Here is a 288,358-nt window from a genome sequence, read left to right on the forward strand (position 1 = left end):
TACTTGGGTAAATACCTTGAAATAGGTTTGCTGCATTGTGTGATTTATGCCTAACTTTACAAGATACTGCCAGTTCAATTTCCAAAGTGGCTCTAACAATTCACATTCTCATCAGCAATGTGTGAGAAGTTCTACCTGCTCCACTTCGTATTGTCAGTTTTTTTTTTTTTAATTTGTTAGTCTAATGAGTATGTAATGGTACTACATTGTGATTTTAATCTGCATGACTTACTTGCCATTTTTATGTCTTTGGTAAATTATCCGTTCAAATGTTTTACCCACTTTTAAATTGTTTTTTAGTTTAGTAGCTGAATTTTGAGAGTTTTTAATATATTCTGGCTACAAGTTCATAATCAGACATATCATTTGGAAATACTTTCTCCCAATCTATGCCTCGTATTATGCTCTTACCAAGTGTCATTAAAAAGCAGAAGTTCTTATATTTGATAAAGTCCAATATATCAAATTTTCTTTTATGACTTATGCTTTATCTAATACCTCTTTGCTTATTCCAAAGATATAAAGGTTTTTTCCCCGTTTTTCTTCTAGAAGTTTTATAGTATTTACATTTAGGTCTATGACCCATTTTAAGTTTTGCATAAGGTACAAGGATCTATGTTCTTTTTGTTTTGTTTTGTTTTGTTTGCTTGTTTGTTTCCTTGCAAGTGGACATCCAATTGTTCCAGGGCTTTTTGTTGAAAAGATGACTGTTGAAATTGCCTTTACACCTTTATTGAAACTCAGTTGACCATGTGTGGGTCTGTTTCGGAATCTCTGCGGCATTTCATCAATCTATATGTCTAACTTTTCTCTATATACCAAACTGTTTTGATTATTATAGTAATTGACTATATATAGTATTCCTGTTAGCCTGGAAATTAGGTAGTATAAATCTTCCAACTTTGTTTCTTCTTTCAACATTGTTGCCTTCTTTGCCTTTCTTTGTAACTTTTAGAATCAGCTTGTCAATTTCTAAAAAAAAAAAAAATCCTGTGCGGTTTTGACTGGAATTGCTTTAAATCTGTAGATCAATTTAGGGAAAAATTAACATCTTAATAATGTTGAGTAAACTTATCCATAAACATAGTATATACCTCCATTTATGTAGGTCTTCTTTGATTTCTTTCATCAGTATTGTATAGTTTTCAGCAAAGGTCTTTTAGATAATTGGAAAGATTTATACATAAGTATTTCATGCTTTTTGCTGCTATTGTAAATAAGACTTTAAAATTTTAAATTTCTAATTATCTGTTGTTAGCATGCAGAAATATGATTGACCATATATCCTGCACTCGTGCTAAACTCATATATTAGTTTTGGTTGCTTTTTTGGATACATTTTGAGATTCTGTCTTCAGGCAGTCATCTTACTTGTGAATAGAGACACTTTTATTTCTTCCTTTCCATCCTATATGCCTTTTTTCCCCCTTGCCTTGTTGCACTGGCTTGTACCTGAATAGAAGTGGTGAGGACAGACATTCTTTTCTTGATCCTGGTCTTAGGGGAAAAGCGTTAGGGGGAAAGTCTTTTATCATTAAGTATGATGTTAGCTTAGCTCTTTGTGAGTACTCTTTAGTAGATTGTGGAAACTCACTTTTATGCCCAGTTTACTGAGAGGTTTTCTTCTTTTTAATCAGGATGGATGTCAGATTTTGCCAAAAAATTTCTCAGTAGTTATTGAGGTGATCTATTTTTTCCTTGTTTATTCTGTTGATATGATGAATTACACTGACTGATATTTAAATGTTGAACCAGCCTTGCATTCTTATGATAACTCTATTTGGTCATGATGAATACAAAAAGGATCAATTGAATCTTATTTTTTTTTTTTTAATTTTATTTATTTATTTATTTATTTATTTATTTATTTATGGCTGTGTTGGGTCTTCATTTCTGTGCGAGGGCTTTCTCCAGTTGCGGCAAGCGGGGGCCACTCTTCATCGCGGTGCGCGGGCCTCTCACTATCGCGGCCTCTCTTGTTGCGGAGCACAGGCTCCAGACGCGCAGGCTCAGTAATTGTGGCTCACAGGCCTAGTTGCTCCGCGGCATGTGGGATCTTCCCAGACCAGGGCTCGAATCTGTGTCCCCTGCATTGGCAGGCAGATTCTCAATCACTGCGCCACCAGGGAAGCCCTGAATCCTTTTTATATGCTATTGGATTCTATTTGATAGTACTTTGTGGAAATTTTGCATCTATATTCATAAGAGATATTGCTATATAATTATATTCTCTCCTTCCTTCTTTCCTTCCTCGCTTCCTTCCTTCCTTCCAATGGCACCAGCTCTAGGGCAAGCTTTGCTGCTTTTGGAGAGAAGGAAACCAATTTGTTGGGCACAGAGATTGTGCCAGACATCTAGATGCTGTGTATTCAGGTTATCTTTTTTGCCTTCAAAAAAATTTCATAGGTGGGGAAACAGTGCTTCATAAAATCTGGTAATTTTCTTCTTATATGAACTTGTCCAAATGATAACACTGCACTCTTTTTATAAAAAACGCTCTAGTGTTCTTTTCTGATTTTAAAGATAATGCATGACTATTATAGAAAATTTAAATTAGAAATAAAAATAATACATAAATTTTATCAACTAGAGACTTCTACTGTTGTTTCTATATGCAGCAAAATAGTTTTTGGAGATATTAAAGTGGGAAATGTTTTTATCTCCCTTATGCTTTCCAGAGCCTTTCCCAACCATTCAGGCACTGGCGATAACTTTTCTTAATAGACAAAGATAATATTTTGAGAAAGTAAAGTACATAAAGTAGGGATTTCTGTTTTTGCAGAAGTAAAGGGAAGACAACACTTATTTTTGCTCCACGTCACCTACTGTTGGAGAGACTTGATCCCAGGACATACACACACTCTGCTTGGTAGGAGCTTGTGGTTATATTGCCCAGCTCTGCTTAAGGCAGGATGTATGTGTTCAATTCAGGAGTGGAGCATGAAACTGAGGAGGAAGAAAAGCCCTTTCTATGTAGTAAAACCGATATTTTGATCTTGGATGATTCCTGAGTCATTTCTTAAATGGATCAGATCTTGAGAGGAGAAAGGAGTGTTATGTACTGTCTCCCAATGCAAACTTCAACAGATTGGTACATGGGCTGGGAACCTTGAGAAATAATCCCAAGGGCTGGTGTTTGGAAGCTGACCTCCAGGAGAAATTGAGCCTTGCACAATAGCTAGGGCAATAGGTGTAGGCTTTGATACTTTGGTAAGCCAAATTCTTGTGTGTATCTGACTTAGGTGATTGGCACTGGCTTACGTTTTATCCATGTAGCTAGATTTCCACTAGTACACACATCTACAGCTTACTTTGGACAAAAGAAGGCATAGATTTGTACAATGCAGTTGGTGTTTCATTATACAGACCTTTAAAATATTAATAGTTGACCAATGGTTCCCTGATGTGTATTTTTCCAGGATTGCAGGCTGGGTTTTAAAATTATAAAAGCTAAAACTAAGTTCCACAAAGTAACAGTAGGTGAGACATGGTGTCTAAATTGTATTAGGTGTTAGCCTTTAGCATTAGATCAACGTGCCTTAATTCCCTTACTCTTTATCTTATTTGAAATTGCATTTGGTTCTGGAGCAAAGGAGAGAACAATAGAGTTCTAGCTCTCATCATCATCCCTGTCTTTCTCTGTGAGACTTTCCTTGGGCTCATTACCTGTTTGAATCTACTAACAAATGAAAAATCTCTTTTAAAAATCCCTCTCAAAGAAATGCAAATCAAAACTACACTGAGATTCCACCTCACACCCATTAGGATGGCAACAATAAAATAGATAAATACAGATATAGCAAGTTTAGGCAAGGATGTGGAGAAGTTGGAACACTTGTGTACTGTTGGGAGGAATGTAAAATGGGGCAGGTACTGTGGGAAATGGTATGACAGTTCCCCAGAAAATTAAAAATTGAATTAACTTATGATCCTGCAATTCTACTTCTGGGTATATACACAAGAGAAGTGAAAGCACGGTTTCAAAAAGATTTTTGTACACCCATGTTCATAGAAACATTATTCAGAATAGCCAAAGTGTGGAAGCACCCCAAGTGTCCATTGACAGCTAAATGAATAAATAATATGGCATATACATACAATGGAATATTATTCAGCCTTAAAAAGAAGAAGATTCTGAAACATGCTACAGCATGCATGAATCTTGAGGACATTTGCTAAGTGATATAAGCCAGTCACAAAAAGACAAGTACTGTATGTTTCCATTTATATGAGATATCTAGAGTAGTCAGATTCATAGAGACAGAAAGTAGAATAGTGGTTGCCAGAGGCTGGGGGAAGGGAGGAATGAAGACCTGTTTAATGAGTGTAGCATTTCAGTTTTACAAGATGAAAAGAGCTCTGGAGATTGGTTGCAAAACAATGTGAATGTACTTAACACTACTGAATTGTACATTTAAAAATGGTTAAGATGATAAATTTTATGTTTTACATATTTTAACACAATTTAAAATAAAATAATAAAAAAAAAGGCACTAAAAATATTCTTCTCAAAGAGAAGTTAGACTTGGCTGTATTCCCCTTTCCTTTCATATCAACTTGCCTGTCCTCCAAGATCTCAAACTTTCTCTTAAACAAATCTCTCTTTCTCCAGTTCAAACAGTCTTTCTTCCTTCACCTGAGGCAAAGTTTAATACAAATACTTCACTGGGAGGTACAATCTCAGGCAGAGAGAGTGAGGGAAAAGAGGGTAAAGAGGAAAAGAGGGTAAGGAAATACAAGATGGGAGTTACTGAGCTGTCCACATCTTCACACGCAATCAGTGGCTGTTCAATCATGTGGGTCATCTCTGGAAGGAGGAGGGAGAGGAATTAACCTGCCAGCTCCTTACAACCACCTGTTACTCAAACTTCTCATTACAGACAGACTCCCTTGTACTTAGTCCTTGGGGAAGCCGGGTTCCACACCCTATGGGTTTGCACTGCATCCAAGTCCAGAAGTGGTAGAAGGAAGCAGCACCTTTGTGACCTGGCTGCTGGAGCTACTCTGGTTGCAGCCAGAGCAGGCACAGTGGAGGCCATGTTAGCAGATGAGGAGGTGTTGGAGATGGCAGAGCCATCCCGAGCTATCCATGGGGAAGAGCCGAATATCAGGGAAACAAGTGAGAAAGTGTGAGACCTGAAAGGGCATTTTAACTGTGCCAAACACAGAGACATACTAAAGGAATACTAAGTCAATAGAGATGGTGTCCAGGCTTGATATAAATATTAATCTGATGGAACAACATGTTCAAAATGTGACCATGTAATGCTGGGAGATGTGGACAGACCAGATCCTGTTGAAAATAAGCACAATTGGAAAACTCAGAACTCATGACTTCATCACTTTCTCTATGGAGGAGTCCCTGTGTTAGTAAGGGTAAGTGATACCAGCTGCTGTAACAAAACCCCAAATATCAGTGTTTGGGTTCTAAGCATCTTTGCCGCAAGCATTTTTGCTGTATAACTAACTTGCTGTAAAAGAGAAAATCATGAAAAATAAAAGAGGAAATTAAAAAGAATGTAATGAAACATGAGATATGAATAACAAAGTTAAAAAGACTCTGTTGTGAAATACAAAATATTTGAATACATTTAAAATGTGTGTAGGTTCATGGCAATACTGTGCAAATAAATGACTTTGTTTTGTGGGTTGTACCTAAGCATTTATCTTTCAAGTCTTTGGTTCATAGTGTTTATACATTTGTGTGTGTGTGTGTGTGTGTGTGTGTTGATTCGCCTCCTGGTTTGGCATCACACTTTTTCTTTTTCGCTAAAACTTCTTCCTTCATTAAGACAGGTATCAGTTCCAAATACTAGGATGAATGTTTGTAACTGAGCTTTGTATTGTGTTGTTTGCTCTTAGCATCTTGTCACTTGTTTGTTGACAGACATTCTGGAGTTCTATGGGAAGTATGGGTTCAACTCTGCACCTATGAGGCCCTGGGCCTCTCTCCTCCAATGTAGTGTGTTTCAAAATAAGAAACCAACTCTTGGGCTAAATCATCATCATCTGTAAGTTCAATAAAGCCATCAGTAATATCACTAACTGGAAGAAATACTAACACATTTCAACCAGTTAAAACCAAACTGTCAAACCAAAAACTGTCAACAAGTTATCTTATCTTTCACAGCAAAACTGCCTTAAGGTCAATTAGTTATGCAGTGAAAAGTTTATGACAAAAATGTCTATAGCAAAGGTGCTTACTGTAAAAACACCAGACATGCAGTATTTGTCAGAGGCAGTGGCAATAGCCACTATGCTTACAATGCCTGCTTAAAATAGAGTGTGGAGGCTATATTAGCTCTCAATCCAGCGCTGATGTATCAGGAGCACAGGTTCAAGGTAGAGTTGGCTATTTTTAGAGGTTTAGTATGTTGGATTGAAGAAAACAAACAAACAAACTCAACAATGACTGATGCCTGGGGCTGCGACCACTGAAAATTTCTAAACTTGGAAAAAAAGCAAGAAAGTCAGTCTCTGAAGAAAAGTTGAGAGTATGCACAGGTGAATTCTCCCCACATGCAGTTAGGGTAAATATCCTTATTCTTAATTTAGTGATTTTTATTCTTACCAAGTATAAGTTCCAAGTTTTGTTCAAAGTAGACTCTGGACAAAGAGATTGGTAAGGCTGAAGGGTGTGGATATTATTTTTTTCTCTTTACTCTCCTCTACTCAGATATCCTGGTTATCTGCTTGTGCCCTGGCAACAGCTACATGCCTTAATGTTCTATACCTGAGATTTAGGGCATCATTTTGACTGGTATCTTTGTTCTAGGGGCTGGGAATTTGCTTGTGGTTTTTATATTTTGATGGTGTGGAGCAGGCATTGTGATAACATTTGTGTCTATTAACTTTCTGGTGTTTTAAACTCGTAAGCCACAAGAAAGCCTTGATTAGATTAATTTAATTTGGAAGGCATTTAAGGAACTACCCTATTCTATTAACAGAGTTCAGGCTGAGGATGATACGGGAACTCAGACTCTGTCCAGGGTTCTGAGCCAATAGACCTTCTGGCTGAAATGAGAAAGAAATAGGGAAGATTTTGTCTCTTGGCACAAAACATACAATAAGAAAGGACATTAATCTCTAGATCTCAATTTCTCCATGAGAATTTGATAATAGGTTGAAATTCTTATTGTTCAAATCTGAAACATTTTTATATTGAATTAAAAAAAAAATTATCTTTACTTTGACATTTGATCTCATTGTCTCTCTATATATTGAATGATGCTAAAGGGAATAATTTAGAATGACAAGAGAATGTTTGGTCTACGGTATAGTATGATTTCCTCTTCTTACACATTTGAGTTTTGTTTTTTTTTTAAGTATTTGTTTATTTATTTATTTATGGCTTTGTTGGGTCTTCGTTTCTGTGCGAGGGCTTTCTCTAGTTGTGGCAAGCGGGGACCACTCTTCATCGCGGTGCACGGGCCTCTCACTATCGCGGCCTCTCTTGTTGCGGAGCACAGGCTCCAGATGCGCAGGCTCAGTAACTGTGGCTCATGGGCCTAGCTGCTCCACTGCACGTGGGATCTTCCCACACCAGGGTTCGAACCCGTGTCCCCTGCATTGGCAGGCAGATTCTCAACCACTGCGCCACCAGGGAAGCCCCCATTTGAGTATTTTATAGGCAAAAGCTAAACTTCCCACCTTGGTCCCAGAAGATACACAAAGGAACAACTTGGTAGATTAAGAGTAACTCTCATAAAGGTGGGAGCTATATTACCCCAAGGGTGTGCTGGTCTCTTCCCTCAAAGTGAACAGCTAGTCTGCCTTCAGGTGACCCGTAATGTAAAATGGTTAAAAGACTTTCCCACACTATAAGTGTGATAATAAACAATATCCAATTTGAGCTATATACCACCTTGTGATTTATCTAGGACAAGGTTTGCTATCCTCTACTTCCAAAGGAGAATAATAAAACACAGGGCATAAGAATTTGCCAGAAGTCATGCAGCTACTTTATGGTCTATAAACTATTAGTCATTGATATTCCTAAACAATTATATGAAATGGGAGAGAGACTGGAAACAGAGTCTTTAAGATAAGATTTGAAACAACATAAACACACAAGAACAGATTTAAAGATGTAAAAATTTATTGTGTGTTCAGATATAAAATTCTACTGTATGTTGTATCTACACTCAATTCAACATGCATTCATAAGGTATAATATCTACAACGTATATTTAGGAATCCTACTACACATAAGGCAGTGAACTAAGTATTCAGAAATACACTAAAACACAGTATATTCCTTGTCTCAAGAGTTCACCATCTAGTTAGAACCATAAGAAAAAGACACTATGAGACAAAATCACATATATTCAGTGCTATAAGAAAGGTCCTGTGATTATGGAGTATGACCACTTCTAAGTTGAGGTGACCAGAGCAAGTTTTGTGAAAGAAGTGATGTTCAAGTGTGCCTTGAAAGTCATCGCTCTTTTCCAGAGGTAATCCTTCTGAAACTTTCTTATTCCCATCTACATGGACTTTAGTGGTGATCACCAATTGCCAACACTGTTTGGCCTCCCTTAAGTTACTCCAAAATGTATTTAGCTGCTACTTTTCCTTATTCATGCATGCATTCATTCATTCATTTATTCATTCAACAAACATGGTTTTGAGGACCTACATGGCTTTAGGAGATGGAGACACAATGACCACCACCGCCACCACCATCACTGCCACCAGAACTCATCTTTATGTCAAAGAGCTTACAGTTTAGTGAGGAATACTGACCACCTCCCCATCAGGGGGAGAAAAAATTGATGCTTTGAACACAGAGCATGGCAAATGCTATGAGAAAAGTAAGAACAGTGTACTTTGAGTTCATATAAAAGGGACACCCAAACAGACTTTGGAGGCCAGTAAAGCCTCCCAGAGAAAAGTGATATCTAGGTTTAGACCTGAAAGATGAATGAGGGTCCGTCGGCTAAATGGGGCTGGAGAGGCAAAAATGTTAAGAGGACTCAGGAAATTTTGTCTAAATTATAGCTGAAAGGCACACCTGGTCAACCTTGATGGTGTGGGTCAACTGACTTCAGGGTTTTGAAATCTAAACTTCTCCTCATTGTCAGACACCTCTGCCTGAGCCCAGGTTATGTTGAGATCTCTGCAGTTTCAAAGGAATGTGGGAAAATGGGAAAATTTAGTTGACTAGTAAAGCATTTTATTGTGTAATGGAGAAAGGATTACACTTGTGGGAAAGCTAAAGGTAAATTATTAAATTGTGCAGAGCTGTATGTGCAGAAGTCTTTTATCTCAGAATGAGATAAGTGACAATAAAGACACAGATCTGTATATTTTAATTTTCTTAGGGGATAAAACCACAAGAATTGTAGGAACAGTTTAATTAGGAGTGGATTTTGTCAGTTAGGTAGAGAACCCTGTGTGTTTGTGAATCTTAGTGCCTGATAAATTTCTTTTAATAGGATAAGATAGATAATCTAATTTAAGTATCAGTCCTTGTGGCTCTGAGTTCACTGCATGACTTCCTTTTCCTGGATACATTAGAAGGCTACATCTCTCAGCAGCCTCCATGAAGTTAGATTAAGACTGAGTGACTGATTAAGATTAAGGATTAGATTAGGATTGTGTGACTGAGTTTTAACCAATGGAATGTGAGCAGAAGAGATGTAAACCACTTCTAAACTTGGCCTGTGAAAATATCTCATATATTGTCTCCCTTTCTACAATATACTTTTTGTAGTTAAAAAGCAGAAGCAACTGAATCCTTGAATCATGGCCTAGGAGAACCACTGAGTAGAGATAACCTACGTCAAACTGTATCATGAGCAAGAAGTAAATGTTTGCTGTGTTAAGCCACTGGTATTCCGGGGATTATTTGTTACTGAGGCATAGCCTGGCGAACTCTGACAAATACACTCCTCCACTTAGAGGTATTCCCGTGCCCTTCTTTGGATTTTGTGACGATCATTTATAAAAATAAGGCATGATAAATCATTGGGCATAGAAGGTGAGGGAGCAGAAATCAAGAAAAACTTTTGTGTTTTTTGGTTTGTGTAGGTGAAATGGTGAATTGAAATGAGTAGGTCTGAGAATTAAAAGTATGAAATTAATTTTGGACATGTTATGTTAGAAGAGTATTTAGCTTTATATCATGAATGATCTTATAAATATCACTGAGGGTATTTTGTGTATATACTTGTGGTCTTATAGGTTTAATTTCCTGTAGAATCTATGGATATAACACCTACATTTGTTGATGGGTTGGTTCCTTCACGGTTCAACTGAATTCTGGAGGAATTTTTCTGACTCCTTGGTTCAATGAATTCCCCAGAGAGCTGTGAAGATGCTTATTCTTTCTGTGCTGGAATGGCCTTGAGTTGTCCACACACTCAAAGGAAGTAGATTGTTTAAATCATAATAGCATATTTGCGCTGCTTTCTCCTTGGCTCCCCCTCCCCCCAAATCTACATTTTCCTGAACATTTTTATGCAGCATACTCTTGCTCTTTTTAAAGATAGTTCTCCTTAGGTAGATGTTAAAAGCCAACACAAATCCAAGTTTGTTGCACAAGCAGTTTGGAAGGTCAGAATGATCTCCACAAGATATGTACCAGCAGCTAACTAAATTTTTGATTTCTCCAAATGACTTTTTTTCTTGTGAAATCTGCTTTTCACATCTTCCCATGTTCTTCGCTTAATGGCTGCTTTTATATTTCAAAAAATAACCAGGAAGAAGTATTTCAGAAAAGTTATTGTTTTTGTTTTTCTTTGAAATCTCTTCCATTATTCCTTGGTGTTTTTTTCCTAGAAGAGTATTTTGCATAGAGTGGGGACTAACTAAGTATTTGCTGACTGGTTTAAAGATCTTGGTTTGGGCTGGAAAGAAATTTAGGGATCATCAGGTCCAAGCCTGTCTGTTTATAGATGAGGAAACGAAAGCCTAGAGAATGGGAATGTTTAGGCCAAGGTCACAGGAGCTGATTAGGTACAGACCCTGTGTTATTACTAATGCTGCTGCTCCTTTAATTATGTGCATAACTCAACAGTTTCACAAAGCCATTATTTATCTCTTCAGATCCTTACAATAACTATGTAAGCTGGAAAACACAGACATTATCAATCCTTTTGGTTTTTCACAAACAAGGAAATTGAGGCCCAGAAAAAGCAAGTCAAACTGTTGAATTATCTTATTCATTTATTCCACAAATATTGATTGAGCCCCTTTTGTGGTCCAGGCACTGTTCTTGTTTTGTTATAATTACGAATGAAACAGGCAAAGTCTCTGCCCTCCTTTCATGGAGGAGAAAGAGAGAGAAAGCACTAAAATAAATAATAGCTGAAATGAGCCAGCTTGCCTCCTGACACTAATCCAGTGGTGTTTTTCTCAATGTTTTTGTTAATTAACTAAAACAAATGAAATATCTGATTGATTGATTAATTCTCTTTTAATAAGGAGAAATAACCCCTTCAAAAATTATTCTGTAAAGAATGCAAAGCCTTTTAGATGCAGCAATAAAAAGAGGGCTTCAGAGAGTTATATAATTTTATGTGCTCAAGAGAATATGGGGCAACATCAGTACATGTTCCCTTTCTCTCCAGCTTTTTATGATTGGTCTGTAACAATAATAATAACAACCAAATATTTGTGCAAGAAATGTATTTGATTCAGTGGGTAACGTTTGACAGCCTTAACTCATGAAATATTGAAAAGTTCTTGCAGGAAGCTCCAGCAGAATATGTAATACACAAGAAGGTATTCAGAGAACAGAAAAATAAAATCAAAGGAACCTGCTACCCAGTCTGTTTCATTAAATATGAAAATTAAAATACCTTAACAAAATGCTTTCTCTTCCTCTCTCCTCCCAACAAACAAAAGCTTTGGTAGGCAGCCTGAAATTACTCATCAAGGAAAAAGACCAGGCTCAGATTCTAAATGGCTTCTCTTGAATTAAGCAATTAATGCTAAAAGGAACATGTTGTCTCCTCAGCATTTGTAAGGTAAAACATTCATTGTATTTCCTGGCACGCTATCAAGGCTTTCCTTGGCCTAAGCCAGCAGAGAAATGGTTTGCTGCCTGTGCTCTTGACCTCTGGTAATCAGGAGGATTTGGCTGATTAACTTGACAGCAGCCATTCTCCTTAAGGACTAAGAGTGTGCCTGAGAACTATTCTCCTGGGGTCCTCTCGCCCAGACCCTGACTTGCTGGTCTTGGCAGGTCCATCGAGGCTGGTGTCTCCTCCATTTACAAAATAGGGATGTTACCCTATGATAAGTCAGGTTTCAAAACGCGTTAGAGTGATGCCACAGAATATTGTCCTTCCCTAATTGTATTTGTTCTGATCAGATCTTTCAAGAATATTGCCTTCCTCCTTAAAGATACTTACTGTTCATTCGCTCACTCACTAATTCAGACTTTTATTCAGAACGCATTAATTAACGGATTCCAGAGTGTGGGAGACGGTACGGGGAAGGCTCTGGAGTGGGGACGTGAAATAAGACATGGGGCCGGTCCTCAAGGGGTGCTCAGTCTGGTGGGTGGGGGGGAGGTCAGGCAGGAAAACTCCTTATGACAGTAAAACGCGGTGGCTTAGAAGAGAGGCAGTTGCAACGTGCACTGGGGGCTCAGAGGGGCCTGAGGGCTCTCTTGTACAGGGACTAAAGCAGCGGTTCCCTAATGGGGCTCTGGCAGGAGAAGGCTGGAGACAGGCTGACCAGGAGGGCTTGGTTTACTCTTGTGCCATCCCGGCCACCTCCTCCCCTCAAGTGAAGACTTCCTCTTTTTCTTGCTTTGTATGGACATATTTCTTATGAGTTTTTTAGACCAAAGGACTTTATACAAAAAATACGGACAAACAATATAAGTTGCCTTCGTTAACTCCTGGAAGCACGAGTCAATGTCCTCCACATTTCACACGTGAGGAAAATATTTATCTTAAATAAATATCTGTTATTTTGTAGTCATTGCTAAAAATAGTGATCCTTCGTTCTTCCTCCATGAAACCTACCTACTGAAGTATTTTTGCATTCAAATTGGGAAGGTTAGCAACTGGCTCGGAGCAAGATAAATATTTGCTGAATGGGTGAACCGTTGCAGTGACTAGACCTATCTTTGTATAGAAGACCCACGTTAAAGAAATCGTGACATTTAGTTTGTTATCTTGAAAGTGAAATAAACTTTCTACCAAAGCAACAATAGATCTTGCAATGAGATCCTAAGTGATTCACTCTGACTCGGTTTCATAGGTGATCTTTTAGGTACCTGCCTGCACTAAGTGCTCGCTTATACTTTCTGTTTTCTAATCTTGGATGACAAAGGTAGATTTTATTCACTTAATTAATTTCTATGCAGCTACATGGAGAAGTGTGCTTATACTCAAACCATAAGTGTTATTGTTTTCAGCATTTACTTTATGATAATCATGTTGCATAGTGGGGGGAAACCTGTATTCTAGAGTCAGAGAAAGTGGTCCAAATTCTTGTTCTGTTACAAACTGGCTGTGTAACCTTGGCCAAATTTCGTTCCTTCTCTGGGTTTCAGTTTTCTCCCATATGAAATGGGGATTCTAATCCCAGCTGACTTCCCTTATTGTTTTTGAGGATCAAAAGAAATAATCTAACTGGAAGTGTACCGTGAACTATAAAGTGTTACATAAATGAAGGTGCTTATTATTTGTTGAGCCCTGGGCCTGCCAGACCATATCATATTTTCCAGGATTTTTTGTTTATAGTTGATTAATTCCTCCCTGCTTCTCCTGCTTTTTGAGGTCCACAGACGTAGGGGATTGGCAAAGAAATGAAAAGCTACAGCTTCATGTAAACAACTTCTCTCCCACTTAATGCTTCTTTGGTCTCCCTATTCATGTGTCTTCTTAGTCACAGGCACAAAGGAAGCAGTACCTTCCAGCCCCACGTTAAGATCCTGGCAGCTCCAGGACCTCAGACCTCTGAGCAGACCATCCTCTTCTTTTGCATGATTCTTCATGGAAGATTTTACATTTTTTTTTCAGTGAGAGATTTCATTATCTGCTCAGAAAATGGAGCTTCTGTTTTTTAGTTATTGTTGTTATATTTTGTTTTATTTTTAAAATGTCTTTCACGATCAGCAAAGTGCTTCTGCGGGAACATCGCCCTCGTGGCTTTCCATCTTTATTGTCTCATATCAGATTAACTTTCTTGACAAAGTGCAAGGTGGATTTCTCCCTGCCAGCACAATGAGCACGGCTGATGCCTGGAACAGAGGTCAGCTCTTTCCCTTAGTTTAGAACATCATTATAGATAATAACAATTCTGGAAGCAGGACTTTGCTGGCAGTTTAGGTTTGGGGGACGATACATGAGACAGAAAAGCCCATTTCGAGGTATGAGGTGCTGACATCGGGAAAATTCCTTGTTCCAGATGAAATAAGTCAATTTGACTCAGAAGACACATGGAGGGGAGAGCCATGCTCTTGTTAGGTGGCATGACCTTCTTCTAGTATTAAAAATACATACCATTCTACTTTCAGACAGAGCTTGAAGGTTATGCCGTTCTCTTTTTCTTTTTTTTTTTTGCAATACCTTTTATTCTTTTTTTACATAAAAATTATTTATTAAAGTATAGTTGATCTACAATGTTGTGTTAGTTTCTGCTGTACAGCAAAATGATTCAGTTATGCACAGATGCAAACTATCATATATAGAATGGATAAACAACAAGGTCCTACTGTATAGTACGGGGAACTATATACCTCTTTCTTTAGTTGAGGGAATCTGGTCACGGAACCAGGCAATGAGTTTGGCTCCTAGTTTTACAACTTACTAGCTGGACAAAAATAAGTCCGATCTATGTTTTTTTATAAAGTGGGGATAAAAATATCTGCGTTACCATCCCCTGGTGTGTAGTGAGGATTAAGTGACAATTCCTTCATGTGCGTGATGCCTTCTGATTTTAAAGCATTTTCACGTAAGAAGTGGGGAGCATGAGGTTAAGAGCATGGGTTTGTGGGGCAGCAAAGCATCTGTATCCCATTCCAATGATTTCCTAGCTTTGTGACCTTGCACAATTTGCTTAAACTTACTGAGCATGGATTTCCTCATTGTTCAAATGAGAATTGTGATACCAAAGTTACAGGGGCATTAGAAGGACTAAATGATACATGTGAATTGCCCAGTACCTGGCTTGTGATGTACACTTCCTAAGTGGTTGCTAATTATACCTCATTTGATTTCTACCTAATACTGTGAGGAAAGAAGAGCAGCTCTTTTTCACATGGTCTCCATTGTGGAACAATTGCTAACCTAAGGCCCGGAAAGATGAAACGTAATTTAACTTACTCTACTTAAATCTAGCAGGAATATTCTGTAAAGCAACATATAAACTTAGAGCCTGTGACCACTGCTGGTTAGAATTAAACTGCATCTTCCCTTTGAGGCAGCAAACATCGTTCCTGAAGATGACCTGGGGGAAAAGACAGCGGAGATTTAATGCTGTTGATTCACGGAAAGGCTACTGCTCGCTCAATGGCATGCTTGGAGCCTGGGGCATCCCCTACAGAAGATCCTTGCTTTTAATATTTCTGGTACACCTCCAAGGTGGCGAGAAGGAATGTGGGAGTCTCAACCAAAAGGGAAGATTGTGATACGGGAAGTTGTTTTCAGTAGCCAGGCAGCGCAAGACCGTTACTCAGATGTCTGCTGCATCAGACATCAGGGTCCCGGCGTGCAGGATGTCAGACCTGGAAGGATCTTAGAAATCATCTAGGCAATTTTATATGTGAATAAACAGACACTATTTACCAACATTGAAATTGTACCTGTAACAGTATGTACTGTTACCAATGGGCCAAGTTCGTGGTTAATCTGAACCTGGACTTGGCCTCTCGATCCCCAATTTAGAAAGTCTCACCTTTGCTTGGGGGCACTGTAGGAAATCTTGACATGAACATAACACAGTCTTTGCCCTCAAAGCCAAAAAACGAGATCAAATGTGGACATGTGTGACTAGAATCCCAGGTAAAGGTCTTAGTTCTTTTCAAAGTAATGTGGAAAGTCAGAAAAAAAACAAACCATACCTGTTCTGGAGAATCAGGGGTGAAAACTCACAAAAAGAGGTGGCCCTTGAGCAGAACCTTGATGACCAGATGCTATGGAAGAATAAGAAATGTATGCAATGAAAGACCTAAAGCAAAAAGATGGTCATGTCCTTATAAGTTTAAGAGAGTCTGAGTTCTTCATCTTCCCTCAGCCTCAGTTACTCAGGAAAGAGAGAACAGGCTTACTTCCCCATGTGATTAGGTGATGTATGTGAAAGTGTTGTGCTCAATGCTCCCTCTTTTTCTCATTCCCTCCCCAAAACCAGACCACAGGTCTCAAGAGGTGGTCTGTCATCTGGGCTGTTGGTTGTTCCGATTTTTCCTTGTCGCTTAAAAACGTGCATAAGACTATCATTGGGCTGTTGTGAGCGGTGGATCATAGAAATACCCTAAAAATTTAAAAATAAATTGTGTACAATCACAAGTCAGAGAGAAGAGATTCCTCTAAGTCACACATTCCCTGTGAACTCACTTTGCCAGAGTCGCATCCTGTTATTGACTAACCTTCGTGGGTTATTCCTGGAGCATGGACCGCCATCGTGCACAGGTGGAATCCTTGCGCTAGAGGATGCTCAGGGCCGAGATCATCAGCACTGTATAGAGAGACTGAATGAGGGAAGAAAGGGCTGTCTTAGAGAAAGGGACAGAGTATTGGAAGTTGGGTGGAGGTACCATTGCCAGATTTGGTAAATGAAAATACAGGACACCCAGTTAAATATGAATTCCAGATAAACAAACATACGGTTTTAAAGTGTATCTCAGTTATCACGTGGGACATACTTATACTAAAATCTATTATTTATCTGAAATTCAAATTTAAGTGGGCATCCTGTATTTTATCTGGCAACCCTAGGTGGATGAGGCACCACACACACGAGATAAAACAGGAAGCCTAAAATCCCCAAGCCACTCCAAGAAAGGTGAGGGAGGGAGGAGGGAGGAGCAATGATGGAGCAATGATGCAGCAACCCGTGGCGGAAATCACACACAGGAGGGGAGAACACAGAGGCAGGCTCGCTTCCATCTCTGTCGACCGCCGTAAGGGGGGTAAATGATAATAAAAATACCTTTATAAAGAAAGAGTTTATAATTTAAAAAGTGCCCTTAGTTCCCTTATCTCATTTTGACCTCACATTAACAAATATGAGGACAGGTCTCCTGACTTTAGAGATGGTGAAAGGTGAGGGTCCCAGAGGTTAGGCGACTTACCCAAGGACATGACACGGATGGTGGCAGTGTTAGCACTCAAGTTCAGTTATTTTTTTAAACTTTTACTTTGAGATGATTTCAGGCTTACCAAAAAGTTGCAAAAACAGTACAGAGCATTTATGTTTACCCTTCACCCAACTCCCCCTAACATTAATGACTTGTATAACCATAGAACAATAATCAAAACTAAGACATTAACCTTGGTACAGTATTATTCACTGAAGTACAGACTTTATTCAGATTTCACCAATTTTTCCACTAATATCCTTTTTCTTTCCCAGGATCCAATTCTGATTCCCACACTACTATCATTGCCACATCTCCTTCGTCATCTGCTGCCATCTGGAACCATGCCTCACAGTTTTTCCTTGTCTTTCATGATCTTAACACTTTTGAAGAGTACTGATGAGTTAGTTTGTAGAATAACCTTCAATTCTGGCTTACCATGTTTTTTTGTGATTATACTGAAGGTATTGGGAAGGATAATGCAGAGGGGATGTATTTTTCTCAAGGCATATCAGATTATGTTGATAAGTACTACTGGAAACATTAACCTTGATCACTTGGTAAAAAAAGGCATCTGCTGGGTTTCTCCGCTGTAAATTTACTATTTTTTTTTCCTTTGTGATTACTAAATATTTTGAGAGGACATGCCTTGAGGAGATATAAATACCATGTTTCTATTTAAACTTTCACCAACTAATTTTAGCATCTATTGGTGGATCTTGCTTACTGCACGATTATTGTGGTATTCTGGCCATTTTCTATTTTTCTTGTTCCTTCTACATTTATTAACTGAAATTCTTCTGTAGGAAAGAGTTGTAGCTTCACTCTCATTTAAACTCAGTTATTGTAATTCTGAATTTATTGCTCCTGTCACTAAAGCACAGGTGAAAGAGAAAGTAAAAGAGTTTGGGTTACTGTAAAGGTATGGTTGTTTCAAGTGTGCCTTGGAAAGGGGATGGGAATTATTTTGTTCACTTCACAAGTATTGATCAAACACTTATTTCTATACAAGGCATTGGGTGAAGCACTGTGAAGAAAAGAAAAATGTACACATATCTCAAGGAGGCTGATAAAGGTGAATACTTAAGGCACTCTATTAAAGTGATAATGAAGCTTTTCAGTTGAATACTGAACTGATGAATGACTGCTTTGGTGGTTATGGCAAGGACAGGTGTATCCATAATGCAGTTATCAAGCTCTCACTGCAAGGTCCGCTCTGTGTAGTGTAAAGCAACCCCAGCCAGATGATGATGTATGTGCAGATCTTGGATGCCTTCGTTCATAGAGTTATAAGCACCATAGTCTCTCTTAATTCAGAGAGAAGAACCCAACTAAAAGATAACCATTTGACTGCCTTTGAGACCCACAATTCCTTTTCTGCCTGAGAGAAACTATGAGGCTTCAGAGAATTCAAGAATTGTTCCTCATTAGGAAATTGTAAATTCCTTGGAAAAGTTAAACTTCTGTTCTTGGTGCTTTCTTTCTTAACAGGGCACTGAAACAGACCATATAGGTATAATCCCAGTGACCCAAATATCATCAGAGGATAAAGGACTGGCATGGTCAAACGATTTCTAAACTGTAGCCTATTATTTTAACCAGCAGTCAATAAAGCTAAAGGACAGCTTTAAAGAGAACACTAATTGTCCTTTTATGTGCAGTGTAATGAGATCCATCTAGGGGCAAATGTAGCTTCTCCTTGTGTGGGTCAGTGGTTTACTATCCTATCTCCTGTTGGAGGAATCATTTGCATATTCAGGCAGAATGTGAATTGTTTAGAACGCCTCATGGAGAATGCTGATGTGAGGAGAACCCAGCTCCATTGCACTAATACCATTAAAAAAAAAAAAAAAAATCTTCCCAACTGTTGAGCTTATTCCAGCTACAACAGGCCTTCATTTACATTCTTACTCAAATGCAGGTAAGTTTGAGATTCAGGTAGTAGCCTGTATTTTAAAATGAAGAAACGGAAGTCCAGTGCTATTCTGTTATTTTTGCTAACAATGGTGGATCCCAATCTTGGACCCAAATGCTCTGATTCTAGAGTGTGTATTTTTTACCTTATGCAATGTTGCCTGGGGACAGTGATATTTCTAAAATTCTTTATGACTGTACGTAGAGTAGCCATATGTCCCACTTTGCCCAAAACAGTTCAGATTTATGCTTTTTGTCACCGCATAATTATCAATAGTTTGACTTTCTACTCTAAAAAAATGCCCTGTTTTGGACCAGAGAACATAGGGTCACCCTATTTATAGGACGGCTCAGAGAAATTCCAACTTGGGTTACATGCGGTCTTTAAACTTATGTTAAGGAAATCACTGATAAACTACTTAAATATTAAAAAATGATTGCCATTTAAATATATTATGATGCATTCTGATGGAATAATATGCAGATATATATTATATACATATATTTAATGACCTTGGAAAAAAGCTCACAAAAAGGGCAAAATTATAATAATTTAGTCCTAGTGTAAGCATGTGGTTATAGCTGGGTAATGAGATGGTTGATTTTCTTTTTTAAAAATATGTTTCTGGATTTCCAGGTAGTTTACAACGAGCATGTGAAACATTTGTAGCAAAAAACAATCTTTAAAATCTCTCATTTAGAATTAAGGGGTCTCCTTTGATAGGAGACTATGAAATCACCAAGTTGAAGAAAATAAGACCCTGTAAGTAGAAGTCTAACAACATAATAAAATCCTTTCCACGAGTAGAACAGAGCTTTATATTGCCAAGAACTTTCTGACCATATTTTCTCATTTAAACTTTATAAGAAAGCTCACAGTCAGTAAACGAATTCCCTCCCCATTTTGCAGGTGAAGCTAAAATGCAGATGTATAGTGAATGAGGTGGCTCTGGGACCTCAGAGGTCGTCCTAGTTAAGACTCAACACCACTGACTCTTATGCTAATCCTATATTGGCTTTTTGTTTTTTTTTTAACATCTTTATTGGAGTATAATTGTTTTACAATGGTGTGTTAGTTTCTGCTTTATAACAAAGTGGATCAGTTATACATATACATATGTTCCCATATCTCTTCCCTCTTGCATCTCCCTCCCTCCCACTCTCCCTATCCCACCCCTCTAGGTGATCACAAAGCACAGAGCTGATCTCCCTGTGCTATGCGGCTGCTTCCCACTAGCTATCTATTTTACATTTGGTAGTGTATATATGTCCATGCCACTCTCTCACTTTGTCCCAGCTTACCCTTCCCCCTCCCCATATCCTCAAGTCCATTGTCTAGTAGGTCTGTGTCTTTATTCCCGTCTTGCCACTAGGTTCTTCATGACTTTTTTTTTTTTTCCTTAGATTCCATATATATGTGTTAGCATACTGTATTTGTTTTTCTCTTTCTGACTTACTTCACTCTGTATGACAGACTAACTCCATCCACCTCACTACAAATAACTCAATTTCGTTTCTTTTTATAGCTGAGTAATATTCCATTGGCTTTTTTTTTTTTTAAATAAATTTATTTATTTATTTTTGGCTGTGTTGGGTCTTTGTTTCTGTGCAAGGGCTTTCTCTAGTTGCAGCAAGCGGGGGCCACTCTTCATGGCGGTGCGTGGGCCTCTCACTATCGCGGCCTCTCTTGTTGCGGAGCACAAGCTCCAGACGCGCAGGCTCAGTAGTTGTGGCTCACAGGCCAGTTGCTCCGCGGCATGTGGGATCTTCCCAGACCAGGGCTCGAACCCGTGTCCCCTGCATTAGCAGGCAGATTCTCAACCACTGCGCCACCAGGGAAGCCCCCATTGGCTTTTAAAGCTAAAAGTGTGACACTGAGTTTATAGTTAGAGGCTAATTCCTTTGCTCGTGCTGCTAGTCTCTCACTGTGAGCACAGCTAAAGGAGAACGTAAGGCTGCCACGGTATCACACAGGGGAAATTAAGAGAAGCTTTTCCTTTCTGTAAGCCACCATTTAGCCAGCTGTTAATTTCTATCTTGACCCACTCAAAAGTACACTGACTACAACATGGAGACTTAGGCCCCAAGCCTGAGTCTGTTGTGATTGTGCCTGCCCGGTGATGATTTATGACGACCTGCTTTTTTTCTCTGGTCCTGGGTTTCACCATCCACAGAATGAAAACGGGTAACCGGATCATCTCTGTGGTTCTCTCTGGCTCTGAGAGGGTGTGATTCCAAGCTTCTGAGCTTCTGGGGAAAAGAGGGGATTCCAAAGCTGTATTCCAGAAGCACCCTGTCTAATTGGGGCTCTACTTTTCTTTGCATTTGGAATGAGCCCAAAAAAAAGGTCATTTTTGCATACATCTTGAGGTTGTGCTCCAATGTCCTCATTAAATAACAGGAGCCCAGACTGGCAGGCCCAGGGGAATATCCAGTCAAGGAGAAAAAGGCCAAGTTATTACCAGAACACTATCATCAGAGCTGTAAACACAAGCATTCATTCCTTCCTGGGTTTTAGCTGAAAGCCTGTTCCATTCTGCTCACTCTCTCCTCATACAGGTTCCGTTTGTCAAATGTGTGTGACCAGTCCGATAAGTCACCATAGGCGGGAAGGGAGAAAGAGAAAGAAAGAAAATTACAACCGTAAATAGACTCTGAACATAGAAAGATCAAAATAGACAGCCTCTGGCTTTACTGGATGAGTCACCGCAGCAGCTCAGACCTCAAAAACTAGTGTGGCTTCTCTCCTTAGCAGTCTTCCTGTCTGGAAAGGAAATGCCGCTCTGATTGGAGGTATTGGCCATTTTACAGACTTCAAAGCAACTTAGGCAACTGAACAGACAAGAGGGGGAACAGGTAAAACAGTTCTTCCAAGTGCTTGTCTGGAGAACCAACTACTCAGCTCTGATTTGAAGCTGCATGGAACTGCTTTCATCTTTAGCCAATGGTGTTTTGTTTTTGTTTTTGCTTTTGTTTTTGAGTATGGTGGTCTTCATTTCTGGTGCAGTGTGTGTATCTTTTTTTCTCTCAAATAATGTGTTATTTTCTGGCTAAGACTTGGTTTTCAGTCACTGAGCTGAGTGCAGTGGGGGGATGGACATGAGGACCATCTAATGAGGAAGTGGGACAAGTACACACATCACGATATTATGAAAGAAAATGTGTGCTGAAAACAGGAAAAACATGAGACTATGAAGGTGCAAAGGAAACAGAGGTGGACTTTGATGAATGGCCTACCAGAGTGTGAGATTAGTGTGAAGGAAGCCCTGTGTGTATTCAGGATTCAGTGAAGAGCCCAGATTTAGTTTGGCATGTGGGGTACAAGTAAGGGAGTAGAAGAAATAAGTCTTGAGAGACAGATTGCGACCAGATCCAACAGGCCTTTGAATGCCAACATGAAGTTTTGGGTCTTGCCCTGTATTCTGTGGAGTTGGGGAGGGGAGAAGCATGACACTATGGGAAGATAACAATGCCAACTGTGGGGAGAAAAGATGAAAGAGAAATCAGATCCAGGAGGGTCAGTTAGGAGACACTGCCTAAATAAAGTGTGACCACTGTGGCATAATAAGAAATATACACTACTCAGTTTTTGTCCCTGGTTCTTGGCATAGAGGTCCTCAAACCCTTGTAATTTCTTGAGTGATAGAAGTAGTAAGAGAATCTTTTGATCTTCTGACACAGAGCTCCTAAATCCCTTGGAATTTCCTGGGTGATAGGAATGTCTTTTTTTTTTTTTTTTTTTCCAATGAGATGACTGGTGTTTGGGGGTCTCTAGATAGCTTCAGAATTGGTGCTGGTTGCCAGAAAGAGAACAAGATATGATTAGAGGGTTGGTACTTTCAACCCTATCTCCCAGCCTCTGGAATGGGAAGAGGTGCTGGAGCTTGAATTAAACACCAATGGCCAAGGATTTTATCATTCACGCCAATGTAAGGAAACCTCCATAAAAGCCCGTAAACAATGGGGTTTGGTGAGCTTCCAGGTTGGTAAACACATTGAGGTACTGGCAGGGTAGCACACTCAGGGCAGAAAAGCTCCATGCTCCTTCCCCCATGTGTTGCCCTATGCGTCTCTTCCATTTGGCTATTCCTGACCTGTATCCTTTATAATAAATCTGTGATAGTAAATAGTGTTTTCTTGAGTCCTGTGAGTTACTGTGGCAAATTATCAAACGTGAGGAGAGGCTTGTGGGAACCCCCTGAATTGATAACGCGTTGGTCAGAAGTATACATGGTAAAACTGGCATCTGAAGTGGGGACAGTCTTGCAGAAATGAGCTCTTAACCTGTGGGGTCCACCTTAATCCTGAGTCATTAGCATTAGATAGCTGGACAATTGGTTAGTGTAGGAAACCATCCCACACACATTTGGTGTCAGAGGACAGCTCATTGCTCCCCACCTAGAACATTCCCTCTGGGGTTAGAGAGGAGAAGATCTACAAGAGAGGGTGAAGTTCATATGTCTAAACTTCTAGTCAGTGAAGATATCAATATAAAAATTCTCATCATCATAGAATGTGTTAGTGTATGTTGAAGTCATTGAGCTGAGGGGTCAGGGAGACTCAGCTGTGGCCAACTCAGCTTGACACAAACAAAGGAAGATTGCTCAGTTTGTAGAAATATGGGGTAAATAGTTTTTAGCTGGCCTACTCACACTGAAGGCTTGATTTGCTGGTTGGGGTTCTGAATACTATCGGTTGGCTACTCAACCACATTTTTTCCAGCCTGTGGTTTCTTTCCAGCCATGGTCCCAGTTCTTGGTCTTTGGAAGGCAGTGGTGCTTGGAAGGAAGAACACATACCTATATGCTGGGTTTGCTCTGCTGCCTGTCTGATCTTGGGTAAATCACCTGCCCTCCCTGGGACTTGATTTCCCATCTGCAAAATGAGCCTGTTCTGTGATTCAGTGTCTAGGGCCCCGTGAGGCTCCACTAGTTTAAGATGTATATTTAGAACAGGCGGTCTCCACTGTTAATGTTATCTTTCACAATACAAACCCATCTCATTGAACCCTCCTGACAACCTTAGGAATAAGCAGTGAGGGTAACATTATTTTAACATATTTTAAATGTGTAAATTTACAGATGTGTAAATTGAAGCATAGAGACACATAGAAGGTAGGTAATTTTCCGAAGGATGTAAAGTGGTTTAATGATATAGTCAGGACCTCGGCTACCTGACTTTCAGCCCTGTGCTGTCTCCACTCTCCCAGGCTGCATGGATACCTAGGAAGGGTCAATGAAATACACTGAAAGGAACACACTCAATTTTCATGATGGTTCTTGAATATCCTGTATTTCCATTGTTTCTTCCCAGTGAGGCCAGGCCATAAGAAATGGAACCATTTTACAGGGTCATTACAAAGTTTTACTAGTAAAAGACATTTCTTTTAAAACCACTTCCATTCATTGGGATGTGTGCAGATGTCAAACTCCTCTGCAGTCATTACTTCCATGACCAGCTGCAAGAGGTTATGCACTTGGACGAGATCAGCAAGCAGAGGCTGGACCATCTACATTCCTCAGTGTGGGCCCCTCTGGCCATAAAATCATACTAGTTCTGGGCCAAAAGGGACCTTGGAGCTTCTCCAATCCAATGCCCTGTCCAGCGATTGATCTTTTCCATAATGGTTATAATGGTTGTCCAGCATCTTCTTGAACTACAGCAGCACTTCTGGAACCTAGACCTGTATTGTCAGATCTCTGTTAACATCTTCACGTGGTTGCCCCATTGTCAGCTCACATTCAACAGGACTGAAGCAAAACCTGTGCTATCTTCCTCAAATACTTCTCTTCTCAAATTGCACTGCCACCCATTCAGTCCAACAAGCTAAAACTTGGTCCTTTTAAATCCCTTCCTCTTTTGCATTTGGTAAGTCTTGATTATGCATCCTCTGAAATCTCTCTCACATACATGCCCTTTTGTCCTCACTTCCACTGCCCCTCTTCAGGCCCTGTGCCATATTTCCCTGGACTAGCTACGTAGCCTCCTAACTTATTTCTCAGAGCCTTTGATCAGCAAATAGGCATTTTAAATTTCTAAATGGGAATACAGGATGCATTTTCCATACTTATTGGCCATAGAACATTTTTTTTCCAGAGCATCTCCTGGAAAATACTAGTTTAGCCATTCCAGATGAATTGTAGCCCCCCATCATTGGCACATATGTCCACCCCTCTTTGTCACTGCACTTGTTATTTCCTCTGCTTAGAATGCCCTTCTCTCTGACTCTGGCCATCTGGGGAAGTCCTATGCATATTTCACGGCCCAGTTCAAATGTCTCCTACTCTCTGAAGCCTTCTTTGATCCCACGTCCCAGAATGATGTCTGAGCTCTCAGAGGACTCTGTACTTGTGTCTCTTATGATGTTTAAGTTATATTCTAGTTGTGTTTGTTTGTATCTCCCAACAAATTCTAAGCTCCTTAAGGGCTGGGAACTATATTTTATTCATTTCTTTGTCACAAGTCTGGAATGGTGATTCTGTTCTCTTTCACTTCCTTTGACATTCATTGAGTAACTTATGGTGGATGCTTGATGAACGTCATGTAATACACAAGCTTACAGTTCTAGGACAGTGGTCTCCAGCCTCTTCACCTCCCCCACTACTACCTGGTCTAGATGGCAACCTGTGGGGGTTATGTTGGGACAGGCGAGCATTGAGAAAGTGAGATGGGATGAGTCTATTGGCAATTACAGTACAAGATCTGTATGGGAGGGGACTTCGCGGAAAGGAGAGCCACTCCTGGAGAGAGGATATTGGGGAAGATTCCTGAAGCTTCAGTATCAGGTCTTATATTTACTGAGCACCTTCTCTGTGCAGGGTGTTGTGCCAGAGCTGTGGGAACATATGAACCCTCAAGGAGCATCTTGCAAGTAGTTGGGTTGGTAAAGACTCCTGGTTCCCATGAACAGAAACTCAACTCTGCTAGCCTGGCTACAAAGAGAAATTTATTTTAAGAATGTGAGGGTGTCAGAACCCAGGGGCAAGGAAGTAACTAGGTCTTGAACTGAGCTGGAACCAAGGGATGGAGAGCCATAGGGAACCCAAGAAGCGGCTCTACTTTTGCCCTTGTTCTTTCTGTGTGCCTTTTCTGTGTTTTAATCTTCCTTCTTGCTATAGGCCAATATCAGTGTTTCCAGCTATTTGTGATTCAGAAAGCTGAGTTCGGAATGTGGCTAGCACTGAATATCACACCTAGCTGTGTTACCTTGGACACATCATTTTCTTAATTCTCCTCCCATCAATGAAATGAGAGATTCAACCAGCTCAAATGTCAGCTGGGATGGTCTGTTTTGACAAGTAAGTCATTTTTCAGACTCGGTGGGATTATAAATAAATATAAAACACATTAAGAAATAATGACTCCTTGGGAAAATCCTTATCTGACTCTAGATTTCAGTGACCTTAGCCAGCCAATAAAACCTGTTCTGCTAGAACAAGTGAGCATAAGATTCCCCTCTGACATGTAACTCTTTTGCTTAGGAACATTCCAGGCCTATCTAACACATGCTGCTTTCTCCTGTCTTCATCTTTGTTAAGACAGCAATTACCTCTCAGCCCTGTCTCCCATTTGAATTTCATCCCTGGGCCACTCCAAGGATATTATGCATATTTGAAACATATTTGCCAAAGTGTCTTTCAATATCTTAAAATAGCTAAGTAACTCTCAATTTGAGGACAGTCCATGCATTCTCCATCTGTGCAATAATAACGCTTTCCTGTGTACACCACTACAGGATTTACAAAGTTTTTTTATGTCTATTACCTTATTTGGTCTCTACAATAGACAGTCAGTCACTGAACAATCCTTATTGAGGGCCGACAACATACCAAGCACTGGGTATGTTCAGTTTTGAACAAAATGGACATGACCCCTGCCCTGATGGAGCTTACAATCTAGAGGGACCGAGTTCATATTTTTATTCCTAGAGACAAGGAGACTAAGGTGAAATGATTTGTCCCTGATAGGTGATAGAGCTGGAACTCAGCTGGACTGCCCATTCCCAATCCAGGACCCTAATTTAGCCATCCTTGTGTCTCACCGCCGTTGGAAAATCCCTGAGCATTCTCTAGGTGTTATCTGAAAAAAATTGTTAATGCCAATGCAGATGGATGTGAGAGCAGCAAATAGAAAAGCCCAAAGTAACAAATAGAAGAAAGTAAGAAAATAAAGCAGCTCTTGAAAACCCCAAAGTGGGGGAAGGGGAATAGATCACAAACCAAAACAAGGAACAAGAGCAATAGCCACTGGAAAACAAAAACAAGAATGGTTTGTTCCCTTAGAGCTGGAACCCAGCAGGGTGTCCTTAAGTTGTACAAAGCGGTGTTTGATGCGAGCATCTCATCCTGCTGTGGACAGAACTCTACATTTGTATCTTCCAAGCATCCCTGATTGACAGGCTGAGCTGGACTCCGATGTGAAAAGGCCATAGTTTTACCTCTTGCCTTTTGAAGGATGATCAATAGGGGTCCCAATGGGGTGTTGATGGGGCACGGGGTGAGCAGGGAGAGGGAGGAGGCCTCCATTCATAGGGGCATGCTTCATGCCCATGACACATTCTGTAGACTTTTCTCAGGCCAGTACCCTCCCCCTCCTCACATCTCTGTAGGTATCAAGTGCAGGCCTCGGTTGGTGGATGCATAGAAAGAGAGATATGATATTTCTTTTCCTGAGCTGTAGGAAGAGAGCTTGTAAAGTTAAATGGAAATTTACATTTGCCTCTGCGCTCTTCCATCTTTAAGCTGAAGATATAGCCCCAGGGCCCCCAATCCCACAGCTAGTGGACGAAAGAAAACAGAAGCAAAATAAGAAAGATGCTTTCTCACACAGTCACTAAGGGTTTGAATGAGACAGTTTCTCTGCCTTAAGAGGAGGGAGATATATGTCAACCATAATTCCACTATAATCCAGTAAGGGGCATGTACAAGTTCTGTGAAAACCCAGAAAAGATAGCCATTAACTCCATCTGAGTGGGTTCTTCAGAGCTGAACCCTGGAAGTAGGAGTTTGCTCAGTAGAAAAGTATATAGTTGGGGTTGAGGGGCATGATGGAGGCAGAGGAAACGTGTGAATGTGCATGCTGTGTTGGGGATGTGTTTGATGAGATACTCGTTGTGTTTCTGGTAACAGCACATTTTATATGGTGAGATAAAATAGATGATTGCTTGGGTTTTATGGTAGGCTACCAACTTTAACAACCAACCAATGAACCTCAGTGGATGAAGAGAGTAGACTTCCATTTCTCACTCACTTCAGAGCCTAGAGCAGGTTAGCAGGGAATTATGTTCCAGACAGTCATTCAGGGGCCCAATTTCCTTCTATCTGTGGCTCTGTCCTCCTGTAGATCCTTGAGTCTTTGCCCCTCAGCTGGTGGATGGCAACAGAGAATGAGGCAAGAAGTTTAAAGTTAAGGACAGAAAGTTGTAGACTTTACCCCTGCTCATATTCCTGTGGCCAGAACCTAGCTATGTGGCCACACTTAGCTGCAATGGGGTTCTGGGAACTAGAGGTTAAGGGGAGAACATGTATTGTTGAGTAGAACAGTTTCTACCACAGCTTGGAGTCTGGAGTACAGGAGGGTGGAGAGAGTAAAGGCATTCTGCTTCCTTGATGAGATCTGATGAAAGCCTTCTAGCTTCCCTATGGGAAAAGCACGTGATAAATGAGTCAAGTCAGGCTCTGGGTGAGAGGTGCCCGGTAGCCAGACTCCTCAAAGAAAGAAGATAGATGATCCTAACTGAAAAGTGCTTGTACCTAGACAAAAAAATTCTGCTCCGGCCATGAGACAATGGACAAGAAATCATTTCAGCTCAGCTCTTAAAATGGGAACAAAAAGAAACTCAGCCAAGTAGGCAAATTATAGCCCCAACATTTAGAGCACCATGTGTTTACTGTGTGTTCACACACCAGCTCTCAGCTGATCTTCAAAATATCCCTGGAAAGAGGACCTGGTTGAATATTATGATCCCCATTTCAGAAGTGGAGAAACCTATGCCCAGAGTGGTTAGATGACTTACCCGGGCTTGCACAGCAAGTAAAGATAGATCTGCAACTCAAACCCATATTGTGCTCTTTCTATAATTCCACAGATCCGCCTCTGCATGGGGGAGATACTGACCACACTTTAGGAAGCTGACCCAGATCCAGTCCTGGATATGAAGCCAGGAGCCTGGGGAAATTCTCCTCCATTACCCGCCCTTCTGTCTGCTTAACTTTTGGAATTAGTGAACCAACTCCAAATTCAGAGAGCACGTACATGTTAGCTGTCAAACAGCGCATGAAGCATCTGATAGCCCTAATATCACTGTTTGTATTATCAGACAATTACCAGCCGAGCTCGTATTCATAATTTGACTAACAACTCGCGACAATGATTATTTTTCCTTTCCTGGCAAAACAAATATAGCAGCATTTTCTTTTCAGCATCAGCGCTGATGCTCCTTGGCATTCTATCAGCTGAAGGATTTTTTTTTTCAAAAAAAAAAATGTTAGTCGTACTCCCCCACATCTCACTAACTTTACAGTCCCCCATGGCATCTGTGTGCAGTGAACTGAGCTGTTGAGACTAAATGTAATTTGCAATCAAGCTTCTGTTAACATGGAAATGTACCGGCTGGTCTGCTGCAATATGGGTTCTCATTCTGTCTAGCATATGGTTGCATTAAATCCAGTCTCCAGAATGTCTCTTGTTACCACATTGTCAATCCGTGCAGAGCAGAGAACCCTAAAAAACCACTAAGGAACATATTTTTGGAATTGGCTCTTCTATTGGATCTTGACAAGAGCTGTCCAAAGACATACTTGGTTACTTGAAATGAACTAGCCCTGTCAGATCTATACACACAGAGACACACGGGAAACTTGAAACCTGGTTAGATGCTCTGTACTCACAAGCATAGGCATTACACTGGAGGACAAAGGAAGGGAGAAGGCAGAGGACTCACTCAGCTCCATGAGTTACATTTGAGACTGGTTTATTGATTTTTTTCCTTGATATCTCTATGTTCAAAATGTCGCAGAATATTAGGTTTGCAAGGGACTTTAGCAGTCTTTGGAGCACTAGCTCTGAAGTAGGGTGAACCTGGGCATGAATCCTGATGCCATCCCTGACTTGGTGCCATAGGGCACTTTCTGAAGCTTTGTGTAACTCAGTTTCTTCATCTGGGATATGGAGGGTGATAAGAGTACCTTCACAACTTAGGATGTTGTGAGGATTAAATGCCTAAGCGCACACCTGACTCAATCAATTATGCCCGTTAGTATTCACTACCTCTTCCCTACCATCCCCATTCCCAAATCAGATGCTTCATGTCTCTTACAGATTCACCCTTCATTGTTCTCTTGTTCTGGTCTTGCATCCCTTTGGTGTCCAAGATGTCAGTCCCTTCTAAGGCAGCCCATTCTCTTCTGTATGACTCTGTGAATCGGTTTTTCCTTATATTAATCACAAATCTCACCCCTACCTTGAGCCCTTCTTCTGGGACACACAACAAAAGTCGAATTGGGTGGTAGCCCTTTGGTATTTGGAGAGGCTATCAGGCACCCTGCAAACATTCTCTACTCTCATTCAGCACCTCTTATACCTTCAGCTTCCTATTCTGGTGTAGCTTTTTTTTTTTTTTTAATTTTTAAATTTTATTATATTTATTTTTTTATGCAGCAGGTTCTTATTAGTCATCCATTTTATACACATCAGTGTATACATGTCAATCCCAATCGCCCAATTCATGCCCCCCACCGCCGCGGCTTTCCCCCCTTGGTGTCCATATGTTTGTTCTCTACATCTGTCGCAATTTCTGCCCTGCAAACCGGTTCATCTGTTCTGGTGCAGCTTTGAGCCCCCCTACTAGCCTGGCAGCTCTTCTCGGACTTGCTTGAGGTGTGTCCATGCCACATCGAGCACAGTATTTGGAGGGGGCATGTTATCAGCTGGGTCCTATCTGGTGATGAGTGATGTTTTGCCAGACTACATCAAGCTTTACAGAATAGACGTCTCCTTGGGAAATTTAAAGATAGCAATTTTCAATAAATCACATGATGCTTTAAATTCAGTGGGGGAGGGAAGCTTCATGCCTCCAGGTCTTCGCATCATTTTGTGGAGAAAAACCATTATTTCAAGGAAGTTGATGCCCTCGTTGTGCAACTATTCTGTAAATAGGAAGTTTTATAAATTTTACTGGATGTGCTCCAAGCAGGAATCACAGGCACAGAAGGTATATGAAACACCAGAGTCCTGGGACATAATATTCTTTCAACGTTTGAAGAGTACTTTGGAAGATCAGGACAACATGGGGGAAGAAACTCTACTCATTCATTCATTGATTCATTTAGTCTCTTAAAAATTATTTGTGTGCCAGACACAGTGCTAGGCACTAGGGATGTAGGGTAAACAATCCATTCCGGCCACAAGGAAGCTGGCAGACAGATTAAGCCACAATTTATTATTTATTACTCACTTCAAAGCTTCCATCCGTGTAATGAAGGAAGAAAACAGGCTTCTAGCGGACAATAAGATCGGGCCCTGACTTAGATGCGGTGGGGCATCAAGGAATGCTTCTCTGTGCTGTATTTAAGTGGACACCTGAGAGCTGAGTAGGAACAAGAATGGGAGAGACAGGAAAGTGCATGCGCAAAGTCCCACAGGCGAATGAGCACGGAGGGTTTGAGGAACTGGGAGAAACAGAGTGACCAGAAGGAGTGATCGGGAAGGGCTTCGACCATGTGGCCCCACTAAGGATGGTTCTCCAAGGCCAGAGGGAAAAACAGTGCATTTCAGGCAAAAGGGGCAGCACACACACACACACACACACACACACACACACACAGAGGGGTCTGAAAGGGCACTCCAGGTCTGAGAGAAGCTCCATCCACGCCCCTTGTGTGTGTTGGCGAGAAATTAAGGGCGTGGCCAGAAATAGAGAGGGAGGCGGGGCCATGTCATAACTGGCTTTATAAACTATGCTGAGGGATTGCTTATATCTGGAGACACCATGGAAGCACTGAGGATGCTCTAAATTGTCTTTTAATTTTTAAAAATCATATCTATTTCCTCAACTTGTTCGAAAGCTTGTAGGAGGAGGGCAGGGGTATGCCTTTTATCTCTCTGTATCCTACTCCCCACCTCCAGGCTCAATGAATGTCATTTAAATTAAATTCCATCTCCTCTTTGCCACTTTGTTCCCAGCTCTGATCCATGATCTAGGGTAGCTTTCACTTTGTGATTCTCTGTACCTTGTCGTGACATGATGCTAAAGTCCCTTGTCATGAGGAGTCTGCAGCTTCTGAAGACCCCAGAGGATCTGACTTCAGCCCTGCATGGTGCTTGCGACTTGCTCCTGCCTTCTGATGCAAAGGTTTCACCCAAAGGTGTGAAGAATGAGTCACTCCATGACGCAGGTTATTTTCAGCTGCCAGTTGGCCATTTCTTATTGAGATCACAGAAATCTGAGGCTTGTTAGACTGTTTAGCCCAGCACTGAGGCTCAGTGGAGAAACTCATTAGCTCCATTCAGTTAGGGAAACCAAACACTTCCAAACTTACTTTACTCTCAGCCTGCTTCCCACTACCTCATTAATATATTTAAAAAAATTTTTGCACTTTTAATGTAGTAATGATTTCCTTAATTCTTTCAGCATCAGAACTCTGTAGATTCAAGCTATTTAGCTAGACAACAAGTAGGACAATTAGACAAGTGGTAGTATGAATTGTTTGTGACAATATCTTTTGGTATTACTAAATAGCAGTTTTTTGGACTCAGTTTTCTGTGTACAAGCTAGACAAAGGCAGTCTTCCAGGTTTAGTCTTACACTATTGCAAATATTAAGAACATCTTTATTTTTTTTCAGAGCATTTTACAGTTTTCAAAAAGCTTTTACATTAATCACTGATTCTCATAAAATGCTGAAATCAAGTGGGGCAGGTGGAGTCGTCTCCATTCAACAGATGAGAATAATGGGGCTCAGAGCAGAGAAAAGATGTCTCAGGATGACAGTTATCTGCATCAGTTCTCTCCATTCCTACCACTTCCTCCCCCCACCCCACCACCCCCCCCCCCCGCCACCCTTAGGCTGGTAGAGGGTTGATAATGAAGACACAGATTTCAGGCTCAAGTGGCTTGAGATACAGTTCTATCAGTAACAGAAATAGGGATGACTGATTCTCTGTGAAAGGTTCTAAATTCAGTTTAGGATGTACTGAGTTTCAGTCGACTAGAGGACCCAGAGCTGGATGGGTATGTGTATGGCTTTGTCTCTCAGCTGCTCCAATACCGCATAAGCACTGTCTTCTCAACCTGGTGGGGATCAACGTTTTTCCTAAGTCAGAAACATTTCAAGTTTGCCTGAAAGCTGACAGTTAGACAGCAATCTCTTCATCCATCTTAACTATATTCTTGTGATCCACTGTTCTTCTACTCAGGCTGACCCCAACACAGATTTGGGTGTAGGTGACACTGATTTGATACAGTGCTTTCATATTCTTTATCTCATTACATGCTCACAGCGCTTCTGTGAGATGTGGCTTCTTATTTCTGTCACATCACTTAGGATTGAGGCTCTGTTAAGGTGTGAGGTTTATTCAAGGGCAAACAGCCAACAGTGGACACTAGAGGCTTAAACCCTGGACCTCTGTCTCCAACATTATAGCTTATTCTACTGTTTCCAGTGCAGCTCCCCGGCCCTTCTACTTTTCCCTTCCCTTTCCTCTCTCTGCAGCTTTCCCATCCTCCTTTAGGAATCTTTGGGAACTCTTCCTGCAGTCTTCAAACAAGACCTGGTTTCTAGAAAGTCTCTCATATCAGTCACACATATTTTAGTATGAGTTCGAAACTTTGAGTTCCCTCTCCTAAAGGTATACGTACTTTCATATTTTTATTTTTTGGTCTGCAGCTGCTGTATCTTCTCCCCACTTGCTGTAAAGAATACTTCCTGAGCACTTACTATGCTCCTGGCACTGGGAATACAATGATGAACAATCTGACCTCACCCACATCCTCCTGGATTTAACACACTTGGGGCAAGAAAGCTGTTTCCTGTAAGTGGACTTCTGAGATCCGCATACCTCATAGGCAGCCATTTATTCCTACAATTTTAAAGAGCTTTTAGCCTTTAATTTGGGGGTTAGGGAAATTTAGCCAAACACTCTGCCAGGTGGCAAATAGGCAATGAAAGAAAAAGGGACATGAGATACAGATGTGACATCATGCACCAAAATGAAGAAGCAGGAGGTTCTGCTGTCAAACTGAGCATTCAGTGTAACTGGAGATGCTTCTCAATAGCCCTGGGAACAGGGCTATTTTGACAAGTTCATAAGGGTTTCCCCTTTGAATAAAGGGGTTTACTTGGCATCCTAATACAGGACTAAACACTGAAGCCAGGAAATGATGTATTTTATCTAGGTTCCTGCTGAAATTTTGAAACAGATCATTACACAACTGATCTGTGGGCATTTTGAAGAAAAGGCACTGATCACTAGAAGTTCATGCAAGTGTACCACTAAGGGGTCATGCTAGACACACCACATTTTCTTTTCTTATTGTGCCACGAAATTGGTGAATCAGCAGGATGAGGAAGTTTTAGTAACGGACTTCGCACGGCTTCCTGTGATGTGATTTTGCATAAGATGGTGACATATGAGCAGGATCGTGTCATGTATTCACCGGTTTCACAGTTAGGTAACAAAAATGTCTCTTAAGGGTTGCTAACAGTTCCATGTCGACTAGAAAGGTGAGGACCAAAGGCTTTTTTTCAATATTTTTTATTCATGACTTGAAAGGTTCTCTAGAAGGAGAAATGTCCAAATTTGCAGATGACACCAAACTAAGATGAAAAGCAAATGCCACAGACTGGCACAAAGAGATGGCTTTGTACATACAGTGGAAGGAGGCCTGGCCTTGGAGGAAGGCTGGGTTGACCTTGTCTCTTGTCTCTGACCCTTATCAGCAAGGTAACATTGAACAGGGGTTAATCTCTGTTGGTTCAGTCTCATTACCTATAAAGAAGCCATATAGTTGCTTGCCCTTTCAGTTCAATATGAGTATCTAAAACGAAGCCTAATATGATGCTTGGCATATATTTTTAATAAATTAATGCAATATTAGTAACAATAATGAAGCTTTAGTATCTAAAATGATCTAGAACCTCTAGAACATGAGACTGAAACCAACATGATGAAATAAGTCAAAACTTAGGTATGTGTATGCTGGTGGTGTTGGAGGTATCAGGACTAAATTTACAACACTCAAAGCTTCTAAGAACCCACAAGGACTCAGAGGCAAAAAATATACAAATCAATTTTCACTGCAAAGTAAAGGAGCTGTTGCAGAGGAGGATTACTGGATTGAATGTCAATATTATGACATAGTATGAGTGTGTTTCGTGTTTGGTAATTGCAATCATTGTTGCTTTTGTTGTGGTCATCCATTTACAATGCTTGGGGTCAGTTGATTTATCTCTTGTAAAAATAAAATACAGTGTGTGTGTGTGAAAAAAAAAATCCAGTGAACACTCTCTGGGGATGTAATAACTGATTAATTTATTTTTCTTTGGAGAGAAGGGAGCCTCCCATTCCATTTCCTCATCTCCCCTCCAGAGGTAACCACTATCGTAAATTTGTCTACCATTCACCATTTTCTTGCTTAAGAAGAAATTGGACCAAACATGAATATATCTCCATGAAAAAAAAAAAAGCTTCTAAGAAGAGCTCAGCGTATGTTAGGCACTTAAATAATGTGTGTTAATGATGGCTTAATTAGCTGTGTGTGTTTGAAGAGGAAAAGCACACAGGAGGATTTTATATTGATATTATATTTGTCTGATGTCTTCCTACATTTGAAGGGCTGCTGTGTTGAAGAGAATAGGAACGTATTTATTCTGCATTGTTCTAAAGAGAAAAACCAGGCCCAAACTGGTGGGCGTTAAAAGGAAAGAAACTTCAGATGACATTAGAAAACGTTCTGTGGCAATAGAGCGTTCCAATAATGCATCCTGGTGATTTGACGGACAGTGGACCTTCTATCCTATGAGCTGGTTTTCCCTGGACTGGCTGAAATAAGGCCAATGCTAGTTGCAAGGGGCGGGACGGGGAGCATGGAAGCAGGTTTCATTTGTGCATCACCATTGCTGAATGCCAGTTGTGCACTGGCCACTGAGTCAAGTGCTGAGGGCCAAAGTAAAAGTGTGTGGGTCCCACTTTCAATGAGGTCGCAGCTACTTGGGGAGAAGAAGCCCCTAAGTCTCCTTGGGGGGACTGAGGAAGACTTCTCACAGGATGCCACCTTTAGGCAGAAACTTGGAGGATTGGTAGGCGTTTTCCAAGCAGGCGGGCATTCCATTAAGAGAGCATATAGTCAGTGCCAAGTTTAGATATCTGAGATATCATAATGTATCATCAGGAAGACAGTTATTTCTGGGAGAAGACGCTGACAGGAAGGCAAGGGTTAGAGCATGAAAGATGGCAGTGCCTTGCAAGGCGTGTCAGGTCTCAGGCTCCTTCCCTCTGCACCTGCTGTATCATGTGCATACCCAGGTTAGAGCACGGATCCCACTACACTATAATTGCTTATGGGCGGGCTTCTCCATGCGCTGTGAGCTCCCTGAGGACAGAGACCATGTCTGATACAACCGTGTATCTTCATGGCCTCCCCCGAGCTTGCCCCAGCTTATAGACTCAGTTAGATCTTATTGAATGAAAGACTAAATAAATAAAAGCAAAACGGCTCTCATTTAAGGGATGGGTCCTGACATGATTTATGAAGAACTTTTGGATTCTTTAGATGTTTCTGAAGCCGTGCTGAGTGTAACACCAAGAATTACTCCTAGGGAGCTGTGTCTTCTGCAGGGTATTTCTGTTAATGCTTGTAGTGATTGCTAGCATTTATTTAGTGCACCTTGAACTGGTACTGTGCTAAACACTTTTTTTTTTAAATTAATTAATTAATTTATTTATTTTTGGCTGTGTTGGGTCTTCGTTTCTGTGCGAGGGCTTTCTCTAGTTGCGGCGAGCGGGGGCCACTCTTCATCGCGGTGCGCGGGCCTCTCACTATCATGGCCTCTCTTGTTGCAGAGCACAGGCTCCAGACGCGCAGGCTCAGTAGTTGTGGCTCACGGGCCCAGTTGCTCCGCGGCATGTGGGATCTTCCCAGACCAGGGCTCGAACCCGTGTCTCCTGCATTGGCAGGCGGATTCTCAACCACTGCGCCACCAGGGAAGCCCTGTGCTAAACACTTTACATGTCATTTAACTAGCACAACATCCCTCTGAGGTATGTAGATACTCTCCCCATGCTATAGATGAGGAAGCAAGGATTTGGAGAGGCTAAGCAATTCACCCCTGGTCACACAGTTAGGACGTGGCATAGCCAGCATTGACCCAGGTCTGCTGACTCCAAAGCTTGAGTGTTAAACCACCCTGCTATCCACTGAATGAGGCATGTTGTCCAGGGCGGGGCAGAGTTAGCCAGTGAGTCCCATCTCCAGGGAAACCCCCTTAGAAGTGAGAGCCTTGCTTGCTTAAAAGGAGCTGAACTCTCCAGAATCTTCTTGACTCACATCCCATTATAAATTCTGCTCTAGCAGTGAAGAAAGGAGAAGTCTGTAAGAACCAGGACGAGTTTAGAGGAGCTAGAGCATCTTGGATGATGGCAGAAACAACATAGAGGCTTTCAAAGTAGCAAGAAGGGAAGGCTCCTGCCTTCCTGGACTGTAGTGAGGAGAGAGGCTCACAGAAACAGAAGGACATGAAAAGGTGAGGCCCCTTTTGCCCCTGGGCGTTTTTAGTCTGGGACCTTCTTTGGAGATGTTTCTCATTGCTTTTCATTTGGACTGCGGATGTCTTCCATGTGGGAGCCCTTTGCTTCTGAGAAGCTCCAGAGCAGAGCACAGGGTCCCCAGGTAAAGAGGGGAGGTGCTCTACGCTCAGAGTGCCTCAGGTCTCCTGAGCTGACCATCCCAGTGCTCTCAAGTGCGGAAGGCAGGAACCCTAGGAAGACACTGTCTTCAGAAGTCAGCCTGCAGGTTTGGCTGACTTTGGCTTGCTGCCTGGGTCTGGCAGACGGGGGTGGGCAGGAGGTTAAAGAACCTCAACAGATGGCAGCGATCAGTGGGTGTTGGTGGCCATTTTTCCTAAGTGCTGAGAAGATGGTCACCTTGTGCCTGTGACGATCAAACTCAACTCCAAGTTCCTCCGTCCTTCCTAGAACACAGAGCAGCATAATCCTTTCTCAGCCTCCAGGAGGAATGTTTTCAGAGAGAGGCAGTATCGAGGGAATGCTACGGCCGCCTGAAGTTCTGATTCAGCGATGTGAATTCTCCTGCCCAGTCGCAAGCCCTGATGTCTGCAGAGATTTGCTTGTCGGTCTGCAAGGGCAGAGATGAAAGGCAACTTGCCCTAAACCCGTCCCCTCCCTTCTGATTGGTATCCACACACTGCCATCTGGTGGGAACTGCTGGTCACCGCAATTTGAATGAGAACGTTTACTCAACAAACGCTTAGAAGGTGCCAGGCTGTTCTCCCGTTTGTTACGAAGCAGTAATGAACAAAACATGGTTCCTGCCTTTGAAGACTTCCCAGTCTAATGGAAGCACTTGACATGTTAGCAAGTAATTTTAACTTAAAAAGCACCATTTTAGGAGTGTAAAATTCAAGTTGTTAGGTAGTCTGGTTGGTAAGTAAGGAACGTGGGAAAGAAGCTATAGACAAAAAGCTGGAAGAAGTTTGAGGCCAGACCATGAAGGACCTTGAATGTCTGAGCAAGGCAATGAGTCCACTGAAGATGAGTTAGCAGGAAAAGACAGGATCAGATTTCGGTGGTAAATAATATAGACAACAAGTGTCTGTACGTATGACTTTAAGCATCTGGACCCTCTTGTTATTTGAAATCGTCTATGGAAATCCATTACGTGAACAAGGTGAAGCCATAGATATTCAGATTGAAGCAGAAGTGACAGTCCAGAGCCTGAAGAATTGTCTCTCATCTCCCATCTCCCATCCTTGGTATATATGGATGCTCTGGGGCAATATTAAGGCCCAGCAAAACATGGTTTGATACCCAGCACTGTGGAGGGTCCCTTAGCTAACACGATCATCTCTGCCTGGTTTTGGAGGTAACTACATCCTTCCCTCCTATGACATGGGTCTTCATATACTAGGTTCTAGATCTTTTCCTATCTTTTAAATTAATCCAAAAAATGTGTTACTTATTCTTGATTTTTAAAAATACTCTTTTTTTTTTTTTAGAGCAGTTTTAGCAAAATTAAGAGGAAGGTGCAGACATTTCCCATATACTCCCTGCCTCAACACATGTATAACCTCCCTCATTATCAACATCCCTCACCAGAGGGGTACGTTTGTTACAACTGATGAACCTCCATTGACACATCATAATCAACCAATGTGCACAGTTTGCATTAGTGTTTCACTGCCCTAAAAATACTCTGTGCTCTGCCTATTCATCCCCTTCCCCACTCCCTGGTAACCACCGACCTTTCTACTGTCTCCGAAGTTTTGCCTTTCCAGAAAGTCATATAGCTGAAATCATGAGTGTGTACCCTTTTCAGATTGACTTCTTTCCTATGCCTTTTACTAGAGTTGCTTACAGTTCTGAAAACCCCTTTTTATGGTAACCCCCATTTTATGAGTAAATTAACTTTCTTAAACACTAAACCTATATCACCCGGTCCCTGGCTCCCGTTATAAGAGGGCATCTGTAGGAAGGTGACTAGAGACCAGTCATCTCTGCAGTGTCTATTAAGCATCATTTGTCTACTGCCCAATACACTAACTCACATTCAGTATCTACAGCATATGTTCCATCCTCAGCCCACAGACCATCTATGAAGGAGTTTTGAGAAGGAATCTTTTGGCTCTCACTAATGTCTTGCAACTTGTTGCTTTCATTCTAAGAACTACACTCTGGGAAGGTATTCAAGAGCCTTTTGATGAGTGGCTGAATTATGGAGAGCTGCAGGTCTTTCTGTTCTGTAAAGATGCGTAGCCTCTGGATGGCATTTGCCACAAGGAGAGGGATTTCAGTCTAATTGATCAATAGTGACTGTTCCCTTGACGGCCAAAAGCTGCTTTGTTCCCCTGATGTGGTTATCCTTCTACCCTTTCAGATCTACACTTTCAGATTCAAAACACAAATGCCACCCACCCTACAGCACTTCCTCTCATTCCTTCTCTTGCTCCTTGTCTTTCCTCACGCCTTGCCCACTCTTTCTGCACGATGGGGTCAGTTTGCTCTCACCTTCCCACACTAGCTTCTCTGTTTCAGGCTTGTGTCCGGAACTGCCTCCTTCTTGCCATCTGGCAGCTGACATCTGCCATATCTTTCCAACTCAGGCCCCCACCTTTTCTTGGAAGCTTTCACAAAAAGATGTTAACTTCCACTCAGACTTTTCCCAGGACTTGATTATGTACACAGAATTTTCCACATGGTTGAACAGGTACTTTAGCATAGACTCTTGCCTACATTACTTAAGTTAATTGTTATTTTCCTGAGGGCACATTGGCCAGTGTCCTTTTATGCACCCAGTGCCAAGTTCAGTAAACATTAACCGAGTGAATATCACACTTTGCAGTGAATGGGTCGGGGCCCTTCTATGCTTTATTAGAGAAAGTGGAAATGTAACTTAGCCTATAGCCCTTGATGAAGAGCAGCCAGGTGAGGCCGGAGGGCCTTTGTGCACTGTGTAGATTTTGTATGAATATCCACTGCTCACTTACCTCACTCAGTTGTAACTGTTGGTTTTGATGCTTGTCTCCCTTTGCTAAACTCTGAACTCCTCGAAGGAAGAAGCCTTCAGTGCTTGGATTGGGACCTGGCTCACAGTACATGATCAATAACTACTTTTTCAATGGATTTTCAATATAAGAACCCATAAGGATACAGAGGGCATGTGGGCCCTCAGCAGAGTCTCCTTAAGACCAGATGTCACTTTTTTTTTTCCTGGAATAATTTCAAATGAAAATCCATAAGTAAACACAATGCAGTGCTACTCATGCGTTGGGGTTGTTCAGCTTCCTTTGTAGCTCCCTGAGGGCAGGGAGGAGTGGATGTTCATGGAGAGCGGCAGGGCTGGAGGTTCTGACGTCTGTATTAGAGCCCTGGCTCTCCCAGCTCCTGCATACATGACCCTGGGTAAGTCACTCACTTTAGGGCCTCAGTTTTCCTACCTGTGAAATAAGAACATTGACTCTCCAGGACTTTGCATCTCTGACAGTGCCTTGGATTTCGTTGGTTTTGTCTCACATACCAAAAAAACCCCAACCTTTTGATTGAAACTGCTGAGTAATTTTCAATTAGTAAAAGTCCAGTGTTGGCTCCCATTCACTTCTCAAGATGTCTGGGCAAAGATCAGCGCAGATAATTCAAACAGCAAGCATGCCTCCAAAATGACTTAGCGCTCTTGTCCTTGGGGTTCAGTAAGTCCAAGCATTCAGAAGAGCAGGTGGGTTCTGTGGTTCCTGTACTATTAGGCACCCACCCATGCTGAAGAAACCGATGTGAGCTGAGAGGGAGAGCTGATATCCAGTAGCAGTCTTCTCACTTTGTAACGTAGGTACGCTGGAGATGTTCTGTGGAGTCAAAACTGACCCGAAATATAGCGAAAACCACTGCCTTGCAAAGGGCTTTAGAATAGGGTACTACTTTGTACTTAGTAACTGAGGGTGTTAAGTTCCCTTGGCTGTGACAAAGGGAAAGTCACTCCAGTTAGATCAAGCGATGGAGGATTAATTTTAAGGGTGCGTACATGTGAAAACAGGCCTCTGGGTTTACTGGAAGCCAGGTAAATCTTAACCATCAGGCCTCACCCAGCGCCTGGAACAGGAAGGCGATCTGGATCCAACAGACTGACTTAGACCTGCTCTAAGGACTGTGGGAAGTAAGTAAGGCACACCTGCCTTGATCCTGTGCTTCGTCTTCAGTGCAACTCGGCTGCTGTCAGCGTTTGCTTCTCTCAGAATCTATCCTTTGCTCTTCATGCTACCAAGTTTCATCATTTAGTCCATGTTATAAAATCTGGTGAGACATGATCTGATTACTGTGGTTAATTACCATAACCCCTGGCTGGGTAGATTGTTTTCTTCAAGTCATTCCATAGTTGCTGATTAGCCTATATTTTGGCAACCCTTAGGTCATGGGCACTTCCTGGTCTAAACAGCTTTGGCCAGAAGCAGGTTCTAGCCTATGAACATAACTACTCTAAACCCAGAGGGAGATCCCATCACTCAGTGAAGATGGTACGAGGGCAGTTTCCTTTACAAAGGACTGTGTAATGGTGGGGCAGTTGTGTCTGCTTGACTGGGAACGTTCGTTTGGTGAAGAGAACACCTTAGAAGGACTAGGATTGTTACACTGTTATTTACACAACTATCTTATGAAAGTGGTATCAGGCGTGGCTCGGATCACGCTAGAGGAGAGAAATAGGACAAAGGAACAGGACATATGTAGGGAAACATCTTTTAACTTAAGGAAAATATTTCTTCTGACAGTCAGAGCATAATATAGATGGAGTTGGAGGTTATATCAGATAATGAGTTTACCACTGCCAGACTTTGACAGGTATCATCATTAGCACTGATTGGGCATTTACGTGCCAGGCACTGGCTAAGGTTGTTCCAAGTAAATATTTTAGTTCTCTTCATCTGGTTATCAGTCAAGATCTGTCTTAATTCAGGTTCCTTAGAATCAGAAACTGAGAAGGGATTTGAGTGCACATGGTGAATTGAAGGTATGCTCTGCAGAAAAATGTTGCCAAGGGAATGAGGATAGGGAAGGATAGGGAAGGGAAGAACCAAGCAACAATGTGATCTCAGGTGACATCAAGACTTGTTCTGATTCAGGGCAGGTCTGGAGTATAATTCACACAGGAGAGTGGTTCCAACCTGAAGCAAGAGGTCTGGGCTTCTTGACTCCTGGATCAGTCAGTCATTGAATATAAGGTGTGAGGGATGGGATAACCTCCCAAGTGTCTCTGGGGAGTCAGCTTCCATTAGCCCAGGGCAGTTCTTTGAACATCATGTGTGTAAGCTGCTAGCTGCACTACCTTCAGGGGCTGCAAGATGGGTGCACCAGTTGGCAAGTGGGATCTGGATGGGGCACCAGTAGCACCTATTCCAGATCTCCTCCATGAGTCTACTACAGGGGCTTGGCCGCAGGCCACAGAATCTCTGACTAGCGTAGGCAAAAGAACTGATTGGAAGCTGTAGAGGGCTGACTGATTTGAGAAGGAGGAGGACTAGATGTGGACCATTGGCAGAAGCCAGCGCAGCCTTAGAGGGCCAAGAGGATCACGTCTTAGAAGACCCTCAGTGCGGTGAGGATCTTTCAGCCATAACTGACTAGCTAAGACAGCACCATGTCTAGATGCCACTGGACTGGACCAGAGCCTCTGTGAGTAAATCCCATCATGCCTCCAAAGCCGGTCCTCTGGTTAGAAGCACCTGTTGGCCAAATCTAGATCGTATGTCCATTTACCAAATGCCTGGAAATAAAGAGAGGGAAACTCTTTTGTTTTTCTTGGATGGGAAGAAGGCACTTCATCTTATCCGTAACTCACATCATGGGATATTCTTCAGAAATAGGAAGAAAGGTTGGATGCTGGACAGAAAATGGAAGGCATGTGCAAAACACCTCCTGAGAAACTTGCAAAATGGATATTGTTACTCCCATTTTATAGGTATGAAAACTGAGACTCAGAGGAGTAACTTCATTCGCTGATTTAGAGAAGTTAAGCACCTTCAATCATTTATTCATCAAATATTTGTGGAGTGCCTACTGTGTGTTAGGTACTCTTCTAGGTGCTGGGGTTTCAGCTGTGAGCAAAATCGTCAAGAATCCCTGCCCTCATGTAGTGTACATGTCTGTGTGTGTTGGGGGTGATAGAGGCAGAAAATAATAGATAAGTAAATCCTGCAGTATATCAGATCAAGAAAAATACTAGAAAGAAATATAACTCAGGGAAGGAGAGGAGGGAAGTGGCCTTATTATGATTTTGCCATTTTAAGTTGGGCAGTCAAGGTAGGTCTCGCTAAGACAGTGACATTTCATCAAAGACCTGAAAGAGATAAGGGGGTGGGCATGTGAGGGTCTGGAGAGGAGTGTTCCCAGGCAGAGTGAACAGCAAGTGCAAACCGCTGTGAGGCATGAGTGCACCTGGCAAGCTCAAGGACCTGCATGGGCGCCAGTGTGTTTGGGGCAGAGCGAGCAAGGAAGAGAGTGGCCAGAGGAGGTAACTGGGCTGGATCACAGGGGCTTTGGAGATCAGAAAATGTATGGAGCAGAGAATTGATGTGATCTGACTTACATTTCAAATAAATCACTCTGACTGCTGTTTCTAGAAGAACTCCTGTGTGTAGGGCTGGGGGTGGGGGAGGGCAGTGTTGGTAGAGGGATGGAAAAAGCAGGGAAACTGGTTAGGGTGTTACTGCAATAGACCAGGTGAGTGATAATGGAGGCTAGGATTGCTGAGAAAATAATCAGAGTTGGGCTCTGCGGGAGGCTGAATAATGGTCCCCAAACATGTCCATGTCCTAATCCCTAGAGCCTTATGGCAAACAGGATGTTACAGGTATGTTTAAAGATCTTGAGGTGGGGAGATTATTCTGGGTTATTGGATGAGCCCAGTGTAATCACGAGGGTCTTTCTAAGAGGGATGCAGCTGAGTAAGAAAGAGAAAAAACAATGTGAGGATAGGAGAAGCAGAGAGAGAAGATGTTACACTGCTGGCTTGGATGATGGAGGAAGGGGCCATGAGACAAGGAATAGAGCTGGCTTCCAGAAGCTTCTCTGAAAAGTCAAAGAAAAGGTTTCCCCCTAATGCTTCTAAAAAGAATGCAGCCTTGCAGACTTCTGGCCTCCAAAGATATAAGACAAAAGAAATTGTGTTGTTTTTTTAAGCCACTACATTTGTGGTGATTTGTTATAGCAGCAACAGGGAAGAAATATAAGCTATATTACAGAGTTAGAACCAACAGTGTTTACTGATGGAATGGATGCAAAATGGGAGAAAAAGAAAGTCGGGGATAACTTTAAGAGTCTGTGATGGAGTCATTGGAAGGTTGTCCTTTATTGTGATGGGGAAGACCTGCTCTGTGACAGTGAGACCAGGTCCGTCTGGCCGTGCCCTTTCTACTCTTACTATGCGAAAGAGCCGAGCCAGGATGACATTCATGGGAGATGCACCCAGCGCAGTTGGTCAGATGGGTTTCTCCACTGCCATCACCCTTCCGCTAATTTCCCGGCAGAGTTTCACACTCTCTGTTTCAGCTTCTCTCTATCAGCACTTCCTCACTGTTCTCTGATGCCAGCAGGTAGCACAGAGCTGGATGAGATTAGACACATATATTTTATTTTAAGGCACAGCTGAGAAAACACTCAGGAAATAAAAGTCGTTTTGACGTACACTGTGTTATCTGGAGGCCTGTGGATGGTCTGCTGGTGGGGTTCTCAGGCTGTGGGATAGATTCCTTACACAGAGCATCTCTGAAACAGCCGCTTACAGCACTGCCGTTGTCTGGCTGTCCTCAGCCAGTGACGAGAGTCCTATTAGAGTAGTGAGAGGAGCGACAGGCTCCCTGACTCTGACTCTGGCTCTGCTACTCACCTGCTGTCCCTCTCTCATCTTCAGCTTCAGTTTCCTCATCTGTAAATTGAGAGTGCCGGAGCCAGTGTTTTCCCCGAGCCTCCTTGAACCTGGTTCTCTGGTTCTCACCAATATCAGTGGTGTGTCTGAGAAGCTTGAACGAGCCTTCAGCCAACCATGGTTCTGTCGAGCAGGCACTGACCTGCTTCTCTCATCTTCTCTTCCCTGCCATCCTACTGGGCTTTATTCTGCCCCTGGAGTGATCATTTCTTAGGCTGCATTAGAGGGCTTGTTCCTGTTCCAAGTGGTCCATGATTCACGTGTCCACAGGACTGAGCTGTGAGGCTCTATCTATTCAGTAGAGTCCAAGGCAGATGGCCACACTTCCTTTCCAGACTGGACATCAAATGCCAGGAACTCGGTGAGGGGCACCTTCCTTCTGGCTCGGAGCTCTCTGAGGCAGACACACAGGGCAGATTCCGGCCACCTTCTGTTCTGGTTTGCCTAATGATGCTTTTGGTGAAAGACAAGGAAGAAAAGAAAAAGCAAAGAAGGAAGGGATTCGACTGTTTAGAGAGTGTGGCAGAAATCCTTTACCTTTAGGGAGGACGTTTCCATGAAGATAAAACACAAAACAAAACACCCTCCTGCTGCATCCCAGGAGGACGGGCAGATCTGCTTCGTGAACATGCCCCCCATCTTCTTCCCTGGGCCAGGTTGATGAGTTGGAGCCTGCTGGGTCTACGTGACAGGAGTTCTCATAAATTCCACCATCCTCTCTCCTTCCTGGCTGTGAGGAACCTGATCTGTCTAACAGCACCAAAGACTGAATTACTAGTGCTATGTATTGTGCAATGTGTATTATAGAGACTAATAAAAGCTTGAATAAATAAGCAAATGGATTAAAAGGGATATTGTCTATTTACTGCGGGACTTTATTAATGTTACATCACTCTTCTTGTTCTCAGGGACTACATTTATAAAACAAAGACTCTGCCCAAACCTTTTGTGATGGAAAAGATATTGAATGATGACGTCATAGTCATTCACCATCACCATGGGAGGGTCCCTCAAACCATCTCATGTAAGAAATAGTAACCATCATTATTTCCTGGTTTTCAAACTGTTCTTACTAATTTGTAACACTCAGTCCACCAAACAGCCCTTGTGAACTAGGTTTCATTATTATTCTCTTTCGACAGCTGGGGAAACTGAGGCTCCCAGAAATCAAGTGGACCTAAAGCCTTTTAATACCATCAAATGGGAAGAGCAGACATCACCTTTCTTAAACCATCATTCCCACCAACGTGGAATTACACTGGCCTCCATTTATTTAGTTCAGTTTGCTCCCATCTTGTTGGGTTCTCTCTATTTTCCTTCTTTTCACAGCTCTGTTGTCTTCTTTTCTCATTCCCTCTTCTGAAGAATAAAACCAAATTACTCTCATTTTCACTGCAGATGTTTGCCCACTTCTCTGAAGCTGTCCGCAAAAACACATTTTCTATCTCAAGAGCTTATCAAGGTATTTTTTTTTCTTTTTGCCCTAGACAAAGGCAAATTTCTTCTTAAGAAGAATTATTGTGAAAGCTGTGAAGACAATAAAGTTTATTGTCTCCAAAATTTCCTTCAGAGTAGCTGGCAGTTATAATGATAAAAATGTACTCCACTCACACCACATTTACACCCTGCTGCCCTGGGTCTGTGCCATTCTGTGCTCACAACTTTTTGCTTCAATGTTAAATCAAAGTATACTCTTTAAAAACTATTTAAAATGGTAATTAATCTGAGCAATGCACTTAAAAAAAGATAATAAAGTTTCTTTCCAGCTTTTCAGATAAAGAGATAAGCAAGGGTAGAACCAACTGTGAGAATTACAAAAGTTACCCAAGGAATAGGTCTCCAAAGGTGGCATATTTCATCAGGTAAAGGAAGAGATGGAGGTGGTATTTCAGGTAGAGGAAATAGGATGGACAAAATTAGAGAAGCAGAAACAAGCATGGTGTGTCAAGGTCATAGAAAGGGAGAGACCAGGGGATAGTGAGAGATGATTCTGGAGGAGGAGGCTGGGAAGATGGAAGGACAGAGTTATATCCCCAGTCCTGGTGATTTCTTAGAACTGACGGGAAGCCCGATAGAGATGAGCGATGGGAGGCTTTCATAGACTGTGGAGCACTGCACTAATATAAGACAGCAGCGTTTGTTCATACCGATATTGTTATTTACGTGTTCTTGTCATTGTTATTACAGATGACTTGAAGTCAACCATGAGTCCCACACAGGAATGATTTGATTCAGTGGCTGGTGTTTTTAAATTATCTTCTATGTTGCTCTTGGTCTTAGGAATGCAATGTGGGACGGGCAATGAGAAACAGGACTTCTGTTTTTCTCAGGTTCTGCAGGTTCATACCCGTAACCTTGGGGTAAAGTCTGTTGTGGTAAGTGATGCTTTGTTGGAAAGTTTTTTTTTGTGCAGTTTGAGTTGCAAAGATTCACTGTCATCAGTCTTGTAAGCATTGCAAAAGAGTGTAGGAGGTGACCTTCTCAGACATTGCCACTCTCGGCTTCATGTCATAATAAATTCTAAAATTCAAATTCCAAAGGAACACCTCTCTGGTGGTTGGGTGGGCAGATGGGTGGAGGGGTCGACATTGCTGAGAAGGGAGTGGGTGGAGTTGTCAGCCTGAACTGAGATGGGCTACAGACCTCACTGGGACTTACGGATGTCCGGGATGTCAGTTAGCACCTCTTGACAAATGATCTATGAGTTGAATTTTCTGAAAGAAAAATAAAATTGAGTGGAAGGACCCTAGGCAGTCTGTAAGTTGACTCTGGGGATTTGATTGGGCGATTTCTTCTTCACGGTGGGAAGATAATCCCTCATGGGCATCAAGAGGGTGGGGACCCCATGCAAGGTGCTGGTATATTATTTACGATAATCTTTGGTTGGCTGAATACAATAGACTTTGGTGCTCAATAAACCCCTTCTTTAATTAGAAGTCTTAGGATCAGTCATCTATTTTGTACTGCTATTTTCTTTGTTTACTTTTGGTTTTTCTCAGTGTTTGGTAAATTTTCATCTTGAATATGTCAACCTGTCTCAGTTGTGCTAAGAAAAACAAGGAGAAAGATTATGTTTACCTTGAGTGAAGAAGAAAAGAGGGAAAGTATTTCTCTCTCATCCTCCTTGCCTCCCCAGCCCTGGGAGATGGGGACTTAGCTTGGTGATGGCAACAGGAATCAAAATAAAAGAACTCCAGGGAAAGGTAAAAGCTCAGAGGAAGTGTTGAGATGCTGGCATTGCCCCACCCTCTTCACCTGCCAGAACTGTTTCCATGTATATTCTTCTCTGGGGGATAAAAATGTAGATCACCAAATGGAAAATTCTTGTGTCCTTCATATTCAAAACAATGATTCCTTCTAGGGTTTTTTGTTTTTGTTTTTGTTTTTTAAATCCCTATGACTAGAATCTATGGAGTAGAGGAAATGAGCTTTAACTGAAAGGGCACCTCACAGAGATCCGGGTTGGATCTTTGGCTTTGCACTGTGGCATGACCATGGACACATCACTGAACTTCAGTTTCCTTCCCTGTAATGATATTTGTAATACCTACCTCATGGGATGATCAGGAAATTTTGGGACAATGTGTGTGAAGTACCTATTCACTGAGTACATGGTAGACATGTAGGAGGTATTAGCTTTTATCGTTAATTTTTTATTACATATAACTGCTGACATAATCTAGTAGAAGATCAGCATGGAGGGCAAGATTAGAGGGAATAGGCACGGTCTTTCTCCCCTTTCTTTTGTTATGAGAAACCACATGCTTCAGGAAACAGCACAGGCGTTAGAATCAGACTGCCTGTGTGGCCTTGAGCAACTAATTTGTTCACTCTTTTTTTTTTTTTAACATTTTTATTGGAGTATAATTGCTTTACAATGGTGTGTTAGTTGCTGCTGCATAACAAAGTGAATCAGCTATACATATACCTATATCCCCATATCTCCTCCCTCTTGCGTCTCCCTCCCATCCTCCCTATCCCACCCCTCTAGGTGGTCACAAAGCACCGAGCTGATCTCCCTGTGCTATGCAGCTGCTTCCCACTAGCCATCCATTTTACATTTGGTAGTGTATATATGGTAAGCTGGGACGACGTGAGAGAGTGGTATGGACATATGGATTCACTCTTGCTTCTCCTCGCTTTCTTCAGCCATTGAATGCAGGGATCTTGTGAGAGCCAAATGATACAAATATGCCAACTGCCCAACAGAGTACTTGGCTCCTTAGCTTAATAAATAGGAAGTTCTTCCTTTTGTCCTTCTTATCCACATCTGCCTGCCTCCCCTCACCAACTATTTTTTTTTCAGGTGCCACGACTGTACAAAATATTTCATTCTCTAGGATCAAAAGCCTGGCACTAGGTCTAAATGATTGTGCCTAGGTCTTTATCTGTTTTTTTCACCTTTTATTTGTTCCATTTTATACCATTCCTTTCCATGAAATAAATGTTAATTGAGCACCTATTATATGCCAGGGATGACAGGACTTACTGTGATTAAAGTGACAGTTCTTCTCTCAAAGAGCTCCCAGATTAGTCAGGGAATGGCAGAGCCCAGAAATAATTATATAATGAGACAGAGACTGTATGTGCTGGAAAAGAGGTGAAAGAATGTGGAGGGTAAAAGTCGAGGCAGGCGGCACCTGAGCAGTGGCAGTTTGGTGACAATTGGAGAAGCTCGGTGGAGAAGGTCAGTAGAGAAAGTCTTGGGGTGTGAAGACTTCCTCTAGGTGGAGGTGATGGGGAGGGGGTCCAGGCAGAGGGAACATCCTGAGAAAAGGCTTGGGTGTAGAAGCGCATGACACACATTTGGGGAATGGTGACAGTTTGGTTTGGATGGAAGACATGATATGTAAAGGGACATAATGGGGAATAAAGGTGAGGCGTTGTTGTTGAGTCTTTAATGACAGGATACTAATTTTGTACTCATTTTGATTTGCAATGAGGAAACACTAAGAGCTATTTTGAGAGGACGAGAAAGGTACAGTAAGTTGTATCAGAAGTGATGTTTACATCTGGCTCTAGCAATGGCCAGGTAATGGTATTTATCTGGGTCTTTGATGGCTAGTACGGCAGCATTCCAAGTTCTAACTCAAGCAGACAGTAAGGACACAGAGGTGGGAAAGCCTTGGGAATCATTTGAAAACAGATTAATCCAGGCTGCTGTGAATATAAGATACAAGTAGGGGAACTACCCAGATGAATTTAAAATAAACACAATGGGATTCTGATGGTTCATATCAGTGATGCTGGTTTCTATTTTAAAAGAGATCAGAGTACGTGTAAGTCTATCAAATAAAGAACCTAAATAAGTTAACTTTGATTACTGCTTCTTTGAAGTCAGTTTTCTTGGAAGGTTCGTGTGCTATTAAAGTTTTTTCTTTAAATTGCTGTAAAATTCACGTAACATAAAATTACCATTTAACTATCAAATGCATTTACATGTTGTTGCAACCATCATCTATTTGCTTTCAGAACTTTTCCATCACCCCAAAAGGAAATCCATAACTATTAAGCTGCCACTCCCTACTCTCCCCTTCCCCCAGACTCTGACAAACACAGATGGATGAATGGATAAACAAAATCTGACATAGCCATACAGTGGAATATTATTTAGCCCTAAAAAGAAACGAAGGACTGATACGTGCTACACCATGGCTGACGACCTTTGACAGCATTATGCTATAGAAGCTTTTATATTTTCTATTATTTCGAAGTTAATGAAAATGACAAGCTGTATCAATTTTTATGCTGTGCAGTGATAATTTGCAGTTAAAAATATTTGCGTAGGTCACAGCAATTACATTTTAACGTAGTGATTTTTGAATAGGGCTCTGGCGACTCAGAGATTTTTGATGTATTTCAGAGGTTCACATCACTATTGTTTTTTTTTTTTCCTTGTAAAACGTGTCCATACATTTCTCAAGTTTGAAAAACTCTGAGGGTCTGCCAAGGATCACTTGCCAAGGGGAGCCTCCCGGAGTATCCTGCCCAGCAGCTCAAGCTGAAGTGCTTCACGGAGCCAGGCTAGAAACATAACGGCACGAAGCCAGCTGGGTGTCCGACGATGGGAAACCACGGCATCCTGGAAAGGGCACGCCTCCTCTAAAGAGGGAAGCCTCTACCAACTCTGGATTTTTCATGGAAATTTCTCAATTAGTAGATTTTAGCATCTCATTCAAAAAAAATTGTAAAAACACTCTGGGCAAAACAAACAAATCTGCAGGAGTCAGTTAAAGAACTCTACTAGAACACACATCATGTCGTGAGATAAATCTGCTTTTGAATTCCAACTCTACCTTTTAGGTTCCCATAATTTTTGGCCTATTTCATAACCTTTCTATGCCTCTTCCCTCAGCTGCAAAATGGGTCTAATGATGCTATCTCCCTAATAGACTTGTCATGCATGTAAGTATATTAACGCAGTGCTGGCAGACTACAAGGCCTTAATATTAGATGATATTATCAGCTGAATGTTAATAATGAAATTAATGGCACAGGTTCTAATTGGCTCTGCTTTTTGGAGGTCTTGGAGTAACTTCAGAGGAGGTTGGTGAAATAATCCTGATGGTGATATAGTACCCCTTGTGTTGAATGTGACCCAGGAGAGTGTCTCTGAGACTCGTTACTCTGAACAGCTGTGTGATCGTGGTAACTAAGGGTTACTTAGTCTCTTTGTGAGCAGCTCTCCCACCTGTAAAATGGCAATGATATATAGTACCTTCCTCACAGCGTTTTTGTGGGGATGAAATGATTAATATTCTAAGTCACTTACAGCAGTTCCTGGCACATAGCAAGCACTACATAGGTATTTGTTAAATAATTAGAAATAAATGAATATAGGACACACGTTGATCCAACATAAGGTTCTTATTAATACATCTTCCTCTGAGTGACTTCTTCTCACTGAGGCATTGATTCAACTTGACGGCGCCTTACTTTAGTTGCTATTTTGAATAACATTTTAGAAGGTGCTAGCTCAAGTTATCTGTGTTGTGATTCAAGACAGAGCTGTGATCAACACTGACATTACCCAGGTCATCTGGAGACCCTTGAGAATGTCAGGCTTGTTCAACAAGAAAACGTTTTGCAATTTACCTTCAGTTGATGATTATTTCTGAGCTGGGTGTTCTGGTTATTTTAATGATTGATTAGTTTCAGGCTTAAGCCCTCACTTTTCTAGGAGACAAACAAGTTTCTTTAATCAAATTCTGTGGGTCAATAAGTTACAGTGTAAAAGGAAATACTGGACTGAAGCTAAAATATAATATATGACTTTGGGGAAGTCACTTCTCTGTGTTAGTTTCCCAAAATGTAAAATTAAGAAATTAGGCTTCTGTGTACTACTGAGACCTCTGCCCAACTTCTTAAGAATTAAATCCTATAAGTACCTCTAATATATACCCTTGGGGGAGTAGCGTCGTGCTGGGTGACTTGGGATGGTCACCCCCCAGCTCTACCCTTTTGGGCTCAGCCTACGTCTCATGGTGGCCCCCAAGGCATCTTGGTTGACCCAGGGCCCCCTGAATCTCATTCTGAAAACAACTGGGTAAGATGATGCTTTTAGCTACCAGACTCTGCTTCTAAAAAATATACATTTATTTTCAAATAAGGTGAACTTCTTTTTGCGTGATAATTAACTAAATGATAAATATATACAGACGTGAATAAGTTTACTTGTATTTTACCCAGAGCTGGGGATTTTGCTATGTAAATGGACCCCATGTTAAAATGAAAAATCCTTTTGTAGCACGAACAACTCCTGGATGTCTCTGTTTTCTAGATTCTGTGCTTTCCTCTTCTTCTTAAAGTGGGATGCTGTGGGCTTGGTACACATTTGTGAAAACTTAGGATACTAGATTTTTTGGTTCAGTTTCTAGTTTTTGAGTCACTGGCACTTGTCCTTCTTTTTACCTCTCTTCAAAATTGGGATCATCTGAAAGAAAAAAAGAGCTTCCATTTAAAAAAAAGGTATCTGAAATTTCACAAAGTATGCTGGCATCACAGCATCTCATGAATATTTAATCATCATCATCAAGACAGGAGGTTGGAGAAAAAAATCAGGTTGTGATATTTGGGAACAGCAGGTGTGGGAAGGAGGGTGTTGACACCCTCTGAAAACGGATATGGCATGTTGTGTGGCAGGTTCCCTCTGCAGTCCCACGTCACCTGGGTGCTTTAAGAAAACTCTAGGGAGTGGGAGCTTGTCCTCACTGACCCAACACCCTGAACGTGGCAGAGAGCCTCTCTAGAAGCACGGATGGCCAAACTCCTTCCCTTCACAAGAGCCTTCAGGCTTTCTCTTTTGTGAACCTTCACATCATGTGGGTGGCTCTGGCCCCTGTCCCTTACATCTTTTTTTCTTGTTATCGTTGCTAAGCAAGCACCTCTCTTGTGTATAATAAGGCAGTGAGAGAACAGGAATCCAGCTATGAATTTGGGATGGAGAATGTTGAAACTCAAAGTTCACCTAAGACCTCTAGCATCCTGCAGTCAGGAGCAAGACAGAAATAAAAGGGCTGTGGGTCATCTATGTATAAATTATTTGTCTTCTAACTTTATCACACACTCCACTCTGCCCACCGCCCAGCTGCGTGGGTTTCACCACTGCCTCCTTGCAGGCGGATGGTTTCAGCCTCCAAGCTCCTGCCCCTGGGTTTTTCATAGGCTGTTCCATTTTAGAATTTTCTGGTAGTAGATGGAGAAAGTCTAACACTCTACTTCTCAAGCTTTTGTGTGCAGAACAGCTCTCTGGCAGAACTTCTTAACATGGAGATTCCTGGGCCCACCCCGGGGGTTCTCACCTAGCAAATCAAGAATGGGACCCGAGAATATGCATTTTTAGTGAAAAGTTCTCAAGCCAGTGGTGCAGACTGCCCACACATCAAATATCTTCAGGGTTGTCTTTCCTGGACCCAGCACTAAAGGATGCCCTGAGCTGAAGGTATGGCCTGAGACTGGGGTCCTGCAGCCCACACTGCAGTTCTGGATTTGGTTCAGATGTCACAGAATGTTTCTGACGTGCCAGATCCCTCATGTTGCAGGAGTGTGGCTGGGTCAGGGACGAAGTCAGACAAAAGGGACACTCCCTCCCCTTCCCCATGGGATTGGGGAGGCTATCTGAGGCTGTCACATCTCACAGGAACTCATCAACTGTCAAGACAATCAGGGAACATGGTCCCCAAAACATAACAAAGATGAAAATTAAGAACAAATTTCTTGGTCTAGTGTTGAAGTCCCTCAGTAACATGGCCTTGGCCTTAGAGACCACTGTTCCCTTCATCTTCACATGTCCCAACAGAACAGAATGACTGTGCAAGTGACTGTGCTTGGGCTGGGGGTGTCAGTCTAAACTGAGTCACTTGGGAATGGGGCCTTGTTGCCCAAGGCTTGATCTGGGGGCCCAACCCACCCCAATATGCTTTTGTCACTCAGAGTTGTATTCTCTTTGGCATCAGAAGAATTCTACAGCAGTTTCTTCTCTGGGTCACTTCCTATAGTCAGAGCTCAACTTTGTGAATTGAATTCTTTTGCTGTCTTCATTATTTTGCCACACCAACTTAGGTTCTAGAATGTAATCTTACTCTGCAGATCAGTCTTTTGGTCATGACACTGACATGGAGGTGATAACAGTTGATACTTAGAACCATAGAATGCCAGCCCTCGAAGGGACTTCACTTTTAGTGTGTCTGATCTTCTTCATGTGGTTGACCAGGAAGCCAAAGGCCAGAGAGAGAAACTTTCTCAAAGATGTATTTGCCCAGGAACACCCGGAGAGAGTTAGTGAACTAGGACCCAGAAGTAACTCTCCATACCTACACAGATGTACAATACCTTTTAGGCTAACTAGTGCCCTTCCTATTTTCCTTGAAGTCTCAATGTTTCAAAAGCGTGTCTTATTTGCATTGTAGTTTACATTATGCTTTATTTACATGTTTAAATTTTGTCAAGAGTCCCCTCCTCCTTTGATTTCTTTCCCGCTGAGACATGTGAAATGACTCAGGCTCTCAGAAGAACCTGGGATAGGAGAAGAGACCCAATGGTAATCATTTCATCTTGCTGCAGTTTTAAGATATCAGGATCATCTTTGATTTAATTTGACCAATATAAACTGAGGATCGGAATCTGCTGGTCTCTGCACTGGGTGTGGGACTATGTTATCTGTGTGACCGAAGAATAGTTTTTTTTTCCCCCCCTGTAGATCCCAACTACATAGAAAGGGGAAGGGATCTAAAAGAGAATTAATGACAAGAGCAGCCTGGGAAACTGACTCACAGTGTGAACTTGGGTCAGTCCATTCTCTGATCTGCTGCGGTTTGTTTCACTGATAAAGGAAGTTGGGTTGTGATGGCTTTCTGGGTTCTTCTCTGAGATCCTGCCCAGCTCTGCCAGGTCGGGTGGTGTCTGGATGGTTTCCACATCCACTCCAGGGCAACCCACGTTTCCACCTGAGCCCGAAGAGCAGGGAGGAACCCAGTGCTGAGCAGGAATGGTGAGACACACCCCGGCATGAGTCAGGCCCCCAAGCTTCCCAAGAGGGAGAAGGTTGATAGAGATGAAGCTTATGTCAAGTTCCACGTCCTTGTCCTTTTTCTGGTTTTATATGCATAAGAATGGGAGGTTCATGGCAAGGCTCTGCATTGGGACGATCCCTTCAGGGCCATTCCTGCCTGGCAAAGCTGCACCACTGTTGCCCTCTTCCTAATGATTCTTAGTTTTCTTGCTTTGGGGGGCTGGGGGTGGAAGAGGAGGGGCAGGACTGGCTACATAGTTTGTGACCCAAGTGCAAGATGCAAATGCAGGCCCCTTGTTCAAAAATTATAAAGGCTCTCAAAATGGTGACAGCAGAGCAGAACCAAACATGGGGCCCTTCCGTAAGCCGGGTTGTGTACAATGTTCAGACTGCAGGCCCGTGAAGCTGCCCTGCAGGAGGGTGACTCAGGGAGTGGGGTGGGAATCTGGGGTGGAGAGGGAGGGGCTTGACTCGGCCAGTAGACCCCAGACCATAGCATCGAACCAAAGCCAGAAGTGACGAGAAGTCTTCCCCAGCTGCACTGAATGTGGAAAATGGCACAAGGGTGACTGCAGCTTGGTGGCCCGAGAGTTTCAAGCAATTGCCCTTCGATTCTGTGGCAGTCAAGAGCAGACTTTATTTTGCAAAGGAGAAGCAGGCCAAGATAGGAAAGGTGATTCGTGGAAGGTCACACTGCTGGTTAGTGACAAATGAGGACTAAATCTCAGACCTTCTAGTTTCCATGCCCTTTCTCAGCCTGAAGCTGAGTAACAACAAAATTGTGCTCTCTCATTGTGGGTTAAATTGGAACTTGAGAGTAAGAGCGAGATGCAGGAAGGGAAATGAGATAAATGATAATTGAATGGAGAAAACAAAACAGTTTAGAAAGCCAAAGCAGTTTGTCTGAATCCTATCTGATGCACAACACACAGCAAAGCAGACAAATGTCTGTGCAGCAAAACAAAACTGGAAGATGATATTTTCAAATAAAATACGCATATTTCCAACCAGCCTTGAGCTCATCTGATAAGGGACAGATTGTCCAGAGTAAATAGAGAGAGGAAAAAAGATGCTTTGGGCTGAATTTAGTTCCATGTCAAAATCATGGGGGAACTTATTGCTTCTTCCTCCTGCTTGTCATCTCTCAGGCGTCAAGACCTCATGGAGCCAGGAAGGGGAACAGAGTAGATCACATATTCGTGCATTTATTCATTCTTCCATCTATCAGACATCTCTTGAGCACCTCTGTTTCCTTAGTGGATGGTACCTCTAGCTCCTGTACCATGCTAGATCCTGAAAAGAATGTTTAAGATATCGCCCCTACCTTTACAGAAAGTAGACAGCTATGTATCAGGGGAGAAAACTATCCACAATAAGGAGTAATACCAGCAATGCCTGCTGTGTGCTGTTGGAACTCAGGAGAAGGAGAAAGTCATACCACTTACATTTCTCAGTTGATAATCGGCCTGCTGGTTCCTGTTTGCTTCAACAACTGCTGCCTGGATCAATTTATCATCACTGTGCTCCTTTTTCCTAAAAGACTCCTGGGGAGGGCGCATAGCTGGGGAGCAGGGATGTGGGATTCTTATAGACAGAACCTATTTATCCTCAGTGATGCATGGCTATGTACCAATCCTTCTCTGCACTGCGGGGGGAAAGCTAGGGTGGAAAAGGTGGCTCTGGTTCAGATGTGGTGAGGATCTGTGCCTACTCATGCTTTCTCCTGCCCATCTGCTGCCCCCGGGACGTAAGTAAGAGAATATCCCTGCGGAGGCCAGGATGAGAGCTAGCTGAGCGCGCGTCAGGGTGTTACTCCATCCCCATCTGAAAAATGGCAGGAGAGGAGGAGGTCTAATAAACCAGTGTTTCCTAACCCAAATAAGGAACAACTTACATTCTCTCCCAGGGAACACAGGATTGAAATAGCGGAGGAAGGGGAATCAATTGTAAAGGCTGTTGCAAAAGAGAGAGAAGGAGCAACCCTCCAAGAGAAATGATCTCTAAGTGCCTATCTAGTAAAAGCTTTCTGTGATTCTGTGCTCCTCAGCTGTTGATTGTGTTCTTGTCCACCAGGAGATCTGTACATAGCTTGTGATACAACTGGAAACAGTAGACATGAGGCAAATCCCATGCGTCATCATATGTCCCATCATAATAGCACTGCCCATTCATGCCTAAATATTAGCATTTACAAAGCTGGCATTACCTCCAGAATCTCACCCAGAGAGGTGGGTGGGGTCTGTATTATAATTCTTGTTGCACAGAAGAGGAAACTGAGGCTTGGCGAAGACTAAGCTACTTGCTGTCGATCCCCTTGAGTGGTGGATGAGGGACCAGAGCCCATGTTTTCTGTGTGACGTTCTTTCTTCTGCCTCTTGTCCTTCCTGGATGTATATTGTTTCCTGCTCCAGTTACCACAGGCTGCAATGTGACAGGAGTGCAGCAGGAGTGGGGAGGAGGGTTCAGCAGCCCCTGGAAACCTAGTGATAATTAGATAGCTGCCACATGGACACATGGTGTCTTTTCACAGAGCATCTCGCCCTTTAAACTAACTCAATGCAGCGATAACTTCAACAGCAATGCATTGGTTGGTCCCCCTCTTAAATGACCAGGCTGGGATCCAGCATCTCTCTGCTCCTCCCCGCCTTTTGCCCCCATCCTGAGCCATCATAAAGACACTTGGAGCTCAGCGGGAACAGTATTTGTCTCGCAATTACTTCTAATTGCCCTGTAGTTTTGTGGTGTGTAAGTGGTGTGACCTACATACCAGTTATGTGAACCTCTTTTCATCCTGGAGTCTATATTAAGGAGGACAAAAATCAGTGAGATCAGGGAACAGTGGCTCAGTCCATCTCACAGTTAACATTTATATCCAACTCCATTGTCGGCACTTGTTGAAATGCCAGCTCTTCTTAACAGCCCAGAGTGAAGGCTGCCTCTTCCTCTGTGAAGCCTCCCTGGATTGCTCTTTCCTGTGACTTACCACAGTGCTTGTTCTGATCCTATCTGAGGTGTTCATCATTTTCTACATATTTCATCTTCCTGACTCCTTATGCCAGGGGCTGTGTCTAGTTCATTCTCCGATCCTTGTCTGCTCTGAGAACTGAGAATGGCCAAGGTCCTTGCTCAGTTAACTACTTGCTGAATGAAAGCATAAACTGATTACATCATAGATATTGTGGACACTTGTAAAAAGACACGTGGACCTGTGATTCTCTTCACAGTTCATATTTTACTTTATAATGACTCTCTAAGTAGGAAACTCTTACTTGGGTTTCAAAATCTAAGATTCAATTACATCTTCTAGCCATTGTTGCCATGTCAAGTCTTATCCTACATTCATTTTCATAGGCTGCCTTTCAAATTCCATCCACATCCCTGAAGGAGGAATGATATCCTCAATTTACAGAAATATCAGCTCAGAATGGTAAAAATATGACTTGCCATAAGTTGCAAAGCTATTAAATGGCAGATTAGGATTCATTGACTAGATTACTAATTGATCACCATTCATTCAATATGCATTTATTTGCTGCTTGCCACATACTGGGCATTGTGGGGAATCTATGGGAGAATAAGATGTGGTCCTTGCCTTCAAGGAGCTCATAGTCTAGTGAGAGGGACATCCACTTAAATGGAAAAGAGTGTCATGTGGCAAATACTCTAATAGGAATACTGACCGGAGAGTTTGTGTTTGTTCTTATAGATATACTGCTCTACATGCCTCTACTCTCCTGATCTGAAAGTAATGATGCTGCTCAAAGTCACAAATAGCCAAAAAACCCAACTCATCATTTATACTAATAAAAGGAGTATAGTCTTCAGGCTTAGGCTTTCTTACTGCGAATGGGAAGCATACAGATGCCAGGGAGGAATGGACAGCAGGCTGCTTCTGCCCTCGCCATCATAAGAGGTCAATCAAAGATTGAGTGGGCAGAAAAATCCTGGACTTCTTGAAGGAGTGGACAAGAGAGAGAGGTGTGTCATTGTAGAACAAGAAAGGCTCCACCCACAAACCCAGTTCCCCATCTCTGACAGGTGGAGTTCCTCCCTGTAAATATCTCCAGTCCTTTCATTTGACCCTTTGTTGGAGGTTGAGCACATCACTCTCAGCCCTCTGGGTGAGGCAAGATTCAGACCGAGTGGGGTGACAGCACGAAAACACCCTCTTATTTGGCTTCTTCTGAGCCAACCACATCTCCACCGGCCACTGTCTGTGGTCTGGCCCCCTTTGCCCAAGAAGACAGGAAGATCCTTGAGGACTGGCCAGAGTCTACTCAGGTGAGGCCAGGTGGCTTGTCACTGGTTCTACAAAGAGATGGGGCTCCTCTCTACGAGATGATTCCTCTTGTCCCCAACTTGTGTCTTGAGTCCCCTCCACTACTGCCTTGTAGTTTCATCTAGACTTATATTCTCCATGACCCGATGAAAAGTGCTCTATTCCTTACTGCTCAGGGTTGATGAGATTTGCAGAGCAGCATTTTTCAGCCTATAAAATCCCTTGACATACTTATCTCTCTATTGATTTTGATCTTAACTGCCCTGTAAGAACCATGGGATAGGTATAATTTTCTCTATTCAGTGGCTTAGGAACTGAGGCTCAGTGAATAGAAGTGATTTGTTCAAGTTTGATCTGCAGACTAAGGCCAAGATTAGATTTGATGCCTCCTTTTCTCTCCCTGTCTGCTGCACCCCCTGCACCCTGCCCCACCCCCCCAAGCAGGTCACACCTTTTCTCTAAAAGCCAAGAGAAGCGAAAGGGCTTCCTGAACTGTCAAATGGCAAACAAAAGGTGTTCTTTTCTTTCAGGCAGATTGGGAGGGATATTTTGAATTCATCTGAGAGAGATTTTCTAGTGATATCTAGGCTTCATCAAATGGACTATTTTTAGAGAACGGATGAGAGTGTGTACGTAAAGCGGCCTTGTTAACTGAGCACTGTTATGCAAATTGGAGAAGATCACTACGTGGAGCCTGACACATGCTTTGGCTTTCATTTGGGGCTGAATGACAATTTCTTAATGTCAACAGCAGTGTTATGAGGCACTGATCACAATGGCCCTGGGGAAATATTTTAGCTTTTCTGTCTTACTGTGGTATGTGGAAAAACAAATCTCAATAGGAGGGGGAAAACATCCCCAAATCCTTTCACATTGACTCCTACAATTTCCTCTCTTATGACAGCTATCATTATATCTCATTGTTCTACAGTTTTAAGAAAATCTCATCTTCAGTGATTATGTAGTTTATTTTTTAAGATGCTAATTTTAGCTATCATTTTTTTTCTTCATGCGCTAAAGGTTGTATCTTTCTTAGTTGTGGAAGGAAATGTTTCCTTTGTGTGTGTGTGTGTCTGTGTGTGTGTCTGTTTGAGTTTGTTATGACAGTACTAATATTCATCCCCGTGGGCCCACCACAATGCAGTGGGTTGCAATGTTATGTAATTTTTAGCAGGCTTCTATCTATTCTTAAGTGTCTTTCTGGCTGTAAGGGTCTTGAAGAAATCACTTAACCAATTACCTTATTCAAAATAGAGAAACTGAGGCTCAGAAAGATGACACGGTGTGCACAAGGCCAGGCAGCCAGTAGTCTCTGGGGCTGTAACTCTTTCACTGCCCACTACAGGTAGTGAATGGTGCTGGGCACCACTAAGTAGAAGCGTTAGCTCTGTCATTTTGGGGACTATACTTGGATGCCCTGTAAGACTCCTTTCAGTTGCAAGTTTTAGGTACTTTGACCTCTTCTTAGCATCCAGATGATTGCTGTGGAAGCTTGGACAAGCGGGTAGTGGCGGAGGTGGTGAGAAGTGTTTTGACCTGTGTTTGATTGATTTAATGGGGAGGAATGAGATGGGAAGGAGACAAGGATGACTCCAAGATTTTTTTGAGCAACTGGTAGGAAGGAGTGGCCTTCATTTGGGTCGGAGAAGACGATGAGAGAACCAGGGTGGAAGGAAAATCAGGAGCTTACTTTTGGAAGATGACGGAAATGTACTTTATTTGTACAGATTGTAACTTGATTGATCCACACGGAGTATTTTATTTGATCTCTCCTACCCCTGTAAGTAGTCCTGTAAGGGTTATTTCTTCCTTTTTTTTTTTTTTTTTTCAGGGAAGGAAAATAAGGCTCAGGGGGTTGAAGTCATCTGCTCTAAATCACAGAGCAAATTAATACCAGATGGGATTCACACCTGGGTTCAAAAAGTCGAATTCCCCTTTCCCTTCACTGCCACTGCCTCATACTAAACAGATGATTTTGGAGGTCACTTATAGCTTTAGAACTCTCTATGAAGCTCTAGAGAACTTTCACTTTGTTATTATTTAAGGACCTCTCCTAAATCCCAGGAATTCACACTTCTCAGGTATGTCTCCTGAACTGCATGTGCTGTTATACCAGACGCAGGATGTTTGGGACCCTAGTAGGGAACTAGAACTCAGCATCTGCCTCAATGGAAACTTGCAATATTAGGAAAGAGCCTTTCAAATATGGTCAACACAGGGCTTCAGGTTGAACCATCTGCCTGCTGGGGGGGTGGTGAGAATGCACTTTCTTGGGTGGGTAATCTTGGACTGATTCTCACATCAATCTCCTCCTCTAGTAGTGAATTTCTATCTGCTTACTGATATTCATGATACATTCTTAATGCTGTCTGCTTTCTGTCCACTTGAGGTTGATACACTGGTAAAGTTCTTTCTGTTTACATGGAGCTCCAACCACACATTTCATGGTCAGGATATTGCTAGTCCCTAAACAGGGATACAGTGAAACACCTATTATTTGATCCAGCCCTGGACGATGCAGGTTGTTAACCAAAATTTCAGAAACGGACACCTGCTTGAAATAAAGAGACATTTACTTTGGGTTTGTTAGGACTGCTGGACAGCAAAATAGAGGAAGCTTATAAAGGTAAAAGCTGCAAGGCTATTGAGTTACACAAGTTGTTTGTCAAGAAGTAGAATCGCAGCTGGCAAGAAGTGAGAATGCTTATTAAGCAAGGATCTGTTGGGATCTGAAATGGTTGATAGTTACAAAGCAGGACCTTGACACCATAAAGTTGCAGCTGTTGGCTGTTGTTCAGAATATGCTGGTGGTGTCCTTGGGTAAAGAAAATGCAAGTTCTCAGTGGTGCAGGGACGTGTCTGAGACCAGATCCTCAATGGCCACTCCATTCCATTTTTGTATACCTGAACTATGATTATTCCATAATAATTTCAAATTGTCATCAATGTCTAGAATAAAAATCTTTGCGTACCATTTGTCCCCTCTCCCCCTCAGCCCCCCACCCTCCTGCCTGCTGGCAGGTGTTCTCTCCCATCACTGATGGCACCAAAAGGAAACATAAAATATAGCTGTTATCTTTCAGCAGCAGGTCATACTGGGTCCTTGGCGCCTGTTTTGCTTTGTGCAAGAGCGCTTTGATCCAAATGTATCTAGACAGCTTAGTGTGATTCTTTGATGCCCCTAGAATGCTCCTACTGCACTTTGTACAGATTACTAACTAGGCTTTATCCAGTCATCTTGTAATTATCTATTTGCATATCTAATTCTTTTACCGACAGTGTGCTCCTTAAAAAGAGAAAGAAATTATATTTGCAGGCTTTCTTCTACTTTCCACCTCTCTCTCTCTTCCCTAGCACAGTGATGGGCACAGAGAAAGTCCCCCCAAAATGTGTTTGAAATATTAAATTAAATGAAACAATTCGTACCATGTAAAGCTTCACGATGGAGGTTAAACTAAGTCATATAAGAAAAAAGTAGAGTATCCAAGTTAAGATATCCTTATAAACAGAATTAATGAATGAGGCAAATCAAATCTCTAATTTGGAAGTTAGCTGGTGTGGTTCATTTTGCTCTATAGTTAGTTAGGGATACATAAACCTGTATAATGGATGTGTCCGTTTTGAAATTTTCACATCATCATTACTCATGCCTATAACCCTCAGGAGTGCCAGTACAGTCATTAACAGCTGTTGATGTCATACACATTCGTTTGATTGTTAATGTATTTAATAAATGAAGAATTCTTGTGGATCAATAAGACAAAGGAGATGAAACTAATAAAAATGTTCAAACATACACTCCCCTAACCTTTCAATCTCACAACTAAAAAACAAAAACAGCATTGCAAATTTAAACAAATATTGGACTATTTAAAACTATTTTTTGCCAAATATATATTTTTAAATTACAAAACCCTCGCCTGACCTGCAGAAAAATGGGCTTCATATTCTTTTAAAAAATTTTTGTAATTTTTAAAATATTGAGGTAAAATTGACATCTAACATTATATTAGTTTCCGGTGCACAATATACTGATTTAATATTTGTATATATTGGCAATTGATCACCACAATAAGTCCAGTTACCATTCATTACCACACATAGTTACAAATTTTTTTCTTGTGATGGGAACTTTTAAGATCTACTCTCTTAATAACTTTCAAATATGCAATAGAGTATTATTAACTATAGTCACCATACTGTACATTACATCCCCAAGACTTATTCATTTTATAACTGGAAGTTTACATCTTATGATCCCTTTTACCCATTTAGCCCACCCTCACCCTCTACCCCCAGCAGTCACCAATCTGTTGTCTGTATCTATGAGCTTTTTTTTTTTTTTTTTAAATGATTCCACATATAAATAGGCTTCATAGTCTGCTAAGACTTAAGCTGCTACAACACTGCTGGGAGGGGCAATTTGGCCATATATACCAAGAACCTTAAATCTACAAACTCTTTGACCCAGCATTTCCATTTCTAAGAATTTATACAGAGGAAAAAATGAAGGATTATGAAAAACTGTACCTACAAGGATCTTCAGTGCATGGTCATTATAAAAGCAAAGGGGAAAAAAAAGCAACATGAGCAAGTAACAATAAGGGATGAGTTAAAGAAATACGGATGATTATATAATGGAACGCTACACAGTCATTAATGTGCTGTTGTAGAAAATTATTCATGAACTGAGTAGTGTAGCACAGTGGTGGAAAATAGGGGCTTGAAATCTGAGAGATATTTGATCAACTTAAAGCTCTTATCACTGACTGTGCAACCTTGAGCACATTCCTCAACCTTTCAGAGTTTCAGTAGACTAATCTGGAAAATGAGGATCATTGTAATACCTGGAGCACAGGGCTATGGTGAGTGTGAAATGAGCCAATGCAATTAAAGCCCAGTGTTCGGTACATAGTAAGTGCTTAATAAACATTGCTACCATTGTCAGTGTCAGCATCCTCGTCAATATGTTAAGTGTAAAGGGCAGCTTTTGAAACGATGTTTCCAGCATAACTCCGTTTTTGAAGTAGAAAAAATAACATTATCTATCATAAATGTAGAAGAAGTCTTAAAGGATATACATCAAAATGATTTACTTTCATTTTCTCTGCATGGTCGATTTAAGGAGAGATTTCTTTTCCTTCTTTTGCTTTTATGTATGGCCAATAATGTAATAAGAAAAGTTAAATGGGTCCAATGAATCATTAACATCCATCCCTATAAATAAATGAACATTTATCAATGCAGTAGTTCTTTGCCTGTGTTATCACCGTTTCCTCATTGTCAAGTCACCAAAATCTCTCCATACTATTGTCATGAAGGCTATATATCCAATGGTTGGTAATGCTTGGTTGATTACCTCCAGGTCTCCCTTGCTCCTCTATCCTTGTCCTTCTGCCATACCCCATGTGGTGTACACCATAAACATCTGTTAAGCATCTGTTCTGTTCAGAACACTCAGTGTTGACAGTGGGGTGGGATATAAAGCAGCACAGAGGGTGGTTTCTGACCTAGAGGAGTTTAGAGTGCCCTAGAGGGGAAGGACATTTACCTTAATGGTGCATGTTTCATCTTCATCTTGTTGAGATGCTTCATCTTGTTGAGAAGGTCCATCTGTCGCAAATGAGTTTTGGTAGCTAGGGAAAGCTTCTTTAAGGAGGTAGGGCTGAACGATTATTAGATGGACTTTAAAAACAACTATGTTTCCAAAGCCCACAGGTATAGTCATCTTTGACTAGCATGGAGTCCTTCCAAGCTCCTTGTGTCACATTACCTTTGATGAGATTTCTTGTATGACTGCTTCTTTACCCACCACTTTTTGGGGTCTTTGATTTTTATTCTATTTCAATTAATTTCTTTTGTAGCCATAGCCCTATGACTCTGACTTATATTCACTTGGTATACTTCCTTGAATATATTTTCCCTCAATCATAAGTATTATGTGTGTTCAGTGCCAAAAAAAAAAAATTGGAAAATTTAGAAAGATGTAAGAAAAAAAGTAAAAATCATCCATAAGCTAGTCATGCAGAAATAATCATTTATAACATTTTGGTGCATGTGCTTCCAATGCATGTGTGGGTGATTTCTAATATTATTTTATAAGCTGCATTTCTGCTTCATAATAATATATCTTTTCATGCCAATTAATATTTGTCTACAGAATTATTCTATGAGATCTTTTACAACCTCCCTCTCCTAAAGATAAACTCCTTTTAACACTTTAATATGTTAATTTCTAGTATCTTTATTTGCCTATTTGTATATACTTGTGGTTTTGAAGATAAAACCATAGGGTATGTGTAGCTTAGGACCCTACTTTTCACTTAGCATTATTCTGTGAATTCTTTCCTGTCATTTAATTGTCTTAAAAAATACGATCTCTGAGGGTTGCATAATATTCCACTATGAGTGTGTACATATAGTGTGATACAATAAGTACCTCTAATTTTGGATTGATGCTTAAATCCTGATCTCCTCTTCTAAGTTCTGAACTCCATGCCGGAAGATCTAGTTTTGATTCTTCTTTGTAGTCTTGTAGTCAATTGACAAAGATAAAATCCTTTGTTCTAAATGAGATGAACTCTAAGTGGAAGCCTTTATCATGTGCAGGGATCCAGGAAGCTGTGACTGGGTTATTTCAGAGACTGGTGAAGAGGCTGTACTCACAATGTTGTAATTGGTTGGGTGGGAGCGAGAATTTTACTCTGGGTGGACCAGGTCTAGCTGGATGATGCCCCAGCCTAGGAAGGTCAGTCCTCTCTGAAGTGCCGCTCTCATAGGTTGGAAGAATCAGCTAACGAAACCAAATGAGAAGTTCCTACCATACAGTGTTCCTTGCCTGTTAAATTCAAAAACAAAAACAAGCTAGTAACTTGGTCTCTTGTTCTTATTGATTTCTTTTCCAGGATGCTCTTAAAGATGCAATTTTCTTTAAACATACAGCCAAGGACTAGAAAGTTTTGATTTGTAGTGGGATAAAGGTGATACAATTAAATACATTCCAGCCTTATTATTTTTGGTATTTGACCTGCTTTGCAGATGACCTCTTAGCTCTCCACCTTGATTTAGAATGGAGATTCCCCATCAGGTCTGTGTGGAGTCCTAGACTACCAGAGCTAGAAGGAAATGTGGGAGCCAAGTGGTTCAATACCCTCTTAGTACAGGTGAAAAAATGATGCCCAGAGAGAGGAAATGACCTACATCTGAACCCAGATTTCCTGACTCCTATCACTTTAAGGCATGTTCCACCATCACTAGTTATCGTAGCGTCTTCTCCCAGTTGTTCAAGTTGATCTCACATAGATTCAGTTGATTATTAGACTCCTTCTATCCATCCTTTTCCTCAAACCTTTAAAACTATGTTTTGAAACCCCACTATATTTTAAGTACTTTGCTAGGACTTTAGATCCGTTAGCTCCATTCTTACACTGTCCTACAAGGTAAATATTGGATCCATTTCATGTCTGAGGAAACTGAAGCTCAAGATTTTTAAATCGCTACCCAACCTCAGGCAGCTGGTAAGTTGTGGAGTCTGGATTGAAGCCCAGGTTTGTCTGACTCCAAAGCTTTATCTACTATGCCAGCCCACTTTCTGATACAGGAATTGATTACATGAAATGAATCAATTTATGCCTTTACTGTTCCTTATCCATTATCTTGTGGAAGGTTGGCTTAACTAATTCTCCAAACATTATTGTGTCTTTGAGTTGTAGGTGAGTGATCTTGACACATCGCCAACAAAGTTGTGTTTAAATAAAAAGTAAAGACATCTTTCAGGTTCCAGTGGAGGAAGCTAAACTGTGTGGCTTAGCCCCTCCTACTGATTGGCTGAGCTCCCAATGGAGCTCAGCTGAGGGTTTGTTTGGATTGGTTCAAGATGGCAGAGTAGAAGGATGTGCGTTCACTTCCTCTTGCGAGAGCACCGGAATCACAACTAACTGCTGAACAATCATCGACAGGAAGACACTAGAACTCACCAAAAAAGATACCCCACGTCCAAAGACAATGGAGAAGCTGCAATGACATGGTAGGAGGGGTGCGATCACAATAAAATCAAATCTCATAACAGCTGGGTGGGTGACTCACAAACTGGAGAACAATTGTACCACAGAAGTCCACCCACTGGAGTGAAGGTTCTGAGCCCCACGTCAGACTTCCCAACCTGGGGGTCCGGCAACGGGAGGAGGAATTCCTAGAGAATCAGACTTTGAAGGCTAGCGGGATTTGATTGCAGGACTTTGCCAGGACTGGGGGAAACAGAGACCCCACTCTTGGAGGGCACACACTACGTAGTGTGTGCATCAGGACCCAGGGGAAGGAGCAGTGACCCCATAGTAGACTGCACCAGACCTACCTGCTAGTGTTGGAGGGTCTCTTGCAGAGGCAGGGCGAGGCTGTGACTCACCGCGGGGACGAGGACAGTGGCAGCAGAAGTTCTGGGAAGTAATCCTTGGCGTGAGCCCTCCCAGACTCTGCCATTAGCCCCACCAAAGAGCCGGGTAGGCTCCAGTGCTGGGTCGTCTCAGGTCAGTGGAGCTCAGCTAAGCTTCAGTTAGGACTGAAGCTTAACAATGGAAAACAAACAATAATTAAAGTTTTGCAAAAGTTGAAGAAAATAGAAGCATGAAAGGGAAAGAAAGAAAAAAACCTTGCTCAATTTAAGTAATGTCATCTCTACTAAGAGAGAGAATGTATTCAAGGAGAAGCACTGATGTCAGAAGAGTCATGGAAGAGTTAGCAGGCTTGAAAGAAATTTAGGGCTATGATTTGGGATATGGATTCCTTTGGACAGGCATTTTTTCTTGACCTCTTTTCAAAGAAAGATGGGTTATACCATGACTTCTAATTCTTTTGATGTAACACAGGAGGAAAAAGGAAAATTATTTTCCTCTAGTTTGTTTCAGACCAATGTTTTTGAAGCTGGCCTAGGTCAAGGTTAGGGTGGTATGGAATGGCTCCCCTCCACAGGCCCCCAACTATCCCTCCCCCAGGTTACTCTTTAAAACAGGGTCACTGCCACCCCTTTCCTCTCCAACTCCACATCACTTGCTATGACCTTTTGCTGGGAAAACTAGAACTTCTGCCAAATTATTCTGTCCAGTCCCTCTGTAACTAAGGGCTTTGTTCTCAGAGGATCTGTTCACTGGAGGTGCTTTGGACTTATCTCTCTAAGACAATATTTCTCCCACCTTTTCCCATTACATAATTTACATAAAGAGTTTGTAACTTCTCGGCCCACATAGCAGTTTCATAAATTCTTGTGATAAAACTTGCCCAAGAGACACTATCTTTCACCATCTCTCAAAACTCCTTTGATTTTATTTCCTGAATGCAGCTTTTGCATATTAGTGGGCAGATAAAAGTCATTGCCCAAAAATACAGTTATGTTTATAGGAAAGTCTTTATTTGGGTATGAATTTTAGTCTTCTTTTGACTTTAATTTTTGGAAAATTTCTGAGGGCTAAATTTTGGTGTATTTACTGTATGAAACTATTTTTTCCCCTTGTACTGGAGAATAGGTAATTTGTGATGAAAATGTGAATGCTTAAAAAACCTTTACGTTTTCAAATGTCCTGACTAGTGTCAACACTTTTTTCTTATTTTATCTTCTTTATAATATTTTCATTGTAGAAAATTAGAAAATATAATTAAGTAAAAAAAATCTATAATCTAAATTACCCAGAGAAAACCTATGTTAACATTTTTGTGGATATTCTTGTAATACATATATATTAGTTATACATAATGATATTTTATTTTGATAAAAACTAAGATCATTCTATGTCCTAGTTTATAACTTTCAAAAATACACTGTGGATTTTTTTTCTATTGTATTTGTACAATGTTAATTATAACAGCTACATAATATTTTATCTAAGCTACATTTAGGTGGTTTAGCTATTAAAATAAATTATTAAATAGTATCGCTATTTTCAAAAGGGCATTGGTATAAGGAATGCACTTAGATTTGCCACTGGAAGATGATGAGTTAAAAAGATAGCTAGATATATCACTTATTATTATTTTTTTTTAATTATTTATTTATTTATTTATGGCTGTGTTGGGTCTTCGTTTCCGTGCAAGGGCTTTCTCTAGTTGCGGCAAGCGGGGGCCACTCTTCATCGCGGTGTGCTGGCCTCTCACTGTCGCAGCCTCTCTTGTTGTGGAGCACAGGCTCCAGATGCGCAGGCTCAGTTAGTTGTGGCTCACGGGCCTAGTCGCTCCGCGGCATGTGGGATCTTCCCAGACCAGGGCTCGAACCCGTGTCGCCTACATTGGCAGGCAGATTCTCAACCACTGCGCCACCAGGGAAGCCCCCTATCACTTATTTTAAATGATCTCTCTATTTCATATGTTAAAATATACCAGCACAGTAATGATGTACTGATTAATCCCACTTCCTTTGTCATGAGACCTAAATGTATAGATAGGTAACGTTATTAGAAAACCAAAGTGACCAGCTTAGAGATGCCTACTGGATATGATGTTGAACTATCTAAGGTCCCTCCTAAATTCAAGATTCTACATTCAGTCACTCCCAACAGGAGAGCTGGTTTTAGCTCTCTCTGTAGCATTTTCTAATAAGTTTATCCACTGGCTGGGCTTTGGTGGGAGAATTACAGAGTTTCACAGTCAAACATTGATGGTATTTGGAACCTGGCATTACCTATTTTTGGGGGGGTTGCAAGAGAAGAAGTAATGAATAACATTAACTAGGAATAGTACTGGATATTGTAGATTGGTCCCAACTCATTAAGAAAGGAAGATGGAACTTCCTTTACAGATAACAGGGAATGTATTTTGGAGATGTGTCAAACATTTCCTTGATCTCTTTAAATACCATGCAGTGTCACAGTTGAAGTTCTTAGATGCAGAGATACTGCCAAACAGTTATACTGTGAACTAATCTACTTTGGTGACACTTATCTCAAAAGAGAAGATTTAAGGAGTGGTAACACTTATCCATTCAGTTGAATTTCTCCATCACAGATAGGACATACATAAGCGACAGATGTTTTTTCACTGCTTTTGTATTCTGAAAGGATACTCTAGAGCAGGAATTGACACAGGAAGTATGTGTACAAGTAACTTGGGCAGCATCAAATTCTGGCCCTGTGGACTTTGGTTTCCATTTGGTCCCCAGGGCTGGGTGGGAAGATGGCCTCCTGGGAAGGTTTGGCACACCCCTTGTCTAAATACATTGCCTCTCCTCACCATCACCCCTACATCTTGCCAGTAGTTTCAACTTTGTCAATATAGAATTGACCTTCCCTAAAACCTTTGGGCAGTGCCACTTTCCCTTTGGCATCTTTCAGAGACTGCCAATAGCACTGCTCAAATATTATTTTATTGCCTTCTCTTTCTATGATAATATACTAATGGCTCTTCAAAAGATGCAAGATCAAGGCACTCCATCATTTACAAAGTACTTTCACAACTTTTAAATTTGATCTTTACAAAAAAAATCTCAGGAAGTAAGCAGGGCAGGTGTCCCCATGCACATTTTCACAGATAAAGAAGTTGAGAGGTATTACTAGGACATATGCATACACTTAGTGTATGAAGATGACATTACTGACCACACTTAATAATGGTTGTTTTCCCTGGTCCATATGCTACCCCTATCTTGGTCACTCTGAGTAAAGTCATACATTTACAGAAAGGCTGATCAAAACCAAACAACATCTCTCCCGAGTTAGCCAGCCTTGAGATACACATTCACAGAACCAAGGAAATCTGAATATCAAAGTAGCATTTTAATTTTCTCAGTGCATTTACTATTTATTCTGGCTAATGTTGCTCGTTGCTTTAATAGTAGTTGTAGCAGGTCACACATAAATATACATTTATCCTTACTTTCTAAAATTATGCACTTATATGTGTATATAATTCTATTTTCTTAGACACATATTTTTGTTTTGTTTCTTGCTGAAATACAGAAACGAGAAAAGGCCTTTTTTGATGGATGTTACTGTTCTTCACCTGTGTCTCTTATCTAACTACCTTCAGCAAGCTAATATATATATACTGTATATATACTCTCTCTATATACTATATTTGCATACTCTCTCTATATACTATATATATATATTTAGTTTTTATTCTTTAGCATTCTGAACTGTGCACTTTTCTTAAATCATCTTGTAATGAATCTGAATGTCACTCTTGAAACTGAACGGCTTTCGTTTCTCTATACTTGTATCCTGGCCTTCATTATTTTCATGAGAGCTACCCCTTTGCTCTAGTTCTCTTGCCCTTTCTCTCTCTCTGGTGGAACTCTCTAGACCTATTTAGATCTTCTTGCACCTTGTAGAACAGAGTGAATTTCAGGTGTTTACATTCTCACCTAGTAGGAGTGAAAACGGGTCAAAGTTGCCTTAGAATATTACTCTAACACTTTCTTATATTACTTATTTTGTCCAATTAGGTGTCTTGTTTAGCATTCAGCATTTTAGGAACTCAGTGTATACTTCATTATTAAACCACACATTGTCCTTCAGTGATGGTGACCCACAAGATGAGAAGGTAGCAGTATTGTTTTTGTGACCCTAGAAGCTCTGCTTTCTGGTCTTTTCCCACCCCTTTCAAATGCCTGCTCCCCAACAAATATTGCCCTTTGGTTTTCAGATAAGCTCTCCTCTATTCCCTCCATCCAGCTCTTAGGAGAGGCTCTCATATTTGTCATTTACCCCACAGGGTAGTTTCAGGCAGAAGTGAGTTTTTCCTTGTTCTGTGTCTCTTGTGGTATATCTTCTGTGACATCCTCTGTGACTGAGTTCACTGTGCCAAACACAGGGTCCAGCATCCTGTGAACAACCAAGAGGACAAATGAGGGCATGGTTCCTTCCCTCACGGAGCTCACGATCTGCTCATGGAGACCAATTACAGGCAATGACTAAAGAACTTGTTGATAAAAGATCATGGTGCCTGTGGAGAGCACAGGTCAAATTGCATTTCTAAATTGGCATTTATGCTAAACTTGAGGGAACTGGTGAGCTTGGAGCTTGGTCTAGAAGAAAGGGTTTCAAATCATCACTTGTCAGGTCTCGTTCCGTCACATCTGAGGAGAGAGACTCTCTAAGATGAATCTCCTTTGCATTTTCCGCCATGGGCGCTCCATGGAGTATGGATGTTTATTATTGACCCATTTGTTCAGCTGATACATAATGAATGCTTTCTATGTGCTCCACTCGGTGCTAAGGATACTGTAGTGAAAAAAAAAAAAAAACAAAAAACCCTGTCCCTATCATCAGGGATCTTACGTACTAGTGAGGAGGCTGTGAAAGTTAAGGCAAGCTGACAGGTACTGTATGATAAGTTCTGTTATAATGATAAATACGGTCTACAAGGAGAAACAGTGGAGAGGCATGTAAGTCATGAGGTGAGATTGGCCAAGGAAGCCTATAGCGGCTTTCTAAGCTGAGACAAAAAAGGGAAATGGGAGTTAATCAGGTAAAGGAAATGATCAGGAGATTGGTGAATTTATGAGTCTACAGGTAGAGTAGTACAGCTGAAGCATAGGATATAAGTGCGTGGTGGGGTGAGGAAGATGGGGGAAGAAGAGGGAGAAGAAAAGGAAAGGAAAAGACTTGGTGAGACATGAACCTCTACAGGTTAGTAGGAGTTCAGATCATGAAGGTCTTGCCTACCATGCTCAGGAGTCAGATTTTATTTAGAAGGCAGTGGGGATTCATCGAAGTGTAAGTGGCTAGTGACACGATACAGTTTGTATTTTAGGAAGATGAGTCTTCCCTCTGTGTGCTGCATACATTTGAGAGAGTAATATTAGACAGAAATCAGTTAGAAGACCTTTATGATGATCCTCAAGAGATGAACTAAGGCTGTGGCAAGGAGTGGAGCAAAGTAGAGAATTCAGTAGCTACTAAGGAATTAAAAACTCTAGAACTAAGCGGCTGATTGGTCACTACTGGGCAAGAAGAGGGAATCAGGCAGCTCTCTGGCCTGGGCAACTGTATAGCTGTGATCTCCTTCACTGAGCTTGGAACAAAAAGGGGGAGCATGTTTATGGGGGAGGTAAGAAGATGATAAGTTCATCTTTGGACAGGAAGAATTACCTGTGGGCCAGCAAAGAGGACAGATCTAGTAGACAGTTGTGTAGATGGATTTGGGGCTTGGGAGAGAGATCTGACTGTAGATGTAGATATGGGAGTCATAGATCTACAAATTGTGTTTAAACAATGAGAACAAAGGAGATGGCTTAATGAGAGCATCCAGAGTGATTTCTGGCAAACATCAGCATGAGAGGCATGGGGGTATAGTTTCCATGAAGGAAACTATAAGCCATGAGCAAGGAAGTAGGAAAAAAAAAACTGGGAATCTGCCATGCCAAGGAACAGAAGGAAACAAGAATTTCAAGAAGCATGAATCAGAAATCAACAGTGCAAAAGAGATCAAGGGAGGTAAAGAGTGGAAAGTATTGGCTTAAGTCATGAGAGCTTTGTTGAGAATATTTCAAAGATATGCTAAAATCTGTGGATTAAGGGGTGGATGAGATAAAATGAGAGACAGCAAGAATGGACCATGTTTTTGAGAAACTTGGTCATGAAAAACAAGAGGTCCATTCATCCTTCTTGGACTTTCTAAGGTCAAATGAAATAAATGTGCTCTTTTCCTCCTGGTCAGCTTTTAGGTATCCGAAGGGAGTGATCAGAGTCCTCCACATTTCCTCTCTTCTCAGCTCAGTTTCTCCAGTTCCCTCTGCTGTTCTTCCTGTGACGCAGTCAGTGGTCACTCACCATCCATGTGATAACTTCTTTAGAAAAGAGGAAGGTCATCTCACAGGCCGTGGGTCCAAATGACCAGTCTGGTAATGGAAAAAGAAGAGGGAGGATTTGAAGAGCATCTGTTGATAACAGGAAGTGTCTCTTCATTAATTCACTTAACAGTTTACCGTGTGTTGAATGTATACCAGGCACTCTGACAGAGGAAAGCGATGGTTTGTGTAGGTTTCAGAGCAGTGTCTTCAGGACAGGTCCTCAGAGCCTTCATGGCTTCATGGGGACAGGAGAGGGCTGACCTCAGGCTCCTGGAGAAAGGAGTCACCAAGCAAGTTACTCTTGCTTCACAGGCTAGCTAAGGCTTCCTAGGAATTGAAGGCAATGAAAACAGGAAAGAGGGCCCTGAAACCCTGGTACTTCCTCTAACTTGCTTTGTGACCTGAGGTAGTCACTTCCCTGATCCCATGGGAGCATCTGGTTTCTTATTTGTAAGCTGAGGGTGTTGAGTTAGATGTCAACTATCTGGCAGTGATTCCATCATGTGAAACCAACTGAATATTCACTTTGAGAAAAATAATCCTGTCAGGGTGCCAGTAATGTGGTGTCTCCTGACCTTTGTGATGGGTCCATGCGTGTGTTTATTTTTATGATACTTCATTGATCTGCACGCTTATGATGTTTGGAATGCATGTTCTACTTCAATAAAAATGTTTATAATGAAAACGTCATTAATATAATAAAGGCTGTAGTTTTTATTTGGGGGAGAAAAAGACTGTTGTCAGCATTTGGATGAATGTCTTTCCCTGAATTTCATGAAATCTGTACGTGAGAAGTCACAGTTGGCCTAGCAGGAAACCCAGGCTCTGGGACGACTTCCTGAAACAGAGCTCCCAGACAGGAACACCTTGCTGAGGAATGTGGGCTAGTGCCCCTCTCCCTGGCACCAGGATTAATGCTGGGTAGGTAGCAATCCCTGGTAGCATAATCCACACACTTCCCTGGGACGTCCCAATAACTGGGAAAGAGGCTGGCTCTAATTTCTAGGCATTGTCACCATCTAGTTTCTGATCAGCAGATTCAAAATCAGGGATCTTATTACTTTAGAGAGAGAAAAAATGGAGCTGCTGCAAGCTGAATTGTTGGCCTTGGTTGATTCTTTTCATTTCTTTGCTCCTTTCTTTTTCACTTGTACAGGAAAAAAATATTTGAGTGCTTACAAGACCCCCAAAGTACATTGTTGGGACCAATATCTTTAACCTGGTCAGTTCCTCGCATGCTTCTTTTTTCTTTCTTTGGAGCATGTAGTGAGACTGTTGATTTAGCCTTAATTATTCTCTTCCACAGGAGGAGAATGCCACCACTTTCCTGTCCCCTCTCTGTCCTAGGCCAGCTGCAAAGTAGATGCTTCTGCTACTGCCTGAGATAAGTCATTACCCTTGATGTCTGGCTTATAGGTTGGATGCCTTCTACTTTTCAGACACATCTCCCTGACTCACAAATCCTTGTACAGGTTTATATTAATAACTACCTCCAGAATTCATCTTGGTGGGGGAATTCCATTTATTCTGGGATGTTGAGGGGAGAACCTGAGACATCAGGTTATGTGGATAAAATAGATAAGTGTTTCAAATAATGAAAACACACACAAAGCAGAAATTGTTATCCTGGACAGAGAAGAAACAAATGAATGGGGCAAATTTGGACCATACACAATGTGACTCACCTCTCCACAACTGCTCTAAATCTTTAAGGAAGTTGTTAACCTCATGAAGTTCTTGAAGCAAGTGGAATCTTACAGTGCTGAGCCCAGACACTGCATCTGGGTTGACTGTGGGGGACCTATACCAGCAGGGATGGAGGTGTGACAGCAGAGAGAAGGGAATACACAGGACGTGTGAGGAGGATTCCAGAGTTTCATCCTGTCAGAGAGTCAAAGTTTTAACCAACTGTTACCAGCTCTTCAAGGGGTAGGGGCTGGATGTGGGCAGCTGACATCTGAGTTACACGCACCATACTACCCACCGTCCTTTGAACACACCCTTCTCCTCACACCTCACACCTTTGCACCTTTGCCAGGAATGTCCTCACCCATCCTCTAATATGCAGTCGGCTCTGAGGCACCTTTCTCCACAGCTCTAACTTTCCACCCTCTCCAGCCTCTCTCTTCACTCACTCCTGTTACTCCCATCTTCTGTTTCCATTGTATTTGTGCACATTCCCATATTCCGGCTCTATCATATCGGTCTGCAGTTATCCACCTTTGCTTCCATCACCTCCACTAGACTATGAGCTTCTATAGACGAAAGACTGTGGCATGTGTTTCGATGTGTGTCTGAGTGTAAGTGTATGTGTACAGAGCTATTTCCATTCATGCCCCACAAAGGGCTTCATTACTCAGTGCACAAACATTTACTGAGCGCTCATGGATGACGCATGAGGTAATGTGCAAACAACAACAGATCAGACATAAGACTTGCCCTCAGATCTCAGACCTAACAGAGAAACAAGCAAGACATCCATTCATGCATTTGAGAACTTGTTCTAAGTGCCTGTTCTGGATCATCCCATTCCAAGTGCTGTCTCTAGAGATGAGTGTAACACAGTCCCTGCTCCAGAGTTGCTCACAGCCCAGGAGTAAAGCCAGGAGAGCAAAGTAAATGGTGACTACAGAATAGTGTGACAAACACTACAGGAGTCAGGAACTCCAGCATCATTGTAACCTGGACTCGGTGAGTGGTGGAAATGTTCATGGAAACGGGCAAAGTTAATTTCAAGGGATCTGTAAACTCACCGAGTTCTCTAGCCAATATCCTTATCTTAATCAATTCTTTTCTGTATATTTTTGAGGAAACCCCTCTAAAAATTAATGTTTTGTGTGAGAAGCTCAGCAAACCTCTAAATTTTTCCCTTCGTATATGCAAGAATAGCTATTGAGGATCTAGCATGTCTCTGGCCATGGTGCTGGTGGGTTGTCCAATGTTCCACTGTGGGTGTCCCTAGCATCTCTGGTCGTTGGGGATATCCACTTGCATTAGAGGTAAGTCAGAGGCAAAACACCCCAGAATTTCCACAGTGGGTGCCTGAATTCACAACTGCCATCACAATCCTCCTCCTTTGACCTCACAGCATTTGCATCACAAGGAACTAACCTGCTCAGCTGGAGAGGGGATGGGGAAACCATATTGAATGGCCTCTGTAGGCTTAGATCTGGAATCTTCTGGGCACTGGAGAAAAATTAAATCTTGTGGAGTGATTGAGCTGGAAGGAATAATTTAGTCCAACAACTTCAGACTTCAATACATTTCCCCCCGCAAATGAAAGCTTCAGAGGAAGTCCAGAAACAGATAAGTGGATCTGTTTTGATTGAGATGAGTGAGTCATTTTCAGGAGTACACATCTGCCAACCATAAAGTCTGGCCCCTCGTTTTGTAGATGAAGAACTGCTTTGCAAAAGGGAGGAAGCAATTGCCCAGGGTTACCCAGTGAGGGAGGGAGGGAGTGGGGACCCACACTTCTTTATCCCAGGCCTGTATTCTCCCCTCATCCTCCCACCCCCGTCCACTGAGTGAAAGCTCAGGTAGCAGAGCAGAGGACCCCGCCTGGCAGAGGAGAAGCTGGGAGGGAAGAGACCCTCCATAAATTCCACTTTCCCTCAGGACGCAGAGCAACCCTGCTGGCATGTTATCACTAAAGTACAAATGTGAAATTGTGAAGAATTGTTTGCCAATTTTCTTATCTCAACTGGCACAGAGTTTCGAGGTGTTAGAGTACTGTTGTGTATCCACTGCACATCACCCAGCTGTTCTCACAGAGAGACCCAGGAAAGGCTGCACACATAAATTCACATAAATTACCTTTCCGAAATGTCAGAACTAAAAGCAGATTTTTATTTGGGGGCTGTGCCTCGAGAATGTTAACCCCTTCGTGTGGGTAAAGGCGTCACCATCAGAAAAACACAGTTGACATCTTTGAATGCAACCCAAGCCACAGGAACTGAGGCTCACACTTCCTCCCCAGCCCAGCACTACCTCACCTGCAAGAGGGGAGCATTTCTTGGCAACAAATCACAGACTTTTCTAAGCTCCTGTTTGGCCCACAGATATTCCTCTGGATACTATATTTTAATCCTATGGTGGCCGTAAGTTCATTCTTTATTGCCTTTAACTTTTAAAAAATTAACTAAACTGAGAGTTCAGGGGATGCATGACCCATCCGGGCCTCAGTTTCCTCATTTATAAAATGTGGAGGTTAGAATAGATGGGTGTTTTCTAACGAGGCATTCTATCTTTCCAAGGATCCAGGGAGGTGGTAATGGGGAGACTCAAGTAGCTATTAATATTGCAAAAACTTTGTGGAAATCACAGATATCTGCATTCGAGTTGCAAGGGTTAAAAAATAAATCCCAGAGAGACTGGATGGAGCTCTTAGGATACAGACATGGAAAGTAAAGAAAGCAAGGTTGAGACTGGTCGTGCAGGCTCTCCAGAGTGGCAGAGAGAGCAGGGAGCCAGGAAGGACTTCTTAAAACCAGATGGACAAAGAGGAAAAATCGTGCTGTGGAAATGGAGAGTACCTTGCTCTAAGAAGGGGTTCACCATGAAACAGCCCCGAGTTTTACCAGTATCTCTATGTAATGTCAATCCTGCTTTCTTGATCAGAAATATGATGCTTTTTGTTATGTCCAAACTGTTCTATATTAAACCCTTGAGAGAGGGGAAAAAAATCCCCAGACTCCACCTTTCTTTGCCTCTGGCTGGGGTTGTGGCCACTCAAGCTGATTAGTGGAAGTTCTCAGGGTAGTTATTCATCTACTTCTCCGGGAAACACATATTCCTTGGACATTGACTATGCTGGATCTCCCTTTGATTTTAAGAAAGCAAAAATAGTTATCTCAAGATTGTACAGTTTGTCTACAAGGACAGAAATCTTTCAGTGCATAGGAGAACAGAGTTTTCCAGGGTAAGTGTTACTGAACCACGTCCATATTGACAGAAGCACAGCAAGTCAAAATGCTGATGCGCCGAGGATTGCAGCAAAGAGAAGCCTTATTCATAAGGCAGCCAAGCCAGTCTCACATCTGCCTCCCTGAAGGCAAGGGGCTCTGAGCATTTATGCGATAAAGAACAAAGAAGCGGGGTGGTCTGAGGTGTGGAGAGCACAGGGAGTGTGGGGAAAAATGATTGGAAAAAGGTGCAGTAATAGACATCCTGCTCAGATGTAACTAGCCTACAGGCCTTTCATGTTCACAAATGGAGGCTCTTAGCATGATCTGAGAGTGGAGTCTTGGCTCTCTGGCATCAAAATGGCACCAAGCAGATGGACACTTACACACGCCCAGTTGGAGGGTCAGTGGTCCTCTCCAGTCCTAAATAACTCAGCTCGAACTAACCACAACTGACTCCAAGTTCCTGGAAAACACCTCCGGCAAACATCTTCTTACTTAGGTTACATGCTGCTCAGAGGACATGCAAATCTTAAACAACCTGATTAGTGAAGGCAGGGGAAATGGATTTGACTAATGATTACCCACAGTTTTATAAGGAGATTGGAAAGTGCTAGAATGTGTGGATGTTTCTAGCTCTGATGGTCTAGTATGGAGCCCCAGAATGGAATATTAAGCAGGGAATGTGAGTAGGATACAGATTCAAGTCAGGTCCACATTATGACTTCTATGGGCCTAAACCTCTTTTGCCTTTGTGAATGTCTCTACCAAAATAATATCACTATTAAACTTTATGTTTCTATAACTGTACATAGTTCAGTTTCTTATTAATTAATTAATCTATTTTGGTTTTTAGGCAAAATGTAATAGATTTTGGGTGGCCTACAAATTTCATTTTTTCTCTGATATGAGAAAAAATAAAACATTTTTTTGACCATAAAATTTCATTTTTCTCTTCTGATTTTAAAATACATTAAAACATTTCCCGAGCCCCTAAAAGTTTTGTGGACCCAGACACTGTGCCTCCTGTGCCTAAGGATAAGTCAGCCTGATGCCAGGTGAAGGAGGAAACTTTACCTGCAGTGCTGGGTGGGGGAAAAGCTGGGGAGAAGCCCTGCTTCACGGGAGCTGTATCTTCCATCCCAAAGCAAAGCAAGGCTGACAGACTGCAGACATTTGGCAAAAGTATCTTCAGTTTAACAATGTGTAAGCCTGATAACTGCTTGTCTGCTTTTCTTCTAAATGCTACAACTTGAAGCAGTGAACTAGAGTCCCAGAGTCTGATTCTATGTTTTCTTGTTTGTTTGTTTTTAAATTTACTTATTTTTATTATTTATTTATTTTTGGTTGTGTTGGGTCTTCGTTTCTGTGCGAGGGCTTTCTCTAGTTGCGGCAAGCGGGGGCCGCTCTTCATCGCGGTGCGCGGGTCTCTCACTATCGTGACCTCTCTTGTTGCGGAGCACAAGCTCCAGACGCGCAGGCTCAGTAGTTGTGGCTCACGGGCCCAGCTGCTCCGCGGCATGTGGGATCTTCCCAGACCAGGGCTCGAACCCGTGTCTCTTGCATTAGCAGGCAGATTCTCAACCACTGTGCCACCAGGGAAGCCCCTGATTCTGTGTTTTGATTCTATTTAGCTGTGTGACCCTGGACAAGTCTTTTACATCAATGTTCCAAAATTTGCAGAATGAAGGAGTTGGCCTAGAAATAATTCTCTAGCTATCATTTATGCCCTGTATGCTTCTGAAATATTCTTAGAAAAAGTCCCAGAGAGATAGATGAAAGCAGGTACAAAGGGAGGCAGGTATACTTAGACGAGGATCCAGAAATAAGTTATTTACTGCAATACAATATTAAATTTAGCTCTGAATTTGCTGGAAGCTGAGAAATATAGAATTCTTATTATCCGACCAAAGAAAGGGTAGCACTTCTTTATGTATTTATTTGGCATTGTTGGAGGAGGTCATCCAAAGGACATGGTTGCTAGCTGACCAGCAAGTGGACTGAGCAATGGGCAGCTCCTCAGCCCCTGCCCTGTCCTTGCAATGTACGTGTACATTTCACCCACCATTCCCACCGCGGCAGCTCTTTTTGAGGACACAGCCTTGAGAGAGCAGTGTGGTATTGAGACCATCTGGACTGAATACATGACCGGACCCAGTTAAGGCCTCTCTATAAGCTTTTAAGATTCTGGTGGGCAGGTGTGGAGATCTACTCACCTTGAAGCCACCCAAGACAAGCCTGGTATGTAAGTTCCCTTGCTTATGAACCCTGCCACCTACCGATCTGGAGTGGTCTGCTGCCTTCTTCAGTCTCTTTTGGCCTTTCTGTACAGGGGTCAGTTTCAGATTTCACCCGGGAAGCTCCTGAGTTTGTGAACCAACACATTTATTCATATATTTTATTTTTTATTACTAAAGCAGAACTAACATGATATAAAGTTAAAAAAACCCAAATATTCATTTATGATCAATCTATCAATAAATCCAAGTATTTCCCCTCTAATTTTTACCAATGTAAAGATTATTCAGTCATCCCAGAGAAAAATCTCTGTTTTTTGCTTTTCTTGACCCAAGAAGATACATCCTTTACTCCAGCTGCTGCAACACATATTTTAAATGTCTGCTCAATATCAATTGGGTAGCTTAGCAATTCCTTGGCCATTGGGTGTTTAGCTGGTTCCCAGTTTTTCATTATTGCCTAGAATATGCAATTAGTGCAGTATTGTAGGCTTTTCTTTTTTTAGGATAACTTTCATTACATGAATTCCCTCAAATGAGAAAATGAGGTCAAAAAGTATGGACATAGTTCTTTTCTAAGCCTTGACCCTTTGCTTCCTTTAGAAATTATACTGCCTTTACTTTCTTGAGCACCACATGCTAAGATAAATTTACCGGGCAATCTTAGGGAACGATGATCCTTTTCAAATCTAAATGGCTCTAGATGGGTCTGCGGCAAGGCGTAATTTATCCAGGTACAAGCTTTTAGTATTTCAATGTATATAGTCTGGTTAAGCAGAGATAGGAGGATGTGTTTTATTGAATTGGGAATAAACATTGTCTGGGCAGGTGGCGCTGAGGACCGTTGGGGGCTGCTTCGACGCATGGAGCTCCTCTCATATCCGGGAGGTTGTTGAAGAAGTTACGTTCATTGTCCTTGCAAGGATGTCCCCATGACTGCAACAGAGCTGGAATCATTCTGCATTGAGGTAGCTGGGCTCAGTTTTTCTACTCTTCACGGCTGTCAGAATTTAACTGGAGCTGAGAGTTTCCTTCTTCCTGGACCTCAAAATCTCAGTCTCCAAGTGCTTCACTTCCCTTCTCCAAGTGTTTCCAGAGAAGACAGCCTGAGGGAGAGGAAGTGGTGCTAATTAAATCCTCCCTCTGTTTTCCAAGCACTGGAGTCTTTCACAGATGTCCGTTGTTAGGCTCCAGTTCACAGAATTCTGCAAATACAGAAGCAGGATTTCCTTCCCCAAAGGCACAAACCTTCCTTCACAGGTTACAGGGAACTCTAGAAACACACGTCCTTCCAACAGCCACTGTAATAGAGGCGGCACACCTACAAAAATATAGCATGCAGTTGCCAGGGAGGCCGCAGTGCCTCAATGCTCTCTCTCTCACACACACACAGTAAATTTCTCCTGCTTTTCCATGCGTGCCCTTGTATTTCTCACAGGCTAATAACTTTAAAAAATTATCAGAAAACTCAGCGAAGCCCTTTCTGTTGTAAGACAGTGTGCATCATGGTGGGCTTGTTGGACTCAAATCGTGGTTGGGAGTCCTGAGTGGGAGGCTGTGTGCTGTCACTACTATCCAAGTGTACCCTGGGGCAGGGGGGTCCCACCGACTCTGGGATCCCCAGAGAGAAGGAGATGAAACCATCCTTCTAGGGTTGCTGGGAGAATCAGAGGAAATAACCTGTAATATGATCTACAGAGGGTTTTTCACTCGTGAGTCCCTCACCAGCTGTGTTTTCCCTCCACTGAAGCCCCTCGGGGTGACTGTGTATGTTTACATTTTCCTGAGACAATGCTGGTTTACTCCTATCATCCTGGCATGATTGTTAATAACACTTTTTTCATGCTCAAAAGTGTCCAGCGTTAGGCAATAAAGTATATGCTCATACTATTTTTCTCTCTCTTGAATACTTGAATTATTCCCAGTTTCAATAATGTAAACTTGCCATGGGTAGGGGCCATTTCTCACTTTCTGGTGTTTCACAAGAACAAACGAATGGAATTTGTCTGATTAAGAACGCTGAGGCAACCTTGACGCTAAGATGGCATTTCCAGTCCCACTGTCATGCTGTGTGTGAGACCCTCCTACCTTGTAGCATTGGTGGTGCGCGTGCTGTAGCCATAGTTATGTGGCCTCCGCTTGAGAATGGCCACTTGACTGAGGGCACTTTTTGCTAAGCTAGCATGTACCTTCTATTTTGTTTTGCTTTGTGTTACTTCTTTACATTTACAAAATATACATAAATCTGTTGTGTTTCTACTTATTTTAAGTCAGATATAATAATTGTAAGCATCCAGAGACTTATGAAAACAGAAAATAAAAATCACCTGTAACCCTATCACCCAGAGATAATCATTTTTTTTAATTGAGGTAGAGTTGGTGTACAATATTATATGTTTCAGGTGTACAACATAGTGATTCATAATTTTTAAAGATTATAATCCATTTATAGTTATTATAAAATATTGATCACATTCCCTGTGCTGAACAATATACCCTCATAACTTATTTATTTTATACATAGTAGCTGGTACCTCTTAATCCCCTACCCCTATCTTGCCCCTCCCTTTTTCCCTCTCCTCACTGGTAACCACTAGTTTTTCAGAGATAATCATTATTAATACTTTATTTTATTTCCTTTTAGATTGTTTCTAACCTCTGTCCTACCACACATGTATGTACATATGCAAGTCCAGGTATTATTCCTTCCTTCCCTCCCTCCCTTTCTCCCTTCCTTCCTTCCTTCCTTCTTTCTTTCTGAATTATTGTAACAAATTTGAATTACATTATTCATAATATTTTATAACATTTTTTCCATTAACAATTTTTTTTTTGGATGTCATTCCATGGTAAAAATATATCCTCACATTTGTAATGACTACATTGTATTCATTGTGCAGTATAACATGTCTTATTTAGCCAATTCTCTGCTGATGGATACTTAGTTTCACTATATTTTTTTGGTATTAGATGCAGTGTTGTGTGAGTGTGTAATGTTGCTATTATACATGATGTTTTGCTATTAGACATAAAATTATGTACTTTTCTACTATTACACACAGTGTTGTAATGCACAACCTTCTATATTTACGTCTTTGCATTTGTCTAAATTATTTCCTTAGGATACACTTTTATTTATTTATTTATTATTAAAATTTTTTACTGAAGTATAGTTGATGTACAATATTATATAAGTTACAGGTGTACAATGTAATGATTCACAATTTTTAAAGGTTATATTCCATTTACAGTTATAAATTATTGGCTATATTCCTCGTGTATCCTTGAAGATACATTTTTAGAATTGCCATCTTGCGGTTAAAAATATGCTCAGTTCTAAGTGCTTTCGTGCCCTATTACTACCCAAAAAGTACACAAGAAGGTGCGATATCATTGCTTTTAACTCTTAAATAAGCTTGCAGGCTAGTAGGTTTTCAAGCAAAAATGCTATGAAGACCTAAAGAGAAATTGTCTGATAATGATTTTTTTTTTAGATTTATTTATTTTTTATTGATTGATTGATTGATTGCTATGTTGGGCCTTCGTTTCTGTGCTAGGGCTTTCTCTAGTTGCGGCAAGCGGGGGCCGCTCTTCATCACAGTGCACGGGTCTCTCACTATCACGGCCTCTCTTGTTGCGGAGCACAGGCTCCGGACGCGCAGGCTCAGTAATTGTGGCTCACGGGCCCAGTTGCTCCGCGGCATGTGGGATCTTCCCAGACCAGGGCACAAACCCGTGTCCCCCGCATTAGCAGGCAGACTCTCAACCACTGCGCCACCAGGGAAGCCCTGATAATGATTTCATACTGCTGTTCCCTTGTTCAGCTTCCTGTCCCTGGGAATAAAGATGGGGAAAATGGAAACACTTGCAGCTTCCTTTTCTCTGTCCAGAGGGTCTCTGCTTCTTTCCCCTGGTAAATGTCCACAGAGGATTGTAGAGTCTGTGTTACTGAACTGCATCCATCAGTGCCTCTGCTTAGTGAACGTGTGGTGGGTTTGTCAGTTTCAGGAGCATCATTTGCTCACCATACACTGTTTTGCCATAGCTAGGACACAGGCGACTTTTTTTTTTTTTTTCTGAGAAGATTGTTTCTTCCTTTGTTTTAAGCTGAAGAAATGTCAACCATTGGGAGTTTTGAAGGATTCCAGCCTGTGTCTCTGAAGCAAGAGGGAGATGACCAAACCTCTGAGACTGATCAGCTGTCCACGGAGGAGGGTGGCCCAGGCACTGTCTCAGGGCCAAGGCAGACGTCAAGGTCTCCAAGCGTGACTGAATCAGCACTCTACCCCAGTCCCTATCACCAGCCTTATATCTCACGGAAGTACTTCGTTACATGGGTAAAATAATAAAATCATGAATTTAAATACTACATAAGACTTCTCCTTAAAAATATCCTAATATCCTTCCATATACCACGTTTTACCAACTGTTTTCATGTTCGTTATCTTGTGTAATAGTCACAATAGCTGTGAAGTAGTCATCCTTATCTCCATTTTATAGGTGAAGGATCTGCATTTCGGAGAAGTTAAGGGTCTATTTTTGACCACCAGATAGTATCAAGGAGAAGCAGGTCCTCCAGCCTCCATGGGTCTTTGGCTCCTCAGTCCTGTATTCATGCTAGACCTGACCTCAATAAATTAATGCTCTATGGAGAGAGAACCAGACTGGCTAGAATATAAAGCTGGGAGCCCAGAGGGAGTATTTGTTGTAAGTCTGGAAAAGACATGGGTGATGGAGTGGAAAGGGTTGCTGAGCATGGGCTAAACCTCAAGGGTCTACATGGGCATGCTGGTATAACAATGCGGGGACAAACACTTTATTCCAAACCTGTAGCTGCAGTTGGAGCTGAGCTTCTTCCCTGTGCATCAAAGCAGTGAGCTTGTAGGCTACCATCAACTGGGGGCAACATTGCAGATTGTGCACTGTGGCAACAGAGAGATTCTTCAAGTGTACATGGAACATCTCTTTGTTGAAAAAAAATTTTTTTCACCTCAACTCCTAAATAAGTGGTGGCCAAGAGTTTGAGACTATTTATAATGCTTTAACTAACAAACCCTGATTTGTTAGCCTTTAAAATATATCTTTGGTTAAGATAAAGTTGTAGCTAAAGAGACTCAGTATGTGTGTGTGTGTGTGTGTGTGTGTGTGTGTGTGTGTGTTTGAAGATATATACCTATATTACCTATATTCAGTGACTCTTAACCTATATTCAGTGACTCAAATGTGCAGAGTGCTTGGCATGTTCTATACTATGTGTGTGTTTGTGTGTTTTTGCATAGGTAAAGCAAATGGTTTATTTTCCAAAGTATGAGAACTTTATTGAATATGCAAAGTTAAACTGTGAGATATAGCTGGGAAAGAAATCAAAGCATCCCTTAAAGTGTCCTTTCCTTTGATAGTGATGATGAGAGAAGAACAGGATTTGATGAGAGAAGAACAGTGATGAATGATATAGAATAAGGACTTTATCATTGGAAGCTGGTTCAATTAAGAGAGCTGCCTGAGAAGTCTATGCAAAGCTGTTGTCTTTGCATCTGATGATGGGTCTGAAGTTGCTATAGATCAACCAATTGGCTGTTGTGAAGTAGGAATAGGAAATAGGGAAAAACCTGAACCTGAATGGACAAACTGGAATTCCTTTTGACCGAGCGGCTCCCACCATGGAAAAATGGAACCTGTGTTTGTCTCCCACCAAGTTTGAACTTGAAGATGTGAGTCACTTTCAGGAGAAGCCAGTGTTCTTCTCCACCGAGCGAGCTGCACACTTACCCAGTTCAGGGAAGGAGGATCTGAGGGAGGAGGTCTGACTGTAACAAAAGGAGCTGTAGGTCCAGGGGCTTCCCCACCCCCTCCCATGCCATCAAGTAAACAGGAGGTTGGCAGCTGTGAACATGAGCTGCACTTGGGCCTGATTGTCCTGCCCTGATCTTCAATAAGGGATCATGACTGATGTTTCACTTCTGCCTTTCAAATCTGACACAAACGTCTCTTGTGGCCAGCACTAATTTAGAAGCAGACAGGAAAGGAAATTCTAGAAAATGTAGTTCTAGCTTAGCTAAATTGACACAGTCTAAAGCTACAACAGAGCTTTTGTTTGTTTATTTATGTATTTACATGATGCTTTTATTTGTGTGGCTCTATGTAGCTTATAAAATACAGTCCCCTGGAGAAACACTGTGAGGTAGGCAGGAAAGGGCTTATCACTCTTGTTTTAGTGGTAAACGTATTGAAGTTTCAGAGGAGTGAAGTGACCTAAGTCACGTAATATTAGTGTAAGAGCTGTAGCTAGACTCTGTATCTTCTGTCTCTAAGTCCGGTGTTCTTTCTACCATAATGTACAATTGAACGTATGGCCCCCTAGTAAAGGTTTTCAGTGATTGACTACGATTCATGTGAAGAACATCGTCTCCAACAGGTGTATAGAAAATAACTTTAAGTTCTCAAGAGCTTGGGAAAGGAAAACCTTCTTCTAATCTTATCAGTGAGTCTGAAGTAGACCTGAGGACTCTTTAGGAGGTATCTGTAAGGGCTACATTCCCAAGCAGTCAGCATTAACTTTCCTTCAGACCAAGAGACAAAATATGAAGAGGTTTTTTCTTTTTTAGCATGTGAGTATGATGAATGTGCTTTAATGCATATGAGGATAAAGAAAATACGACTGTTGGTTCGACTGAAACAATGATAAATATTATTTTGAATAAGTAATGATCCAGTTTTACTACCTTGTAAACCACAAATCTGCTGATGTGGTGGTAGCTGTGGAAATGGGAGGAGACATATGTATGTATGTATGTATGTATATGTGTGTGTGTATATACATATACATATATATAAATTTTCTCATCTTCAAAGTATGGATAAAATATCAGTTTTTTTTTTTTTAATCTATTATTTATTTTTGCTGTGTTGGGTCTTTGTTTCTGTGCGAGGGCTTTCTCCATTTGCGGCAAGCGGGGGCCACTCTTCATCGCGGTGCGCGGGCCTCTCACTATCACGGCCTTTCTTGTTGCGGAGCACAGGCTCCAGACGCGCAGGCTCAGTAGTTGTGGCTCATGGGCCTAGTTGCTCTGCGGCATGTGGGATCTTCCCAGACCAGGGCTTGAACCCATGTCCCCTGCATTGGCAGGCAGATTCTCAACCACTGTGCCACCAGGGAAGCCGAAAATATCAGTTTTATATGGGAGTTTAAATAAGCTAATTTTTAAAGAGTTCTTAGTACAGTGTAAGACGCATCTATTAACATTTCATAAACAACATCTCTTGCTATTTTAAATGCTTTCTTTCTCTTTTTTGCTGACTTGGCGTTCACATTTCTGTTATTGGTAATAAGGAATGATATTAAGATTCCCATGACCTCACCATGACCCCTAAGGTGAGATATAAATGTAGACGTATAAGGTCTGTAGCAGGAAAGAGGTTCAAATGAAGGAAGCTAACTGATTTTCTCAAGGGATAATTAAATCAGACCAGGGCTCTGAATGACTCAGATCTATGAAACATACATCATAATGTTTTGCTTCTTAGAGCTGAAATGAGATCTAAGGATGATCTGGTCCAGGGCTTCTCAGTACTTATCATGCAAAGGGATCACCTGGAGAACTTGTTAAAATACTGGTCTGATTCAGTGGGTCTGGGATGAGGCCTTAGATTCTGCGTTTATATAAACTCTCTGGCAATGCTCATGCTTTCTGTCCACAGACCACACTTTGAACACCAAGTTGCTAGTCAATTCTCTCATTTTTAGAGGCAACTGAAGTCCAGAGAGGGGCAGTGGCTCACCCAAGGTCCTAACAGTTAGTGAGCACTGACTTGCCCAAGAGGTTAGTAAGTAGCAAAGCTAAGGTTAGAACAAATGTTCCCCAATTCCCATTCATAGTTCTGTGATCCCACGCAGTGATTTAAAATAAATCAGTTTATTACAGTGTAAGAATTTTAAGGATATATCTTGCAAATTCAGAAAAGCAGTAAGTGACTGAGTGGAGAAATTCCTTGGCCATGCATTTTATTTTATTACAGTGTTTTAAAATAATTTCACAGGAGGTGGTTTATTGAAAAAAATTGGAAAATGTGGACAAGCAAGATAAAAGTCACCATAATTCCATAGTTCAAAGTTAACCAAAATATATGAATGTGCTTTTATACATTTTGGTCAATAACCTTACTTTTTTCTTACATGTACATTTTATTGTGCAAAAAAATAGAATTACACGCCAAATATTTATTATGTCAATAACTGTAGTTTCATAACATCATTTTTAACACTATAATATCCCGCTATGGAGATGTAGTACAATTTATTTAAGTTTTGCTGGATATTTAAGTTGTTTCTTGTTCATATCTGGAAAGGAAAGTTATTCCTTGGCTTGCTGAGGCAGAATGGCACTCAGTTACTCAGCTGCCAGGAGTGGACACCCAATGCTATAATAATAAGCAGGATCAGTATATGAGTTTCAAGCTGGATATGCAAAGATGTGACTGATATGAAAGTATAGATCAATTTAGGACAAACAAGGCATTTTAAGCATCATAATATTGTGCATTAGATCACGTCTCTGAATACCTGGTCGTAAAACAAGCCAATCTGGTCCTTTAAACCTCTTGTGTTCTTTTATAGGTCACTCTGGGTTGTTGCTTTCTTCCCTCAGGCTTCCAGCCAATTATTTATTTACTGCAAATTTGCCCTTCTGATACAGCTTAGCAACATTCTTTCACAGAGCCAGGAGGGGCCTCAGATAATATCCAACCCCACCCCTGAGACACACAAAGAAGATGTGACTTGTCCAAAGGCAACCAGCAACTTAGGGGTCATAGCAGGCCAGGAACCCAAGACTTCTGGAACTTTCTACCACCCATCCACTGCCTCTGGCCTTGGACAATGAATGAGGAGTCACAGTAATGAAGGTCTGAACCACTTGCTATCAGTCTGCTTGGATAACCTTTTCCTCCTATTTTTGTTCATCTGCTATTATTGCTTAGACATATCTAAAAATGGCCTACTGTCTTCTCTCAACAAAAGTACCCCTCAAGACTGATAACTTGCGGTATATTATGATAATTACTTTAGTTGTGGAGAGTGATATTCAAAAGCAACTTCTTATGAAAGGAACAATACTTGATCCGCATGGGGAAAGATATATTTAAACTCCCTGTAGGATTCTATATTTGCAGATACCTTATCAGGAAGTTGAAAGCGATTAGAGATGGGGAATTATCTCTAAATTTATACTTGAGAATGTAAATTACATACAAACTAATGGGACTAAAACTCTTTGATCTTTTAATATTTAATTAATGGTTCCCCATGGCCTTTTTATAGCCTGTGTTCTATTGTGAGCAACAAGATTTTAATAAGCAAGTTTGGGACTTCCCATTGTGTGGCAAGATGCTGTTACCTTCATGACACTAATTTGACTTTCATACTCTCTCCTTTTCCCTCTTCTCTTACTACACGCTTCCCCATGTCTTGCTCTTGTACTGGGAACAACTAAATATATTGTATTGTTGTATTGTAATTGTCTGTGTGAGCTTCTTTCTGATTTAGAAATTATATATCTCACTGGGCAAAATGTTTCTTGACTCCCCTCCTTACACTGAAATCCTTTGAAGATGGTAGTAAAGTTGGTGTTTCTATCTGAGGGCAGACACTTAACAATCATGAAATAAGAAGCATTTCCTTCATTTTCAGGGAGAGACAAATTTGCCTGGGCTTTACAAATCACATCCAATTCACAGCTGGTTTTCTTACCTTATGAATATACCACAAAGCAAACTCTTTCTTGGTATGACGACACCCTCAAGCGAGAGCTGATTGTGTCTAAGTCCCTAGGAGCATTCCTTTCTATCTTGTCCCCTCCTCTCACTGTCTAGCTAAGGGGTCCAGTACATGGGAAAATATTAGCAGCAGACATGAATATTGTTTGTGTGACTACTGGCCCTGGGCTATTCTAGCTCAAGGGAACACAAGGAGACAAATACATATGTCTTTGAACTTTCCTCAGTACGTTTGTTTTGATTGAAAATATTTAGTGCTAGACTATTAGAGAAAATATTGACCATTAAGCTATGTAGTGACTTATAAGTAAGGGTCCTCCTAATGATTTTTTCTTAAAATTTAGAATTAGAAATGTATGTGTACTCTCTTGCCAGGCTTTCTCTGGTCGAGTGATGAGTACATATCATTCCATTATACTTTCTTATTAGTCTTAGACTGCAAGGAGTCTCAGAGTTAATTGTTCCATTGCAGTAACCATTTGATCCCCCAATCCCAGTACAATGATTTCCTTTCTATTTAATGTTAACAAGAAGAATGATAATAAAGTCTTCTATTCTTCAGTGTTACCAAATGTTTTCACCATTTCCTAACAGCTCTGTTACAGTTAATGATATCTTATCCATCTAACAAATGCTTACACTGATGCATGGAATGACAAGGTGACTTAACATGGGTCTCAGAGCCAGCAGAAAGGCTGAGATTTAAAACCTTGTCCTGGACACAAGTCAAAGTGTTCACACACTTTATTTCATTTTTGACACTAAAAGGCTGAAGTTAATTTATCATAGTAACCAATAATAACAAATGGAGGAGAGTAAAATGCTCTATCAGGATACGATGCATAACTGTTCCATAGAGGCATAACTGATATTTCTACTGAAGGTAAGAATTCAGGCAGTGAGGACATGGACAGAACTCCAGAGACTTCCAAACTGTTCTATAAGGAATACACTTTATTTTTAATGTTTAACTTTTGAAAATGTGTACAGCCAAACAACACCCATCCACTGGCTCCATCCACCAAGTTCCTTCCCTACCCTTAGGGAACCGCTGTTAACATTTTCTATGTATCCTTCTAGAGTGACTTTAGGCCTGTACAAACACAAATACTTATTCTTATCCATTCTCCTCCTTTTCACACAAAAAGGTGGCATATTTACCCTTTCTTCTGAACATTTTTTTCCTTTCACTTAATAACGTATTTTGAAATCAAAGATTAGTACATGTTTCTTCATTTTTTACATATTTATCATATTTCATTGCATGGATATGTCCCATAATACACCTAACAAGTCTACTATTGATAGATATTTGCATGGTTTCCAAGTTTTTGCTATCCACAAACTAGGCTGCAAAGGACACTTTATACATATGTCATTTTGTACATATGCAAGAGTATCTATAGTATAACTTCACAGAAATGGAATGTGTGGATCGAAGATTAGATCATTTTGATAGTTTTTGCCAATTGCCTTCCATAGGGAAGACAAGTAAGGTTTTGAAAAATTCTACATTCTTTTATTCATCTTTACATGTTTTTGGCAAAGTGTCTGGCATAAAAGCATCCAACAAAATGCTTATTTTAGGATTATTTCATTATTCTCCAATTCCACTTATAATTTTTTTCTTCTGAAAAGTATTAGTTTCACTACCAAGTTATATTAGCTTGAGGCAGAAATTATGTGAATACAGGAAAAGAGACAGGAAAAATAGCCATGATGAGTCATCAAAGAAGGCATCATTTTTTAGAGAACTTTGACCAGTGGGCCTAGTAGAGTCAGGCTGTATCATGGGGAGCCGAAGATGACGGGTGGTGGGAGAATTGTCACAGAATCAGGAAATTTCCCTGCAGGGTAGTCCAGTCCTACCAGCTGGATTACTGGAAACCAGTGATGTTGACACAATCTCCTGTGTCAGTGGGAGCTCAAGGCATATTTGACTAGTGTCCCAGAACTTACTGATTTTATGACACACAGGTTTCAGCAAGCACGGGGTACCATACTAGCTTTCTGACAATCCTTTAACCAGCAGCGGAGGATGACAAAAGAGTTGGAAATCATTCAGTCCCCTGGCTGACTGTCCAATCCAACAGGAAACTTGTTAAAACTGAAAATTAGAATCTCTCAGTGTAAAAGGCTATGATCATATTTTCTTGAAGATTTCCAGGAGGTTTTGATCATCAGCTTGGCTCAGAAATCTTTGGTTCAGTCTACTCAGTTGTCTTATAGATAAAGAAGTGGAAGCCAAGGAAAGTTAAATAATTATCTGTAGGTCACAGAATTTATTCATGACATATCTGGACTATGAACCCAGGTCACTCAATTCTCTGTAGTTGTCCTATCCATTTCCTGGATGACTTGTGCTGTGTGGAATGAGTGGAAGGGGGGGGGACAGCTAAGGACGTAAAGTTCTGTACCATTTACTACCATTTCATCTGAAGCAGCTCCATTCTTTTCCTGTATTTTACATGTGGACTCATATAAGATTTTTCTTAACTGATGGACTCTGTGGCCAACGTCTTTTAAAGCCTTTTATCATAGTCTGAGAAAACAAGCAAACCAAAATCCTACAATCGCCTCACCTCTGGGAGAAGATATTTGAATGGGTCCTAGCCAGGCTAGTATCCCCATTTCTTTTCGGGAGAGAAAGGTCTCAAGCTAAGGAGGATTAGGAATGTTAATGTTTATGGAAGATTAAGTGTCTAGCATAAAGCCCTATTATACAGAGAATATATGAGAACTTGTAACATACTTGTCCCAGGGTTGGGCATGAGACCAGCACTGTGTTGTAGGCCTGGAAGTGAAATGTCTGGGTTTCCTGTCTTGTCTCTGTCACTTCTTAGCTGAGTGAACTTGACAAGTTATATACTTCCCTACACAGACCCCTGTTTTCACACTTATAAAATGGAATGGCTTATAATAGATAAGCCCTTGGCTGTAGTGGTTTTCAACTTTGGCTATACATTGGAGTTATCTGGGATGCTTTTAAAACTCCTGATGTACTGTTATGTGAATCCCGTCCACTGAGTATCTGATATAATTGGCCTGGTGCACAGCCCTGGCATTAGGATTTTCAAAAGCTCCGCCGGTGATTCTGATGGGTAACCAAGGCTGAGAGTAACTGCCTAGAGAACAAGGGTTCTTATAGTAGAGTCCCACACCAACAGCATCACCCAGGAACTTGTTAGAAATGCAAATTCTCAGGCCCACCCCAGAACTACTGAATCAGAAACTCTGCGGACAGTGCCCAGAAATCTGTTTTAAGACACATTTCAGGTGATTCTGATATGTGCTGAAGTTTAAGAATCACTGAGCTAGAGGGTCTATGAATTTATTATTAAGACAGGGCTAATCCGTTTTTAAGCTAGAGGCAGGCTCATAGTAGGAATTCCTTTTTGGATAAAGGTAAAAAAAAAGAGAGGTAAGGAGACAAAAAATTCATTTCCCAGAGCCAGATAAAATTATAGTCAGAATATTGGAAGAAGCTTTCCTCCTTTGTGTTTTATGGCCATGTACTCTTTGAAGAGAGAAAGGTTAGATTTTAGAAATGTATGTATTGCTAAATGCACTGAACTTCCTGATACACATTTGTTTATTAGAAAAACTGGTGCTCTGAAAATGACTATCTTCATTTCTATGAGAAAATGTGAGTAAGATTATAAAAATCTCACAGGACTTGGATCACTTTTGTCCCACCCAAGGAGAGCAACTTAGTAATTACCAGAGTTTAAGACTAAGCTCTCCAGCAGGCAGTGCCTACAACAAACAGGCAACTCCAAGAATTATCTTTCCTGGTCAACTTTTTGGAGGAATTGCTGGGATATAGTAATTAATCATAAGCATGAAGAGGACTCAGTCTTCTCTAAACTAGGTATTCTCTTTTTCCTACTCAGCCAGGGCCCATTGAGACCGCCACAGAAGACTTGAAAGGCCACATTGCCAAGACTTCTGGAGAGAAAATTCAAGGCTTCTGGCTCTTGACAGAGTGAGTAATTATGACTAAGTGAAGGGCAGTGGAAATCTAGCCTTTTCCTTGACGACACCATAATAGAATAGGAGATGGCCCAGTGGAAGAATTTCTCCTGGTTACAGTGAGATAATTGATTGACATATCCAGCTGGAGAGTAAAGTTTCATGGTGCCCCATGGCTGATGGTATGACCAGGTTTGACTTCTATCACTGTTTTCCAGGCTAGTTGCTTCACTCAACCATCACTGTGACTACCTTAGGTCAGGCCCTCATCAGGGCTCTCAGGGACCATTGTATTAGCCTCCTAACTGATCTCTCTGGTTCCAATCTCTGTTTCTTGTAAGTACTCTACCTCCAACCACATCAGGCTACTAACCATCCCACTCGGGGTACAGTGGAAAGGAAGGTTGGGAAAGAGGATGAATGAGATCAACATATACAGTGTGAATTTTATCATTAGGTAAATTGGGTACAATAACATGAGCAACAAAACTAGGGAAATCATGCAGGATAAAGACAGGCCACCTTGGAGGTAGGGAGGGATAGATTGGGAGTTTGGAATTGACATGTACACACTGCTATATTTAAAATTGATAACCAACAAGGACCTACTGTATAGCACAGGGAACTCTGCTCAATATTCTGTAATAACCTAAATGGGAACAGAATTTGAAAAAGAATAGATACATGTACATGTATAACTGAATCCCTTTGCTCTGCACCTGAAACTAACACAACATTGTTAATCAACTATACTCCAATATAAAATAAAAATTAAAAAAAACAAAACAAGCAAATAAAAAGCCCTCAAAAGAAAGGCCACCTGTCCAGAGTTAAGATAAAAAACAAATCTAACACTTAAGTGCTTGTCACTTTAATGACTGCTCCATTCACCCTCAAGACTTATCTTAGCTACAGGGGTTTTCATTGCCAAAGACACAATGAAGATGGTTAACTTTCTGTCCTACTCTGAAACTCTAGTGTCTGTGTGACCTTTTTTTCACCCACCAGGTGAATATTAGGAATGCCATAGTCCTTATAATCATAAGTAAAATATGCACATAATAAGGGTAAGAGGCATCTCTTTTCTTCTGCAGAATCCATGATATTAAATGGAGAATGCAATTAGAACTCCATTTGAGATACTTAATTGGTTCAGTAAGTTTTCTTGGTAATACAATCACCAAAGGTTCCAGCCGAAAAGCTCAGTCATTTCTACACCTGAGTGAAGAATCATTTTATCTTTCACTTCTGGGAGGGACATCTTCTTTGAATAAATTTTAGGAGGACAACACTGGAATGTTTAACCTTCCAGTCGAGCAGAACAAATCCCTCAATCAAAGGAATGCAGAACCAAATAACATGTGAATCCATCTTTCTGACCACCATATCATATTTTTGTTTCAAATGGGTTGCAAAAATTGAATTAAAATGAATTTTTGAAAACCAAGCTGATAAGTTCTGAGCATTTGTGTCTTCATCTATGAATTGTAGATAATGATATATACCTGACAAGTTGTTATGAAGACTAAACAAGGTAACATTGTAAAATTCTTAGCAAAGTCCCTAGCACATAGTGGATTTTCAATGGACATCAGTGTCCTTCCTCTGTTCTCAAGTACTAACTATTGGTAAAAGGCAATAGTTTTTGACGTTGTTATTGGTAGCCTCTACCTTTATTTCTATCTTGTCCATGTCTATCTCTATCATCTCTGGGTTACCTTTAATGAAAAGTCTTTTAATTTATTCACTTTCACCAACTTACGTTTTATTCTCTACTCTCCACCTCCCATCTGCAGAGTAAAATATGATTTGTGCAAATGAAAAGGCTGCCTTGATTAAGCGAGATGTCTATGTAAATTCTGAAGGTCACATCAGAAGTAAACACTTACCTATTTTGTTTCTACAATGTATCTCACTTTTTTTCTACAATATATCTCATTTCATTTCTACACTGTATCTCATTTATAAGAAAGAACGCACAAACGTGGTCTTTCAAATCCAGTGGTGGCTATTTTTGAATTCTCAAATAATAGAATCAGTAATTTCTTTAATGGTGCATATTTTGTTTGATTTTATTTGTATAGAAGTTTGACTTGTTTTTTGTTTGTCTGAATGTTTCTGCTCAGTGATTACAATGGCCTGTAGATATCAATTTTCGAAAGATAAATCTGATTGTGTGATCTGCATTGAGGTTTAGCACTATAATTGTGTGCTTGATTTAACATCAACTAGGATGAGTACTAACACCAGCAGTTTTCAGGTAAGTATGAACAGCTTTGCCCCAAAGACACAAGTCTTGTACCTACCTCTGAACCTAATAGGAAGTTCAGAAAGTTGGTAAGAACTCTCTGGCAACTAGTTTTCTATTTCTCTTTTGTCTTGTGGTACCCATTTATATTAAGGACAATAATGAGGCATGTATCCTGTGCATGTAGAATTTCAAGCAATCATATTTGCTTATTTGCTATCAGACTTTCTTCCTTTGCACATTGGAACCCATTTCTCCTTTTTAAATGGTAGTGATTTTGTGTTCTTTTTTGGTCATTCTTCTCTCTCCAAATTCTTTCACTTCTCCCACAACCCTCCATCAAAATCTGCTTTCAAGAAAAGATCTGAAAAAAAAAAAAAAAAAAGAAAAGATCTGATTCCAGTCGTTTTTACCAGAGTAAGACATTGCCAGTTTCTTTTCTTTGCCTGTTACTCTTTGTAGCTGGTTCAGACTGCCTTCATGTAATGGAAGGAGGTGCCAGTTGTAAAGAAAATGTTCAGGCATCTGGACTAAATGAATGGGCTCCCGTTCACTGTGACTGTTCAAGCAGAAGATAGGAAGCTGTTTGTCAAAGGAGGGGCATGCATAGGTTTTGAATGACCTTTCAGACTTAAGTCCTCTGTCTATTTGTAGTGCAGCAACAAACAGCAACAGCAAAACCAATCAAACAAAAAACAAAACCTCCAAAATAACGACAGCAAGACTGAACAAAACAAATGTGTAAACACACAGGCCCAGAAAGGTGAGAGCCTGGGCTGCTCTTGTCCCCTTTCCTCCTTTTTCTAATGGAATAAGACCCATCCATTCCTGCGAGTTACAGGGGCTGTAACATAGACCAATTTCCCCAGCTCACCAACCACACAAGACTCTTTTCAAGCATAACACTTTTTTTGTATGTGACAGAAAAGATTGGGCTTCATGTACATCAACTTTCAGCTCCTTCTGGGTAGATGAGAAATCCCTGGCTACTCATCAGTGGTTTAAAGAATATCTGCTTTCAAACCAGTATTCCAGTTTCAGAATGATGAATAGTAAAAACCCTTTTAATGTAGTATATAGCACATGCAAAAGTATCTTCATGTCCATGAACTTGCTTTACCTTCCCTATGTCCTTGTTAGTTTTATGATTCCCATTTTATAGATGAGCGGTGGAGACCAGGGAAAATGAAGTGGCCAGATGAAGATCCCATAAGTGATAGAGCAAGAAAGATGGACCACCACACCCCTGCATTAGCTGGGTTATGATTCTTTCCCCAAGGATATACGGTGTAGATGTGGGGTGACTAATAAGCCCAGCTCCATCTTTAGTCATGGTTGGTCAGACTCCTAGAAGTAGTTTGATATAGGAGGGCAAGGTGGGAGCTGTTGAGAGGAAACTTGAAAAGGGCTTATGGGTCTTGTGTATCATGTTTAAGAACTTCGATTCTATCCCTTAGGTGATAGGGAGGCTCTGATGGGTGAGAACATGTGACTGTATTTATATTTTATGAAGATCACTAAAAGTCCACAATCCCTTATCCAAAACCCTTGAATCAGCTGAGAATTTTTCATATTTTGGAAATGTAAAACAATGCATATGTTGTTTATTTTATGCCCCAAGTGGAGGTCTGGGACAACCGCCCATAATCAAACATATTAATATCTTTGCAGGGAAACATGTGATATTAAAAATAGAATAAATGGTCATGCTGGTTCAGATCCGGTTTTACTGCAAAGTGAGTTTGCACCACGGCTGCAATTTTCAGAGCTTTGTTGAATTTGAAATTGTGGATCAGGGTTTGTGGCCCATACATGTTTGAAATGTGGAGGATCAATGAATGGGTGGGAGGCTAGGTGACATATTAGATACTTATGCAATATCCATGAGGGTCTGATCCAGTGGCATGCTGGAGCTGGTTCACACGTGCTCATAAGAGGTGAATGGTAGGATTTCAGGAATTTTGAGAGTCAGTTGTTAATTCTTAAATTTAAATTATATACTTTTACAAGTTATTATTATATGTAAAATTAAATTAAATTAGTTTCACCCCCAAATAAATTTTTTTGAATTTTATTTTATTTATTATTATTATTTTTAACATCTTTATTGGAGTATAAGTGCTTTACAATGGTGTGTTAGTTTCTGCTGTATAACAAAGTGAATCAGCTATATGTATACATATATCCCCATATCCCCTCTCTCTTGTGTCTCCCTCCCACCCTCCCTATCCCACCCCTCTAGGTGGACACAAACCACTGAGCTGATCTCCCTGTGCCATGCGGCTGCTTCCCACTAGCTATCTATTTTACATTTGGTAGTGTATATATATCCATGCCACTCTCTCACTTCGTCCCAGCTTACCCTTCCTCCTCCCTGTGTCCTCAAGTCCATTCTCTACATCTGTATCTTTATTCCTGTCCTGCCCCTAGGTTCTTCAGAAACTTTTTTTTCCTTTTTTTTTCTTTAAGATTCCATATATATGTGTTAGCATATGGTATTTGTTTTTCTCTTTATGACTTACTTCACTCTGTATGACAGACTCTGGGTCCACCCACCTCATTACAAAATAACTCAATTTCATTTCTTTTTATGGCTGAGTAATATTCCATTGTATATATGTGCCACATCTTCTTTATCTATTTATCTGTCGATGGACACTTAGGTTACTTCCATGTCCTGGATATTGTAAATAGAGCTGCAATGAACATTGTGGTACATGACTCTTTTTGAATTATGGTTTTCTCAGGGTATATGCCCAGTAGTGGGATTGCTGGGTCGTATGGTAGTTCTATTTTTAGTTTCTTAAGGAACCTCCATACTATTCTCGATAGTGGCTGTATCAATTTACATTCCCACCAACAGTGCAAGAGGGTTCCCTTTTCTCCACACCCTCTCCAGCATTTATTGTTTGTAGATTTTTTGATGATGGCCATTCTGACTGGTGTGAGGTGATACCTCACTGTAGTTTGTTTTTTTTTTTAAATTATTTTTTATTTATTTATTTATGGCTGTATTGGGTCTTCGTTTCTGTGCGAGGGCTCTCTCTAGTTGCGGCGAGCGGGGGCCACTCTTCATCGCGGTGCGCGGGCCTCTCGCTATCGCGGCCTCTCTTGTTGCGGAGCACGGGCTCCAGACGCGCAGGCTCAGTAGTTGTGGCTCACGGGCCTAGCCGCTCCGCGGCATGTAGGATCCTCCCAGACCAGGGCTCGAACCCATGTCCCCTGCACTGGCAGGCAGATTCTCAACCACTGCGCCACCAGGGAAGCCACTCACTGTAGTTTTGATTTGCATTTCTCTAATAATTAGTGATGTTGAGCATCCTTTCATGTGTTTGTTGGCAATCTGTATATCTTCTTTGGAGAAACATCTATTTAGGTCTTCTACCCATTTTTGAATTGGTTTTTTTGTATTTTTGATATTGAGCTGCATGAGTTGCTTGTAAATTTTGGAGATTAATCCTTTGTCAGTTGCTTCATTTGCAAAAATTTTCTCCCATTCTGAGGGTTGTTTTTTTGTCTTGTTTGTGGTTTCCTTTGCTGTGCAAAAGCTTTTAAGTTTCATTAGGTCCCATTTATTTTTGTTTTTATTTCCGTGGGTCAAAAAGGATCTTGCTGTGATTTATGTCATAGAGTGTTCTGCCTATGTTTTCCTCTAAGAGTTTTATAGTGTCTGGCCTTACATTTAGGTCTTTAATCCATTTTGAGTTTATTTTTGTGTATGATGTTAGGGAGTGTTCTAATTTCATTCTTTTACATGTAGCTGTCCAGTTTTCCCAGCACCACTTATTGAAGAGGCTGTCTTTTCTCCATTGTATAGTCTTGCCTCCTTTATCAAAGATAATGTGACCGTATGTGTGTGGGTTTATCTCTGGGCTTTCTATCCTGTTCCACCAATCTATATTTCTGTTTTTGTGCCAGTACCATACTGTCTTGATTACTGTAACTTTGTAGTATAGTCTGAAGTCCAGGAGCCTGATTCCTCCAGCTTCGTTTTTCTTCCTCAAGATTGCTCTGGGGTCTTTTTTGTTTTCATACAAATTGTGAAATTTTTTCTTCTAGTTCTGTGAAAAATGCCATTGGTAGTTTGATAGGGATTGCATTGAATCTGTAGATTGCTTTGGGTAGTATAGTCATTTTCACAATGTTGATTTTTCCAATCCACAAGCATGGTATATCTCTCCATCTGTTTGTATCATCTTTAATTTCTTTCATCAGTGTCTTATAGTTTTCTGCATACAGGTCTTTTGTCTCCTTAGGTAGGTTTATTCCTAGGTATTTTATTCTTTTTGTTGCAATGGTAAATGGAAGTGTTTCCTTACTTTCTCTATCAGATTTTTCATCATCAGTGTATAGGAATGCAAGAGATTTCTGTGTATTCATTTTGTATCCTGCTACTTTACCAAATTCATTGATCAGCTCTACTAGTTTTCTGGTAGCATGTTTAGGATTCTCCATGTATAGTATCATGTCATCTGCAAACAGTGACAGTTTTACTTCCTCTTTTCTAATTTGGATTCCTTTTATTTCTTCTTCTTCTCTGATTGCTGTGGCTAAAACTTCCAAAACTATGTTGAATAATAGTGGCGAGACTGGGCAACTTTGTCTTGTTCCTGATCTTAGTGGAAATGCTTTCAGTTTTTCACCATTGAAAATGATGTTGGCTGTGGGTTTTGTCATATATAACCTTTATTATGTTGAGGTAAGTTCCCTCTATGCCTACTTTCTGGAGGGTTTTTATCATAAATGGGTGTTGAATTTTGTTGAAAGCTTTTTCTGCATCTATTGAGATGATCATATGGTTTTTCTCCTTCAGTTTGTTAATATGGTTTATCACATTGATTGATTTGTGTATATTGAAGAATCCTTGCATTCCAGGAATAAACCCCACTTGATCATGGTGTATGAACCTTTTAATGTGCTGTTGGATTCTGTTTGCTAGTATTTGTTTAGGATTTTTGCATTTATGTTCATCAGTGATATTGGCTTGTAGCTTTCTTCTTTTGTGACATCTTTTTCTGGTTTTGGTATCAGGGTAATTGTGGCCTCGTAGAATGAGTTTGGGATTGTTCCTCCCTCTGCTATATTTTGGAAGAGTTTGAGAAGGATAGGTGTTAGCTCTTCTCTGAATGTTTGATAGAATTTGCCTGTGAAGCCATCTGGTCCTTGGGTTTTGTTTGTTGGAAGATTTTTTTTAAAATTATTTATTTATTTATTTGTTTTGTTTTTGTTTATGGCTGTGTTGGGTCTTCGTTTCTGTGCGAGGGCTTTCTCTAGTTGTGGCAAGTGGGGGTCACTCTTCATCACGGTGCGCAGGCCTCTCATTATCGCGGCCTCTCTTGTTGCAGAGCACAGGCTCCAGACTCACAGACTCAGTAATTGTGACTCACGGGCCTAGTTGCTCCGCGGCATGCGGGGTCTTCCCAGACCAGGGCTCGAACCTGTGTCCCCTGCATTCACAGGCAGATTCTCAACCACTGCGCCACCAGGGAAGCCCTGTTGGAAGATTTTTAATCACAATTTCAATTTCAGTGTTTGTGACTTGCCTGTTTATATTTTCTATTTCTTCCTGGTTCAGTCTCGGAAGGTTGTGCTTTTCTAAGAATTTGTCCATTTCTTTCAGGTTGTCCATTTTATTGGCATATAGTTGCTTGTAGTAATCTCTCATGATACTTTGTGTTTCTGCAGTGTCAGTTAATACTTCTTCTTTTTCATTTCTAATTTTATTGATTTGAGTCTTCTCCCTTTATTTCTTGATTCATCTAGCTAATGGTTTATCAATTTTGTTTATCTTCTCAAAGAACTAGCTTTTAGATTTATTTATCTTTGCTATTGTTTCCTTCAATTCTTTTTCATTTATTTCTGATCTGATCTTTATGATTTCTGTCCTTCTGCTAACTTTGGGTTTTTTTTGTTCTTCCTTCTCTAATCGCTTTAGGTGTAAGGTTAGGTTGTTTATTTGAGATTTTTCTTGTTTCTTGAGGTAGGATTGTATTGCTATAAACTTCCCTCTTAGAACTGCTTTTGCTGCATCCCATAGGTTTTGGGTCATCGTGTTTTCATTGTCATTTGTTTCTAGGTATTTTTTGATTTCCTCTTTGATTTCTTCAGTGATTTCTTGGTTATTTAGTAGTGCATTGTTTAGCCTCCATGTATTTCTATTTTTTACAGATTTTTTTCCTGTAATTGATATCTAGTCTCATAGCGTTGTGTTCAGAAAAGATACTTGATAGGATTTCAATTTTCTTAAATTTACCAAGGCTTGATGTGTGACCCAAGATATGATCTATCCTGGAGAATGTTCCATGAGCACTTGAGAAGAAAATGTATTCTGTTGTTTTTGGATGGAATGTCCTATAAATGTCAATTAAGTCCATCTTGTTTAATGTATCATTTAAAGCTTGTATTTCCTTATTTATTTTCATTTTGGATGATCTGTCCATGGTGAAAGTGAGGTGTTAAAGTCCCCTGCTATTATTGTGTTACTATCGATTCCTCCTTTTATGGCTGTTAGCATTTGCCTTATGTATTGAGGTGCTCCTATGTTGGGTGCATAAATATTTACAATTGTTATATCTTCTTCTTGGATTGAACCCTTGATTATTATGTATTGTCCTTCTTTGTCTCTTGTAATAGTCTTCATTTTAAAGTCCATTTTGTCTGATATGAGAATTGCTACTCCAGCTTTCTTTTGATTTCCATTTGCGTGGAATATCTTTTTCCATCCCCTCACTTTCAGTCTGTGTGTGTCCCTAGGTATGAAGTGGGTCTCTTGTAGACAGCATATATATATGGGTCTTATTTTTGTATCCATTCAGCCAGTCTATGTCTTTTGGTTGGAGCATTTAATCCATTTTCATTTAAGGTAGTTGTCGATATGTATGTTCCTATTTCCATTTTCTTAATTGTTTTGGGTTTGTTATTATAGGTCTTTTCCTTGTCTTGTGTTTCCTGCTTAGAGAAGTCCCTTTAGCATTTGTTGTAAAGCTGGTTTGGTGGTGGTGAATTCTCTTAGCTTTTTCTTGTCTGTAAAGGTTTTAATTTCTCTGTCGAATCTGAATGAGATCCTTGCTGGGTAGAGTAATCTTGGCTGTAGATTTTTCCCTTTCATCACTTTAAATATGTCCTGCTACTCCCTTCCTGCTTGCAGAGTTTCTGCTGAAAATCAGCTGTTAACCTTATGGGGATTCCCTTTTATGTTATTTGTTGCTTTTCCCTTGCTACTTTTAATATTTTTTCTTTGTATTTAATTTTTGATAGTTTGATTAATATGTGTCTTGGCATGTTTCTCCTTGGATTTATCCTGGATGGGACTCTCTGTGCTTCCTTGACTTGATTGACTCTTTCCTTTTCCATATTAGGGAAGTTTTCAACTATAATCTCTTCAAATATATTCTCAGTCCCCTTTTTTTTTCTCTTCTTCTTCTGGGACCCCTATAATTTGAATGTTGGTGCATTTAATGTTGTCCCAGAGGTCTCTGAGACTGTCCTCAATTTTTTTCATTCTTTTTTCTTTATTCTGCTCTGCGGTAGTTATTTTCACTATTTTTGTCTTCCAGGTCATTTATCCGTTCTTCTGCCTCAGTTATTCTACTATTGATTCCTTCTAGAGAATTTTTAATTTCATTTATTGTGTTGTTCATCATTGTTTGTTTGCTCTTCAGTTCTTCTAGGTCCTTGTTAAACATTTCTTGAATTTTCTCCATTCTATTTCCAAGATTTTGGATCATCTTTACTATCATTACTCTGAATTCTTTTTCAGGTAGACTGCCTATTTCTTCTTCATTTGTTTGGTCTGGTGGGTTTTTACCTTTCACCCCAAATAAATTTAAAACAAAGGTAATATACTCAAAATGCCTCATCCTCTGATGATTTTACTTCACTTTGCTGTTATGTATGCTCTGGGGGTTATTTTTGCCTATTCTATTTGTGTGGTGGAAACAATACACGACAGTGTGTTCCTGCCCATCTCTACCAACTGGATGTTCAGTGATATCAGGTTGGTAGCTTGAAATTGGCCCCAGTGACAGTGATTATCCCGTGGAAATAAGCAAACTAGAGATCAGAGTTTGATTTATTGTTTTGTTTATTGTCTAAACTTAAGAAAGTAATAGAAGATATATTAACAATGCAGATTAAGTTTAAAAGTGAGTCATGTCTGTGGCTATAATATTGTCATAGCACAGAAAAGTTGAGGAAATATTCTTCCAGAATTCAAAAATTATTATCCAATTCAGCAAAAAGTCACCTTTTTCATTGGTGAATGGATGAAGTCTGGACAGGTGGCTGAGGAAAGATGAATGCCAAGGAGAGGTTGCAAGGTTGCAGAGGGTCTGTGTTCTGGCTGGGGCAGAGGCCATTGGCTGTTCTCACATCAACCTGCTGACTCCCAGCCTAAGCTGGAAATTCCAAAAGGCCTCTTTTTCCTCTGTATCCCTTTAGTGCTCTGTACTGCAAAATCATAACATGGGGCACACTTGAAAGCAGAAGTGCTTAAGGGAATCTGATGTTTATCATAGAGCATATACTGAAGTGTGCATTAGGAACTGAGAAGCAATAAGCTGACAACTGACATAGCTGGGCTTTGTGGATCTTTGTGTTTAATCATCTAGGAGGAAGGAGTTCCGGGTAATGCTTGGGCTTTGGCCTGACAAACTGATGGGCTGTCTGTGCCACAATTCTAAGTTAAGAAGGACATGGTAACTCTACCTTACTGAGAAACCACCATATGCCAAACATTGGAGGAGAAACTGTGCACACAGTCTCACTTAATCCTCCCAACAGTCTTGTCATTCACTTTGTACAGAACTTGTTGTATAAAGTTGTGGGGAAAAAAATGTGTCTGAGGCATCCATAGAGCCTCCTCATAGTGGTATTGAATAGATGGTTCTACATATGTGTACAGATGCCATCTCCATTAGTTTTCAAAAGGGACAGTAATCCTGACATATTTATATAGGCCTGCCTTCTATAGGTGCTAAGGGCATGAAATAACATTAAGTCAGTCAAAGCATTTTCCAAGGTATATCACCCAAACTAGTGCAGATTAACTTCTTTGAGATGTTCTAAATTTAGACAGATATATCATTCAGCAGATTAGAAAAATGAGTTTGAAGGCACTTGGGTAGCGAATACAAGGAGGATGGACAGAGAGACCAAAAGGAGAACTAGAGAGATGCTATCAGCTCCAGCGAGATCCCAGTTAGCTGAAACCATTAAGAATACCCTAAGGTATTCTTAAAGTGTACCATATATACTAATATGTATAAAATAGATAACTAATAAGAACCTGCTATATAAAAAATAAATAAGTAAAATAAAATTTAAAAATTCAAAAGAAAAAAAAAAAAGAATACCATAAGGAGACTTCAAGTGAGACTCAGGCTTCCAGCCCAGCCCAACCCATTTAGGAATTTTATAACTTTACAGCTGTAAAGACAGGATGATGTTTATCTCCTCCTTGTACTGTCTTTCTTGGCCCTCTGGGAAAGGGCTTTTACAATAAATAGTGCATACGCTTTTAGAAGTGATCCATTAAGCCAGTACCAAGGAGAACATCTTGACACTCTATTGAGTCTCAGAAAAGTGCAATACGATGGCAATGACGTGGCTCTTCAGTCAAATGTACTCAAGATGTCTTTGTCTGTGGTGTTTCAGGAGGCGGGAGGAGATGGGATCTTCCCTCCACACACATTAGTGTGAAGTGGTGGTGTGGGTTTTTGTTCTCATCCCTCTTATTCCTGAATGAGAGGACTTGCCTCTAGTGGCTGGGATCAAGTAACTCTTGCTCTTCATCTTCATGGCAAATACTTTCAGCATGTTTCATTGACTATTTCTCTCAAAACCCACCTAGGTTTTTATCCTCAGACTTTGGTGAAATCCGACTAACTATCTGTGTCGGACATAAAGACAGTAGAATGAAAGTGAAGTCAAGGAAGCAGCCTGGTGTCATAGAAAGAGTCCTGAATTTGGAATGAGAAGACTTGGGTTTGATTCCTGGCTCTGCTACTTATTATCAGTGTAGCTAGGTGAACTTGAGTGGGCTTTCCATTTTGTTTTTTTAAATTAGTGAATTTGTTTTAATACAGTCTTTAATCCATTAGAAATCCAATGCTCTTGAAAGAAGCACAGCTAGTGTTAATTTTTGGTATATATCATTCCAGCTTTTCTCCATGCAATCTTCTGTCAAAGATTTTATAACATTAATAGGTAACATTTATTGAGCACTTAAACTGTACCTTGCGATAAGTGCTTTCCATGCATTTACCATTATATTTGTATAATTTATATAATTTTGATGATCTCTAAATGGCATTTTTCTTAGGTTTTTTTCCTTGTATTTTTCTTGGTTATCTTGTAATTTCTGTAAAGTAGTAGACAATTACTTTTAAACTGTCAGTGGCTACACAAATGTAAAGGTTTATATTATCCTTTTAAAATTGAAGCACCAAGTAAGGGAGAGTTACCAGTGGGCCAGAGTAACATTTCACAATTGGAAAGAGAAATGAAAATATATAAGGCAATCTCCACTTATTTTCTGATAAAAAATCGTAAGTAATATTCCTGTAGCACTTTATAGTTTAAACATTACTCTTCTTCATTTAATTCAATCTTCATAACAATTGTCTGAGGCAGGAAACATGAACTCCAATTTTCAGATGAGGAAATCAAAGCTCAGAAGAGTAACACATACAAAATAGATAAACAAAAAAGACCTACTCTATAGCACAGGGAACTATACTCAATATCTTGTAATAACCTATAATGGAAGAGAATGTAAAAAAAGAATATATATATATATATATATATATATATATATATATAAATATATATATATATATGTATATATTGTATAACTAAATCACTTTACTGTATACCTGAAACTAACACATTATAAATCAACTATATTTCAATAAAAATTTTTGAAAAAGAAGACTGACACAGCTCTAAAGTAGCAGAGACAGGGCTCCAATGCATTATGCTGCCCTGACTTTTGCTAAAATGGTCTTTTGCTACTGTGCCCAGATTCCATGTTTGCCCCTTATCAGATTGTAACCCAAAGGTTAAACTCAGAATTCTGTTTCTTGGGCTTGGTGGGGTAAGTGGAATTGTGCAGGGCATCTCTGCTTAATTTAGAATGATTTCCCAGAAGAAAGAACTATCCTAGATGTTTAAATAAAAAGAAAGGCATCCGGGAAGTGAAGCAATGTTGAGGCACAGGAGACCGAATGATTTCCCAGGCACAGGGTGCCACTGGAGTTCACTGATCCCCAAAGCAATGCCTGTGTTTGCTTTCACACTTGCACTCACATTTGATCTTCAAACAGACCCAGGGAAGAAGGCAAGGAGGAACTATTGGCTTTATTTTCTGGTTGAAGAAACCCAGAGATTAAATGACCTATCTAAGGGCAACCACTTATTAAGGGTCACAGGACGGCTTGACTTCTCAGGACCTCTCTCTCAGCCCAGTTGTCTTCTCACTGTACTGCTCTTGCTGCCTTTTGTGATTTTTTTCATCTCCCGACACAGCCATCACCACGGTTTAAATTGGTTAAATGATCTTTGTGCCTGTGTCTGGTTTCTTCATTGATTGTCTATTGTTTGCAGGGAAAAGGACAGTGATTCCTTGGGCAGGTTCAGAGACCTTTTCCTCTTTTCCTCTCCAGATCTTTCTGGCCTTGTGTTGTCCGTTTGACTTTATTTAGTCTTTTCCCAGAATCAAGTAAAAAGTCAGATACTTGTAGGGAATGGTGGCTGCCGTTGATGGGCTAAGGTCAATCATACTTTATCTTGTCACAGTGTAATTAGGAATGCTGAACTACTTTTGTAATGAAAAACACTGCTACTAATAATTTAAAAAATAAAGACACACCCAAACCAAAACCCCAAGTGAACTGAGGAATCAGGGACTGCTAAACATTTTAGTCATGAATAATAAATGTAATATGCAAATTAACAACCTGAAATGTATCTCCTACCCAACCCCACTCATTTTTGCATACTTTCATTTATTCTAGACTTTGCTACTCAAAGTGTGGTCTTGGAATCTGCAGCAGCAGCATCACCTAGGAGCTTGTTAGCAATGCCGACCCTCAGCACCCACCCCAGTCATACTAAACCTGAGTCTGCATTTTCATAGGATCTCCAGTTGATTCCTATCATTAAAGTTTGAGAAGCACCGGTCTAGATCACTCTCATGCTCATGCTCTGAGGATATCAGTGGATTCTCACTGCCTATATACCCTTCTGTTGCATCTCTAAGACCCTACATGTCATGGACCGAATTTCCCTTTCCAACCTTACTTACCATTATGCCCTTTAACAAATTCTACCAGTCAAATTGAATTGCCTGCTGTTCCCCTGAAATTCCTGACACAATACCTTGGCTTCATGATTGTACTCATCCAATTTGCTCTATTTGGTATGTTTTCTCTCCTTCCTGTTCATCCAGAACTTTCCTGTCCTTCAGGGACACTATGCCTATAAAGCCTTTCCATATTAACTCAACCAGAATAATCTCTCCCGTCTCTGTGCTCACCTTATACAACATAATATAGTTCATTGTGTACATTGTGAGGAAAGCATTCCTTAAGTCAGGGCCTGATTCGGAGTCACCTTTGTCCAAGCCCATCTCTGCCCACCTGCCAGTACTTAGTATAGTGTCTGGCATTTGGTAGGGGCTCAGAACTGATCATGGACTTGACTTGCATCTAATTCTGATAGAGCCATCTATTGCTTGAAGCCCTTCACTGACATTAGCAGGGTCCATCCATCGAGTCCTGCCTCTATTACCCTGGGCCTCCAAGCAGCTCAAAGCTCAACGAGACTTCCCCCATCCTTGGGTGAAAGCACTCAGGCTGAAAATGCCTCAAATCTATCAAGATGTTAATGACCTGTGGCAGGACTCTGGCAGCAACAAAGGCACCTCTGTTGCCAGAATCCATTTATTCTGGGTGGGTGTTTTCGACAACCACTTAATTAAACACATTGCTTTTCTCTATAAATTCCTCCATGGCAACAGCCTCATCCAGATAGCTAATGGTCCCTAAGTAACCTGAATTACAGGATAGTGAGGACATTTAGATACTGCAGTCACAAACGTACTTGGAAGTGTTTGTTTTCCCAAGACTGCTATGAGTTAAGGAGGGGTCAGGAAGAACCAAGTGGTGAAAAAAGGTCTAATGAAGCTAAATGCCCAGCTCCATCACTTATTAGCTATGTGACCTTGGTATGTAAGTCTCTTACATCCTCTGGGCCTCAGTTTTATCATTTATAAAATGGCTATGTAAAGAGGGATATTAATTTAAGAATTAAATTATTTAAAATATATACAATGCTTATACCAATTTTTGCCACGTAGTATGTGCCACCTAAGTGTTTGCTTTTATAATGATAATAACTATTATTATTATTAATAATATTCACCCATTTATACAATCATTTATGTGTTTACTGAGCTCCTTACATAAGCCAGACTCTGCCCTAAATGATGAAAATACAGAAACAAGTAAGACAAAATTTCTGTCTTCAAGGAACTCTCAGTCTTGTGGGGAAGGAGGACATGTAAAGGAAGTCACAGCACAATATGATACTTGCTGATACACAGTCCTACAAATTATTCTGTGAGAGCTCAGAACTCAATGTGTCTGCATTGTAGACATAGGTCAAGGGGACATCCAGGATTAAGGGAGGAAGAGAAATTTCCAAAAAAGATATTATGGGAAAGAACATCTCAGGAAGAGGGAAGAATCTGTGCAGAGTAACTGAGACAGGCTCAGGGAACCACAGACAGTTCTCTGTGGCTGGATTAGTGAGCAAGAGTCAGAGAACTAGAAAGAAGTTGGAAAGGCAGAAAGGAGCCAGAAAGGAAAGAATTTTGAACGCCAGGCTAAGGAGCATGGATCAAATTTTTTTCTTGAGTCACAAATTGGAGATCCATAAGCCATTTCCACCCTGCTAAGTATTTTTCAAAATTTGAATTTGAATGTTTTTAGTTAAGGTATGTGCTTCCAGTTTGACAACACCTTGTCACTTCCCATTGTCTTACACTGGCCCCACTTCATTCCCTGATGCAGTGGTGTGTGCTCGGCTCTCCCACTCATGACAGCCAGCTGTGTGCATCTCTTCCAATTCCAGGTCCAGTCACCTCACCTTGGGATCTTGAAATCAGTCATGACAGGAGAATTTATACCAAGGAAATAAAATCAGGGCATCATCATTATCATTATTGTTACTTTAGAATGTGTTTACCATTTACAGCACACCACTGCCTTTATGTTTCCTTCATGACCACTATATAGGCATTTCTGTCTTGAGTTAAATAGGGTGTTGACATTATTAGAAAGGCAATAGATTCTGGAAATAATTGCCCAATAATTTAAACTTAGTCTTGATTATTTAGGGGACTGCCAATGTGTGGTTTATTAAAGAAAACAAATAAGACCTCAACCTTAATATTGAGGCTATCAACACATTTAGGTCACTACAGCTGTTATACAGACAACTATTATAGTCTCTTATGAATAAACGTGCTGCCTGATACACAAAGAGGAAATTGTCTCCACTCTATTGGGTCCCTAGGTTATCCCAAAATGCCTTGTTATAGGGAAAGTAGGTTGGGTTTGTGAAGAGTAATCAATGTGAAGAGAAAAGAGCCTTGCTTCCACTAGTATGTTCAATAGAAAGAACTACCAAGTTTAAGAATTGCTGTGGCTTCTGAAATGCTGTGCTATGTGAATTAGTAAAAATGTAATCTTCTGAGCAAGGAAAATTACCAGAGAAATTGAGAGGAAACTGTATAATGATGAAAGGGTCAATCCTTTCATCCAAGAAGACAGAGAAATCTTAAATGTGTATGCACCAAATAATAGAGCTGCAAAATTTTTGAAATGAAACTGATAGAACTGAAAGGAGAAATAGACAAATCCATGATTACAGTTGGAGACTTCAAGACCATTCTTTCAATAATTGTTATTAAAAAATGGGCAAAAATTCAGCAAGGATTTAGAAGAACTTAACAACACTACGACCCAATCAGCATTTATAGAACACTCCACCAAGTAGCAGCAGAATACATGTTCTTTTCAAACACCCACAGAACATATACCAAGACCCACCATATCTTGCACTACAAAGCAAACCTCACCAAATTTAAAAGAATTGAAATCATACAGGGTATGTTCTCTGATTACAGTGGAATCAAACAAGAAATCAATAATAGAAAGATAACAGAAAAATACTAAATGTTTGGAAACAGAACAACATACTTCTAAATATGGGTAGATAATCCTGAGGTCAAAGAGAGAGTTTCAAAGAAATTTAAAAGTTCATTGAATGGAATACAAATAAAGATAAAACATATCCATAGCTGTGTGGGATACAGCTGAAGCAGTCCCGAGAAAGAAATTTATAGCATTAAAGGAAAAGTGCTCAAATCAGTTGAAGAAACATCCTAAGTCAATAGTATAAGCTTCAGCTTCAAGAAATTAGAAAAAGAAGAACAAACCCAAAGCTGAGAAGGAAAGAAGTAATAAAGATAAAAGTAGAAGTTAATAAAAAACAAAAACAATAGGAAAAATTAAAGAAGCAAAAAGCTGGTTCTCTGAAAATTTCAATAAAGTTGACAAACTGCTAGCAAGGATGACCCCCCCCCCAAAAAAAAAAAGTCATAAATTACGAATATTAGGAATAAAACAGGGGGTATCACACAGACCTGACAAACACCAGAGAGATAGTGAGGAATTATAGCCAACAACTCTACACACATAAATTTGACAACTTAGCTGAAATGAACCCTTTCCTCAATACACACACCCAAGATGAAATAGATAATTTAAGTAGCCTTATAACAATTAGGAAATTAAATTTGTAATTAAAACCTTCCCCAAAAGAAATATCTAGGCCTGGATGGTTCCACTGGAGGATTCTATTAAGCATTTAGAGAAGAATGAACACCAATTTACATAATCTTTTCCAGAAAATAGAAGAGAAAGGAATACTTCCCAGCTCATTCTATGAAGCCAGTATTAACTTGATACTAAATCCAGACAAAGACAGTACAAAAATAAAACTACAGACCAATACCTCTGATGAATATAGATTTAAAAATTCTTAACAAAACATTGGCAAGTAGAATTCAACAATATAAAAAAATAATTATATACCATGACCAAGTGGGGTTTATTCCAGGGATGCAAGGCTAGTTCAATATTAGAAAATTAATCAATGTAATCCACCATATTAAGAGGCTAAAGAAGAAAAATCATATGATCAGATCAATAGATGCAGAAAAAGCATTTGACAAAATTCAACGTACACATTCATGACAAAAACCCTCAGGAAATAACAGAGAGGAACCTTTTCAGTTTGATAAAGAACATCTACATAAAACCTATAATTAACATCATGCTGTTGGGAAAAGACAATGTTTTCCCCCTAAAATTGGGAACAAGGCAGGTGTCCACTCTCACTACCAATATTCAACATACTCCTGGAGGTTCTAGCCAGTGTAACAAGGCAAGAAAAGTAAATAAAATGCATACAGGTCAAACAGGAAGGAATAAAAACTGTTCCTAATTGTAGATGGCGTGATAGTCTATGTAGAAAATTCCAAGGAATCTACCAAAAAGTTTCCAGAACTATTAGATGAGTTTAGCAAGTTTCCAGGGTACATGATAAACATACAAAAAATATTTTAGTAATAATTAAAAAAAAAATCAAAAAATCAATTATATTTCTATACACTAGCATTGAGGAGGTAAAAACAAAATATAATAACATTTATAATCACTCAAAAAAAGAAAAATATTTAAGTGTAAATCTAACAAAATATGTATAGGACTTACACACTGAAAGCTACAAACTGCTGATGAAAGAAACAAAGATCTAAATCCCATGTTCATAGATTGGAAGAATCAATATAGTAAAGATGTCAATTTTCCACAAATTTGACATACAGGTTAAACATAATTCCTTTCAATCTCAGCAAGATTTTTGTAGGTATGGACAAAACTATTCTAAAAAATTTTTTTCAGTTTGCCTGTTTTATTTTATTTTTTTAATATTTATTTATTTATTTATTTATTTATTTATGGTTGCATTGGGTCTTCATTGCTGCACGTGGGCTTTCTCTAGTTGTGGTGCACAGGCTTCTCACTGCGGTGGCTTCTCTTGTTGTGGAGCATGGGCTCTAGGTGCGAGGGCTTCAGTAGTTGTGGCATGCAGTCTCAGTAGTTGTGGTTCGCGGGCTCTAGAGTGCAGGCTCAGTAGTTGTGGCACAAGGGCTTAGTTGCTCCGTGGCATGTGGGATCTTCCCGGACCAGGGCTCGAACCCGTGTCCCCTGCATTGGCAGGTGGACTCTTAACCACTGTACCACCAGGGAACTCACTATTCTAAAATTTTTATGGAAAGACAAAGGAATTAGAATAGTTAAAACAATTCTAAAAAAGAATAAAGTGTTTCTCACTGGCAAATCCTATTTTCTACTATATAACTTCAGCCCCTGGCCAGAGCTGATAGGACAAATGGGGGCTAATCGGTTAGCTGATGTGAGACTCAAAAAGACAACTCAGAGGAATGATTTGGGCTAACAGAATCCCTTATCTTGAGAGTCTGAACTGGGAGATTTAGGACAACAGAAGCCAGTTAGCTACGAGAGCAGATTCTTCAAATTCATGTATAGTCAGGACTAAGGAAACAATGAGGTCATAGGCAAGGTGGAATTAAAGAGCAGCAAACACTGGCAGTAAGCACAAGGAGCACATCAGTCGAGAGGAAACAGATGAGATGCATAGAGGGATACACAGACATCATGAGAGAGACAGCCCCTAGAGAGTAAATTTCATTCCTTGTGACTTTCTAGGTTTCCTAAATCCCAACTGTGCTATGGTTCCTGTTTGTAGATTTCTGTGGGATTCCTCAGAGTATTTTTATAACACATCTCCTCTTCTTGGACTTGCCTGATGTGGGCTGTGTCTCCTGTACCCAAGGAGATGTAACTAACACAGTACAGTAAGCAAATATCTCTCCCACTTAAAAGAATAAAACAAGGGAGGTGGCAAGATGTGAGCATTTGTTGTATCCCATCCCTCTGTTCTTCCCTCTTGTTGCCTCCTCAAAATTAGTCCTTGTTCTCCTGCCGCTTCTTTGGCTTCTGATCAAGTGAATCCCCTAAAGTGAATTTGGGGGAGGCAGGGAGGAGAGAGCCCCTCGGGGATGGGCCTCTTGTTAGTGCCTGGTGTGCCCAGTAGCTATGCAACAGCTATTCAGTTGTTTTGTGAGAAAGAGAGAAGGATGGGGTGTGCCCAGAGTCTTCTCTTTTGTGTAGCTTTTAAAATATCCTCTTACTGATGGTACTGTGGTAGAGAGAGGCCAAATGCCTGCTGCACAGGGAAGGTAAGTGGGAGAAGCAGCTAGATGGAATGTATATGGCCTGGGCTGGGGGTGTCAGAAGCACTGGATTCTCACCATGGCTCTGTCAGTGGTACTAGATGCACGTCACTTTATTAAGACTTGGTTCCTCCACCTGTGAAGTGGGGATAATAGCCATTTAATGTGAAAACATTCTTAAATTGCAAAGAAATTGTGGTTATTTCAGATTTGGCTTCTGCTTAAATCTCCTTCCACTCTCCTCCTTGTTCCTTTTGCTTTGGTCATGCTGGCTTCCTTGCTGTTTCATAAAACGTGATGGATCCCATCTTGCGGACTTTGTTTTCCAGGGGGAAAATTGACCATTGTTTTTTTCTGCACTCAACTGGAGCAATATGAAATGTCATGTTAGGACTTCTCTTGCTCAGGCAAAAAGTGTTCTGTGGATACAAAAGTGGATGTTTCCAGGTTCATCCTTGTCCATATTTTATGGGGACACTTTGCCCTATAGTGAGTGGTACATGTTAAAGACGTGTTGGAGAAATGAATAAATATTCCTGAGGCCTTTTTAGTGTACCTCCGAGAATCATCCGTACTTTGCAACTTGTGCTTTTCCAACACTGAGATCTTCACCATACAGCAGGAAATGAAAAGCTGATAAGAGAGTCTTCTTTAAGGACATCAAATAGATACCTAGGGTTCCTTTTCCTCAGCCCTGTGGGCAATGGGCTGGGAATCCAGACACCTGACTCTGTGGACTTGTGTTCTCATTATCCAGTCTCATCATACCCATTAACTCTTCCTTAGGTGATTTCACCTCACTTCTTAGAGAACTGTGTATTCCTTAAGAGTTGAATGCTTTTCTCAGTATTCCCAGTAGCTAAGCACAGGGCCAGGTACATGGCTGGCTGCATGGGGTAGTGGGAAAAAAATGAACCACAGGAAGTCAAGTCAGGGGACGGGAACAGGGAAGGTTTGTGGACATCGGGTTTTTATTAGAATACTGTGTTTACTTGGAGGGTCCCCTATACACATCGGAGAGGCCCAGGGAGAGATTAACCAAATGACTGAAAGAATTGCATGTGGGTTATTTAGCTAAAGGTTTTATAAGACTTCACTTAACTCAGGGGGAGGCAAATTGCTTTGCTTCAATGCCATGCATTTTTCATCTGTTTGTGTTTGAATTGCAAACCCAAACTGGATTCTCTTCAGGGCCTGGAACCCAGTGGGTGCTCAGGGAATATGTGTGGAATGAATGATTCAGTGTTTTCCTCCTGAGTTGCTGATTCCTGGCTAACCAAGAAGCTGCTTCCTCTTTCAAGAGCTGGTTATTCTAAGAGGCTACAGGGGCACAGGAAAGAAGATTGATTTGTAAATCAGGTATAAGCACTGTATTCAATATCAGGGACGATGTCTTAGTGGTGTGTGTGTGTGTGTGTGTATGCGTGTGCATGTGCATGCATGTGTGTGTATATTTGGGGGAATCATATTAGAAGAAAATATTTGGGGGAGAAAAATCATTTCCAAACCGTAAACTGACTTGACACGGCCTTAAAAGAGCAACTGAGAGTATTGTTAGGAGTAGGGCTGGGGCGACTGGCAAAGCATCTGGGATGGTTTGAGTAATGGGGTGGGGGTCCTGGAAACTTGCTCAGATGGGTCCCACCTGTCATTGCTGGTTCGCTGTTGCCCTCTGCTGGCCAAACTGTTGTAGTACCAGGAAACTGCAAATCTCCTGGAGCAACTAGGTTCCATTTCCACCAGGAGGTCTAGAACCCTTCCCCATCAAAGAGGGGAAATGCAGCTAGTGCTGAGGAACAGCAGTGGTAGGAGAATGTAGCAAATTCTCTGCCAGGAGAGACAGGCTCTCATCACTGTGGGGATGAATCTTATTCTAATTTTTTATTCCATGCTCTGTTCATTTACTAATACCTTGCTCTCTCTTTGGCTCTGTGCTGGGCACAGAGAGGGGACCCTGATATGGCTCAGTCACTGTCTCTACGCCATAGGGTCTTCCATCATGTGTGTGGGGAATGAAAGGACAAGTACAGAAAATTGTGACTAAGGCCACAACTGAAACCTTGATAAAGGCTGTGTGTATTTAAAGGAAAGAGAGATGGTATCTACTTGGGGGCGAGGGAGGTGAGGGGAAGGTGCCATTAAACAGATAGCATTTAAGCTGGGAACCTGAAGGATAGGTGATTTTTTTATTTAAAAATATCTCTTTTAATATTACCCAGCCATAAAAAAGAATGAATTCACGCCATTTGCAGCAACATGGGTGGACCTAGAGATTATCATACTAAGCAAGCAAAGACAAATATCATATGATATAACTTATATGTGAAATCTAAAAAAAATAAAAGATACAAATGAACTTATTTACAAAACAGAAATAGACTCACAGACATAGAAAACAAACTTATGGTTACCAAAGGGGATAGTGGGAAGGGGATAAATTAGGAGTTTGGGGTTAAAATACACACACTACCATATATAAAATGAATAGCCCACAGGGACCTGCTGTATGGTGCAGGGAACTATACTCAATATCTTTTGGTAACCTATGAAGGAGGAGAATGTAAAAAAAGAATATATATATTTATATATGCATGTATGGCTGAATCACTTTGCTGTATACCTGAAACTAGCACAACATTGTAAATCAACTGTATTTCAATAAAAATTTTAAAAGATATATCTCTTTTATCATAAAAGTAGAAAGTTTATCATAAAAAAATAAACTTTGGCTAATAAAAGCATGAGAACAAATGAAAGTCACTTGAAATCCCACCACTCAGATACAATCAGTGTTAACATTTTGATCTATATATTTTGCTGTTGGTACAAAATTGGAAGTACACTGAAGGTACCATTTTGTATCCTGCTCTTTCTCACTCTTTTGGTATGAACATTTTCCCAATGTTACTGTTTTTTTTTTGAAAATGTACTATTTTACGGGGGAATATTTCAATGGGTACAACTGTGGATAGGATTCTTCAAACAGCATGAGGCAAAGCATACAGGTTGCACTGCACAAGAATTGTTAATTCTTCACCAATTCATTTCAGAAATATTTTTTGGACACCTACTACCGTGGCGACACAATGCTAAGAACTGACTCTCTCTTTGTGATGTTTACAGTATAGGAGAGAAGACTGACATGAATTAGGTAATCACAGAAATAACTATAAAATTGCATCTGGGAGAAGTGCTGTGAAGGAGAGATGTGAAGTTCTATGAAAGTATATATTAGGAAGAAGAGAAGTAGTCATGGAGGTCTGGGAAAGCTTTCCAGAGTAAGGAGTAATTGAGCTCAGCACTATAGGAGTTAATTAAGTAAAGAAGATCAGGAAGAACATGACCGGCAGAGGGAATAGCACATGCAAAGTCCCTTCAGCAGGAGTGGGCGTAGTGAGTCCAAGAAACTGAAAGAAGATCAAAGAGAAGGGAGTGCAGAGGCCTGAAATGTCGTTGAAGAAATAGGTAAGGCCTGACCCTACAGAGCCTCTTAGAACGGGTGAAAATTGTCATTTCTTGTAAGAGCTATGGGGAACTGTTGAAGTGTTTGAAGCCAAGGTTGGGAGGTAAAGGACAGACAGATTTGGTTTTATTTATTTATTTACTTTTGGCTGTGTTGGGTCTTCGTTGCTGCATGCGGGCTTTCTCTAGTTGCAGAGAGCGGGGGCTACTCTTCGTTGCGGTGCGTGGGCTTCTCACTGCGGTGGCTTCTCTTGTTGTGGAGCACGGGCTCTAGGTGTGCGGGCTCCAGTAGTTGCAGCACGTGGGCTCAGTAGTTGTGGCTCACGGGCTCTAGAACGCAGGCTCAGTAGTTGTGGTGCACGGGCTTAGTTGCTCTGCGGCATGTGGGATCTTCCTGGACCAGGGCTCAAACCCGTGTCCCCCGCATTGGCAGGTGGATTCCTAACCACTGCACCACCAGGGAAGCCCCAGATTTGTTTTTAAAAAGGTCTACCTCATTGCAGTATGGTATGAGGCTGGGAGGGAACTAAAGTATATGTAGATAAACCAGGTCCAGGTGGTTAGTGGCCCAAGCCCAATGAGAAGGAGACTGCAAGAGTCCAGGCAGGAGATGTGGGAAGACTGGATTAGGATAGTGAAAGTCGAGATGGAGAGAAGTGGATGGTTTTGAGAGATGTCTGGGGAGTAGAATGTTTAGGACTTGGCATGTGAGGTGAAGAAATAGGATGCGTCCCGAAAGACTCCTAAGTCTCTAGTATACATAACCAGATGGAAGAAGGGTTTTCCCCCAAGATAGGAACACTGGAAGAGGTCAAAATTTGGAGGGGACAGTCATAGATGTTTGCTTTGTTTCCCAGAGAGAACAATTTCAGGAGTGGTATAGATCATCACATCAGCTCCTTCCAGAGATAGCTCTTACCACACTTGCACACCACACTGAAGGGTCCTCTATTTGGGGGTGAGTGGTCCCATGGAGGAAGCCAACACTATGCCTGGATTTACTGTCTCCATACTTATTTCAGGGCCTTGAACTACTGCTTGCTAGGTGTAAAGCATTGGGCACGTCATTTTAAGGGTCTCTGGACCTTAGCTTCTTATCTTTAAAATGAGGGTAATAGCTTTTAGTCCAAAAGATTGTTGGGAGGATTAAACAAAAGCATTGATATTCAAGAGCTCTGTGAATGTCCGTGGACTGCACAAACACAATATGTTATTGTTATTCCTACTCCTATATTTGTTCTGAACATTACCGCCAAACTTATATTAATATTAGGAATATAAAATTCAATGTTTTCTCCAAGAGTTCTCTGGGAAGTAAGGTGTGATTGAAGTCTAAATAAATAAATATACCACCCAGAAGCCAGAGATGGTGGCCCCAAACTATGTATAAGCCTGTGTGTTTACTTGGATTCAGACTTCTCCGACACGTAAATTATGCAGAGTCTGTGTCGCAGCAGAGCACTCCGTTCCTAAAAAGAATTCTCTCTCTTTTTTTTTTTTTTCCTGAATCCATCCTTTACCTTTTAAAATAAAACTCATTATGGAGTGCTGACATTTTCAGTAAAACCATTAAACTAAAATCTGAGGATTTTTTAGACTAAAAACAAGTCTGGTTTATTAGGCAGCAGCTTATAACTTGCTGCTAAGTAGATACAATCTATTTAGAGAAATTTATGTAGATATCTGATAAAACATTTCAGAATCCTCGTCTCTTTCTGACTAAGACAGAGAATGTTAAACAGATTATCAAGAATTCTTTCCTTCTCTTGGTGGGGTAGAAGTTGGGTATTGCAGCATTGTTAGAGTGGATGGAGACCAGAGGACCACGATTTAAACCAGATCTCTTGACCCTACATCACTAACACTACTACCATATTCTAACTGAGCGACTTTCAATGTGACTTTCTTCAAAGGGTGGTGCGGAGATGTAGAGCTAATACTTGTACATGCATAATGGCCAGCATATAATAAGGCATGATCTCATCTTTCTTTCCTTCCTTCTATTTCTCCCTATTTCTTCCTCCTTCATCTCCCTTTTTCTCTCCTTCATGTCTCCTCCTGTTCCTCTTCCTATTGATTAAACTTTTAATTTTGTCCCGCCTGTCTTTAGACTACATTGAGGAATGGCATATATTGGGGTTACCCAAAGTCACTTAGTCACTTAGGTCCCTGACAATGATAATAACAGCTCATTTACAAACCACCGATTGAGAGTCATATCCCTTAATCCTCTCCCCAAACTTAGGAGATGAGTACTGTCTCCATTTCACAGATAAGGAACATAAGCTACAGACAGGCTCAATAGCCAATCTTACAGAGTTATTTAGCTGGAAGTTTTCACCCCCATACTCTCCCAACCCAAAGGCCTCCAAAATGATTATGATTGGCACTCCTTTACCACTCAACAGATATTTATTTGGAGCAGGCTATTTGACAGGAACAGAGTAAATAGCCCCGCAGGCACAGTCACAGCCCTCATGGAACACACACGCACACAGACACAGACACACACACACACACATAAGGATGATCCTTAGACAACACTCACGGGCATTGCCCTACCCTCTGTACTTTGGTGTCCATTCTGATTTGTCAGTGTTCACGTAGTACCAGTTACTAAACTTTTAACATATCGTTCCTTCTTACAAACTATGAGAGGTGCTGAAAATGGAAAAGGATCAGAAAGCTTTGAGAAAATGTAATAGGGGGACAAGTTTATATAGGAGTTTAAGAAATCTTCTTTGAATGAGGCATTTGAACCATGACTTGAGCAATGAGTTTTCTCAGCCTGCTATGAGATGGTGCTGGGCAGAGGCCAGACCATACAGGGACCTGTAGTCCATGTTATGTAACTTGGATTTGATTCTGAAATCAAAAAGATGTCATTTAATAGAGTGAACAGGGGAGGAACATCATTCCTTTTGTATTTGAAGAATAGCACTCTGGTTACTATGTGAGAATGGATGGGAGCAGGGTGCCCAGTCCCAATCTTTACATTAGATGGATTCTGTGTAATGGGGATTCAGATATGAATGAGTCACAAATCATCCTTTTCTGTCTCTTTGGGAAGACAAAACATGTCCTGAAACAGTTATCATACAAGTCATGCAGTGCTATATACAAAGGCTGTGGCAGACAGACAACAAAAGCGTTGAGAGTGAGAAGAATTTCAGACCATGCTCACTTTCTTTTAACCAGAAGCCATTGCTTCTGTTTCTCTCTGTTCTCTCTGTTGGAGAGATTCTTAACTCTCAGAATTTTCCATGCATACCCTGAAAGGCTCTCAAATCTGAAGCAAATCAATTCAGTAAACACTTATCCAGTGTCTGCTTTGTCTTTGGTTTGTAAGAATCTCACTTCACTTGTTTCACTGTATTTCTACCATAAGAAAATGATAGAATGAGCTTGAAATAGTGACGGTTTGGGTGGAGGTCACTGGACCTATATTCAAGTCTCCATTTTATCTTCAGTCAGCAATGCGACCTTTGGAGATTAGCATAAACTAATGCCTAGTGAGTCATCCAGATTGAGTTAGACCAAAGATTATTTTTGGTGTGCTTTGAGGAAGATGTGCTCCATGAAGGTTTTCTAGAGAACTGGGAAGACATGGAGGAGCATGAATCAGTTGACTGCCAACATGATACAGTCTTGCTATTCCCCTAATGGATCCTGTCAAGGCTAATCATCTCTGAGCTCTGTGGCCATAAAACCTCTCCCTGTGGACTTCCCTGGTGGTGCAGTGGTTAAGAATCCACCTGCCAATGCAGGGAACACAGGTTCGAGCCCTGGTCCGGGAAGATCCCACATGCCGTGGAGCAACTAAGCCCGTGCGCCACAACTACTGAGCCTGTGTTCTAGAGCCCACGAGACACAACTACTGAGCCCGTGTGCCGCAACTACTGAAGCCCGCGTGTCTAGAGCCGTGCTCCGCAACAAAGAGTAGCCCCGCTCGCCGCAACTAGAGAAAGCCCGCGCGCAGCAACCAAGACCAAACACAGCCAAAAAAACCAAAAAACAAAAAAAATCCCCAACAAACAAAACAAAACTTTCCCTGTGATCCTCCGCCTCCCTCCTCCCTTAGTCATGGGGCTGGAATGAGAGAGAAGGGATGGCATTCTTCAGCTTCTCTTTCTTCCGAGGTGATCAAACCTCATTATTTTCTGTGTCAGTAGATATGTTTCAGACAATTCCATTATTTTCAACTTGGAAAGATTATGCAAACGACTTTTCTTCTCTGTGGTGTTTTTTTACAGGATAGACCGCTGGAACAATGAGAAGGAGAGGATTTTGCTGGTCACAGACAGGACTCTCTTGATCTGCAAATACGACTTCATCATGCTCAGCTGTGTGCAGTTGCAATGGATTCCCCTGAGTGCTGTCTATCGCATCTGCCTGGGCAAGTTTTCCTTCCCTACAATGTCACTGGACAAGTGAGTATGATGTCTTAGACTCGGGAAAGTGGTGCAGTGGGTGTGGGGCAGGCAGGGGAAGCAATCACCAAGTTCAGTTCAGTGCTGTAAGCTGGGAGAATCCAAGGGAGAACAGTGACGCTGTAGCCGAATTCATCAAACAATCCTTGAGTTTCCACTCTACGTCAGACACCAAGGATACAATTTTAAGTACATTTTTACTTTAATATGAGTACCTGACAAGTCAGTGGTTGAATGTAAAGTGGAAAGAGCTGTGGGGACATGGAGGAAACGGTTTTAACCTAATTCCTGTGGCAGAGATCAGAGAAGCTTTCCTGTAGAAGCGCTTGAGCCAATATTTGACATGGGGTAGGAGTCAGCCGAAGAAGAACAAAAGCTTAAGAATATTGCAAGCAGAAGGAAGAGAGAGCAACCAAAGGAATGAAGGTGGGAAAAAGTTCTGTAGAGTAAACACCATACAGTACCACTCCCATCTGTGGGGTAAGTCTGAATACCCCCCTGTCTCCTCAGGGTGCTGTCACCTGCAAGACACCCAGCACTTTTAATTAAGGCAGTCTGGTTCTAGACACCTTGGTGCCTTTATTCGTGACATTTTAACCCATGGCTTCTAGCCCCAAGCAACTGACCATTTCTACCCTTCCTTGCTGTACAATGTTCCTGCAACTTTTTCTACAAAGGTAATGCCTTCCACGTAGGGTCAACCAGCTCTGAAACATTCCAGGGAGAGGTGCAGCCAAATACACCAGTGTGGCTTTATAACAGCAACCGCTGGAGGGCCTTGTTCTTGGGGTCCTGCTGCCATCCTCACCCCCAGCAGCTGTCAATTGCCTTTGGGAATTGAAATTATTCTACAAAGCTTAATGAACAGAACCCAAGATGGCTAATAAGACTTCTTGAAAGAAGTCTCTTTGGGATCTTTCCTGGAAGCTTAGTGGAGGAGGGGACATCACCTCTCTCGGAGAGGTTGACAGTTACCAAGAGACCTGATGAGGTCTATAGAGGAGGGTTGCTGAACTGAGCAAATTCTTGTTATGGTCTCAGGAGGAACTGACTTTCTTCAACATTTTAAATCTAAGCCGGAGGACAGCTGCCTTCCTCTGAACCTCTGAATGTGAACTCTGCCCATGAAACTGTGAGCTCTTTGAGGGCAGGTACCTTTTGTTGTTGTCATTCTTTAAGCACCTGGCTGAAAAATCTTTCTAAAATACTGAAAAAAGTATAGGCCGATCAAGTGATTGGGTTTCCTTACATAAAGCATATCATATTAGAAAACTATTTCTTATTTGCTCTTTTCATGGATGCTAGAAATGATTGATTTAGTTTACTGACTTTTTGAACTGGTGGATTTTTCAATAATATAGGCACGTGGTAAACATCTATTTAAATATCGCAAAAAATTATTTACTGTCAGGATATCTCTCCTAACCCAGACTTTCAGTTTTCCAGAATTATTTTCATAGGTGATAGTTAGCAGTTTCATGTGTTTTATTCTTTTTTTTTTTGAGAAATAATCTGCAAATATATAAGAATAAAAATGTCTTTGTATGTATATGTGTGGATTTACGCATATTTGTAATATTGATATACACATACATCTATCACAAATTATTGTACCCAGCGGGTACACATACCATACAATGTCCTGCCTCAAGCTATTTTACCCAAAAATATACCTTGGAGACTTTATTATGTAATCATGGAAAGATTAACTTCAGTCTTTTTAATAGTGCAGAATATTCCACTTCAAGTCTAATCTGTTTATCCAGCCCCTCATTCATGGATATTTATTTTTATCTTTTCTACTACAAACAAAGCTGCTATAAATATCCTTGTCTACAGGACTTTGCGCATATGTGCAAATGTATCTGTAATGTAAATTTCTGCAAGTGGAATTATTAGGTCAAAAGTCATGTGAATTTCAACTGACAGCTACTGCCAAATTGCCTTCTAAACAGGTGATGCCAGTTCATGCTCCCTCAATGTGTGGGTATCCTTTTTCACACACTCTCACCAATATCGTGTGTTATGAAACCCTTCTTCTTTGCCAGGGAAATAAAGAAAAATGTCTTATTTTTGTTCTAATTTCCATCACTAGAATTTGAAGGAAGTTGAGGGTGTTTTTCTTAGGTTAGAAAGTAATTTTATTTCTTTTTCTGTGAACTGCCCATTTTTGATCATAGCCCATATTTTTTTCTATTGAGATATTGATTTTTCTCTCACTGATTTGTAAGAGCTCCTTATATATCAAAGAACTTGGTCCTGTTTCTACCATATATATTGCAAATATTTTTTTTTCCCATTTGTCATATCTCTTTTAACTTTATAATGCTATGTTTTACTGTCTTTGAGTTTTAGGTTGTCAAATGTATCAATCTTTCAAGACTTCTGAGTTTATTTCTTTTTGAGAAAGGTTTTCTCCACACTGAAATTATAAAATATATTTCCACGTTTTCTTCTAAAGTTTTTACAATTTATTTTAAAAAATAGTTAAATTTATGTTTCATCTGGAATTTACTTTAAGTTAGAAAAAAGATAAGCAATCAGCTTTATTTTTTTAACCAGATGGCAGGCTAGATTTCTCAACATCATTTATTCAATGCTCCCCTTTATCAATATATATTTTACCATGTGTATTTGTGTTTATTTCTGGATTATCCATTCATCTGTTTACTAGAGTACAAAATGGTTTTAATTATTATAACATTTTATTACATTTTAATATCTGGTAGAGTTACTCCCCTCTTATTAATTTTTTAAAAGAATTTATTTATTTATGCATATTTATTTTTCCATCAGCTTGCCTAATTAAAAAAAATCCTATTGTTAATAGGATTTTCAAATGTTAAATCAACCTTTCGGTCTTAAAATAAATACACATGGTGTATTATCTTTTCTATACATTGTTGATTTCAGCTTACTAATGTTTTATTAAAGAGTTTTGTGTCTATGTTCATGAGAATATTAGTCTATTATTTTCATTCTTTGGTAATGTCTTTGCCAGGTATTTGTGTTATGCCGACCTCATAAAACAAGTTGGATAGTGTTCCCTTCTCTTTTATTTTCTAAAAGATTTTGTGTATAATTGGTGTTATCTCTTCCTTGAATGTTTGATAGAACTTACAAAGGAAATTTTCTGGGCTTGAGATTTCTTTGTGGGATAGTTTTAGATAATAAAGTTAATTTGTTTTATAAATATTGAGTTACTCGTATTTTTTTCTTCTGTGTTAATTTTGGTAAATTATATTTTTCAAGGAATTTGTTGTTTAAGTTGTTTTATTTGAAAGCATATAGTTGTTAATATTCCATTATTATCCATTTAATGTCTTCTTTCTTGATTTTCGTGATCTGCATTCTCTCTCTTTCTTTATTTTTTCTGTTGATGAACCTATTGATTTTTTTTTTTTTTTGGTTTTAACAAGAACATGCTTTTCACTTTGCCAATTTTCATGACTGTCTAATTCTATCTAGTTGATTTCTACTATTTTCTTTCTTCTACTTACTTTTTGGTTTACTTCTCTTTTTCTTTTTTTAACATCTTAATGTGGAACCTGAGGGCATTGATTTTAGGACTTTCTTTGTTTCTAACGTGAGCATTTAAATCTATAAATTTCCTTCTACACACTGCTTTCACTACATCTCACAGATTTTGGTATATTGTGTTTATACTATCATCCAGTTAGAAAGATTTTCTAATTTTCCTTGTGATTTCTTCTTCGACCCATGGATACTTTAGAAAGTGTACTGGAAAATTTCCAAATATTTTGAGTTTTCCTAGATATTTTAACATTACTGAGTTTTAATTTAGAGAATATACTGTCTTTGACTTTAATCCTTGTAAATGTATTGAGACTTTTTTATTGACTCAACTATATAGTACATCTTTCTGAATGTATCATGTGCATTTGAAAAGAATTTTGTGTTTAGTTTTCTATAGATATCAATTAGTTCATTGAGTTTGATAATGTTGTTTAGATTATTTATGGGTTTACTGATTTTTGTCTAATTTTTTTTTAACGGGTTACTGAGAGGGGAATGTTAAAATCTGCTATTATTGTGGGATTTTCTCTTGTCTCTTTAGTTTTATTATTTTTTGCTTCATGTATTTTGAGAGTCTATGTTAGATGCACACACATTCTTGATTAGTATGATGTTTTGATGAATTGAGCCTTTTTTCATTATGAAGTGTTACTTTTTATCTCTGGCAATACTCTGTCTAGAAGGCTATTTTGTATCTCATATTATTATAGCCACTCTATCATTTTTATACTTATTTTTGCATAGTATATATTTTTTCATCCATTTACTATCTCTCTTTGTATTCAAAGTGCATTTCTTGTAGAGATTAATAATTGGGTCATACTTTTAATCTGTTCTGATCATCTCTGCCTTTTAATTAGAGTGTTTAGTTCCCTTTGTAATTTAGTAATTTTGATATGATTGAAGTTAAGGATACCTATTACTTGTTTTCTCTTTCCCCCTTCTATTTTTTATTTCTTTGTACTTTTTTCAACCTTCTTTGTAAGTATATAAATATTCTTCATAATTATATGTATAATTACATATATATAATTCTCCATAATTATATATTGGGTTGGCCAGAAAGTTCGTTTGGGTTTTTCCATAAGATCTTACAGAAAAACCTGAACGAACTTTTTGGCCAACCCAATACAATATATATAAGCTTTTTAGCTATAACATTTTACATAATTTTGTAGTTGCTTTAGGCAGATTTTTCCAACTTCAGCACTATTTACACTTTGATCAGGGTCATTCTTTGGCGTGGGAATCTGTTCTGAGCACTGTTGGATGTTTAACAGCAACACTGGCCTCTACCCACTGGGTGCTAATAGCACCGTGCCTCTGTGTTATGACAATCAAAAATATCCCCAGACATTGCGAAACGTGCCCTGGGGGTAAAATCACTCTGAATTGAGAACCACTGTTCTAGAAATTATAATATAAATACTTTTCACCATGCACTTATAGTTAATAATATAACACTACACTTAATATTATAGCACTACACTTAAAACATAGAAACCTTGTAAATACATTGTTCTAAGAATGTAAATGTTGGAAATGGCATGATAAAGTCAGTGTAGTCACAGGAGGAAGCAAGAATGAGACTTTGAAGGAAGAAGTTTATTATACTTACAAGTCCCAGAAAGGGAGTCACCATATGCCATGTAGGGCCATAAGGGAAGACACAGTGTCTATCAAGAGGCAGAGGGGCAGGAGCTGGGGGACAACTTAGGCCATGATCTTTATTAGAGTTTCCACAGGAAAGGCAAGGCAGGGCAGGGTAAACAGTTTATGATTGGCCAGTATGAATAATTTTGATAGACTTTAAACTGCAGGTGGTTCCTGGTTGCCTGGTACCTGGTCCTTGGCTAAGGCAAAAGAATATTGCCTTATGGGAAGTATGGGCCAGATAGAGGAGGTATGCCTCTGGATTGTTTAATTGGCATATCAAAGTCCATGCATTGGGACTTTTGCTATCTTTAAGAGTTGGCTACCCCTAAGAGAGGCAGTCTCTTCCCTGCCAGAACATTATAATACACAGAAAATTAAAATGTATGTATACAATATACATATAGCTCCATTTACATCCCCTCCTCACTGCCTTTTACATTGCACTTGTCATGCATATTACTTTCATGTGCATTTTAAACCCCACAAGATAACATTATAAATTTTGCTTTAAGAAATCCTATGTATTTCAAAGAAATTAGAAAATAAAATTATCTTTTATATGCACATGTTTTCATTTCTGATGCTCTTCGTTTGTTCCAGAAGATTCAAGTTTCTCTTTGAGGTCATATTCCTTACACATGAAAAATTACTTTTTAGCATTCCTTGTAGTGTAATCTACTATGATAAAATTTCTTATTTTTTATTTTGGGAGAGGTCTTTAGCCTTTATTCTTAAAGAATATTTTCTCTAGTTAGAGAATTCTGACTTGACATTTTTTTCTTTCAGCATTCGCAAGATGTTGTTCCACTGTTTTCTGGCCTCCATAATTTCTGAAGAGAAGTCCACAGTCTTTTGAACTGCTATTCCTCTGTGTATTCTCTAGCTGCTTTCAAATGTTACCTTTATCTTAGTTTTCAGAAGTTTGACTAAAATGTGCCTACTCCCTTGAGTTCTGCTATTAATTTCTAGTTTTAATATTACACTGTGTTTAGAAAATGTCTTCTATACTATTTCTACTCCTTGGGATTTACTGAATATTTTTACATTTCAATTGTTAATTTATATCAACATTTCATAAATACTTGAATGTGCAGTCTCTGCTTTCTTTGTATAGAATTCGATAAATGGTACTTAGATCCATTATCATTATGTTCTTTGTGTCTTGTTTGTCTTTGCCTATTATTCACTAATTAAGTTTTTTCGCTACTTGATCCGTCATAGACTGAGAGAGGAGAATTAAATTTTCCTTAACTACTATGCTTTTTTTTTTTTTTTTTACTTTGTGACTTAACATTATGAATGTTCGTATTGTCTTGTTTGATGTAGGAACATTTATAGATGTTGAATCCTTATTTTAGATTATAATCTTTTTCATTTTAAAGTTTATCTCCTTTAATGTCTTCCTTGCTTTTGGGCTTGTCTGCTGAATATTGCAAACCTTATGTCCTTTTTATTTGAATTTTCTTCGTATATTTCTGCCTCTTTTTTTACTGTAAACTTTTGGGGTTTCTTTATTTTTTGATGTGTTCTTGTATGCAGCATATTACTTTGTGATCCAACCTGAGGGTCTTTTCTTTTAATTGGTAAGATTAACCTATTTATACATATTAATATGACAGTTACAGTCTTAGTTCTGCCATCTTGATTTTTGTATTATTGCATTTTTCTAAATATATTACCATATTTTCTATATTTCCTTTGTTTTCCATTGAGCGTATTTTTCTTTAAGCAAGAAAGTTTAGAGTCTTTTTCTACTAGTGACTATAAGTGTAATTTATAGTAATCTTAATTCTATCTTTTTTGAATATTATCTATTTACTTCCTAAGATAAACTCATTTACATTAACAACTCACTTTTTCGTCTTTATCATTCATTTTTTAAAGTTGCTTATAATTATTGTTATTAGTTATATCATGGTTATTTATTTAAAGAATATGCTTCCACTTGATACACCATCTTCAGCAGTGTATATTAAAGCTCCATTGTGAAACATAAGAAATCTACATATTCATACTATTCCCACATTCTCTCATCCTTCACCTCCCTTCTTTCATTAGTTTTACCAGACAAATTTCATTTTTTATGGCTTGTTTTATTTGATTTCCCATGAGGCACCTAGTTATTACCATAGAGAGTTGGTGTAATTCTGGGCCTCCTAATTAACTTGTGTGGCTTTATTCAGATTTTCATCCTGGGGTTAGAGTAAGAAAGCCTGTCCCAGCAGCTAGCATGCTGTTAAAAATTAAAATGCTTACTCTGGGCCCCCCAGGTGTAGGAACATAGTGTGATGAAGGGGTGGTTTTTAAAGTTCTGCTCAGTTTTTTTTTTTAGCAAACCTCCATAGTAGAGTTCTGGACTGGGGATAGAGTCTTGGATTTCAGTCCTAATTTTACAACTGTTAACTTTGTTTCCTCATCTTTCAAAAGGTCATTCATACTGTCATTCTGTTTCATTAATAGTCTTATTGTACAGCTCTAATGAGATAATTTGAAAGAACTTTGTAATATGCCTTATAGATATCAGGTGTTAACAAGTTCTGATTCTCTCCCAGATAAAAGCTTTTGTTAACATGGAACTAAGTAGATTAATTTGATTTTTATCTTTATTTCCAAGTCAGTTAGCCCTTCTTGGTTGGGCATTAAGTCACCATTATAAGTCAGAGTTCAGGCAGCAGCAGGCAGGGAAAGGAGGAAGAGACAAGGGAAAATCACCTGCTAAATAATCATAAACTGAACCCAGAGGATAGCCTGAATAGAGTGAGCAAATTCCCTTGTTATAAGAAAATGCAGTGACTTAACATTAGCACCTGCTGGCTGCAGAAGGTAATGCTGACACTGTTTACCAAGAGCTCTTACCTCCCTTGTGCCATTTGACCTTCAACAGCAAGAATAAATAGCATGGACTAACTACATTTTAGAGATGAGAGAAGTGAGACCGAGAGGTGTCCAGGGATTCATGCACCATCAGCTATTTAGTATTAGAGTTGGGCTTCAAAATCAATTCTTCTAACATCCTGTCCAGTGTTCTTTTCTTTTAATAAATAATATTTTATTTCCTTTTCTTCTCCCTCCCCTCCCCTCTCTTCCCCTCCCCTCCTTGTCCCTTCCTTTCCCTTCCCTCCCCTCTTTCTCTCTCTATGATCTTGCTTCTGTTTTTTCATCCTCTGTCCTCTCCTTTCCTCCTCTCTGTCCCTCTGGGTGAAGATAATCTCTCCTGTTAATGTAGCTTCTGCTTCTCTTAAGAAGCCGTGAAGAGGACTATTGGAACTTAGCAGAACATGTGCCAGTGTATCCCACGTATTGGCACTTACAAAACAGAGTTGTTCTGTTTTATTCACTGTTTTGCCTTTGGCTTAATATGAAGTGAGAGTGTGATGGGAAGAGACAACTACAGGCTATGGATCATTTATCTGTGAGATGAAGGAAGATTCTCTTTGGATTGGAACATTCACCAGACACAAAACCAGGAAATGGTAAAAGGTCTGGTTTATCTTACAGAGTAACTAGCTTAACTAGTTGCTAGTACACAGCCTTTGTTATTGTTCCTTATCTGAGATGAGAACCCTATATCTTATTTCTATCATAATTGGATTCATGCCCAGATTTTAATTAAAATTTAATTTTCATAATCCTGTTGTGTCTATAACCTCCCAGAAAAGTGGAGGAGGGAGAGGAAGACTCTGTTTCTTTGAGATTAACCATTAGGTTAAAGCTATAACCAATTTTAACCACAGCAATTTTCTTACTGCTTGAATTTGGACAATTCATTTTAATTCCTGGGCTCTCAATTTCCGATCTATAAAATGTCAATAATAAAAATCCCTGTCAGGCCTAACTCATAGGTCATTATAGATTTAAATAATTGATATAACAGTGTTTTGTAAGTTGTAAGGTGTTAAAATAATTGGTACTTAAAGAGTTCTAAAAATCCGTATTTACTTGCTAACTCTCCCATTTTTAAAAATATGCCCACAAGAGATAATGATGAGGAAACTGAGTGGTCAAGTGACTTGTATGTAATCAAACAGATACATGATGGTGGGTTCTGGAACATGAGATCCTCTGATTTCAAATCCTCCCTTTGTCATGCACCTAGTTCCTACTGGTCCTCAAATGCATTGTAATTTTTGAGGATAAATAGGCCCCATTTCATGACCTCTGTTCCTATCTGAAGCCTGTAATCAGGAGGTAGAGTATAGATAGTTTAGAGCTTAGAGAGCATCTTCTGAAGTCAGGCTGCCTGGGAGCCAATCCTAGATCTGCTTCTGGGTGACCTAGAGCAAGTCACACAACAATCTGTGCCTCGGTCTCTTCACTTGGAAACTGGAGAGGGTAATAGTATCTATCTCATTCCATGTTGAGGATTAAATGAGATAATACATATAAAATATTTAGAAAAATATCTGGTATGTAATAAACACTTGAAGGATGTAAGCTTCTATAATAGGTTTGGGAGAAAGACACTGATTGAGGATTCAGGGATCTGGGTCCTGATCTACTTTCTTAATCAGGAAAGTCTCCTCCCCTGGCTGAATTTCAGTTTCCTCACTTATAAAATCTCTGAATTTTTTTTTGAAGTATAATGTCTGGGATGCCCTCCTCTTTCATGCCTTCCTCCTGCTGATACTAAGTCAACAGGGGGCAACTCCTAGCATTTACAATGTTGTGTTAGTTTCAGGTGTACAGCAAAGTGATTCAGTCATTCATATATATATATATATATATATATACATACATGTACACACATACATATATATTCTTTTTCAGATTCTTTTCCCTTATAGGTTATTACAAAATACTGAATATAGTTCCCTGTACTATACAGTAGGTCCTTGTTGCTTACCATTTTATACATAGTAGTGTGTATATGTTAATCCCAAATTCCTAATTTATCCCTAAATCTCTAAAAAATTTTTCCTTTTTTAATTTTTTTTTTTGGTCTTGAAATCCTATGCTTTTGTGGTACTCTATTTATGTAGCAATTTTCCCAAGTCATTCATCTTAGCGGGCTGAATGATTTTACCTAATCAATTACTCCTGTGAAAAATGTCTAAGGTTTTCTGCTGGAAAATATTGTTGCTGTCACACTGATATGCCAACAAAAGCTGAGTGGGAAGGTCAGGCCTAGAAATGCCTTCCTGCAAGAGTAGGCATTACACATTTATCTCTCCATGCCATTTAAAATTTGCATTCTGCAAAATATAAGGGATAGCAATGCTGCAGGAGGGAAGCTCGGAAATTGCTTGAGGTGGTCACCCCTCATCCTGTCTGTAGAGACGCTGGTGAAAGCAGGGGATAGGAGCTGCCCCTGTTGACTTAGTATCAGCAGGAGGAAGGCATGAGAGAGGAGGGCATCCCAGACATTAACCCATCACCTCAACCTTGCTCCCTGAGATCCAAAGGCCAACGAGCTGCTCCGCGTCCCCAGAGTTCTAATTTGGCATATGTTTGTCAGATGAGAGCTTCAAAGGGCCTCTCCTCTGCTCTGGGTGAAACCAGCTCATGGCCCAGGCTGATTCTGCTGGCTTTGCGTCTGTCAGTGACGCCTAATCACTGTTATAAAGTGTGGTTCTGCGGAACGCCTTGTAAAATATTTTCCTATTGCTCCAGCCACATCTCCTGTCTAGACAATCTAATTATGAGCGTGGAGCAAACAGCTGAAGTGTTTGCCGCCCCCAAGGGTTGCCTAACTCCAGGAGTGGCGGTGGAAGGAGAGGGGATAGGGTGTGGATAGCATTGGTTACTTCTTGTTGACCAGAAAATTGAGTGCTCCAAAGGAATCCAACTAACTTTTAATTAAAAAGAAATGATCTGGTGGAAGCTGGCATTTTGTTGTTTTTCCAAACTCACTGGAGGATTAAAGGTAGCGATTCATTTCCCTCCAATCACATCTTTTTCTTGGCTTCAAAGGTGGTTTGTGGTCTCTTTGCTTAAAAAAAAAAAAAAAAGGCCACTGACTTAGTCATCTGCCCTCCCAGCAGCATTCTGAAAATAAAAAGCGGCTCCCTAAATGTACGTTCTTTCAAAGTAGTAACTCGATTACATTCACTGAGTCCTTCCTGAGCTCTGGCCACGTGGCAGGCATGATGATGACAAGGTAATGAGACCTGGATTCTGTCCCCAGGATATTTACGGTCTCATGGGAAGACAGACACATATGAGCTAATGCTTTAACCAGGCTTTGATTACTGCTCCAGTGGAAAGCCAACAGTGCCATGGGCACAGGAGAGGGAGAGAGAATTTCTCCTGGGAGATATGGGAAGGTCTTAGGGAGGAGGTGGAATCTGAGCAGGTCTTTGTAGGATGAGCGGAATTTGGGCAGAGAGATAGTGAGGAGTAGTTCAGGCATAAGCAGACAAATGCCCAACTAGTGTGATCATGCCAGTTCTGTGGGGCTGGGTCTCAGCTGTTGAGAAGGCATGGTGGAAGCTTTTGAATGGTTTTGGATAATTATATGAGGTGTTTATTTTTATTTTTTAAAATTTTTATTGGAGTATAGTTGATTTACAATGTTGTGTTAGTTTCAGGTGTACAGCAAAATGAATCAGTTATACATATACATATATCCACTTTTTTTTTTTTTTTTAAGATTCTTTTCCCGTATAGGCCATTATGGAGTATTGAGTGGAGTTCCCTCTGCTATACAGCATGTTCTTATTAGTCATCTATTTTATGTATAGTAGTGTGTATATTGTCAGTCCCAATCTGCCAATTTATCCCTCTCCCCCCATCCCCTGGTAACCATAAGTTTGTTTTCTACATCTGTGACTCTACTTCTGTTTTGTAAATAAGTTCATTTGTACCCTTTTTTTAGATTCCACATATAAGTGATATCATATGATATTTGTAATATGAAGTGTTTAGGTTTTAGTCATCTTAGGATCTGAGACGTTGAAGGTTTTAAGGGAGGAGCTAAAACAATTGACATTTTTCTTTGGGAAGATAAGGGGGGGCAACAATATAAGAGTTGGTTTGGAGGAAACAGATACTGGAGAAAGGGGCAGGTTAAGGGAGAGATTCTCAGATTCTCTGAGGGTAGAGTTGGGAAATTGTAATAATCTGAACTGGGTCAGTGGATGAGAAAAGGAGACCATGGATGTGAGAAGACTTGGCTGCAGTAGAAGCTCTGGCATGTCATACCGAATCGGGTATTCTTTGTATGGGAGGGGGAGTGGGGGAAGGAGCTGTGAGCCTACAAGTGGAAGACGCTCATCATGCTTATTATTTGGGGGCCTGCTTGGCTAGGGGAAAAGTCGATGGTTGGAATAAACTATTCATGCCACTGACATTTACCGAGCATTTGCCATTACCAGGTGCTGGGCTGGGCACTGTGATGCCATTGTGCTAAAGAGAGAGTTTCTGCCCTCACGGAGTTCACAGTCAAGGGGACAGTCAAATTATCATACCAATAAGTATAAAATTACAACACTGAAAGTGCTTTGAAGAAGAGCTACATGCGGTATGTGAATTATAGATTGCTAAGTAACTACTTACTTCAAAACTTGGTAGCATAAAATAAAAATCATTCATTATTTCTCTGTTTCTGGGTCAGGACTGTGGGCGTGACTTAGCTGAGTCCGGTGGTTCAGGTCACTGGGGCCGTGACATCTCAAGCTCACTCGTGTGGTTGTCAGCAGGCTCAAGTCCTTGATGGCCAGAGAGATCGGTTCCTGCTGTGTGAGACTTTCTCTAAGACTACTGACAACATGGCTGCTGGCCTCCCTCACAGGGAACAAGGGAGGGAGTGAGAGGGAAAGGAGAGATTAAGCAAGACAGAAGCCACAGTCTTTAGGTAACCTAATCCTGGAAGGGACAGCTTATCACCTGCGCCATGTTCTATTCACTGGAGGCAAGTCGCTAAATCCAGCTTACACTCAAGGGGTGGATGCCACACGAGGCCATGCATGTCAGGAGGTAGACACTGGAGGCTGTGGGACAGGTAGCCTACTGCATGAGGGTGATCAGAGCATTTATTACAGGATTTAGACCTAAATCGGAGGATGAAGATGAAAGAAGATTTCTCTGAAGAAGGGCTTCTGGAACTCGGACTGAAAGAATGAGTAGGTGTTGACAAGGTGAAGGGAGTTATGGAGAGTGGTCCAGGGAGAGAGAAGAGTTTGTATAAAGGAGGGAGAGAACCTGGCACATCCGAGGAACTAAAAACAGGCCAACATGAGGGCCCAAGGGACACGGATGTGGAGATGAGTTTTATATTTAGATGTTGATGAGCTATGGCTTTGGGAAGAATTAGAGTAATTCAGCTTGTAGCTATCACTTGCATTGGCATTCCCTAGAGGGAAGGGGTTCACAGGTAAAAGTAGTTTGAAAGCCCTTGCTCTAAACTGTAGGACCGTTTCTGCAACTGCTGGAAAATGGGTCTGATTCAGTGTATAAAATGAATCAAATTGCCCACTTATCTCTTAGGATAATTACTTATTGTGTAATGCGATAATGTTCATAAATCACCCTGGGCTTCTTGGGGAAAGGTATATAAACACAAGGCTTTATCAGTGATGCTGGAAACAGATTTGGGGGATTAAAATCAGATGTGCACCTTGATGCTATGGCATTTTACTCCCTACTAAGAGACCTGGGAAGTTCATGTGAGTTCTTGAGGAGGGTTTCACGTTAAGAAATCGAGGCAGCAAGGTGTTGGGAGGTGGTTGGAATGGGTGTAGGCGTGGAGAGGCAGGGTGGGGGCTGAGGAGGTCTGTCTTTTTAGCTATTCGCTCTGTTATTGAAGGGCACTAGCTTTCGTCAATCCAAGTCAAATGAATGTGACTACTTAGAAATGCACCATGGAGATTCTCCTGGGCTGGGAATAAGAAAATCTGAATTTTTATCCCTATTGTGTCTTCAGTGTTCTGTGTGTCCTTGAAAGAAAGTTGTTTTCCCTCTCAGAGCCTTGCTCTACCCCCATGTAACATGAAAGGGATGAAATTAGACAATCTTTAAGGTCTCTGCCATCTTGTGGACCAATGATTTTATAACCTTCTTTCCACCATGGCTCTTGTGAAATGAGAACAATAAGAACTCCTTGTCAGCAGTCAAGGAATATTGTGACCAATGACAGTTTTTGTTTTGGGAAAGTGTTTAACATTGGTGGCAGAACTTGAACTTTTGTGCATTCATTCTACAGACCCCAGGGAAAGATGGAACCAGTGGAGAGAATATAGGCCAGAGTTGGTGTTTGATACATTTTTTTTTTTTTCCAGCTTCAACTGACACATTCTTCTTCTTTCTCCTCTTTTTCACCCCTCTGCTCTTCTCTTAGTCCAAACTCCCTGGACCCAGCCATATAGTTCATATTTTGGGGTTAAGAATATCCACCATATAGAGCTGTGAGGATTAAATGAGAACACTTGAGAAGTGCCAAGCTGATGAGTGTTATAGGTGCTCCAAACACATTAGTTTCCTTTTGCTTTCCAATATGCTCTGCTTTTTTTTTTTTTTTTTTTTTTTAATTAGGAAGGTGGCACTCGACAAGTATCCTTTAAAGTATTGCAAAATGCTAATAGAGAGCCACTCCCTGAAAAGTTACTGAGTCACTGATGGGGCAGTTAGGACTACAGGTCTGTGCTGTAAGTTTCACAGGAAAGAAATGTTAATTATTCACTCAACTCAAGGCCTGTTACTCTGCAACAAAATAATGGAGAGCTGGAGCCTGTTTTCTGATGGAAGTAGGAACTTGATGAGTTGGTTTGAGAAAGCCTAAGCCCTGTTAATGGGAGATGGGGTCTATTTCTGGGAGCAGGGAAAGTACATGTTAAAATGCTCCTCGGAACAAGATGGTAGCTCCCAGTTTAGACCAAGCAGGAGGCATGTATAAGAAGGGACGACTCTACAGGTATGCATGGAGAAGTGGCCTTAAATCCAATACATGACCACCTGAAACAACTAGGATTATATTTTTTTTTACCATTTGGTGATGCGGCAGCAGGCAGAGGAAGCTGGTTCCAGCATAAAACCTGACTTATAATGAAGAACATTAAGTAATTAATAATCTTTGATTTTTTAGTTAAAAAGTTGTTTCAGCTACTTCATATAGTTACAGTCTTTGTGTGTTGCCCTTGCATTTCTTTCTCCTTCACAGTAAATTGGATATTGCTGCACCTAGATTCTGGAAACAAGCTTTAATTGTAATAGTTTTAATGTGATGATTTGACAAATGGAAGACAGTGCCTAGTAGTCTCTGTAGGGAAAGAAAGATGAATTATATATTGGTCTTGCCCTCAAATAGTCTGAGCTGTAATTGGGAACAGGAAGAGTAAATATGTAGAAAACTAATTTTCACAGAACAACACATAACATGACAAACCCTAAGTGAAAGCCAGAAGCAATGTATTATAGGAACAATGATGAGGCAATTATTTCTTTTTAAGGTTGGGAATTTTTGCTAAAGAGACAGACTGATGAATTTTGGTAGAGAACAGTAAGGTGCCTCATAGACTAGGGGAAGAGTATTATCAAAAGATGTGATGATACAAAAGTATAAAACATTGCTTCAGAAACCATGACTAGCCTCCTGGGTGGCTGGAGTTTAGGGAGAGTGGTGGGAGAGAGGAGGGGGAGAGGAAAGCCTGTTCACGGAGAATGGCAAATGGCAGCATAAGGAGGTTGTATATATTTTGATTGGCTAGTGCAAGTCATAAAGGTTTCATTGCAGAGAGGTCTTCTACCTCTCTTGTGTCCCTACAGCCTATAGTACATTAGTATGTGGCAGGCACAACACTGTGTACTCAGTGACTGGTGAGTACCTGACCACACCAGGCAGTGGCGTGTGGGATGGATTGGAGCACTGAGAAAAATATGATTGGATCTTTGAGTCAGTCCTGGTGAGAGGTGTTGGATGCTTGACCTAAGCGTAGAAAGGAGAAGTCATAAATGAGAATCTGAGTATCATTCTTTTGCGGGCAACACTGATGAATGGCCTCAGACTCCAATGGAGCAAAGTCATTGAGATTTGCTTGGATGACGATGAAATCTGGAAACAGAATTGCCTTGGGGTTTATGGACCTACCATCTTCAGAAAGTATCAAGTTACATGACATACTGCGATGAACTGGGCAACAGGCAAGGATTTTGTCACACATGCTCTTGACTTTGCCTTTGGAAATCTGTGCCAAGAATGCCCTGGACTTGATCTTGGGTGCGGTGCTGTCCACTCACTCATAATGCCCTGGGAGGCGTGTTGACAAGGATGGGTGGATGGTGGGGTTTTGCTGAGCTATTTCGTGGCAAACCTCTGAGAGGAGGCGTTCCCCAAATGCCACAATACTGTTATTTTTGAGTAATGGACTGAACCCAGGTGCCTGATTGGACAGGGCCATTCTTCTAGATAAATATTTGGTTGCCAGGAGGTTATATTTAAATGAGAAATACCTCCTTAGGAAGTTATTGCCTAGCAATTCCTGCAGAGGGCAGGATCCCACCCCTGCTAGGAAATGTTTGAGAACCACCCTAAAATGTTTTCTGTACTCACTATACACTTAGTGTGAGGGCATCCACTTTGAGGCTCCCTGAACTCTGTTGCTCTGAATTACAAGAAAACCCAGCAGTGTTAGAGACACTGCATTTCTCTGGGGGAAATGCTTCTGGTCTTCAGTGTCATAATGGCAGGACTCTGAAGAACAAATGGAATCCAAGTTAGGGATCTGGCTTTAAAGAGAGGAATCAGTTCTCTGAAAAAGAGCCTGGTTCCTTCTGGAATCCAATCACAGAGTCTGGGAAGCTAGGGAATTTGGATCTTTCAGACGTAAGTCGCTCTTGCCTTTGCTCTTGCCCTTTGTAATCAATGTGTGAATGTTGGTTTTTCAGGCCCCACCAATTTAGCTTTTCTGGTCTCTCTATGGAGAGAATCCTTTTAGTTTATGTATTTTCTTTCCATTTTCACTGAATGAGACTACTAGGACTCAGCAATTAAATCTTATAACATTTTTGGGAATCATCTGTCCTTAGAAATTCCCCAGTTAACATCCTCATTTTATTCTTTTAAGGACTCAAAACAAAACACAAAGCAAAAAACAAGGCATAAGCAAAAACACAAGTAAAAAGATGTTCACTCCAGTGTTCTGGATCAAAGTTCATTTTTTGGGTCCTCCTATCAAGATCCATCTTAAACACATATTCTCCATGACAACCTGTGGCATCAAGGTCACAAGCTGTGACTTTCCCCATGATTTTCTGAATCATCACTTAATCACTAGTGATGTATTATTTATTATTATTATTTTATTTTTAAAATATATTATTTTTGTTTTTAACACTTTGGATGCCTTTCATTAGGGGATCCACTGACATAGATCATGTCAGAAAGAAGAAACCTTACCCATGTGTACCAGCTAAAATACAAGCGAGAAGAGGCTAGTTTAACAGATGGGGCTGAGCCCCCGGGCTATGTAGGGTCTGTTTTGGTGAGAATCCATCTGGAGGAATGACATGGGGACTGGGGGACACTTGGCAGAGTCAAAGTTCAAGATTTGTTTCTTCTGATTTATTGCAGAAAAAACTGCTATTTATGATGTGTTTAAATTCTTTCAATGTGCTATTATTATAATTCAGTAAATGAGAATGAGTGATAAGAAATATAGGTTTTTGGAGTTGGAAAGGAATTTAGAGTACCTGGGTCAATCTTCCTCATTTTATAGATGTAAACTGTGGTCTTAGGGGACTGTGGTCCAGACCCCCAATGGCAAAGCCGAGAGTAGAGCTTAAAGATGGAGAAACAACCAAGGAGGTTGTTCATTGACTTAAGTCTGTAAATTCCAGCATTTTAGGTTTTCTTCTCCTTATGTCATCAGAAAACAGGGAATCTGCTTTTTAGAAACATCTAGAGAATGACGCATTGACCATGTAGATAGAAGATGTAGAATAAGAGTTTCGACTTTCCATAAATGAGCTCCCTGACATTACACTTGAATATCTTCTCTCTTCTCTGGACTGTTTTTTAAACATCTGTACAGCGATGAGAGCAGTCTGTGATCTTCCAGGTGTCTTTCGAAACCAAAATTCTATAATATGAAACTGTTATTGCTCTTAAAAATAATAATGAATGATATACTAAGGTGAAAAAAAAGGTCCAGGTGGTTTTATAGAAATTATACTATATGGAAGTAGTTTTAAATTTGACCTGATCCCAGCATTTAATCCCTTGTACCTTTGTCAATTGTCATTGCTGGGAAGAATCTTTCAAAAAAGGTTTCCCCTCATTGCTTCTTAGAATTTTCAAATAACCATCTCTTTAAATCCTAATTTTCTTAAAATCTATGCAGTTTCCCTGGGCAGTTGCTGGGTGGCAGCAGAAGTGCTGAAGTGGTGGCCTATGTAAAAAGCAGAATGGCAAAATCATTCTGAGGCTCATTGAGCACCTAGTGTATGCCCTAGTCCGCATAGCAAGTGAGTGATACAGCTGGAAGAGCTAGTAGGGCTGGGATTGGCAGGTAAAGGAAGAAGCTTTCCTTTCCCATTGTTTGTCACTGGTCCTTTGAAAAGGGTGGTAAATAATTATGGTAGCCACTACAATTTACTGAACAGCTGCCATGGACCAGGCACTGCCTTAGGCTCTTTAGATATGTCATTGTAAATTCATATATCACCATTAGCAAGGTGTTATTATCCCCATTTTACAGGTGAGAAAACTGAAGAAAAGAAAAATTATCTGAACCATGCTGAAGGTCACAAAGCCAGCCAGCACTTTACCTGGGATGAAACACAGATCCCTATGACACCAAAACCTAGACTTTTCCTACCATGGGAGTGCTGAAAAAAATAAAGCCAACAACAGAAATCTCATCTCTGTTTTTGAGGTGAGTGAATCAATGGGTCAGGCAAAATTTTGGCTAGAGAGAGAATAGTAATGTCTGTTCCCAGCATATTAGTGTCCTGGAATCTGCAAGACACTTTGTGCACTCATTATTTGATTTGATTCTCCTCTCTCTCACACACACATGCATGTGCGATCTCATAATAAATGCAGGAGGGTTGGTTAATTTTGAATTTTATAAGTGAATAAACTGAGACTCACTTGAAGGTGAAGTCATCTCGGCAAAGTCCTCAATAAATAGTGCAGTGCTGGGTCTCCTGATCCCTAGGCTGGGGCTTTTTCACTAAACCACAGTGCCTTGAAGAGATGGGTTATTTTCTCTACATGGGCTGTCCTCTAAGATCAATTGGACCAGAGGTAGAGGGACCGTTCACCTTTGCCTTAATGCATAGAACTGAGATGGTGTCCATCCATTTGATGGCCCTCGTCTTTCAACACAAGCTGACTCCAGCCTGCATTTATGATGATGCCTGTGTAAGCTGCAGCTGGTTACAGAGCTCTGCACAGAGTAGATGTCTCACTTAAGTTTGCCCGTCATGCACATAAAGAAACTGAATGTGTTGCTTCTTTACTGAAGGCCCTCAGTTTGTGCCAACATTCAGACAAACTTAGCTAAATGAGTCCTAGCAGAAAATAACAAAGAAAGTAATCTAGATATCTTGGCTATTGTGCAGGCTTATGTTTTACATTATTTATTTTTGGATAGAATATATATATAAGAACTTCTTTCAAATCTTGAATATCGGAGGTTGCATCAGAGAACTTCTGGAACTAGAATGGGCCTTAGAGATGATCTAAGTCCAAAAGAGGGAAAGTTATTTATTTAAATCAAACTCATTTATAGAGTCATGGGTGACTGAGGTGTCCTGATCCCTTGGGACAGGAGCTTGGGCTTGAGAACCAAATAAATATGGATTTGAATCCTGACTCTGGTATTTACTGGCAGTGTGACAAGAGGGTAAACAGTTGATGTCTCTCAGCCCCAGTCTCATCTTTAAAAATAGAGATAATTATAACTACGGGTAGTTGGTTAGTCTAAATAAGCTAGTATACTCAAAAGCCTAGTGCTTGCATACTTTGTCTTTCTTATCTAGCCTGATGCCCCAGTGTCTCTTATTTGGTTTGGATCCTAATGATATCATGTGTTTTAGAGTTTACAGCACAGAGGAACTACATGATACAGGAGTACAACTGAGTCCTTGATAGGAAAAATACAGTGCAATCAATCCCTTTATAATTTATTTACGTCATAGATTAACCATGTTATAGCATGCTTTTCCCATATGTAGTTTTAGCATCTCTTATCACACTGGGATCTGCTTTGACTTGTATTTCTGAACCTGTATAATTAAGTGTTATATTATAGTGGACTTCACAGCATTGGGTAATGAAAAGAATTCTGGCCTTGTAATCAGTGGAATTTTGTGCCAACTCTACCAGGCACTAGCTGTGTGATTTTAAATGCCTCCTCTTGAGGACTATACATGAGCATTTTAGTTCAGGTGATCTATAAGGTTCTGATAAGTTTTCATATTTGGTTGGTCTATATTTCTTCTACTGGTATATATTGAGACCCCTGTTTATTATGTCTGTATCGTGCTCTAGTGGGATGTGAGCAAGTGTCATTCTTCTAACTCAAATCAACCTAATAGTGCAAGTTTGAGTGGCTTCCCAACCATAGACTTCTCCTGCTAAATTGGGTGGGTTTTTGGTTATTTTTGTTCTTGGTTTTTGTTTTGATATTAACTGCAGATCCCCAACACTAAATAAGATCAGCAAGTTCACTAGTCAGCTCAGGCAAGGATAGACCTTTACAAAGTACCCCAGGTTACAGGAAGATGGCACTAGAGACTCTTGTCTCAGAAAAATGATGAGGCCTAGGATCTGGAATGGAATGGAATCGTAGAGTCATTAAGTTGGAGACCACCCAAAGCAGACATCTTCTCTCCAGTAAACCTGACAAGTGGTTATCCAGCCTCTGTTTTAAGGCTTCTGGTAAAAGAGAATTCACTATTTCTCCCCTTGTCTGTCCCACTCTGGGAGGCTCTGGTTAGAATGGTCTTTCTTCTATTGAGTTGAAATAAGCTCCTCTTGAAGCTGTCACCTGTTCATCCTAGTATTGTCCTCTGTAGCTACACAGAATCAAAAGTCAGTTCATTAACTCAAAAACTACTTAGTTCCTATTATATGTCAAACACTGTGCTGAGCTCTGGAAAGGCAAAATATGACATCTTTTTTTCAGGGGCTTATAGTGTAGCTGAAGAGCTAGACAAGTACAATGTCAGTTGCAGTATGATGTAGCAATTGCTGCTTTAAAACATGGAGATACAGAGGAGTGCATCTTACTCAGAGAAGGAGGGCAGGAAAGATACCCCAAAGAGTTTGAAAACCAAACGTTTTTATGTCCTCCTTCATCTCTATCCTCTGCAGGTTAACTGTACTTCTAGGATGTGACAGGCAGTGTAATTTTGGAAGTTACAGAAAGACTCAGGAGACTTGAGTTCTAATCCCAGTTTCACTACCATTGTCCCTGTGAGACATGGAACACATCAGCCCATGTCCTGTAGTAGAGGACGCAGGTAGCACCATTTCATGTTACTAGTCCTGGACGTTTTAAAATAAACAGTCGATGCACTCATCTGATGAATCTCCCAGTATTTCCCTCCTCTTTATTTCTGCTCCTCACTGGTCAGCCTAGAGCAGAAAATTAGCACTTAATTCTCCCTGTATCTGGGCCTTATCAAGTCTCACTGAGCCCCCCTCTTCCACACTATGTGCCTGCATGGGGGTGACCCTTAGCTTGTGCCTGAACTGTGCCCAGCATTAAATTAAAAATCATTAAATTTAAAAGCACACTTAGAGAAACCCACAGAAATTTTAAACATGTCCAGGCAAATTGGAAGTTGCCCCTGGGATCTTTCCCTTGACCAGCACAAAAAAGATGACTAAGGCAATGTCTGCCCACTCTTATGTGGAAATAATGTTGCGTTTGTCTGAAGGACAATGAAAAAATGAATGTTGGAGATGGCCTGATGACAAGTTATTTTGTACCCCAAATGCCTTGATATCTCAAACCCTTTATTTTTAAAATTCTTTCATTCCAATTTTTTTCACTGATCCTTGGAGGGATTTTCAGAGAAAGAGCTAGTGGACCAGACTCAAGGGTCTGAGAAGTCTTTTAGAGCTGAGATAGGCATTCCTCCCACATGCTTCAGCCAAGCTCTGATAAGCTCTTGGAACTAAAATAAAATGAAAATATTGGGTGAACGGAACATCTCACAATCACTGGAGGGAAATCTCATAATGATGGGATATGGAATCCAGTCTCCAAGTCCCATTACATAAAATATTATTTTCTTTGGAGTAGGAAAAAATAATTGCTGTTTTTTTGGCCAGTCTGGGTAAATTTCAAGGTCAATGCCAATCTTTCTTGGGAGTTTTTATTATATTATGCAGAACTTAAATCAGAACATGGACTCAAAGAGAGAGTGGAGTCACTGAATTTTGGATTTTGAATGACTCTCACATGTGTAGTAGGGAGAATAGTAATTAAGGCATGGGACTTAGGTAGTAGCACTGAGAATTCTCTAAGACAATTCTCTAAGACAATTCTCTAAGACAAGAATTCTCTAATGCAATTTCAGTAAACTTCCACCACTGATTCAAATTTTTGCAAAAGAATCCCCAGGATTTTCTACCTCCTCTTTTTTGATTTTTTTTCTAAAGGAAATAAGGCTTGTCCCTCAACTTGGCAATAGGTATTTCTCATTGATTTAAAAACATTTGGAGGGAGTTGACTAATTTTGATCATATTTGAGAACATATGAATAGCTATCAGTTCCTACCTTACATTTAATTTTCATCTATGCTTCTTCTAAAACAAATACAAGACACTAAGTCTTCCCAAGAGCCTATCTTGGGAATTTAGTGAATTTTGATATATGTATAAAAGTGAAGTTTATTATTTACTGTAATAATTGTAAGCCACAAAACCATTCATTTATCAAAACTTTACTGAGGTTAAGGCACTGCACATATTTATGCCTTTTGATTGCTCTAGGAAGAAGAAAATGGAAAATGCATCACCTACAGGGAGGCCTGAGGCCTTTTCCTTTTTGACTGATCTCCCCCAGATCAAGCTTCTACTCGATAACTTGGCTCAGACACCAAGTAGCATGGGTAAAAGTAATATTTCAAGCCAGGTTCAAACAATCTGTTCAACTAGAATAAGCATGCATTGGGTATGAAGATGTGCATATCACTATATCAGGTGTTGTAGTGATACAGAGCTAAGTAACATAGTCCCTGCTATGAAAGATGCATTTTGCAATAGCTAATTTGAGTATATGGACAGCTATACTTTAATGTGCAGTAAGCTTTGCCATTGGAATGAAGTTGGCGCCAAAGAGAGAATTCATACAGCTGAGGCTGTATCTGGGGAACATAAAAGAAATACATTATGACATGACTTTGAAGGAGGGAGCTAGAATATTGGTAGTGAGCTGGAATGTAAAGAGAGGGTTAGGGGAAGAGGGTGGTCCAGGTGGAAGGTACAGCAAGAATAAAGCCATATGGTCAGGAAAGAGCAGGGAAACAAAGAGTGAGTGGATGCAGTTTTGCTGGAGTATAATGAAGGCATAGGGAATGATGAGCCTAGAGATGGGGTCAGATAAAGGAGGGAGGATTTGAATGCCAGTATAAAGTGTTTGTACTTTCTTGGTGGAAATGGAGCTACTGCTGAATTTTAAATGAGGAAGTGCATCCATTTAACAAAAAATTTTTGAAGTGCCCTGTATAGGTCAGGCAGTATGTAAACTACTGACAATTCAAAGAAAGAAAATAGACAATCTCAAACCTCAAAGTCTGCAGGGAGGAGAGGCAAATACAATTATTTTAATACAGGTATGAGTAACAAGAGGGATATGTTGTTCACATAACTAGGGGATTATGGGAAGTTTCTTAAAGGCAATAAACCTTAAGGATTGGATGGGAGTCATCTAGGTGGAGAAAATGAGAAATTCTGCTCCAATAAGACCCTTGGAACAATTTATATGATTGTTAACACAAGGAACACTGGGAAGAGAGATTTGAGTGGGAGGGATGGGGAAAGAAGGATGGGGGAGAGAGGGATGCCAGTTGGGAGGCTGCCGCAACAGAATAGGTAAGAGAGGATGAGCCTGGACCATTGAGATGGCTGTGAGGATGAGGAGATGGTGACTCCTATGGAAGAAGCAGCAGCAGTAGATCATGATTTGATGCTGGAAGTGGGGATGGGGGTAGGAATGGCAGAAGTGGAAGAGAAAAGGAGTTAAAAACAATGATTGCAGTCTGAGAGGTGAGGAAGATGATGCTATTATTGTTAGAGAAAGTAGCAGTCATGAGCAGCTGGTTTCAGGGGAAATGTGTGGAGTTCAGTGTTGAGTGACTACTGAAAAGCAGAAAAAGCAAATTCTGTCAAACTGGGCCATGAGCAAAATTCTTGGGTTATGATGTCATAGTTTCTCTTTCTTCCTTCCTGGAAAATTTCAGGACATAGGACAAGTGGCCAAATATTGCCTCAAGTACATTTTAAAGTGCTGTTGTCTAGGGCAAAAAGATTGTGTGTATTAACTGTAAAGTGTAAAAACCAGATATTATTAACAATTCCTTGGCTTGGCTTATGGATGTTCTAAATAATACCTTGGGATTATTTATGATGACAGGTTTGGCGTTCTTCTTGGAACATATACCTGCCCCCTTAAGCAAACTGCTTCCTGGGGAGGAAACCAACAGAGGCAGGGTTTTCTCCAAACACCTAATTTTCGTTTCTTTCTCCCCTTTTCTTTTAACGTAGTGGGGAAAATTAGTGATCACTGGACCGCATATATATATTTAATGACCCCGCATGCTTTAGGGGTGAATCATGGTGGCCTCCTCTCCTTGCCTCCTTATTACTTCGTTTGCAACACCATCTCTGTCTCCACTGTAATTGCAGGGCTGGGGGAGATGCTGCTCGAGGAGGAATTAGCTACACTGTGGTGGTTTGGCAACAGAAAGGTAGAGAGGAAATAACATGGGACAGGAGGTCTGTGTGAAACATGTAGGCTTGTGGCTTTCTGCCCCCAAGGCAGCTTCCCCTACAGTTCCCAGCCCTCCGAGGGCTTTCAAGACATTGAGTGTAAGATGGGAGTGTAAGATGCTGCTTTTGTCCCCAGTATCGTTATCTTGCTCTGAAGGGGCAGCTTAAACACAGATATATGCAAACACAACACCTCCTACTCTACAATCTTAGGGGAATTTCAAAACCCCTATACATGTTGCAGAAAAAGAGTTAATTCAAAGTCAGGAGAGGAATTGATTTGGGTTGTCTGATAGTCTGGTGGAAGAAGGAATGCAGATAGTAGGATGAAGTTAAGAATAGGATACAGCACAGTTCTGTTCTATTAGAAACAAGCTTTTTTTTAAACTTTTTATTTTATATTGGAGTATAGCCGATTAACAATACTGTGATAGTTTCAGGTACACAGCAAAGGGACTCAGCCATACATTACATGTATCCATTCTCCCCCAGACTCCCCTCCTATCCAGGCTGCCACGTAACATTGAACAGAGTTTCCTGTGCTATACGGTAGGTCCTTGTTGGTTATGCATTTTAAATATCACAGTGTGTACATGTTGATCCCAAACTCCCTAACTGTCCCTTCCCCCCATCCTTCCCCCCTATTAACCATAAGTTCGTTCTCTAAGTCTGTGAGTCTGTTTCTGTTTTGTAAATAAGTTAATTTGGGTCATTTCTTTTTAGATTCCACATATAAGGGATATTATATGATATTTCTCTTTCTTTGTCTGACTTACTTCACTCAGTATGACAATCTCTAGGTCCATCCATGTTGCTGCAAGTGGCATTATTTCATTCTTTTTAATGGCTGAGTAATATTCCATTGTATATATGTACCACATCTTCTTTTTTTAACTTGTAACTCAAGCCTCCCCAAATCAAAATGGGCCACTTACTAGGGCTCTGTACATGTTTGTGCTCTGCACTTGGCACATGTTTGCCCAGTGGGGGGAATATAGAAGACTACATGAAAGTTCATGGCTTGAAGTGCTGAAAGCCAATTAATCATTCAGGGAGACCAATTGTTGGAAAACTATGTATAGGCAACCTCAAAACAAATGCACTGAGGACCATGGGTAGCATCAATCCATGAATTAGAGTGTAGTTTCCAGCTTTCCTAGTCCAATTTCACACTCTATGTGGGAATCGCCATTAGCTGGCAAAGGGAAATAGGTGTCTGCTTTGACATGCTCAGAAATTGGGAACTCACAACCTCTTCAGGCAGCGTGTTCCATTTTTTAATGAGCTATAATTCGGAGAAACTTCTCCTATTTTGCCAAATCTGCCCCATCAGTGCTTCTTTTGCCTCTGTAGCCAAATGGAAGCCTAGTTCTTCATATCCATAAACGTGTTTCTGATTTGTGAACATGTGATTTCTCAGGCTTTGTGTCTCCAGGCTGATTGACCCTCTTCACAGAGGACGTTCCCTTCTGTCAAAGTCCTCCATCACTACGCCCTTCCTCGCACCCCTGCTTGCCGATTTAGGCTTGGTGCCTTTTCTTTGCATGATGTTCCGTCTTTGTGGGGTTAAAATGGTGCTGTGACACGAAGGCTCAGGAGCAGCGAAGGGCCTGGGAAATCTATTGTCTGGATCATCAGACCGAGTGTTCCCAAGGCAAGCATTTGGGTAGTGGTCACCACTCCCCTGAGTGGGGAGAGCAGCAGGGGTCCAGAGGCCAAAAGGAGTCTTGGGTCTTCTGGCCCAGCGTGGGGTGTCAGAAGCTGATGCTGGGAAGTGGATTGATTTACAGCCTGAGCAAATGGTTCATCCAGGTCCATAATGTCCCATCTCGGTAACGTGGTAAATGATGCTGTGAGGAATGCCTGTTTCCCTCTATCTCAGTTACAGTACATGTGCTCATTCCATCAATTTGGTTATGGCATCATGGAAGGAGAAAAGTGCCAGGCACTGCTCAGTGTTCTTAGGAAGTGTGTACATAGCATAACGTAATAGCATTCCACAGGTCAAACCTTTCAGGATATATATGAGGTCAGGTATGTTCTAGGCTGGAAGTCAGCAAACTTTCTCTTACTAAAGGAATAGATAACAAATATATAAGACTTTATGGGTCATACAGCGTCTATCAATCACACTACTCAGCTTTGCTGTTACAGAATGAAAGCAACTGTAGACAACATATAAATGAATGGATGTGGCCATGTTCCAATAAAGCTTTTTAAAGTAATTACAGGCAGTGGGTCAGACTTAGCCACAGGCCCTAGTTTGTCAATCCCTACCCCAGAGGGTGGACAGTTAGTGTTGTGGAGGGTAGTCCTTGGCGGCTTATAGCAAGGCCTTGTTCTGTCCTGTTCAACATTCCTGTGCGTGATTCAGTTGAAGGCAGAGGGCACACCTGGTAAATCTGCCGATTTCAGGAAATCGAGAATGTTCTCTAATATATTATGCAACATGATTAGGGTGCAGAAAGAGGAAGGTATAGTCTAGTGGCTAAGAGCACTGCCTTTGGAGTTAGGTGGACCAACATTTAAATCGTAGCTTTGCTACTTTCTATTTGGAGGAATTCTTACTAACTTGTGTAAGTTATTCAACCTCTCTGAGTTTTATTTTCCTCATCTGTGAAGTAGCCATATTTTTACCTGTCTAAAGGGCTGTTGTAAGGATTAAATTAGTTGATGTATATAAGGTATTTAATGCGATATCTGGCACATAGTAAGTCCTCAATGAAAGGTAGCATGAGTAACCTCACTGAATCAATTACAGGAACAAAGGAAGCTGTCCAGTCTGGAGGAGAAAGGACATAAGCTGATTCATCACACTGAAGCAGAATCCCCCAACTGCTACTTCACATTGTGTCTAGAGACATTATCGACCTGTATATCGTGACTATGAATGGAACAGTGCAGAAAGGTGATTCCCTCTTTAGTGAAGTGTTTACGGAAAGTTACAGAGGGGGAACTTATGAATAAAAGGGTAAACTGGGTCCAGTCCTTCAAATAGGCAGAGCAATTAGAAGAAGAGGTCTCTAAACAAGGAGTTAGAATATTCTGAATATTCTATTAAACCACAGGGTTTTATCTGGAAAATCTCTGAGCTGGATCTGCAGCAACTTCCTGTGATCTCTGTGGTTGGATGGGATTCCTACTGCAGAGGACAGAAGGGAGTAGTGATATTAATAACCTTCTCTTTTGCTATTTAGGGATTTTGCTGTTAATATAAATCCTATATCAGCAGCATCAGCTGTTTACAGCACTATCAGCTTGCTAGACTTGAAGATATTCCAGGTGGTGAACTGGGTTCTACTTAGCCTTGGGTCCCTCTAGCCTAGCAGAGTATAGGAGAAAATGTTTTTTTTTTTTTTTTTTTTACAAGTATGAGAATCATACTTGAAATGATAAATTAGTTAGGAAAAAGGATATTATAGCCTATGGGATATAGTAAATTCTAAAAGGAAACATGGTCTAGTCAGCAAAGTTTTTCATATGTTCATTACAGAAGAGACACTATCTAAAAATTACTTAGTTCTCATATTTATAAAACAGAGAAAGAACATTAAAGTAAAATGAAAAGAAATGAGAAAATAGAAATTAAAAAAAAATAACAGTAGAAGTTAGCACAATAAATATACAAATCATCTAAAACCTGATTCATTTTAAGGCAAAACAAGGAAGATAAAGCTGTCGCTAATATGAAAACAGAATTAAGTACTAAAATCACTAATTTTAGACAGAAATAGATAAAATTAGGAACGAGAAAAGAGTATAACCACTTCTGGAGAAAAGGTTAAAATAATCATAAGAGAATGCTACAAACAATTCCATGGGAAAATATTTGACATCTGAAAGGAAACAGATGATTTCTTGGTAAAATGTAAAATACAAAAACTAATTCATGAAGAAGAAAACTCCATAAAACCTATTTCCATGGAAAATATTAGAAAAATGAGTCCAGTTCTATCAAAAGTGCATCAGAATTCATTATCATTTCTTTCTTATTTGTAAGCACTTAAGATACTTCTAATGCCTTTCAAACTTTTAGAAAAAAAAAAGAGTATGAGTGTCTTGAGTGAGCTGAGACTCAAACACAGTTCATTTAATAGATGTATTAATAATAAGAACTGAAGAACTTGTGGCTCTTTTTTATGTCCTTCTTACCCACTTCCTCCATTTTTCCACTCTCCTAAGTTGTAGAATAGAGACAAGGGCATAACTCCTTTCCGCATGCAGCTCCTTAGGGCTAAGGGAAAGCTATACAAATGGAGACTTGGAGAAGCCCTGGATCTTCCATTAAAGTGGATCTGGCAGTCATGATCGAGAGAACACAGGGCTTGCAAACAGCCTGGTTTAAAGTACCAAGCCTATCATTGCTATTTCCATTACCTTAGGCCAGTTAACCCCTCTGAGTCTTAGCTTCTCTGTAATATGGGAATGATGCAATTGCATTATAGGGTTGTAATAAGGATGAATGGATACAACACATGTAGCAGCCACTGTTGATTGCCTACCCAGCAACCACTTACCCCCTTCTTCCATTCTAGCCAGAACTAGTTTTATTTGTGTATTGAGTTTCTTCTGAGAAGTATGTGATTCAGAGAAGGGGCTCTCCAGGACCTGAGATGAGCTCCCTCTCTTGTCAGTGAAGGCTTTAGGGGTAAGTGTATGACCCAATTCAGACACAACAGCTAACATGTAACAGGACTTTCTATGAACCAGATGCTATTATAAGGTCTTTACATACATTTACATATATCCTATGAGGTAAATACTGTTAATTAACCTCATTTTACGAATGAGGAAACTAATGAACAGAGAGGTTAAGTAATGGGTCCAGTGCAACACAGTTAATAAGTGGTAGATCTGGGTTCAAACCTAGGAGTCTGTCCCCAAATTCTCTACTCCTAAACACTAAACAGTACTGCTTCTTACATAAGTAAAAGTCTGGGAGGACCATATATAACTTTATAAATATAAAGTCAAAATATATAATAATTGGTATTTTTTCATCATCCTTAATTTCTAAATACAGACTTAATGTTCATTGTAAGCCTGGGTTTCACAAGGATTGAGCGCTAGTTGAGCAGGCTAATTTTTGTCCCCCATGACTTTAGCTTTCTGATTTGACTCTTTTTCCTGCTCAGGTATCTACTAGTGTCATGTATTTTCTTCTTACCCCCCGGGTCCAAACCAGCACCCAGGAAAGATTTTGAAAGTCACCTACAAGAAGATTAGAAATGGTTGCAAGCAGGCTGAAAGAGTTCCCTAACCCAGGGCAATGCCAGTAGGCATCATAGAGCTTTCCAAAATAAATGAAGCATGAACAGTGGAATTTTAGGCATCAGCCAGTGGATGAATGGTGTTATTTTGGGCAGTGGGTCATCCAGGCGCTCCTGAAGTCACATCTTGTAGGCGTTTGTGTATTCTTTCAGGATGCCAGGCCAATTCTGTTTGCTGCTTCTGCACACCTTTATCTGCCTGGACATGCAGTTCAAAAGTCAGAAAGAGTCGGGGAGAGGGCGTTAAACATGTGGTTTCGAGCCTCATTTTGTTTTTGCCTCTTTTCTCCTTTGATTTCTTTCCTCTCTCTTATTCTTTCTCTTTAGCCCTCTCTTGTCAGTTCACTCTCCCCACCTCCCTCTCAGTCATCTCCTCTCTCCCTCCCTCCCTCCCTCCCTCCTTCCTTCCCTCCCTCCCTCTGTCTCTCTCTGTTTCAGTCTCTGCTTTCCTCTCTCCCTTTCCCCTCTTCTTCTCTGCCTTTCTCTTGTAACTGTTCTAAAGAAATCATATTTTCTGGATTTTCTACAAAATTGCCTTGGGGCACTTCAAGGAATATCTTTCCCATCTCCTTGTTTTGATTACTTCGAATAGGTATACACAGCTGGCCTCTTTTCTTTTTGAGTGAAACCACAATCCACTCAGCAAATCACTGCTTTTCATTTTGCTGGCTGGAGGGAAAAAGGATCAGATAGGTGAGATGAGGATGTGGAGGGGGGATGGGAAGATAATGACAGATTTGATGATAATTAATATTTTCTGTGTCTAAATAGTGAAAGTCTCGTCCAAGTCCTCCAGCCAAGCTCAAGTTAAACTCTTGGTGTGTGGGTTTAAGAGCTCTGCAACCTGGCATGCTGGGGCTGGTTCAGAGGGAGTGATGCTGTATATGTGGAATTTTGTGGTTGTCTTTCATTATTATTACTGAGTAAACCATGCATATCTAAAAAGGAAACTTTAAGTAGACCCACTCGCAAGGTGAATTAGTATATTGGGTCTGAGTTACCTTGCCCATAATTTAAATTACCAGAGGTTTATGTATTAATTATTAAAGGCTTTGGCATTCCTCAACCATTCATTTTCATTTTTATATCAAACCTCAGTTATCTGTGCCTCATGTTTGTGCCTATTTTTTAAAGTAATGGGACATCTTAGATCTTATGGACTGCTAATCATTTTCAGATCCATTAAATACATATTCGGCTTCCTTCAGAATTTAAGACTGGGAATGTCTCTTATGTGACTCTTAGGTTTTATTCTGGTTTTTCTTTCAAAAAGACATTTATTTTATATCAATAATGAAAATTAATAAACAAAATATGATTTTCTTATAATATGACTTGGCAATTTTAATGCTATGAAATTAGAGTGCTTTATTTTTTACAAATATATTTTACTAGAGAGTAACTGGATACAGTTAGAGTTTACTGACTATGAAATTGATGTTTTCAACAATATCCTTAAAAATAATATTGGATGGAGTCATGAAAGCCAAGAGGGAAGGTATTTTCATGATGGAGAATGGTTACCAGTGACTAGTCAGTCACTGCTTCCATAAACACCTGTTAAAACTGAGCATGGCAAGGAATTGTCACCGCCCCCAGCCCAAATGTTTCATTTAAAAACAGGAAAAGTAAGGCATGGGGAGATTAAGTGACTTCTCTAGATCACAGAGCTAGAAACTAGCAGAGCCAGGATCTAAACCTGACTTTTAAATAAATATGTTAAATAAATCAAACATCTGGATAGAGGGATTGACACTTTAAACTTGGCCATTTTTATGTTTTGCAATAGGCAAGATGACTGGAGACTTTCTCCCTTCTCCTATGTCCAGAATTGTATTAAAATCAGGGCAGAGCAAGGACATTTAACAGAAAAAGGATACACAGATATTATTAATACAACAGCAGGTATTCAACATGGTCCCATTCATGTTCCCAAGGTCTGGATCAATGTTGTCCCATTAACTTCAGGAAGAAAATGTTCTCCTTGTCCTCTGTCCTCATTTTTTCTTTCCCTTTCAAATTCCCCGCTTTTCCTTGAGAATGGACTTTATCATTCTTCTGTAATACTGGTTGTCACGTTGTTGGGAGAAGAAGGGGGTTACAAGTGGTTTGGAAAATGTTGGTGGACTTTGATTTGTGAATCTTTCTCTCCAATACCTGCCAGGACCCAGCAGACCTGCGGAAGGTGGGTCTGCAGTGCTGCAGGGCTCCGCTTAGTGAGCCACTGCAGCTTTTCTCTGTCAGAGAGGGAAGGGTCCTTCCAGGACATCAGGCCTGATGCGTCCCACGGAATCACACACGTAAGAGAGGTGTTCAGTGCTCCAAGTAAATGAAGACATATCAGCCTGCATAAAGTCAAGGATTTCTTCCTGATGCACATCCAGAATGTTATTAGACTAACGTTCATTGAGAATGTCTAGAAGAGAGAAGTGTTTCCCGAGGTTCTTTGATCATAGAACTCTTCCTTCATAGACTTTCTGCATGTAAATATCAGAGGCACTGTGCATAATTTAACTTATTTCATTCTCACAACAATCCTTTAAGGTGGGTATTAACTCTGTTTTGAGAGTCAAAGAGGCTAATTCACTTGTCCAAGGTCTTGCAGTTCTAGTGGTCCAGGTAGGATTTGAACTCAGGTCTTTCTGATTCTACAGTCCATGATCTACCCTTTATTCAATTCTGCCTGTACTTTCTCCATAGAGACTTCTCTGACTTTCCACACATGATGATTGATCTTTTCTAAGTGCTCTAGTCCATTTATACCAGTTTGTATTAGATATTTTGAGGGCTGTTGTCCAGTCCATATCAGTGTGGTTTGCATGGGGGCCCTGCTCTCAAAGGTGAGATTCCAGAAGTCATAGTCTGATCCCTCACTTGACTTATCTGCTACAACTTGCACCCTACCTCCCTCTGCTGAAAATATGCTGGCTTCCTTGGTGTTTCTTAAAAAATTCCAAGCAAATGCTCTGATTTCATGTCTTTGCATTTGCTGTTCTCTGCCGAGAACGCCATTCCCCAGATATCACGTGGATCGATCCCTTATTTTCTTTAGATCTCTGTTTAAGTGTCACCTTTCCAGAACCCAGATCACCCTATAGAAAAAACTAATTTTCCCTGTTGTATTGATCTTTTGCTTTGCACTGCTTTATTTTTCTTTATACCACATATTTCCACAACATATTATATATTTGTTTGTTTCTTGCCTGTCTTCATGAGCCAGAAGGTGAGCTCCACAAGAGCTAAGACTTGTTTTTGTTCACTGCTGTATCCCCAGTGTCTAAAACAGCTCCAGCTTAGAGTAGGAGCTCAATAAATAATAGCTGACAGCAACTAAGTGAATAAATGTTTATTCTGTGTTACCCTACAACCACGTCATGGGAGCAGATACCTGTCCCAAGCAGGAGCAATCATATTCTCCCACCCAGGTATTTGGAGTTGGGACTGAGAGACACTAGGTGGGGATTAGGAATTGGGATTGTGAGTAGGATGAGAAAATACATGTAACCTTAGATTTGGAGGCCAGCCATGTGCATGGAGGCAGAGGAAACATCTGGTCTTTTTCCAAAGAGAGAATAATGATGAAGCTGCACGGAGAAGTTTAGGCATAACAGATTATGTGGCCTGGGATAGAGGGAGATGGAATAGCTGTCTGGGTTCCTGGGCAGCTTTCTGCTTTCTGTTCTCTACTTCTTAGGAAGACAGGCTGCATTTCTCTACCAGGTTTGGGGAGAGATCTCTGTATCCTTATAATAAATTCTTTCTTTTCACTCAGGTGAGCTTGAGTGGTTTAGTTGTAGGGATTGTTTTCTAACTATTAAGTGTAACAGTGGCTTAAACACTTAAAAGTTCAGGGCTGGCATCCATGATGGCTCACTGAGGCCATCAAGAATTCAGCCTCCTTTCATCTTCGCATTCTGTCGTCCTTCACCTGAAGACCATGGTGTTCATGCTTGTCACCTCATGGGCAAGATGGCACTGCATCTCCTGGCCTCACTTCTGCACGTCAGACAAGAGAAAAGGGGAAGGAGGAAGAGGCAAAGAATGTTCTCCTGGTGAGGCTTTGCGTTTTCATTTTGGACAGAAAGTCTTCCTTGGGGAATTCTACCTGTATCTCATTGTCCAGAAGAGTGTCCCATTCCTAAGCAGAGAAAGCAAGTATTTTAGCTTTTAGATTTTTTAGATTTAGATGGCAAAGGAAAAGCAGGTTGTAAATGACTTTTGGTTAGCTGGTCAACAGAATTTGATGCAAATAAAGGCCCAAAGAACCTGCTATGTATCACAGAGTTGAGCCTTAATTGCTCTCAATTGTTTTCTCTATCCAATTTGAAAGCAAGACATTGGGAGAAGGAACACATCTAATGCTTGTTCTGTGACCTTCAGAGCATGCAGTATAGTGCTGGACATATAACATGTATCCATATGAAATGTGATCATGGATTTTAATTTGTCTGAGACTCTTATTTTCCACAAGGGAAGGCTCAGCTACAACCATATTAATTGCCATCTTCTCTGACTCCAACAGCGTTCCTTGTCTAACTTCATGTCTTAACTCTTCTACAGCTCGACTGTAATCACTTGCTGGTTGCACTGGGCCTTAACTTTCTTTTATACACTTCTAACAAGGCTATCTTCATGGTCAGTGCTCAATGAATTTGTAAAAAGTGAATATACATGTCATTGAGTACCAGATCTTAGAACTCGCTGTGCCAGAGGGTGAATTATTTACTCATTTTAAAATTTTTTTGGTACTGTTTAATTTTCTGTGTATTTTTCTAGAATTCAAATAAAAGTTATGTTTTATTTGATTTTAGTAATAAATAAATAAATAATTTTCCTATAGATACCATCAAATGCTTAAGATTCTCTAAAAAGAACATGACTATAAACTTTGCTGAAAGTGATTAAAACGCTTGTTTTAAGTGCTCATCTGCTAGTACTGTGGTGATAGACTTCGGCTATGAGCACCAGTGAGAGGGAAAGTGGAAGCCAACAGATAAGATGAGAAAAGAAACAAGAAATACTTTAGATCCCCCGCACTCCAGGCAGCTCAAAGGGCATTGTGATTGTGATTTTTCCAGGAAAGCGTTTCTAATATCTGAGCAATTTGCTCTGGGTACTGATGATTTCAGAGGGGAAGTGTTCAGAGCTTCTGGTGTTGCTTTACTGTTCTAAGTGCTATGGGCATCACAATATCTGTCAGTACCAATATCAGTCTGGTTGAAGATGCTGAGTTAATGTCACCCAGAAAAATCACCAGGGTTTTGTAATGAGTGTTTAATATATCAGCATTTTCAATGCAAAGTCAAATCTTGAAAGCATAACTCAAATGTGTTCATCTTTGTAAAATTTTCCCCAACTTAAGGTCTAATTTTTAAAGAAAAAAAATTAGTTGGGAGTATGGAGAAAGATTTAGAGAACTGAGTTCACAATGATGAAATAGGACTACATCACCTAACTCTATACTCATGGAAATTAGCACTTTGATGTTTAACAAACAGTTTATATTAAAAACAGTGACAGAGTAGAGAGAGAGAAAAAGAGAGAATGATGTGCAAAATGTGTGTGTGTACATGTCCAAAGTTCAGCTAAATAATAAAACTAGTTTCCAATTTTTTGTCTTTGGACAAATAATGTTGCTACTACACTTTTATCTTAAAAAGTGCGTAATATGTTGTATGTAACAAGCAGATGCTGCTATCTGTGAAAAACTGAGATAGCAAAGTTTATATACTCTGTTTAGTTCTTTCTGGAATCTGTAATGAGATGGCAGTAAGAAGTAAGAACACAATTCCAAAGGTCAACATACATTGCAGGAGGAAAGGAAAGATAAGTATAGTATAAAAAACTACTGTGAAAAGTTACATACTATTTACCATATAATTTTGGGTTTATGCTTATTTTTAGGAAGGGCAAACCCGGTCAACCCCATGACCATAAATCCCTAGTAATTGACATCCAGAGCCAGCTGTGTAAAGGACCTTGGGGGTTCTGTATTTCATCTCCTCTTTTTTTCTGCCAACCTTGGACTCTTCTCCATTGTCTCCGTTTGCCTTTCTTTTCTCTTTCCACCTCAGCCAGGTCAGGGGCCGTTTTAGGCCCAACCCTGAGCAGTGGAAATCATTTTGAGCCAACCTGCACTTTCAAAATTCCTAAATAGACTTCATTATCATGCAGGAGCAAATTCACCTTTACAAGGGCAGCTTGCTGCAGGGAAGGAAGGAATTACTCAGATGTCACTGCATCTATCCTCAAGCCACTGATTCGTGTGCCTAATATTCTGAGTTTGGAAAATAAGCAGCTTAAGATGGCTTGGGAAAAGACTCCAGCTTATTATGAGGTGGTCGAATTTCTGGGTGCCTGTGTCCGTGAGTGAGCCTTTTTTCTTGTTTTCAATTCCAAGCATTTATGGCAAATTTTATCCTGTGTCTGTCACCAAGGTGCAGGGTAAGCCTAAGACTGAAAACCTAGGCTGACAATAGCTGCTTGGACCTTCAGCAAATGTGGAGGCCCAGTGATGGGAGGCACTCCACACCTGCATTTCTTCCCCTTGGCTGTCTCCACCTGTGTGCCTCACGGGCATCTCAAGCTCAACACATCATCTCCGCCGCCCCCATCTCATGCTCCCCCAGCAAACCTGTTTCTCTTCTGCAGGCCTTTATTTATGAGGATGGCCTCATTATCTTCCCAGTTATCCAGCCTTGAAAAATCACTCATCTTTGACTTTTTCTTCTTATTTCCTCCAATCTAATCAGGTTGTCACATACTGTCAAGTTTATCTTTGCTGCATTTCTTAAACCTAACCCTTTCCAGTTCCAGTGTCGGGTCCTCTTTTGGGTCTTTATCTTTCATTTTCATTTTGATGATTATGGCTGTTTCCTGACTGTGCTTCAATGCGGCGGTTAAGAGCCTGGACTCTCCTGACTTTCTGGGCTGGCTTAAGTTCATGTTCAGCCACTTACCTACTATATACTTTTCAGAATATCTTTTATATTCTCTTTCTTTTGGTTTCTTCATCCGTAAAATGGAGATGATGCTATTTTGTATTTCATAGGATTGTGAGGATTAATTGAGACTATTTAAACATCTAATACAGCACTGAATAAATATTAAGTACTGTAAGATGATTAGATTTTCCGGCCTCCACTGTGCACTAGTCCTTAAATTCATGCAATTTAGCGCTACCAGATTATCTTCTTCAAATATCACTCTGATCAATTTATCTCTCTGCTCAAAATGCCACCAGTATTGTTCCATTTTCTCCTTATGCTTCATAAACTGGATTACAGAAAATCTCAGGTAACAGAGAGTTGTGCTAGGGGTTATGAGAAGCCACAGGATAAACATGCCTTATCCTCCTGAAGTCTAAATTTTGATCAATGTTAAATGGTTTAAATGTTAGAATATTAATTCTTGTTAAAATCAATCCATGCCAATTAAATGCAGTAGGAAACATAATTACATGATTTTAATGACAAAACAAAGCAAGAGATTGCAGATAAATTTTGTGTTTGTAGTGAGTGGCTTTGACCCTACAGCACTGATGATATTCCGCTGCAAAGTGTGAGAAGTAGTAACATAAAACTTCATAGCTTGACTCAAAAGATCTTTGCAATATGGTCCCAACCTACTTTTCTAGTCTGTCCATTCCTAAATTCCCTTTATATAATTCAAAACCTCATCAAATCAGACATATCAATGTTTCCCATACATGTCCCATCTTTCCTCTGCCAATAAATGGACTCACCTGGTTCCTTCCTCTTGAACTGTTCTAAACCACTCGACCACCGCCACCAACACTCGCACACATTGCATGTACTTTCCTTTGGTCTAAATTCATCCATGTCTTACAGCTAGAGTCTTGATGATGAATTGATAAAGAGAGGTATGAAAGGTGACTTGAAAGTTTTTTTCATTGAGCATCCTAATGTAGAAAGCTATGTCTTAAGCCATGTTAGAGATAAATAAACAAATAGATATATTATTTGTCATCAGTGGAATCAGAAGTTCAGGGGGGAGCATTGATTAAAGAGAGGTTGGATCTCTTTGGAAGGAATAAGGTTTTGTGAAGAAAAGCTCTCTGAATGATTCCAGGGCAGAGAGGAATGGCTATGTTTGACTGCAGACTGCTTTAGGTAGAGAAGAAGTTGGGGAAGTGGTCATTTTGGAAAACCTTTGCAGATGTCTTTGGAGTTATATGGGCTGGAACTAAGTCAGGTAAATCCCCTCTTAAAATAGTGGGTGCAGGTGCCGACCTTGGGGTATTTGGGGAGTTAACTGGATGAGGAAATTTTTGATGATTGTGTGACTGAACACTGAGGCAGTCACAATTTAGTTGAAAAAATCCTAGATAGACCCAGCTATAGACCAAGATCTGACTTCTACAAATTTTGTGACTTTAGGTAAATTGACTTTCTGAGTCATAGTTTCATCATCCAAAAAATAGAAATAATAGTAGGGTTATAAGAGTCAAATTAGGTGATCTGTTTATATATAAAAACACTGTAAATTTTAGTGGAGTTTCTTTATCTGTGAAATGGAGATAATAATATATCTCCACAAAGGTTATTCTGAGGATTAAATGAGAAAGCCATGCAAATCATTTACAAAGTGTTTGAAAAGATGATGCCAAGGGGAATAGGTATTAGTCATCATTATCATGAGCATTATTATTACTATTTATATTCTACACCTATGAAAAGGTATGATTTTATTATGGTAGCATTTTGATTATGGTTTTGCCACTAATTTATTGTTTAGGGTTTTAAAGGAGTAGTATCACGACTCCCTTGGCAAAATCTTCATCTCAGAAGTCGAGTCCTTAATTATTAGAGATTTTGACAATTATCTTTCATTTGCATAGTGCTTTGTTTACTTCAAAGGGCTTTCATAAATATTTATCTCATTAGCTCCTGAAAACAATCCTGATCATTAAGCAGGGTGAGAGTGACAAACACCAACTGGGAGATGGACAAATTGTAGCCGGGAGCATTGTTTTATGGCCATGGTCACAAAACAAGCTTATGGAGGATACAGTGGATCCATCTGCTGCTGTTGCAGAGACCTCGCAGAGCTCCGGTTTATGCCTCTACTCATCCATGGCTGCCCTTTGGGGGAGCTTCTGGAAGACAGGTACTAAAAGAACACCGATGTCTTTTAATTTTCCACATACCAAGTGGTGTTCAAGGACATCGGAGGCCTTGCTGACTACTTCTCAAATTCACTTTTTAAAAACTCTAAAGACATCTTTTTTGTTTTTGCTTGATGATTCTGAATATAGCAAAAAGATGTAATGTGTTTGAAAGCTTTCTGCAGCATCAGTGTAGGAGCTCCAAAAAGCGAGTTAAAACTTTTGCAATTGCAGGATTTACAACAGAATATTAAGAGCGATTATCTCTGGGTGGTGGGATTAGATGTAATTTTCCTTATTTTTTGCTTTTTTGCTTCTCTGTACTTGCTACTTGTTTTTTACTCCTCATTAAATTTTATGTAAAAATAACAGTTATATTAGGTTGGCAACACTACCACACTTTGGAGCTGGTGTACGTCTCCTCTGCTTGGTAACTGGGTGACTTTGGAAAACTTCCTTCACCTCCCTGAATGACAATTTCCTTATCTATGAAATATGATAATAATAATGCACAGCTCACAGAGTTGTGAGGGATTAAAAGAAATAACATAAAGATCATGGCATATGATAGGTGATCAATTAATATGTATCTATCACCACCCTAACCTCTTCTTTCCTACTCTTCAAACTTATAGTAGTTTTAGGCTGGAAAAGAATTCTATGTGGAATAAAATATACACATTTGCAAAACTAAGTGAATGCTTTAAGGTGACTAATTACCCAAATCTCAGTTCTTTCCCACATGTCCTTTGGTGTCAGGCTCTTACAAGATAGTCTAATTAAATGCTACGTGGCAATGAGCAGAGAAGCCTGCCAGGTTATCATAGATGGGAGGTTGTGAAGCACTGTTTGCAAAGACATCCTTAGCTGTGAGGAGATGGATGGCAGTAGCCTGTGCAGTGTGGAGTATTTCGCTGTCTCCTGGGACAGGCCAGAATTCAGGCATCCCGGGGTCCCACGTCTGCTTGTTCTGGCCCTTGTTCAGATCACTCTGCCTAAGAGGGACCTGCGGCCTTGGTTTCAGAGCTTGGGCTCGGTGTAGGCAGCTCTCTAATTGGTTTATGTCATTCTTTAGGAATTTCTTTTCTTTAAAGTTGGCAACTTGAAGCCAGACTGTGAGAAGAGATTCCGTGCCACGCATATCTGTTTTGTTTTTCCCCAGGTTATAAATGAGGTGTTGTGGCAGCTTCTCTGGCAGTGTCCCTAGATTGGCTCCCAATTTCCACAGAGTTGGAGGCCTGGGTTGTGTGGATGGGAGGCCCCCATCTTCTATCCTCACCTTCGCAGACTGGGAAGAGCGCTGGTGGCAAAGTGCCTGCAGGAACCAGCCACTTTCCTTTTTCCCTTCTGCACGTAAAACCGAGGGCCTCCAGATCTGGGGCCTGGATAATTGAAGAGCTCTTTCATTCCCGGAGAGGGTTTGGCTGAGGGAAGTTGGGGAAAGATGTGGCAGGAAAGGAAGCAAAGAAATGCCAAGGGTGGGTTTGCTACAACACAGACTCTTCAAACTCAGCAGGACGGGGAATAAACCCATATTCCTCCCAGACCTGCTCTGACTCTTCTGGTTAAGGGCACAACTGTCTTCTCACTCACTGAGAATGCAAACCTCAGGGCCATCAAAAAGCTGAGAGAAGGGTGCACTAAACAATTTTTCAAGGATATTTCCAACTTGAGGTCAAGAACCTATTACCTTTGACTCTGAAGTCTACCTCTTTTGTGTGTGTGTGTGTGTGTGTGTGATAATTGTTCTTTATTAATATTTTAAAATTTTTATTTCTCTTAATGTTCTTTTATTCAAATTCTATTTGACTAATATTAATATTGCTAAAATACTTTGTACAATAATTTACAAGGCATGTCTTTTTCTATCACTTTATACTCAGTCTTTACGTGTGGTTTTGTTTTAGGAGTATTTTTTATAAGCAGAGCATAGTGGATTTTACTTTCTTTTTTTAAAAAAATTGATAATCTCCATAATAGAACAGTTTTACCTATTTAACTATTTTTTTTTAACATCTTTATTGGAGTATAATTGCTTTACAATGGTGTGTTAGTTTCTGCTTTATAAGAAAGTGAATCAGCTATACATATACATACATCCCCATATCTCTTCCCTCTTGGGTCTCCCTCCCTCCCACCCTCCCTATCCCACCCCTCTAGGTGATCACAGAGCACCGAGCTGATCTCCTTGTGCTATGTGGCTGCTTCCCACTAGCTATCTATTTTACATTTGGTAGTGTATATATGTCCATGCCACTCTCTCACTTCATCCCAGCTTATCCTTCTCCCACCCCACGTCCTCAAGTCCATTCTCTAGTAGGCCTGCATCTTTATTCCTGTCTTGCCCATAGACCTTTTTTTTTTTTTTTTTTTAGATTCCATATATATGTGTTAGCATACGGTATTTGTTTTTCTCTTTCTGACTTACTTCACTCTGTATGACAGACTCTAGGTCCATCCACCTCACTACAGATAACTCAATTTCGTTTCTTTTTATGGCTGAGTAATATTACATTGTATATATGTGCCACATCTTCTTTATCCATTCCTCTGTCGATGGACACTTAGGTTGCTTCCATGTCCTGGCTATTGTAAATGGAGCTGCAATGAATATTGTGGTACATGACTCTTTTTGAATTATGGTTTTCTTAGGGTATGTGCCCAGTAGTGGGAGTGCTGGGTTGTATGGTAGTTCTGTTTTTAGTTTTTTAAGGAACCTCCATACTGTTCTCCATAGCGGCTGTATCAGTTTACATTCCCACCAACAGTGCAAGAGGGTTCCCTTTTCTCCACACCCTCTCCAGCATTTATTGTTTATAAATTTTTTGATGATGACCATTCTGACCGGTGTGAGATGATATCTCATTGTAGTTTTGATTTGCATTTCTCTAATGATTAATGATGTTGAGCATTCTTTCATGTGTTGATTGGCAACCTGTATATGTTCTTTGGAGAAATGTCTATTTAGATCTTCTGACCATTTTTGGATTGTGTTGTCTGTTTTTTGATATTGAGCTGCATGAGTTGCTTGTAAATTTTGGAGATTAATCCTTTGTCAGTTGCTTCATTTGCAAATATTTTCTCCCATTCTGAGGGTTGTCTTTTTGTCTTTTTATGGTTTCCTTTGCTGTGCAAAAGCTTTGAAGTTTCATTAGGTCCCATTTGTTTATTTTTGTTTTTATTTCCATTTCTTTAGGAGGTGGGTCAAAAAGGATCTTGCTCTGATGTATATCATAGAGTGTTCTGCCTATGTTTTCCTCTAAGAGTTTGATAGTGTCTGGCCTTACATTTAGGTCTTTAATCCATTTTGAGTTTATTTTTGTGTATGGTGTTAGGGAGTGTTCTAATTTCATTCTTTTACATGTAGCTGTCCAGTTATCTCAGCACCGCTTATTGAAGAGGCTGTCTTTTCTCCATTGTATATTCTTGCCTCCTTTATCAAACGTAAGGTGACCATATGTGTGTGGGTTTATCTCTGGGCTTTCTATCCTGTTCCACTGATCTATATTTTTGTTTTTGTGCCAGTACCATACTGTCTTATTACTGTAGTTTTGTAGTTCTTTTTTTTTTTAATTTTAATATTTTTGTTACTGCCTTGATCCAGGTCTTGCGATTCCTTCTCGCAGAGGCTCCTAACTGATCTCATTTACTGTTTACTCTCCCAAATCCAACCTGCCTCTCAAGTTTTGACCACTTAATCTTTAAATCAAAGCTGTGGTCAAGTTCATATCTCTACTCTTATGAAAAGCTTTCCTCAGCCCCCAGTTGTTTATAGGATCATATCTTACAGGATAGGGATAAACTCATTAGCCTAGTTTTCAATATGTTTTATTACCTGACTCCAGTCTATTTGTCCAACCTCTGGGTTGACTTCTTCTCCCATGTATACTAGGCTTAAGTCACACTGGAACACTCAACATTTTCTGTGCAATGTTTGACAATTTCTTCTGGGAATATGATGCAATATTCTAAGTACAAGGGGTAGCTGGATATATGAAATATGTGAATGTCTCCCTGTCAGTTTAAACTTCCCACCAGCTGGTTCTGCCCACGGGGGACTGACTGGTGATTTTAACTGAAATTTAAGTTTCTAGAGAAGGATAAGTGTGAAGAAGATTTGGGATCCAGTATTCAGACTGTGTTGCTTCTGCAACAGTGATATTTAAGATCCTACAGATGGGCAAAACAAAACAAACAAAAAAGAAAAAGAAAAAAGCAAGCACTTTCTTGGAACTAATTCTAAATAATGTAATAATCAGATTGATGGCATAATATCACCATATGAGATAGTAAAATTTGTGCTTGGGACGCATTTTACTTCTTGAGTGGGAGAGACTGAGCAAAGTTAGAACTATAATGATAAACTAACATTACTGAAAGACTCTGCATCTTACACTATTTTTGGGAGGAGTTTAGCCGGGTAAAACCTACTGCCAGCCTGCCTCTACCCCCTTTGGAGAGATGAAGAGTAGGCTGTGTATCTTGGGGGGAAATACATAGGCCTTAAGGTCAAATAGACCAAAGACAATAATTCACTACTTTCAACTAGGCTTTTTGAATAGTTTGCATTTCAATTTCCTCATAAATCTAGAAATTGATATCTGCTTTGAAAGATTGCCATAAGATGTACAGGCAATGAATGTAAACTGTCTGATTAATAAATAGCAGCCATGTTTCTTATCATACCAGGCCATGACTTACCAGAGAGAGCTCGCTATGTACACACTACATGCTTCCATGCAGAACATGAATGCTCCCCTTTTCTGTGTCATCCCCAATCACTCACCACACACACACACACACACACACACACACACACACACACACACAATGGGGGCAGTGGAGAGAGAGAATTTCTCCCTTATTTTAGAGCAGGGAGAAACTGGTTCATGACTTAAGTGCAATATTAATATTGACAGTTCTCAATATTCACCTTGCCTAGGGTGAGAAGTAGAAAAACTCCAACACTTTCCCACATTCATGCCTTCATATCATGTCTTTCTATTTGGAATAACCTTTCTCATCTATGGGTATCCACTTCTTCTTATACCTTCATGTTCCAATTGCTACTTCTTTCAGTATTCACTGATCGTTAAGTCAGTGGTGGAATCTCCCTTTTTGCTTTTCATGGTTTTCTCCTCCTTTCTTTCTTAGACCACATAGGTCTTTCCCAGTAGACTGTGAACAACCTATTGCAGAGGACTTCCCTGGCTTATCTCCAGTGAATGCTGCTTGGGCAGTGTTTGGACCAGTGAATGCTGCTAGGGCAGTATTTGGTCCCACTGAGCTCACATTTGCTGAATGAATATTATTGTTGCTAAGATAGAGTTCAATCCTTTACATCTTTAAAACTCCATTGTCTCTATGGCTTTAAACGGAAACTCATCTTTGTTTAGTATTCAGTACTTAGTTAACAGAAACTCTATTGGGCATCACTCTGATTACAAAAAGGGCCTTGGTCTCTTTGTCCTTTAAATTATTATGAAGAAGCTACTTTGATATTCTGAGACTCATTTCTTCTCTGCTGTCTGTAGAAATATGTGGGGATATGGTAGAAGAAGGCTGTAGTTGGACCGGAAACATCTTTAGGGGATTCATGTATGTACAGATTTTAATTTCAATGATTAGAAGTTCCCAAGGGTGCATGCTACTGTATTAGGAATGATGCAGGATTAATTAAAGACAATGCTCAAACTGTCTTTGTGGCTCTTACAGCATTTTGGATAATGCTCATAATACAAATGGAATTAATTTTGCCAGACACTGAAATGTTTTGCCACTTCCTGATTATGTTGTGGGAAGATGATTTATTTGGTTTCATTTTTAAACTATCTCTTTTGTTTTTAACACTTAAGCCATTTCTTAAGCTTTGGCCAGGTTAGGAGATAGGAGACCTATCTATCAATCTATCTATCTACCTATCTATCTATCAATGTCACCTGTTTGGGGTTCTATCTCCCCTAATTCAATAATTAGTTCTAAAATGGAGGTACATTGTATGATAAGTTGGTAATTCAATGCCTGTCTTACCATGATATAGCATGTTGAATTCCTTTTGCTTTTGCCTTGAGCTTTTAGCCTACATAAGTCATCAGAAGGGCTTGTTTGTTCTGCCGTATAGTTTCTGATCAAAAACTTCTTTATGAAAGATCAGGTGCCAAAGGTGGAATTTAACTATGAATTATATTTTCCATGTCTACTTTCTCCAAAAGTCAATTCGAAAAATCAACTTTTCACAAGATATTTTAGCAGCAGCATATGTGAAAAAGACTCAGGAATTAGAAACTGTACTTGATGGTAAACTCCAGGTAAGTCAGCTGTGTGGTAAGTCACCGGCACAGCTCATGTTGTTGTTGGCTAAATTAACAGATATACAGCTTCTAGAAAAAAGGAGCGGGCTGTCATAGTGTATTCCACAGTGCCTGAATCACTGTTGTAGTATTGTTTTCCTTTCTTGGCCACATACTTTAATAAGGGCATTGAGAAACTGGAACATATTCAGAAGAGGGTAAGTTGGATGATCAGGGATTTTTGACCTTCTCAAGTGAGGAATGGTTGAAGGAACTAGGTGTTTGTTGTCATTGTTGTTGCTTTAAAACACACACACACACACACACACACACAGAGGGAGATTCTATGATAGAAAGGTGTATCACTGTCAACATTTGAATAATCTTCAAGCAAACCTAATACAAGTCAATTTTCTTGATGAAAAATGAATTTTCTTGAGGGTTTCTGTTTGATAATTCCATTATATGGTAGGAAAACTGTCTCAATTTTAACATTTGGATTTTGCCTTGAACTATAATAGATTACCAACAGAACCCTCTTCTCTTACATACCTGCCTTGCAATTATGTACAAACCATTGTGCCTTCCACCAGCCAACCAAGACCCCTGCCCTAGGTCCTCACTGTAGATAACCCTCCTTTGATCCTTACCTAGCTGTGGCCATCCCTACAGGGTGAGGAGCATTTAGCACCAAAGGGCTATGCCCACCCATAACCCATGTCCCTCCCTCCCAGCTACTTGTTACTAGGACCAGTGGTATTAGGATCACCTGGGAGCTTATTAGAAGTATAGTCCAGAACCTCGGGATCCACTCCAACAACTGCATCAGAATCTGTGTTTTACCGAGGTCCCCAGATGATTCAAATATGTATTAAAGTTTGTCAAGCATTGTTTTAAACCATGCTCTGGGTACCTGAGATGCTAGAATTCTTGGCCCAAATGGCCTCACACCTGCTTTCAGGGCTCTTCAGTGGGTTTGTCCTCCCAAGAGCATACCATGCTGCCGATGGACATGTACTTAGGCCTGAGCTGTGACCAAGAGATGGCCATTTGGGAAGCACACCTATGGGTGGAAGTTGGAGAGATGGGCTGATTGTTCTCACTCATGTATGCAAAGCTGCCACACTGATGGAGAGAACACAAGGATTGAAATAAGAGGAAGGATCTCAGTTCTCTATCTGTATTGTTGCTCTGGGCCTGGGTGGAAATATAAAGCTCTGTGGTAGAGGTAAATCTTAAGTAAAAACAAAATCATAAAACCCCAAGCTCATATGTATGCAAAACAATACTATTTCAACATGAAGATAAATCAAAAACATCAAGTAAACCCTACTTCACTTACCTCAAAGCAAATATACACTGTGGAATGTAGGTAAATCAGTTCTATTTCAGGAAATATCTGGAATTTCTTAACTTTGTACATAGCTTAGTATTTTACACCATGTTCCTTCTTTGTCACACACTCTCCCCCATCAAATTATGATTGGCAGATTTTGCAAAAATGCAAAAGAAACTAGCAGGAGGGCAAGAGAATTCAGACTCTTCTTTTGATTTAATTTACAGAGCTCTGCTAAAGGAGTGCTTTAAACCTGTTTTGAGAGTTACCAGACACTCTACATATAACCCTACAATAGTTCTGCAAGGTAGGCATTCTTATCTTCATTTTGCAAACCAGGTAACAGACTATGAGGATTAAAGTGACTTCCCCAGACCATGTAGTAAATGAAGACACTGAAATTTGAACCCAGGTCTGTATCCTCTAAACTTCATGACATCTTTTATTACATCAAAGTACCTCATTAAATACCATGGGGTTTTTTTGTTGTCTGAGTTTCACTTGTGACAGGTAGAGTATTCCCTTTGGGCAGGGATGGAAAGGGCCACTGAACACCCACTTCTTGCTGAACAGTTTAAACGGCTCACGTTGGCCGTGTTAATTGTGACTACATTTTTGTGTGGAAGTTAGAGATGGACGTTTTTGCTTTGTCCACAAAATGTACTGTATTAAATACCATAAATAAACTTCCCCAAGAAGTGTTTTCATAAACTTAAAGGGAAAAATAAATAAGTATATGACATTCAATCTCTTGAAATTTATTCTGTTTCAGTTCCCCCAAAGTGGAAAAAGCAAAACGTTTGCAGCCATCGGAGCATGGTCCAAGGGGCAGTGTTTGGAGAGGATCTGGGTTTCTGCTCTGTCAGTCAGTCTTCTGCGCCCATTGCCTTTCTGGGCAGCCCCGGTTGTTTCCCAAAGGGCCATGGAGAGGTGGGCCAGGAGTTTGCAATAACTGGTCTCTCTAATTGCCCTTTTATGTATTCCAGACAATCTACTCTCAACCTCTCTTGAGAGGAAATGAAACAGATAAGATTCAAAAAATGTTTTTCTCAGAAGAAGCTGGGTGTTTTTTGTTTTTAACTTAGCTACTCTGTGCTTGTTGAAACTTGGTTATTTGGGGGTGCTCAAAAGTAACTTCCTTTTAAGAAAGGAACAAAAACTTACACAAACCTGAAGCCAATGCAATTTGCCAAATATCCCAATTGATAATAGAGGGAGTTGCCTCAGAATTGTTTCCTTTATTGTGTGGCATTTTTTCTTGGTAGCTCTGTAAGAGTTAACCTCTCCTCTGTATACATGGCAACCTCTTGGCACAGAAGGACCCCAATATGGAACTGGCATGCCAGCCTCAGCAGCACAGTGCTTTCAGAGCAGGATCACAGATAGACTACCTGCATACAAAAGTACAACCCCTTCTGTCCTGGACATTTCTCTAAAAATCTCATTTTATGTATACCTCAGAATGGATGGATTCCCCAATCTCCCTTAAACAAACAGAAAACAATTCAAGAGCTCATTTTTAAAACTCTGAAATTCAGAAACGTAGACTAATGAAAGGAAAAAGCAGCAGCCAGATCAATCTGGTCTAAGGGATGAATATTTCTGTTGTGTTGTGATTTGTATTTTTAACAGTAAAGACCATGGGTCTATTCATTTCAAAACTGGTTGGCCATGAATTATAAGGTGGATATCGTGAAGGCAATGGCCATGGTTTGGACATAGACTCTATTCTTGAACAGTTCCAGTTCATCTGATGATATAAGACAAATATTCAGAATCCTTTCATGTTGATGAAATTATCACACATGCTGTAAGATAGGCTCAGCAAGTTGAATTGTTTGGTTGGAGGCTTGAGGAGTTCTGGCTTTGAATATTGGAAATGAATGCTAGGACTCTACTGTTTGAGGGCTTGAATGTCAGGCTGGGAAAGTGTTTCAAATTTGATAGGCATCTGGAAGTGCCTTTAAGTTTCTGAGCTGGTTGGATCAGCACTGTGGAGAAAGGCAGAGGGTGGGTTAATTTAGATGAAGAGAGAGTACAAATGAAAATGTGAGCTCCAAAATGACTGTCTTTCTCATTTTGTCCAGTTTACCCTTCCCCCTCCCTGTGTCCACCTAGAGGGGTGGGATAGGGAGGGTGGGAGGGAGACGCAAGAGGGAGGAGATATGGGGGTATATGTGTATGTATAGCTGATTCACTTTGTTATACAGCGGAAACTAACACATCATTGTAAAGCAATTATACTCCAATAGAGATGTTAAAACAATCAAACAAACAAACAAAATGACTGTCTTTACATTGGTTCACTGGGGGAATGAACGACTGGTTGGGATAAATGTCTCTTTTTTTTATTGATTGATTGATTGAAATATAGTTGTTATATATAGTATAACATTTTTATATTGTAAAAATGTTGTGCTACTTTCTGCTGTACAGCAAAGTGATTCAGTTGTACCTATATATACAAATCTATTCTTTTTCAGACTCTTTTCCATTATAGGTTATTACAAGATATTGAGTATAGTTCCCTATGCTATACAGTAGGTACTTATTGTTTATCTATTTTATATATAGTAGTGTGTATCTGTTAATCCTAAACTCCTAGTTTATCCCCCACCTTTCCCCTTTGGTAACCATAAGATTGTTTTCTATGTCTGTGAGTCTATTTCTGTTTTGTAAATGAGTTCATTTGTATCATTTTTTTAGATTCCACATATAAGTGATACCGTATGATATTTGTCTTTGTCTGACTTACTTCACTGAGTATGATAATCTCTAGGTCCATCCGTATTGCTGCAAATGGCATTATTTCGTTCTTTTTCATGGCTGAATAATATTCCTGTGTGTGTGTGTGTGTGTGTGTGTGTGTGTGTGTGTGTGTGTGTGTGTGTGTGTATCTCACATCTTCTTTATCCATTCATCTGTTGATGGACACTTAGGCTGCTTCCATGTCTTGGCTGTCATAAATAGCACTGCTATGAACATTGGGGTGCATGTATCTTTTTGAATTATAATTTTCTCCAGATATATACCCAGGAGTGGGATTGCTGGATCACATGGTAACTCTATTTTTAGTTTTTTAAGTACCTCCACACTGTTCTCCATAGTGGCTGCACCAATCTACGTTCCCAACAACAGTGTAGGAGGGTTCCTTTTTCTCCACACCTTCTCCAGCATGTATTATTTGTAGATTTTTTCATGATGGCCATTCTGACTGGTGTGAGGTGATACCTCATGGTAGTTTTGATTTGCATTTCTCTAATAATTAGTGATGTTGAACATCTTTTCATGTGCCTGTTGGCCATCTGTATGCCTTTTTTGGAGAAATGTCTATTTAGGTCTTCTGCTCATTTTTGTTTGGGCTCTTGTTATTGTTGTTGTTGTTTTGATATTTTTTGTAGTTTTGAGTGTGGCTGTCAGGGACATATTTTCTCATTTAATTAAAACACTCCCCACTGATTCTCCAGTGGCTTCTCATTAGCTCTTTCTTCTTCTTCTTTTTAAAAAATATTTATTTATTTATTTATTTGGCTGCACTGGGTCTTTAGTTGCGGCGGCACGTAGGATCTTCATTGTGGCATACGGGATCCAGTTCCCTGACCAGAGATCGAACCAGGGCTCCCTGCATTGGGAGCATGGAGTCTTAACAACTGGACCACCAGAGAAGTCCCATCTTAGCTTCTATGTTAGGGTTAGGCTGCTCCAGACCTTTCACTGTCCTGATCAACCACCTAACCTCAACCTTACCAGTTATGTATCCTTATTCTGGCCTGTCTCCCACTACCCTGCTGACTCGTATGTAGTCAAACTGGAAATAGATAAGAGCATCATAAAAATACAAATCATGACACATACACTGAATTTCTCTGTTTCTCTCCCCAATCCCAACCCAAATGAGTCTTTGCTCTCATGATTTCCTCTGTCTTCAGTGCACTTAATGCTATTCTTTTTCAATCACCTTCTTGACTTATCAAAGTCCTCATATCCATCAAACCCCAGCTAATAGACCATCTACTTTACAAAACCATTAGACTGCTCTGAGTTTCTTGAAGACTTGTTATATATTCTTCAAGCTCTTTGCATGGTACTTGGTACAGGGTTGAAGATCATTAAACATGTGTTAAATAAATGAAAGCTTCTTTGATTCAACTCTAAGGGATTGTTCCAACCTCTAAGTCTTATTTACAATTTTATCCAAAGCAATTTCTCTGGGCTTTATAGAGGAATGTTAATGGGGATTTGCTGATAATGTTGACACTCAAAGCAATTGTTAAATATTGTGGGAGTTACACTCTAAAAGGTTTGAAGGAAGGATCAGAATATGAGGCTCCTTGTACAGAATATCATAACGCCAGTCTACCAGAGTATGTCTCTAAGGATGACAAAATTTCATGTCATCTTCATCAGTGGCAAGCAGGTTATCATTTTTAATCCTGGGATCAAAATTTGTTTCATTCTGACAAGCATGGAGCTCCAAATGACCTTCTAAAACATGAGCATTTAGGTGCCCAAGACTAAAAGAACCATACAGTTTCTTCTCCTTTATCTAAAACTTATTTACCTTCAACCTTATGGGATTAGCTTTCCATTTAAGTGGCATCTGTGAAACCAAAGCTTTTGCGATAAGATGGACACATTTCCCTTTAGGAAAGGGCCTGAGAAGGAGGTTGGTTTGTTTGTTTGTTTGTTTAATTATTTGCCCATGACTCCAATAGTAACACATTCCTAGTTAACCTGTCAATAGGAGTATAGAAATAGCAAATTAGAAAGAAGAGCTCTGGAGTCAGGAGTGTTGATAGCAGCAGGAAATGACAGCCTGATGGTGAGAGAAGAGAGAGCTGATATAAGAACTAATAAAGTTAGCAGTCAAGAATGTTTTAGAACTTGAGTAATAGCCTTACTCTTCATATACAACAATTGGCTTTCTTAAAGGAAAACATGAGAGGATAGGAAAGAAGTATGGAGGTTTAAGTATTAATCTAGGTACTCTTCTAAATTTCTGTCTCTGTTTTGGCAAAGTTAACGGGTGAAGGACATAGGACATACATGAATAATAAATCCCTTCCATGTCTTAAAGTCTGGGGTTCGTGATGATTTTTATTAAGCCATAAAAGAATTAGTTATTTTTAATATAAACTGTTTAAGAAAGTAAGAATGTAAGTTTTAAAATGATATCCATCCAAATAATCCATTCGTACAACTTCTGGAAAATAAAAAAATTCTGTATGTCATTTAAATGAAACCCAAAAGTAGATAATCCTTGGCTTTTTCTGGTCAGAAATGCTAGATATGTGCATAGTTGAGTGTCTTCTAGAGGGTAACTAATCTAGAGCCTTTAGTATTTTATAAGAAGGGTGTCTTAGTCTTTTGGGGCTGCTGTAACAAAACATCAAAGACTGAGTAGCTTATAAACAACCAAAATTTCTCTCTCACAATTCTGGAATCTGGGAAGTCCAAGATCAAGGTGCCAGCAGATTCAGCGTCTAGTGAAGGACTGCTTTCTGCTTCAAGTATGGTGCCTTCTCTCTGTGTCCTCAAATAGCGGAAGGGGTGAGGGACCTCTCTGGGATCTCTTTTATAAGGGCACTAATCCTATTCATGAGAACTCTGCCCTCATGACCTAATCACCTCCCAAAGACTTCACTCCCTAATTCCATCATCTTGGGCATTAGGATTTCAACATATAAGTTTTGGGAAGACACAAACACTGCGAAAACATAGCAAAGGGAAATGAAGATCCAGAGATAGTGTGCCCAGCTCTAAGCCACACAGAAAGTTAGCATTGGTGCTAGGATTAGACCCAGGTTTTAGTGACTGCCAGTTCAGGAAATATACTGCCATAACATGTAACATTCTAAGAATGGACTCATATGGCATTCAAACTCGTAAGCATCCTAACTTGGTCTGTGAATTTATTTATTCATCCATCATCATTAAAGAAGGACTTATTAAGTGATTACTATGTACCTGGCACTATAAGTGTCCATGTTTACTTTATTCTAAGTATTTGCTGTGAGCATACACACACACACACACACACACACACACACACACACACACACAACAACAACAGCACTGTGAGCCATGAAATCTTAGCTCATCAAAGGTCATACCTTTGGTTTGGACCTCAGTCTTCTTCACCTCAACCCTGAATGTGACCACCTCAAGGACAAGCACATCTAAAGTTTCCCAAGCAGATCAACTTCTCTTTTAAGGACTTTCAGCCCTGGAGCTTCCATATATTTTTTCTGTTAACCTTTTTGTAATTATTCACCCTCACTTTCTCTGAGTTCTGCTTTTGTTTTCACCCTAGGTCTTTCATTCTACCGTTTAAGATGATTTCTTCTTCTTCTAGGAGGAGAAAGGTCAGGTCTCAGCAGCCACCTGAGAATTTCTCTTAGCCACTAAGTTATCCTTTGGCTTTTTGTCTAATCATATACATTATTAATACACATTATTTTGGTCTTTCTGCACAGATATTAATTTATTGGGACAGAAAAGGATCTTAGAGATGATCTAGTTCAACTACCTGGTTTCACAGAGGACCCTTGGAGCCCAGAGAGAAGAAAATGGTTCAAGTAACTCAGCAAATTGGTGGCAGATCAATCCGTTGAATGCAGGCTTCCTAACTGCCACACAAAGTTCCACCTCTGGCACCACACTGCCCCTGAATTCTCTCTTTATAGACACTGCTGATCTGTTTTTAACTTTATCACTCACCTCTTCCTCAAGGAATATAACTCACAGAGTTTCTTGGTTACCCATGCCAGTAAATGGTTAATCTCACTGCGTCCAAGGCCCTGGAAACTTCTGGGAGGGAGCCAGGTGAGCAAAGAGAGCAGATAAAGGCAGCACCTGCCTTGGGTTTGGAACAGCCTGGGGACACGGAGAGAATGTAAACACATTCTGCAAATCTTAGTGTCTGACTCTGTGCCAGCGTCTTTTGGGTTCTTGTCATGGAAAATGTTTCCTCTGAGGTCATTCATTGAACAGAGGAGCACTGAATACCCTCCGGGGTGCCAACCCAGTCCCCCCTTTTGTCCAGGTTAAATAAGCAAGGGACTAACGTTTCGTGGGCCTAGAAGGCCCACCTTTCAACAATACAGGATGGGAGGTAGGGAAAAGGAGCCATTTAGAAAATACACTGTGCTGTTCTGAACTGCTCTCTCCCCCTGGCTGCCCGCCCCCCTCCTTCCTCCAGTGCGGCCTCCCTCTGTTTGCTCACCCATACTTACAAGCACACGCCCTGCGTTTAGAGCAAGCTGTTAATGTCTGTGCTTCCTCATAAATCTCGGGGTGCTGCCTGGAGCTATGTTTTTAATTCTATGGTGGAGCTTTGAGATTCGAGAATGAGTAGAAAGGAAGGGCAGCGGATGGACGTAGTAATGGAAGCCGCCATTGCTCCTTCCGGGGAGCTGGACTTCTCATTTGCTTCTTTGAACAGGTAGTTTATACCTCAGCACAACATCTGTGAAGACCAGGATGGAAGGAGAGGGGGGCGTCGTGGGAAAAGATGTTGGCTATCTCACACTGTGCAAAAGGATGCATGGCTTCTCTCCGAAGAAAGAAAAATGTGTGGAATGAGCAAATGAACCCAGACTGGTGACCGGCTGGCATATTTTTCTAGTTCAGCTAAAAATGACTTCAAGGAGAGGAGTCTGACAGAAATAATTTTTGTCTCACAAAGCTTGTAATTGAAGAAAGTTTTCCCTCCATTGAACTTGAGCTCCTCTTTGTGTTGTTCAACCATATTTATTTTCCATGATTGGTCCTTCGGCACTTGTTTGATAGCTTCTTCTGTATAAGCCTCATCGCTTCAACATGTCTTTGCTTTTCTGCTGTAGGAAGCAAATCTTCTACTGGGCTGCTGTGATGGTTTAAAGTAGTAATTGCTTGGGCCTTCCACCCTGCCAGCAACTGTATTTGAGTAGAATTTTGCGTATGAGTCACTGAGTAAAGCGTGTAATTAACATGACTAAAGGAAGAGCTCTGGTCTTTGAAAATTCTGGTCCTCAGTTTATATATCTATAAAATGAAAGAATTAGAAACACACCTCTAAGGGGCCTTCCAACTCAGACAGTCTAGGATCCTAAAAATCTCCAGCTATTATTATAAACCCTCTTCCTCTACCAAGTTCTTATGAATCCTAATGGATCCTTTCTTTTACTTCTATACCTTTCTGTGAGGTTTTGAAATTTATCAGAAGTGAAGGGTACATTAACCTTCTTGCTTCCACTACTGTGGGAATGGAGGCCAGATCCAGTTGGTGTCTTTGAGGATAGAAAGTGGGAACAAAATAAGTTGCAATAGGTGAACTCCTCTACTTCCGTAATGGGACTGTCAGGTTTCTATGTGTACCTGTTTAGGCCTGGGAAGCAGATAATAGTAAAATAGGCCCAGAGATCATTAGAGCATGGGCATCTGGAGTTCAGGGATTGGGCCTTATCCATTTCTCTACTCGAGATAACACACTGCACAGAGAATGTGCTAATTAAATGGTGGAATTGAAGATAGACAACTTAGGAATGTTTCAGAGAACCAGCTCTAAGGTGATTTAAAAGATCATTTTTAACCTATTATAAAAGTTTTACAGAACTAGGCTTATTCAGTCTGAAGAACAGAGAATTGAAAGGGTGTTTTAAGGTGAATGAGAGTCTCTCTGATGGATTTAAGTTTAAGTAGGAAATTATATACATCAATACATTGATGGGAAACAGAAGTTGAACACATAAGAAATACCCTGGGACTCAGAATCAGATGAAAGAAGAGGGATTAATAGGTAAAGCAGAACATAGAAGATTCCAGCACCTCCTCTGTGCTAAAGATTTGCTCCTCTGGTTTTGTCTATGTCCAGAGATCATGGTGTTTATCCTCTCTCTTTTTATTCTCTTCCACTAGTGGTTCTTGACTTGATGATCTGATTAAACCTGGTCATATTTTTTATCTTATGTCCTGTTAACTTCATCTATTTCTATCAAAAACATTTAAAAATTGCTTATAAGTGTTGAATAAAATGAAAAAAAATATAAAGGCTCTAACAGTACCCAGTAAGCATTATGGTACATAATAGGGACTTACTATTTGCTTAGTCAGACAGAGCCTTCCAGCATACAAAACATTTTTTCATTCATTATCCTCTTATCCCTCATGAAATTGTTGTTACCTGAAGATGAGAAAGGTGATGTGAAATGCCCAAAGACACAGAGCTAGCAAAAGCCAGGGTTTACACTCAGAGTATGATATTGGGAAGAGAGCTACCAAGTCTTTCTTTGCTAAATAATTTGATTTTGGCATTCTTTACCTGGGACTGTAATCCCACATTGATTAATTTGACCAAAGCAGCTCAGCGAGAAAGACCCAATCTTCTCACCCTGACAACATAACATTTTTGGAATTTCCCCCTACCCTTCTAGTGCTAACTTATTTTCCTATAATCTCATAATTGCTATTGTTGAGAGTATTTAAAAATTTACAGTTCCTTTTGAGACAGAGATTTTCTTTCTGACCTTTAGCTAGGATCCCTGGGCAGGTTTTTTGCCCACAGATTATGGTGGGCTCCTTAGGGCAATTCTTTTAACTCTGTGTCTATTGGAAATAAAGCCGGCTACGTTGTGTAATGGCAGGAGCTTAACTTTGAATGTATTTTGTGACTATAGCCCAGGATGGTGAAAAGACCCCTAACTGAAGTCTTGAGAGACCAGGGCTCTCACCAGCTCAGCCCTGTCTGCAGTGATGCTTTGGGAAAGTTTTAGTCCTTCCTGAGTCTCAATTTTCTCATCTCCAGAAAGAAGGCACTGGGCTATAGCTTCCAGAAGCCCTTCTAGCTCTGACATTCTACAGTTTATAAACCTTAAACTACTCTTCCACCACATGGTGGCTGATTTGTGCTTTTCCATGTTTGTAAAATAGCGTGGTAGGTGCTAAAGTTTCCCAGGAGTGATGGGATAATACTGGGTGTAGGCTTTGCAGCAGAAGATCTGTTCTACTTAAGGAGGCTATTTTGATACCCCTAAATTACAGAAGCCATAATCCAGAGGCTTCTTATGGGTCCTGTATGTCCTTGACAGGGTGAATGCTAGTAGCATCATGACCATAGCTGTCTACACCATTTACACAGAGTTACCGAGGTCATAGAATATCACCACATTGAGACACCCTAAAGGACATATGGAGAAACTGAGATTCAGAAAGAGAAATGAGCTTGCCTATAGTCGCATAGTCATACAGCATTAAGTGTCAAAACCAAGACTAACACAGCACTCCCTGACCTCCTGTTCACTGCATTTTTTACTCTACTCTTGTCACCTCGGATGACCACTCTCATGGTAAGCACGAGTAACTGTTTAATAAAGCATTCCCAGTCATAAAGGCAACTATATTCTCTGCAGTTGCCCTAAGGAGACATTTGACAGAATATGATAGATTTTTATAGCACTCTAGTACTAAAAGTTTTGCGGAGAAATACCACCTTAGTTTTACCTTTGGAGAGACTGCGTGGTTGTAGATTTCTCTTCCCAGCTATCACCTTTGGAGCTCAGGAGAGAAGGTTGGCTGAGCTTGTATGTTTAGAAGTATACTACATCTCTGAGAAAGGGCATTGCCACACTCAAATTGATTGGTTATTTAGAAATAGGGTCCCTCTTGAATTTCATGCTTAAACTTCATTTGGGGTTTCCCTAAAGTGAAAGATATAAACTGTATTTACTAGGAAAGCTATCTTGGAAGATTATCATTGCCTTTGAATAAAAGCAAAATTGCACCCAGCACATAAATTGACATATGAAGCAGTAAATAATTGTATTGTGCAAGTTGTTTTAAGGGACTCAAGCCAGAATGCTCCATTAACTAGCATGCATAGAATATTCATTGAGCTTAGGGCTTATTACCAGGCCAGCGGAAAAAAAAAAAAAAAAGAATGAAGGAAAGTACAGGGGGGGAAGATAAATGTCAGTATAGCAGCTGAGAAAATGAAGGGTTAGAAAGGGAACTTTAGAGGTATTTATGATGTTTTTATTTTCCTCTCTCTTCCTTTTCTTTCTTTTTTCCCCCTTCCTTGGCAAAGGATTAAGTACAAAAAAGGTGGGTATCAGCCTTCAAATATAATCACCAAGAATCTGAGAACTGAGCAGCAGAATGAGCCAAGCTCTTTTCTTACTTCGCTTTTGAAAGAAGAAGCTGAGCAATCAGCCCGTTGAGGTGTTATATGCATACGTGTGAGATTGTGTTTATAGACATTTCTACACGGATAAACATTCAGAAACCACAATGACATTCCCAGAGGAATCCTGTCCTTAATAAAGGAAATGACAGCTTTGTGAAGGCATCACAATTGAGCTCTGGTTTTCCCTTGAGGTCTGGTTTTTCCTTCTAGATCCCAGGATTTAATTTCTAGAAGAAATGAGAGCTCTGTGATGTTCCATGGGGCTGCTTAGAATTACAGGCAACTTAGTTTTAAAGCTTGTCGAACGCAAAGCACCTGAGCTAGGCTTAATCTCCAGGGACCTCTTTTGCACTCAGAGATGTCTAAAACCATAAACCATAAATTCTGATGGGTACATGCAAAAGCAGAGGCCACAGAAATTACAAATTTGTTATCCAATGTGGCCACATTCCCCTGCCACAACTTTCCTCCCATCACCACTCCCAAGCTGACTTTCTCTTGCTCTGTACTTGGGTTTACCAGATGACCAGGCTTGCGCTATAACAGATGGTTACTGCCTCCTACAACATGTGCGTCAGGACTGTGACCAGGCATACTCTTCCTATGAGCTCTGACGTGTTTGTTGCTGCAATTTTGGTAGATGGAATGTGTGCAGAGAATAGAGAACCATGAGACATAGAAGCTGAGGTCACAGGGCATTTTGAATTGGTCATCAACCCTCTTAAAGATCAGGCATACCCTCTTGGGAAGGTCCCAGTTCTTCCCAGTTCTTGGGAAGTCGCCGTTCTTTTCTCAGTCATTTCTTGCTTGGGTTTACTGCTTAGTGGATACTGTAAGTTGTAGTCATCTTCCTTCTCCTCGAAACTGTCTCCCATGTTGACGATGTCTTCCATGTTTCAGCTCCTGTCCCAGCACCTTGACTCTTCCTTCTTCCTTTCTCTTTTAACTTTGACCATCAGAATATTGGCATGAGTTCCGTATCCATATTTCCAGCCATGGCCTCTGTCCAGAGCACCAGAGTCACATTTCCAACCAGGCATTTACCCACAGAATTCTCAACAACATCTTGAACTCATCATGTTTGAAACCAAATCCACTCTTTTCTTCTCACCTCCTAAATTCCCTGGAGCAATTTAACTAGTTGGTCAGCCAATTATCTCAGCATCAATACAAAGGTTGACTGGGGCATTACATTCCCTTCCCACACTTTTCTATTTGTTTTAATCTAATGAAAATGGCTAATCTAAAGAAAAACTCCTTTCTTGCAGGAGACAAGGAGAAGGCCTTAGGATCTGCTGGGGAAGTCCAGAGCAGCAGTCACTATTATCCTGTTGGAACCTGTGGTCCACTGAGGTGCCTTATACTACCTTCACTGAACACCTTATGAAATACACCAGTGAGAAGTTTCTCGAAATCTGCAAGGTAGGAGACAGCTTGGGCATCACTCTCAAATTAGCTTTGTTGGTGAAGCTATGTGCTTTTAAAACATGCACTGTTAAGAAAAAAAAAATAAGATACAACCTGGGGTTTATATAGATAAAAACTATAATAGGTTTATAGGACTTTTTCAGTAAACAGTAAAGCTGTTTTATATTTGAAAAAAAAAAAATCAATATTTATAGTAACCATACCACTGCTGTTTCCTCTTTGCTAATCTCTGAGCAAAAACTGTAGTGTAATATTGTTTTAAAATTGCAGTAGTATTGTTTGTCTGTGTTTATTGCTTACAGGGTACATAAAATTTTTGGTGTATAATTAAATTTGAATTATTTTATTCAGAGAAGGAATGTGGAATAGCGTGAAATATGAAGTCAGATATGGCTCGGTGGTTATGTTTAAGTCACTCTTTTTCTCTGGGCCTTGGTAGTCTCATCTCTAAAATGGACACAATGAACAACTGCCCTTCCTCTCAACCTCACTGGACCACTGTAAGGTTAAATGTGATAAAGCATATATAAATGTTCCGTAAATCATAAAGCAATTAAGAGTTATTTTTAATGCCTTTAAATTTCATCTCCCCAAGTAAATTTAAAATTCATCAGTGGCAGGGAGGTCCCCTTCTACTATGGTTTCATCTTCCCTAGGAGACTTAGCAGTCCTTGGACACTCTGAGTAGTCAGGAAGTAAAACAGCTGGAGCTGTAAACGCAGTGAAAGAGCAACCTGTATACTTCCGACAAAACCAGATGTACACATAGGAGTGTGCTTACGGCCTAGAAATTCTTGCCTTCTCTGTTCTCGCTAAGTTTATCTTTATATGCTGTCATTCACTTCAGAATAGCATAACTTTATTTGCTATAAATTCAAAACATGACAATCTACATCTAAAGTCCTTCTGTGGTTGGATGGCATACATTACATTTCTTGCCTTATTTTAAACACATTTATTCATACAAGTGAATATGTATATGTATAAACAAATATTTTTAATTGGTAAGTTCCCTATTTTATAAAAAAGGATCTGAGGCAAAATGTGTGTGGTTAGAGGCTAGATGGGACCTCCATCCCCCCTAACATGTAGGTGAAGTTGGCTTGAATCCCCTTCTGCTCTCAGCAAAGCTCAATTGTCCTCTCAAGATTTATGCAGATGTCCTCAGGGGCTTCTGGTCTCCAGGTTTGCCTCTGACACCAAGCTCTTGCAGGCACTAAATTAGTTCTTTGTATGGATCGTTTTGCTAGTCTCCCTGTTATACTCCTATTTCACAATACCTCAACCCATGCATCAACATCAGCCCCTAGCCTGACTCTTAACCACCCAAAATCAACAATAACAAAAAACCAAAATGAAAACCAGAAAGAACAACATAACACTGACACAAAGGCATTTATGTGAGAGTAGACTCACTGAGGACTTCTGGGAGATAGAGTGGGAGTTTACATCACAATAATGCCCCAAAATTCAAATGGAATATCTGTTCTCCTTATTTTTAAAAGACTTTATTAATAATAATGCTCAGATGCATCGCTTCATAATCTCCTCTCCTTTCCTCTCTATCTTGCTCTTGTTCTTCCCCAAACTCCTGTTCTTTTTCTCTTTCTTATTAAAAGTGCAGAGTCATTTATCTGTTTCTTTTTTTTTTTAACACTTGTTAATCCAACTGAAAAAACTTAATAATGTATGTTTCCAAAGCCGTTTCCTGCCTTTAAAGGAAAACTGGTTCTAATAATTAATTTAACATATATTTTGAAGTAGTAGTGATTCTTTTTTATTTTAAGTCAAAAATAAATACCAACTGCCTGGGTTATTACGTCTATCACTTCCTGGGCAAAGTCTTCTCTTATTTCTCATATCTGGTGTGTTTAAGCACTTATTCTCTCAGTGTCCTTTGCTGGAAGAAATTCAGGGTAAAGGATTAAAAAAGAAATTCTATGAACTACAGAGAAATGCCACTACAGTACTCTAATACTTGATAGTGCTTTATTGTTTTTCTGCCATAGAGAAATAAAATTAAATAATTTAAAAGGAAGCTAAAAAATAAAATATCAAAAGGGGGATGGAAAAAAAGGGGGAATGGAATAACCGTTCCCCAAATGCCCATGAACACAATTAGCAGACTGGAGCATTAAGTTTTGCCCAAGACTTCCTATCAGCCAAGGCTAAAGAGGAAACGATGTTCATATAGCTCTCCTTGGATGGAAGAAGGAACAACAGGTGTGTGTGTGTGTATGTGTGCACATGCATGCATAGGTATGAGCACCATGAGTGGTTGGTTAGTTAGTTGGTTGGTTTCCAGTCAATCAAACTATTTTTTGAATCTGTTAAGTGTATTTTCTTTAAGGCTTTCCTCATTAAATTATTCTTCTAAAGTCTTTATTTCGTTCCTGAAAACAATCTGGAACTTTCATTTGCCAAGCCATTTCTCAGTTAAAGGCCACCCCGAGTCCCAGCTCCCTAAGAAAACAAGTGATCTCAGTCTGGGATATGAGATGATGACTGCTCTGATCCAGTTCTTTGTGTCTTGATTCCTCTTTTGTTGTTGGTTTTTGTGTCACAAAGTTATTTGTGTTTAGGACATTTTCCAAAATTGGCTTTGATTAATATTCAGTTTTATTAATGTAAAAGTATAAATAAGAAGAACAGTAATTCTGGGGATATAGAATCCCTTTTGTATGAATATTTTGACATAATAAGATTTTTAAAAGGTGATATAAACTAGTTTTTTCATTTCCCCTATGAATGAAATAGGAAAAAGTGGAAGAACATGGGGGAAATGCATAACTAAATAAAATACTTGAAGCAATTTAATTCAATTTAGCAAACCTATGATGGCAGAGGAGAGGGAATCATGTACAGCTGAGATATCCACAGTCAAAAATTTCAAATTATTTACAATCTAATTGAATAACTTATTTTTAAAAGTGCTTTTATAAAATTCATTTTTTTTTTGTTTTTACTCAGAATCTTTTCTTCTATAGAACCTGGACTCTCTCTATTTAACAAATGTTTTCTGGTACTTAAAGTGTGCAGCTATTCTGATTGTTGTTAAGAATACAAACATAAATGAGACAAGATTCTTGCCTTTGTGGAAGGCATTGCTTAATAGAGGAGGCAGATAAAAATGCAAAGATTTTTAAATAAGTGCTAAAGAACTGAAACAGAGTTTGGATCAGATGAAGAGAATTGGAGATAGTTGAAGGTACATGGAGTATCTTAGACACAGATAGTTTAGCTGGAGTTTAATCTTGTATATTTCCCACCATAATTGTATTGGCTCAGATGATAGGTATAAGGACCTAAACTAAGTTAGGAGTGCTAGGAATGGAGAGAAGATGAAGAGATATTGAGATACTCGGGGTATCAATGGAAGACGGTAACTGGCATGATATGGTTGGTGAAGGAGAGGAAGAAATCAAAGATGGCATGGTCTGGTTTGGGTAGGTGATGAGTCCATTAATTTGAATGGGGAAAACTGAAAAAAGAGTAGGTTTAAAGGTTCAGTTGAAGACATGCTGAGTTTGAAAGGTCCATGGAATGTGGGGTTGAGTTGGTGACCAGGCAGTTAGAAATTTAGGTCTTTCTGAAGCTCAGGAGAGAAAGTTGAGCTGTATATATAGGTTTCAGACCATACAACACTGGGTCGAAGCTGAGTGATGGGGTTGATTGGTCAGAAAAGTACCTGAGGAAGAAGAATTAATGGAAAAAATTGCATTCAAATTCAAATTTATACTATCTCTAAGTCCTTCAGCACTGATATAAAAAAATCGCCATCAAATTTATGAAATCCTAGGTCAAAATACATTACTTCTTTTACCCATCTCACTAACTCTATATCACTTCTACTTCCGGTAAGTGTGATGGTCAAATGGCTTCTTTCCAGACATTCTTGCTTATATCCAAGCCTTACCAACTTTTTTCAACTTGTGCTTGCACATACTTTGCATTACTCATATAAAACAGTTGTGAAAATAGGAAATAATATTTTTGGTATTGATTTTATATTACAAGACATAAAAATAATCTCATCAGTTATGAAATTACACTTTATATTTATTGATTACAGTTTGTATGTATTCATGTAATTCAAGTAACAAAAACCCTTTGAGGGCAGGATGCTATCTCCACTTTAAAGTGAAGGTACTTAGAGTGACTAAGTGAATTGACTGAGGTATTATAATAATAACTGTATTTCCACACCCAAACAATTTGCAAATGCTCAGGGAAATAGTTAAAAACCAGAAAGAACTCTGTGTGTGTGTGTGTGTGTGTGTGTGTGTGTGTGTGTTCATAATCATTGCTATGATGTAATATGATATGACACTTTACAACCAAGGTTAATTATTCTCAATTGTTTCATCCATTTTATATTTGCAACTTTTAGCATTATCTTCCCTCTTTTAACCATTTGTAACAGAATCAGTTTTGTTTGCCCAATGGGCAGCAAGCCAAACGCTTAGATGCCGAGGTTTTCAGCCGAGAAAGGGTTTATTCACGAGGCAGCCAAGCAAGGAGATGGATGAACAGATCTCAAGTCAGCCTCCCCAAAGACAAGGGCCTTGGGATATTTATGGGATAAAGAAACAGGGTGGTCTGAGGCATGAGGAAACGTGATTGGAGGCAAAAAAAAACTGAGGTAATCTGTGTTCTGTGCAGGCGTATAGGAATTACATTCTTCTTCTTAGGGTGCTTATTCAGAAAATGATGGCGTTGGTATAATCTGAGGGTGGAGTTTTTGGCCTTCTGGCATCAAAAGGTCATCCTCTGGACACTTACACAGTTGAACGGTCGACCAATTTGAACTGGACAAGACTAGCTCCATGTTCCTGAAAAACAACTTAAGCCACCATTTCTATGGCCACCTATAAATTAGAGGTGTTATCTATAGGGGGCAGTTAAAGGAATCTTGTGATATAGTCTCTAACCTACATGAAGCTTGGAGGGCATGCAATTTGCAGGAACAATTAAAGAGAGCTTAGTCAATGAAGGCAGGTTACAGAATAGTATTTATTAAGCAAGTTATAGTTCAAGGGATCTAATTGATGACTGCCCTTGGTTTCACGTTGTCTTGCTGGATTCTTGGACTATGTGGAGTCTTGCTGAGAGGAACTAGTGATTGAGCCCAGAGCTGTAGAATAATAGTGAATGGATTATGGATGCTCTACAGCTTAATCAAAGCGATTTACAGACCAACTCTTTTTACTTTTGTCTGGCATCTTTCTCCTTATTTTCAAGGGAATTATGAAAGTGAACCAATGTTTTAGCAATCAAATGTAACTTTATATTCTTAACCCCTTGGTTTCCTGCCACATTAATTCAACAAATATTTATTTAATTATTTATATATTTTTTATTTTAATTTTGTTTGGCCACGCGGCTTTTGGAATCTTAGTTCCCTGACCAAGGAGTGAACCCGGGCCCTGGCAGTGAAAGTGCTGAGTCCTAACCACTGGACTACCAGGGAATTCCCTAACAAATATTTACTGAATACCTACCTGGCATTGAATACTACATGCTGAGCAGTGCTGCAGATAATTGTTGGGACAGCAAGAAGAATAAAACAGATTTTGCCCCCAGACATTTATAGTGTAGAGGAAGAAGGCAAAAAAGGTAATGAACAAATTATAATTAAATGTGCAAATACTGTTGATAGAGAGATTCAAAGTTTTTATCAGAACCCAGCAGAGAGAACAGATAAGTCCAAAAGTTAACAAATGTGATAACATCTGATGTGAAACTCAAGGTAAGAGTGATTTAAGCATCAAAGCAGGAGGGGAAAGACATTTTAAATAAAAGAAACATGATTAGAAGCTGCAAATTACAGAGGTGTATAAAATGTTCTTGGACAAAGAGTCGTGCACTTAAGCTAGAGTTTAAAGTGTGTGTGTGTGCACGCGTGTGCACGTGTGCATGGGGAGGGCTGGGAAAATGGAATAGGATGAGGATGGAAATTAGGATTTGTAGAAACAACCCTTTTGTAGGAAAAAAAGCTTTTGCCACATCTTCCTTTTTCCATCTATATGCCTGAATTTACCCACAGTCACGGTGTCTCTATAAAGATAATTCCAAGTAACACGTGCGAGGATGATATAAACATCTGTTTATCTTCTGTTCAGCTGTGTGGTTTCCCAAGGAGTTTCCATTGCTGGGTATTGGATGGACTTTTTACTGCAACATGCTTCAGTTGCTGCATAGTGTGGCTGGAACCTGTAGCCTGAAGGCTTGGAAAACCTGCTCAGCTAAAGAATGTGGGCCTGCAGGCATGAAACCTGGTCTCTTTACCCAGTGTAAACAGGAAGCAAGTGATGGTTGTAATAAGGAAAACTGAGACTCTGGGCAGTGAACTGCTGGCAGACAGCATCTGAAGCAAACCAGGGGCCCAGTCACTCAGCTGGTAAATAATCGCTGTAAAGTCAAGAAGAACATTACACACTCACACACACACACACACACGCACATATACACACACAGAGCTATACTTTACCTTAACCAGCACACAGGCCCTATGTAACTGGAGTTGTTAAAACTTGACCCTCTGTTTTTGAGACTGGAATAAAAGAGAAAGCCAGGGGTGGGTGTATAAAAGCTTTTAGAGAAAAGTATGTGGCTGGTGGCATTCATATCAAATGACACCGCGTTCCTGTCACACAGATTGAGTTCAGGTGCTTGAAATGCTCAAGAGCCAGCTTGGGGACTTGGCCTTTTGTCTGCCTCCTTCAATGCACAGCTTGTCCCTCTGTCTTCACGGCCCCTCCTCTTTTTAAAGGGCTCACAGAAATGACTAGAAATGAAGTGCATCTGACTCGAATGAAATGCCAAGTTCACTGAGTATGAAATAGTGTCAACTTTTTCTTTCCAGCACTTTGATTCTGAGGCCACAGAGAATTCCCATGAAATAAAGCTTATGATGAGGACTGGGGAGGCATCCAGTAACCCAAACTGATATATATTGATCTGTGAAAAGGCATCCTGACAATCCAGAGAGTGTTGACCATGGAAATGTTGAGGTGAATTGATGAATTGCACTTTGGACTTCTGGAAATCATAGTTCAGTGATGACAGTGATGATGTAGTTAATGATTTATTGACAATATTCATTATTGGCAATAGGCTTCCTTTAATGCTTTTGCAATATGACTCCAAATTCCAGCCTCATCTTATTCACCTTCCCCAACCCTTCCTGAAAGACATTAGCATGTGGGCACACACACATAGAGCTTATTACAAACCCTTTGTTTATTAAAGTTAGTTTAATCTATGCAACCAACCTATGAGTTTGATGGTATTAATAACCTTATTTTATAGAAAGGAAACTATAAAATTCAGAGAGGTTAGGTAACCTGCCCAAGGTCACACAGCTCCTGAGGGCCATATTTGCAATGTAAGAGCCGATCTGTTTGATCTTAATACTTACGTTACATCATGCTATATACTTCCTTTAGTTCAGTGGTTCTCAACAGGAGACGATTTGACCCCTGGGGCACATTGGCAATATCTGGGCAACACTATTGGTTGCCATACCCGGGGTTGTGGTGCCACTGGTATCTGGTGGGTAAAGCTAGGGATGCTGCTTAACTTCCTAAAATACAGAGGACATACTCCCCTGCAGCAGAGAATTATTTGGTCCAAAACAGCAATAGTTCCAAGGTAGAGAAATCTTGGGTTAGTTGTATAGATGGACAGCCATACTTCTGACTTTAATTCTTAGAAAACTGGATGAAATATTTGAGATGCCTACATGAAATGCAACAGAATAAAAAATAATTTTTGCCTTGAGTATTTGGTGGGGCATTGTGGAAGAGATAGGATTTGAGCTTGGTTTTGAAAAATGAGTAAGAGTGTGCGCACTATAGATCTTTGTGGATTGAACAGACTGTCAGAGCTAGAGGTTCTTAGGCAAGCTTAGTACAGTGGGTTTTTTGTTTTTGTTTTTTTAATTTTTATTTATTTATTTATTTATTTATTTATTTATTTATTTATTTATGGCTGTGTTGGGTCTTCGTTTCTGTGCGAGGGCTTTCTCTAGTTGCGGCAAGCAGGGGCCACTCTCCATTGCGGTGCGCGGGCCTCTCACTATCGCGGCCTCTCTTGTTGGGGAGCACAGGCTCCAGACGCACAGGCTCAGTAGTTGTGGCTCGCGGGCCCAGTTGCTCCGCGGCATGTGGGATCCTCCCAGACCAGGGCTCGAACCCGTGTCCCCTGCATCGGCAGGCAGACTCTCAACCACTGGGCCACCAGGGAAGCCCAATACAGTGGGTTTTTAAAAAAATTTTTTTAAAGGAAAAGACTTTTAAAAATAAGATCTTACTTAGAACCCCAATACATAAAACCTATAAAAATAGAGCAGCTCTGATTGATGTGATTATAGGGACTGAAGCTTACCTTTTACCTTTTCGTCTATATCTTCTCCCCAGATCCTCAGGTATCTGTTGTTTTAACACTATTAATAATGGCACTTTCTTTCTTTTCAAAAGAATCCTGGTTTGGATGATAAATTATATGGTCACCCAACCTATGAAGAAATCTAGTGTTCTAAGGAACAAGTTATGAAAATTATTGAGTCTGATTTTTTCTCTATCCCTTTTGAAAATGAGGAACATAAATTCTTTCCTAAATATTAGGATTTCATTCAAATGCTTCTAGCAACTTCCATAACAATAATATAGACATCAAAACCTGGAAATTAAACATTGGTACAATACTATTAACTAAACTACAGACCTTATTTAAATTTCATCAGTTTTTTGTTTTGTTTTTCCTAATGTCCTCTGTCTGCTCCAGGATCCAATCCAGGATTCCATATTACATTTAATTATCCTGTCTCTTTATTCTGTTTCACAGTCTTTCCTTTATTTTCATGACCTTGGTGCTTTTGAAGAATACTGGTTGGTTATTTTGTAGAACGTTCTCACTGTGGGTTTGCCTGATGCTTTCTCATGATTAGATTGAAGTCTGCTTTTTTGGGGGCACAGATACTGCAGAAATGATGTTGTGTCCTTTCACTACCTCATATTGCAGGCTCACGATGCCTGTATGTCTTATTACCAATGATGTTAACCTTGATCACTTGTCTAAGATGGGGTATGCTATATTGCTCCTTTGTAAAGTTAGTATTTTTCCCTTTATAATTGATAAATATTTTGGAAGAGGTACTTTGATGCTCAACCCATGTTTTTTGAAGTCATGGTTTCTGAGTAGAATTTAATATAGCCTTTGGCATCTAGAGAATTTTATTATTTTAAAATAGTGCATATCACAAGTTTTTACAAAAGTGCTTTCTGGAGTCTATCATGCGTATTAAAGAAATGGCATTCAAAGTCTGAAACTGAAGGGAATAGGACTAAGGAAGCTAAAATCATTCTTGCTTGTAAGTGATAATATTTATGTCTATAAATAGTATGCTTTAAAAATATTTTTGAGCAATGTACTTGGATCTGATGAGGTTGGTATTTACCATCATTATCATTATTATTATTTTCCCATTTTCAGATGTGTAAACTAAGGCTCAGGGAGATTAAATGATTTTTCCAAAGTCTAATCATCAGTAACAGATAGGGCAAGGGAACATACATTTTTCCCCACTATATGCAGTGATGGAATGGACATGGTTAGATTGCAGTGAGGTCCATATCACTGGATATGTCCATGTAGAGGGGTGTGGCTTCTTGGAGAGGATCAGTCTAGGCAAATTAAACAATAGATGAGTGGCTGGAATCTATAAACCTAAGATCGCTTCTGACCTTGATTATTCCATGTTATTAGTTTATTCTTCCGATTTTGCTTTTCTCTCTTGGAAACTTAAGAAAGAACACTTCTTTCTGACTTTCTTTTTTTTTTTTTAAGATACTGGTGATGTATTTTCTTTTCTTGTTTTTTATAAATTTTATTTATTTATTTATTTATTTTTGGCTGCGTTGGGTCTTTTGTTGCTGTGCGTGGGCTTTCTCTAGTTGCAGCGAGGAGGGGCCACCCTACCTTGCAGTGCGCGGGCTTCTCATTGTGGTGGCTTATCTTGTTGTGGAGCACAGGCTTTAGGCACGCAGGCTTCAGTAGTTGTGGCATGCAGGCTCAGTAGTTGTGACTCGCAGGCTCTAGAGTGCAGGCTCAGTAGTTGTGGCGCATGGGCTTAGTTGCTCCGCGGCATGTGGGATCATCCCGGACCAGGGCTCGAACCCATGTCCCCTGCATTGGCAGGTGGATTCTTAACCACTGCACCACTAGGGAAGTCCCCTTTCTGGCTTTCTTATCCAATCAACTAAAGAACTGGTGGAGTTTGTTGTAAGGGACGATGTCCTACCTTCCAGAATCCCCGGACTACATGACTATAGTTTGTTTCATTCAATGATACTAGTATTTAGATCCATTCTAAGGTCTTAAAGAGGATGCTAGGACTGGGAACTAGTAATAAGAGGTAACTTTTGTCTGTCTTTGTCACTATAGACTCATGGCAAACAAGCAAAATCCTACTTGTCTGTTGGATTCTTTAGTCAGTGATCTTTAGAAGTGAGTCTGTTTTTTAAATTAAGGTTTGACATTATCTAATTCAGTAAATATTACTTGAACTAAAGTAGAGGAACAAGTACCTTAGTTTATTTTGAAAACCCACAGATATTGAGGCACTCTAGCAAACTCTGTGTTGTTTATCATAAAGTCACTATTTTTTTAACTTCTGATATCATCCCCAAACCATAAATTTAAATGCATCTTTTCAAAAGAGCAAACTGAGGCTCGAAAAGCAGAAGAGAATTTACAATGTCACAGAGCAAGTAAATTAGCAGTATTATTTGCATGGCTTTTCTTTCTTTCTTTTTTTTTTTTCTTATAGGTTAGGTCAAATAGTAGTGATGGATATATTCTAAATTTTAGATTCTTTTTCTTACCAACAGGGAAACTAAGCCTACAATGGAGAAGTGGTTGCCCAAGGGCAATTTGGTATAAAATTAAGAATCCAGGATAAAACCTATATTGAAAATGGGATTATGGGGAAAGACTACAGGCTTCTCTTTCTTCATTGAATCGTCATTCTGTATTAGTCCCTCAAAGTCAAGATTGGCCTCCTCATGGAGAAAAGGAAAAACAATGGTCACTTTATTGAACATGCTTAATAATTTAGATTGATATTGGAATATACTCTAAAAGTTTTAATTTAGACTTGTAAGCCAGTTGCCTAGGAAACATATTTGGATCTCACTGTGAGTAGACCCTTATTCCTAATGTTCCTTTTTACTATGGTGCAGAAAGTGGAGTAATTCTGGACAAATCATTTACCTTCCATGAGTCTTGATTTCCAACACGGGAATATCATACCTTCTTTTACTTACCTGATAGGCTTATACTGGAAAGAGATAATGGATATACAAGAGCTTATTGGAAATACAAAGATATGAGCTTTCCTAATTCATTTCCTTCTTTATATCTCTGTTTGCAGTGCTCCCTGAATTACCCTCCTCTTAACCCAATTCAACTTGATTTGACCAAAAGAAGGAATTTTTTTTCACTCATTTAACTTAAAGTTCAGGATAGGCTGGTCCAGTAACTCAAATGGCTTTGTGAAGAATTTCTCTCTCTCCATGTCTTAGTTGTTTCACTTTTGTTGGTTTCAGTCTCAGTCAGGTTCTCACTGTGTGGCCAAAATGACCATGAATACCTCCGGGCTTGGATGCCATCAGTTTCACAACCACATTTGTCATGTGCCCGTACCTGAATCAATCTCCTCGACCAGAGGAATGGATTCCTCTGATTGGTTAGGACTGAGTCACGTGCTAAAGTCAGCTCCACTTAAGCTGTTTGGACTAAATGGAAGAATGTGGTTCTCCAAAGGAAAATTGAGGTACTCTTATTGGAAGAAGAGTCTCAAATGGAGGAAAGGATGCTGGCTTGGAAAGAACAGCAGCTGTCAGATAGGCCCTCTCTAACCTCGTTTCACCCATTGAAACCCTATTAACCCTTAAAGGATTGTCTCAAGAGTTTCCTTTTGAAGTCATTCCTAATCCTCTAACCACGTATGATTTCTCCCTCTTTTGTGTTTCTTTAGCATCATGTGCCTCTTTTTGCTGTTTATTTTTGTGGACTTTGTACGATCATCACAAGTTCATTTTTTATGTTATTATAGTGTCACTTCTGTGAGGGCAGAGACTATATCTCCCTTGTCTTTGAGTCTTCAGCAGTACCCAACTGGGGTCTGATCCATAATAGACTATCAGCAAATATTTATTAAACTGACTTCTTAATGTTGTACAAGTTATGAATAATGAAAAATAAACAAGATGTGGCAGCTAATTTTATTATGTACATAATTTATTAACTGATTAATTTATTAAAAGACTAACAGAAGCAATGTTAACAATTCTGAGATACGATTTCTGTTTAAGAAGTAAGAATAACTGCAGCTCCAGGAGAGTGGTTAACTTTTGTGAGCACTGACTGAGGAGGGGGTGTCTCTGGACCTACTCTGCATTCACTAACTCTGTGCCTTCTTTTCCTCTTCAGTCATCCGGGTTTATGTCTAAGCTTGTTCCAGCTATCCAGAATGCCCACAGGAATTCCACTGGATCTGGAAGAGAAAAGGGATTGATGGTGTTAACTGAACCCGTTTAGATTGAGACCTACACGGGTCTGATGTCATTCATTGGAAACTGCAACAAACTTGGCTATTCCCTTGCCCGGGGGAGTGTTGGTTTTTGACACTCTTTTTGGAGGATAAGTACATCATTCATAGCTACATCATTACTGAAGATTCTGTTTCAGCCCACCATGTTTTTGGACTGAAACAATTAGTTACTGTTAAATAGTATTACATGATTTTGAAGATTCAGTATCTTAGGGGACCTAAAAGCTTGATTAGACTGATAAATGCACACTTCAGACCTTATATAAGGATAATCAAATTTCTTAAAACCAGAAAATAAATTCTCCTGAGCCTATCAAATAATGTTGGCAAATGAATGACAAATGAACACCTGATCATAAACTTGGGGAGGACCCTCTGGGTTCTTGTTTCTCTGTCCTCTAAATGTAGACATGTTCTGGGTCTTTATTTTCAGCCCTCTGATCCCGATCTTCTCTCTCACTGGGGTCTCAATCTATATAATTTTAGCTACCTTTTTTTATGAGGATGACTTCCAAATCCATATTCTCATCCCTGGTGTTTAAGACTCAGTTTTGCATTTCTGTCTGCTGATCATCTATATCAGTGTTCCAATGGCCACTTTTACTCAGCATCTTCAAAATCTTGGATTTCTGTATGGGATTTTAATGGTCTCAGTCATCATCCCTGAAATCCATCAGTTTTGATGTCTTTAAACTTCTTGCCAGATACATTCCATATAGTATCTGTCTTTGTCTGGGCTGCTATAACAAAAATACTACATACTGGGTGGCTTATAAACAACATAAATTTATTTCTTACAGTTCTGGAGGCTGCAATTCTGAGATTAGGGTGCCAGCCTGGTCAGGTGAGGGCCCTCTTCTGGGGCTCAGATTTCTTGTTATATCCTTACAGGTAAAGGGGCAAGAGTGTTCTATTGTGCTTCTTTTATAAGGGCATTAATCTCATTCATGAGGACTCTGCCCTCATAAGCTAAGGCCCCCTGTTTAATACCATCACAATGGGCTTTAGGATTTAAACATATAAATTTTGGGGGGGACATAAACGTTCAGACCATAGAAGTACCACATCTGTATGTGACTTAGATTGTGACCAATGCCCACATGTCAAACTTAAAGTTCATTCTTCTTTCAAAACTGTTCATATACTCCTTCTCCTTTCCATTCTCACAGGTATGTTATTAGATCATGTTTTAAATTCTGTTTACCTGGATATTTGTTATAGACTTTTTTTTTTTTTAACTGTGTGTCCCAACCCCAGAGGATTTTTTTTTTTTAATTTAATTAATTTATTTATTTATTTATTTATTTATGGCTGTGTTGGGTCTTCGTTTCCGTGCAAGGGCTTTCTCTAGTTGCGGCAAGTGGGGGCCACTCTTCATCGCGGTGCGCGGGCCTTTCACTATCGCGGCCTCTCTTGCGGGGCACAGGCTCCACACGCGCAGGCTCAGCAATTGTGGCTCATGGGCCTAGTTGCTCCGCAGCATGTGGGATCTTCCCAGACCAGGGCTCGAACCCGTGTCACCTGCATTGGCAGACAGAGTCTCAACCACTGCGCCACCAGGGAAGCCCTGTTATAGACTTTTAATTGGTATCCCTGCTCCAAGGCTGACCCTCTTCTAATCCATTTTATACTTGGTTGCCAGACACCTAAAGCACAATTTGATCATATCATTCCCTGTTCAGGAACTTTCAATGGCTCATTTCCTTTTGCAGGTTTTTTTTTTGTTTGCTCATATGTTTTGTTTTTTTAACAGCAGAACTTTCCTTCTAATAAAATCTGTTTCAGATGCCCAATATGTAAAACAGATAGAAGTAGGACCACTATGATTGAAATAGAGATGGGAATGCCACTGATCTCCTCTTTTTTGGGTCTCAGAAGTGCCCTCTGTGGAATGTCTATGGATCCCACAGGAGTTTAAGAAGAATGTTTCCAAAAATACTGTTCTAGCTCATTCTGTTTCTATTTTCTTTTCTCTCATATTTCCTCTTTGTCTCTCCTTGACTTAGGTCTAATTGTGAACAACTCAGGAGGTCATCTCATCTGTTTTCATCTCTAAAATTTTTTTCAATTTTATTGTATTTTTAATTTATTTTGAAAAGAACCTTTTAATGTTGAGCACTATAAACATTATTATAATCAGCTCTTTGCCTGTCCAAAGAACCAAAGTTGAGACACCTTGGCTGGTATTCAAGTTAAAAATTCCAGCTGTTTTTTGGGGGGTGGGAAGGGGGAAGTGGGTGCTTATGTGAAGTCTAAAGTCTTTTCTTCAAAATGCTCACTTCCTCAATTTCAAAGATTCCCTCTGATATTTCACAAACATCAATTTGATGGAGGCATTCAAAATCCAAACCTTGAATAACCCTCATTTTATTTTGTCTTTATCTTTGTTTACTTCCATTAGTATTTCTCTCCCTCTCTTTCCACTTCCCAGCACCCACTTTTTTTTCCCTCATGATGGCAAATATTGGTATAGTCCCCAAGGCAGGGAACTTCTCTTCAGACTGTAAAAGGAAATGTTGAAATCCTTAGCTGTCCTGTCGACAGTAGTGGAATGAAAAGTCGTTGGATTGTTTTGGCAGTGGTTCTGAAGCAGGCACAATTGGCAAATTATTATAACACCGCTGCCCGAAAATCCCCATTTGCCTCAAGATAGTGGCATTTGTTGACAGAAGCCTCTGAAATGTCCAGCACATTCTCTTGAGTTAGCATTTAAGGATCAGTCTGACAAGTGACTTCTTTCTGCATATTTATTCCCCTTGTAACCTAGGCTGGACTGTTCCCAAATGACCTTCGAAAGGACACAATGCAGCATCATCAATGGAGCAAATCAGAAAAGATGAGAGGAGGGAAATATCTCTTAGTCCTGAGGTCAGTCTGTACCAATAGGGTACCAAGGCTGTTTAGTGTGGAGAAGAATGATCACAGAGATGACATGAGAATTGTCTTCACATTTCACACAGATTGTCCTGTGGGATATTCCAGAAACTGATAAATGGGGTCTAGAAAGCAGGATTATGACCAGAGGATGAGAGGATTCAGGGATTTGGATGGCAGTTTAAGACAAGAAAGAACTTCTTATAGTTAAAAATGTCCAAAGATGGGAAGCTTTGCTCCTTGAAAGAGTCTCCCATCACTTGATGTGTACTAGTAGGGACTAGATAAAGTGGATATTGTGAAAGGGATTGTTAAAGGGATGATTGATAAAATCATTTAAAACCAGAGACCTTATGATTCTCCAAATAATTGTTGTCGACGAGTAGGTAATACATCCTTTTTTTTGGAGAGTTGAATCAATCATGTGAGACCCTGGAAAATTACCTGAGCTTTCCTAAGGTTTAATCTCCTCATCTGTTAAATGGAGACCATGCTATCTCTTTTGTCTACTTCATAAAGACCTTGTGAGGATTCAATGAAATGAGGTTAAATTATTTTATTAAATAAAAATCATTGAGTATCTGCCTGTAGTGCAATGTCACTTTGGCAGCAGAAACTGGGACACCATCCAAAGAAACTAAATTCAGTTCTTCTGGGAACTGTTTTTTGGTCACCATGGACCTGCCGACCATCTCTTTCCCATTTGACACATGGTATTCTCACTTGAGTTCCTTGTCCATAAGCTTGGCAAGTAACCACAACCCACAAACCAGGAGACCTATATGTATACCTGGGCTTTTCCTTCAGGCTATCATCTGAACTATACCAATAATGTTTCTCAAAGGGGCATCCTAGGTCTGATTGGGAATAAGATTTGATACAAGAGGAATTAAGTACAAAGCATATCATCATAAAAATGTCATGGTTGGCCATTTTCTCTATCTATCTGATCTTTGTCCATTCAAGAAATCCCACTAGAAAATCTCCAATAAATCTCTGTTCAGAAACTATTTGAACAATTCTATTGACAGATTGCTCATAGTCTTCTGATACATCTTGGGCAGCTCTGATGGTTAGAAAGTTCTCCTGTTGATTTAGATTCTGGAACATCCATCCGCCATCTCTTTTATTTAAAAATAAGATTCCCATGCTGGAGTAGGTTCAGCTTGTGTTTCAGTACCTGGATGTGGGGCATTGGGGTTACAGAACCAAGGTTGATGGATTCTCTAACACTTACAAGAAGGGGAGCTGCCATGAATCACCACGCCTGGCCTCCCAGTGGGCAGTCGGGCCTTCTTGGAGGCTGACATTTGGCCAGCCTCTAAAGCAGAAAAGAGAAGCCAATTTATGAGGATCTTTTGCCTTGCGCCCCCTTCTCATTGTCCCTTTGCTGAAGCATTACTAAGGAAGCCTATTCATAGAGCCCTGGGGCTAAGGAAGCAAAGAAACCATCTTATCTAATGCTTTCATTTCACAGAACACAGAGCAAAGGCCTAGAAACTGGAAAGAAATTGCTCAAAAAGCAGATGGCGAATTTTTGGCAATATGGGGATTAAACTCTAAAGCTTCCAATCTCCAATTCCAGCTCCACTACTCTTTCCATATACCTCCATTCCCAGGAAAAGGCACGTCATCTAAATCAGCGTATCATAGTTCCTGTGTTCATTCTGACGTGAGAAAACAATAGGTCACCGTTGTTTAGGGGGAATTTCCAGAAATTACCTGTATTTTCTTAAAGGCTAAGGTCACTCATGGAGCTCTCTGATGTCCTATCTGATTTAAAAGCCCAAACAAAGCTGCGGAAGCCAGCAGATATTTTGTAAGGCAGCTTTACCTCTGCCTGGCATTTTGTGGGGCAAAAGAGGGGAGGGCAAAAGTATTAAATTCAGGCTTAAAAGCTCCTCAGAAATTCTTTACACACAGGAGACCAAGTTGGAGAAAAGAAGATGACTCCTGCCAAGGGGAAGAAAGAGAGAGATGAATGCCTGTGGTTTTCAAAGGTTAACAACAACAACAAAGCCCAAGTATTTGCACAGGGATGAATGTTCATTGGCTTTTGGCCAACAACTGTATGAGGGCTTGTGCCCACATCCTGTAGCTGTGGTTTAGGGACGCTGCTCATGAGTGACTTCTTATGCTTAGTGGCAGGAAACTTTAGTCACTGATGTGTAAACTCACCTTTGGTCTGCACCTCCCACAATGTGCTCTGAAGGCAGTTCGGGGACCAGGCCTCCTGATTTTCTTACAGATACCAGTTCCTCAGAGACTAAGGAAGAACTCAGTCTAAAGCCTTGGGAGGGACTGAGACTTGATCAGTACTTACCTTACTCCACTCAGTTGTAGCAACCCCTTAGGATAATTCTATAGCCACTGGGAGGAATTATGATATCCTCTGCGAAATCCTCCCTTTAACCTCAAAACCCCAGACAAAAAAAGGCGAGCTGTTTCATTTCAGGGCTGCAATATGAAATATGAGAGGCGAAGTCAGGAGGTTGCTTCTGAGCCTAGATCTTGTATCTGATGAGCTATTTTACACTCAGTTTTTAAAAGTTCATAGTAAACTCAAAGTCTCCTTTTCAGTGAAGCTAAATGGAATTTGCAAGAAATTGCTCAAAAAGCAGATGGTGACTTTTGGGCAATACTGGGATGAAACTCTAAAGCTTCCATTTTCCTACTCCTAGATGCTGCTCTTTCAATATATCCCCATTCCCAGGGAAAGGCATATCATCTAAATCAGTATTTCACAGTTGTCATCTAAATTGGTGTACCATAAGTTACTTTGAGGTGAGAAAACAATAGGTCCAGTTTAATTAACTCTCATGGTTTTAGGTAGATATGAGAGATTGTGATGTTACATTATGGGTAGAGAGTATGTTGAGATCAATTTCTCTGAATTACCACCTCGTCTCTCACATCCTGTCCACAATGCCTATCTCATGCATCTCAGGAACTACTTTTCCTTCCTTTTATATTCCCTGCTCACTCTTTATGGAATTATTGAAACAGATTGGAAGGGACCCTAAAGGTCATCTAGTTTAACCTCCTACCTATTGCAGGAATGCCCTCAACCAAAACACACAGCAGATGCAGGCTCAGCTTATGCAAAAGCATTGCCAGGGCAGAGAATCCCTTGCTTTCTACAGCAGCTAATTCTACTGCCAAGCAACTGCAGTGAGTTAAAGGTTTTTCTAAATATTACATCCAAACCTTCCTTCCTGGAAATTTACCTATTTGGTCCTTGATCTTCCTTTGAAGTTACCCCAGGTAAATCAATTTCCTCTTTCATATGGCCACACTTCAAATAAAGGCAGTTAACTTGTGCTCTCCCAACAAAGTAGTTCTATTTTTGTTTTTTGACACAAACCCCCAGTTACCACAACCGTTCTTCATGTGCTGGATTATCCATAGCCCCTATTGTACTCCTCCTTGTTCGTGGACTATTCTGTTTGGTTAACATTTCTTTTAAAATATTGTATTCAACACTGGCATGGCAATTCAAATATAGGCTGACCAGTGCAGGTTAGAATGTGGTTGTTCTTCACTTGCCAATGTACTGTTATTAATGAAATCCAGGTTTTGTTTATTATACTATTTGTTCACATGAAGCTTATGGTCAACTTCATACTATATATAATACATAACATTATTTTTCTGGTTTAATAATCTCATTTAAGGAACCAGTGAGACCACTTTAGTATGGATTAATTGTAATGAACCTGGATTAGCTCCTAGTAATCACTGCTTTTCTCTTTTGACTTTTAAATTTATTCGTTAAATTTTTTCTAAAGTATGTATTTAATATTTTATCCTGAATCAGTGTCAGACTTATTTTTCTACAGTATCTGGCAACCAACATTATTTTTAAGTGGGATTTTTTTCTGTCTTCAGTCTAGAGGACAAAGTGGGAATTGTTACCATGATGGGCAGCTGAGCCAAGAGATCTTTGGTGTTGGTTAGCTGATCATTTTGTCCTCAGAGCAAAAATAGATGGGCAGTCCACTCAAGTTTTATTTGGTCTGTGTAAGCAAGCGTAAACAGAAGGCTGACTTAAATCAGCATCTACCACCCCACTGTTACTGAAAGTGGGGTCCAGCAGCTTGCCACTCTAAAGCCAATAAAAAGACAAGGTTGGTGGAAAGGAAATTTGCTTTATTTCAGGGGCTAGCAATGGGGTCGGAGGGGAGTGTGGACTCATGTCCAAAGGCCAACTCCCCCACACTGACAACCAGTGGGCAAGACCTTTAAAGGGGAGATTCAGGGGTGTATAGGCAGAGGGAGGGGGCTACATGCAGCAACAGCACAGTTAGCTCTGACAGTCATCTTGAAATTGATCATGTGAGGGTCTGACCAGCATCATCTTGATTGTTCGAAGTACAGTTAGTCTTCAGTTCCAGAGCCAGTTTGTTCCCATTTCCTTGAGGCCAGTTCTCGGAATTGTGGCAGCTTATGTCATGGCTACAGTCTGGTCATTATGTAGTTAACTTCTTCCAGCTGGTAGGGGTTTCAGTATCTACAAAACAGCTCAAAGGATATGGCTCAGAGTATTATCTATAGCCCTTGAGGAGAAACTAAAGGTCCTTGACTTTGCTTAATGACTGAACTATTATTATATTGTCCTGTTTGACTGTTTTCCTTTGCTTCTGCATTTTCTCACTTCTCTGATTGAAGTTATTCTTTGGCTAAAGTTTTTCTACAGACAAAAGGCAGGCAGAAGACATGGGGGAGAAGGCCATAGGATCCTGCTCCATTTCACCACAATACTATTATCTTCATTGAATGCAGATTGCCCAATTCAGTGGCGATAATTCCCACTGTCATTTTTGGCCTATGGAGACTAGCCACAATGAAGCTGTTTAAGAATGTTGGGTTTCCCCTCACGAATGTATTTCTCTTGGCCTTGGTGAAGGAAGTGTCTCTGAATCTTCTGAGGGGATATAGTTAGAGTGAAACTGAGACGCTCTTACATAATAAATACACTTGAGCATCACAATCTCCCTAAGCCTTTGGATACCTTCTTCTAGCATTTCAACTTCATTCAGAATACACTTCCTCTGGGTCCATCTTTCAGTCAATTAACCAAGCAAACTATTGGAGCCATTGTTTCTCCCACCAAGCCTTTTTATTGTTTCCAAAAAAGCAATTTTGTCCACAGAAAATCCCAGTGCCCCACATTTGTTACAAAATCATTCCCTAGGTCTGAGACCAGGAGAAAACAGTGAGATCTGGAATTCCTCCCACCAGCAGCATTTTCTGAAATGTAGACAGTTTATCAATTATAATTTATTCAGAAAAAATACAGTGTTTTAAGAACTTAATTCCGAAAGAAGACTGAAAAAGCCCAAAGGCTGTACAGAAAACAGCCTCTGCAAGCAGCACCAGGTCAGCTGAGGCTGAGAACAGCCAGCAGGGTCAGGCTCTGAGGGAAAGTCCACCGGTCCTACCAGCAGAGGGCGGTAGGCACAAGAGCCCCTCCCCTCCCACCATGAATTGATGGTGGTGGCCATTCTTCTTCCCAGGCTGCCCACCCACCCCACTGGGGGGGTTTCCTGGTCTCAACCAGGACAGTCACTCCCCAAGAAGCCACAACCCTTCAACACTGTGCTACCTCCTCCCAAGCAACCCCGCCCCTCCTTCTTCCGCTTCAGTCATCGCTCCAGGAGTCCTGCCCCGCCTCTCGGGGGGAGGGGGGCGGGGCGCGGGGGAGGCTCTTCCACAGGAACCAGCTGGACCACTGGGGCATATCTGACTCTACCTTTTGGAGTGTTTTGGGGGTCTTCCTTTTTGGGTGACTTTGTGGCCAGCCATTGCAGTATCTTCTGGCTGATGCTCCTTTTTGACCAGTAAGTCCACAGGAAGCAGACACTCAGGAGTGCTGTTTCGGGAGTCGTTCACCAAGGGAGAGACTGGATGGAAGGTGATGTTCTCTGTGGGGTGACTAAACCTCAGAGCTTCTTGAGCTAAGACCTCACCAAAGTGCAGCCACTTAGAGACTGCCTCCTCTCCATCTAATATGGCAGGCCGCCTGGGGTGGATGGCGTTCAAGCCTTTGCAGGAATCCGCTGTGGTGATGGTGTAAAAATACGAGAACACCCTCCAACCCCACGCCCCAGCAGTCAAAGATCCCGGCCATTGTCAGCAGCCTCCAGCTGTCCCAGACTTTCTCCCAGTCCTCAGGTCCCTATGCAGCACCCACGCTCTCTGACCTTTGTTTTGATTTGGGGGAAGTAGATGAAGTAGGGTTGCCTCTGGCTTCTTGCCTGACACGGCTGCCGCTCACAGAATCCATCTGCTAAAACAACACAGCGTCTTCCTTTTCCCAGAGGCACCTTGAAGGACCGTTTCTCCGTTATGGTGTCACTACAACAGCTGGGAGTGTTGAACTGCAGCTTGGGAGGATCAGCTCCTTTGAACCAAGACGGCACCAAGCCCCATCGCATGGCAGCAACGATACGCGCAGGTGAGTCTGCGCCCTTCTCCAAGTGCAGCCGGGACAGGAGCCCTGGGCTGCTGGACTGCGGGCTCTTGTACAAGGGGCAGTACCGGTCCGGGTCCCTGGCGGTCCCTGTAGGCGCAGGCCCTGGCGAGGGCCTCGCTGGGCAGGTGGCAGTCCATCCGCCTGCACACCCTCCGCGCCGCCTTCACACTGCGGGTCCCTCCGCATCAGGCCCCGCGCCCGCGTGGCTCTCTGCGCGCCCGCGCTCCCCACGCCAGGCCCCCCTGTTGGAGTCATTTTTAGTGACTCAAACACATCGAATTCAAAATCTTATCCTGGTGCCCTCTAATCAATAACATTTTGTTTGTCCCAACATTATATTGCTGCCACCTAGATCTAATACGCTTCGAATCAGTTCCCATACATGTTTTCTGTTAGTATGAATTGGCAAAACCTCAAAATTATTTAGGGGCACTTTGCACCTTCTCATGAATAGTATTTCTTTTACTTATTTGTTAGAAGCTGAATTTGGTTATAAGTCTAGAAACAATGCAGAATGAGAATAGATTATTGTACATTTAATCACGTGCTGACTCTGACTACAATTGTTGATCCAGATGTGTTTTATTTTTTTTTCACTTGAGTGAAACAATAAATTCCCTGGCACCTGGTATTGCCAGTTATTGATCTGGCAAGTTTTTTTTTTTTCTTTTTACTTGATATTAAAAATCATCAGTGGCAGTTTACTGCCAGGTGTTAGGACCAGCAATGTACATCAACCTACTAAACCTATGTCATATTCTAGTCAATAGGAAACTTGATCACCTGTGTGTTCTGTAAAACATGGCATTGGTCTGTTTTCCTGATGCTATCATGTGATGACCTAACCAGGTAAACAGGAAGTAGACACTATTCCAAAACTTGTGTGACACAAATCTCTCCAAATTCGGAGGCTTATATCACCAAAAGTCACATTGGTGATTTTTCCAGGGTGTCAGTGGTCTGAGACATGTTAAGATATGCCTCCTAAGGGAAATGGCAAATTTCTGCTTTCTTATCACTGAAAAATGCCACCATGCTTAATGGGGTTCCTCAGATTATAGAGGCAACATTTATCTCCTTTAGGTCTGCTATTTGAACCTATTGATCAAGTAATCCCAAAGGCTGCTAGTTTTGAGTAGGGGACAGAAAAGGAAAAGGCTCTGCAACTGGTCCAGTCTGCTGTGAAAGCTACTTTGTCACTTGGGCTATATCCCCAGTAGATCCAATGGTGCTTAAAATCTCTGTGGCAGATAGAAATGCTGCAGGGAAGCTTTGGCCAGCACCTCCAGATGAGTCACTGGATAGACCTTAGGATATTAAGCAAAGATATCCCATTCTTTTAGATAACAGTTTTCTTTTTGGATTGCTACTGGGCCCTCGTAGAGACTGAACGCTTGACCACACACCATCAAGTTGCAATGCAGCCTAAGCTGCCCATAAAGAACTGGATGTGGTCTGACCCACCAAGTCTTAAGTTCAGGCATGCACAACAGCACTCTCTTATCAGTTGGAGGTGACATATACCTGATAAGGCTCAAGTAGGTCCAGAGGGCCAAGCAAGCTGCATGAGTAAGTGAACAATGGTACCTATTCCTGCTACATTTTCTTCTCTCTCAACCTACACCTATGGCTTCATGGAGAGTTCCCTACAATCAATAGACTGAGGCAAGAGAAATGAGCCTGGTTCATAGATGGCTCTGCATGATTTGCTGCATCACCTGGAAGTGGGCAGCTGTGGCATCTTCTCCATGGTGGTCCTGGAAGGCGATGCTGAAGAAAATGCTTCCTAGTGGGCAGAGTAAATGGAATTCCATTTCCATGTTCTGCTTCAAGACTACTTTCTAGTTTATAACTGAGGAAACATATCTGGAGTAGGGGTGTGATCCAGTTACTCTCACACATTGTCTCACAGAGCCACCACTGCTTCCTAGTGGTAGAGACATGATGCCATCTTCCATTTTGCCTGTATCAGGTTGGGTACCTTTCCACGTAATAGAAACCATTTCACAATTTTAAACACAAAGTGTTTTAATACATGGAATTAAGTATTTACAACATTGTTACAAAGGCTGGAGGCACAGGCTGAGACTCAGGAAGTGATTCCCAGAACAACACTGCAAAACTGGCGCACCCGAGAATTAGTTATCTCTGCCATACACGAGAAGCTAGGCAATCAGGAGGCTGCTATCACAATAGCAGGTACCAGGAACACAGCCCCTTAGCTACAATTCAATAACCAGGAGTTTTTTCCTGGAACTGTTGGCTTCAGAGCCTCTTTACATCTGCTAGATCTGTACCAGCAAAATGAATACGACAACTTCTGCCCCCTTCCTCCTTACTTACTCTGAAGTAGGACATGGGAAGAGCATTCCGTTTATTCCTCTTAATAGTGATTGCAAGAATTTATTGAGTATCTATAGGTACCAAGCAGGGTGCTAATGTCTTTGTATTCATTACATCAATGAATCCTGGAATAAATCTCTCAATATAATATTAATGTCAAACCTCCATCTTGAAATGAGGAAAGTAAAAGTACAAAGAGGCTAAGAAACTTGGCCAAGATTCTGTACTCATTGGTAGAAGACCTGGATTAACCTAGAACTTAATAATATCCAGAATCTAGCTACAAAGGAATCTGAGAATTGTAATGTTTAGCTTTCTAACTTCTGCAGTAAAAAAAAAAAAAAAAAGCCTACTAAAACAAGGTTGGAAGAGATGTTGAGCTGGCCATTTTACTGAATCTTCAACCTGACATATTTAAGATAACTGTTGAACTATTTTTCAGCCTGATTATAAACTCCTTGAAGTTATCCACATTTCTCCTCCACCACACACATTTACCTAGGTAATTGGTAAATGTGTTTTATGATGCTGATCTCATAGACATTTCGGTTTCAATCCATGTCAGTAGCACTTGTTTAAGCTTCCAGGAAAACACTGCCTTTTTGTAGTCTGGTTTTATAGAACAGCATACCCACTTAGGCCTTCTCCCTGACTTTAGAAAGAAATAGTATTTTGATTATACCAAAAGTCTTTTTATTCCCAGACTTTGTTGTGGTTAAATCAAAAACACATAGCAACACTCAGAATGTGTCATCATTACAGAAAGTGAGGAATGGCATTTTCCTGGGGTTAAAAAAAAAAAAATCATAAAGAAGACTAGCTGAGTGATGGCCAGAGCACCAGCCAGGAGCTTGACAGCTTTAGAATGTAGCTAGTTTACCAGAAGTGTAGGCCACACCTAGAATAAGCAGAACGTGATGACCTGGTAGGTATTCTGGCCAGAAGGAGTGTATCAGGAAGAAGAGATGAGCTGAGCCTGTCCCAGGCTGCCATCAGCTTCAGGGAAAGTGAGCTGCAAGCAGTAGACACCAGCCAACTGATTCTAGTGACTTTTCAGATGATGATTCCAACAGGAGAGGTGGAGAATGTAGGAAGTAAAAATAACTTCCACAGGAAATACAACATGTTCAGATTTGGATAAGTTGAGTATGAAGGGCTGTGGGACATAAGTGAAAATATTCCTGTCTCATCAACAGGTACATGTGAAGGTACGTTGCTCAGGAGACAAGATCTTTGGCTTGAGATAAAGGCCAGGGAGCCATCCAAGAATGAGTGGTAGCTGAAACCTTTAGTGTGGATGAAATTGCTTAGAGTGAGGGTATAGAACTTTCTGCAGTAATGGAAAATTCCAGAATTCTGTGCTGTCCAACACAGTAGCCATTTGTCGTGAAATATGGCAGATGAAACTTAGGAACTGAAATTTTGTTTTATTTTAATGAATTTAACTTCATGTGGCCACAAGTGTCTAGTGGCTATCCTATTGAATAGCACAGGTATAGGAATAAAGAAAAAGATGCTGAAAATGAAATAATAATAGCAATATTGAATATCTGAGCTTATATTGATGCCACCAAAGATAAAAAAGAACACATGCCTTTTTGAGGTTTTTTTTCCCTCTCATATTTTATCAAATGGTAAAGAAAATCCAATGATACCAAAGAGTTTTGTTGGAAACCAACAGCTTCCCAACTCACCTCTTCCCACTTCCAGCTTAGTGGTAACTTATTTTAAGAGCCTTTCTTTCTGGTTCTGCTGGTAGTGACCTTCATAACTTTGAAAAATATGTTTCTATTTCTCTATATTGATTCATCAATATCAGATATTATCTGTTGACTGTCTTCTATGAAAGGACCAGACTTAGTTCACATACACTATCCTTCACACTTCTCTTTCCTCTCTACCTGTTTATTTTCACTTTTCTATTGATAAAATTTGTTACTTAAATAATACATTTTCACTTCTATTTCTCTGTCAATTTTAGTTTCTATTTCATCTCCCCTCTGTGAAAATAAAGATGTTGATGAGGTAACTCTAGATTTCTCCAGCAACTCTTATTTTTTGCCTTTTGTCAAATATGCATTTACTTCTACCTTATCCGGGTTATAAACATTTACATTCTGTTCTGGAATCATATGAAGTGTGTCACACTTGTCTGCACTTAGTAATTCTGAGGAAAAAAGTGATGGGGCTTGTGAAAGGAGGAACGTGAGACAAATTATCTGTGCTTTGCTTTAGTTCTCCGTTTTACTTTGATGGTGCAAAAAATAATAACTCATTGTCTATATGCCTCCAAATTTACCATATAGTATCTTATGATTTTCTTACAGGCTTATAGGTTATTAATATCCTTGTTTTGCAGGTAAAGAAATCAAAATAGAAATAAATAGAGTGACTTGACCAAGGTCATGCAATTAGGAAGTAGGGAAGTTGACACACAAGTTAGGTTTTCTGATGACATATCACCTTGCAAATCTTTCTCAGTAAAGTTCCCTGACCACTCAAGTTTGCAAAAAAGTAATGAGTTGGGTTTCTTGCTTTAGGTTTAAAATCCATGGTTCGTTTTGGAGCACAGAGATCTGAAGCTTGTGTACGGTGGCCACATTTTCTTTCAAGGAACTGCAGAAATACCTCCAAGCATCTGGGTACGTCATGAACCCAAGTTGGCAAATGCTTACCTATCGGTAAAGAATCATCCAACATTAAACTAACATTTACCGGGCACTCATGTGCCAGTGTCTGGGTTAGGATATTTCATACTCATTATTTTATTTGCCCCTCACAGCAACTCTTTGAGTAGAGAACATATCAGAGATGGAATTGAGTAATTTGAATGTCAATAACTCACCTCTATCATTGAGTCTTCTCCTTCTTTAAAATGGGGTAGAATAACCTGTCCCCCAGACATATTTTGCAAGTGTGCATATTTGGAAGATGAATTGAATGTGGTAAAAGGAAATGAGATTAAGTGGTTTGGTTACTTGGGAGATAGGTGTAGACAAACATAACACTGATGAGTAATAGTGAAGTCTTATGAGGCCTTTGCTTCCGTTACCAGCAGTGAAACTGACCCCAATGAATTGGCATTGGGAACTGCTCTCGTGCACAACGCAAATGACTCCAAACACTCTTCTAAACTGCTAAATTCCAGTGAGGATCGTGCTAGCATGATTGTGCAGTAGTAATGGGTTCCTGATCCACAAAGCCCACCCAGGATATTTCCTATCATTTTCAGTAATACTGTGATTAATGCAAACTCATTAAAGAGGTATCTCAGGCAGGAGACAGATCCAGATTTTATGCAGTTTATATGACAAGGGGGCTCTTTTTGAGAAAAAAAGACTGTAATACTATAAATACAAAATTAGGCACAAAAATAAATGTTTTTGAATGGCAAAATACATCCCAATCAAATATCCCAATCAATATTAAAAAATATAGGGCTTCCCTGGTGGCGCAGTGGTTGAGAATCTGCCTGCTAATGCTGGGGACACAGGTTCGAGCCCTGGTCTGGGAAGATCCCACATGCCGCGGAGCAACTAGGCCCGTGAGCCACAATTACTGAGCCTGCGCGTCTGGAGCCTGTGCTCCGCAACAAGAGAGGCCGCGATAGTGAGAGGCCCATGCACCGCGATGAAGAGTGGCCCCCGCTTGCCACAACTGAAGAAAGCCCTCGCACAGAAACGAAGACCCAACACAGCCAAAAATAAAAATAAAATAAATAAATTAAAAAGAAAAAAAAAAACATCAGCTTCAAATCCAAAACATTCCTTTCTTAAAAAAAAAGAGAAAATATTAAAAAATATAGATATTACAAACCTGAAATTTACTACAAAATTAAAAATTCAGAAACTAATATAATACCTTTGTTAATTAGCACACTTATATAATACTTCGTTCATACTCATTGTGACTGCATATTATTTGACGACATCTTCCTACGACAAGGGGAGCAGATGGCCTTGGGTCCTAAACCAGAAGTCAACAGTGTGGGCTGCAACAGCAGAGTAAAATGATAATGCTGAGATTTTGGTACCTATTTCACTTATACAGATTGTTTTTTAAGAAAGTTAAAAAAAAAAAAAAAAAAAGGAATTCCCTGGAGGTCTAGTGGCTAGGACTGCAGGCAACTAAGATCCTGCATGCCAAGCGGCCCGACCAAAAAAAAAAAAAAAAAAAAAAGTAAAAAAACGATCTGTGTCTCCTTCTGCATTTGATCCTCAAAGGCTGTTCCACCTGAGGAGGTCTGGGGTCCAGGAGTGAGGTTCCCTCAGACCATCCACCTTGGTCTCTCCAAGGATAACCAAGGAAGACGGTCTTGAGTAATCCACACCGTGGAGTATTATTTAGCCATAAAAAGGAATGAAACACTGATGCAAATTACACCATGAATGAACCTTGAAAACATGATGCTGAGTGGGAGGAGCCAGTCATAAAAGACCACATGTTGTATGATTCCACGTGCATGAAGGTTCAGAAGAGGTAAATCCACAGAGACAGAAAGTAGATCAGTGGTTGCCCAGGGCTGGGGGGTGGGGAGGGTGGGAGTGACAGCTAAAGGGTACAAGGTTTCTTTCTGGGATGAAGAAAATATTCTAAAATCATTGATGGCTATGGATGCACAACTCTGTGAATATACTAAAAGCAATAAATTGTGCCTTTTAAACAGGAAAAAAAAATATTTTCCATAAGGAGAATAGTTAATTCATTTTTTCTTCAGTTTATTGAAGTGTATTTTCATAAAATTATTATTAATGGCTTTGAAAAGTTTCATTCAGCTTTACAATTCATTGTTGATAATGGAAAATATTCATCAAGTTTCTTCCACATATGAGATATGAGATTTGGAAGAATTTTCACGGACTACCTCCTGACTCTACATATTTTAACGGTTGTTCTTCTCCAATACCCTCATGTTTCCTGTGCCAGATGCTTGAGGGATCATTTGTATCTTCATAGGAGCTGAAATTTGGTCTTGCCCTTTCTTTGAATCTTGTTGCTAGTTGGTTACGGAAGTGGAGGCCAGTCTTAAATCAAGATAAGGGATAACTTAACTCTTCGTGAAAGTGAGTGGGAACCATATAATTTTATCCTACCTGCTTAACCACAGCTAAATGCTAACTTACCTCAACGTCCCTTTAACCATATCTCACAAATGCCCATGGTCATTCTGACACCCAACTTGAGGGGACAAGTGATAAAGGGAGAGACAAAATGGAAAGGAACAGCACTTTAAACGAATTTCAGTTAAATAAAATTGACTTTTGAAAATTAAAGAAAAAAAGGAAAGAAAAATGGCCATGGGAGTACATTGCTAGGGCCCCTCTCACAGCCTCAGAATGGACCCATTAAGGGATGTATTTTGAAATTTAATCTTTATTAGCTTCACAAAAAATCCACTCTGACCCTAGGATTGTGGAAGGGGTAACAGATCTGGAGTGCAAAATCTTGATTCTAGTCCTGGCTTTCCCACTGATTCACAATATGGACCTTGGACATGTTATTCACCCCCTGGCCCCTCAGTTATTCCTTTAAAAAATAAGAGTTTGACTAGGTAACACCCAGAGTTCTCTTCTCCCTCTGACATTGAATTGTGTCAAATAGAACTGGCTGCAGTAGCAAAATCCACACAAATGGGGACCTTCCTGCTTTCACAGTCTCAGGGCACATGGCATCTAGGCCTAAATTCAGGAGGCAGGAGCAACCCTGGCTATTTTCACTCCGTTTTAGAAGCAGCTGCCTTGGTTTTCAAGAATGCAGTCATCTCTTCTCAAGGAAAAAGGTGTAGTCTTTCCAGGGACTCTAGTCCCCTGTACATCCCAGTGATCTTGTGAGTTACTACAAGATTGATGAGGGGCTTCTTTCCATGGTGACCACTTCTGCTCTTCCCAGCAGCTGGAGGGCTTAACCCAGCCCTGACACAGCTTCCTCAGTTGGGTTGGGCATCCACTTAACCAAAGCATTCAGGGCAAGACTTGACAGCTCGGCACTTTGGGCCCTGGAAGGGATTCCAGAAGGGAGAAGGGTGGGAGCATGGTGAAACGACTCAACTGTGCTCTCATTTTTTCCATGGGTTAAGGTCTCAAGAGGTGTGTCTTAGCTAGAAAGGAACGTTAATGGCTAAGGAGGCTTAAGGGGCTCTCAAATGCTGAATGAAACATTTCTTGGTGGGTGGGGCTGTCCAGCGAGACTTCCCCATCCCATTTGCTTCTGACCTTCATAGAACAATCTTCTCTCTACCCTGGTCCATTGGGCTAAGCTGACTACGTCTCAATCTCAATAAATACACCTCTTTCACTACCAATCAATTCTCTGACAGTTTCCAGGTCTGCCGTCCTCTAGCTGCTTTTCCGAAGGTCTGGCAATGTAAGACCAAGAGCCATTTGCTTGAATGGAGAACCATGCCTAAAATTTAACAGACAGTCACAGCTGTGTTGAGAGGATTCAAGCTCGAGTACATTCTAAAATAGAACTCGGCCACAGAGGGCATGGAGACACGCCATGCTCAACACTGCCAGAGAATGTGGCCCTGAAGCTTGGGTTTTCACGCCTCAAACTCATTAACCCCCAGCCTGCATTTCACACATCATGTCCCTCCAGAATCTCTGGCTTCCTTTCTTCAAACAGAACACTCTTTTCTTCCTCAGTGGCTTTGACTGGTCCTTGACTTTGTTATTGATACTACTACTCAGCCAGAATGTTCTGGATGCCAAGGCTACAGTAGGAAACAGAATGTCCCTGTGGGGGAAGACTTGCTCTAATTATTAGAATTATTGGATTATAGGCATGTAGAGTTGGAGGGGATCCTAGAAATCATGTAATTCTACCACCATCATCCTACAGTTTGGGCAAAAAGAGGACCAAAGTTTACGCAGTGAGTTTGGGTCATTACCGAGAAAGTGGAAACTGACTCCTTGCCCTGTATTTATTTCTATTAGACCATTTAATAATCATTATTCTTAACTCTAAGTAATTTTGCAAAGATACTTTAGATAAGTTTTATAGACTTAGGTACCTACTACAAACATTGAGCCAATTGCCTTAATCGTTTGCTTTAGTTTGGGAGTAAAACTGAGCCTAGAAGTGCCAAAGAAATTATCCCCTGACATACACAAACATCCTAGATATTGTTTTTCTTATCCAGATCTCCATGTACAAACATCATAGTTCATAACTAAACACACTGATGTATACATATATTCATTCAAGAGGCTGTCAAACTACGGGCTGTGTGCAGGTGCTGTCTCTTGTCCTGTGAACTACTGAGAGAGGAAATAAGATAATGCTGAGGTGGAGTCCGTAACACAACAAGAGAGCCAGGCATGGCCCTCTCCCACCCTTGCACACTGTGACTTTAGAATAAGGCAGATTGGGATACCTATTTTTAAAAGGTTTAAGATGGCTAAGGGAAAGAAGAAGAGAGAAGGATTAATTTAAACTAAGTCCAAGGAAGGCTTTTGGGGACGGTAGTATATGACCAGGTCTTAAAGGATGGGTAAGAATTTTACATGCACACAATGGCAGGGGGGTGATCATCAAAGAGGGGGAAGTAGGGTGGACACAGCATGGAGATGGGGAGGGCGTTGAGGGTGTTGGTGCCAACTTGTGGCCTGCTGATGCTATATCCCATGGCTGAGTCAGAAGGAGGAGTAAGCACAAAACTCTACTCAGAAAGAGGGAATTCTCAAAGAGTTATATCTAATTTTCTAGGTGTGAATTCCCACATCCAGAAAAAAACACCAAGTAGGTAGGACTTTCAGATTTTGAGACTCCCTCATTTTAGCTATTTCTCTATAAAGAAGTCCCAAGATCTTCCTCCTTGCCTCGGTTCAAATCTTAGCTTTATACTTGCTAACACTAAGATCTTAGGCAACTGATCCAGTCCTCTCGGATCCTTTGTTTTCTTATCCATATACCTCCTCTAGGGTGCTTGTGAGAATTTAAATAACATAAAGCCTCAAAACTGCTCAGAAGAGTACTTGACACCTATGAATATTTAAGTTCTTCCCTGTGAGTTCAGCCTCCCAAGGCTTGAATACAGATATGGCAACCAGACTCACTGGATCATTTTTTGAGGCTTGGGTTGAACCGTTGACAAACCACAGAGTCAGGATAGTTATGCGTAGGGTGATCAACTGTCCCACTTTGTCCGGGACTGACGGGTTTCCTGGGATATGGGACTTTGATTGCTAAAATGGGGACAGTCCCAGGAAATCAGGATGGTTTGTCACCCTACTCTTGTGGTTAAGAGTGGGGCCTCTGGAGCCAGTCCATCTAGGTTCCAATCTTAGTTTTGCCATTACCATATGCATAAACATGAACAAGGTACCCAACCCTCCATACTTCAGTTTCTTCATCTGTAAAATAAAGACTAAAATAATAGTACTAACCTCGTAAAGTTGTTATGAAGATTAAATAAGTTAGTATACATAATTTAGCTCTTTTTAGTAGTAGAAGATACCAAACTTTCTTTGTCTTGACCCACCTAACTCTAAGTTCCTTAGATAATCCTTAAAAAAATAACTTGTTGTAAGGAATCAAATTAATTGCTACTTGTGTACTTACACACTCTCTGTCTTCACAATGGATTTGAGGTGGAGTGAATCTCTTCTCTCGGTGACCCTGGCACCGTGGGCTTGCCCTGTCCTCGTATCGTGGCACTGTGTTGCTTGGTCTTTTGCATCATTGGGTATTTGGGTTAGAACGTGGCTTATGACTCAGAACCTTTCTACTCCCCCTGAAGGGAGCAGGGCTCAGAATTGGGAGTCAGGACATTGGGCTCATGGGTTCGACCTTGGCCACAGCCTTCCCTCTCTGGATCTCAGCTTCCTAATCCTCTAAATAAGGGGGTTGAATGGCATGACTCCCAAAGTCCTTTGGTTTTGAGTGAAAACATTACAGGGATACATTTTCTTCTTTTCCCTTTCTTTCTCTAGCTCAGGAAACAGAGAAGGGAGAAGCAGACAACAGCAGTCTCCTTGCATGTCCCAAGATGTCTCCCCATCCTAAAGAGGGGAATTCTGAAGCCTTACACAAAGGCTAGTGTAAGCTCTGCCCCTCTAATTATGGCCCATTAAGGCCCCAGATCCCTCCTGTCTGCAGAATGTTCTATTTAACATTCTCCCTGGCGGTGCCGTCGCCAAGGACGCAAGCCATTGCACTCACTTCTGTTGATGTTTATGTTGAGAAAGTAGATAATCCTCACTGCAGTGACAAGTTGATTGAAGCAAGTAAAAACCGAATAGGGTTTAGAATTCTAATTGCTGACAGATTCATAATGGTGTGTGAGCCTGGTGTCTGCCTGGCTGCCCTGCTGTTCAGAACAAAGTGTGAAGTTAAAGAGTATATTGTTTCTGGTATGAGATTTCTCAACCCCAGAATTGTTTCTTTTCTGAAGGGAGGTATGGGAGGGAAATGTGGCTTTCTGAAAATGATGAAGAAAAACATCCAGAGGACTTAAGGGGAAAGAGACAATAAGGTGGGGTTTTCTAGTGAAAAGATAAGTGCAGATGGGTGTAGGGGGAAAACATCTGAGTTCTAGTTGGATGGTGACATTGTGTCACTTGGGGCAAGTCACTTAACCTCTCTGACCTGTTAAATGGGTCTATTAGATTGAAACTGTTTACAATTTTGTTGTCTTACAGTAGTTTTCTATTAAATATTTCTAGGAAGAATAACACACAATCAAACAAAATCAGAATAGTTTTGATTTAATATCCCTAATCCCCTGGCACTAGCTGGGAATATACATTGCCCATTGTTATCTATATGAGTATGTTAAATTATACAAAGTAGATTGCAAGGATTCACAAATTTCTAATATTGGCTGTCCTTGGGTTGATAAGGATGTCAGTAAGACTAGGGGTTGGGAAAAATGTATTTCAACTGTATCTGCATAGCTTTATTTCTTATATAAAATATTTGAAAGAAATATAGCAAAATATGAAAAATTATTAATTATAGATAGTGAGAAATACAGGTGTTATAATAGTTAAGTACTTCTATTTCTCTAAATTAAAAAAAAGTTGACTAAATATTGTTGCTTCTTCAAATTCGAGTATTTTGTGATTTGGTAAGGTATCCTTTTTGAACCTCAGCTTTCATTTATAAGATAAGAAAGTAAGTCTAGGTGATCTCCAAGATCCTTTGAATCATTAAATTCTATCTCTGGTAAGAAAATAAAAACAAAATGGCTAATTGACAGGGAAGGAAGAACTAATTTTAAGCAAGTATGCTGGAAGATTGTGTTGGGACCCTATTAAAAGTAAAGGTGATGATTTTGTATTCCTTCCAACTTCCAGTAATTCTATGTAGATATATAGTTCCCAAATGCTAATTTAAACATCTAATGATTGAGAATCACCCACAGTATTTCTCTGCCTTTGCAGAAATTACCACTATGATGAAGAGGAAAGTGGTAATTATTTCAGAGGAAGAATGGGCTCTTGCAATGAAGTGTGGTTTGGGAATTAGAAGATTCAGGATTTTAGTCCTGTCTATGGTACTCTCCATCTAGGTGACTGAGCAATTCACTTTAACCTCTCAGGATCCTGGTTTCCTCATTTGTAAAGTGAATGAATTGGACTAGGTAATTGTAAAGGTCTCTTCTGTGAGGAAAAAGAAAGAAGCAAACACTTTACTTGATAATAAAACCACTCTGGGAGAAAGATGGAAGACAGCAACAGATCAGGAATGTCATAGGTAGAGTTTGTAGTGATTATAGCTATTAGACTAGCTGTGATCAGTCTTTAGGTCATCTGGAAGCCAAGTATTCCACAGTTTTATTTCAAGGTGGAGTCACTCTTTCAGTCCCTTCTCTCTGGACTCTTTTTTGCCATCTTCTCTATCGCATGTGCACTCTATGCTGCTTTGCTCTTGTGCTATGCTGGGCTCCTTACTTATCTTTGTATCCTGAACATTATTTTTCTTGATGCTCTGATTATTCTCCATGAAAACACACACACACATATGTATATACACACACATTTGAGATTTTTCAACCTCAGAAATATATATATACATATATATATATATATTTGTAGCTCATGGTCTTTGATTTCTTAACCACTTTCATTTTCAGGAGTATCCCTCCAGTGTGCACTCTGGGTAACTTCCTAAAATTTTGGTGCTGAAAATCCTTTGTAATGGATAATTTCATGTTTATAATAAGTAATTCTTTTACTCACTCATCAGTTATTACTAGATGGAGTTAAAAATGGTTTTACTCCTCTTGAAACAAAATATAGAATACTTTTCTTTCAGAAATAAACTTTAGTTCTGTACTCTAATTGCTATATTATTTTGTCTCTTCATATCCTTATCTCATATCAATCTGACTTTTTTAGAATCATCTCCTGGATTTATACAAGTCTTTCTCCAGTAAGATGGTGAAAAGCTTCAGGCACATTATGAGCTAATAAATTGACAGTTTCTAGATTAAAGCAAATGCAGAGACAATGATTAAAGAGCTTCTACACTAGTAAAGTGAATAATAAGCACTCAGAGGTTGTCTGTGGATAAAGGATCCCTGTGGGCATATTTCAAAGTCCATTCAGTGGCCAGGGGTTGGAGAGCTCTTCTAGAAGAAGAAATACCATAAATCACTTGCTCTTCAGATTTTTTTCTAAGGAGACAGAGACTGAAGCCATGACTCAGGCTTGCCAAGATTTTAGACCTGTGGTTCCACAAAGTCTAAGAATTCTGAAGCTGAGACCACTGAGTTATCTTTCCAGTATCAAAAGCCAACTGAGCATGGATAATCCCCTGGCATTCTGAAGACACTAAAATAGGATGGTCCTCTACCTTTCTCTAACCGTTTTTTTTGCCAATCACGACTTCCATTCTATATTATGGATGGTGGTGCAAATTCAGGAAAAAGTATCTGTTGGCCATGCCAAATCCAGCAAACACAATTTAACCATTATGAATATTCAATCCTTTTGTTAACTTTTAACACCTGCTTTTTCAGAGCTGTTGATTTTTCTTTAATGATAAGTCTCACCCTGACCCGCTTAAAGTGTAATTGACAGAGAGAAAACAGAGCCTGGATTATTGTCACTGTCAATGGACCACAAAGAAGACAAAACCTGATGACAGTGACATGTGGGGGGGAAGTTCCAGTGATATTGTATTTTCCGATCCACTGACAATCAACACGTATTTATGGAAATCACTCTGTCACTGGATTTCCATCACAAACCTTGGGAAAGAAGACTGAGAGAGTGAGGGGAGAGGAAGAAAGTTTTGGAATTATCCCCGAGAGAGATCATAAATCTTCTACAGGGCTTGATTTCTTGTAACTATTTCTCGCCTTAAGAACAGTAAGAGTCAAATGACTACCCTGAACTACTGCTTTTCTGCTGACATCTAAGAGAAATACAATATCTTGATATTAGACTAGAGAAAGAGGATTGAAAGTTATGTAGCTCATTCTTCTTATTTAAAGACAAGGAAACCAGAGAGTGAAAGCCCACGATCTCACTGAGAATCAGAGTTGGAAGTTGTATTTGATTTTTTCACTCACAGGCCCATGTTTAGTCTGAGCTTTGGAGGTAGACTGCATTTGATTTCAATTCCAGCTCCTCACCTTAATAATTGTACACTCTTGGGCATGCTACTCAATCTCTGTGCCTCAGTTTCCTCATTTGTCAGTTACAGATAGTAGTAATATCTATTTCATAGGATTGTCGTGAGGAGTAAATCATATTATTCAGGTAAAGTGCTTGACACAATCCAGGCACATATTAACACAATATGTATTAGCTATTCTTCTTCTTATTATTATTGTTACACCATACAACTGAGGGCATAGTGAGTCAGATATATAATCCCTGGACAGCGAGGTATGGTTAAGAAGATAATGGCAAATCTGATCCCATCACCCACTGTCATTAAAACACTTTTGAGACTCTGCATTGCCTTCTGAAATGCCTGCCTTCCTTATCCTCAGGATAAGGCTCACAAGACCCTTCCTGGTTGGCATCAGCTGACATTCCCAGCCCCATCCTTGGTCATCTTCCCTCCTTATCCACATGTCTGCTGTTCCCCTCCCCAAGGTTTGATCAGTCCCACCCTAGTTTTCTCAACAATCCATGACCTCTCTCATCTGTAGGGCTTCACATTTGTCCCCTCCACCTGACAGATGCCCCCTCTAAGCTCTTTTCCTGGTTAATTCCATGTACTCTTCGAATTGATTTGCTCTAGCCAGGCAACCCCTGAACAATCTGGACTTATTTTTTTCATATCCTTCATGACACACATTTGATTTTCCTATTTCCTTGTCTATCTATCTGGCTTCACTATATATAGACCCATAAGGTCAGGGATTATATTTTTTCCACTGTTTTATCCCAGCTTTTAGAGTAATGTCTGCTTTGTGGTTGCTGCCCAATAAGTATTTGTTGAATTGAGCAAATGATACACAGGGTTCCTTTCTCCCTACATAAAGAAGCTTGCAGCCTGAACATAATGCAAGCTTTTGTTCTATTCCCAGTTGCTGGTAAATGGGAGCTTACAGGTCGGAATCAAAATCACCGAGGTAGCAGTTTCCCAAGAGGGACCCATCCGAACCTTTGACTACACATGAGCAGGGTTTAGGAAAGAACATTGCTGTGCCCTGAGAGAGGCCTGGAATATAAACAATTCAGCCATGAGAAAGAGAGGAGAATGGTGATTAGGTCTCTGTGCTAAGCAAGGGACTTGAAGATGTATGATTTGCATTGTCTCTCTGGGTAATCCTTCCTTACATTTTCTCATGATTGCCTGCAATAAGATTTCTTAATCGTTTGGGGGGTTTAGAGTGTGATCCCTTGAATGTATAATTATCTCCATTATTCAAAACAAAGAAGATGCGTGCCAGTTGAAAACAAATAAAAATAAAAATGTAGCCTCCAGCAGAAAACCAAGCTCAACTCTCTCCCTCACTCCCAGATTATCTTTTTTGTTTATTCCCAGTGCCCTCCCTCACATGAAGCATTCCACATCCCTGTTTCTGAGGGTTCTTAAATGGAAGCAGCAAAGTAAGAGTAAGTACAAGCAGTGGATGGGTACTGGGACCGAAAGACATGCAGCATTCAGTTCAGACCAGGTTAGATGGCCAGATCTCACAGTACAGCATGTGCTGGACCAAAATGAATTTTCCGTACACCTTCATAATTAGTTTCAGTGTTGTTTTGTCTTGTTTTTTCTTCTCTTCTCCTTAGGAAACACATTATTCACGTATGCTCCTGAACTCTGGAAACTGTGGCTCTGGTTCCTACAGCCTGTTCAGTCACAGGCTTGCTGTCTGTAATCCTGGGGACAGCCCCCCTCACCTCCACCCCAGGCCACTTGGTATAATGAGAAAGGATCCCACATGGAGTTTAGATGAGTGGGTTCTAGAGATATCTCTGTCGAATACCAGGTGGGTGACCTTGAGATCTTTCTTCTCCTTGGGTTTTAATTTTCTCATCTTTAAAAGAAAGCATTGGTTTACAAAGGCTAGACAATTTTTTTTTTCTGTAAAGGGCCAGATAGTGGATATTTCAGGACTTGGGGGCCACATGATCTTTTTTGCACACACTCTGCTCTGCTGCCATAGCACAAAAGCAAGCCACGGCCAATAAGGGTGAGTGTGGCTGGGCTCCAGTGACACTTCATCTATGGACACTGAAATATGAATTTCATATAATTTTTACATGTCATGAAGTATTATTCTTCTTTCGATTTTTTTTCACCACCATTTAAAAATGTAAAAACCATTCTTAACTCATGGGCCATATAAAAGCAGGCTGCAGGTCATAGTTTACCAATCACTGACCTATATCTTAGTTCTCCAAGGAGGGTCTGTAAAAGTTCAAGGGAGACGTGTGCCATGAATACACAGCAGCACACTTTGTTCCATTGATTTGATTTGCCTTTTTGTCACAATACTTAATTTACCTTGAATTTTAAATGCAATTAAATGTGGGCGTGTGATTTATTTTGTTTATCAAAGGGAGCTTGAAAAGACTGAGGAAGTCTTTTAATTTTGATTTTGATTATCTCCAAGGCCTTCACATTCATACTCTAAGAACTCCTAGAATGGGTTGCAGCTGATCTTCAGCTTCTAGGGTGATTCTGGACCACTGTGGACCAAACAACATTTGTTAAATTTCATTTATTCATGGCCATGACAGGGAGCTGAGGCATGAATAATACAAAAGAGTGGATACAAAATCATTTATACTCCATTCGGCTTTAAAATACATCATGGATATTTTCTCCCTCTGGAGATTTACCTTCTTAATCCCTTTTGCTGATATGAAAATGAGTTTGCATTACCTGAGCTCACAGTGGATTATGGTAGAATTGGGATGCAAAGGAAAGATGTGCTAGAAATGCAATAAAAATGACACCCACGGTTAAATCTTCCTTCTCAAAGCCTCTTGACTCTCCTAGTCACTGAGCTTTTTCTTTTTCGCCAGTTTCTTCATTGCTGCCTCTCATCGGAGCCGTAATATTGTCTTTCCCGTTCTGACCATTCACCTTAGCCTGACTCTGGTCCTGGGACTCCCCTGATGTTTCCTGTGTGGCAACAAACTCCCTCACTCACCTGGTTTTGAGACTAGGACATAGAGAACACTGCATAATTTGAATAGTTGATTGACCCATAAGGAACTGATTAAGAATGATGTATCAACTTCAATTAAAAAATGTTTTAAAGGTACTCTGATGGTGGAGATCTGCCTTGGCTTGCACGTGAGTAGAGGTGGAATAGCCCTCCATTCTGGTGATCATTTTCTCATAGTGTCCTCCTTTTTCACCCAGGAAGATGTCACCACTTTCCAGGTTAGCAGACCAACATATGGATGCCTTCTGAACCTTCTCAGCCACCCCCTTCCTCCCCATGCTGGGCCTGCCTGTATCCCCTCCTAGGCCATCCCTAGGATGGCCTCCTGTCCATTTGCTGACATGATTCTGCACTCTAATAACTACCTGAGATTCTAAGGGCCAAAAGGAATTCTTGTAACTTACATGCATTTTAACTGGACAGGAGATAAATCAGGTAGGGATACCTTCTGTGATTTCACTTGGATAGGAGATTAATAAAGTCGGAGGAATAAGGTACCCTGCAGGGTCATCTGAGCCTGTCTCTTAAGACCCTGCAGCAGGAGCACCCAGGTGATTGAAAGGTTGGGGATATGGGAATTCTGGATTATAAGTGCTTTTGAACCCTTCCTTCCTCCTGGCAAGGAATCCCAAACATTCTGTTTTCTGGAAAGCTGAATAAGATTTTTAAATATTAATTGATATTTTTACCTCCTTCCAATTTCTTGGATCCTGGGACTATTCTCTTTAGCCTCATGCTGTCAAGGTGAATTGTTACTACAGAAGTACAGAAACAAGATAGGAGGAAAGGCTTGATTTTTTAGTTTCAAAATAGGCTTTTCAAAGCCCATGACAGACATGAAAACTTTCAGAGAAAATGCAGTAGAACTTTTAAGAGTCTGGCTCTTTTAGAAATTCAAAGCAAAGTCAAATAACAAACTAACAATTTTTGCCACCAGACAGAACTGGGATTTCAATTATATAAGATTATATAATCTTTATATCTATGTATAAAGATAATATACAAATGTATTGTATTACAGTTTTCTTTGTGTATCTGTGTTTTCTGTATTGGAAATACCATATGTGCTATACTTTTTAATAGCACGGGTAAAGGAAAGACAATATAATGAGTGTACGAGCTTCATGAAAGAATAAAATGAAAGGGAAATTTGAAAGCAGAATGGAAAATATAAGATGAAGGAAAGGGCTGTGGGGATCACGTAAACCGATGACGGAGGTAGTCAATGGTCCTGCTCTCTGTGTTTCATCAGAACTCACGTGGGTGGCAGGTCCTAGATCTAGGGACCAGACCTTTGAGTGACAGGAATCTTTAGGGAGAATGACTCAAACCACTTCCTATGAGGGAGTCACTTGCAGAAGATTTAATGGAATTATCTTTATCATTTTCATGCATCTGAAGAGCTGGCATGGAGGAGGCATTATACTTGTGCTCTAAGGGTTAGAGTAGGACTAAAGTTATGGAAGCTCCAGGAAAACTGATTTCACAAGGTGAAATAGCCAGTGTTGTTCAAAGATGGGATGAACTGCTCCTAGGAGTTAGTGAGTTCTTTGTAGAGGGAGTTTTCAAACAGAAATTCCAGAGCCATTTGGCAGAGAACTGTACAGAAAGGATCAAACAACAAGTTCCAGTCCAAACCTGAGATTCTATTAGCTAATGATGGCACTGTGAAAACATCGACAGAGACAAATGTGATCTCAAAGGCTCAGCAGGATATGGGGAAGACCAAAAATGAGGACCTAACTCATGAAATCATTTTCTGCTTGTATGCATTTGGCAAAGTATAATGACTGGCCACATCTTCTAGCATAGACTTTCATTAGCCGATTGGATAGGAAGATTTTAGGTTTATTCTAAATACGGAGACTTGAATATTGCCTAAATACATACTGGATAATTTGGCAGCTAAGAGTAGTTTGAGAAGAGAGTTGTTATTCTCATTTTTTAAATAAACATACACAAGAAGAGAAAAAAAAGTGTTTCTAAAGGCAGTTTTAAAGGATCAGAAGCTGGGATTGAAGAAGAGGACACAAAGCTCCATTTTACTGTGGGGTGTCATTTTTCAAATGGCTCCAAATCACATTCCCGAGCCTGTCTGGAAAGGCCAAAATATTAGTGTTCTTAGGTGCAAGGCAGTTAAGTGATTACTGTCTCATGCCAACACACCTTGGTTTCAGCTGAGATCGACACAGCGAAATTACAGTCTCTGTGTCCTTAAGTTGGCCTCAGACTTTTCTGACAAACAAAAAGACTATAGTCATGCCCCTAAGGCATGTGTAGAACTCAGGGTAGAACTTAGAATCAGGATCTTGTCTCCTCCTTTGAGTTTGCAGTTCAGACTTTAGACATTGGACAGTCATCTTTTTGTCCAGAAATTTCACATCACATCCATTCATTCAGCAAATGCTTTTTTAGTACTTCTTATGTGTCAGTTGTTATGTTAGTCACTGTGGGGCTAGAAGATAAAGTAGGCAATGTCCTGGCCTTCAGGAGCTCACAATGGGAGTGGAAATCCAGGAAACCAACAATAAGAATGATCTGCTTTGCTTTACAATAGAGTCCTGGGAGCAGTCAGTGGTGGACTTCAGAGGGTTGATGCAGGCCAACTTTTAGAGGTAATTAGGTTTTAGGCAAGAAGGCAAAGATGGAAGATTGTGGTTGGCAGAAAGAGTAACATGTATTAATGTCTAGGGGCATGGAAGGATAGGAAGCCTTAGTGTCTCAGGCTGGCTGGAGGAAAAGGTGGATGGATGTAGGGGATTGCGGGTTAGAGGTGAGGGAAGCCAGGTAAGATGGAACCAGATGCTAAAGGACTTTGTGAGCTGACCCGAAGAGTGGGAATTACATCCTGAAAGTGATGGGAGACATTCCTATTTTACAGGGCTGCTGAAGAACCAATGAGATAAGACATGTGAAAATGTTTTGTAGGAACATGTGTATCTAGAAATCTGTTTACATCTTCTGTCATTTCAATTTTGTGGGGAAAATCCTTGGACCATAAGAGAATATAATCAAAAGATCATAAGAAGAGATAAGTGCAAAGCTTTCCGTGGTGGGAAAGGGCTCAGTGAGACTCAAAGCCAAGGTAAGCACACGATAGTGAGGCAAGAAGGCACCCTAATGCCTTCCAGTAGCCCAGGGATGGTATGGATGTCTCAGGGAAGCAAGAGCTTGTATACATACAGAACGTGACTCCTTTAAATTTACACTGGATGTAAAAGACTACAGACCAAGTGAATTTACTTGCTTGGCAGCCCTGGAAGAGTCTAAGAGTGCCCTGGTGATTGAGATTTCAACTTTTAGAGGAGCATAAAGTGAAAATAAAATATTCTAAAAGAAGATGTTGTGACAGAGAAAAAACACTAGAATCCAGGGTCAGATACAATCTGAACCACATTTGAATCCTGGGGACCACACCCTCCCTCTTTTTGTCTTATTCTTTTAAATTTTAATGGAATTTATTGAGATATACTTAGCATTTTGACCAATATATTCATCCATGTTACCACCACCCCAGTCAGATATAGAATATTTCCATCCACCTAAAACGTTTCCTCTTGCCACTTCGTAGACAATCCACTCTCCCTTCCAGCCTTGGGTTCCTGTCACTATGAATAGTTTTGTTTTTTCTAGGATTTCAAACAAATGGAATCTTATGTATTATTTTTGTATGACTTCTTTCATTTAGTATATTCTTTTGAGATTTATCATGATGCTGTGTACATCAGTGACTTTTTTTCCCTTTTTATTGTGCAGTAGTTGTCCATCACAGGGTTATGCCAAAATTGTTGATCCATTAACTGTTGATGGATTGATGGATTGTTTCCAATTTTCAGCTTATTCTTTTTTCAGTAGACTCTGTTGGCCAGGATGTCAGAGACAGGGCCCCCAGGCACAAAGTCTAACTTGCTACAATAGTTTGAAAGGAGAATTTGACAGCACCTATTAGTTTTAAAAGTTCCATCCTTTTTTTATTTAGCAAGTCTACCCTTTAGGATCTATTGTACAGAAATACCAATATTCACACAAGTCTGCAAGGCCATGGGTATGAAGAGTATTTTTAAAATTCTCTACATGTATTCCTCTAGAATCTCCAGCCATTCCACAGTGGGTTTTGTTGTTGTTGTTTTGTTGTTGCATCCTTACCCTTTACTCCTCCCTATCGTTAAACTTTTTTAGCTGACCTGAAGGTAATTTAGGAAGGAATGCATCTTTTTTAATGCACCCAATTCCTCATCCAAAATAACTAGATATCTGTATATTCTATGTATTGATATACCTATCCTTTTTTAACATCGGAAAGTTTTTATTACCCCATAGCTGCTAACTTTGGTTTTACTTTTTCATCCTTAATTCTGAATTTGTTCAGAATGTAAGAAAGTACCCGAGGAGTTTGTTAAAGTGGCTTGTTTAAAATGGTATTGTTCTTGCAATTCTCTCTGGCATCCTGGGACACCTCATTATCTGGCTAGGTTTTAGCCAAATGCCTTTTCAAAGAGTTTTTTTTTTTTTTTTTTTTTGAGTCATCTAATGAGTTTGCCCTACTCAGTGGTCACTGTAATAATTTTTATTTTACAACTGATGGCATTTAGTCACAAACCAAGTAAATATCCTTCAGAGAGAAAGACCAGGCAATGACAGAGCACTGGGTCCAAGGAATTCCCTACCTATGTCTTGGTATCTCTCCAGCTGTCCACCCTAGTGCACATCACCACGCCCAGAATATCTACTAGCATCTATAAAACAGTAAAATTTAAGATAGTGTATAGCTCAATGACGTGAGCCAAAGTCAAACCCTGGTGATAGGAAAGTCTAGATCTGAAATTTGATCTTCCGCATATTATACATGAATTCAATCATTCATTCATTTATTTGTTTATAGAAGTCCTCTTTTTTGTGCAAAACATTAGTCTAAATTCTGGGCCAAGAATAGGAATGGATCATTCTTGGTTTTTAAGTATACCTATCTAATAAGAGAACTAAAATAGGCAAGTAGCAACAAAGACAGTAACACTGAATCCTAACTATGTGCCAGGCACTGTGCCAAGAATTTTACATCACTTTTATATTTAAATCTCACAGCAGGTAATGTTATTATTCCCATTTTATAGAAGAAGAACCTGATGTCCAGAGAAGTCAGCCAACCAGATCAAAGTAGCACAATGATAAGCGACAGAGCTAGCATTAGAACAAGGCAGTTGGATCCCTGGGCCTGTGTTTTTAACTTCCTCACTATGCTGCTCTGGAAAAGAATTTTTCCACTTCATAGGTGCCATAAAGAACAGTTTGAAAGCAGGAGTCCTTCTGGAAGGACGGGAGGGTGTAGTCGACAGCCCATTATGGCCTCCCTAATCGCTCACTGCTTTCCATATGTATCACTCATACTTTCACACTTTTTTGCTTTTGCTGCTGCTTTGACTTCAGCATGAAATGAGCTCTCCCGCATATTCTCTGAGATTCAGGTCAAGTGGTACTGATTTCATGACGGCCTTCTTGACATCCACAGCCAGAGTTAATTGTGTTTTCTCTGCATTCCACAGCCATAACTTGGCACTTTGCCTGATACTAGAGTTGATTTTCTTTTTACCTATTTATTCCCTCTGTACCTTTCTTGAGTGAAAAATGTGAGTATTGTTCATCTTTTATGCCTAAAACTGGACATGGTAGGTATACCAGAAGTAGGTACACTTTGACCTGCCAGAATGCTAAGGGTTAAATGTAACCAAGAAAGAGTTGGATATGAAGTAGTTACATTTTTCTTAAACAATTATCATTTAGTCATCTGTCTTGAGGTCCAGTGCTTCTCCATCCTGGCTTGTCCAGAAGAAGATTTATCTTGAATCCAGCTTTCTTCCTTCTCTCCATCACAGGAAAGAAGAATCAAGTTGAAGCAGTTTGTGCAAAAGCAGTTGAAGTGATGAGACTCGATCATAAATATTAGAAACCAATGGGTCCCTACTGTAACTTCCAAAAAGCTCGGGAACCTCCTCATGGTCTGGTGTATAAAGATTCCTTTCTCAACAACAATCTGCTCCCATTTCTTTAAATAATAAAGCCACCGAGATTTTTCTGAGTTCTATGCTCTCTGCCAGGGAGATTCAGAGATCCCTGGAGCCTGAACTAGCAAAGCTCATGCAACCTCTCCATTTCATGGGCCTGAATATAAACTCTTGTCATCTGTCCTCTGAATGTTCACGCACTGTCTCAGAGAGGTTAACTGATTCATCCAAGATCACAGAGATACTTATTATGACTTTTAAAAATGAATTTCCCGAATCACATGGAGCTAAGATGAAGTTACCAGGCATTGACTATCATTTTGGAATTTGAATCATGATCAGTTTCTCCTTTCTGTCATATAAGAGATCTAAGATCTAAGAGAATATATCTGAACTTCTGAAAACACAGATGCTATAGAAGGAAGGTTGATTTTTATAAACTAAGGGGTTAAGACTATTAAAAAAAAGGCATAGTTTCTAGTTTCCCTGTCACCTAAAATCCTGTTGGATCAGGCTGTGTCCTTTCCCAGCCAGAGTATTAAATTAACTGCAAGTTGCTCAGAAAGCTGTATCTATTTCAAGGTCTCAGCCCTGGCTGTGCCTTTTTTTTTTTTTTTTTTTTTCATCTGAACTGTTGGGTGGCAGAGGGGTCCCAGAGGGTGGGGAGATAGAAGGTAGAAGAGAAAGGGGGTTATTTCAGGCCTTGCTTCTCTAAGCCTTCAACGTCTGAGCCCCAGGACAGACCTTCCTGTTGTGAAATACTGGACCAGTTGTTGCGGTCTGAAGATAAACAACATTCCAGTAGTTCCCCTAGAGGCTACCCGAGGCCTTGTGCTTTTTAACATTTCCCTGGCCCTACGATGATCCAGGAGCTGAGGATTACTGCATTACCCGCTTCAGCACACACAGCAATTTTGTGGTCTCTGTGCTCTTAAACTGGGTTATGGTAATGGGCTCAGGGTGAGATCTGGATGACTCCACTGGCTTGTTAAACCCCTGAAACACTAGCATCTTTTGCGTACCTTTGGATGCCCAAGCTGTGCTGATTGGAGGTTTGTAAGAACAAGGGTTCTTTGCCCTGATGTGCGAGGTTTCTGTCTTCATTAAAGTTTGAGGCTGAGTTAGGACTCACTGGGGTTACGTAAGGGCAAGTTTGGAAACCAGATGCAAGCCGTTAACTAAATCAACCTGGGTTCATCATGAAAGGGTTGGGCCCCACTTTGCTGTACCCAATAGAACAAATGTTTCAAATGAATTTCTCATAAGTTCTTGGTTCTTATATAGGTAGGCGTGGCTTTAAAGGGCATAAAACCACAACAAATCAAAGGATAGCTTAGACTTGCCTTTCACTTTATGACTGAGGATTTGAGTGATGATTCATGGACTGTGAATGTCGACCCTGGTCCCTGGCTTAGCTCTACCTGCAAACATCATCAGGGCCAACAAACTCGGGAAACACATGCTCTCTGCTCTGGTCACTTTCTACAGTTTATCAATTTCACTCATAACCATTGTTATAACTGTTCCCCACAACTACCTATAAGACATATAAAGGGAGTATTACTAACCTCATTTTAATGATAAGAAACTGAGGCTCAGAGAAATGAAGACTTTTCCCAAAATGTTACAGCTGCTACCATTGTATAAGTAAAACAATTTAAATTGTGTTGCCTTTTGTGCGTGTATATGTATGTATAATTGCTAATTCAGTAGATTTAAGATGGCTGTGACAGGCAGACATCTAAAGTGTCCCACAGTGATTTCTGACTCTTTTACTCCTTACAAAAAGAAAAAAAAAATTTCTTTGATGTAGCAACAACTTTACTATTAGGTTCTGGGTGTTGCAGTATGGGATAGCTTGAACAAATATTCAGATTAAAATATCGAATGTGATATTTCCAATAAAAAACAAAAGCATCATAAAACAATAGAAAAATGAATGAAAAGAAACATGACTATTTTAATCATTAACAAATAAATACAATATTATACCTTGCATCTTCTTAATAAGACTTGGCACCTGGCATGCCCAAGTTTTGAAACAATGACATAACAGTAACAAATTACAAGTAACTAAGAAAATAAATAATGAAAAGATTTATATGATCATCAGGCTAAATGGTCATATATTCCTAGGATATAAAAACAGCTAAAGAGAACAACATCTGTAATATGATAGCAGATTCACATTGTATGGAGTAGCACTTGAGGAGGACGTTAAAAAAGAGAAATAAATATAATCACAGTAAAAATGCCTCACAGGTACAATGCCATATAGTTTTCCAAATTGTTTAATATAAATGATTTCTTTTAATCTTTATACAAATTCTGTGATGTAGTGAAGGAGGCAAGGTGGAGATTATTATTTCCAGTTTACAGACATGGAGACGGAGGACCAGAGATGTTAAAAGTCTTGCCTAAGGTCAAAGAAGAGAAAAGGTTAATAATCAACTCTTGCTCTTAGAACTTTTCATTAGTGCTTATGCATTTATAGCCTATCATTTTGTAATAGTATGCACGTCAAAATCTCTGTGTGTTTACAAATGTATAATACAGAGTTTTGATGGCCAGTAAATAGGGACATATGGGGAAAAAGGTAAGACTCTGCGTATTTTAAAGCAGCAATGGAGTAATTGCAAAATAATTTTACATGCCATTAAAAATCATTGAAAACTTTCCAATTAAACCAGCATTTGAATAATTCAAGAACTGTGTCACATAAACCCTTCTTTTCTTTTTTTTTATATACATATATGTTTTGTTTGTTTTGTTTTTAGGGGCAAGAAATTCAGCATCTGTAAAATTTGCTTATAAAAAAGAGACTTTTCTCTTTGTATAAAAATCGTTGTCAGTTAAAGATTAAACTGAATATGATTATTTATATTCTGTTTTTGAAATGTACTTTAATGTGTGATGTGGACTCATTAGACCACGAGGCACATTTTGCCAAAAAGTGTGATGAGAACGCATTCAGCAGAGACAGCCAGAAGGAGGGATTGGCACTTGGAGGTGGGGAACCAACAGGAATGGCAGCCATGACCCTGTAACATAGGGGAAAGCAGAGTATTCCTAACTCCCACTCGAAGCTGACTGCCCAGGGCCAGTGGAATCAGCAGATGTCAGAGCTTAAAGATCCTCTGGTCCACTTACAGACAGAAAAATAAGAGGACAAAGAAGGAGAGAGGCTTGCTGGTTATCAGGAAGAACAGCCATCTTCCATGATTTCCACTCTCATTTCCCCCCTCGTATTTAGAGGAATAACCTGGGATTTGGTGGTGAGAAGAACAAGCACTAAGTGCATATTACATCACTGCCATGACCCCTGGGCTCTTCCCCAACCTTTCCTGTCTTCCCCAGGGGCAAGGGGGATTGACCTTTAGCCCACTAGGCAATGCCTTGGACTGAAGCTTGGTCATACATCTCCACGATCCCCTTCTTGGTTAGCTAGGGTCTGTCATTATGATGTGAGGGAAAATGCAATGTGCTACGACTCAAGTTCTGTTTCTGCACTTTCCACCTGTAAAATCTGAGACCAGTTCCTTAACTTTACAGGGCTTCCGTGTTTTCATCCCTTCCATGGAATTTAATAGTTCCCACCATGACACCTTCCCACATTTTCATGAGGATTTAATAAGATGGAGGGTATTAACATTCGTTAACCCTGAAGGACAACATAGGTGTTAATTAACACCATCTATTCCCAAGTGTAGAATAGTGGTTAGAAGCTCAGGATCTACAATAAAACGAAGTTTGTTCAAATGTTGCTGTTGCCTCTGAGAAGATGTTTAAATTCAGACATGTTGTGTCTCTTCGCTAGATCTCAGTTTCCTCATTCTGAAAAGGCAATGACAGTTCCCACCTCCCCTCAGTGGATGACCCTGAGGGTTAAATTAGGTAATGCCACGGGGGCTGACACACAGTAAGTAATCGGCACATGTTTCTATTACTACGACACCGCATCTACAAACTGTGGTTGCTGTGATTCCCAAACTCTGCAAGAGGAAGTCTTTCTGGAAATCCACACTAGAACTCCTTACATTGAAGCAATTGCCCGGGTGCTCTTTTGAGCTAGTCCTTAACTATCCTTGGGAATTTCATTGTTCCCAAGTTTTAAAAGGCAGCTATTTTTATAGTGGGCAGTAGGAGTGAAAAAAATCAAAAGGATTTTTTTCTTTCCCATGTTTTTTTACTTCTGTATTACCTCTAAATTTTTCTGGGAGGATAGTGAAACTTGGTGGTGGTGGCAGTATATGAGGAAAGGGAACAAAAAACAGGTTAAGGAGTTACCAGACTGGGAATCTAGTCCTAGGTCTGCTCTTAAGTCATAGTGTGAGCTACCACCTCAGGTGTCTTTTCTAAGAATTCCAGTTTCCCAGTGGTGAAATGGGGAGGGTAAGATTAGAGTTCTTCAATGTGGTAAATAGTCATGGTAAAGCATCTAACACAGTTTCTGGTACAGGATTAGTACTAAATACATAGTCATTTTCTCCCACTTTCCTTTTTAAGGAATTTCTAGTTCTGATATTCTATAATTCTAGAAATATGTCTTTTGGCAAAGTGAGACCCCTCGATCTTAGATATGTTGAGGTATTTAACATAAGGCAGAACCTAGTGGGATAAGTCCCAGGAAATCAGGAGATGGTTTCCTGGTCTGAGAAACTCTTCCCTAGCCTACCTCTAAGACTGTTTCTTTAATGACAATTTTGTGATGTCCTTATGGTTGACACTATTGGGTACAAAGCAGTACGTACTTTGAGTCATTCTCTCCAAAGTGGCGATCGGTCTCTTGGTGCCAATCCATACACAGTGAACCACCAAAGTCCTTTAGAAACCAATGTTTATTAAAGGAGGATGGACTGTACTGAGCCAAGCCCTGCAGACCACACAGAGAACTGAACTCAGAAGCCTCACCTAATTAATTGCTCTCATTGGCTCTAGTAACCAGCCAGCTTCACTACAAAGATATTATCTAAGAGAGCTGAAAAAGGATCTTAAGTATGCTCTCTAATCAAGCTCCTCATTTTATAGGAGGGGGAAAGAGGGATGAGAGAGTACAAGTGACTGTTCAGGGATCAGAGATCAGTAGAAGAGGTAACACTGAAAGCTAGATCTCTTGACCCCCAGCTACAACATCACCAATGCCCAAAAATAATGTCAAGGGATAGAGAATACTTTTTTCTTTATGTTAAACTTCCTTCCTTCCACCAAAATTTCCAAATTTCCTCTAGACACTCAAGTTCAGTAACTTAATGGACAATGTTTTGTATTCTTTAAACGAAAGACACTGCAGAGGCTATTTAAAATGACCTGGAGACTAAGCCTGCTGCCCTTGCATGGGGACAATTTCTGGTCAGATATCACTTATTAAATGGAATCTCAATGCACGGATTTTAGGGTTTTGCCCTGTGGATTTAGTTGGTCTGTTGGCCCAGCTGTTGGAGGTTCAGGCTGTGTGGTCTCTTGCCTCTGTTGCCCCTCTGGGGAGACTTGTGCTTGCTAATGTCAGGGCATGGGTCCTTGCAGAACCCAGAGAGACAACATGTGAGGTCACAGGGAGGCCTGTTGCCTGGGGTGATGGGTTTACGGAGAATCCTGAGGAAGCTGAGCAGTATCAGGCAAATAGAGCAGAGGTTGTCCATCTTGAGCATCGGAATCATCCAGAAGGTTGGTTAAGACACAGATTTGGGACCCTACCCCCCAATTTTCTGATTCAGTACATCTGAATGGGTCCCCAAAATTGCATTTCTATCCATTTCTTTAGTGACGCCGACACTACTGGTCTGGAGACCACACTGAGATCCACGGGCCTACAGCAGAATGAGTTAATGCACACAGCTGATATCCAGCCACACACAGCTGATGTCCAGTAATTTGAATGGCATATAAAGAATTCTAGAAGTTCTCTCTGTAATGGGCTCGCTGGGTAAGGACTTCAGCTTTTTCCTTTGGGTCAACTTGGGTCTTTAATGATCTGGCTAGCATTTAGGAAGGCATTTGATATTCTGGTTTTAATGTAAACACTTCCCACCTGTCCCAAGTATGTGTATCCCTTTCCAAAAGCTCCAACATTTCTGACATTGGCGGAACCCTAATCTCCCGTCTCCTCCCTTCTCGCGCTCTCCCTCTCTCCTGGCCAGCATCTGTTCTTTTCCCAGCTGTGGCTGCTTCATTCTGTCTGCCTCTTTCTCCTCTTGTCCCCAACTTCTCACTGGCCCCTCCTCCACGCTCGGATCAAAATACTCTGTTTTTATTTATTTACTCGACAGCTGTCAGTGTTGTGTCTGGATCACTGCAGTGCAACTTGCAGGGAAATGCGATCCTGAAGAGTCCTTAAAACTTCAGCTACTTGTAGTCACTAATGTACCCACACTCAATAACACAGATACCTTCCTTGGTCCCTGGATTGCTCTGAAAATGGCTGGCTTAGGCCTGTGTGTCAGGGTGACCCCAGGAGGAATGAAGCTAATAGTCCTTGGAATTTACACTCGACCATTTAAAGGTATTGAACAATTCTGAGTATTTAAAACTTTAGCACTAGAAAAGGAGATGGAATTGTTCAGTGGAAAGAGCTCTAAATTAGGAGTCTGGAAACTACAATCCTAATTCCAGCTCTCCTACTAATAAGCTGAGTGACCTTGAACAATGAGCCCTCCCTCTTTCTTTCTCTCTTTTTTTTCTCTCTCTCTCTCTCTCTTTCTCATCCTTAAATTGAAAATAGTACACTTGATAATTTCCTGCCCTCAGTGAGTCTAAGTAATAACAATGTGAAGACTCCCTTGAATGTTGGATTTCTCTATGGTGATTCCACATACTGTGCATAGCGATCCCAGGTCGGGTTCTAGGGGGTTTCCAATCTTTCACTGGGGTAACTGCAAAACGAGAAAGTTGTGGGTTTTGAGGCAAAGAGACTAGGACAATGAGAGCAATACAAGTTAATAAATCAACCAGTGAGGATTTATTCAGCAAGTAATATGTCTAAAGGAGATTTGAGAGAGGCAACCTGACAGGCATTTATTTCACTAGTGGTTGAAAAGGCACTGAACTGGACCAGATATAGGAAAGGTAATAGAGATGAAAGAAAAATCAATGTGATGCAGAATGAAAGTGACCAGATTCTATGAGTCTGTGCTGTCTTCTGTCTTTCATATCCATGCTCTGAGCTAAACCAACCTGAAGGGCGAAAAGCACAGAGTCATGCCGATAGCAGTGGGGAAATGACCTAATGGATGAAATGAATAATAAATACTGCCTGGTAACATTTTTAATTCAGTTGCACTGATTTCTCGCATTCATAGGTAACCTTTCTGGGAAGTGGTTACTGTCATATAGTTTAAAGAAAAAAAATCCTTCTTAATGCCCAAAGTGCAACACTGTGTGAACTTTATTTTCTCTTCTTTAGTGCCTTAATTTTTTGGGTTTTTTTTGTTACTAAGTGATGACGACCAAAAAACATGAAAAATTGCATTAAATAATAATTCATCTGTTAGAGCCAATTACAATTATAGCACACAATCACACCCTCTTTTCCGTTTGGCTGATACAATCCCCCTATAAGGTGGCCAAGTAATCACTGTTATTCTCCTTCAAATTTGGGATCTGGGATCAGAAAGGATCATGGACTTTGTTCACATGGATAGTGAGTGTGGTAATGTCACCAAAACACACAACTTAATTTTCATTAATTAATTTAAGAACATTTAATATGTCTTAGAAATAGGACTTACCTGGGCTTATGAAGGTAGGCATGTTTCCTGTCCTCAAAGGTGATTCAGGGGGGAAGGTCAAGTGTGTGAAAGAGTGGGTGCAACCATGAGTTCCAGGTGATGTGATGACAGTACTATGTCAAGGAGGGGCATAAAGCTGGAAGCTTCAGGAAAGGAAGTCACATGGTTTACTCTCAATCTTTAAGTTATAAAAGGTTCCTGTCTGACAAACATTTAAACTTCGTTTTATTATAACTCTATTCCTTAACATCAAACAATTCAATATGTAGAGTGCATACGAATAAGAATTTATGTAGAATAAATGCCTTCTAGAAATATTGACTGTGATGCCCGTTTCTGTAAAACAAATACAATGGATCACTTCACTTAAATTATAAATCAAACATATTTTCATGATGATAAACATCTCAGAATATGATTTTGAAGATATTTTGCTGAGAAAAGAGTAAGGAAGTGGCCAGTTCCAGGCATTCTGTGCAATGTTAAGCTATTGGTCCATGGCAAGCCGGTCACCTTTCCTTCATAGGACCTGTGCTACATTGCAGAAACTTTTTAAGTTAAGAATTTCCCCGACATTTTAGTCTTTCTCCTGCCTTCACTTCTTACCCTTCATTTTATATTTTCCATGTTGGTAAATTCTCAGCCTAAAAACTCCTCTGTGAATAGAGGCCATTGCAATAGGGGGGTTACTTATTTTTTATATTATTTTTCAAGTCTTTGACTCCTTTCAGAACTAAACCTGTATATTTATTATTATAGAGCACTAGGGCATAACCTCACAAAGACTATATAGAGTATAGTTGTTTGTAAAATAAATCAATATGCCTGGTTAACATTTCCTCATTAATTTTTTCCAATGTAAGACATGCTCTGAACTTTACATGATGAAAGAATCTTTCACTGAACATATGCGCTAAATTCTTTTAATAAATACTTATTGAGCAAGAACAGCTATGCTGGGTGAACGAGTGGAACTCTCAGAGGAGCTCTAGGAATGATTTAATTAAATACCTTTATTTTAGAAAAGTTCAGTAAATACCATAACTCACCCAACAATTCAGAGGCAGAGATGGCACTAAAATATCGCACTGTTGATTTCTGTCCTAAGAGGCTACTTTCTGTAACTGAGTTAAGGTCAATGGTATTTTCAAGCAGGTAATTTTCCGAGGCCCAACCATTTCACCACAACCTTAATTTAATCATAAGTTCTTGAGAGACTTCTAGTGCACCAGATGTTGTACCAAATTTTGCTAAAGCTATTTGGGACCAGTGATACTTGCAAACTTCAATCGGATATTTGCAGAGTTCCTAAGCAATTAATTGACAGTAGTATTCTATAGTGCAAAGATCCCTGGTCTGTTAATCAGTGAAGAATCCTACCAATAATTTTTTGGGGGCCCTTAAGCAAGTCCCTTGATTTCTTTAGGTCCTCATTTTTCTTTAGTAAAATTATGAGACTGGTTTAAAGATCTCATTTTTTTCTTACATTCTGACTCTATAACCCAAATTTGGCTATTGTATAGATACTCAGGGTGATAATGACTAGATGGCCCCCATTATTTTAAAGGGTATTTCATGTCTTGCAAATTTTAATTGGTGTCTCATTGTTCATTAAGTACTTTAAGTATTTTATATAGAATTTTAGTTTTGTTTAATTTTTAACAGGTGTATTATATATATATATATGCATCAGTGTATGGGGATTTTGGATTTTGTTTATCCAAAGGTAACTATCCTGTGAAAGAAAATGGCTATAGAAACATAGTCTCTTTCATGGGAAGCCAGTCCACTTAAAACTAACTGTAAATAGACCATTAACACCACTATACTTTTATTTATGAAACTGACAGAAGTTTAGCCTTGGGTAAAATCAGCTCAGCACACAGTGAGAGGAATGTGGTGGCCTGCACCTCATTGGAGAACAGACTAAAAATTCTTCTTAAGCGGCCCTCAGTTGGAATGGATTGCTTCATGAATTCTTTCCATATCTAATTCTCATGATTCTGCAATAACTCTACTTCCTGAACGTAAAAATAGGCTGTCAGCACAGCAGTGAAATGGTGACTCCCTTCCACCCTAGGAAGGAAGGGTCTCTGTTAGGTGAGTAACCACTAAGGTGGACAGGTCCAATTCTCAACCAAATTCACATTTTTTTCAACTCAAGTGAAATACCACTATCTGTTTTTTTATTTTTAAACCACCTAAATTTTGAGGACCTGATATGACTGAGAATACTGAGCTATAGTGGACACATTCTTGGAAGTGAAAGGTACTCTAAAAATACAGATATCATTGACCTGGCATCAATAGGCTCTCACTACATCCCTTCATTCCCCTCCCCCCACCCCTGCTGTCTATCTTCAGTAAAAGTGCATCCAAATATAAAGTATATGGGTCGTGTCCCATTCCATGGGATCTTGAAATGTCTGGACTTAAAACGGGATAAAGCTAAAGCTGTGTTTGAAGTGTCCTAAACTAGGGCACCAAGAGCAGCTGCTCTTATTTCCAGCTGGATCCCTCAGCCTGACAGGGAAGAAGAGCAACAGCTACCTTGACAAATTCTCATTTCCAGGCATTTGGAGATTCAGCTGTGAAGATTGCTCAAGGCAAAAAGCTGACAAGTCCAAAGCAAAACAAAACAAAACAGAAAACAAGAATCAGAATAAAAACAACAAAAATTATTCCATCATTTTTAAAGGAAATAGTCCATTTAAAATGTGAATCAAACACATACACTATTCAGATTGACAAATTTTTATAGCGTTCTGTAACTCTGATGCTTCTGATGTTTGTAGTTGTTCATATTCATGATGAGGAGACAGGCATTCAAAACTTTTCAGGTAGATTTTGAAGACTACATTCAGAAAATGAGATGTACCTGTGTAGAGGCTTGATCTATAGAACCAGGATTAAAGTAATGTGGAATGACTTACAGTTACAGAAAAATTCATCATTTGCTTTATTATTACTACTTGCCATTTATTGAGCTTCTACCTTGTATCAAGCATTGTATTAAAATCTTTGTTTATGCTCTTTCATTTTTACCACAAGCCTATGAAATAAGGAATGGTAAGTGTCATTTTATAAATGTGGGAAGCGAAGCTCAGAGGAATTAAATTGACCAAGTTTACACAACTAGATAGGGGTAGATCAAGGATCCAAACTCAGTCAAACCCTACTACAAGCCTGTCTTTAAAAATACTATGTTGAGTGGCAGGAAAAAAAAATTGAAATTATAACCGATATTTTTCTTCCTTAACCCTGGTACTCCCTTTAATGCCATGATGTTTTCCAGTCAAACTAGGTAAATCTAAATGCATTAATTGAGGAAAGAGGTGGCAGAGCAGGGTGTGTAAAAAAGACTGTTATTTTGGCTTTTGAGCTTTAAAAGTATAGCTCTTGAGGAGGGGCAGAGACCAGCTGATTTTATACTCACCCCATATCCTCTTCCTCCTATAGCGCACAGCTCATTGTTACTTTCCAGCCTCCCTTGCAGTTAGGTGTTGCCATGGAATATGAATGGATGTGATGTGCACCATATCCAGGCTGGGAGCATTAAAAAAAACAAACACTTCTACATGGGATAATCCATGTTCCTCTTCTTTCCTTGTTGGCTGGTTGACTGGAATGAGAGGACATGCTTGGCAAACTCAAAAGTGTTGTGTTAGACACGATGGAGCCCTGTATCATTGCATGGAGGAGAGCCACTGTTTGGAGGATCAGCAACACCTGTTTAAACTTGAAGAAATATACTTCTATTGTGTCAAGCCACTCCAATTTGGGGTTTAGGTATCATGCACTAATACAGGGAAAAAAGCTTGAAAAATAGATTGAAGAAGGATATCTGATGAATATGTACATGTAAGGGGAAGGGGTGGTACAGGGGCTGGAGTTTCCCCATCTGGAGTCCAGATAAAGATTTCTTGAAAATATATAGGACAAAGACCTGTTTTTTTTTTTTTCAAGAAAAAGAACAGGTTTGTTGTTTGTTTGCTTTTTGGGAAGGGATGTGTGTGAAGATTGATGGAGCCATACCTATTAGATAAAAATAGATTTATAAGACGTATCAATCAATAGCAATAAACCCTTCTTGTCTGGATCTCAAATTGTTTAAAAAGAAAAATATTTATTAGACACTTTAAGTGTGAAATATATGAATACTAAGTAGATATTTGATGATACTAGGGAATTATTTTCTGCGTGCTAATAGGATTATATCTTTCTTTTTAAAAGAATTCTTACCATTTAGCGATTGCCTAAATGTTTACAAATGAAATAATATGATGTCTGGGATTTTCTTCAAAATAACCTTGGTGGGGAATGCGTGGGAGTATAGGTAAGACAGGATTGGTTTGGGGTAGATGATTGCTAAATCTGGGTAATGGATACATGGGGTTCATGATATTTTCTCTATTTTTGTATATACTTGCAACCTTTTATTATTAAAAAGTCTAAAAAAAGAAAATATTTCCTAGTTTGGGGAGAGAACTGGGTTACAAAGCAATGAACATGTAGATATTATGAGATCCTGAAAAAGTTATTCTGCCACTTTTTTTTTAATCCCAGATTAAAACCTTGAGAAGGATACTCAAATCCTCATATAGATTTGTAGAATTAGAGAGCTGAGAGGCCTGTGCCTTACTTCCCAGGAAAGCCTGGGAAAGAAGCAAAATACAGTGTGGAACTGAGTGTATGGTGTGTGTGCAAATAGACCCTTGGCCTCACAGTTTCCTATGGCCGAATGTGGCCCAGAAGCAGCAGAATGTGACCAAGGAAACACAGGAAGAGAACCAGACCTCTTGGCCATGAGAATGAGGGATGACTGAGCAGTGACCTGTGTGGACCTAGGGACATGAATCAAATTCATGGTGGATATCTCAGTGAATGGTTAGATGGCAGTAGAGGACCAGATGTCTCCTGGTGCCTCAGCATAAAATAAATCCTTTGGAACTGAACTGAAAACCTGGGACAAAGAGAGGATCCCTTAAGTGACCAAGATTAAGTTTCTACCTCCTGGTAAAACGGGAATACAGCATATACAGGACGTTCAGTTACACACAAATAAAGAAAATGAAAATTTTTCTCACTTGCATGTTTGAACTACAATTCATATACACTACAATTACAGTGCCTTTCAGAAACCCAGTGATTAATTCCACCACATTTTAGTACCCCGGATGAAGCTCTAAACACATCCTTGTTTCTCTATTTTTCTTCTTCATTACCTTTATCTCAGCCCTTTATGTCAGTTAAATATTTAAATTCTAAATTCCTATAGGAAAAGCTCTTCCAGGGAGGTAAGAACTCTGGGCTGAAGCCTGTGCTCTGCTCATAACTATTTGTGTGACAAGTGAAAATAATTTACCTTCCTGGAACTGAGATTCTTCTTTAGTGAAATGAGGCTTTGCCTCTAAATCTACATTCAAATTCTCTTTAAGAGTGGTTTTTTTTTTTTAGGGTTTTGTTTTGTTTCTTGTCCTCCAGGTGGCCAAGGATGTCAGGGAATGTCAAACTATACCATGTAGACTCACTAGTTGACCCCATATGATGTAGTTTCACAGATCATAGTCCAAAATAAAATTTCTCAAACTGGATTAGGGGTTAGGATAGAAGTAGTCAGTGTTTTGTGTGTATAATATTACTGGGGAAATCATAAAATGACAAATTCCAAATACTAGAAGGGATTTTAGAAATTATCTAATGCATTCTCCTTTGGTTCTCTCTCTCAAGAGAGAGTAACTTGTCTGATATTACAAATGATAGTGGTGGAGCCCTGCTCTGAACACGAGTTTTTTTGGTTTATGGTTTTTTCACTACTCCTTCCAGCTTCAACTATAAAGCTGCCGATTTCAACATGTCTGTCTTTGTTGTTCATCCCAACTACTATTACTGAGCATCTGTTGTATACAGAATGCTATGAAAGCTATGTGAGTCATTGTCGTCGGGGGTGGTGCTCATATTTGGGGGGGAGAGAAGCACCCATATTTTAAAATTATATCAGATAACACAATTCTAAGTGGGCTTTGTTGAGAGCTTCCTTAGGAGCCTTAAATAAATGTTTTGGATGTAAAGTTGAAGAAGAGCACAGTTCTGGGAGACGAATAGTATTTGACCTGGGCCTTGAAATTTGGGTAAATTTTTCTGAAACGTGGAGTAGGAAGAATTGGGAAAGATATTTCAGAGTGGAAAAAAAGCATCAATAAAGTTTTAAAGAAAGAGAATGTAGAAAATTGGGGGGGAAATCTCTGTTTTACTGATGTACCCAGAATCATGGCAAGGCTGGAAGTTAGTCCTGGGGTTTGGGCCTTGCCATGGAAGAGGGAGTCATTGAGTTTAAAGGAAATGAACAATGATGTGAGCTCAGTAGACTCAAGAGTCTCTTAAAGTTAAGTTTGGCAAAGTTAACCAGATCCCTGTTTGGAAAAATACATTGTTTGCACGTTTCAGAAGTACATCTAAGCATGGGAAATTAATAGGGAGGAGCTTTGTCTGAATCCCTAAGGAGGTCAATGAAATTAGGGTTAGCTTCACTGGGAACATTAAGTTTAAAATTTGAATTCAACTAGGTACCAAATTAGGACTGGGAAGATGCTGGCTTTAGGCCAGAACACAGAAATACAATGGTAAATTAACTTAAAGTGTTTTAAATTGTTTTAAAATAAAACCATTTGCCCATAAGAACTTTAGGGCTGTGTAAGGGCCTGAAATAATTCACAAGTTTGCATTTTCAGAGTGACAGGAGCAGCTGACAATGCCTACTATGATTTTCCTCCTGAGGGCTTGTTTTAACACTGTCTTACCTTCACACATTATAAGGTTTAGCGTTTGGTAATGAAAACAAATAATTCTAAAAAATGATATTAGGTTTGCCAGGTTCCAGGGTTTTTGTCAGTTTCCATCTGCATTGCCTCTGCCTTTATATCTGGATGGTACTTACAAATAACTATTGTCCCAGGGGAATCATTTATGCCACAGAAATAGAAAAATAAATGAAATCTGTATGCTTTTTTATGATAGCAGCTGATCTTGCAAAAATTCCCTCCATGTGTAGTTACTTAAAATAATGTGTAAAATAATATGAACTCTGGCTCTGGAGCCCAATACCTGGATTTTAATTTCACTCCTACTACTTTCTTGCTCTGAGACCTTGGCAAAGGTAACTTCTCTGTACTTAGTTCCTTCATCCGTAATATGGAGATGATAATAGTAGCTATCTCATAGAGTTGTTTTGAGGCTTAAATGCATTATCATATGTGAAGAACTTAGAATGCAGCTTGGCAGACAGTAGCATCGTAAAAGTATCAGATATAATAGTAATAATTTTAATTAATTAATTTATTCAGTTGCATTAACCACTGTTCTCACGCTGCTCCTCATACCCCAACTATGCCAGACTACCTGTTCTTCCCAATCAAGCCAGGCATGTTCCCATCTCTTCCCTTAGTCTTGAGTCATTCATTCTGATGAAATGAACTTCCCTCACTTAACCTCTTGATGAAATGTTCTCATTCTTTAGCTTTTGGATCCTGTGACATTGCATTTTGAAGTCTTCTCACACCATGCCCTTCTGTAGCAACCCTTAGCGGAATTCATTACAACCTCTTCTGTGCTCCCATAACGTTTTTCATATAATACCATTGTTATATATTTATCCTTGTTACTAAAGTATGAGTCTACAAAATGTTGCCCTTTAGTCTTTTTTCTCTCCAGAGCCTTAGACAGGGTCCTGTTCCAAATGAACACTGTATAGATAGTCATCAAATTAATTAATTAGATGGCACTGTGCATATTGATATCAGAAAAAGTAAAATCATTAGAAATCATGAGACTCCAACAAAGATATCACTAAAGTTTGTTGAACTGTCTAGAAATAAGAATTTAAGTAAATTAATACCACATGCAGGATTACAATGGATTGAAAAGAGGCTTTTCAAGAGTGTTTTCTATGACAACTCATGCCAATTAATTTTTATTGAGTGTGAAAACAATTATGCTGTGGTTTCCCGCTACAACAGTAGCAACAAATTTTTTCTAAAATTGTGAAGATTTATAGCATGACATGTCACCATACTTCAAAAGCTTTTAGGTCCACCAGGTTTTATTTATCTAGTCACAAACACTAAGTTGTATTCATACACACATGCACGTGTATACACACACCACCAGCACCACTGTTACCATCCCCTAATCCAAGGCAATCTCTCATGGATCCCCTCAGTTAATTAATTATTAGCATGATTTTGAATTGCTGAGCAATATGAAATCCTTTCTTATCACCTTTGGGAATTCATGAAGAAAGAGTACTCCTAACACTGATGAGTCTGCAAGCTAAAATATGTCAGATAATTCAGTAGATATTTCCTAAAAGACAAAAATGCAAATTAATTATTTTTGTTCAGGGGAATTAAGAAAGGCGCAATAACAAAAACAGCATAATGATAATAACGATAATGATAATGATAAATGCTACAATCTACCAGGAACAGAGGACAATCATAAACTTGTAGTTGATAAAGAATATTGTCTCAAAATACAAAGTTCACAAAATGAATTGGACAAATTTATAATCGCTGAAAAATTTTAACACACGTGTCGGCAACCGATCTACCAATCGAATAAAATTTAGCGCTGAATATGGAAGATTTGAAGACAAAATTAACTAGCTGATCTAAATATCCAAGCAATTGGTCACAAAGGGAGTTTCACCAAGTTTCAAAGAATCAATATCATGTTCTTGAACCAAAGTGGATTTAAATTAGACATTAGCTACATAAAAGAATGCTCACACCGACACTCAACAATAACACGTTTGCAAATAAAGAAACACACTCTAAAATAAGTCATGAGTTAGTGAGGAACTCATATTCAACTCAAGAAATGACAGAAGAGGAACTGTGTAAAAATAAAGAAATTTGGAGGAAAAAAATGCAAATGGTAAGAGCCAAAAATAATTTTTAAAAAAGTAAACAACAAAATCAAAGGCCAATTCTTTTTTTAAAATTAATTAATTAATTAATTAATTTTTTATTTTTGGCTGTGTTGGGTCTTCGTTTCTGTGCGAGGGCTTTCTCTAGTTGCGGCAAGTGGGGGCCACTCTTCATCGCGGTGTGTGGGCCTCTCACTAATGCGGCCTCTCTTGTTGTGGAGCACAGGCTCCAGATGCGCAGGCTCAGGAGTTGTGGCTCACGGGCCTAGTTGCTCCACGGCATGTGGGATCTTCCCAGACCAGGGTTCGAACCCGTGTCCCCTGCATTGGCAGGCAGATTCTCAACCACTGTGCCACCAGGTAAGCCCCAAAGGCCAATTCTTTAAACAAACAAAAATTAACTAATTTTAATTGCATGAACCTCTATCCAAACTAATCAACAAAAAGAGAGAAAAGACAATGGATTGGATAAATGTACTAAATGTTCACTAATTTGTATTAGATTTTAATAAATAATTTTAAATTGTCAATAAATCTTAGGAATAAAAAGAAGAGATGACTGTTTTCTAGAAAAATATTAATTTTAAGTTTGACTTAACAAAAAATAATAAATGCATTAAATGAATAGTAATTATAAAAATTGGTTTGATTGGTTTGATTGGTTTGATTCCCTTCAGAATATACAGAGGTCATGTTTTTTTTTTTTTTTTAACATTTAAAAACAAGATATTTATTATTAGCTTTTGAAGTTCAATATAGATATGACTTCTGATAGGTTTTTACAAATACTGAATAGCTTCCAGATTTTGTCTTCTTTTGAGGATCTTAGGAGATTCTTTTTTTTTTTTTTTTTTAATTTATTTATTTATTTTGGCTGTATTGGGTCTTTCGTTTCTGTGAGAGGGCTTTTTCTAGTTGCGGCAAGCAGGGGCCACTCTTCATCGCGGTGCGCGGGCCTTTCACTGTCACCGCCTCTCTTGTTGCGGAGCACAGGCTCCAGACGCGCAGGCCCAGCAGTTGTGGCTCACCTCACGGGCCTAGTTGCTCCGCGGCATGTGGGATCCTCCCAGACCAGGGCCCGAACCCGTGTTCCCTGCATTGGCAGGCAGACTCTCAACCATTGCGCCACCAGGGAAGCCCCTAGGAGATTCTTAAGAACTACAAGATTTGATGACTGCAGTTAACCATCCAAGGAGGAAGAAAATTCATGACTTCTCAAAAATGAAAATTAACATTAAATTACAAGTCTTTTTTTTTTTTTTTTGCTGTGTCTTGCATGGCTTGTGGAATCTTAGTTCCCCAACCAGGGACTGAACCAGGGCCCTGGCAATGAAAGCGCCAAGTCCTAACCACTGGACTGCCGGGGAATTCCCTAAATTACAAGTCTTGATTATTCTTATTTACTTTTTAACAAAATGGTCAACAGAATTTTAAAAAAACACAAAAAAATTTTGCATTTTACATAATAAAATACATAAGCATTTTAAAATACAAAGTGACACTACGAAGCAGTGACAGGTCTTCCTCTGTCACTTGTAAACTGGATTAGAAGGCCATCCCCAGAATTCCAGTAGTGCTATGGAAATATTTTATTTACAATTGGGATAAACTGCATTCAACTGGGAGCCAAGGGGTCTAGGTTCTAGTTGCCATCTTGCACCATGTGATCCTGAATACACTCAAATTCTGGACATCAGAAGCCCCATGACAAAATGAAAGGGGCTGAATCAGGTCATCTTAAATATCCTTTCCAGCTCTGTTATTTTGTAACACCATGAAATCAGAGTAACATGTCCCAAGCTGTTTGGGATCAGGGATTTTAGAACCTAAATTCAACATACAGTACTTTCAATCTTCATACTTCTTTTTTGTGTCCTGTTCTTATTAAATATATGTGTATTTCCACATTCTGTGTCTTTAAATATATTTTCCTTTTTAACAGTCTTTTCATCATTAGCAATAAAAAAATTTCTCAAGGGTGTACTTTTCATTTCTTGCTTTTATTTTTTTTCAACTTGCTCTTTCAGTTTCTCCAAGATCTCTTCCCGAGTTGTGGAGGCCAAAAGCTTCACCACTTTTTCACGAGATTTACCACCCTTGTTCATTGCACCAGCTTTCTTAGGCATCTCGGTGCCCAGAGGGAGCCGGGCAGCGGCCCAAGCACCGGGTCCTGTCCCCAGCTCCCTCACCCCGGAGCCAAGCCGCAGCATCCACGCCAAGGAGGCGGCAGGGGATCAGAGGTCATGTTTTTAATGTTGATTTTTACCACACATTCAAGGAATATGTTTTATATATATATATATATATATATATATATATATATATATATATACACATAAATACATATATAAAATAGAGAATATATAGAAGAAACAACTCAATTCCTATTATGAAGTAGATATTATCTCAATCTCAATAACAGTAAAACTTATATGGTACTTTACCATTGTAACCGAGCAGGACCCTATGGAGCCTTCCTGGGACAGAATCCCCTGTTTCTTCTTCCTGCCTCTTGTTTGTAGAAAAACTTTAGCCTCCTAGGCCTTCTCTGAGTTTCAAAGAATAAATTTAATCAGAGAAGTGACAAAATGCAGCAACAAAGGAAAACAATCAAGACAAAATAATAATAGTTTAGCCATTAAACAAAGTCAAGGACTTTTAGTTCCTCCTCAAGGTCTATAGATAATATCCTGAGCCATATCCTTTGAGCTGTTTGACAGCTACTAAAACCCCCACCAGGTGGAAGAAGTTAACTATATGCTGCCCACAAGCACCTAGAACCCAGACCAGTTGAAACCAGAAGGTTGATGATGTTGACTCCTGATTATCTCACCATCACCAACCAGAAGAAAGTCCATGAGCTGATCACACACCCTAAAACCCTTTCCCTCACTTTGTCTTTAAAACCCTTTCCCTGAACGTCACTGGGGAGTTCAGGCCTTTTAAGAAATAGTTGCCTGGACTCCTTGCTTGGTGCCCTGCAATAAACTCTGAACTTTCCTTTACTGCAACCCAGTGTCAGTAGATTGGCTTTACTGCACATGGGCCAGTGGACCCAAGTTTGGTTTGGTAACACCATGTGTTACATACTATTTTAAGAGTAAGTGGTAAGATGGAAATTCTTCTGCACTGCTGGTGGAAAAATAAGATTATACAACAATTTTAGAGATCTCTAATAAAGCTGAAGATATATTCTTTGACCCCTCAATTTCTCCCCAAGAATTGCTCTTGTGTTCATGCCCTGAGAGACGTGTTTTAGGATGTTCATTGCATTGCAGTGCTGCATTAGTGACGAGTTAGAAACAATTCAATATCCAGCAAAAACTGTGTAGTTAATATTGATAAACAAAAGCCATGTATATTAGTATGGATATATCTTAAAAACATAATATGGAATTTGGACAGTACAAGTAGAGCAGCCTACAGAGATTTGATAAAACACAAAGTCAAAATAGAGGTTCTGTGGAGATAGGGGGTGGGATTCGAATCAGGAAGGAAATTATAAGTAGCTAAATTATATCTGTAATATTTTATCTCTCTGAAAAGGAAAGAAAACAGAAAAAAAATCTGAAGAAAAATAATAAAGGAATTGTTCCAGCATCCAATTAGAGAAAACAAATCTACAAGATATAAAAATCCAGGCCAAGATCAGACATTACTCCAGTAACATTCAATTCTGTATTACAACAGAGCAGTGTCTTCAGGTATCTAAGAAAAGAAACTGTGACTAAAGGATATTCTACTAGTCAAGATCCATTCATTGTATAAAGACAGTTACAGGTCGACATTCTCTCACATGAAAGAATCCAGGGAGTATAAGTATGCATGAGCCCTTTGGGAAAACATTTCTTAACAATAATATCTAGTCAATTAAAGGATGACTCAAAGAATACAGAAATGAAAAATGCATGATTTAAAAAAATAATAAAGATGACTAAGTAAGTAAGTGACTCCACTTAAAAACAGAAAAATATGCAAAACAATTTTGCTAATTATGATAACAGAAGTATATTTTACAAACATTAGCAGTGTAAACCTAATAGAAACCACAAGCTGAGGGGAGGGATTTGATGCAGTAATTGTCAGAGTTCTCATGTGCTCATCTTTTTAGCCAAAGGATTCACAATCCTGTCTACATTCAAAGTGCATAGTTAAAACATAATGACTTCACCTGCTTTTTTATACTAATTTTTTTAAATCTAGAAGAATTTTTTACAAAATAATATTTCTTGTAGCAAAGAAACACACAAAAAGTCAGCAACTTCAGACTAATTTCACTTTCTATTGCTTCTGCTAAATTTAAGTAAAGCACTTATAATAAATGTTAGCACTTATATTATTGCATACTATTATGTTAAACGATTATTATACTATTATACTACTAATTATTATACTAATATATACTACTAATTACTCAATAACATTACTCATGTTATTGGTTTTCCTCAAATACTGATGATTCTAATTTGTCTCTTCATCTTTGTATTTAAGAATGTTTAATGTTTTGAGAATATGATTTCTGTGTTTTCCAGCCTGTCTTCAAAATTGTAAAAGAGGGAGAAACGTGCTGTTTGTCAGGTTATACCAATAGCTGGCATTGAAAATATGAGAATTTCCTCTTCCTTTTAAATGTAACCAGTCATCCAAGGTCCTACCCTGTGTCTCAGGTCTAAGCATTCATAATTACTGCTTTTGCTTAGAGTGAAAGCACATTTTCCTCTATTGTCTATTGCCTGGGGAGTGAGAGATGTGAAGAACAGATCTCTCTGAATATTATCCTGAAGTTTGTCCCAAGACTTCCTTTCTTAAGGATCTATTACCTTTAAACTTGGCAAACAAACATCCAAAGCCATTTCTACCTTTTATAGCAGTGCTCCCTTTTAAGTATATTGAACTGTGATTTTCTCAGGAATCAAATCCTATGTGTGTGTGTGTGTGTGTGTGTGTGTGTGTGTGTGTGTGAGATGTATATAGATAGATAGATAGATAGATAGATAGATGATAGATAGATAGATATAAAACAATGATCTAGTATACTTTCTGTTAAATGGAGGTGAATCTTCCTTGTTTTCAGCACTGTAATTCATTTATATTGATTCAAAATTCATATATATAATAGATACAAGTACTTAATATGTAATTCTATATTTATAATTTCCACGTATATACTCACATGTGTACATACATTTAGTGATTTCTAAGGGTGTAAAAGATCAGAAGGAGGTAGGTATATGTTCACATTTGATTCACTTTCACTCAATATCTCTTTAAGTTCAGAACATAATCACTTTCCTTGTTTAAGAAAAAGTTACACTTAACAGAAATTCCAGGAATTCAAAATAACACAGGTCAAGCTGTGTGTGTATGTGGGTAAGAATTTAAAATAATCCTTACATAAATAAATATCACTAATTAATACTCTTTTTATAAAAAATAAAGTTCTGAAGTATACCTCTCATATCCTTTTTATCAATATTAAGATAACTGACATCAGACTTTTAAAATTTGTTAGAAGTCAAATTTTTAATTTCAGAAATCTGATGAGTTATTGGAATTTCATAAATATTTTAGGACATGCACATTAATAAAGATATAAATAAACCATTTAATGTCTTATCATCATAATGTCTTACAAGTTAAAATATTAAATTACCTGTAATAAGCCATATTATTGACCATTTTTTAAAAAAATTTTATTAGAATATAGTTGATTTACAATGTTGTGTTAGTTTCAGGTGTACAGCAAAGTGAATCAGTTATACATACACATATATCCACTCTTTTTTAGATTCTTTTCCCACATAGGTCATTACAGAGTACTGAGTAGAGTTCCCTGTGCTGTAACAGTAGGTCCTTAATAGTTATCTATTTTATATATAGTAGTGTGTATATGTCAATCCAAATCTCCCAATTTATCCCTCCCTGCCCTTACCCTCTGATAACCATAAGTTTATTTTCTACATCTGTAACCCTATTTCTCTTTTGTAGATAAGTTCATTTGTACCTTTTTTTAGACTTCTCATGTAAGCAATATCATATGATATTTGTCTTTCTCTGACTTCCTTCACTCAGTATGACAATCTCTAGATCCATCCACGTTGCTGCAAATGGCATTATTTCGTTCTTTTTTATGGCTGAGTAATATTCCATTGACCATTTTTTATTACATTCACTTCTGGCTCTCTTTAATGGCAGTGATGTTAGTGGTGTGAGATTATCATGATTTTACCCCATAGAACTGCTAGGTTTCACTGGAACTACTGACCTCAGGATTTATACGAGGTAGAAAACCCCTTTTTGTTTAAATTACTTTTGACTGGTTTTCTGTTATTGCAAATAAAAACACCCTAACAAGAAAAATAACTAATTTTTTAAAAGTTACTGATAAAAATACAATTTTTCTTTTAGGAGATATGTTTTTAAACTTATAAGTTGATTTTGTTTTATATAAAAGTTAAATTTCATTTGTAAATATTGTTTGCTTTGTCTTTTGCTGCTCTCTGATGATGGTTAAAATGAGTTCTGAGTGCTATTCTGGCTTCCATGATTCTGAGAGCGGTTCCAGAATGAAGTTAAATTTTAACCTTCACAGAACAACCTAGCCTAGTTCTCAGTCACAATGGTTGAAATGATCTACAATATTCAGCATTGGTAAGGTATTTTTCAGGCTATATAACAATGAATTGCTATCAGATTCATGATGTGGATCTAGGAAGATAAAACTGTTCTGATTGTGAACTGTTATCTATTGCATATACCTACCCAGAGATATATCTGCTCAGGCAACTGAGAATAAATCTACCTGCTCGGAACCAAAGGAAAAAAAAAATCATTTTCTGTGCTAAATTAGTACGAACTTAATTAAACAAATAAAATTGAACAAAACTTTACATTGACAAAGTGAAAGGGAATTAAACAAGAAAAAGATTAAAAAAGGGACACTAAAGTACTCAAAGTTTTAAAGAAAAAATTTTCATCATTTCTCCTTTTTTATGTTCATTGTTCAGAGGAATATACAGTATAAAAATTTATACACTTTAGTTTTTCATTAATTCGTATGTAAACCTGAGGAACAGATTGAAAATTAAACATTTAACTGGAAACCTATACTTGGTAGGTGAGTACTTATGAATATATCTTGAAAACCAATATTTACTAGTAGTGTTTATAGCAAAAACCTTCACATAATGATCCATTGGTCTCAAATTTATAGGTCACTATTTACCTAGAAACAAACTGACATTTAAATATACAAGTACTATTCAGGACTGTGGGTGCCCAAATATGTTTCTCCATGAGACTAAAGCAAATACAACAAGAAATGGTTTGAAATGTGCCAGAATTAATGTTTAACCTGCTGGATTTAGAAACAGAAAACCTAGGTTTATGCTTTCATTTATTACCTTTGACACTGTGAGCTTCAGTTTCTCATCTACAAAGAGGAGATAATAATGGTAATAATAACAATAACAATGGCAGCAATTTGTTCTAAGGAAAGGTCAAACCGAACGAGTTAAGGTATGAGAGAATTTTCTTTAAATGAAAAATTTATAGAAATCCTAAATTTTAGAGTGTTCTGAATTGCTATGTGATGGGCCATGTAAAATATTACCTAAAAAATAAAAAATAAAAAAAATAAGCAGATGGTTCATTTAACACTCATTCTGAGAAGAGTTCTGTTTACAGTTTTGATTTCGGGGCTTTTTTATTTTGCTATCTGGGATTACCCAAAAGTAATCATTTATTTTTAAGTTCTTAACCTATTCCACCAGTCAAATGTTTCTAGGGGAATCCCACAAGGCCATCTTTATGGAGTCTTATAAGCACTGGAATTGGAATCTAAGAAATCTGGGGTCTGTTTACAGCTGTCACATTAACTGTGTGGTGTTAGGCAAATCGCTTTAACCAAACTGATTTGGGGCAAACCCAGAGTTTTGTGAATAACAAATGAGATAACGGATATGAAACTGCCCAGTTAACTGCATATGCCTCTGGTCTCCTTTGTGAACCTGAACAAATTGAGTTCTCTCTGTGTGCCTTGGTTTCCTCATGTGTAGAATGAATAAGTTGGACAAGATCATCTCTGAATTCCTTCCAGTATTTATATTAACTCAGTCTGTAATTCACATTTAAAGAACTGTATCTTAATATTTTAAAGTGTTCAGACATTTTTGGGAAATGCTAAAGCATAAGGTAAATATTTGTTTTTGTCATTGTTAGAGTGGGAAGATAAAACTGGTAAAAGGACAATAATATCAGGGGCTGCCATGTTTCTTATTCTGTTTTCTCCACCCTGCCCCTTTTTCTCTTCCTGAGCATGCAGGATTATAGTGACAGGATGGCTGGGGAGTCCAGACGCAGAGAAGCACCCACATGCTGACTTTCCCTCCCTCTGTTTTTTGTTTTCAGTAAGTTCAAAGTAAAGAAGAAATAAAATCTACCAAGGACTTGTGTACTGGACACTAAACTTAGACTGGCCCAAGATCCCTAGTCAAAGAATTATTCCTAACCTCTTTACAATGAAGGCGGGTTTGATTATACACTTTTGATTTTCTCCAAAGAATCTACTTGAAAAAAGTATAAAGGACATTGGAGGGTTTTTTATTCCTCAGGTTTCCATAGTTTCTTGCAACAAATGCCATTCATGAAACTTCTAAATTTTTAGTGCTTATTTCAGGAGGGAAGGAAAGCATCTATGGGACATCAGAGAGGAGAAAAACATGGTCTTACACCTCATGTGCTATCATGGAAGGGTTTCCTGAAGAAGAGGAACAGGATGATTATGGAGACTGCAGGACTGAGAGATGTCTATGGGGAATTTGTTCTGGAAAAGACACTCTGTCCCACATTTTCCAGGTCCCTAGTGTCCTGTGGTCATATTCTCCCTTTGCATTCTCACTCCCTGTCCTCTTGGACCCAGTTAGTATGATCTTGAAGTCTCCATCTCCCACTTCAGGAAGGTGGTAGTGAGAGTTTCCAAGCATTCTAAATTAAAGTCCATTTTCCCACACACACTTGGTTGCATTTCATAGTCAGTTACTGTAACTGTTCTGTACAGTGTTATAAGTGCATCATAGAGTAAGTAGCTTTTTGTGACATAAACCTGGGTCCCTAACCAACATTTATGCCATGGTTTCCATAGGAAATTTGGATCTCAGTTCCAAACTACTGCTCAGTCTCTATGTTAAGGAAGACTTGAAGATAATTTTTTCAAGTATGACCTTCTAAGTTGAGGGTAAGAGGCACATGAGAAATGAAGGTCCAGTCTAATCGTGGTTTGGTTCTTGACGTCTGCTGAGTCTTGGGAGAATGGCTTGGTCTCCCTGAGCTTCCATTTGCTTGATAGCAAAGTGAGATGGGACATTTCTACAGCGAGTTGATAGTTACATGCCAAGCATCTTCACAGACATAGAGAACAGACTTGTGCTTGCCAAGGGGGAGGAGAGTGGGGGAGGGATGGATTGGGTGTTTGGGATTAGCAGATGCAAACTAGTACATATATAATGGGTAAACAACAAGGTCCTAATGTACAAAACAGGGAACTATATTCAATATCCAGTGGTAAAACATAATGGAAAAGAATGTGAAAAAGAATATACATATGTATAATTTCTTGCCGTACAGCAGAAATCAACACAACATTGTAATCAACTATACTTGAATAACATAAATTAAAAAGAAAGCATCTTCTAATAATCCTTGTGTTTGATTCTGTACTTCAGCCATAGGGAATTGCTAATTCCCTAGAACAGCTACGCTGTCTCACACTCTGACACTATACTCCTTCTGTATCCTTAAAGATTCAGCTCAAGCATCACTTCCAGGGAAATCTTTCTGAGCACCGCACACAGGCACAACACAAACACACACAAGACGGTCCTCCCTGGAGCTTCCACACGCCTTGTGCTTACCACTGTTACAGCATATATCTCGCTGTATCAACTTTAGCTCTTGACCTGCCATCTCTCACTTTCTGAGAACAGGGGTCATGTAATTTGCCATTGAATACCTGAATATTTGCACATCTCCTGGCATGTGGTAGGTAATCAATAAATATCTTTTGCACAAATGGATGAATGCATGAAAAAATGATAATGATTTTCCCTGAAAAAGCAAATCTCTTTATTTGTTTTATGCTGAGTGATGCCCTTCTAATTCATGGCTCAGTTTACCTGGGCCAAGCATATTTTAAGTTGGGTGAGTAATCGAAGCTGCTCCATGTCCCAGAATGCATTAGCAGGAGCCCTGCAGGGTGAATCCACTCTCCTCCCCTCTCATTCACCCAGTCACACTGACACACCCTTCCTTTAGACTGTACCTTGGCCCCTAAGGTGCAAAGTGTTCCGAAGTCTGAGTCAGCCACCTCTGCCCATCCACATGCTTGGCTGCTGTCCAAGACTTGGATAAGAAACCATCCAGGTGCTCAACCTCAGAAAACCAACAGCAAGGTGGTCGGGGTCAACAGAGACCAAATCAACTGAGTGCGGAATAAAAGAGGAAGAAAGCCCTAGCCGAGAGTCAGGAGACTTGGTCTCGTTTCTCCACGGGTAACGTATACAGCCTTCAGTGAGTTGTTTCTCTCTGGGCCTAGTCTCATCATCTGGGAAGTAAGTGGGTCAAGCTCAATGATCTTTGTGGTATTGTCCAATTCTAAAATTCTAGGATCTGAAATAAAGGGCAAGCCAAGTATTTTCCATACCTGAAAGGATAATGATATTTGCCTGTAGCAACTCTATCCACAGGGGAAGGACCAGGAGCTCAAGTTCACTGTCAGTGATGATTCAAAACGCACACAACATACTCTCTTGGCCCTCATTCCATGAATCATTCCAGAATCATTCCATGATTCTAAGAATATTTAGTCTCACAGCCCCTATTTATTAGCAGTGATAATGCGGTACTAGTACCAAGCAAGGGCCACGGTCTAGTCTGCATCTGCCACTTAAACAAGCAGCTCACGGGACTTCCCTGGTGGTCCAGTGGTTAAGACTCGCAATGCAGGGGGCACAGGTTAGATCTCTGGTCATGGAACTAAGATCCCACATGGCACAGCCAAAAAACAAAAAAAAAAGAATGAAAACACCAAGCAACTCACTCACCATTCCCTCTGCACCATCTATCTGCAGATTCCCCACCAAGCACTGCATTTGTGCCCTGTAAATAGGCTGGGATCAAACACTGATTTCTTTGGAACAGATCAATAGGAGTAATGGTAATAATAGCAGTACTACTACCAAGAGTCCTACTTTTTATTCAGCGTGTAATGCTTCCAAGACTTGTGCCATATGCTCCACATGTTTGCTCATTTTGTTCTTATAACCACTCTGTTAAGGCAGTATATTTATCCCCCTAATACAAAAGAAGATACCCAAGTTCATTGTTCACGTAATTCAGACAAAATGTATAAACTAGCTGAGAAAGGCTATATGACAATTATAATCTCCCACATGTGTATAGCATTTTAAGCTTACAAAGGCCGTTTTACAACATCATTTGATTTGGTTTTTACTATGAGGTAGTGGCTGAGTCATGATTGTTTTCACTTTACGGAATGGAAACTTGAAGTGAGTTGAGATAGTAGTTCAGGTCTCTTGATCCTCAGTCCTGGGCCTTCCCAAGAAACCACAAATCTGTGTTGGGATTCCTCAGAGGTAAAAAGGGGTCCAGGGCCAGTGGGTTTCCTGGAGAACTGACCTGAGGTCAGACATAGGGTGTGAGGCTGGATTTCCAGAGCTTAGATGGAGATGGTGGATGAGATCAGGCTATGAACAAATGTAGAGATGGAAGAAGGACAAGTGGAGGAGATTCATTTTGTTCATGGCATCCTGGACTATATGCACATAACACCAACTGTACACAGTCATATCTGTGCTTAGCTCACTTTCAGCAGCACAGAGAAAGGTCCCAGAGTGTGGTAAGAAGAGAGATCATTCTGGGTGGAGATATTTCTGTTTCCGCAGGGGCTTTTGGTGCTTATTCAACTTGAAACTTCTAAAATAACTCATTATGTGTGGAATAGCAGGTGTTCACATGCAATATATTTGCGTGGTCTCACGTTATTTGTTGTTCCGTGGCAATTTCTCTTCTTTTTTTGTTTTACCTACTGTCAGGTCATTAGTCAGACAGAGTGAATCATGCACAATGTTTAGAAAGGAATTATATATCTGAATCCTTAGGACAAGGAAATTTGACATCTCACGTTCTGGGTAGAATTAGGCTTGCCAAAGTTGGTAGCGGTCATTCTGTCATTTGGTGAAAGTCAAAGCTTAGAAAATTCAGGATTGCTCTTATTTTATGAAAACTTAACTCACAAAAGAAGGGCAGGTAAAATTCACTTTAAGAAACTGGGGTTCTACTTATCTTATGCTTTGGCCCCCCCTGAGTTAGCTCTAGAAGTCTATAATTGGAAGGACGATCAAATCAAAGGCAACATCCTTTAGCACCGCTCATGTTCATCCAGCTACGTGTGCCTCCAGCCCCTGAGTCAGCCTGGAGTGACTCCTCTCCTTCTGCTTTCCTTGTTCATTTCCATTGATCCTGTCTCCTAAATGTCCTCAAATTCATCTTTTGATCTCATTTCTATGCCTTTAGATTTGCCCCTGTGAACTATTGCAATAGCGTTTTAATCATCATCCAGGCTGCAACCTGGGCCAGATTACTAATAGACTACAAGTAGATTACACCAATGTGTAAAACCTTTCATGGTTCTATAACCTCAGGGTAAAATTCAAAATCCTGCACATTCTGCCCCCTTAGCCTCACTGATTGCCCATCTACCACACATTTATTTAACCATATTGACTTTCTTGCAGTTTCCAGAACACTCTATAGGTCACCATGTCTCTGATTACAGCGATACCTTATCCAGAATGTATTTACTATCCTTGCCCCACAAGTGATTTATCACACTTTCTTCATAAATTTCTTCTCGTTGCATCCATCCCTGACTGCTCCCTTCCCCAGGCCTCCACTATCCATTTATCCTTTGGCAATTTACACAATCTTCTCAGTTCTGATTTCACTATAGTTTCAGTTAATGGCCCATACATTTGTTTACTCACTAAAATGAATTTCTCAAACACAATAGCTGTGTTTTTATATCTCTTCTCCCTATAGGAAAACTCGACAAATATTATTAGAATAAATATTTAATAACATATTTTAAAAAATGTTTCCCAGTGCAAACAGGGAAGTTACTCATATTCTTTTTTTTCTTTTTTCTAATGAATGATACAGGGAAAGCCTTGTATCATCATGTTGATTTCTTTTATTTTCTGAGACTGACCCTTGTTTAGTAATAAAGGTTTGTTTCTTCAAAACTGTTTAATTCAGGCGTCCATACTTGTAGCATAAATGGACTTCTGAGAATGTCCATGTTTATCCTCTTTACTGTATAACTTCTGGGAATAATTGCTTGGGATCCAGCCCCGCCCTATCGTCTCTTAATATTATTCCTACTTTCAAGCCATCATTAAATCTTTACATCAACATATTGTTCATTCAACCATTTTGAAAAATTTTGGAAAGAAATATTTTCAGTTTACACCATGAAGAGCAAGTTGTCACTTTTAGTGAAACATCATTCTTATTTAGAGATACTAATAATAGATTGGAAAGCTTAGAATGTTTCACCTTGTTTATATTGGATATGAAATGTAAATGCCATTTTTGTCTGTTCCTTTTCATTCATGGATAGTATTGTAACCTGAAAACCCTTACTTTGTATTCTGGCTCCACCACCTGCTTCATCTATAAAGTAAAGGTCCTAATTATACCTGCCTCATAGGGTTATTGTGAGGATTAAAAGATATAATACATACGAAGTCCTAATAATGCCTGAAACACAGTAAGTAGATAGCTATTAATCTTTAGTTTTGAGTTCCTCTTCTTGGCCTCCCTTACCTTAGGTCACTCTGTCATTGTGAGAACTGTCACTTTCTGATTCTGGATCTTATAAATGTTACAGTGTACAGATGTGAAATTGTTTTGGTCATCCTAGATCGTTTACATTCTCATATAAATTTTAGAATCATCTTACTTTCTTCAAAAAGCCTGCTGAAATTTTCATTGGGATTGCAGTGAATTTAGAGATTAGTTTTCACAGGGAGGATATAAACAATATTCAGTCTTCCAATTCATAAATATTGTATATCTCTCCAATATCTTCAGGTTTTATTTGTTTTTATTTCAGCAATATTTTGTAGTTTTCAGCATTGATACCTTGTTATACTTATAACTATATATTTGAATGGATTTGATGATATACTAAATGGTATTTAAAAAATTTCAATTTCCAATTATTTGTTGCTTATTTATAGAAAGACAATTGATTTTTGACTAGTAACTTTGTTTCCTGTGAACTTGGTATATACATTTATTCTAAAAGTATTTTTTGTGAAGTTTATTGGGCTCTTAATATTAACATTATTTCACCTATGAATAACAATACTTTTACTTTCTTTCTTCAGTTTTTATCCTTTCTTTTATTTTCCTTGCCTTATTGCACTGTTTAAGACTCTCACTAAAAAGCTGAAGGCAAAGGTTGAGGAGGAACAGGACACCCTTTCCTTATTCCCACTCTTAAGAAAGAAAGCATTTTAAGTCCCTCACTATTAAGAATAATGCTAGGGCTTCCCTGGTGGTGCAGTGGTTGAGAATCTGCCTGCCAATGCAGGGGACACGGGTTCGAGCCCTGGTCTGGGAAGATCCCACGTGCCGCGGAGCAACTAAGCCTGTATGCCACAACTACTGAGCCTGCGCGTCTGGAGCCTGTGCTCTGCAACAAGAGAGGCCGTGATAGTGAGGGGCCTGCGCACCGCGATGAAGAGTGGCCCCCACTTGCTGCAACTAGAGAAAGCCCTCGCACAGAAACGAAGACCCAACACAGCCATAAATAAATAAATAAATAAATAAATTTAAAAAAAAAAGAATAATGCTAATTACAGGTTATTTTTAGATGCCCATAGTCAGATTGAAGTTTTCTTCTATTCCTGGTTATTGAGCGTTTTATCATAACTGCTTTTTTGCACCTATTGAGATAATGTATGATTTTTCCCCTTTGTCCTATTTATGTGATAAATTTCATTGATTGATTTTCTTATTAAACCAGGCTTTTATTCCTGAGTTAAAAATCACTTAGTCAAGATGTATTTATTGTCTTTAAAAAATATTGTTAGGTTTAACTTGCTAATATTTTGTTAGAAATTTTTGAATTTTTGGTCATAAGTTATATTGTTCTATAATTTTATTTTCTTGTGATATCTTTGTCAGGTTTTGGCATTAGGATTATGCATGTAATTTGGAAAGTGTTTCCTCCTTCTATATATTCTACAGAATTAATATTAGTTCTCCCTTAGTTGTTACAATTCATCTTGAAGCCGTTTTTGACCAGGGTTCTCTTTGTGGAAAGGTTTTTGATCAAGAATTCAATTTCCTTAATAAGTATATGAGCAGTCAGATTTCTTATTTCTTCTATGTTCATCTTGGTAAGTTGTATTTATCAAGGAATTTGTCCTTTATATCCAAGTTGTCAAAGTTATTGATGTAATGTCATCCATGATATCACCTAATTATCTTTTGACACCTGTAGTGTCTCCTCTTTTGTTACTGATATTGCTAGTTTTCTCTCCCTTATTTTTTTGAGAAGTCTTGCTAAAGTGTTTACAAATAATCAGCTTTTGCCTTTGTTGTTTTTTCCTATTAGTCCACTTTCTATTTTATTGATTTTTCACAATTATTAAAAAATTTTTTTAGTATTTCTAAAATTTGTTATTTTTCTAGATTTTTTTAAATGGTGGAAAGTTTGCCCATTGATTTTACTTCTCTTTTCTTTCTAACATAGGTATTTAAAATAATAGTTTTCTTATTCTTCTTTCTATTCCCATTTCTTCCTGAAAAATTCAGCCCAAAGAAAGTTTGGTATCAAAATTGGGAAGAGAGGAAAAACTATGGTGGCCCAGAGCGAGATTTTAGAGCTCAGCTAGTGTGAGAGAGGTGTCCAAGTGCAGATTTTGGAGCCCAGCCCAGGGCACTGGAGCCCAACAGGGGTGAGGAAAGTTTCTGTGTGTGGGGAGAGGGACAGTTCAACATGGAATATTGGAGTTCTGGCAATGGAAGGTAGGAGCATGTGTCAGCAGTGAGGAAGATTTTTAACATATAAGTGGTTAATCAAATAAGCAAAACTATTAAATATCATGGAAGCCAAGTGCCTCAGTGTTAGAGAAGGGCATTGCAAATATGGAAAGGGAAAAACAAAATGAAACTGTTGGTGTTAGGTTAGAATTGAAGATATCAATGTGAACTCACGGTTTTCAGTTTAGATAGATAAATTGATACAGAGATAGATAAATTAATTAATAGATATATAAATAAGCATAGGCATAAATGAATGTGTGTGTGCATTCCCTAGCTCTATTCACTAAGAGGACTTGGGAGCAGAGGTATGCTTATATAAATGAGCATAATATCACCTAAGTCTTGGTTTTGAAATATAATTCTCCACTAAAAGAAACCAGGGATCTTTGAAGGAATGGCTATTTCCAGAGCTTGAGCAGGGAAAGCACGAGATGAGCCTAGAACATTCTATAATGCTGAAAGAGTAAAGAGATACTCTTAGAATGATGGGTACATGTCAAAAGGACAGAGAAGCTAGTTTGAAGGGGCCCCCACTGGCCAAATCTGGGTCAACTTAAGCACCCAAATAAATAATAAGACTGGATTATAGCCATTAGAATAAAATAAACATCTATGAATCCATAAAAATATAAATAAATGATAAATACAAAGTTTAATAAGTCACATAAAGTACAAATTTTAAAACACAGCAAAATGTGCTAAGGCACCTATACTAATAAAGCTTGTGGTAAAAAAATATGTATCAGTAAATCCTTGAATTCCACTTCAGTTACACTTTAAATATCTTAGACTTACCCTTCATTGTATTCAAGTAGTATTATATTTAGTACTCTTTATAAGAAATTATGATGTAATATAATTTTAAATATCTTCTACCCTTCTGTCTACCTACATATTTATTTATTTTGATTATCTATCTATCTATCTAGAAAGATCTGAAATAAAGTATAAATCATGTATAAACAATGGTTATTTCGAGTGGTAAGAATTATTTTTAACCCTACTCTTTCAACTTTTCTCTATTAAAAAATAATGATGTTTCTTTGTAAACATCTATGTGTTTTCCCAGGCAACTTTAACATGTTTGTGCTTCCCCTCTTAGAGAGTATCCAAGCTGGAATTTTCTGTGCTTCTCCGCATCCATTGTCCATCATCTTCCACCCTGCACTGTGACCTAGGAGGTTGACCTCTGGATCTTACTGTCTAGGCTCCCCTTCCCTGAGTCTTCCAAATGGGATTGGCCAATGGGAGGCATCATCTTGAGATCAAAGGGAGGGTATTTGTCTTGCTGGCTAGCTTTCCATCAGGTGATGGCTGGGAAGTGGCTCCCATCTATGGCTACAACTCCTGTCAGCCACAGCTCCTGTGAGGGACCCTCCCTTACAACTGTAGGTCACGCCAGGTATTGGCAATTGCTTCTTGCACCTGCCCCTTGATGTAATCTGGGTACTTTATCATCCCTGATTGTTTTACCTAAACATGGTCCATAGTTTTGTAAATTGCTGTTCATTAAACTCTCTTCAACAACAGTGTGCCATCTGTTTTCTACTCAGACTCCAACTGACACAGTATTTAATGTCTGTCCTATGAAAATTATACTTCCTCTCACCATTGACTCACTAATTTATAGATCTTAATTTTCTATTACCCAGCTAGATACCTTTCTAATTCTAAATAATAGACTGCAATTTCTATTTCTTTATACATTTTAGACTTCCCAATAGAAAAGATGAATAATTTAGCTTCCCTACAGTTGCTAAAGGAAGGGATTTGTCAGACAGGAGGAGCTGTGCATTCTTAAAATAATTAATAGAAAAATATCATGTTAAAATTACCTTTGACCTTGGTCCCTCTATCACTATATCCTCCATTTCAGCTGCAATTTTATCTTCCGATTATGTCTAAAAGTGTATGGCATTTTTATTCTAGATATGATATCTAATATATCCCAAATGTTTTTTTCCCACTAATATAATGTATTAAACAATAAAATAATCAGGATATGCAAGTATCTCATGAAATAGAGTATATAATCTAGATAACTGGGACCCACCTTTCTGCAGGTAACCTCATTAGGAAGTAAAGATCTTTTTTAGAAAGAGGCTTTTTTCATATTGAAATATCTGAGCAGCCAATTGTAGAAATCTGTTGCCATAGAATCCAACAAAGCATAGAACAGGTGTGCTAGGCCTGGGCTAAATAATGGATTGTACAGAACTCTGATTCCTTCAAATTTCTTGACTTCTGTGATCAGTGAGCTGGGGTAACATCTGTTGGAGAAGTGTGGTATCTCAGACGCTCTCTCCACAGGCTTCCCTAATTCAAATGATGGCCACAGCATCCTTCCAGACCCTCAGACTAAATACCTTAAAGTTATTCTTGACAACTCTCTTTCTCACAATTACATTCGATCTGTCAAAAAATTCTGTGAGCTTTTTCTTCACAATTTACACTAAACGACAGGTGAGGTAGATTATTGTTTTAATTTTGGTTTGAGACTGGAGACTCAGGAGGTTAAGTATGATAAGACTAAAGTCACATAGCAAAAATATATTATGAAAAATTAGAAGATGGAAACAGGAAAATAGCCTCACAGATCCCTCCCTTACCTGCAAATCCTATTCTTTTGTGTCATATCAAAAACATTTGTTATAATGATGTTTGACTATGCTTTATGCTGATGAAGACATTTTTCTTATTTATAAAAGCATCCCTTTTTCTTAACTGTGGGATACAACTCTTAGAGTCTCAAGAACTGAGTCTGTGATGTTTGAACTTGTTCCTGAGTTTCACTGTTGGCATTTTCACTTGTTCTTTTACTGCACTTTGACCAAGAAACTGATGCTAAGAATTTTGTGTTTTGTTTTTAAGTCTGTTTATATGGATTATAAATGGGTGAGGTTTAATTTAAAAACAGTAAAAATACTGTAGCAACAGCTTACATTAACTAATATTAAATTGAACATGACTGGTTTGAGAACATATTTCAGGTGTGTCTATGATAAAGGCAGTTCTCACTGTCCTTCGTATGTTTTGTGTGTTTAGTATTTTTGTGTCTTTGTGATTGGAATTGTTTAGATAAAATTCCTTTATTATCCCTGAATCACTCCTGCATTTGTTTATTTTTATCTTTTCAACTTGTTTAAGTAAAGGGAGTAATCAGAAAATTAGTCTATCTCCTTTATTTTAGGACTAGATTGAAACTCTGGTAAAGCAACCAGTTTTTGTGGTTTTTTTTCTCTCTCTTAATTGAGTATCTGGATGAATAAAAATGAGAAAATACCAAAGAAATAGAATTGTGGGAATTTAATAAAGCCAAAAAAGTGGCTTTAAAAGGTTTTAAAATAATATATCAATAACAGGTAATTTTAAAAAGCATTGTAAATAAGAAAAAATAGTTTATGGAAATAAGGAATCCATTGATAAGAAGTTTGGGGCAGTCAGATCTGTCTCATAACCTGTGCTCTACTGGTTGGAGTGAATCTTAAGAGTTACATAAGGCAATTTATAGTACCTCTGATAGTTGATGTAAGGTGTAGTATGAAGGCAGAGGAAGAGTCTGGATTACTTCTAGGTTTGAGGTTTATGTTTCCTAACTCTTAAATTACAAATGGGACAGAGGGGGTAATGTGACCTAGTTTAGATATCTGGATTTGGAGATTCTAAGCTTGGCTCTATAAGGACTAGCTCTGCCACCTTGGGGAAGTCATTTCCCTTCTGTAGGGCTCAGTTTCTTGTGTGAAAAAAATATACTAATCCTTTAATCTAGCTTTCTTATCCTACATCTTTTGACTGGCCTGTATTCAGATTGGCTGAACTGTCTGAACTAAAAAGTCAGAAAATCCTATTTGTAAATGCTTCAGTGTTTCTAATTGAATGCATACTTTTGGAAGTGAATAATAAAGGTTCAAAAGTACTTTGGTTTAGCCTTGCCTGTTAAGGGATATTATAGCCTTCAATATAGCACATTATTTTGCTTAAAAAGCATAAATAATGTTTATTTATTTAAACATCTAACTAGCATCTTTCATCTACAAGTTCATATGATAATCTACAACTACAGATATGAAAGTTAGAGTATAGCATCATACTTCATACCATAGCTATGAATTATTGAGCATCTAGTATATGCCAAAAATTTGGATCCTTTACCTACAGTTTGATTATAACGAGTCTACAGAGTATAATATTAGCCCCGCTTACAGATAACCCTTGGAGATGTTTAATGGTTGCCAAAGATCACACATGCTAATAAATGACAGAATTTATTTCATATACTAATTAAAAATCTTTTTCAGATATGAATTAAAATATGGATTTGACTAACACTAAAGTATGTATTTTTTTCTGTAAACTAAATTGATAAGAAATGGGTCAAAAATCCCATTTTTTCCCAATAACTTATACTGTCACATTGAGCAAAGCATTTCCTTCCTCTGGACCTTGGTTCTACCCACTATAAATGGAAGGATTAAGCAAGGTGATCTCTATTTGTCTCCATAGTCTTAAAATAACAAACTATGAATGCATTTCTCTGGGCTTGTATCCCTTTTTTCTCTCTCCATGCATGTACAAGTTATTGTGAGATCATATTTTTAAAGCATTATGATGTGATTTTTACTCCTAATGTTTCCTCCATTCATCCAGGTAGGCATTCTTTGTATTGCCTCAAAGAAGACATGACATAGCAGAAATAAAAGAGAAAAATAGAGTTAGCCCTTGGCTTTTGAAAGTCTTAATTTCAGGGGTCTGGGTAGGATTCACATGCTTCAAATCAGATTATAGAGAATACTACGGGGTGTGAGGGAGAAGAGAGATGCTTCCCATTCTGGAGACTTCAATAGATCCCTTGGGTTGTCAGGGGGAAAGAGATTCTGTGCTGATGTGGTAAGTGGGGAACTCGGTAGGTCCAAACTGATCTTGAGTGGCACAGACGGTAGCAGCATCAGCAGCTGAAGACCTCTGAATCTCACCATTGCACTCACTTAAGATAGAGCCTTTGCTGGCTGGGGCTTAGGAACCACATGGAAGTAGAATCAGAGCCACAGCCACTCACTCAATTTTCACTGGAATGAGAAACGTACATTGCCTGGGTTGAGGGATTTTTTCACCTATCTTTCATGATGGCATCCAGTGAACACGACAGCAGCCAGCAAGCTGTCCTACAGAAGTGTTATCGTGCCCGACACTTTGTTTATCTCCATCCGACTCACTCCATGTACAGACACTCATTTTAATGTGCCAGAATAGTTATAAAGAAATATTATAAATTCGTCCACTCTAGATGGAGATTTAGGTCAGGAGCAGTAGAAGGACAGAATAGTATGGAAGACAAAGTTCCTTCCCTCGCCAACCAAACATTCTTATTTGTATATGGGCCGGACTGAATGCAACCAGCTCTTGGTCTCTTCCACAAACTGATTCAGTGATAAAACACACTTTGTAAAAAATAAGTCCTGCGTGTTCAACTAGAATATATTAAGAATCCCAAATAGGGACGATTCCCCTTAAGGAATGAAACATAATATTTCAAGCACATTCCTCTATAAAGAAAAATTATTTTGGATTGTGGGAAAATGCCCAAGGCACTATTGATGACCCTAGTAGTTACGCCCAAGTTTAAAGTTATTTTTTATACATCTAATTAAGCTTCATGGGATCTCAGAGCCCTGAAGTTTACTTACCACAAATATTAATTCACTTCTACTCTACCCAGGACAATGTGTGGTAAAAGGGAAGGTTCTTTAACTCTCATTTCTAAAAGAAAATGGGATCAGATGAAAATATGCACCTGAGCCTCAGCATTTAACTGTGGATTTAAAAAGGGACAACCTTGGGTAGATGTGTCACTGGTTTTGCCCAAGTGCATTTATTACACAGCCTTTGATTACTTATGTGTGTGTATAGTTGTTTTTCCAGAAAATATCCCATTGTACATTATTCCCAAGCATAATATATGTAATTCCAAACATCGATCACAAACAGCACTAAGTATTAGAGAACTTACAGTAGTCATTTGTACTCTTTCTTTAATGTACTGTTGGCAATGTGTACACACTGCATTGAAGGAGCAAGATGAGATCTTTGCAAAAGAGAAAAATCTGTCTTTGAAACACTCTGGGATGAGGATATTGGCAGCTAAAGACATTTAGATGTCAGCTTATGGTACAATCTATTGTCCTTGCCATGCTTTTTCATCCAAGGTCACAATTCAAAAGGGCCAGTTAAGGGTTAGAACTTTGGCAATAGCTCAAGTTAACTTTTGTGTTCCAACCAAGAAATATTACCATTACATTCTTGTTGCAGCAACCTAGAAACAATGGATCTCCACCTTCATCCAAATTCCCACCTGCTGTCCCATTATTCATTAAACATGTATTGATTATCTATGCGAGTTCTTCTTCTGTGGGAGAATTGGCAGTGGTGCTGTGAGATGTTGGGGTGAATAAGACACGGTTTCCGCCCTCAAATGACTCTAGCCCTGCAGGGGAGAGACAGGGACTCTGAATCATATGAGGCAGAGTATCCATCCAACCACTGATTTTATGATTTTATGATCTTTTTCTTTGTGATATTGGATATTTTTAATAATTAAACATTTTATCAAATGATAAACAGTGATGAGCTACAGTGTACCAATTATATGCTAAGTGCTGGAGATACAGGCAAAACTGAAGACGGGGCGCTTAATGAGCTAACAGCCTGCTAGCTAAGGAAATCATTAATAATGTGCCATAGACTAGGTGTAATGCCCAAAGATGAATTCTAAATACGTTTTGCATATAAGTACCATTATTTAAATATCCATAAACTTCTTAAAAGACTATTTTGAATGGGCAAAAATAAATCTATGTTTATTTGGAAATGTGATCTCTGGTCTGTTTTGAAAAAAGAAAAAAAAAACAGTATGGCAAGATGCAAAAGACTCAGTCCTTGGAATCCTGAGATCTGACTTCTAGTCTTACTCTTTCTGTGTGATTTTGGGAAGTCTTATCCACTCTAGGCCTGAGTTTTCTGTGCTGTAAACTTAAGAAGTCTGACCGATTAGTTTCTGACATCTGGGTCAATTCAGTGACTACAACTGTGTAGAAATCATGGACTTGACTTCTTCGGTTGTCCATCCGCAAGGTCAATGGTGAAAAAAACTGACCATGTTGGTCTAAAATTACAGGACCAGCTGTATAAAGAGCTTCGTAAAATGAACTGAGAGGTGGAACTTAGAAATCAGAGGGACTTCCCAGGGAGCTGGTGAAAATCCCTTCTTCCCCAGAGCCCAGTTCCTAGCTTCCATTGCAGATATAACAGTTTCAGTGAAAAGAAGACTCCTGAAATGAATCTGTTTGTGATGGCAAATTCTTCAAGATCCAGGACATCCTAATCCCTTGACCTGAAGTTGTACTGAATAGAGGGATTAGGGTACTTGATGTGAAAGGTGAGATCCTGAGGTTAGAGTCGAGGTGATGTCACTGGTTTGGCCCCTTGCTTATGAGACCACAAGCAAGTTCTTTGCCAATGCAGGGGAGATTTTTCTCCTTATTTGGTCTGTGATAAGCACTGGACAATCACAACAGCACTTATCACAAACAAAATACGGAGAAAACAAAATAGCTGTCTGTTTGCCTAAGATTTTCCCTTGAATCACAATGGACTATTGCTGAAGGGATGGTGCAAATAGACAAGAGGCCATTTCTACCAGCTTTCTTATGAGAAATCATGTCCCAAAAGATGAACTGCCTTCTGTCGGGTCTATCTCATTTCTCCAACTATTGATTTTGAGTTAACTTTGGCTAACTATTATTATTAATTTCTCTTATGAATGTATATTATTAGGTTGAAAATTTGTATTCCTGATATTTTTAGTTCCTTAGTATAAAAAATTATTCTATGGCTGTTTCAACCAAAACCAGTTTTGTGGACCACTATACATAGAATGAATAGAAGAGAGATTATTTTTGTGTATGTTTGCACTGGAGATTATCCTATTATATGTTTATAAGAGACTTTGATGGTTGGTCTGGTGCATTATATTAATGGGGCAGACTCCTGGCTATTTGGTTCTCAGACATGCAAAAAAAAAAAAAAAAAAAAAAAGCCTGCTGACTATTAGTTCTCTCAATGCAAAGTGAAATATATGATGAACTTTGCTCTTCTCACAGAGCAACAGTGAGAAAATGTTCCTCAAATTATCAAAGGACCAATATATTCTCTTTTCATTTATATTTTTCTAGCCAAATATTCTTTCTCATGTGCCACTGGAGACTTTGCCCTATGCAAAGGTTTTAGTCACTAGAGGGAGATGTAATCACAAACTCCCTTTAGTAGGTTGGAGTCCATGGGACAGATGGAAAGGCAAACGAGCCAGGAAATGACATGGCCCTATATCCTGCCAGAAATCTCAGTGGTAACAGAGCTCCAATGGGTATCTTACGTTAAGCTCACTCTCTGGTATTCCGATGGCTACTTACCAGAAAACATCTCTACTTACCAGAAAACATCTCTACTGAAAAATTGGCACCCTTAAGGGACCACAATTTCTATCGGTGTTTAAGTAAACACATGTTACTGTTAGATGTCATAGGTTGTTGAAAGCCTGGGCTACTTAATAGTATCATGAAATACAAATTTTTAAAGAATATTTATGGGCCCTGTAAATGAATGCTTCCTTTTTTTTTTTTTTAAATTTTATTTATTTATTTATTTAGTTTTGGCTGTGTTGGGTCTTCGTTTCTGTGTGAGGGCTTTCTCTAGTTGCGGCAAGTGGGGGGCACTCTTCATCGCGGTGCGCGGGCCTCTCACTATCGTGGCCTCTCTTGTTGCGGAGCACAGGCTCCAGACGCGCAGGCTCAGTAGTTGTGGCTCACGGGCCCAGTTGCTCTGCGGCACGTGGGATCTTCCCAGACCAGGGCTCGAACCCGTGTCCCCTGCATTGGCAGGCAGATTCTCAACCACTGTGCCACCAGGGAAGCCCCAATGCTTCCCTTTTTAAGGAAACAAGAGAGTCTGGAATGTCAGAAGAGATGGGAAACTTAAAGGTGATCTAATCCCCTCCCCTCAATTTACAGATGAAGAGACTGGGTTTCAGAAGAAATTTGTTTAAGACGCTTCTTGGTAGCTACTTACTGAACTAGAATCTAGGTCTCTTCATTCCTAATTCAATGTTCACTTTACCACCTACCTTTCCATATGTCTTGAGCACCTAATATTTGCTGGGTCCAATTAGTCATACAAAGATGAGTGAGAGCTGTCTCTGACCTAAAGGAGTGTATGATTTAATGGAGGAAGCAGAATATGAGTAACAATCACTAGAAGACTATGTAAGTTTCTACAGTAGGGGGACACATAGAGGCTACGTAAAAACAAAAAAGCTAATTAGTGTACATGGTTTCAGCTGTTTGTATCCCACATGCACACTGTAAAGGAAAATTTTCACTCAGGTTCCCTCTCCAAACCTTGCATCTCCGAGTACTCCAGCCTCAACCTCTCCTTCTGTGAATTATTATACATTTAAAAATATTAGTAAGTGTTGTTCAATGAAAAAAAGTGTATAAAAATATAGGTAATGTGTCATCTTACTTATATAACAAAGGACATGTGTACAGAAATGAAATTGGAAGTATGTGGTATAAATGTTAACAGCACTTGGTTTCCGAGGGCTAAAAGTATGGATGAATTTTACTTTTGTATCTTTTTATTAATTATTATAGAAGTAATAGATGAATATATTTTTATTATAAAAATCAAAATATGAAACTTGGAACTTTAAAAATTTTAAAAGAAATTATAGAATATGTTAGGGATATTGGAATTAGAAAGGACTTTATAAACAAGTCCCAGAAGGCACAAACCATAAAAGAAAAATATTGATAGTTTTGATTATATTAAAATTTAAAACTGTGAATAAGATCAAGTCAAAGATGGGAAAAAAATTCTTGCAACTCAAATAAGTGATAATGTATGATGAAAACTGTGTCCAGAATTTATAAAGAACTTCTAAAATTAATGAGAAAATGTCAAATAAGCCAATAGAAATATGACCAAATGTTAAATATAGGAATTTTGAAGAAAGAGAAAACTGAGAGGCCAATAAGTGTCTGAAACTCCTCTAACAATCAGAGAAATGTTCATTAAAATCACAATGAAATTCACATCCCTCAGACTAGCAAATTGAAAACTTGGAAAATATCAAAGATTGATGAGGGTGTGGTAAAAGGAAGCTCATATACTGCTGGAGGAGAACAAATTGGGAAAATCACTAGGAGCACAAATTGACAATATCAAATAAAGTTGAAAATACCATATTCTATGACTGAGAAACCCACTTCTAGGAGTATTACTTAGAGAAACACTCACATATCCACATGAAGAAATATGTTCAAGAATAATCATTATGATATAATTTGCAAGACCGAACTTGGGGTAATGTAAACATTCATCAATGAGAGAATGAATATATAAACACAGTGAAATTCTAGGCAGCAATTAAAATAAATGACCTTAATGTATCAAGATGGATAAATATTAGAAACATAATGTTGGGGGTAAAAAGATATCATTGGATACATACAATATAGTACCATTTAAATTTTTTTAAATTAGTAAAAGATATTGTTTGTATGTACTTATGTATGTATTAAACTTATAAAGCATATGATGGGAAGGATATATATTAACAATAGAACAGACATGATCTCTGGGGAGAAAGAAGCGGGAAATAGAATTTTAGGGAAGCATAGGATAAATTTGTATCATGAACTTTTTATTCCTCAGCATTTTTATGTCTTTGAAAACATGTTATATTTCTTAAAGAATGATTGTATTTTTTCTCCCCAAAATATATTTTTATTTCTTGAAAATTCTGAAGCCAAAATGGTAAAATATAACAACATATAAATCTGGTTGGTATTGATATGCATGCCTGTTAATTATTTTCCATATTTTTGTTTTTTAAATATTTCATGACACAAATTAAAATGTTAAAAAATCAAGCATAATGACTTTAACAAATTGTAAAAAAGTGCACTTATGAATCTTTTGGAATATTGAACATGATATTTGATGACATGAAATGATTAATTTTTAAAATCTGGATAATTATCTTGTAACATGAAAATATTTACAGGTAATATTATGTCTGAAATTTTCTTCAAAATTATCTATAAAGGGTGAAAATGGGTAGGAGTAGAGATAAGATTGGCTTTACGTTGATAATTATTAAAACTGAAAGATGCATACATGGGGGTTCATTATACTAGTCTCTCTACTTTCCCACAATAAAAAGTAGAAAAATGTGCAGAGTTTAAAAAAAGAATGAAAGTCATAGGGGAAAAGAAAACAAAACAAAACTATGTAGAGCTTAATTTCCCCTTATAATTCACACCACACTACTGTCAGTTCCAGACCTATTCCCTGAAATCCTTTATGCATTTGTATCTGTAGAAATGTAACCATATGCTTCTTATACATGTTATCACACTGAACATATTCTGTAGCTTCCTTCCTCTCACCAACAACATTTGTTAGAAATCCACCCATGGCAGTACAGTTGTCGCCACGTAATTATTCTTAATACTGCATTAAACTCCATATTAAACTCCATACCATATTCTCTTATTGATCTATTGGTTTTTAAATCCAGTTTGAAACTTTATGAACATACTGCAACTAACATCCTTTTGTAAATGTTATAGACATATTTTTAAAGATTTTTAATTAAAAGTTCTGCAATTGACATATATTTATAATATTTAAAAATTATATGCACATCATGAAAAATAAAATACACCAAGGCCTCCAATGACAATCACAAGTCCTCTGTCTTAGCCTTTAACACTGTCCAGGACATTTCCCCTTTTATGGGTTAAGTTCATCTGCTGGTTACTTCCAAAACACTAAATGATGTGTTTATACCTCTATTATTTTTATTTGAAAATGTTATGTGACATCTTTTGACTCTCTAATTTTACAAGATGAGAATTTAACATTATTACACTATTTCTCATTTCTTCCCAATATTTAAACTGTTTTCATATCATTTTTAGTTCTTCTATTGATTGTAACTTTAAATGTAAGTTAAGCTACTTATCTTATAAATATAGTATTTACACCTCTGTTTCTCATTTCAGCAACTTCAGACGGTGCTGTTTAGCTGCTCACTATGGAAAGTAAGGAAATTAGTATTCCTGTCCTTATTTTTACACAACCTTCGCCTTCTAGCTCTCAATTCCTGTTGACCAAACCTTTCAAGGTTAGCATTTGCATTATCTTCTGAAGTTAAAGATAATGAGTTTTTTACTCTGTATATACATTGACTCTAAAAGGTGACTACAATAAGCAGATAGGACTATTACGATTTGATAAATCTTGGTCATTTCAGAGTGAAATATGCTAAAGTGTTTTAGGATGAATTTCCTTTTCTAAAAATCGAATGTAATGATCCCTTTGTGTTACTTGGTGTATAATTTTCTTAGAATCTGTGTTAACTGGATTTGCTTTTTAATACCCCATCAATTGCTCAAAATCATAGTTCATTTTAATTTATTTTATGTTTGTACCATGACTCTGTATAGCTTTTTTTAAAAATTAACATCCCTTTATTTTTAAAAATCAATAGCATGGCTTCACCATATCCCCACATTTTTCAGGCTCTTAATCACACAGTCAATTACATGGAATTCCCTTTTTCTTCCTTTTGTTTTTCCTTGAAATCCTCTCTCCCAGACCCTCTGACACCCCACTACAATCAGGACTGCTTGTCCTCTGTGCCTACTTGCAAGGGTGTTATCCTGGAGGTTCACTGTCCTCCCAGATCAGAACCTCTCTTTCTTAGATTCCATATTTTCTTCTCTCTTCAATATTTCCTTGTTTTGTTGGAGTATGTTACCTGTTGACTTGCTTAGATAAGATGTATAAGAAACAAATTTCAGTGTTATTGCACGTCTGAAAAGCTCTTTATTTTGTAGTAAAAACTTGGGCTAACAACTTGTCAGGATAGAGAATTCTATGTTAAAATAATCTTCCCTCACTGTTTTGGAGCTATTTTTCCACTACTTTCTAGTTTATAAAGCTAGATGATGCAAAGTCTGGGACCAGTTTTATGCTCATTCTTCCATAGGTATACTTTTCTTTCTTTTCCCTCTGTCTACTTTTGGGATTTTAAGATTTTCTCTTATCCTTGATATTCTCAAATTCTGAAGATGTAGGTAGTAGGTATATTATTTCATTCATCCCTGCTCTCTCTATACTTTGAGCCCTCGAAGTATGAAGACTGGTGTCCACTTTTACTTCTGTGAAACATTATTCTGTTATTTCTTTGAGAATATGTTCCCATCATTTCTCTTATTTCTCTTTCTGAAACTTCTTTGATGGATACCATGCTTCCTGATTGCTTTGCCCTGCCACTTGTATTTTTTTCATATTTTCTATCCCTATTTCTTTACCTTTGCTTTCTAAGATTTTTTTCCTCAAACTATTCTTCAAATACTTTTCTAAGCTTCTATTCCTATGAATTTTTAATCTCCAACAGTTCTTTTTGATTCTTTGATTGCTGATGTATTTTTTTGGCCTTCATTCTTATTTAATAGGTGAACTATCTTCTCAAATCTCTCTAACAGTATAATTACAAATATAAACATTATTCCTATTTCCTGTGTCATTCTTGTGTCTTTGGGGTCAGTTTTTCTTTGTTCATCTTTGTTTTTTATTTGATGGCACTTCCCACAGGTCTTGTGCTTTGTTTCTATTCTAGATAAATGTGAACAATTTAATTAGGATTCAACTGGTTATTCGGGTTGATGAGCCTAGAAATTCCTAAATTCAATGTGATATCCTTGATTCAATCTTGGAACAGAACAAAGACATTAGGGTAAAAACTAGTGAAATCCAAGAAAAATCTCAAATTTAAGTGATAGTAAGGTACTAATGTTAATTTCTTGGTATGGGCAGATATGTAAGATATTAACATTAGGAGAAACTGGGTGAGAGGTATATGGGAACTCTTTACTATATTTTCAACTTCTCTTTAAATCTAAAATTACTTCAAAATAAAGTTTACTACACACACTCACACACAGAGCTCTATTCCCTTTGTTTCTTTTCTTGGCTCAGCCATTTTATAGGAATTGTCAAGACTTAAACTTCTTTAATAAATATTTATGAAGCACCTACTATGTGTCAGAAAACGTGGTAGATACTTGGAGGATATAAAGATAAATAAAATGTTTCAACTTATATTTATAAACAGTCACATTTTAAGAAAGACATGAATGTTATTTATAATTTCCCACTTATATCTGCTAAGCGGGTATCTTTGCCTTTGTAGAATGGAATCAAAGGGCCCAACTTCTAGGTGAAGAACTAAAACTTATGTCTTACCTTTAAAATTTTAACTATCTGAGCAGTTTCTTGCTTACAGTAGATGCACACAAAAGATGAAAATATTTGTGATGCTATATTTGTGAAGGTAGAGATAGCCTGTGATTCTGCCTTAGTGCCTAACGTAATGTCATATGTATAGTAGGAATTTGAAGATGTTGAATAAAAAAAAAGAGCTTGTTTATTCAATAAGTACATAATGCATGCTTACTGTGTGCTAGGCATAGAGTTTACATTTGAAGAAAATACATGAGTGTCAGAGAGGTGATCTCTCCAAGGTAAATGTTGAAGGTAAATGGGTGACACATGTAATAGTATGGAGAATGCCTGGGGTCCTGAGTCAGTAAACTTAGGTTTGAAACTGGGTCTGTCACTTACTGTCTACTGTGTCTGTCCTCAGATTTATCTTGTGTCCAGTGGGATTTATAATATTCACTTTACAGGTGTTTAAATAAAACAATATATCCTAAAGCATTTTGGAAATAAGAAAATGTTAATCAAAGTAGTCATTTTAATATACAAAGATCCAAAATGAAGTAAAACCAATTTGCCTATTTATTCTCTTTAAACGATTTCATTTAGAAAAACATTAATAAGCACCTTTAGAACATATTTTTAAATATTTTTAACAAACTGGAAGTCAATTTTTGAAACGTTTTGGCACTGTCTATAATAGTGAGTCTAAAAATTTCCAATTTTATATTTTAAGAAAACTGTTGACAAATAATGACTTCATTTCAAGGTAAAAGCAGGTTCAAGTATTTCAATTGCTATCAAATCTGTCATGCATCAGCTTCATAGCCGCTCTTCTTCATGACTTAGAGTATAGTTTACATTGCTACGTGACCTCAAAGTGTGGTAGCCTTTGACAGCTCCCTGGTCATAAAAGATTGGGAAGCAAAGTGACCAAAAGCCTTTTCTAGCTTAGAAGGTTCGATGTTGAAAAAGTCAGTATTCCTAAGTGAGTCATTCTTGAGTGACTCGCTACCTTCCTTGAGCAAGTTATTTCACCCTTCGTGAGACACGTCTCTTCCCTGTAGGGGCCTGGGACATAATAAAGTAAGACTGTATCAAAATCAAATAAAGTAAGACTGTATCAAAATCATTTCACAAATATTTGTTGAGAACCTTCTATTTCAAGGGCCCAAATAAACATTTATATAATGCTTTATAATGCAGTTTAACAAACAGTATCTCAATGAATTCTCAGAAAAATCCTGAATTTGTGGTGCTAATAGGTGAACGTTATCAGCATTTCATGGAAGTGGAAACTGATGTTCAACATCTCATATGTTTTAGGTCATAAAATCAGGGTTTGAACTCAAAACTCTTGAGGGCAAATCCCAATTTCTGTGAACTATACCACAAGTGATTCCCAAGAGAGTTTCTGTGGGGAAGCAGAGATAATGAGACACAGATCCTATGCTCAAGATGTGTGCAGTCTCTAGGATATAAGATCTTTACCTAAAGTGTACTCACATAAAGTAGAAATTGAGAACTGTAGGAAGACGAGTACAATTAAAAAATAGAAAAATCAATCAAAAGGGAGGGAAAATATCAGTCAAGTCAGGAGAGACTCCACATAACGGGAAATGTTTGATTTTGGCTTTGAAAGAAAAGATTGTTTCAGGGAGGTGTATTTCATCCCATTTTTGTGCACTTTATTTTTTAAATCAAAATATTATGTATACAAAGACTACATACATTATATTTATATGGCTTAAAGAATAATAGCACTGTTATTACTCATATATCCATTACATTCTCAATATCTTTGAAATTCCCCCAGTGGTCTTCATCTATTAAGAATCTTGTTTCCCCTCTTACAGAGGTTGCCACTATCCTGAATGTTAATTATTCTTTATTCTCTTGCTTCTTTTGTAGTTTAACCACAGATACATGTGTCCCTAATTATATATTGTTTAGCTTTTTGATCTTTATATAAATGAAACCATATTATACATGGTCCTCTGTGATTCATTTTTTATTCAACATTATGTTTTTGAAATTCATTACTATTGATTCATGCAGCTGTAGTTCATTCACATGTATATTTGAGTTGTTTCTAGTTTATTCCTTTCTGTTACAATGCTGCTATGTACAGGCTTGCACATGACTGCTAGGTGCACACATGCAATATTTGCATCTGTTCAAGAACATTTAGGTGTGGAAATGCTGGGTCCGAAAACATAAAATCACACCTTGAAGTGTAACAACTAATCAAACTGCTTTTCCAAAATGGGTGTGCCAATTTATTCTCCCACCAGCAATGTGTGACAATTTCCATTACTTCATATCCTTGAAAATAGAAGCCATCATTTTCATTTATGTGTCCTGATCTCCTAGCACAACACCTGGACCATGGTGGGCACAGTGTAATGGTTGTTGGTCAAATGAGTGAATGAAGAGAGCTGATGCTTAAGCAAAGCCAGAGAAAGAAGATGCAGATTCTTTTTGGGATTGTTATAGAACATACACTTTTTTTCTAGTGGGAAGAGACAGAAAACCTTATTGCTGAAGAAGGTATTTGTAGGCAAAATTTTATTTTTTGTGCCTACCATGGTAAGTGCTGGGTCACTTTCCAACTTGTGCTCTGCTTCTTGCTAACATTATTCCTTCCTTTCTTCCTGACTTGGGCAACACTCTCTCTTTTATCATTTTTAGTGCATAAGGAATGCATGTTCATGAGAGATGAATAAAAAACTAGAGGACTTCCCTGGTGGCGCAGTGGGGCTTCCCTGGTGGCGCAGTGGTTGAGAGTCTGCCTGTCAATGCAGGGGACGCGGGTTCGAGCCCTGGTCTGGGAGGATCCCACATGCTGCGGTGCAACTGGGCCTGTGAGCCACAATTGCTGAGCCTGCGCGTCTGGAGCCTGTGCTCCGCAACAAGAGAGACCGCAATAGTGAGAGGCCCGTGCACCGCGATGAAGAGTGGCCCCCACTTGCCTCAACTAGAGAAAGCCCTCGCACAGAAACGAAGACCCAACACAGCCATAAATAAATAAATAAATAAATAAATAAATAAATAAATAAATAAATAAAATTAAAAAAAAAAACTAGAGTTAAAGACATTTTTTTACATTATCATCTGAAATTGCATCATTATGAAATAACCACTATTAACATTGTATGGATGCATCATTCTCTATTTGTTACTGAGGTCATTTTGATGTTAGTGACTTCAAGGTTAGAGGAACTAGCTTTGGGGAATGTGCTTATTCACACAGAATGCATATGGAATGACACAACCTTTTGGTTTTAAATGTAATCAGATATTCAAAGCAGTAGCATGGACTTTCAGAACATTAGAGCAAGGAGAGAATTACAGAATATTTAAATCATTCCCCAAGACTACTAACCCCAACAATAATGATTACACTTCCTTGCTCTGAAACTTCAGCGCTCCCAAAGAGTTGAAGAGAGGTCAAGGTCCTCAGCTGAGCATGCAAGAACTTAGTATAGTGCTCTTTCCAGTATGAAAGATTCAGTCAATAAAAAATGTTTACTACCTACTACATACCAAGCTCTGTCAGAGACTTTTTTATTCATGCCTAATGAAAACAGTGATACAGTTGTTTATTGCTACCACCAAAAACCATCTGATTTTACAAATGAAGAAGCTGAGGCTGAACATTCAGCACTTTTTGCGTAAAGTCTCAGAATAAATCACCACAGTGCCTGGATAAGCCAAGTGCCCTGATCCCCAGCACACTACACTGAGATAATTCTATTCTAGGGAGTATCAATCACTTAACACATTCTACTTTCATTGAACCAAGGGCAAGTGACACCTAGGTTTTCCACCTGGCATTATTCTTACCCATTAGGCCTGTCTCTCTTCTTTAGTCACTCATGGGTGGCTTTGATTTCTTACCTTCAACTTGTCTCCAGCCTGACATGTGGCTGTGACACATGAAGCAGAGAAGAGTGGGGAGCAGAGGTGGGTAGTGTGGGGTGGAGCTGGGGCAATGAAAAGTAGTTGACTGGGTACTGTTTTTGCTCTGATATTATTGTCTAGTTCAGATCCAAGATGCTGTCCTTCTGTTGTTGCTGTGTACTCTTTGCTTTGTAACTCAGAAGTGTTTATCATGACAGGCTGTGCGCAGATGGACTGGAGAGAGGAGAGAAATTTGACCCAAGAAAGATGTCACTTAAATAGCTGAGGCTAGTATTTCACCAGATGTCCAAACATTTAACCCATTAAGGGCTTTATGAAGATCAGTAGCAATGCTTTCACTTGCTGAATTATTAAGCAACTTTTTTTTCTACTTAGTTAATGGTGGTAAGTATCTGCTTGTTATAAAGCATATTTTGTATTTAAAGGCATTTGTATTTAACATCCTCTCAGATTCATTCATCAACCCAGAGAGATGATCATGATAAATATCATGACTCCTGGTTTACAAAATAGGCAGCTGAGGCCCAACATGTCCACAGTCACATGGAAAGCCAGAAAGAGCTAAAGCCACCGAAGGAATTGGGAAGTTGGGAGGGATCTCAGCAGTTACCTGGGCCAAAACCCACACTCAACGGATGAAAGAAATGAGGCCTAAAGGGGTAAGTGATTTGCTGAGGCTTCCCTAGTGCATCGTGAGTTCATATGGGACTTGAACTCAGGCCTCTCCCTGCAGCCCCAGGGTTTCCTCTACCAATATTTCTGTTTCTGCCTTTATGCTGTCCCAACATGCCTGCCTTACTAGCTGGCAAAAAAGCAATTCAATGTGCTGGCTGAAGATGAAGGGGAAAAGCGACTGCCATGTTCTACCCAGTCATCCTGTACAATTGTATCAAGCTTCAAAAGCCCTCCTGACTCTTAATAAGTAAATGGGTTACCTGAAAAGATTGAAATCAAACATTCCTAGTAATTTTGAGAATTGCTTAAGTTTCTGGGTTTAAAAAAAAAGAAGTCCATCTCTTTGATTTAATCACTGTGCCAACATAGGAGGGAATGGAAAAAAAAAATTCTGATTTTAAATTCTCCCTAAGGGAAAATAGAGAATTGAGAAAACTAATGTGGAGTGGAGAAAAAAAATAATGAATCAGTAGTCAAATAACCAGGATCTGAATTTCAGATATGTGTTCTTCTGAACGTTTCTTTGATTTTCTGAACCTCAATTTTTTCTTATGGAAAATGAGAATTATTAATAGTCTTATCTACTTCCTGGGATGATGGTGAGAATCTGTGGCTAATCACTGTAACTGCTTTATGTAAATTTAAAATTATGTTACACTAATATAAAGTAGTATTAAAAATAGCATTAATGGCCATCTCTCCTTTGGTATAATGAGAGAGGCAGGAGAGCTTAGCAACTCAGACAAAAGACTGGGGAGTTGTACTGTCTGGGTTTGAATTACAGATTTATTATTTACGATCTTTGTGACCTTAGGCAAGTTACCTAAGCTCATCAGTAAAATATGGGTAATAACAGAATATCCCCCACTGCTTTGCTATGAAGATTAAAAAAATGGGTTAATGTATGTGGCATTCTTAGATTAATGCCTTTTGCATACTAAGTGTTATATAAGTGGTTGTTAAATAAATAATTTAAAAAAGATATTGGTTACTTCAAGGCAAATGTATGTTCAGGACGATAGGGGTATTCTCTTGTGGTTTCCTTTAGCTGTCTTCCTATCTCAATTCTAGCCACAGACCTTTACTTATATAAATAACATCTCACCTCCAGAGACCTTACATGAATTCTCACCCAAACTCCCTAGAAACTTGCAACCAGATGACCCTTGTTTTTGTTCCCTGAAGGGGGCTAGGGTGACTGGTCTTCCCAGGTCCATGGTGACCAGATGGCCTTGAGAGGGTCTGCTGGATCGAAACACAGATTCCTCGCCGCTGGGAACACTGCCTAATGATCTCAACACTGCTGTCCTGACTTTTCAGGAGAAGGGAGGGCGTACCCTGGGTAGTCTGAGTCTCCTTCAGTTTGAGACCCATGGCCCATTCCCTATGGACCAAGGCAGACAACATCTGCTCTGGGCTGACACTTTATATTGACATTCTTGATGCATTTGGTAATGCTTTTACTTCTCTGAACTGCTGGTCTCCTGACACTGGTCCAAGGATTTAGCATGTATTAACTTATTTTTAATGCTTATCCCTACGAGGTAGCCACTATTATAAAACACATTTTACAGATGAGGAGATTGAGGCACAAAGTGTTAGTCACCAGGAAATCTAAGCTTGGAACCTAGAAAGCCTGGACAGTAATGGGAGTAGCTTAGATTAATTCTACCCCCATTTTGTTCACTGGAACTTAGCCATATGGCTCATCTAAATGCAAAACGGCTGGGAATTCACTTTCTAGTGACAACTCCACCCTATGGAAAGGAAACATGAATATTGGATGCACAGCTAGGTTTCCCTTCATAAATCGACATTTATTACTAAATTATTTAGGATGATTTTCCCAAAATATAAAGAACTATGAATGGATATTTTTATACATCATTGAAATTTACTTTCCAAAGAGTTCAAACCGTAATTGACAGGAGTGCCAATTTCACTGCACACTGGATGATTTTATGAATTGTTATAAAAATGTTTTTTAATTTGGTAGTTCAAAATTGTCTCATTTTAAATTGCCTTTTCTCATTACTAGTGAGAGGAACCTATTTCCATGTTTGAGAGCTAACTTTGTTTCCCCTTTTGTTATAAGTTTATTTTCCCTCCATTTAGTTTAAGGCACCTTTATTTTTTGTATTAATTTTTTATGTATCCTACTTTGAATTCAAGAAAGAAAATGCTTTCTGAATGAAGTCTTTAAGGATCATTTATAATAATATTAATAATAATATTTTAAAAGAGAAACTGCATTATGTTAAGCAAATATAAAATGATAGCATGTAGAAATTATAAAAGTCTTTAATGTAATTAAATATTGGCTAAAGGAAAAAGAAGCAATTTATTTTTAAAAAAGCCTACGTAACAATATTTGTGATGTGGACAGAGATATAGAGATACACCACATGCTTGTGTGTGTGTGTGTGTGTGTGTGTGTGTGTGTTCCAAATCCTTACAACATGGTCACTTTTTCTCTTTTGCTGCAGAATACATTCATACATTCCAACTTAATTTATGTTTCTATTTGCCTTAAAATGAAGAGAAATCTCCATAATTCCTATGCAGGCAAAAAATTAGTATGATCTGAGTTTATTATAGGTATCAATAATTGGTCAGTTGATTTCTGAATTAATTACATGAATAAGAATAAAGAAAATATATGAATTAAAGAGAATAAAAACATTATGCACATCTTTTCAGAAGGTTTTTCAGAAACACTGTTTTTAAATTTAATGTATGTACATACACATTTAATTGATTATATTTTGATGTAGTGCTGAGGCTTTTTGTAGTTTCAATATCTTTACAGTGGAACAAAGAAATTATAAAACACCTGTGAAGCACCCTGAATGCAGAAATTAAAGAGTTTTATAGTTCTCTCTCCCTACCTGCCACCCCCAATCTTTCACCTGACAGGCAACTAACCTGACATTGTTTTTAAGGCGACCCTCCTTATGAGGTAGTTCCAAAATATGCTACTTAGCGTTCAGAGAAAAACAGAACTCTTTTATTTATATTTGTATTTCATTATTTACCTAATATTTAATTAAAGCATGTCAAAAAGAAGAGAATCATAAAGAGATTTGGAAGCAAACATATCTGATCCTTGATAACCCATTTGGAGGGAGCTTGCTGTACTAGTGCCATAGAAGAGTGGATCTCAAAGTGTGGTCCGCGGGCCAAGAGCCTCAATTTCACTCGAGAACTTGTTAGAGCTGCAAATTATAGAGCCCGCGAGGGCTCGTTGTTTGTAGAAGGAAGATGGTGTGGTTTCAAAGGCAACAGTACTAGACCTTTTGCTTGCTTTTCCCAGGTTCTACCACTACCTAGGGAGTAAAGGGATCAGACTCCATCCACCTTGACTCTGTTCTCATATTCTCTTCTCAGGTGAATAAAGCTTTGCTAATCTGAAATGGAGACTCTTCTCTCCTTCCTATTGCTGAGCCATTCGAATGCCACCAACAGACAGGTGAAAGAGAGCCTTGAACCCACGTCTCTGCTCTCTTCACTAGGTCAGTGTAAAGAGCACTGTGCAGTGAAGCCTGATGCCCATTTTATTCTGCACTTGTTCCCTGTGTGTGGCTGGGATGGCCTACTTGAAGGTAGTGGTTGTCCACTATATTGTATGTTTGAATCACTTGAGGAGTTTTTGAAAAATACTAACGCCCTGGTCCATTAAAGCAGAATCTCTGAAGATGGGACCCTGTCAAAGGTCTTTTCAAAAAGCTTCTCAAGTGATGCTGATGTCTGGCTTGCGTTGAGAATCATTTGTCAAAGGAACTCAGTAAGAACATTCCATCAGGGGCCTTGTGTCTCCAATTCACAGGTGGGCAAACTGAGCCCCAGAGAGGTTTCGTTGCCTTGGGCCACTAGCAAGTGACAGGGTTGGAATTCAAAGTCCCTCCGACTAAAATTCCATGCTTCCTGCAATCCTCAGTCTTATTGACTAGTGTGTTTACAATCCTGCGAGTTGAGACAGATGAAAAGATTGGTTGTGAAAAAGTGCTACACGAATGCCAAGAAAGGGCCAATTAGTGATAAATATAAAAAGTCCAAAGGGAGGCTGGCCCACATAGAGGAGCATATATTCCATGGAACAAGGTTTCTAACGCATTGGGGATTTAACTTTGAAACCCTGAAGGCAATGAGAAAGTATTCTCCATGAGCGAGATGGTCTTTAATGGCTCCCCAAATGGAGTCAGTTTTAACTGAGGGCCAATTAGCAAGTGCATTCTAGTGATCTGATTAATTAATTAATTTATTTCCTGAGAGTAATCTCTTAGCAAAGTGTTGTCCTTGATGTAACTAATTTGTGACTCTTTGCAAAACTCAAAACACAGTGTTCCAGCTCAGGAGGAATTCTCTTGCAGCTTTTCTTGTCCTCTTTTCTTAATGGAAATCCTAGTTCCTAAGACAACTCATTACTGAAGTAATTATGCCCTCTGCCTCTGTAATCAGGGCCTGATTATCCAAAAATCTGAAGTAATCTCTTCCCCCCTCCAAAAAGTAAAAAACACACTCACTCTCAAAAGGGCAGTTTTCTCTCTTCTCTCTTCCTCTCCTCTCTCTCTCTGTCAAAAGAACAGTTGGTTCTGAACTTGGAGTACTACACTGGAATTTCTCCAGAAGTTTATAAATCTTTTGAAGATATGGGTTCCTTGTCAAAGGGAGGGATTTTGTTTTCTGAGTCGGATGAGGACAAGGTATGCGTGAATGGGTGATCTCAGTTCAGTTTGCTCAGTGCACAGGGAACCACCTCCTTCTCCTGACTAAAACCCTTTGATGACATCCTATTACCCCCAGGCACCTTTGGCATTAAAGGCTTCTGCTTTGACTTCTGTCTTCCTCTGCAGCTTAACCTTCTGGCACATTCCTTTCCCTTTCAAATTCTGTTCCACTTACTGGAAATGGAAATCTGTACATCTCCTTGTCCTCAGGTAAGTTTCTCTGTTATTTGCCCGTATGACTCTCATCTTCACATCTACATGATTAACTACCTTTTCTTTCTGCACAATCCAATTCAATCATTACCTCTCCCTGGAAGTCTTTTCTGCCTTTTCTAATTCTCTTTCAATCCCTACCTCATCCTTGCTCACCAATATATATATTTGACTTAGAATCCTCTTCTCTGTGTTTTCATAATAACCTGTACTATTATATTATCAATATTTTAATTTCCCTCTCTCTCTCAATCACTGTAAACTGTGAGAGATGGTATCTTCTTTGTCTACCACTTCTTTCAGATAACCCCTTGCTTGACACTAAAGAGGATCTTTAGACTTAGAAAGATTAATGTTGCAGAGACATAAAGCATGAATTCCTCAGGTGTGTCACTGGCAATGAGGACACTCTTATTTTCACCCCATGGTTCCTATACTCCTGTATTCTACCTACTAGAGACAGTACCATGTAATAGCCGTTCATACATGTACACAACTTCCTGAAGGATGCCAGTGCAATCTCACAGGTATCACCTCTAAGCTGGTGTATGAGCCATGTCCTCAAAAGAACATGTCGTTGTTTCATCATGCCAGCAGTGTTTGGGTGGTGCAGTATTCATAGGACCACTGGTGTACTGATTACTGCACCACACTTGCTGCAAATATGGATCCTTGGTTCCTTCATGGGTTGTTGCTTCATAAGATCATGTATCAGTATATTGGATGCTCTGTAAACCCTTGTTTATGATGTCAGTGAGGCCCCTACAGGCAGGAAAAGAAAATATATTCCTGCACATTTGTCAGTTTCAACCAATATGAAATTCTGCCTTTTCCAAGTTGGAATTACTTATGACCAAGTGATGATTTGGTCTCCTCAAGAGATGCAGTTATATTTGGAGTTCAGCTTTGATCTTCTCTTCTGGAATGTTGGGTACTAGGCAGTGGCAGTAGTTAGATCAGACTTGGTAAGGGAGAGCCCATACTATTGGGTCCATCCATTGCTTCCAAACTTACTTCCACGGCCCTTTTATTTCCCCCATGAACCCATGGTGTCACTGAGCAGAGCAGGGAGAGGACAATGAATGTCTCTGGCTGATATCCTCTGGTCAGGTGATTTGGTCTACTTGGTTGTTTATTGACTCTTCTATGACAGGTGCTCTCTGGTGGGCATTAACATGCAATGCAAAGTTCTTTACACTTGTTGTCCTTTCTCATATGTCCATCCATGAGCTTCTTCCCCAGACTTCCTGGTCTTGATTTTCCAATCTTTCTCTATCCAAGGTTCTGATCAGTCAGCCAGACCATTTACCACTGACTGTAAATCTGTATA

At 39.5% G+C, this 288,358-nt stretch overlaps 1 protein-coding gene and 1 pseudogene across 2 annotated transcripts; one reads left to right on the forward strand and one right to left on the reverse strand.

The window, feature by feature from the left end:
* Positions 1-86,631: 86,631 nt before the first annotated feature.
* On the forward strand, positions 86,632-205,427 carry TPRG1 (tumor protein p63 regulated 1; the record flags this gene model as incomplete). Its single annotated transcript, XM_082461607.1, is given in 6 exon segments — positions 86,632-86,853; positions 96,181-96,272; positions 124,608-124,784; positions 184,310-184,463; positions 196,965-197,069; positions 197,073-205,427. Coding segments are annotated over 6 exon segments (837 nt in total). The 3' UTR covers positions 197,160-205,427.
* A 173-nt stretch (positions 205,428-205,600) lies between these two features.
* LOC309659569 (abasic site processing protein HMCES pseudogene) lies at positions 205,601-212,868 on the reverse strand (annotated as a pseudogene). The gene has a single exon. The product of its transcript is annotated as an abasic site processing protein HMCES pseudogene (transcript).
* Positions 212,869-288,358: the final 75,490 nt, after the last annotated feature.

This window comes from Balaenoptera physalus (assembly GCF_965194825.1).
Source record: "Balaenoptera physalus genome assembly, chromosome: 4".
Lineage (NCBI taxonomy): Eukaryota > Metazoa > Chordata > Mammalia > Artiodactyla > Balaenopteridae > Balaenoptera > Balaenoptera physalus.